The 287,124-nt window shown below is 48.0% G+C and overlaps 2 protein-coding genes and 1 non-coding gene across 10 annotated transcripts; 1 reads left to right on the top strand and 2 right to left on the bottom strand.

Annotated features, from left to right (window-relative positions):
• Positions 1–52,232: 52,232 nt before the first annotated feature.
• On the top strand, positions 52,233–216,316 carry CTBP2 (C-terminal binding protein 2). Of its 5 annotated transcripts, XM_060126789.1 has the most exons (12): positions 52,233–52,366; positions 53,063–53,273; positions 101,213–101,316; positions 163,245–163,404; positions 200,781–200,935; positions 201,284–201,428; positions 207,241–207,447; positions 210,968–211,182; positions 211,658–211,788; positions 212,301–212,428; positions 212,855–212,972; positions 214,912–216,316. In XM_060126789.1, exons 4-12 carry the CDS (start codon positions 163,347–163,349, stop codon positions 215,090–215,092), a joined length of 1,338 nt encoding a protein of 445 aa, XP_059982772.1. In that variant the 5' UTR covers positions 52,233–52,366; positions 53,063–53,273; positions 101,213–101,316; positions 163,245–163,346; the 3' UTR covers positions 215,093–216,316. The 5 variants fall into 5 exon arrangements, with proteins under 5 accessions (XP_059982772.1, XP_059982775.1, XP_059982774.1 ...); XM_060126791.1 differs by lacking the exons at positions 52,233–52,366; positions 53,063–53,273 and adding an exon at positions 53,706–53,725; XM_060126790.1 differs by lacking the exons at positions 52,233–52,366; positions 53,063–53,273 and adding an exon at positions 100,329–100,473.
• Positions 150,266–150,372, bottom strand: LOC132507670 (U6 spliceosomal RNA). The gene has a single exon (XR_009536249.1). It is a non-coding gene; the product is annotated as a U6 spliceosomal RNA (small nuclear RNA).
• A 289-nt stretch (positions 216,317–216,605) lies between the features above and the next one.
• Positions 216,606–285,577, bottom strand: ZRANB1 (zinc finger RANBP2-type containing 1). 4 transcript variants are annotated; one of them, XM_060126793.1, is made up of 11 exons: positions 285,355–285,577; positions 264,449–264,623; positions 262,282–263,132; positions 242,003–242,190; positions 235,792–235,945; positions 233,554–233,625; positions 231,061–231,259; positions 223,050–223,170; positions 221,398–221,527; positions 221,063–221,292; positions 216,606–219,892 (listed from the first exon to the last, which is right to left on the bottom strand). In XM_060126793.1, exons 2-11 carry the CDS (start codon positions 264,487–264,489, stop codon positions 219,674–219,676), a joined length of 2,205 nt encoding a protein of 734 aa, XP_059982776.1. In that variant the 5' UTR covers positions 264,490–264,623; positions 285,355–285,577; the 3' UTR covers positions 216,606–219,673. The 4 variants fall into 4 exon arrangements, with proteins under 4 accessions (XP_059982776.1, XP_059982778.1, XP_059982777.1 ...); XM_060126795.1 differs by lacking the exon at positions 264,449–264,623; XM_060126794.1 differs by lacking the exons at positions 264,449–264,623; positions 285,355–285,577 and adding an exon at positions 270,438–270,458.
• Positions 285,578–287,124: the final 1,547 nt, after the last annotated feature.

Genomic DNA, 287,124 nt, shown 5'->3' with positions numbered 1-287,124 from the left:
GGACCACCCACACTGCCCTTGACATAAACGAGAAGTGAACTTCTATTTCACTGCCAAGCCAATGGAAATTTAGTGGTTTGTTCGTTACAGCAGCTAGTGTGAGCCTTACTAATACAATTTAGTACCTTCCTAAAGGTCTAATTCATTCAGTTATCCCTCATTCATTCAATGAACGGGAGGAAGTAGGGTCCAGCAGCCCCCTATAGGCCTGGAGTTATGACCTGCTTTGGCACTGACCAGTTTTGTGACTTGAGGTAACTTGGGAAAATTGCTTTCTCTCAGCTTCTATGTCCTTTATTGTGAAATGTAGATTTTAAAAATTCTGACCCTAAGCAAGGGAAACCACATGACTTTTGCTGTTTTGGAAGAAAGAATTTGGAGGAGCATGCGTTGATGGCTGTAGTTTAGAAAGCTTAAGGCATAAAACAGAGTCAGGGAATATTGGTCTGTGTTCTGAGGTTAGTAGCCTAAGGAATCTTGGAGGAAAACTTGGGAAGACAAAAGTAGGTGAGATTTTCTAGACAGTATATCTACTTTTAGTTGAAACCTTCTATTATCTTAACTGGTAGTGCTAATTTATTATCCCCTTTTTGACTTACGTGGTTTTTATTTTTTTATCAGCTCTACCTAAAATCACACATTGGTGGTACATTCATACCATTTCAGCCTGTTTTATTTTAATTTTTATTGAAGTATAGTTGATTTACAATGTTGCATTAATTTCTGCTGTACAGCAAAGTGATTCAGTTATACATATACATACATATTTTTATATTCTTTTCCATTATGTTTTATCACAGGTTATTGAATATAGTTCCCTGTGCTATACAGTAGGACCTTGTTGTTTATCCATTCTATATATAGTAGTTTGCATCTGCTAACCCCAAACTCCCACTCCATCCCCACCACTCCACTCCCCCTTAGCAACCACAAGTCTGTTCTCTATGTCTGTGAGTCTGTTTCATAGATAAGTTCATTTGTGTCATATTTTAGATTCCACATGTAAGTGATATCATACAGTATTTGTCTTTCTCTTTCTGACTTACTTCACTTAGTATGATAATCTCTAGATCCATCCATCTTGCTGCAAATGGCATTATTTCATTCCTTTTCATCAGCCTGTTTTATTATTTTAACTATTTCATCTGTTAGTTCTCTGGCTGCAATTCTTTTGCTGGATGTATCCATAATTCTTACTACTTCCATGTTCTTTGCATTGTATTTTCTATATCCCATTTTCTCATCTAGTTGTATTGTTCTCAGTCTCTGCTTTTATGTTTTCCTTTTATATTGTTTAATAAATGTTAATAAAATTTTTTTTAAAATCCTGAGCTTTATTTACAATAGCCACAAAATGGAAGCACTCAAGGTTCCATCAGCAGATGATGGAAGAACAAGATATGGTACATTCTTACAGTGGAATATTATGTAGCCATAACAAGGAATGAAATTCAGAAACATGCTACACCATGCATGAACCTTGAGGACATTATGCTCAGTGAGATAAGCCAGATACAAAAGGACTAATATTGTGTGATTCCACTTATATGAAGTACGTAGAATCCTCAAGTACATAGAGATAGAAAATAATAGAGGTTGTCAGGGTGTGGGGAGGGGGAAAGGGGAATTATTATTTAATAGGTACAGAGTTTCTATTTAAGAAAGTGAAAAGAGTTCTGAGATGAATGGTAGTGAATTGTATACTCAAAAAGGGTTGAAATGGTAAATTTTATGTTACATATATTCTACCACAATTTTTTTTAAGAGCCTGACCTTACGGGGTTCATGTGAATATTATATCAAATAATGTATGTAAAGTGCTTAGCACAGAGCATAATTAAAGCTCTTGATAAGTGGTCATTATTGTGTGCATGAAGGGCCTACTACATACCTGGCACCATGCTGAGTGTTGGAGATACAATGATGAACCAGACAGAGATTCTCCAGTGCGGGACTTCACAGTGCGGGACCGGGGGGGCCCAGTCAGTGCGGGACAGGGGGGGGCCCAGTCAGTAAACTGACCACAGTCATGTGACCTGCTCAAGAAGAGGCAGCTGGTAGGGTTGGGAAGCCCCTAACTCAGCCTCAGGTCTGGATGGCTCCTGCTGAGACGTCAGCGTGTGGTCACGGGGGAGCCTGCTGCAGACAGGCGAGAGCTCCACGGCCTCCAGTTTCGGTTCACATGTGTACGTGTCACAGGTTCTGAGGCAGAGAGGCCAGGTGTCCTTCCCAGCCCTGTGTCCCCAGCCCCGGCCCAGCACCATGTAAACAGTGGGTGTTCTGAAGTGTTCATCTCTCTGTTTCCTTCTCCGTCGGCCTTACAGAGATCTTGAGTTTGTGGCATTCCTTAAAAGCACGATTTAAATCTTCAAGTTAGAGCTTTGGAAGGAAAAGCCAGGTAAACACATAAATATACAAGGACACGTGGCATCCAGTGCGAACAACCCTCCTAGCTCAGAACTCAGAATCTCCTGGGAGGACAGAGAACTGAAAGGCCCATCACTGCCGTCCACCAGGCCCTCGAGGGCTCACAGGGCAGAAGGAACAATTAAATTTCAAGGGAAAATGTTTCAAGGGGAAACGGGGGTGCCAAGAGGGGACAGAGGAGTGGGCCCAGCCCGGCCTGGGTTGGACGGGGGTGGGGGCCAGGGAGGGCAGGGTCCTGACAGATGAGCCAGCTCCCCTGTTGTCTGGACCCACCCAGCATCCTCACCTCCAGCAAGAGCACCCCAGCAGTCCCTGGGGACCCACCGGCCCCCACCCTCATCCACGTGGAGCTGACTGCACCCCCGGATGCGTGACCCAAGCCTGGACGGTTAAGCAGAGAGACTGATTCCCGGAAGCCTCGCCAGGCCTGTGAGGTTATGGAGGGTCTCCTTCCACAGGGGGCGCTGTCCTCACAGGAATGCAAGCCCGGAGCTGCGGGCAGCAGTCTGTCCCCGTTCATCCAGCCCTGCCTGAAAGAAGCAAGATACCTCTGCTTTGGGTTACCTGAGCCAGCCGGCCCTCCCTTTTGCCTAAGGCTGTTTAAATAGAGTTTCCATAACTTGCGTCAATATCTGTGTCTCTTCCCTCTCGATCCTGTTTCTACACCCCTGGGAACTAGCTTGGGTGTGTGTGTTCAAACAATCGTTCACATTTGTAAGGTAACCAGCCATCCCGGTTTCCCTGAGCTTCAGTGCTAAAACCGGGACAGTTCCAGGCAAACTAGATTTACTCCTTTCTCTCCGTCTCGCGCCATTCCCAGCTGTGGCTACACCGCATTTCTGGGTCAAAAGGAGTGGGAAATGGGGAAGGCTGAGAGGAAGCCAGAGTCGGGGCCCCATCCCTTATCTTTGCTGCCGAAGGCACTAAATCCATGGCCAGTTCTGAGCCCGCTCCATCCCAGGGACCCACACTGGCAAGGTCCAGGACCCTGCAAAACCAGAGCCTCGCACATGTGTGCAGGCTGTGGTCAAACCTTGGCAGGGTCCCCGGAAGGAATGCCAAACCAGAACCGTTCCCTCCCACAGGTGCGGGCACTCCAGGAAGAGCCCCTCACTGCAATTTCCAGGCCTACCACCGGCATCTGCACAAGCAGTAAGTGATCTTTTTCTTGATGATACACTCTTTGCAATTCGAAATCGAAAGAGAAAAGGTAGTGGGCAAGAAGTTTCTAGAAGACAAGGTTCTTTCTGGCTTCGTGTTCCACCAGCCTCCACGAAGTCCTGTTGATGGTGGCGTGAGGAAGAGAGTTCATTTCACATCCTCTTCTGGATTCTTAGAGTCTCCCCCCCACCACGGCCCCCAGAACACAGCAGGCTGGGCCTCCATCAGATGACCAGAGGCTCGGCCTCCCAGGACCAGGAGACGATTTGTTTGAGGGCAGAAGGCGGAAGGGGCAGATGCTGTTTCAAATAGGCCGACGGGAAATGAGTGTGGATTTCCTGCTGGAAACCTTTGCAGCCAGATAGAGCTACATTCCCCCCACTTTCAACTATCTCTCTCCCTTGCTTTCTCTTTCTGTCAATATGCTATTATCTCCCCCCACTTTCAGCTCTCTCTGTCCGTTGCTTTCTCTTTCTGTCAATATGCTATTATCTCCCATGACTCCTGCCCTCCCAAGAAAAATGAGGCAGGAAATAGACAATATAATGGGAAATACGGCAAGTGCACATTTCCTGTCAACAACATGCCTTACTAATAGATCGTCAGATGGGTATCTCATTAGAACAACGATTATGACAGCTACAATATTCCCAGAGACAGACTAGGGTGGATCTGAGTGAGAGGAATGTGGGAAGAGCTTTGCCAAGAATCAGCATGGGTCTGGGGCTTGGCTGTGTGTCTGGGAGTCAGAAACCTACTCGTTCTAATCGTAGATCTGGCTCTGACCACTGTGTGGCTGTGAGCATGGACGCAGGCACTCTGTCTCTCTTCCCTTCGCTCTCTCTGGCCTGCCACCCCCAGGCCTCCTTCCCATGAGGCCTGAGCATGGCCTTGGGTGGACGACCTTCCAGCTGCTGCGGCTCCCAGAGGCGTCTGTGACAGGGAGTCTCTGCAGCCCGATGTTCTTCCTGGCCCCGGCTCTTCATCTCAGGGTGGCTGAGCTCTGCCTCAAGCAGACAGGTCCCCTGCCACACTCCCGCTGAGCCGGGCCCAAGCCTGGGCCCTTCCCAGCCTGCCCGCAGCCCACGCATATGGATCCCATCCAGGAAGGCAAGGCAGATGTCTTCAGAGTGCAGTGGGAGGGGCATGGAAAGGGGAAAGGCTTTATGAAAATGCCTCTGTTGGTGTGAACCTCCTTCTGCATCCTCGGAGCACGCTGTGTGCCTCAGAAAGCAGCTGGCATCATCCCTGTTTTACCAGGGAGGAACCCACCCACTCCCAGAGCTGGCTTCAGAACACAGGCCCTTGATCTCAGGTCCACATGATCCTGTGACGGTGCTTCCATTGTCCAAAATATGATTTGTGTGATTTGTGGTGAATGCCCCCATCCCCGAGGGACCGTGCATGTCCCCATGTCCCATTCCATGAGGCCAGAAGCCAGTTTACCTTCATGTGTCACTTCTCCCCGTAGCCCATGGCAGCACCTGGCACCTAGTAAGTGCTCAATAAACATTTATTGAATGAATGAGTGAATGCATGCATACAGGCACGAATGGTCTAATTGAGCAACTGCCATGGTGTGGTTACAATGAGGAACTGACTCACAGACAGGACAGAAATCTCACAAGAGGCCCCAACCAGAACACCCAGGATCCAATTTCCTTCCACCTCCCCAAAAAGGCAGGGTAAGGCTTGCTTCTCCCACTGGGGGGAGGACCACATATCCAGAAATCAGTGATCTCTGTGTTTTCCCAGCCTCTGTGAATGCATGAGCTGTAAGGCCTATTGCCGGGGAGAGGTGGGAAATGGTGGGGGGGGTGCGGGGGTGAGGGTGGGAGGCTCGTTTTCTTCAGAATTTCAAAGAATGAACAAAATAAAAACACACACTTGGTTGCTCCTGGGATCCAGAACAGTGAGTGACTTGAAGCAACGACTCCGTCTCATGAGTGGAACGCCAAGAGAGCAGAGGGCAGAGACTACTCAAGTCCATGGGGAATCTTCATTTTCTTTGTAGCAAATTTATTTAAAATGCTTCACCATAAAGTGAGGCTTGCCTATGCATGTTCCATTTCCGACTTCACCAGATTCTGAGGCGATACAACCAGGTCCATCAGGTTAGCAAAAATACAAAAATGAAAGAGAAAGGGAAGAGGGACATAGTTTGAGGGTTTTAACCAAAAACAAGGCAAAAAGGCAGAAGTTTAATCTCCAGAGCAGTCTATAAATGGACCCCAAAGATCAGCAAGACATAAAAATAGCAAAAACAAGAGTAAGTTCTTAAAGAACAAGAAGATTTTGTAAGCAAGCATCTACTCAATTTGTGTTACCGTTTCCAGACGAGTAAATGGAATGGCCAGAATTGAGGTGCCACCGAGGGCTGCTGGCCCCTTCCCTGGACACTTGTGCTCTGTCAGCGCCTCCCCGACACCAAGCCATCCTGCCTGTGTCCTCCCGAAAGACACAGGCACCCCAGGGCACTGGGCTGATTTCAAACAAAGTCAACCGCGTTCTTTCAACTAGTTAGCAAAGTCCTACCATGTCCAAACATGAACTCAGCTTTCAGAGGCCCCAAAAGTGAGCTAACTAAGCCAGTGCATGTACTTTGGGGGTTGATTATCTAGTAAGAAAATGGGGACAAGTACTCCCCAAATTGTAAATCACAGCAGGAGAATTCCTCCATAAGAGATATACAAAGCTCTGTGCTTTCTTTGGAAGAGAAAGGAGTTTATCTTCCATCATAGGCAATACAAATAGAAAGCTAGGAAAATACAGAAGAACATGAAGAAGAAATTTTAAATCTATAAACCTCCAACTAGAGATAATCACCGTCCACCTTTTGAACTGTCTCCTTCCAGACTTCGTACATACATAAAATATTTATGTTTTATAAATTGCCTACATTATTCAGATGTTATATCACAAGCAGTTTCCCGTGCCAATGGACACTCTTGGAAAATGCAGTTTGTAAGTGGTGCATATTTCACCACTTGGCTGTGCTGGAGCCATGACTCTCTCCACTAGCTTCTAAAGTCTAGATTCTAGGGAACGTGTAAGTAATATTGTAGAAAATGTCCTTATAGAGGAACCTCTGATAGCATTTCTGATTTGTTCCATAATATAGATTCTTACAACTGGACTTACTGGGTTTAAGGAGAGAATTCTAAAATCTTCTGATACATATGCCAAATTGGATTTCTGAATGATTGTATCAAGTTAGACTCAACAGGCAACGTAAGAGATTGTCTGCTTCCTGACTGCTGGCCAACTTGGAGTGGCCAATTTTTTACAATTCCTATACTATAAAATTTTTTAAATTTTTTATTCATTTATTTATTTTGGGCTGTGCTGGGTGTTTTTTATGTTTATTTTTTATTTCTTTTTTTTTCTTATTAGTCATGCATTTTATAAACATCAGTGTATACATGTCAATCCCAATCTCCCAATTCATCACACCACTACCACCACCACCCAGCCTCTTTCCCCACTTGGTGGCCATACGTTTGTTCTCTACTTCTGTGTCTCAATTTCTGCCCTGCAAACCGGTTCATCTGTACCATTTTCTGGGTTCCACATATATGCATTAATATATGATATTCGTTTTTCTCTTTCTGACTTACTTCACTCTGTATGACAGTCTCTAGATGCATCCACGTCTCTACAAATGACCCGATTTCATTCCTTTTTATGGCTGAGTAATAGTCCATTGTATATATGTGCCACATCTTCTTTATCCATTCGTCTGTCGATGGGCATCTAGGTTGCTTCCATGACCTGGCTATTGTAAATAGTGCTGCAGTGAACAATGGGGTGCATGTGTCTTTTTGAATTATGGTTTTCTCTGGGTATATGCCCAGTATTGGGATTGCTGGGTCATATGGTAATTCTATTTTTAGTTCTTTAAGGAACCTCCATACTGTTCTCCAGAGTGGCTGTATCAATTTACATTCCCACCAACAGTGCAAGAGGGTTCCCTTCTCTCCACACCCTCTCCAGCATTTGTTGTTTGTAGATTTTCTGATGATGCCCATTCTAACTGGTGTGAAGTGATACCTCATTGTACTTTTGATTTGCATTTCTCTAATAATTAGTGATGTTGATCGAGCAGCTTTTCATGTGCTTCTTGGCCATCTGTTTGTCTCCTTTGGAGAAATGTCTATTTAGGTCTTCTACCCATATTTGGATTGGGTTGTTTGTTTTTTTAATACTGAGATGCATAAGCTGGCTTGTATATTTTGGAGATTAATCCTTTGTCCAATGATTCATTTGCAAATATTTTCTCCCATTCTGAGGGTTGTCCTTTCATCTTGTTTATGGTTTCCTTTGCTGCACAAAAGCCTTGAAGTTTCATTAGGTCCCATTTGTTTATTTTTGTTTTTATTTGCATTACTTTGGAGGTGGATCAAAAAAGATCTTGCTGTGATTTATGTCAAAGTGTGTTCTTCCTATATTTTCCTCTAAGAGTTTTATAGTGCCTGGTCTTATATTTAGGTCTCTAATCCACTTTGAGTTTATTTTTGTGTGTGGTGTTAGGGAGTGTTCTAATTTCATTCTTTTACATGTAGCTGTCCAGTTTTCCCAGCACCACTTATTGAAGAGACTGTCTTTTCTCCATTGTATATCCTTGCCTCCTTTGTCATAGATTAGTTGACCATAGGTGTGTGGGTTTATCTCTGGGCTTTCTATCCTGTTCCATTGATCTATGTTTCTGTTTTTGTGCCAGTACCATATTGTCTTGATTACTGTAGCTTTGTAGTATAGTCTGAAGTCAGGGAGTCTGATTCCGCCAGCTCTGTTTTTTTCCCTCAAGACTGCTTTGGCTATTTGGGGTCTTTTGTGTCTCCATACAAATTTTAAGATTTTTTGTTCTAGTTTTGTAAAAAATGCCATTGGTAATTTGATAGGGATTGCATTGAATATGTAGATTGCTTTGGGTAGTGTAGTCATTTTCACAATATTGATTCTACCAATCCAAGAACATGGTATATCTCTCCATCTGTTGGTATCATCTTTGGTTTTTTTCATCAGTGTCTTATAGTTTTCTGCATACAGGTCTTTTGTCTCCCTAGGTAGGTTTATTCCTAGGTATTTTATTCTTTTTGTTGCAGTGGTAAATGGGAGTATTTCCTTAATTTCTCTTTCAGATTTTTCATCATTAGTATATAGGAATGCAAGAGATTTCTGTGCACTAATTTTGTATCCTGCAACTTTTCCAAATTCATTGATTAGCTCTAGTAGTGTTCTGGTGGCATTTTTAGGATTCTCTATGTATAGTATCATGTCATCTGCAAACAGTGACAGTTTTGCTTCTTCTTTTCCAATTTGTATTCCTTTTATTTCTTTTTCTTCTCTGATTGCTGTGGCTAGGACTTCCAAAACTATGTTGAATAATAGTGATGAGAGTGGACATCCTTGTCTTGCTCCTGGTCTTAGAGGAAATGCTTTCAGTTTTTCACCGTTGAGAATGATGTTTGCTGTGGGTTTGTCATATATGGCCTTTATTATGTTGAAGTAGGTTCCCTCTATGCCCACTTTCTGGAGAGTTTTTATCATAAATGGGTGTTGAATTTTTTCAAAAGCTTTTTCTGCATCTACTGAGATGATCATATGGTTTTTATTCTTCAGTTTGTTAATATGGCATATCACATTGATTGACTTGCATATATTGAAGAATCCTTGCATCCCTGGGATAAACCCCACTTGATCATGGTGTATGATCCTTTCAATGTGTTGTTGGATTCTGTTTGCTAGTATTTTGTTGAGAATTTTTGCATCTATATTCATCAGTGATATTGGTCTGTAATTTTCTTTCTTTGTAGTCTCTTTGTCTGGTTTTGGTATCAGGGTGATGGTGGCCTCATAGAATGAGTTTGGGAGTGTTCCTTCCTCTGCAATTTTTTGGAAGAGTTTTAAAAGGATGGGTGTTAGCTCTTCTCTAAATGCTTGATAGAATTCACCTGTGAAGCCATCTGGTCCTGGGCTTTTGTTTGTTGGAAGATTTTTAATCACAGTTTCAATTTCATTACTTGTGATTGGTCTGTTCATGTATTCTGTTTCTTCCTGGTTCAGTCTTGGAAGGTTATACCTTTCTAAGAATTTGTCCATTTCTTCCAGGTTGTCCATTTTATTGGCATAGAGTTCCTTGAAGTAGTCTCTTAGGATGCTTTGTATTTCTGTGATGTCTGTTGTAACTTCTCCTTTTTCATTTCTAATGTTACTGATTTGAGTCCTCTCCCTCATTTTCTTGATGAATCTGGCTAATGGTTTATCAATTTTGTTTATCTTCTCAAAGAACCAGCTTTTAGTTTTATTGATCTTTGCTATTGTTTTCTTTGTTTCTATTTCATTTATTTCTGCTCTGATCTTTATGATTTCTTTCCTTCTGCTAACTTTGAGTTTTGTTTTTTCTCCTTTCTCTAGTTCCTTTAAGTGTAAGGTTAGATTGTTTATTTGAGATTTTTCTTGTTTCTTGAGGTAGGTTGTATAGCTATAAACTTCCCTCTTAAAACTGCTTTTGCTGCATCCCATAGGTTTTGGATTGTCGTGTTTTCATTGTCATTTGTCTTTAGGTATTTTTTGATTTCCTCTTTGATTTCTTCAGTGATCTCTTGGTTATTTAGTAATGTATTGTTTAGCCTCCATGTGTTTGTGTTTTTTACGGTTTTTTTCCCCTGTTACTGATTTCTAATCTCACAGCGTTGTGGTCAGAAAAGATGCTTGATATGATTTCAGTTTTCTTAAATTTACTGAGGCTTGATTTGTGACCAAAGATGTGATCTATCCTGGAGAATGTTCGTGTGCGCTTGAGAAGAAAGTATAATCTGCTGTTTTTGGATGGAATGTCATATAAATATCAATTAAATCTATTTGGTCTATTGTGTCATTTAAAGCTTGTGTTTCCTTATTAATTTCCTGTTTGGATGATCTGTCCATTGGTTTAAGTGAGGTGTTAAAGTCTCCCAGTGTTATTGTGTTACTGTTGGTTTCCTCTTTTAGAGCTGTTAGCAGTTGCCTTATGTATCGAGGTGCTCCTATGTTGGGTGCATATATATTTATAATTGTTATATCTTCTTCTTGGATTGATCCCTTGATCATTATGTAGTTTCCTTCCTTGTCTCTTGTAACATTCTTTATTTTAAAGTCTATTTTTTTTTTTTTTTTGCCATACACGGGCCTCTCACTGCTGCGGCCTCTCCCGTTGCAGAGCACAGGCTCCGGATACAGAGGCCCAGCGGCCATGGGTCACAGGCCCAGTCACTCCATGGCACGTGGGATCCTCCCAGACTGGGACACGAACCCACGTCCCCTGCATCAGCAGGCAGACTCAACCCCTGAGCCACCAGGGAAGCTCCCTAAAGTCTATTTTATCTGATATGAGTATTGCTACTCCAGCTTTCTTTTGATTTCCATTTGCATGGAATATCTTTTTACATCCCCTCACTTTCAGTCTGTATGTGTCCCTAGGTCTGAAGTGGGTCTCTTGTAGACAGCATATATATGGGTCTTGTTTTTGTATCTATTCAGCAAGCCTGTGTCTTTTGGTTGCAGCATTTAATCCATTCACGTTTAAGGTAATTATCAATATATAAGGTAATAAGGTAATTATCAATAGCCACTTGGGTGGCTATTTCCTTTCCCATGTTAGGGAAGTTTTCGACTCTCTTCAAATATTTTCTCAGGTCCTTTCTCTCTCTCTTCTCCTTCTGGGACCCCTATAATGCGAATGTTGTTGTGTTTAATGTTGCCTCATAGGTCTCTTAGACTGTCTTCATTTCTTTTCATTCTTTATTCTGTTCTGCAGCAGTGAATTCCACCATTCTGTCTTCCAGGTCACTTATCCATTCTTCTGCCTCAGTTATTCTGTTATTCATTCCTTCTAGTGTATTTTTCATTTCATTTATTGTATTGTTCACCTCTGTTTGTTTGTTCTTTCTAGATCTTTTTTACACATTTCTTGCGTCTTCTCAATCTTTGCCTGCATTCTTTTTCCAAGGTCCTGGATCATCTTCACTATCATTATTCTGAATTCTTTTTCTGGAAGATTGCCTATCTCCCTTTCATTTCATTGTTTTCCTGTGGTTTTATCTTGTTTCTTCATCTGGTACATAGCCCTCTGCCTTTTCATCTTGTCTATCTTTCTGTGAATGTGGTTTTTGTTCCACAGGCTGCCGGATTGTAGTTCTTCTTGCTTCTTCTGCTGGGTCTTTGTAGCTGCACACGGGCTTTCTCTAGTTGTGGCAAGAAGGGGCTACTCTTCATTGTGGTGCATGGGCTTCTCATTGTGGTGGCTTCTCTTGTTGCAGAGCATGGGCTCTAGGCGCACGGGCTTCTGTTGTTGTGGCACGTGGCCTCAGTAGTTGCAGCTCGCGGGCTCAGTAGTTGTGGCACATGGGCTTAGTTGCTCTGTGGCATGTGAGATCTTCCCGGACCAGGGATCAAACCCGTGGCCCCTGTATTAACAGGTGGATTCTTAACCATTGCGCCATCAGGGAAGTCCTAAAATTTTTAAAGTAGAAGAGGTCCTTCCTAATATGCTTAATCAGGAGTTTTTCTGGAGAATGTAGGATGTGCAGTGGGGCCTAGAGAGTGGGGAGGAAATCCTCGTGGAGGAGAGAATGGAGGAATGATGCTCCCGGCAGAAGAAACACTGAACAAAGTGTTGAGTGTGGGAATGAGCATCAGAATTCCAAGAATGGTGAGCAGTCGTGTTTGGCTGTGTTGAGGAAGGGATGCAGGATGGACTGGAAAGAAAAGCTGGACAAGTAAGAAGGGCCTTGAAGGAGTTCCCTGGCAGTCCAATGGTTAGGACTTCACGCTTTCACTGCCCGGGTTCGATCCCTGGTAGGGGAACAAAGATCCCACAAGACACGCGGCACAGCTCCCCCCCCAAAAAAGGGCCTCGAATGCCAGTGTAAGTGGGCAATTTACAGTTTATCACAAATAATAGGCAACACGAAACTTGAGGGGGCCATGCTGTGAACTGCACTTCATCCAGGAGGACTCTCATCTGGCCAGAAGTGCTGGGGGACCGGGGAGGAGAGGAGCCAACAGCACGGAGACCCATTCTGAGTGGTCCAGGGAGGAGGTGATGACAGCCAAGCCTGCAGGGATGGACAAGGACCGGGAGCCTTAGTGTCTGCATGCCGACACAGCGGTGGATCCATGTGTGATGTTTTCTCTCCACCAGAAAGCTGTTAGCTCCCTAAGGTCGGGGACCAGGTCTCACTCTCCTTTACAGAGTTCCTAGCTCACGCGCAGGATGCAGCGCATCCTCACCGAATTGAAAATGATCACTCCATCTGCTTTCATTTACTCAGCGGACACGGAAGAAACACCAAACAAGCCAGACACCGTACCCGGACATCTGAGGACACAGACAAAGCCTGTGCTCCAGGAGCCTGCAGGGGAGATGGCATCGCAAGGCCTGTAAGTCTGCTTCTCACCCTTTCTACCATGAGCTCACGACAGGCACAGGGAAGAGCAGAGAGTTGGGGCCTGATTTGACTGGCGGGACCCTTTTAATGGTGACTCTGGTCATCAGCCCTTGATACGTTCTTTCTCTGGGACAGAGCCAAGGTCAGAGAAAGGCTGTGACTCATGGAGATTTGAGAGCAGAGGGTGTAGTTTGGTATTTAGTGGCCAAAGGGGTCCACTAACGGTCCTAGATGCAGGTGGTCATGCAAAGGGCCCTGAACAGCGGGGGTGATGGCAGCAAGCAGAATGGAGGAAGGCTGATGCAGAAGGAGAAAGAGAAGGTGGGAGAGGGGATGAGCTGCAGAGAAGAAAAGGGAAGAGGAGCAAGCAGTTCTCCAGTGGATTCAGGTTCAGGAAGGACATGGGATGTGCTGGGGACGTGGAATTCTAATATGGGCCAGAATGACCTCAATTCTGGGCAAAGTTCCGATTGCTGCCTGCCACCGACCGCAGTCAGGAGTCTGCCCTTTTTAATAAGGCAGGTGACATACACTCGGAGTAGCACCTTCCTGGTCTCCCGCATTGGGTCACTTCTCCAGAGGACACCCCACAGGGACTCCGCTCACTGAGAGATGATGTCTGAGCCGCAGTGGACGGCCAGCCACAGCTCCATCTCTCACCACCTCCTGCCACCCCTGCCTGTCACCTCCGGGCATGTCCTAGGCCTGGAGCAGCCCTGCTCCACCAGCTTCTGTGTAGGTCTCAGTTCAGCGCAGCTCCTCCAGAAAGCCTCCCAGACCAGCCTTCAGTCCGATGAAGACCCTGCTCCGTGCTTCTTCCCTGAGTGCGGCCCTCCCACCGGAGCACTCCATCCACAAGGGTCTCACCAGTCACCTGCAAAGCTCATCCTGGGCCCATGGGCTGCGTCCAGACTCTACACCTTTAGCCAGCTACTCAAGTGATTTCATAGGAAGCTGAAGTTTGAGAATCAGTGCAGTTTCCCCTTAAAGGCAGGATCCTGTCTTAACAATAAGAAAAGCTGGCATCTGTTGAGTATCTACTATCTCCTGAGCATCGTGCTGAGCACTTTTCACATATTAGTTCCTGCATTTTATCACCCCAATTTACAGGTGAGGGAACTGAGACTCAAGCCAATAGCTTGAGTGAAATCATCGTGTCACATTGTGGCTGGGAAGAGATACCACTTAAAGTGGTCATTTAAGGGAATTCCCTGGCAGTCCAGTGGTTAGGACTCCTTGCTTTCATTGCCAAGGGCCCAGGTTCAATCCATGGTCGGGGAAATAAGATCTCAGGAGCCATGTGGTGCAGCCAAAAACAAAAAAGTGGTCATTTCAGGGGAGTTTGTTAAAGGAGCAATTCACACAAGTGGAGGCAAGATTTAAGGAAACTGTCTGTTGGGCTAGTGACAGCAGGGAGCCCTGACACCACTGGGCCTGAAGGAGCAAGGGGTGAGGGCCATGGGGACCCACAGAGAGTATGTATATTCAAGAGCCTCTGGAAAGGAACTTTGATCTTCAGAGCGGGGAGGAGGTGCAGGAAGATGCAAAGCCAGCCCCTGGCAACCAGTGAGGAGGGAGCTGAAGAAACACCCACCCCCCTGACTCTCCTCCCATGTCACCTCTGGTCAGTGCCTCCCATAAGCTAAAGTCCATCAGAAGCCAGAGGGCAAGGGAGCCCATGAATGTGGGCTCCGAGGGCACGGAGCTGAGTGCAGAAGGATGGAGTAAATCTGGAGAGCCAGCTGGGAGGTCCAGTGCCCTCCCACAGCTAGCAAGTGGCAGAGGGGTCCAGATTTACATCAGGATCCTTCATCCCTGTCCTGTTCCATCCTAGCATCTCCAAGAAAGTGTGGTATCTGGCACTTCATAGGCTGTCCGTGCCCCTCTGTCATTTTGATTGATTGAATGGATGAATGAATGAATGAATCACTGACTGGCATGCACATGGATATTGGAATCAGACCTAGTTTTGAAGCTTCACCACTTAAGACTGTGCGACCTCATGTCTCTGAGCCTCAGTTTCCTCGTCTGTGAATTATGGGTAATACTAGTACCTCCCTTACAGCCCTGATGTGAGAAGCGCATGAGATAATGTTGACAAAGTACCAGGCACCGAGCATCAATAAATGCTAACGATTGTTGTTATTGGTGATATAGTACATAATTGAAGGCATATACTGTGTTCAAATGATCTAGACTTAGCCTGGTCATTTGTTATATTCATCTGATATGACATAGGAGAGGTGGAGAGAGAGATGGAGAGGGGCAAATAGAGGGATTTTCCCCAACATCAAGGGCTCCATTCTCGCTTTAAATGAAGAGCTCCTCTCACTTCATTAGTCATGAGCGTGGCATCAAGCAATAAGTTAATTTCTAACTGTGGCACTTGATAAATTTTCCATTTACCTCATTAGTTTTTACAGCCTGCAATATTAGTGAGAACACTTCCAATTAACCATATGGGAAGCTTCAGTATGGAATCACAACAATTTTTTAAAATGTGTTATTTAACCAAATAAGAATCACAGCCCCCAGAAATAAAGGTGCTTGCAACCAGCACTTGAGTCCCAGGGAAGAGGTGCTTCCGGGAGGCCTGTCAATTGGGGTCCTGAGTCAGAGGCTCACCTAGAGGGGACCAGGCTGAACTGGGCACTCTTCCCCAACCCATGCCCTAAGGAGCTCTGGAAGGAACCAGCAAGGGAATCCAGGGACCTGGTAGAAAGGCCAGATCATGAAACTGGGTGTCAGGGGGCTCCGTTCCAAAACCCAACCAATAGCTGTATGTGCTCCTCATTGTGGTTTAGGGTTTGTGTGTGTGTGTGTGTGTGTGTGTGTGTGTGTGTGTTTGGCCGCACCAAGTGGCGTGTGGGATGCAGAATCATTTTTTCTTTGGCCGCGTTGTGTCTTCTTTGCTGTGCGCGGGATTTCTCTAGTTGCGGCAAGTGGGGACTGCTCTTCGTTGCGGTGCGTGTGCTTCTCATTGCAGTGGCTTCTCTTGTTGCGGAGCACAGGCTCTAGGCGAGTGGGCTTCAGTAGTTGTGGCACGTGTGCTGAGTAGTTGTGGCTCACAGGCTCTAAAGTGCAGGCTCAGTAGTTGTGGTGCATGGGCTTAGTTGCTCCGCGGCATGTGGGATCTTCCCGGACCAGGGATCCAACACGTTCCCCGGCATTAGCAGGCGGATTCTTAACCACTGCACCACCAGGGAAGTCCCCATGCAGGATCTTTAGTTCTCCTACCAGGGATCAAACCCGTGCCCCCTGCAGTGGAAGCTCGGAGCCTTAATCACTGGACTGGACCGCCAGGGAATTCCCTGGTTTAGTTATTCAGCATTTCTTAACTTCTTATCTTGCTTGATGATCACAGGAAGTCTGTGTGATGGGAAGTGGTCTCCTTGTTTTGTAGCTGGGGACACCAAGAGGCAGACTGCCAAGATCAAAGGGCAGCACATGGTCCAGTGGGGGCCCCGGCCAGGGCTTCTGAAGCTGACTCCTCTCCCTGCATCATGGACCCTAGGACAGGGGGACTGGGGTACTGTCCCATTCTTCATGCTTTCCCAGGGTCATCACTGTGCTGCCTGCAAATGTTCTGGTATCAAGCCCCCAGGACCTGAACTGAGTTTGTGACTAAGGCTGGGCCATCAGACCCAGTCCCCTGATGTTTCGAGTGGTACCAGCCATGGGCATAGGATCCAAGGGTGACCCCAAGAGTCTCCATTCTGGAACTGAGAAAGAAGCATTTGGAATTCTGACCTTTGACTAAGCTGGAGAGGCCAGCCCGGAGAAAACCACAGCCACATTCTTGACCATAAGAGAGAATACGATAAGATTTGACGGGGCCACCAGGCAGGCCAACAGATACAGGTGGACTGTGGGGAGGAGAGAAAGAAAGAGAGGCCTGGTGGCAACCCAAGGATGCCCTGATCCAGACACCCCTGAGACCCACTCTGTCCTGCCCGTGCCAAGTTTATAAGATGACCCACTAAACCAGTCCCCCACCATGTAGGCTGCTGGGGGCTGAGTACGCTTGCTGTCCCTGCAGCCAGCTAAGAAGAAGCTGTGCCTCGGTGTCCTTGGCTGTAAGTGGACCAGGGTGGACTAGATTAGCTGTTTTCAAACTGTCCCCAGAGCGCTGGGAAGACCAGCAGGGCTGTAGTGTAGGATGGAGAGGGGGTACTTGGGGCTCCCAACCCCACTTTGAGCTTCCAAACAAAGTCTAGTTTGATACTGTGTCACAACAAATGATGAAAACTACTGGCCCCAAATCATCCAGTTGATGTCCTTCCTGTTCTCACAAATTGACCCCAAGAAAAACCTGAGATTTAGCCCCAGGGGCACCTTCCATCAGTGGTTCTATTTGGGGCCACCAAGCTCCCTTCCCCTTCCTTTTCCTCTCTGCTGTGGGTTACTCAGAGCAGGTTTCTCTTCAAGAACAGGGGCATGTGGCCCTGCTGCTGAACCAAGACCAGAGTTCTGCTGTGACATTCCCACGTTCTCTGCTCTGCCAGAGCTGTGGACACCTCCACCTGCACGTGAACAGCAGATTCAGGTCTCTGGCCTCTGCTGTTGTCTTCCGAGGGCAGAGTCTGGACTTCGGACTGCGAGTCGGAAGACGCGGGTTCAGGCTCAGGCTCAGCTGCAACAGTGAGGCTGCTTCAGTTGCGAGAATCAGATCTGTCCAAGTCCAAGTGACTTTAAGGATAAGAAATTCAGCAGCAGGTGAAGTGCAGATGGATCCATGGCTCAACGAGGTCATCAAAGGCACCATCTTCTGGCCTGCCGTCCTCAGTGGTGACAGGGTCACTGCCATTTGCTCCCATTACCTGCACAGCTTGCATTTCGGGGAACTACAGTTCCCAGGATTCTGGGGCAGCTTGGGCAATGGGAGGCACTGATGGAGCACTGGAGGGCAGGTGGAGGGAGAGAGTTGGGCATTTCTGTGTGTGTGTGTATGTGTCCCAGGGCGCCCCTGACACTGATTGAGTCTCTGTTGTGGCTTAAGCTCCCACCAGACAACTTCCCTCTCTGCCTCCCCACCCCCAGCTCCTTCCAAGAGGCTCTTGCCGTGATTCTAGATCACTTCTGGGCTCTCATAACACTCCTTACTCCTCTGTCCCTCCAGTCCTAGGAGTGTTAACAGTGTCCCATGATTGCTAACTTCTGGAGCAGGGGGGTGAGGGCTGGGTGCCACGTCATTCCCTTTGGCTTGTCAGCTCTTCCATCATCTATGTAAACAATGCTTGCATTGGTTTCCTCTCTTTTAATAACTTAGAGTGACTCATGTTTCCCAGCTAACACAATGGTCTTCCTCAAGCTTTACTTGCATGGTTACAAAATAGCTGCTGCAGCTCCAGTCATTACGTCCTCACTACAACCACACTGAAAGTCAAAGTCAAGAAGAAAGATAATTTCTCCTTGCTTGCTTTTTGCCAGGGAGGTAAACCCTTCCCAGAATTGGGCAGAATTGAGTCAATGCCAATACTCTAGCTGGAGGAGAGATTAGAAAACTGAGTAATCCAGCATTTTTAACCCTTACAATATGAAATGGCCTCATCAAGCAGAAAAAAGAGAGTTGGGCAGTGGCTACGGAGTGAGCAACCAGCCATGTCCACCACATTTACCTGGAGTGTGACTGTGGTCAAGTCACTTCCTCTCTCTGGGCCTCAGTTTCCTCATCTGAAAAATGGGGGAGTTTGGTGAGACCAGTACTTTCTGTATTCTCAAGAGCTCTTGGGTGTCAAGGAGGTGCCTTAGGGGCCACTGTGTGCCCACTATGGGGTCAGGGAGGTGGGGTCTGAGCAGGTGGAATCCTGCTCCCAAGCTAACAAAAACAGTCTTACTTGATCTTTATGGAAATAAAAGAATTCTGCTGGATTTGCTGGTTTCTAATACCCCTTGCCGCTCTCTCTAGGACCAGGATTCAAAGTTATAGATCAACTGATAAAACTGAGGAAATAACCAGGATGACGTTCTTGCTAAGAATGATCCATTAGCCCCAGGGGATTCATAATGAACTTAGGAGATTGATTAAGCTCCTTGGCTTTTTGCCAACTGTTAACCAGTCTGTATGATGCCACAGACCATGCCATGGAGCAGAGACATTCTCCCTGGAATGTTCTTGACTCCCTCTGTTCTCTTCAATTATAAGAGGCCAGACCTCTTACATATATACAATTACTTAAAACTATTTATCTTGCACAGAGGAATTGATCTTTGCAGGTCTTTCTCATCGGCCTTGACAATGACGAATCACCTCAGAGGTGGTCTCAGAAAGGAAGATGCGCCCCTAATAGATGGCTCGTCTCATCTTAATTTCCAGCCCTCCGTCCACCAGGGTCTTCTCTTTTTGGAGTCTTCCTTGTTGCCCTTTGTGGATTTAACTCTACAAATGCCATGCCAGGAATGCCACCAACTCTATTCCTCTTGTCCCAAGGCTTCTTATGGATCGAAGGTTCAAAGGCTCAGGTGGGGAAGCCCTGGGAAACCTCCAGGCCTTTGCCAGGGGAGGCTCAGTCCTCCACTGAGAATAACCAACAACTTATTGAAGACAAGTGTCTTCAAGACATAGTCATTGAACACTTCCTCTGCGTGCACATGGTCAGAGAACACTTCTAGCCTCCTTGATTCCTGTAGCCCTTTCAAGCATTCTCTCTTCCTTGAGGCTGTTCTGGTCTGTTCTCACCTTGTACCCTGCCTAACACAGTTAGTGCGGGTGATGGCATTCCCATTTTACAGATGAAGAACCTGAGGCCCAAACAGGCCAAGTGGTTACATGTCTCACCCAGAGTCACACAGGGAATAAATGAGACAGTCAGCGCTGAGGATTCTGAGTGAAATGCCCACACGAAGACAGATCCTAACATGGAGTCTGACACACAGGAGACACCCCACACTTACCACCTCTTCCCGCTTCCTCTCATCCGCCTTCCCACGGCTCTGGGTTGCCTCTGTGGACTCAGGAAGATGAATGAGGCTGTGTCCAGCCTCCTCGCCAGTCTCACAGCTTTTCTTTTTCAATAACCCATATAAAATAGGAATACAGTCTGTCTCCATCAGCCCAGGCTATAACAAAGTACCATAGACTGGGTGGCCTATGAACAACAGAAATGTATTGCTCACAAATCCAGAGGCTAGCAGTCCAATACTAAGGTGCCCTTATGGTCCAGTTCCCCTGAGAGCCCTCTTCCGGGTCTCAGATGCCAACTTCTTGTTGTATTCTCACATGGTGGAAAAAACAGAGATAAAACAAGCTCTCTTCTTTTTTTATTTTTTATTATTTTTTAAATTTTTATTTATTTTTGGCTGTGTTGGGCCTTGTTGCTACACGCAGGCTTTCTCTAGTTGCAGCGGGGGCTACTCTTTGTTGCGGTGCACGGGCTCTAGGCACGCAGGCTTCCATAGTTGCAGCACACGAGCTCAATAGTTGTGGTGCGTGGGCTCAGTAGTTGTGGCTCGAGGGCTCTAGAGCACAGGCTCAGTAGTTGTGGTGCACGGGCTTAGTTGCTCCGTGGCATGTGGGATCTTCCTGGACCAGGGATCGAACCCATGTCCCCTGCATTGGCAGGCGGATTCTTAAACACTGCGCCACCAGGGAAGTCCTGAGCTCTCTTCTTATAAGGGCACTAATGCCATTCATGAGGGCTCCACCCTCATGACTTAATCACCTCCCAAAGTCTCTACCTTCTAATACCATCATCACATTGGGGGTTGGGTTTCAAATATATGAATTTTGGAGAGATGCAAACATTCACTCCATAACATGGTCTCATTATGACACATTCAAATAATATGGACAAAATGATACAAATCATCAGAATAATAAATAATACAAAAAATTCAAATCAAGTCCCCTGAGGACATTGCCTTCAGTTCCAAAGCCTCCTGCCCAAAGTTACTACTGGCATTTGTGTAGTGTGGATCCTTCCAGATCTATTTGTATACATTTATGGATATATGCATATAAAAATGTTATATAAAGAAATATGTAGTTGAGGGTTTTTTATCTGGTAGGATTTAATTAATTTAAATGGTATCATGCCCCGTACACATTCTTCTGCAACTTACTTTACAGAATGTTCTAAATCAGTATGCACGTATTGGCCTCATTTGTCTTTTTTCTGCAGCTTAGTTGTCCAGTACTTAGTATGGATGTGTTGTGGTTTAACTAGTCCCTTATCGATGGACATACGGGTTTTTTCCAGCATCTCACTGTTAAAAACAGTGCTGCAATGGGCATTCTATCTCGGCTTCTTACACTGAAATGAGTATTCCTCTGGAGAAAAAAAGAGAGTATTTCTGTAGAAAAAAAGAAATCATAAAATAAGTTAAAAGACAAGTCGATGGGGAGAAAATATTTGCAACATATACAGAAAAGTATTAATAATCAGATGATATGAAGAAATGCTTCAGATTAATAATAAAAAGACAAACAACCCAATAGAAAATGGGCAAAGGATACAAAGAGGCAATTCGTAGAAGAAATGCAAACAGCCAGCATGCATTAAGGAAAGTTGCGTACCTCACTGGTAATCGGGAAACAGCACGTTAAAGCAACCATAAAACACCTTTTCACTCACCAGATTAGCCCGAATTTTCAGTCAAGTAACGTCAGTCATTGGCAGGAGTCTGGGGAGATGGTACTATCACGTGCTGCCAGAGTGCAGACTGAGCCTTTTGGAGGATGGTTTAGAGGCATCTTTTACACTTTCCTTTTCTTTTTCTTTTTTTTTCTTTTTGGCTGCATTGGGTTTTCGTTGCTGCGCGCGGGCTTTCCCTAGTTGTGGTGAGCGGGGGCTACTCTTTGTTGTGGTATGCAGCCTTCTCATTGCGGTGGCTTCTCTTGTTGCGGAGCACGGGCTCTAGGCACAGGGGCTTCAGTCATTGTGGCATATGGGCTTAGTTGCTCCGCGGCACGTGGGATCTTTCCGAACCAGGGATCGAACCCATGTCCCCTGCATTGGCAGGCGGATTTTTAACCACTGTGCCACCAGGGAAGTCCCTTTTACACTTTCAAATGTGCCTGCCCACCAGTCCCGCAACTTCCCTTCTTGAGTTTACCGTACAGAACAAGAGTGTTGGCCGCTTTTGCTGGTTTGTCCTAGTCGCACACACACAAGCCGGCCGCCCAGGTCAAAGTCGGGCCTGGAGGGGCCTGGAACAGAGCTGGCAGGAGCTGCGTGCTTGGTGGGACAGGCGGGTGACCGTGACTCCAGGGCTCCTCCACCGTCCCTGCACTGCAGTCCCTGGACCTTTGAGCAAAAGCGGGGCCAGTGACGTGAGGGGACGGGAGAGACGTTTCCTAGGGGTGGGTTAGGCTCCGAAGAGCCCTCACACACGATGATCTTTCTTGCGCATTCTCGGTTGGACCTGGAACGCTGCGGTCCTGCACAAATGGCTGGACTGTGGCCAGAGCAGCGAGTAGTAAGTCTATACCCCAGACAGAGCAGGGCTCCCGGCTCCTCCATGTGTGCGATCCTCTCGCGGTCCCCGGGCAGTCTCCTGGGGGGTGGCGTGATGCATCCCCGTGACAGGCCTGACATCACACCCTACCTCCACAGACAGATGGCTTTGACTTAACGCCCCACCAGGCTCCCAGAGACTCTGTCCTCTTGCAGAGGACTTGAGCCTGGGCTTTGCTACCAGATAATTTGCTTCCGGTCCTCCCCTTGCCAAGGCACTGGAGAACGGCAGTCCAGCCTGGGGCCCATGCGACAGTCTTACAAACCCAGTGCTCCCCTTGAGCCACATCAAACCTTAGAAAAGCTGTTTAGGGGCTTCATTTATGAACTTAAGGTAATTCTGTGACAGTGACTCAGGGAGCAGAGGTAGAAGCCTGTAAGTGTTACAGGCCTTCCCAGTAGGCTGGGCGAAGCTAAAGGCCAGCTAAGGCCGTCAAGTCCATTTATGTGAGGGGAATGGCAACCCATAAAGTCAAACATGAATAAACAACTCAGAATCAACCTGAAGCGTAACAGGCTGAAGCTCTCCAGTTATGAGGACATTGGGGTACAGAATGGAAAGGCGCAGGGCTCTGGGAAACTTCCCTCCTGGGTCCCCAGGACTAGCCCGGGGACTCCCATTGTGCCCAGCCCACTTGTCCTGATGTTTCCACAGCCCCTCCCATCCCCCAACACCAGCCTCCCCCTCTCCTTGATCAGGAAACCAGAATTCTGGATTTCAGATGTATCCTCACTGCCAGTATTGGATTCTCTGTACAAACACAGTGATCTGAAATATCCCTGCAAATATTTCCTATTTTTACTAACATGGTATCAATTTGCAAACAGAGTAATGATCTCTGTTACTTTTCAGGAAATTATGTTTAATATACTTTACTAGAGCAAAGGAAGAACAATTTAATTGAAAGAGCTGCTATGAACCATATTTAACCTCAGATGTACTAAATGGAGTGTCTCGGAGATAAGTTATGGTTTTTAATTTAACGTAAACTATTCTGTGCATAAGCACTGTGTTTTTGCTACTCTAATAACGACTGGTTTGGGTTTATGAACTATTTTTTTGATCATCTTTTTCCTCTCATGACCACCACTCGTAAATGTTAAGTCCAATCGGAGGTTTTCCCATGTAGAATTGGAAATGAAAGGCCCTGCAGGCTGGGCAGGCTCCACTGTCTGGGGACAGCTGTGCCTCAAATGTGACGCACAACTGGCGAGGACCCCCCGGTTTTTGAGAAATGCCTATATTTCATCGCCCAGGCTGATCCTGCGCCTGGCTGGCTCCTCCGCCACTCTGATGAATGGATTCCAGCAGCCACGGTACCAGCACTTTAAGTGAAGTTTCGTGCTCACCAAGATTAATTGCTGAATGAAAAATATTGAAACTTTATTATTCATATAATTCATTTGAGGGGATGATCCCAAGAAAATGTGGCATGTGGTTGAAGTTCATCATTTGAAGTAATCGGAGGGAAGGGAGATGGAGGGAAGCACGTGACAGCACTTCACCGCCTGACCCCCTACGCTGCTGGGGTGCCAGCAAAGTGTGGGAACCGTCACCTGGGTGTTCAGAGAGCTGTTCATTCAGCCCGTCACATAGTCTATCAAGACTTGCTTCTCGGGTCCTCCCTGTTCCCAGCAGGGGTTTTGGTGAGTCCTCTGGTGGCCAGCCTGCTGCCCTGTTTTATTTTATTCATATCTCTTCTCTTGTTTATTTATGTTTGCTTGTCAGAGTGGGCATTTATTGTTTTTGTTTTGTTTTGTTTTGCCAACGGGGCATCTATTTCCCCTAAGTTGGGTAAGATGGCCAATTTCCCTTTGAGAAGCTGTGGGCTCTGAACCTCAGTTGGGACTCCTTGGGGCAAGCATGTGACCAGGTGTTAGCCAACGAGACAACTGCATTCCTCTGGCCACGGTGATTGACTCAGAATGGACACATGACCTCCTCAGGGCCAGGGCCACGATGTGAGTCTTTTCCTCAAAAGGCAAGTACAGGGGCTTCCCTGGTGGCGCAGTGGTTGAGAGTCCGCCTGCTGATGCAGGGCACGTGGGTTCGTGCCCCGATCCGGGAAGATCCCACATGCCGCGGAGCGGCTGGGCCCATGAGCCATGGCCGCTGAGCCTGCGCGTCTGGAGCCTGTGCTCCGCAACGGGAGAGGCCACAACACTGAGAGGACCGCGTACCGCAAAAGAAAAAAAAAAAAAAAAGGCAGGTACAGAAGCTGACACTTTTCCTCTCCATCGTGAAGGTTGAGAGAGTGAAAGGCTGGAGCTGTGGGAGCCCTCAAGCCAGCACAAGGGAGAACAACCAAGAACCACGGGGAATGCCCAAGTGAGAGATGGGAGAGACAGAGTCCTGGTGATATCAGTTAGGGCCCTGAATCAAGCCATACCTGAGGCCAGCCCTACTTCTGAACACGGGACTTTAGTTACGTGAGCCGTATAGTCGGTCTTTGCTTAAGCCAGTTTGAGTGAAGTTTTCTCTCAGGGACCTTGAATCTTGAGTGAAATGACAAAGAACAAAAAAGGTCAGCTAGAGGGCTTTCATTCCAGTGGCTTCATGACAAGGTTACGGGTTAGTTCCTGCCTGCTCCCCAGATTCCTGGAACTGCCATTACTGTCTGTTTGTGTCTGTTCTTAAACCTGGTTCTCTAGCCTCCCTTCAATAATTTATGCTACCTGAGAGCCTGTCAATAAGTTCATTTTCTACTTAAGTTAGATGGGTGTCAGCTTCTGTTGTTTGCAACTAGAGATGCCTGGTATAACATAGAGGCGGTCAGTGAGGACAGTCCCTTGGCTCCAGGGCTCTTTCACTGCCATCTCAGGCTGCAGGGGCCCCAGGGCCTTAGTCACCTGGTCCATCTGCAGCCCTGGATCTGCAGGCATCACTGTGGGCAGAGCTGAAAGACAGCTGATTGAAAAAACCATGTTGCAGCATGATATCATTGATGTACAGTTTCAAAACACACAAAACACTGTAAATTGTTTACAAATGCATACATATGTAGTAAAATCATGAAAACGGAATGGGAAGATGCCAAGTTCATGTCCATGGTTACCTCTGGGGAGGGGAAGAGAGGGAAAAGTGCTGGGGAGCTGCTTCTCCGAATCTGTGTCCTAATGAAACATAAAATTAAACGAAGGGCCTCCCAGCTCTCAGGTGCAGGGAGTGGTGGGCTGAGATCCTGGCTGGGCCCTGTTGGGGGGAGCCTGGTGGATGCAGAGGGAGACCCTGGTCCCTGGCAGTTCACAGCACAGGCACTGACAGTCAGGCCAGAGCAAACCAGGAGGCAGGGTGTGTGCGTGTCATCCAGGAGGGCAGAGAACGTGGCGGAGCCAGGGAGAGATGACCATTCATCACCGGAGGGTGGGAACAGTGAGTTAAGGGAAGGGGCTAGGACAAGTGCCCTGGACAGCAGGATCACAGTCTGAAGGACACCTAAGGTCTGGACATGCAGATCGGTTTGCAGAAGAATACACATTATTCTCTTGTCTTTGTTTTAACATTGAATTTTTAAAGTAAAACCAAGGAAAACTAAAATATGTGAAAAAGACAAAGAAGAAAATGACCACCCATAATCTCATCACACAGACATAAATAACCACTTTGAACATTTTAATGAGACTCCTGCTGTCTTGGCTACAAAAAGATGGATTTTGTCCCTGAGTCAGGAAGTAGCATAAATAGCATTTTAAGCAAAGTTCGTGGGTTACCATTTGTGCAATGGCTTTTCCTTTGGAAACAGGTTTATGGCCATGGAGGGAACAAAAGAAATAATAGTAATAGTAGTAAATAATCATAATATTTACGATGGAGGGGCACTGTTCTTTTTTTTTTTAACAATGTTGTGTTTAATTTCTGCTGTACAGAAAAGTGACTCAGTTATACATATATATTCTTGCCCATATTCTTTTCCATTATGGTTTATCACAGGATACTGAATATAGTTCCCTGTGCTATGAAGTAGGACCTTGTTGTCTATCCATCCTGTATACACTAGTTTGCATCTGCTAATCCCAAACTCCCAGTCCATCCCTCCCCCACCCCTCACCCCCGGCAACCACAAGTCTGTTCTCTCTGTCTGGGAGTCTGTTTGTGTTTCATAGATAAGTTCATTTGTGTCATATTTTAGATTCCACATATAAGTGATATCATATGGTATTTGTCTTTCTCTTTCTGACTTACTTCACTTAGTACAATAATCTCTAGGTCCATCCATGTTGCTGCAAATGGCATTATTTCATTCTTTTTTATGGCCAAGAAGTATTCCATTGTATATATGTACCACATCTTCTTTATCCGTTCATGTGTCGAAGGACATTTACGTTGTTTCCAGATCTTGGCTATTGCAATAGTGCTGCTGTGAACATAGGGGTGCATGTATCTTTTTGAGTTATAGTTTTGTCTGGATATACGCCCAGGAGTGGGACCGCTGGATCATGTGGCAACTCTGTTTTTGGTTTTTTGAAGAACCTCCGTATTGTTTTCCATAGCGGCTGAACCAATTTACGTTCAGAGGGGCACTGTTCTAAATGCCTTACATATGCGAACTCACTCGGTCCTCCCAATCCCAAGAAGTAGGTTGCTATTATGAATTCCCATTTTACAGATGAGAAAAGTGAGGCTCAGGGGGATGACACAGCCTGTCCAAGGTTACAAGGCTAATGTTTATATCCGGGTTTCAAAACTGGAAAATCAGGCTCCTGACGCCCCCCAGGGATCCTGTGATCACCCCACAGTCCTGACGCCCCCCAGGGAAGCTGCTGAGCATCGCTGCGTGTGGCCCCAGCTCCTCCCTCTGCACAGCAGGGCACACTGGTCAGCACTGTCAGCCTGCTCTGCAGGCGAGGCTCAGAGAGGAGTTGTCATCTGCCAGGTCACATGGCTGCAGGGCCAGCTTGAACGACTTCAGACCCCGGCCCTTTCCTCTGCCTGACCAAGGGGGCCCAAGGCCACGGGCTTTCTGGCCGGCCCTCCCGCTATCCGCCCAACACAGCAGGCTCTTGACTGTCACTTGAGGAATTTCCCACGCTGAGCCAGGCAGCCAGAAAGGCCTGTCTTTCTTTCCCACAGCTCCTTTATTGGCAGAGGTTTGCACAGAGGGTGGCACAGACCCCTTCATTCCAGCCGTCCTCGTGCCAGCAAGTTCACCCGAGCACAACTCTGTGCATCCAACCAGTGAATAATAAATTTAATAATTAAAGAATAATTAATTACACCTGAAACTTCTCACTTGGGGGTACAATTAGCCTCTGGCACCTTTAGAATGAGTTGCCAGTGACTAATTGTGCCCTCAAGGAGGCATTTGTAAGTACAGCTAACTGTGTGCAAAACTGAACCCACAAATACTCGGGAACATAAAAGTTATTCCCACAAAAAGAGTTTGTTCAAAATCCAGGCCCTTATTTTTTAAAGAGCCCTGTCGTGGGTTCCCTAGTGCAGTCCAGATGTGCCAAGGTCTCCGTGGGAGGCCGTCCTTCCCCCCACACGAGAGTCCCCCCAGCTCAGAGGCTCCACTGCTGTGGGAACCCCCAGGCACCACTCCACAGAGCAGGGCATTGGCTAGTGACTCAGATAGTTCACTATGTAGTACAGTCACGGGCATGGACGAGCAGGAAGAATGAACCAAGACTTAAGGCACAACAAGCCTGCCTCCTTTGTCTCCTTCCAACTTCTCAGTCAAAGTCGTCCCTAACTGGAGGAGAGTACCAGTCTTCTGGGTCTTGCCCCGTGGCCAGCTCTTGGAGCAGCCCTCAAATGCGGGGCTTGGAGTTGGTGTCAGACCTGCTCTGGCCATGTCACTCTCCTAATTACAGCTTCAGTGACTCCCCAGGGCCCGGAGGTTCAGTCCTGGCTCCTCAGGTGATTTCCAAGGAACAAAGGAACTCAGAGACTGCCTGGCATCTTCTCCCAAACCTCACACTACTCCCTAACACAGGACCCCCCGAAAATGACCAGCTCACAGCGACTCATTCCCATCCTTATGGCCCCTCGCCAAGTGCCACCCCCTCTGCCTAATATGCCCTTCAGTTTACACGCAGACACATGCATACGTGCACACATACACAAGACGCATACACTCATGCATGCTGATATGCCCATACACATATAAACACCTGTACACACGTCCATGTACACACGCAAAGCACACACACCTATATACGCACTCACACATATACACATGCACACATGTATATATACACAGATGTATGTAAACACACACATGCTCTGCTCATACACATACACACTTGGATACACTCACACATGTATACACATGCATACGTGTACACCCTTAGACACACACATGCACATTCACCTGAAAAGGCACACATGCAGGCACGTACACAGCCACGCACACAGGCGGCCACATGCCCTCCCTTTACCCGTTTCCTAGCCTCGGCTCTGGTGCTACCTCGGCTGCTTTGCCTTTGTGGCCCCTTCCTTCCTCCCCGAGCCAAGCTCTTGCCTCCTTGGACTCTCTGCCTGTGACCAGCTCTGACTGCCCGCCTGGGCTGGAACCCCCTCAGAAACAGGGCTGGTGACAGTCCTTTCTGCACCCCTGACACATGGCACACATTCCATCCTTTTTGGGGGCATGAACAAATGAATGACAAGATGAACAAGGAAGGAGTTTGGGTCCTTGCACTTGCATAAGAGTCCATCTGGAAATCTCCCTTAGAACACACCTGTGGGGACACAGAAGCAGGAGTCACTGCCAGGGGTTGTTCCGACGAGTAGGAGGAAAGAGCAGTCGGAGAGCCACAAGTTCCTTCCTCCAGTGTGGGGTCCAGGGGGTGCTCTTTGTTTCCCCAGCAAAGGGGAAGGCAGTGCCCTCACCCCTGGGGGGCGCTCATCCCCGCAGGAGAGATTTCTGCAAGCAATCCAAACTTCCCTGAGCTCCCACTGTGCTGGGTGCTAAAGGGGCTGCCATGGTGGCTAGGATGGACCCACAGTCTCCTGGGGGAGAGGAAGCAGGAAGAACCTCAGAAGGTGTAGATGGAGGAGGACAGCATCCAGACAGAAGGCAGGGGCACGGGCTTGGAGGAGGGAAGAGATGACCGGTGAGGCCAGAAGTTGGTACACTGTACGTGGCCTGGAATGTGTGTGAGGAACTTGTACTGAGCTTGGTGGTACTGAACTGGGGAAGTCACTGAAGAATCCAGAGGAAGAGAGCAACCCGCGCTGGAGGGCTTCAGTGCGAGCAGAGGAATTTGGACTGACTTTGATAGTTAGGGATAAGCGGACGCTTGGCATTCTGTTTGTGCTGTATTCCACCTTGAAACCCTATCAGTCCTTCCAAATTCCACTCAGATGCCACAGCCCCTGAGAAGCCCTTTGCCCTTCCAGGACGAGGGAGTGCCCCTCTAGGAGTGGCTCAGAGCCTTTGGACTATCGCACTGCTCTCCTGTGTTTTCGCCTCCAGATGCTGGCTCCTTGGGAGGAAGGAATCCCTTCCTCGCTTTCTATCCCCTGGGCCAACCAGTGCTTGGTGAGGCGCAGACATTTCTGATAGCAAATGTGGAAAAGAGTGCAGTCAAAGAGGGTGGCATTCCTCTCACTGCCTGCAGCCCAGCTGCAAGGGCAGAACAAGTTTTACAAAGTCGAATGCTTTATCCAGGCTATTTGCATATTATTTCTGGAAAATGAACCCCCTTTGAGGGCACAAACATTTTGTGCCCGGGGTCTCTGGTTAAAGAGATTTACTTTCCTTTATTAGATTTCCTTCTTCACACTCCCTCAGTATGCTGCACCATTGTCTTCCAGGGCTACTGTGGGGTCCCGAGGGCTGCCGATCGTCTAGAAGCCCCTGGAAACTAGCCACTGAGGGAACATCTGCCATGTTTCTTGTTTGCAGTTTCAGGGCACTGGGAAGGCTTAATGAATCCTGGGTATGGGTTCAAGTGCAAGATGGGGTCAGCCACTTACAAAAGCCTGATGTTCTGTGATGTCCTGCCGTTCACCAGACACACAGGACACACCTTTGAGATGGCAGGCCCTGGACAGAATGCTCTAGATACAGAGGCGGGTAAGACAGAATCTCTCCCCAGAGGCTTCCAGGCTTGAGGGGAGAATTCCAAAGCAATGGGAGCAGTGCTGTTGGGAGGCCGGGAAGCTCCAGTCAGGAAGCACCCACCTCTGCCCAAGGAGGCAGGCAAGCTTCTCGGGGGAGATGCTCTCTGAGATGGGTTCCATAAGATGAGACACAGTGGGGTGTGTGTGTGTGTGTGTGTGTGTGTGTGTGTGTGTGTGTGTGTGTGTGTCAGAGAGAGACAGAGAGTCAGAGAGAGGTCTGAGCTCATGAATCAAAGCAGGAATCAGTGGCTTTGCCAACGGCACCATGGTTGGCTGCTGGTCTGTAGAACTTTCTTTCCTCAGTTGCTGTCTGCTTTCCCACAAAACAAAGTAAAGGAGAGCCCACAAGAAACCTTTGGTCCATGAATAAGAGAAAACCACAATTTGCTGATGCTTCTAACTCCCCGTGTTGCCACCAGGACCTTAACTGGGAGGATTAAGAACAAACCCAAGGCCCAGAGCACTCTGTCTGCAAGACAAGGTTTGCTTCTGTGCACACACCTTGGAAAGGGAGTCGGATCAGAACAGTTCACAAATCAAACCCAGCCTCCTAGGCCTTCAAGTGAGACTGTGGGAAGGCTCCTCCAGAGCTCCCAAGCCCCCCACCATCCCTCCCAGTGCACCCCCAGCTCCCCTTCTGGGACAGCTCAGTGTACCAGGGTTACATGGACAGAGGTTGCACTTAGGAGGGTAAGTCACACCTGGCCCCGAGGGCCAGTGACAGCAGGTTATCAGAGGCCCCGTCCAGCCCAATGAAGGGGGCCCTGCAGAGGTGTGAGCCCAGGAGCCCAGATGGCCCCTTGTTCACATGGGCAGAGCAAAGGAGGCCTCCCTGTCACGGGTGGACGCCACTTGTGTGTGGCAAAGCCCTAGCCTGCGTGACACAGCTCAGATCCATGGCTCTCCCTGTCTGACCCTCAACATCTCAGTTTTTAGTCTCTGTTGGAAGTCCTGCCTCATTACGAGGCTTCCTGCTTCCTGTGATACTGGCCTTTTGGGCAGAATTCGCAATTAGAGTATTGACATGGCACTCTGTTAACTGCAAAAATTGTGATTCTTAGATTGAATTAATTGCTAATATCTGTATGCAGTATTCCCCCAAGATACTTTACATGACAGTAAATAAACTTCCCATGTGAATTCAGAGACGTGACCGGAGGTTTGATAAATACCTAATTACGTTTACGGAAAGCCAGGGTCCTCTTGGCTTCCTTCTCCAGCACCCTGTCAACCCTCTTCAGAAATCAGCAGCTGCTGTGGCAGGTAAGCCACGGAGATTCTTTCGCATTCTTTCTCAGAAAATAGCCCAAACCACCAAACATGTCCATCTAGATTCTTGGCACTACTCCTGGCTAGAAACGGCTCAGTGAAAAAAAGTAGGACATTGCAAATGGTTTTCATTGGTCATGAGACGGATTGCCACACACTGACAGCGGGAGTGGGTATTATTGGTATAAGCCATTTGGAAAGTGTTTTGGTAATAGGAGTCCGAGCCTTAAAAATGTCTAAACTTGGTTTGATAAAGTACATCTCTGTACAGTGGCGTACTGTGCAGCCAAAAAAAATTATATAGTCCTCTGTTAAATTATTAGAAAGATGTTCATGCTATGTTAAGGGAAAATAAGTTAGAGATGAACATGTGTAGCTATTGCATATCTACTTTTATATATATGCACATAAGGAAAGATCTGGAAGGAATGTTAACAGTAGTTATTTGTGATGAATTTCCCTGGTAATTTTCATTTCTTTATATCTTTTTTTAAACTAAATCATTTACATTGAGTGAGTATATCTTTTATGATTATGAAAAAAGCCGTTTTATCTTGAAAAAAGAAAGGAAAAATATACAAACAACATGAAATAAAATTTGACCGCCCCCCCGAAAAAAAGCTGAAGAATGTGCATGCCTTTGACCTAGTGGTTTCACTTTTGGAATCAGTCCTAAGGAAATAATCTGAAGCGCACACAAAGCTGAATGGCGCAAAAATATTAACTGCAGCCGTATTAATATTAGCAAAATTGCCAACAATCTCAATGGCAACCAAGGGAATAATTTATGGCACAGTCACAGAATGGGATGTTTTTATACAATTTTGGAGATTTTTGAAGACTTTGTATTAACATGAGAAATATGCTTATGTCATAATAGTAAGTGAAAAGCAAGATGAAAATAACCAAATTTGCCCTAAGAATGAAGAACCATTTAGAAAAATGCAAAATCAACTTGATAAAGCAAATTAAATCCCTAGACAAGTTGAAAACAGACCTTCCCTGTCTCAGATTTCCTTCAAAACGATCACAACAAATATTGCCAGAGCCTGAAATTCTTGTGATGTCTTTAATGGGCTCGTGATTGTTCCTTTACAGGTAAAGCCGGGGTGACCCTGTGTTGGTACAGTGAACGGCCTCTCAGGTGTGCTGACAATGCCGTTGTTAGTGAATAATACAAAATGCTTCTCTGTGCACTTGGGCAGCGCTCCAAACCCCAAACGCCTTCTTTGTCAAAACAGAAACATCACCCTGAGTTTTTTGCTGCTGAACAAAGTCTAGATTCTGGAAATGGACAGTTGCACGCAATCATAGGAGAATGCTCCCACTGGGTGCCCTCTTCAGTGGAAGACTTGCAGCTTAATCCACTTGGGGGGTCAGGTCCTTCCCTCTGGTCCCCACTCCTCTGGGGACAGGCCCTTGAGGAGGTGCCACTGTCCAATCCCTGCCCACTTGGGCTATCACGTCACTTCCATGCCTCTGTGCGTGGGAGGCACCACCGCACACGCTGGCGCTTACAGAACGGACAGTGCCGGCCATGGGAGTTTCTAAACCTGCACTGTTGGCAGTGGCTTTTTTTTTTTAAGATTTATTTATTTATTTATTCATTTAATTTATTTTTGGCTGCATCGGGTCTTAGTTGAGGTATGGGGGATTTTTCGTTGTGGCTCGTGGCCTTCTCTCTCTAGTTGTGGCGCACAGGCTCCAGGGCGCGTGGACTCTGTAGTGTGCGGCATGCGGGCTCTCTCGTTGAGGCGCGCGAGCTCAGTAGCTGTGGTGCGCAGGCTTAGTTAGTTGCCCCGCGGCATGCGGGATCTTAGTTCCCCCACCAGGGATCGAACCCACATCCCCTGCAGTGGAAGGTGAAGTCTTAACCACTGGACCACCAGGGAAGTCCCGGCAGTTGCTTCTTATATTTACTCTCTTTGAAGCTATGACTCTGAAAAGACATCTGGAGGGTTTGGATTGGAAAAGAAGATGATACTGACTACACTCTGCTTTGCCTTCATTCTTCACTAATGTGTACATTTTTTATATAGAAAAGTATAAAAAGTACATAAAGTAGGGGCTTCCCCCTGGTGGCGCAGTGGTTGGGAGTCCGCCTGACGATGCAGGGGACATGGGTTTGTGCCCAGTCCAGGAGGGTCCCGTGTGCCGCGGAGTGGCTGGGCCCGTGGGCCACGACCACTGGGACTGTGCGTCTGGAGCCTGTGCTCCGCAACGGGAGAGGCCACAGCGGTGAGAGGACCGCGTACCGCAAAAAAAAAAAAAAAAAAAAAAAAAAAAAAAAAAGTGGTGCATGTCCACCTCAGGGAATCGAGAGAAACACACAGAAATACATAAAAGTCAACTCAAATCTTGATGTCCCAAAGATGACCCCTGTTCACATTTTGATATGTATCTTCTAGTCTTTATTCTATGCATATATGCCTAAATTATTGCAAAATTGGGATCACACTATAGTTCTAAGGTGAATTTTTAACTTAATATGTCATGACCACTTTCCGACGCCACTAACTATTCTTTTATGACAAAATTCTTGTTGGCTACAGAGTATTCCATTGGGTGATTTATGATCATTTGTTCATCCAGTCCCCTATCGCGGAATATTTAAGTTGCTTCTATTTTTTCATGTTGTACATCACACTGTGACAAACTATGTGTGCAAAAGTCCTCGAGAGCTTCTCAGGATACATTTCCAGAAATGGAATTCTTTGGAGGAGGCTAGAAACATTTTTGAGACTTTTAAATCTTTTTTATTTCTTCTTGTACTTACAAACACATAACATTGATTTCTTTGTTTGTTTTTTGGTTGCGCTGGGTCTTCGTTGCTGCATGTGGGCTTTCTCTATTTGCAGTGAGCAGGGGCTTCTCTTTGCGGTGGCTTCTCTTCTTGCAGAGCATGGGATCTAGGCGCACAGGCTTCAGTAGTTGTGGCATGAGGGCTCAGTAGTTGTGGCTCATGGGCTCTAGAGCGCAGGCTCAGTAGTTGTGGCGCATGGGCTTAGTTGCTCCGCGGCATGTGGGATCTTCCTGGACCAGGGATCAAAGTCACGTCCCCTGCATTGGCAGGCAGATTCTTATCCACTGCACCACCAGGGAAGTCCCAAACACATAGCATTTAATTTACATGGTTTAAATTAACCATCTCAAACATTTTTGTGTCCAGTTCAGGAAAGTATATTCACATTGTTGTGCAACAAATCTCTAGAACATTTTCATCTGGCAGAACTGAAAACTCTGTATCCACTAAACACTATTTCCTCCTTCCCCTCCCCCTGCCCCCCAGCCCTTGGCAACCCTCTTTTGACTTAGTGTTTTATGATTTTGACTACCTTAGAGATTTCAAATGAGTGGAACCATATGACATTTGTCCTTTCATGACTGGTTTGTCTCACAGAACATAATGTCCTCAAGGTTCATCCATGTTGCAGCGTGTGTCCAAATTTCCTTCCTTTTTAAGGCTGAATAATAGTCCATTGTAAGTATATACCACATTTTGTTTATCCATTCATCCATCAGTGGACACTTGGGTTGTTTCCACCTCTTGGCTACTGTGAACAATGCTGCTATGAACATGGGTGTACAAATATATCTTCAAGGTCCTGCTTTCAATTCTTTTTTTTTAATTTTTAAATTTTATTTTTATACAGCAAGTTCTTATTAGTCATCAATTTTATGCACCTGCTTTCAATTCTTTTGTGTTAAATACCAAGAAGTGGAATTGCTGGATCATAATTTTTAAATTTTTTTGAGGAACCTCCATACTGTGTTCCATAGTGGCTGCATCATTTTACATTCCCACCAACAAAGCAAAGCACAGGGGTTCCAATTTCCTGACATCCTCACCAATACTTGTTTTCTGTTCTTTCAGAAGTGCCCATCCTAATGAGCATCAGGCAGTAGGTCATTGTGGTTTTGATTTGCATTTTTCTAACGTTGAGATGTTGAGAATCTTTTTGTATGCTGGTTGGTCATTTTTTGAGACTTTTAATACATATTACTAAAACTTCCTCCAGAAAGTGAGGCCAGTTGAAACTCCCACCAGCAATGTGAGAGCAATTTTCCTTGCTTCTAGATAACGTTCTATGCCCCTCAGGTTTTAAACATTCCCCAAATGATGTAGGTGAAATACTAAGCAAGCCGTTCGCATTTGCCTTGTGATGGTAGCAACCAAATGCTATCTTTGAAGATAAAATTTCCTTGATCTGGGCAATGCTGACCTCAATTTTCTGCTACCAGTAACACTGGGATCCGTCTTTGTTTTGTAGGGCTTTTTCAGAATCGTTTTCTTGTTCTAAACAGTTGCATTGCTCCTGAGTTTTATCATTAAGATTTAAATGGCCCTTGGATTTGGGGCATTTTGAGCATTCACACCAAAGATTGCTCCAGAAAGAGGCCCTCAGGTTTGAGTGACAAGCTTAAGCAAATTTTGCCTTGTTATTCTTGGTCCTCCACCCCGGGGCCCATTGTCTCTCTCTCTTATTCCTGCCAACTCCTCCGTAATACAGTAAAAATCAAAGCCTTAAGTAATAGGAGGTTATTTACAAATGGTATTCTTTTTTTTTTTTTTAAAGTAGAGCGGTTCCTTGTTAATAAATGAAATTTATTGAAAACTCTTTAGAGAATCCTCATGAGTAGCAGAGGCTGGACAGTCTGTTCCCAGCGACCAGTGGTGACAAGATGAAAAAGAAAATGGCTCTCTGTTGGTTACTACTGTTCCTCCCAAGGAACCCTCTTTTGCACATTTCCCAAGTGCATCTTCATGTGAACGTAGAAGTTACAACCACTTTTCAGTCTGGCCATTCACTAGGAGCTCTGTCCATACCCACTTGAGCCAAGAGAGCGAAGCTACTTCCAGAATGTGGCCAAGTACCAGGCTTTCCCTGATGGGTATTTCCAGAAATGGCAGGGTTGGAGGGTGTAAGACCCCCCCAAGAGTTCTTAAAATCACTCAGTGACTTGGTAACAGGCAAGGGCTGTAAGGAAAGGCCAATCACCAGTTTCCATGTTATCAGCAAACCTATCATGTATTTATTTGTCCCAACTCATCATGAAAAAATACGTGAGTCATATTATGGAAATTCATACAAAATATAAACACTGCACAAGGACTCTGGGTATCAGAGTCCCACCAGAAGGCAAAGGCACACTCCAAATGGGATCATCTGAGGAGGGTTAATTTTTTAAAATGTGGGTGCAGGGAAGCCCCACCAGCTAGTGCAGCAACCTGGGGCTAGCAGAAGCAGAGCTGTTATCACCTCTAGGCCCAAAGGGTGGGGAAAGGAAGAAGTTACTAGAACACAGAAAGAAAGATGTGTAGAGTGTCACAGGGAACCTTGAAAGGAATGAAGTACTGATACATGCTACTACAAGGAGGAACCTTGAAAACCTTATGCCAAGTGAAAGAAGCCAGACCAAAGGCCACTTGTTATATTACTCCATTTATAGGAAAGGTCCAGAACAGGCAAGTCCATAGACACAAAAAGTAGATTAATGGCTGCCTAGGGCTGGAAGGGAGGAATAACGAGTGACTGCTAATGGGTTCCAGGTTTCTTTTTTGGGGTGATGAAAGTGTCCTGCAATTAGATAGGGATGATCATTGCACAACCTTACAAATATACTATAAGCCACTGAAATGGTACTTTTCACAGATGGTGACATTTATGGTATGTGAATTATGTCTCAATAAATATTTAAAAGCAGGGCAGGAGTGTGGCCTTAGGTGAAAGGCAGTCAGCCCAAGGCAACTGAGTAAGGGTGAAGGGAGGAAGGAGGGGAGGGAAGGGAGACAAGGGGACAAATACACTGACCCCCCTTTCCTCCCTCCCTCTGGTTGACTATGGCTCGCCATTGGCCAAACCCAACTAGAAGTCAGTGAGTGAGCAAATATTGGCGTAGTCCATAGTGGTCAGCCTCCAAGACAGACAGCTGGGTGGGAAAGGATGCAGGGTGGATCTGGAGGGCAAATGGGAGTCCTCTGGAACACCAGAGTAAGAGGAAAATAAGAATCTGTAAATGAAATGAGGCTAGGACTAATGAGAGTATATAAAATATGTCCTGTAAGATACTCCCTCATTGCTAGAGTTAGTACAGACCTGGGGTATGAGTTTCCCAGCAGCTAGCACAGAAAGGGAAATCTACCAGAAAGGAGATGTGGGGTGTCCATTAGGTAAAAAGAAGCTCAAGAGGAAGACATTCCACTGAAGGATATGCACCATGTATGCTCTCTGTTTACTAGGTTGCTGTGACGGTGTGGGGAAGATGCCAAAGGGAAGTGGGCAAAGAATTTGCTGCTCTTCTTTTCCACCTCAAGAGTCATAAAGACTTCCCTCCCTACACTCAGCTGGTCAGTTGCTGCTCCCTTTAGAAGTCTTCTCAACGCCACAAAATCACGGAATGCCATGCTGTACTAGAAGACAGTCCAGTGCACTGTCCTGGGCTCGGTCCTGGGGTCAGACCACTTGAGTGTAAACCCCTGTTCTAACAGTTAATACTCTATGACCTGTAGAAATGGACTTAATCACCCTATGCCTTAGTTTCTTAGCCTCTAAAATGGGAATAATTAAAATCCACACTGCATAGGGTTGTTGTAAAAAGTAAATGAAATCTTGCGTGACACACAGTAAGGGCTTAATAAATGTCTAGGTTGACTCTTGACTCTAAGGATGATATGAGTTGACAAGCCCTGCACCACTATCTCATTTCATTTGCTTATTTTCATAGAAAAGGAAAAGGAGGCCCAGAGGGACATGATCTATCCAAAATCACATGATCAGAAAAAAGACAAAGTCAGAAAAAGAACCCAGCTTCCTATCTCCCTGCGCCACGGTCATTCACAGCAGTGGCTCCTGTGTTTGTATTTTGCCTGGGAACAGTCTCTGGGCAGCCCATTTGGACTAGAGAAAGCAAAAACCTCAGAACCCAGGTTGTGCTGTGCGTGTAGTAGGCATTCAGTAAATGCTCCTGTGAACTCTTTGAGGGCAGGGTCTGTGCCCAAACCTTCCTTGTCTCCCTGGAACCTGACATAGGAGTCTGGCATAAATTAAGTGCTTGATAAATATTTTACATGTATTAATTATTAACATCTGAGACTATTTATAAACAGTTATGTGGGAAAAGCCCAGTTGGGATTATGGCCTGTATCAGGGGTTACATTCTCAGCCACTTACAAAGAGCCATGTCAAAACACGGCTGCAGTCCACCCAGGAAGACTGGCTTCCTCATAACGACATAAAAGTGAACATGCCATTTAAGGTGACACGTGAACTGACCCCACAGGTACAAATTATCCTCTGGCCTGAGCTTACTCATTCTGCCAGTTGATCCAAGAAAAAAAAACCAAGCCCCCAGGCCAAAGTGTTATGCATTTATTTTAAATAAAATGCATCTCTCCATCTCTAGTGGGTAGCGTTGTATATGTCCAAATGATACGTTAAATTCTAACCCCTGGTACCAATGAATGTGACTTTGCTTGGAAATGGGGTGTTTGCATATGTAGCCAAGTTAAGATAAGGTCATATTGGATTAGGGTGGGCCCTGACCCCGTGACTGATATCCTTATAAGAAAACAGAGATACAGATACAGACACATAGGGAGACTGAGGCAGAGATTGGAGTGACGTATCTACAAGCCAAGGATTGCCAGCAACCACTAGAAGCTGGAAGAGGCAAGGAAGGATCCTCCCCTAGAACCCTCCGAAAGGGCGTGGCCCTGCCAATACCTTGATTTCAGATCTCTGGCCTCCAGAACTGTGAGAGGGTATTTCCCTGATGTTTTAAGCCACCTGGTTTGTGGTCCATCGCTGTCACACTTGCTCTTACATTTCCTGTCAATTTCTACTGAATGGGAAGCTCTGGATGGGTAAGAGAGGAAGTTATACTAACAGCCACCACTTAGTGACCTCCTATTATGAGCCAGGCTCTGAACCAGATGCTTCCACAATTTTTCTCACTGACTCCTGTCACTAACCCTATGAGCTAAGCGCTCACTTATTTGTTCAACACATGTTTATAGAACACCTACTACTGAGACTGTCTTAGCATGAGTTTCCCCAGAAGCAGAACCTCAAACAAGGTCTTGGGTGCAGGAGGTTTATTTGGGAGGTGATCCCAGGAAGCAGGAGGGAGCATGTAGGGAGTGGGAATAGGGCAGCAGGAACTCAGTCAGCCTGGGAGCCCTGAGGAGTATACAGAGCACGCTGCAGAACTCTCTCCAAGGAGCTGGAGTTCGGAGCATTTGCCCCCTGCTCCGGCCCCCACTTATGACCGTCACTCGTGGAAATCCACCCTCACCCCACACACACTTTATTTCTCCTGACTTTCTAGGCTGTACGGCAGTGCAGGTGAAGGCAATTCTTGGTGTTGGAGAAGGCTCAGGGCAGAACACGGAAAGTTGTGCCGTGTGTGTGTGTGTGTGTGTGTGTGTGTGTGTGTGTGTGTGTGTGTGTGTGTGTGTGTGTGTGTGTGTGTTTACATTTACTGTCAGCGTAGGGGAGCCACGCTTGCACTCAACCATCCATTCAGCTCATCTGCTATTGAAATCAGAGGCCGGGGAATTCCCTGGCGGTCCAGTGGTTAGGACTCCATGCTTTCACTGCTGGAGTCCTGGGTTCAAGCCCTGGTCGGGGAACTGAGATCCTGCAAGCCGTGTGGCCAAAAAAAAGAAAGAAAAGAAAAGAAATCAGAGGCGGGTCAGCTAGATTTGGGCGGGAGGGAGGGAGGGGGAGGGGGGAGGGGGGAGGGGGAGGGGGAGGGGGGAGGGGAGGGGTGGGGTGGGACCAGCTACATAATTTGTAGGACCCAGTGCAAAATGAAAATACAGGGTGCCTTGTTAAAAATTATTAAGAATTTGCGGAGAGCTGCCACAGAGCATTAAACCAAGCACAGGGCCCTTCTAAGCCCAGGACCTGTGTAACTGCCCATTTTGCAGCCATGATGCTGGCCGGTGGTGGAGAGGGTGGTGGAGAGCCCAGCAGCATTTGCTCTAAGAGCTACTACGTCCCAGGCACCATGTTGAATGCTTCGCAGATGCAATAAGTGGTATTTATTTGTATCATGCCTTATATCAATCACGTTAAATATTTCTCTTCAGTGGAAATTAATTGAGACAAATGCACGTCCCTTCCCAGCTGAGGAGTCCCTAAGCCCACTAGGTCTACCACCTGCTAGCTGACAGCCTTGAACCCAAACCTGACAACTTCCAATTCATGTGCAAAGGAGTTTAGCCGAACCCTGGGCGCTGCAGATACATGTTGTTATGGTTTTCCTGATGACCATCTCCGACATCAGAACATCACAAATTTCTTGTTTAGCTGATATTTAATACAAACACAGCTTTTTCTGCCTTACCCAGTGTGACTCTGCCAGAATGTCACAAATATGTTATAATTTTTTGCCTGTCATCACGAAGACATTCATAGGAAATTTGAAAATGATTTATCAGGTCACTGGGCTTACCCTTTTATAGCTTTATGAACAGTAATTTCTGGGGGCCTCAGAGAGCTGCAGACCTGCCTGATCCAGGCCCCCCAAATACTGAAGTCACTCTAACTGAGCAGGCTTCAAGTTCCAAAGAAGAGCAGGACGATGGCTTAGTGTCACTCAGAGAGGCCGGCAGAGCCCATAGCAACCGGACGGAGGCTGTGAGCCTCAGGAGGATCCTGGATCCCCCTCAAAAAACCTATTAAAAGCCTTTTTGAACAATTGGGGAAATTTGAAAACGATCTGGGAATTAAACAGTGCTTCTCAAACTACCTGTGGTGAAGAACCAGTTGTTTGTTTGTTTTTTCGGTGTACCACAGATGCTTTTGTAAAATATAATAAAAGTGAGTTTCTTTTTTTAAAATATGTTTTAAAATTTATTTATTTATTATTTTTGGCTGCTTTGGGTCTTCGTTGCTGCGCGTGGCTTTCTCTAGTTGCGGTGAGCAGGGGCTACTCTTCCTTGCGGTGTGCGGGCTTCTCATTGCGGTGGCTTCTCTTGTTGCGGAGCACGGTCGCTAGGCATGTGGGCTTCAGTAGTTGTGGCGCACGGGCTTAGTTGCTCCGCGGCATGTGGGATCTTCCCGGACCAGGGCACAAACCCGTGTCCCCTGCATTGGCAGGCGGATTCTTAACCACTGCACCACCAGGGGAGCCCTAAAAGTGAATTTCTTGCAAAATAAAATTAAAATATACAAAAATGTAAGCCCAGATTTTTGATTATTAAACTTAAGAGATCTAAAATGACCCTGTCACATTACTATGAAAGTTTCTAAAAGCTTGCTCTCACTTTTGGTATGTAGCTTGTTCCTGACCTATAACAAATAGTCTGTAGGTTGACCCCAGTGGACTGACCACACACTGAACAGCATTGAACTGGCAGCCCTTGTATTGAGATATGGTTAATATTCATAGGTGTGATAAGATATTAGGGTTTTGTAGTAGAAGATCTTTCTTCTAGGGAGACACATGCTGAAGTATTTAGGGAGGAAACATCAGGATGTCTGCAGCGGACTCAAATGGTTCAAGAAAAAAAAGTATCTACGATAGAAGAAGAGAGCGAAAGCAAATGTGACAAAATGTGAACAAATTGTACTAATATTACAGGTGGTGGGCCTGTGTATATTCATTGTACTAAGTTTTTTTTTTCTTGGTCACGCTGCAAGGCATGTGAGATCTTAGCTCCCTGACCAGGGATCAAACCCACACCCCTTGCACTGGAAGTGTGAAGTCTTAACCACTGGACCACCAGGGAAGTCCCTCACTGTACTATTTTATTTGTTTTATTTATTTATTTATTATTATTAATTTTTTGGCTGCATTGGGTCTTTTGTTGCGGTGCACGGGCTTCTCTCTAGTTGCGGTGTGTGGGCCCCAGGGCGCGTGGGCTCTGTACATGTGGCACGTGGGCTCTGTAGTTGTGGCACACAGGCTCTCCAGTTGAGGCGCACGAGCTCAGTAGTTGTGGCGCACGGGCTTAGTTGCCCTGTGGCATGTGGGATCTTATTTCCCTGACGAGGGATCGAACCCACATCACCTGCATTGGAAGGCAGATTCTTTACCACTGGACCACCAGGGAAGTCCCCTTCATTGTACTATTAAATCAACTTTTCTATAGATTTGAACAATCTTGAAATGAAAAGTTGGAGCTGGGGAGAAAAACTAGCAGACCACTGCTTTGTTTCTTCCTGGCACAAATTAAATGTGAGGGCAAGTCTCCAGAGATGCACAGACCTGGGGGCCAGATGCACTCACCTGTCCACATCCTGGTGAGCACTGGGCGGGCAGACAGCAGAGCTAGGGAGAGCCTGGGCGGCCCTCAGACCTGCAGTTTCATCCTGGGCTCCCCGGCCTGTCTGCTGAAAGGCTTTGGCAAGTGACCCTCATTTGCAGCCTCAGCATCCTCGTCTGAAATGCAAGGGCCGCCCTAGCTAACGTGAAATAATGATGCTTTCCTGGGACAAGTGAGTGCGCCATGAATGGTGAGTACTGGCAAACCTGGGCTCCCCTGGCCAGCTGACCTGATGAATATGGGCCTTATTTGTAGATTTTCAGGGATGCATGATTTTTTTTTTTTAAGTACAGAGTTCCCCAGGAAGGAGGAACTCACTGAAATCAGTTCCATTTTTAGGATATTTTGCAGGTGATGGAACTGCAGGCTGCATGGCAAGCTTTAGACCGTAAACCCGGTTCTAGTTGGAGCTGAGTAACGCACCCTTTGATGATAGCACTCCTTTCCCTGCGTGCAACAATTCCAGGGGGCTGGCCACCCCCAGTCTCCATCCCCTCTCGGCCACTCTCAGCGGCTGCTTCACCATGCCCCACTGTGGACTGTGGGCTGAGTAACGTCAGTGGCCTGTATGACTCTGCTGTTGGTCATGATTGCCAACACATCTGGAGGACTGCAGGTCACAGGCCTGCCCCGCTACAGGAAAACTAACATTAAAATTAACATTCCAAGGGTAGGTCCCCGGGCTGGACATGTGAGGAGGTGTCCTCATAAGAGGCCAGGGGACTTTTTAGACTCATGTTGACTCAGTTTGACTCCATGGACCACTAATAGAGAATTCTAGGCTTCCCCATTCTGTGTTCCACTACACAGGATTGGGCATGTTTTATCTAGTATTTTAATCATTTTCCCAAAGTAACTGAAGTACAGTGAACTTGGAGGTTTGAAGAACTGCCCTGCATTCTAGGTCTGCCACTTGCTGGCTGAGCGACTCTTAAATAGGGCCAGCTGCTAATCTGTCAGGCCCAGTGCAAAATGAAGATGCAAGGTCCTTGCTCAAATTGTTCAGAATTTCAAGACAGCAACTGCAGAGCACGAAACCAAGCATGGGGCCCTTCTGGTTGTGGGGCCTGTGTGACTACAGGGCTTGCAGCCTGTGGAGCTGGCTCTGCACCTAATCCCCCTTCATTGTCTCACAGACAACTGGGGGGTTTACTCCCTACCTCGAATTGTGGTGAGGACTGAATGACCTAATACATGTACCAGTGCAGCTTCCCTGTGGTCCCCTCTCCTGGGAGGTAGCGACCAGCTCAGGCTAACCTCGCACCAAGGGTTCAGCCCAGACCAGGCACGGAGCAGGCCGTCCTTCAATGTTTGTTGAGTAGTAGTACCTCAGCATGTTTGTTTATTTCCTCCGTATGTTACACTACAGATTCACTCAGTTGCATGATCAGCACGCTTGTTTTTGTTTTCCTAGGACTGGCGTCACTGTTTTTCAAAGGATTCAGGCAGTGTGTGTGTGTGTGTGTGTGTGTGTGTGTGTGTGTGTGTGTGTGTGTGTGTGTGTGTGTGTGTGTGTGTGTGTGTGTGTGTGTTAACTAAAAAATAAAAGTGATGGGCTGAAACCCAAATGCCAATTAAATCCTGAAACTGAGAGCTTCAACCACTTCGATTGGTACCCCTCACTGCATAGGGCGTGAGCATAGGAGTTTTAACACGTGTTTGAAAAAGGCCACAGCATCTGCAAAGGCAAAAGTGTACTTGCTGATTAGAATTAATTACGAATCACATCATGATTATATTATAGCTACAACAAGCACAGCTCTTCCACAAAATAGCACGGCAAAATTCCCACCTCCATTCAGGACAGCGACTGAGAGCTTCCGATAATGTGGTTCTGAAGTGAGCTGAGCTCTGAGCAACAGAGACAGGCGAGTGACAATACAGTCAAGTCCAACTCCCAGCAACTCTCGCCGCACAGACCCTTGAAATACTCAAGTGCACACGACTAGTCCATTTTATTGCACAAAACAGTTACAATAAAAGAACCCACTATTATCTAGGGCCACTATCTTTTTTTCTATAACCGTTGGTTCCTGGGTTCCTAGAAATGAAACAGGAGAGAGATAGGGAGGGGAGAAGTAAGGCCCTTAGTTAGAAGTCTTTGATTAAGGCAGGGCGGAAGCTGCCGCCCTCCAGCAGTGGGTCAGTCCTGGGGGCCTTTTATAGGCCCCGGGTTCCAGAGACATCAAAGCTGCTCTCAGGGAGGTACGAAGCAGGGAAGGAGTTATGCCTTCCTGTTGAAAGGCTGCTAAACGGGAGAAAATAAGTGCCTTTCAGACTCAGCACTTCACACTGCAGCTATGGATTCCATTTTTTCCACTTCTTTTTAAAAAACTTTTTATTTTGAAATAATTCTTAAATGCACAGATAAGTGCATACAACCATCGCCCTGATTCACCAGTTTTTAACATTTGGCACATTTGCTTTATCTACACATTATTTTTTCTGAACTGTTTGTTGCACACATCATTTCCTTTTGCCCCTTTCCTTTTTTTTCTTTTTACATCTTTATTGGAGTATAATTGGTTTACAATGTTGTGTTCGTTTCAGCTGTACAACCAAGTGAATCAGCTATGTATACATATATCCCCTCCCTCTTGAGCCTCCCCCCACTCCCCTTTACTTTTTTAAGTTATGAAAATAATATAACAGAATGAAGATAAAAAACCTTTCAAGATAACCCCCAATCCTACCTCCCTTATACTAATACTATGTTCAATTTAAAATTACTTTATTCTCTTTGCCAGTTTACATATATGACTTTTGCACAGCTTGGATCTCTCTCTTTTTTTTAAATTAATTAATTAATTTATTTATTTTTGGCTGCGTTGGGTCTTTGTTGCTGCATGCGGGCTTTCTCTAGTTGTGGCGAGCGGGGGCTACTCTTCGTCGTGGTGCTCGGACTTCTCCTTGCAAGTGGCTTCTCTTGTTGCAGAGCACGGGCTCTAGAGCGCGGGCTTCAGTACTTGTGGCACGCAGGCTCAGGAGTTGTGGCACATGGGCTTAGTTGCTCCAAGGCATGTGGGATCTTCCCCGACCAGGGCTTGAACCCCTCTCCTCTGCATTGGCAGGCAGATTCTTAACCACTGCGCCACCAGGGAAGCCCCAGCTCTTGAAATATATTCGTGGAGTGATTCATTCATTCATCCAAGAAGTATTTAACCAAGCACCTCTTACAGTCCAGGGCCTACAAAATGGATCAAACCGTTAGGTAATTTCGTGTTACAAAATGTGATAACTGCTATTGAGGGCAATTCGTGCAATTCTCTCCAAAGAAAAAGTCCCTTGCCCCAAGTCAGGGATGTTGATATCGTTGGGGCTTTTGTGGTATTTATTCATAATCTCCCACCAACTTCCAAAAAAATATTTTAGGTGGTTATAGTAAAAACATATATACAACCCTACAGTTAATCAAAAAGTCAACATGGGAATCAGAAACTTCTTCCAACAGTTTCTCAGACCGGTTTCTCCAAATCCAGGAAGCGATCCTGTGTCATCAGCGCATCATCATCAAGCAAAAACAATTTTATTGAGCTCCATTTTCCATCATATCTGTCATGGAAAATACTATCAAACAGCTGGTATTTTGCTGTCCACATATAAAATTGTTTGAAAATACTTAATATGCCTTCTCAAACAACACAAACCAGTCCTCTCTCGGAGCAAGTTCACAATCACTTTTCACGGAGGAAGGAAAAGTTGCTTCCTGGAACACGACAATAGGCTGGTTGACATCCTTGGACTTAACATTTGACTTTGAGCTTCCTATGAGCCAGGCGACGAGGAATCGTGGTGGTTTACACTTTTTAATTATCTGTGAAAAAGCAAACCCTCAGATCCTCAGGAAAGATGCCATGTACGTATGTGTGTATTTATAAACAGAACAGAGCAGAAATGACAGAAATTCCCATGCCCTGAGGAAGAATCTGGACCAGCTCTTGTTGCCTGTCCCCTCCCCTCATGTGTGTAGAGGGAGGAGGTGGTGCTGAGGCAAGTGACTGGACTGAAGGCCTGTGGGAGGGGTGCTCCCGCCGCACTGTGTGACCTGGATGGAACCCATGGCTTCTTGGTGGACACGGAAAGTACCTGAAAGCTAAGAAGTACAGTGCATCCATGGGGGAAGGTGGCCCTGTGGGAGGGGCTGGGGCGGGTCATGTGTGCTATGGAGGACAAGGCAGCATCTCAAAGGGTCAGCTGCGCCAGGCTTGGTCAGCAGGGAACAGCTGAGTCCACAGGAAAAATGACTCTGCCCTGTCTGTGCTGAGAGCTATACACTTGCTCCCATACTGCAGTACCGGGGCTCCTCTGGGCCAGGCCCTGCCACTGGAGAGAGGACCCCTCCCCCCACAGCGTTGGGGGAAAATGCCCCTTACCGAATCCCAAATTCATGTACCCAGAAAGGAGAGAGACTCCTTGAACAAGGGGAGAAATCACTCTGCTAAGGAGTTTGAACTTGAGGTGCCAAAGGAGACCTGTTAACCCAGAAGAAACAGAATCAAGCCAGAAGACACAAAGTTGCCTTTCAATGGCAACGTCAAGCCGGTCTGGAGGCTCCCAGGCAAGTAAGCTGAGTTCCCAGAATCAAGGAAAAGCCTCTTCTACAGTACATCCCAGGGCAGTGTGTACACTTCAAACTCCTCCCACTTCAGAAGCTTGATTAACAAGATTACCTGAACAAATGAAGTATCCTGGGTGATTGGATTTTTCTATTTAACCAAGATTATCAGGGAAAAAGTGACTACAGATCTTTTACAAGGCAAAAACAAAAACAACCCCCCCCAAAAGCAGTGTTAGATGCAGCATTTTTGAACTCTTTATATTGCTTTTTCTTCCTTGATATGAAAGTAGTATGTGGAACCCGTATTCTCAGCAACCATTTATTTTCTACTTTTGTTATCACAGCTTTTGATTGTTGTTCTGAAATTGATCCTCAGAGCCTTAAAATCCACCATGCCATATACCCATCTTTGTTGTTATTTTTTTAACCAGTGTCTGACAGCACATTTATTTGGGGGGCTTTCCTTACTTTTTTCCTTTAAAGATTAGATTGAAGGCTTATTATTAAACAAACGAAGAAAGAAAAAACTTTCAAATAAGGAGAAGCTAAAAATACAGTTTAAAAATAACTAATTTCACTTTTTCTGAATCTATACTAATAATGAAGATATGTGTATGTAAACAGAATCAGGCAGATAGGGGACCAACCCCAGCTCCTCACTCACCAGCAGTGTGACCTTGGGGAAGTCACATGAAGTCTTTGAACCTCACTTTCTCTCATTTGTAAAATGGGGATAATACTAGCATCTCTCTTAAGCGGCTGCTATGAGGATTAAAGATGCATGTCAAGGGCTTAGCCCAGTGCCAGGCACCCTAGTGAGTCATGGACCAACATTTGTTACCGCTATTATTATTTTTGTGACTCTTCTTTTTTGTGTCTTTCCAAATCCATGTTGGGACACCAGAAATTGAACCTGACCAGTTAAATAGGATTAGATGGGAGGAAGCATGGAGAGTACTGAAAAATTAGCATTTCAGTACTATATTCTATAAAGGTAACTGGCAGAGATAAAAATTAGTAAAAGGTATTTATTCTATAAATTATCTGAAATATAATTTAAAACAAAATGTTTTGTCTTTATCTTAATGTTTTTTTCCTTACTGAAAAATACCTTTAGGGACTTCCTGGCTGTTCAGTGGTTAAGACTCCGTGCTCTGGTTAGGGAACTAACATCCCAGATGCTGCGCGACTCGGCCAAAAAAAACCCCAAAACCAACCAACAAACAAAAAACCCCACCTTTATATATAGTAGGAAGTATAAACTAAGAGGTTTGTGAGACAAAAGCTACTTTGCAACATTTTTTTTAATATTCATTTACTTATTTATGTGGCTGTGCCGGGTCTTAGTTGCGGCACTCGGGATCTTTAGTTGCAGCATGAGGGCTCTTTTAGTTGTGGCATGTGGGATCTAGTTCCCTGACCAGGGATCGAACCTGGGCCCCCTGCATTGGGAGCGCACAGTCTTAACCACTGGACCGCCAGGGAAGTCCCCATTTCTTTTATATTGCAGTAAAATATGCATAAGATTCACCCTTTTTAGGTGTATGGTTCTGAGGCATTAAGCACATTCACAATTGTTGTGCAATCCATCACCATCATCCATTTCCAGAACTTTTTCATCACTCCAAATAGAAACTCTGTGCCCATTAAACAACTTCCCTTTTTCCCCTCCTCCCTGCCCTTAGTCATCTCTTTCATTTGTCTCCATGAATTTGCTTATTTTAGATACCTCATATGAGTGGAAACTTATATTTATCCTTTTGGTTCTGTTTTTCTTTCACTTAGCATAATGTCCTCAGGGTTTGTCCATGTTTAGCATGTGCTGGAATTTCTCCTTTTTAAAGGCTGAGTAATATTCCCTTGTGTGTATAGACCACATTTTGTGTATCCATTCATCCTTTGATAGATATTTGGGTTATTTCCACCTTTTGGCTGTTGTTACGAACACTGGTGTACAAATACCTGCTTGAGACTCTGCTTTCCATTATTCTGTGTATATACCTAGAATTGGAATTGCTGGATCATATAGTAAATTCTACATTACTTTTTGAGGAACTACCAAACTGTTTTCCACAGTGGCTGCACCAATTTATATTTACACCAGCAATGCACACGTTTTCTGATTTCTGACATCCTTACCAACACTTATTCTTTTCTGTTTTTTTGGGTTTTGTTTTGTTTTTTGATAATAGCCATCCCGATGGACATGATGTGGTATCTTTCTGTGGCATTGATTTACATCTCCCTAATAATTAGGGAAATCTTCTCCTGTGCTTGTTGGTCATTTGTATATCTTCCTTTGAGAAATGTCTATTCAAGTCTTTGCTCATTTTAAAATGGAGTTTGAAATAACTCACATGTTGGGGGCAATATATGAGAAATAATTTTTGGCTCCGAGGATGGCTTTTTGTTTTTTTTTAATAACATTCTCAAAACAAAGAACTCAGTATTTTCTAAGGTCAAATTCATAGTAGACGTGAAAGTTGAACAAGTGATAGGAAAAGCCAGCTGACTTTCAGTGTGTTCTGGGTGAAAAGAGGGCCACTCAGAACCAAAGATCATCTGTGAAATAAGGAAGCAGAAAATCTTTATGGTTACCATAATGCCTAAGAAACAGAGAAAAGCATATAATAGTACCTCAGTAGCCTGGGGGTGGGCGGGGTCAGGGTATAACCGAGAAGTATTTCAGGCGCCATGACTTTGAGGCAAAACTTGCTGGAGAGAGGCGAGAGCTGGAGATGCGGGGTCGCCAGAAGACGGAGGTCACTGAGAGCGCGGGTCTGGCAGTTTTTCAACTGAACCGCATAAGCCACTCAAGAGCCACTCAGCCGGCCTGGCCGGGGCCTATTAGTGCCAAGTAGAAAACCAGCTTCGGACATTTTAGCAACCGAATTTTGTGAACTAGCGAGTGTTAAATGCCTAGTTCCGCGCTGCCATCACTTCTAGGAGGTCTTCAGTAGGGGTTTAAAATCTGTTGGATGATAAAGCGGTCATCCGGAGTCAGGGCCCCCGCAAAGCTGGTCCCGCAGGCTGACCTGGGCGCGCTTCAGCAAACGAGCAGTGCGCATTCCTTCCTGCTGTGAGCCGGCGTAGGAGTTTTTAAAATGTTAACAGACCGAGAGGCCTAGAGCAGCGCTCCTTGGGATGCAGAAAAGGGTTCAGAGATTTGGTGGTCCTTTCTCTGGCCCCCAGGCTCCAGCCTGTTTCCTCTGATTCACAGGGTGTGGTGCACTCCGGGTACGTGGGAGGCCAAACCCAGAGATTCGGCTCTGGGAATAGCAGTCCCTGCGGCCTGCAAAGGCCGGACCTCACACCCCTCCCCACGCCTTTCCTGCTCAACACCTCAGTCCAGTTCATAACATCTCAATATGGTTTTTAAGCAGATCGAGACTAAGGGCTCTGTTCAGCCCACACAAGGGCCCTCGGAGGACGCGCGGCCGATCTCAGGGATGTGAGATGAGAGTTTGGGGGCTTCTGGGGAGCAGGGAGAAGAGCCCTCCCAGCCCGCAGCCGCTGGCTCCCTTCTGCAGACCGAGTTCCAACGCCGCGGGTCACGGGCATGGAAGTTAGTCTAGCTGCGGCCGGCGCTCCGCCTGGATTCCAGGTTTGGTGTCCAGACACTAACCTTGGGGCGTCGGAGCTGTGCGCAAGTCCAGGTCCCCGACTCTGGGGGCCCCCCGGCCGCAGATCGCCTCCGTCCCGCGAGGCCCGGACCTCCCACCCAAGGCAAGGCTTTAAAAATAGCCCCGATGAGATTCAGGCAAGAGGAAGGAACATTTTTTTTTTTTAATGTGTAAAAAATGTTTTGCTTCTGGTAGGGAACACTACCGCTGCAAGTTCCAGCACATAGGGCTCCCTCCGCGCGCACCCACGGCCATCTCCGCCCCTCGGGCCAGGCGCGGGCACTGTCTCCCGGATCCGGATTTGGGGAGCGCAAGTGCCCCCTGTGGTCGGCCCGCGCCTGACCCCACGGGCCTGAGAAGACAGAAGCGGCCGGCGTAGGGGCCCGGGAGGAAGTTGGAGCCGCGGGGCCAGGAAGGGGGCAGGTCGGCGCCGCGGGCCTGGCGGGGGCCCCACTGAGCCAGGGCCACCCCGGGGCGCCGTGCCGAGGCCCGCGCGGACTCGCGTCCCCCCACGTGGCCGGCCGCCCGGGGCCCCACGTGGAAGGGGCGGAGGAGGAAGGAGGGTGGAGGGAGGGCCAGATTCGCAGCCGCTGCAGCTGGACCCCCAGCCCTGCCCGCGAGGCCCCAGCGCTTCGCTAGGGCCTCCCAGGCGGGGCCAGGCCGGGGAGTGCCCGCCGCGCCCGGCCCACTCGCCCGCCCGCCGCGCCTGTGTGCACTTTCGCGGAGCCACTAATCCCCCGAGAGAGGCGATTTGTAGTGAAGAGTATCTGTAGGGGGCGAGGCCGGCCCATGTGGGGTTGTGTCATTGGTTTGTAAAGAGAGACCCCGCCTTTGCCCAAAAAAAAAAAAAAAAAAAAAAAAAGGAGCGAGGAGTGAGCGAGCGGCGACCCTCACCTCGCCTCCCGCCTCGCTCCTGCGCAGCCGGCGGCCACCGGGAGACGCGGCCGCGCCGCTTCTTTCCCTTTCCTTTTCTCTCCGTTTTCCTCCTCCTTCCCCGGAGGAGAAAACAAATAAAGAAAAGCAAATAGCCGGGAGGCGCTCGGCTTCCAGGACGCTCCCTCCCCCGATCCAAGTTGGAATTAGCATCCTCTTGGGGGTGAGCGTGGCGCGGGGCGTGTGCGGGCCGGGTACCCCCAGCGCAGCCCCCTGCCTGCGGCCGGGCGCGGGGCCGGGACCAGGCTGGAGACGATCGGGAGCCGGGTGGGCGGAGGAAGGGGGTGGGGTGGGTGGGGAAGTAGGAAGAGGCTCGGCGGCAGGGGGAGGAGGAGGAAGGGAAGGGGAGGGGAGGGTGGGGAGCGGAGATAAGGGGAGGGGACGGGACGGGAGGGGAGGAGGGGAAGGGAGGGGAGGAGGGGAAGGGAGGGGAGGAGGGGAAGGGAGGGGAGGAGGGGAAGGGAGGGAGAGAGGGGAGGGAGGGCAGAGAGGGGAGAGAGGAGGGAGGGGAGGGAGGGGTGAGGGGAGGGTAGGGGAGGGAGGGGTGAGGGGAGGGAGGGGAGAGGGGAGGGAGGGGAGGGAGGGGTAAGGGGAGGGAGGAGGGAGGAGGGAGGGGAGGGAGGGAGAGGGGAGGGGAGGGGAGAAGGGAGGGAGGGTAGTGGTGAGGGGAGGGAGGGTAGTGGTGAGGGAGGGGAGGGGGAGAGGGGAGGGAAGGGAGGGGGAGGGGGAGAGGGGAGGGAGGAAGGGGAGAGGGAGGGGAGGGAGGGAGGGGAGAGGGGAGGGAGGGAGGGGAGGGAAGGGGAGAGGAGAGATTAAGTTTTTGTGTGTGTGTGTCCTTGTGTGCGTGTGTCATTTTAAGGTGGCCCGGGAGCGGCCCAGAGGAACTGGCAGCGGCCGGAGGAGCGAGGGACGGAGCCGGGAGCCATGCCGCGCTGAGGGGGGGCCGCACAGCCGCCGCCACCGCCGCCACCGCCGCCGGGTGGGGTGGGAGGGGCGGGAGCCGCCGCCGCTGCTGCCGCCGCCTCCCGGGTGGGCGCCCTTCGCCGTGGACGCCGGCGGCCCGGGACGAGGTAAGGGGGGCCCCGGGGGAGGGCTGGGACCGCCGCCGCCCCCGCCTCACCTGCGGCCGCGGGCCGGGGGCGCCGCGCCCGCGCCTCACTGCGCCACTGGGGGGGAGGAGGAGGAGGGCGAAGGACACCAAGCCGGCATCCGAGGACATCTTTGGTCTGCGTCCCCGGCCCGGTGTCCCCGCTCGGCGCTCGGGAGTGGGCGCCGGCCTGGGGTCCCTGCCTGCCGCCCCCCGCCGCCGATCGTGCCCGCTGGCCGCCGTTAGCGCCAGGATTTTTGTTGTGATGAGAGTTGATGAATGCGAAGTAGGCGGTCACCTTCCTTCCCATCAGGGCTGGCAAAAAAAAAAAAAAAAGAAACCCCGAGCACGGCGGCGTCCGGAGGGCAGCGGCGGCGGCGGCGGCGTCTCGGCGACGGTTTCCTAGGCGCCCCCGGCTCCTGTTCCCGGAGGCCGGTGGGTGCGCGCGCGGGGGCCGCCCGCGACCCAGGCCGAGCGCGCGGCGTGCCGCGGGGACAATACGGCCGGATCCCCCGGAACCGGGAGTCCGAGCGCGCGGGGCCTTGCGCCTGCGGGGCGGGGGAGGGGAGCGGGGGGTCCGCTGGGAAACCGGGGCGCGCGCGGCTCCGGGTCCCCAGGGGAGCGGCCCCTGCTGGCAGGGGATCCCGCGCGGCGCCCCGGGAGCGCAAGTGAAAGACGGGAAAGGAGGCGAAGTGGAACCCTTTTGTTTTGCCGGCCCCGCATTGTTGGCTCCTCCGGGCAGCCGGGCCACATCTGCCGCCGCCGCCACCACTGCCGCGGCGGGCTCGGCCCGCCAAAGTCGCAGCGGGGCGGGGGCCTGGGGCGAGCCGGGCGGCGGGCGCGGGCGGGGGCCGAGCTGGCTGGGCATTTCCTCTGCCCGGCCGCGCTCCCGCCGGCACCACTTCCTCCTCACGCGCCGCCGCCGCCGCCGCCGCCGCCGCCGCCGCGAACCCGGCCCGCCCGCTTCCCCCGCCCTGGCCGCACTTTTCGGGTGGGGCGAACCAAAAAGAAAAAGTTTCGCAGGAGGGTCTGGCGAGGGCGCGACCCGGGCGGCGGGGACTCGGCGCGGCGCAGAGGCAGCCGGGCGGCCGCGATCGCCTTTTCCTCCTTGTCCTCCGCGGCGCCGGACGGACCCGCGCGGCCGAGGAGAAGCGCCTTTCTTTCTCTACCTCGCGCTCTTCCCAACGACCCGGGGCAAGTTGGGCAGAGGCGCGCGGGCGCCGGGGCGCGCAGGGTCTTTCACCAGCTGGAGGTCCGCGGCGTGGCCGGTCGTCCGCAGCCCACGCAGCGCCCAGGTGCCGGGAGGCCGCGGGCCGGGGAGCTCTGCGCGGTCACCACTGGCCACGGCGAGACACACACGCGCACATACTCCCTTCGGTGGCTCGCTTTCCGCCGCCGCGGATGGTCACGGACACTGAGTCTGCGTGTGCGCGCGAGTGTGTGTGGTGCGCCCAGCCCTCAAATACTTTTTCCGGAGGCGGCCCAAGCGGCAGTTGGCTCCAAGGGCACCCGGGTTTAGTATTTTACAAGGGAAAGGAGGAATTTTTCGTAGAAATTCCCGCTTGGTCTGCGTCCTTGCGGTGGAGTCTGCTGGCAGTGGCCTGCGTCGTCATGCCGGGCTCACTTGCCCTATCCGGGGTAAACAGATCTTTCTGGATTTTTCCCCCTTTTTTCTTTTTTAAAGACTGGAGATCGGGTTAAGTTCTTAGAGAGTCAGACGTGAGTGGCTTGAAGGGTAGACAAGAGAATTCTATTCTATAAATATGCATTGGAAATTTAAAATGCTAAGTGCCTTATTTGCAATTCTGTTGGATATTGTAGAGACTGGTATATTTTTATCTGACATGGATAATTTGGAGGGGACGTTTATTTTGGTTAGTTTACTAAGTGATTCTGCCTCCCGACTTTGGCGAAATATATCAAACTCTGGTACTACTCTTTCAGAGAAGACACTCTTTTCTGCTAGCTAGGTGCTTGGGCTCAAAGGCAGTTTAAAATTTACCCCGTGTTCAGTACCTGAGACTGCTGTTCTGCCTCTGGGGTTCTCAAAGTAGAACTTTAGTTTTCATGTGCTTAGGAGAATTCCACTGTTTTGATTTTTTAAAATAAATTTTCTACGTTTTGAAGTAATGGGGCTTTAAAGCATCTTGTTTTCATAATCATTTGATTTCAAAGCATACTTCTTAGAGCAATTATAAATCAATATTCAAAATGCTAATTAAAGACTTTAAGAGCAGCTTTAATATAATATTGAAACAGGATTTCTTTTCTCTTTTTTAAGTAAGAGGGACTATCTCAGAGTTGAAACACTAAATATCCTTTTGTCTAGCATCAGATCTCTGGGCTGCTCTGACACTCTGGTAAAAACCCCTAGTGCCCTTTCTACTGCCCCCCCCAAAGAAAAGTTAATGAGATGGTAGATTTCAAGCAAAAAAGCAGGCCCTCCTTCTTGCAAAATATGCTTCCAGTTGCCATTGAAGTTGGATGCTAGCTGTGAATGCACTTGCCTTTAATGAAACCAGTTTAATCGTTCACACTCGATCAAGTATAACAGGACCAAACAAAGGAAAGAAGCCAGCATATTTCTGTAGAGCATTGAGGGATTTAGTGTTAAGTGTTGATGTTGGGTCGCCCCCTCCCCCCACTCTGTCCCCTGTTCAAGGGAGTGAGGGTTGAAGGCAAAGGGAATTTATGACACTGATTGGTTTTCTGTGCCCGAGGAGTAGGGGACCCCAGTTTGTCCCTGTAGAAAGCAGTTATTAGAGGGAATTTACAAATCTTGGGTTTGGAGCTTGTTTTGGACCTGACATGGTGCCTTTTGGTTTAATTCTTTTTCCTGTTTGGGAAGATAAAGCGAAGGGGTATGTTTCCTCCCTCCTTCCTGACTGTACATTAATAAAGCTATAGGTGGAGGGTGCTCTGCGTACTCTGCAGATTGGAACTCAGAGCCCTGTTATTTAGGATTTCATTTGGGATCTTTGAACATCCTGAACTGGGTGTTCTCCTGGGGGAGGGGCAGGGCAAATTGCCTTTTTTTAACTGTGATTTAAACAATAACAACAGCAGCAAAAAAATCTCTTTGTCCCTAAAATGTATTTCTTTGCCAGGCTCGAATTGCAGCTTACGCCTGGCAGTTAGTCATTGACTGGGTGAAGAAATATTTGCAAAGTGTGTCTCTTTAAAGTTAAAAAAGTAAAAAAGTTTGGCTACTTAAAAACAAACACTACTAGCATTGTAAAAATACACCAGTGACATACTTCGTGAGATATTTTGGCCTTTTAAGACTCAGGGCACACCTGTTCCTGTGGAGTCGAGTTTGCTTTCCCTGGCATTGTTAATCTGGTCGTGTACACAAGACGAAACAGGAAAACTTGCTATTCGTATAATTATTAACTAGCCATCAGTTACCCTTTCAGGGAATAATCAATAACTTTACTCTTGACTTGTAAAACTCCAGAAAGAAATCCTATTCATAAGCCCTGAAAGTGTTTTAATGAGAGACGAAGTGAAACAAACAGCCACAACAACAACAAACAAAGCTGCAAAATCAACCTGCAACTTTTTCAGTGTTCTGAGTAGCTAGCGACAAGGTAAATGAAGGATGAGTATGTAACATAGGTACTGAGCAAGCACATCGCTGGATTGGGAAAGGATATTATTGCTGGCAACTGTTAAAATGCCAAAGCAAAGAGAGTTCAGGATAACTCGCACCGTTTGAAATCCTTGAGACTCAAAACCAAAAGGGCGGCCCCGCTGAGGTCTAGCACCAGAACGCCATTTGCCAACAATTCTCTTCCATCATGAATCATTTTTGAAGGCAAAGTTATCCCCTTTGCACTTAACACTTTCCCTAAATGGAAAAAATTTAAAGAGTTTACAGCAATAGCAGAATGGCCACCCCAGTTGTCATTTTTTACCACTGTCATTTTAATATAGAAGGGCTGTCATCATAACATATGTGAGTACAAACCTGGGTCCCTCTGTTACTAATCTTTCTATCAGTGAAAAGCAGCAGCCCAAGTGTCTCATGTCCCTGATACAGGCCACAAATATATATTCATATAGTACGTGATTGGGAAAGGAAATTTATCTTTTCAGCAGGGCACAGCTCCTGTAATATTTCCACCACCTGGCTGATAGTTCAATTACAGAGGGTGGAACACATTTCTGTAGTAATTTAAAAATGGGAGTGCAGTTTGCTTGACTCTTCAAATAGAAGTTCTTGTACTTAACACCATGTATTGAAATATCGGGGTGTCTTATTCCCCAAGAATGTTCCTGCATTTCACTACCTAAGGAATGCTTGTGTGGACTTCCACTACTGCAGACTTTTAGTAGGCACATGAAAATGCTGGAATGGATCTGCTCTCAGAGGCTATACTGCCTGGGCAGTATCAGTTTTCTCCCTTACAGCTGGTAAGCATGTCCTAATTTACACTCCTGCGGTTAAAGTTACAGCATCCTGGGAAAGAAGGAAAAATGCAAATCTTCCCCCCCAATCAATCTTTTGAAGTTAATTTTTATTCAAGTCTGTGTTTGATGGAATATGTATCAAAGACTTATGAAAGGGTATTTTTTTTCTTTTTTTTTTTTTAAACACACCTATCTCTGGGTTTGGAAAATTACATTTAATAATTGCTAAAAACTTCAGAACCATTTTTAAGGTGTTCAGTGTTTCTTTTGATCATGATTTAATCAATAGTATCCAAAAGCCGTCAGTGTGACTCTAATGATCTTCACAAATTAATGTTTGGACTTCATCTGTCGCTTGCTTTTAGCCATCATCATTATTAGTATTTCAAGCCTAAATTATGGCTGCACTTGGACCTTCAGGACCGCACCAGTGAAAAGAAGGGCTTTGCACATTGTGCAAAAAAAAAAAAAAATGGGATTCACAAATGAATACAGAATGTACAATAGGGAGCAAGCCAGGCCATTGTTTGTGTGGAATGTTGACTATGGGAGCCAAGGGGCAGTTTCGCCTCATTCTTCTAACTGCTGGAGAACACAGAAACTTCAGGAGCTGCAGACAGGATGGGAACCAGAGTCACAATCATCCGTCTTTGCCTGGCATGGCAATTGGGGCCACCGGCCTGCTCCCTTTCCAGACTTTTTCTTAGAAGGTGGTCTTTTCTGGACTGCTGGGGAACTCTGTGTTCTTCTTCTTCTCAGTGATCTGCTTTTTGGAGGAAAGATTCTAAAAGCAGATAGTAGGGTTCTTCTAAGAAAGTGTTAACGAAGCAGACTTTTCCCCCACCCCTGAAATGCAATTTTCAGAAATCACATTCAACACTTACCAGGAACTGAGGCATCTGAAGTCATAGGAAGCAGTTGTGTTTATTTTATTATTCCCCTCACATTAAAGTAGTTTTTAGTCTGTGGTGTTAGGGAAAGTGCGGCTAAAATGAGTGTTGGATTTTTGTATTTTGTTGCACAGGTGCTGCCATTTCTGAAAACTCCTCTGTATTGCATCTTCCTCCTCCATTCACAAAGCTTTCTGCTTCCACAGGGGAGCTGAGGTTCCAAAGTGGAGCCAAAACTCTGTTGCTAAAGTGCCAGGCGCTCGTGTTAACTTTCTTTTTTGCCTCTCCAGGAAGTGGGATCAGTGTAGCCCTGGCCCATTGTTGGGGGCTGATGCCCCTTCTGCCTGGAACTTTGGGGGCCAGTTGATGTTTCCATCTGTATCTAGCCTAGTTCCTCCTTGAGTGAATGTTTTAGAAATGATCTGCTTTAACTGTTTCTGTAACGAAATTTAACAGATGGTTGCCTAGGAGTGGCTTAATATTCACAAAAATTGTGATAAAATGGTTGGGTTCTTTCTTATTCCTGGAGCAAATGATGCTTTTGCTTTTATGGAGAATTGTGACTTCTATCCTGGGTAATAACAGAGCCTGCATTCTCCCCAAGGTCGGATGGTGTTTAGGGGATGTTAATCCCGAATAGCTGTTGTTTCCTGAACTTGGTGGGCAGCCTCACCTTTGGTTGGTGTTCACTGAGAGTCCAGAAATGTCCCGGGGTAGGGGGGAAGGCAGTGCTTTTCAACAAAACGGTGTGGTTCTTAAAATTCATCCCGCTTGTGAGATAAAAACAAAGAAAACCTTCCTTTACATTGTTGATTTTCTCCCTCTCACAAGTGCTCAGAAACCTGCTTTTTGCATTAAAGTAAATCTTTAATTATGACTTGAAAGACACTATTAACTGGCTTGAAGCTTGGTTGGAAGTAGTGGCGACGTTTCTGTGTCTCATCCCAGCCCAGGTTGTGGCAGAAACTTGGAAGGGCCTTTTTAAGGAATTCGTCACATGGATGATGTGTGGGTCTTTTTCTGCAGCGCTGGGGCTGGCCAAGGGGTTGTAAACTCACTGCTGCGCTCCAGCCATGCCTGAAATCTGGCTTCCAGCACAGGACAAACAAAAACTTCATTATGGAGTCATGGAATCCCAGGAAGTTTCTTTGGAAGGAACTGTAGACCGAGATCGTAGAGGTCAGCTCCTCTGGCCTGATGGGATTGTTCCCTCCGCCCCCGCCCCAGGTATATGGCAATTTAAAAAGCCTGAAGCCTAGCTGTTGAGGCTAGCAGAGAATCACTTGTTAGGTGAAAATGACCTGAATCCAACCTGGAAGTGATAGTATTGTAGCTGACCAGGTGTGTGTGTCTGTGTGGGGTTGGAGGAGCAGCAGGTGAAGTCCCTTTGCTGTAGCGGGTGGAGGCCAGGAGACGGTTTGTGCACCCTTCCTGCTGAATGAACTCTGGCTGGGACTTTATTCTTTTGCTGATGGATGTTTTTAGTGGGGTGGCTCTAGAAGTGCAAATAAAGTTTCTGCTTGATCAGGCCCAGGTGGGTCTGGGGAATGGGTAGGGGTCATGCCTGCACATCCTTTTGGATGGTGGGGAGCCCATAGGGTGTTGCAGCTTCCGGGCCTGCCCACCTGGACTGCAGCCGCAGCGAGCCGGGAGGGCTCTCAGGGGCTCTGAAAACCCTGTCCAAGAATGGTTGCGGGGACTGGAGTGGAGCGGCCTTGCCCGGTCACGTGGGCTTGCTTTGCTGGGAGGGACAGGGTGCTGGTGACACCACGGAGGCCTTGCTGTTGGAGCTGCCAGGCCAGATGGGCTGCCTGGGCTCCTAGCACTGGCTGAGTTTGACTGACCACTGGGCCCGGGGTGGTAGGGCAGAGCTTTCCGAACAGCAGAGACCCGATGGTGGCCCACACGTGGGGGTACCTGCCTGCTGAGCTGAGGGGTGGGAATGCTGCGTTTTCTTCCCAGGGGTTGTGACAAATATTTTAAGTTTCTTTCCGGCTCTTCTTCAGACGTTCAACTGTGGACTGCATTGCTGGCTGATTCCTCCAGCTGCCACTGCAGGCCTAGATGGAGCAGGAGGTCCAGTGTGGCTGCCACGGTTTCTACCCATATTCCTTATTAGTATCTCAGGAGGACACAGAGATGTACCTGAATCTTTTTTCTCAGTGCTTTCTGCTTATGGGCTAGAAGTCGCTCCAGGAGGGCAATCAATAAAGAGTATATTTTGCTGTACAGTTATCAGTATGCACATGTAAGTGCCTATAAGTAAAGTCTCAATGTTTTTGATCTTAAAAACATTTCACAGTCGTTAATCTTCACGATGCTCCTGCTGGCTAGGTAAATAGAGCAATTCCTATTTTATGCGAGGATGAAATATTGAATTGCCTCCCCCGAGTCATAAAGAGGCTGGTCTCCGCCTCCTGTTTCTGTAGCTCGAGTTTGGGGGCCTCGGGCGCCGGGAACCCCAACGTTCCGCCCAGACTGACCGCAGGGCGACTTCCGGGCTCCTGCACGACCTTCTGCTGCGGGGAGGGCAAAGTTGGGCCTGGGTGAAGGCCAACCGCCCTACCTGGCTGCCCTCTACCTGAGGGGGCGTGGTCTGTGGCTGCACTACCCCGAACGCGCCCCGTCAGCCGGAGTGCTGGGCCTTGCCAAAAGGACGGGTCTCCTGGCGTCTGGGGTTCCGGATTCTAGGACCCCAGGCCCGAAGGTGAGGTCCCCCTGACCCCTGGGCCCCGCGAACCTGGCGGCTCCGCTCCTCCCCTCCAGGCTGGCTCACCTGGAGGCTCCGCCCCCGAAGGCCGCCTACCTGGCGGCCCCGCCCGCCTTTTCCTTCCCCTGCCCCCCGGCTGGACCCCGCAGGCTCGCGTACTTATCCCCCCCACCCCATCCCCCGCACAGTACCGGACTCCGCCGGAAGCGCCCCTCCCCTCGCGCTTTGCCCTTTCACTTGTAAATAGGGAGCTGCTTCCCGCCGCTGGGAATTTGTCGAGAGGTGATAGAAATGGCCTTTACCCCCACCAGTGCCCACTTCCTCCTTCCTCCCGCAGCCCATTGTGCGGGGTCCCGCCCCTCGCCGCCGCCCACCCGCGGGCTCGCCCGCGCCACTCCCAGTCCCCCCGGCCGGGACGTGGAAGGAGCCCCGAGAGGACGCAGGACACCGAGGTGGGTCCCGAACCCGCGGCGAGGCTCGGAGCAGAACCAGGTACCTGACTGGACCGTGCCCGAGCCACCCCAGCGATTGCGGGCTCCGGGGATCTTAAACCTGAGTCGTGTTGTCCCTGTCTCTACAACCCACTCCCCAGTGGACAGGGAGGTTCGATGGTGGCAGAGGTGCGACAAGCGGTAAACGGCCCCATCGCTGTGACTTGGTCGGCTTGGCATCCCGTCGCAGGGGCGGCGTTGAGGCCGCGGTTTCTGCCGCAGCCTTCCAATCTGGCTCTGCTACTCGTAGTACCGATAGCGCGCTGGTGGTTCCGAGGGCTACCCCGTTCTCCCTCAGAACCTGCGTCCTTCTCACATTGCAGCGCTTCTCCGGGCGTGGGGCCTGATGAGCCATGTGACTAGAGGTTGCAGGGGCAGTAAGTGCAGAGCCAGGATGAAACGGGGCTTTTCCACCCTGCACCCCTCTTATCCTCGGTGGAGGAATTTCTGTGTGTTGCGCTCTTTCTATCCTTGCAAACTTAAATTTGATTCTCAAAAAGTCCACGCAGACCACTTAAGTAGTTCTTTTATTTTTGTGAAAGTAACACTGTAACTGCCCTTGACTGATCCTTTACTTAGAGTCGTTGTCACTCTCACTGGACGCTTGGCCTGTGTTGCATTTGACCTTTACAACAAGGTGGGTGGGGTGTCAGGCACAGGGGACACTTGGGTGACTTGTCCATCGCCCTCCCTGTCCTCCAAGTGGTAGAGCTGGGATTCGAACAGGCTCTTGGAAGTGAGGACCGGGCAGGATTCCCTGGTGAGGGAGCCGCTCTCCCCGCTGCCCTGAGAGCAGAGGGGAGGTGAGGGTTCAGGCTTGCCCTGAATCTGGCATGTTCTCCCCAGGATTCAGATGGCTTCTCAGAAACAAGTATCTTTCTCAGGCCCAGAGTTGCTTCTGGACCACATGGGACTGTGAGAAGTCTGGCTTGTTTTAATTTCCTTCTTTGATTAGTGGTCTTTTGTTGGGATCTCACAATCTAATGCTAAGGAAGGATTTCTAGATAGTTTCCTGGACCAGGCCTGTTTTAAATTCACTACACTTTCTGAGTTAATGATCTGAAGCCTGAGGCAGGCTCAGGAGATGGGGGGCCCCATTGGGTGCACAGGGAGAATTCTGCCTCTGGACCACAGACTCGCTGTCCCGGCAAAGACCAGACACCGGAAGGACCTCAAGGGCTAGGCACAGTGCTATTGATCGGGCTCTTTGAGGTAGAAGTGATAGTCACTGTTTCACCAATCAAGAAACAGCGTCGGGGGAGGGGGGAGGCAGGGGGGGAGGGGGGTGGAGTTCAGCAACTAAGGGAGCCAGCAGTCAATTCCACCTGGCTCTGGTTTCTCTGTAATTGATTGAGGCTTTTGGCTTTTGATTGGGACTTGAGTACATTTGGGGATGGCTTTGCTATGCTCGCCAAATGAGACCCCTCTGTCCTCCTGATCTCATTTCCTCCCTTGCCTCTATCTGGGTGTCTCTGATGTGCACCTCCCCCCCCCGCCCCACCCAGCAAACACACATGTGTGTGAATGAGCACACACATACACACACATGCCCTGAGATCGTGTGGCTAGCTTTCACAGTGTTCAGGTTTTTTGTTTTGTTTTTGTTTTTTTTCTGGTAAAATTGGGTTTAGTAGCCAGGTGCTCGACACGTCTGTGGTCTGGATGAGTGATCTCAGTGGGAGTCTTCTCAAGTGAGCCCCCTCCGTCCTAGCATGTGCCCCTCACTGGGGGGAGGGGCTGGAGGTGGGTGGGGCGTTCCCCTCCCTCACTCTGGCTGCTTCTCACTTTCCAGCTGGATTCATTATGCACATCTTACAGTGGGAGTTGGTTCCTGTGTTCAACATGGGGGAATGTGGGAAAAGAGACAGGGAAGATGGTGAGGATTTCACCTAATTGGAATAGTCTGTTTGCACCACTCCTGTAAAAACTAGCGAGAAACTTGATTCTGCTGGGTAAACCTCCTTTGGGCTGCGGCCCTGCATTTGTGCTGGCCTTGGAGAGGAATTTGAATTAATACTCCCTGACAAAAGGAACAGCTTTCTTTTCAAAGAGGCTATCAGAGAATTGAAAGGGAATGGCACAAAGTTGGGTGTGTCCTGAAATCTGGAGACTGGCCCTGCCTGGGTGATTAACTCACCTGAAAGGCACCCGGAGCAGGTGGTGTGGGAGCTCTCCGACTGACCTTGGCTTCCTTTAGGGTAAGGTCCCCGCGAGGTGGAGATTTTCCTGAAAAACAGGCTTTCCTTTAATTACAAGATTATCCTCCTGCCTTACCATGCTTCTCTTCCTTTCGTGAACACGTGTGTGCTTGCAGACACGTGTGTGCTTGGGAAATAAATCCCTGAAGTTCTTGCTGGTGCTCCAAGGCTCCAGTGGGCCTGGGTGGTGGTGGGGACACTGCAAACTCCCTGTCTCAGGCTTTGGGTTCTGCCCTGTTTCCTGGAGGTTGAGGGCAGCGCGGGGTGCGGGGTGCGGGGTCGGGAGCTTTTGACCAATTAGTCCGGTCCAGCTTGGGTCATGATTATCTTCTGCCTATTTTAAGTCCCCCCTGCAGTTTTCAAACAGGGTCTCCATTCTGCTTCACTCCCCATGGGAAAGGGTGGTGCATGGTAGGTGAAGGCACGCCAGGATTAGCCAGCTCGTGCCTCTCAGGCCTCAGCGGTGCTCGGTGGGACCCGAGAAGGAGAAGCAGCTGCTTCCATGGGGGCCCTTCTGCCTGGAGGGTGGATGTGGCCGGGTCTGAAGGCATTTAAGCACAGGAATGTTCTCATGGCCCTTATAGTTTTGTTAGCCTTGGCCAGCCGAGAGCCAGGATTTGTGGGTGGTCCCAGAACCTTTTTTGGGTCTGCAGGTGTGTATCTCTGGCCTCTTCCGGGTTTAGGGATCCCTGGCTCTGCAGAAATGCCCCTGGGCTTGGCATCCCGAGTTCCTCCGGAAGGACACGAGGGAAATCTGATAGGTTTCCCCCACATGCCCTGTTGGTGCCACGGTGAGTACACCAGGTTTCCTGAGACCCTAGTTTTCTCGGCCTTGGCCTTGTGCAGAGTTCTGTTTGTTCTCCCTGTTCCTCCAAGGTGTTTGCTGCTTTTCGCTCAGGGCTGAGGATTTTTTTTTTTCCCCACACGCAAACATCCTTTCTTCTCATTTCTCAACTAAGCCTGGGATTAAGAATGTGGCTTCATCTGACAAAAGCCAGGAGATTTCAGAATTAACGTTGGAATTCTATCTGTAGTGATGTCTTCCTGAGTATTTAAGGAGGGCTTTGAACAGCGTGTAATTTTCTCCTTCCCTAAACTGGCCAGATGCGCTCCAAGTAGTGGGCAGAGAAAGCAGCTCAGAGTGGTTTGAGTTTTCTCTGCGGTAACTGTGAGCTTGCCTTACTCGAGTCTCCTGTGTCCCAGGGGCAGGAAGGGCGAGGGGCTGTGACTAACAGTTGTTTGGGTTGTGCTCTTGATGTGTGTCTCAGACGACCCAAGAGCTTAGACACCCCTCAGAGCTCAGCAGAACCGCTAGAAATGCACATTGCAAGTATAACTCTGGTTCTTAAAAAGGTTTCTCTGCAAGGGAGAGTAACGGGTTTTTTCCTAATTTATTTCATCTTCTGTAGCTGCAGTGGGCAGGCTGGGGTCTTGGAGGGAGAGCGACTGGTGGGAGCTGGGTCTGGGTGCCTTGTCGTTAGCGGGGAGGAGGGCAGGGTCAGCGCAGGGACCAATTTTTGGCCGTGCTTGTATCTGGGAGTTTTGCAACTTGGTGATTACTTGTCATGTCAGGCTCCTGCTTAGATCCAAAAGCTTTTCTCTGGGCCACCCTGGAGCACTGGGCTGACCTCAGTGTTACCTGGGGACTCACTCTGACGGTGAGGGAGAGGTCCCACCGAGGCAGTGAATGTCTGCCTCCTTTGCCAGGGCTGAGGCTGGGCCCGAGGAGGGACGGCCCTGCCCCCAAGATAACACACGTCCCCACCAGCAGAGGAAGAGGCATCAGATGGGACAGACTGTTCTAGAAAGTGTGGGAAAAAGGAGGGATGGAACGAGACACATGATTGCATTTGGGATTTCACGAGCCCTCGCAAAGGGCTTCCGTTTCTGAACCGGAAGCAAGGGTAAGTATAGGGGTGGGCTACAAGGATTTGACGACGTAATATTTATATAGAGTTTAGAACAGGCCTGACACATTGTACGTGTTTGTTAACTTTATAAAAATACAAAATAAATAAACAAGCAAATCAGTTGCCCCCGCCGGGGGGTGCCGAGTGCCAGCCGGGGCAGGTTTCCTTGTGCTCCCTGGGCCTTGACTGCCTTGGTTGTGCAGGCTGGGAAATGGGACTTGCTGGTCACAGAGATGGTGAGTGGGCCCTGTCCTAGGCGAATGCGTCCACCAGGGAAGGGGGGTTTTATCCTTTGCACTTAAACGATGGATGGGTCTTATGGAGTCGGGGCAAGTGCCAGGTGAAGAGGGCGGGGCCCAGGGAGAAGTGTTTGTGGTGGGAGATCCAGATCCTGGTGCTCTTAAACACGACCTGAGTCTGCCTCACACAGGACCGGGAAGGCACCGGGAAGGGACTGGGAAGGGCGGGTGGAGGCTGGCTCCGTTAGGGAGCATCCCGTCTTCTCCTCCGTTCCTGGGGCCAAAGTGATGAACTGAAAACCGTTCAGGAGGTTGTTTTTAGACTGTGGAATGTGACTCGGTATTAGGTCACTCTGAGAAATGCCCAGTAAAATATTTACTTTCTATTTAAGACCTACTTTCCCTTCCCAGAGAAGGAAGAAAAAGCGAGGGGTTGGGTGCTGCCCTCCTTTGCCTGAGGACAGCCAGCACCCTTAACCCGTGGGGGCCTCTGTGGCAGTGAACTTGCTTCCCAGAGAACGGTGTGTTGGGTTTGTCTTCCTGGCACATGGTGGGCCCTTAGCAGCAGCTTTGGTGACTGGCCCGGGTCCAGCTGGGTGGCCGATGTGCTATGGGTGTTTGTATGTCCCGATCTGGGCCTGGGAAATCTTCCCCTCCCGGGGCATTCACTCACTTCCAGGGACAGCCTGGGCAACCACATAAGTGTGGACGTGACACCCCACCCCACCCCCACCCCTGCCCCCCAGCAATGTCACGGCTCCCTGCTGCCTGTGGGCTCCAGATGCGAGTCGTAGGGTCAGGTGAGCATGAAATGGTGAGGTGGGGCTGGGGGCTGTGTTGGGGAAGGTGTCCTTCCGAAGTCTGTGGAAGGGACCCGATTGTCACCTTCCGGGCGGCTGGTCATTTCATGGACCGGCAGTTTCTTTGGGTTTAATTCATACCATTAAAAAATCTCACTTGGAAAGCGAGATGATCCTTGAGAATGCCCTTGGGAGGCAGCTAGTGGTGGAATGCAAGGGCATTCAGAGGTCAAGGGCCAGAACGTCCTATTTGCACATTTGCAAACGTGCACAGTAAAGAGGCTGATGCAGGTGGGAAGTGTTCAGATGTTAGCTGTTGGTTACTGTTATTGGCAGCATCAGTAGCTACGGTGGTGCTGTTGTAACAGAATAAGTGCCCCCTGCCCCTGCCCTGCTCGAGCTGTGCACACTGTGTCTTGCTACATCCCTCGAGAACAGACAGTTGGAATTAGGGTCTTCCCAGGAGCAGGGAGAGAGGTCCTTTGTGCCCTGTTGTATCAGAAGGGAACAGGTGAGCGCTAGCACCCTTCAGCTCACCCCTGAGTTGGGCACACATACTTAGTGCATTTAGTGGCAAGAAGCTGGCTGTGGGCTTGGTGGTTTCCACACGAGTGACTCACACAGTTCCCAGGGAGGGCCGGCTGGCTGCCCAGGTGCTTTGACAGGGTGGCCTGTGGAGCAGGTGGAGCCCCAGGGCACCCCTGGCCAGGAGTCAGTCTCCTGGGCTCCACCCAAAGTTCCATTGCAGAAGCTCCAGGTGGGGCCAGAACACCTGTATTTTTTGCAAGCTCCTCCGGGTGGTTCTCAGCGCAGCCAGCCCAGAGCCTGTCAACAGCGCGCAGACTGTCTTTCTCTAAAAACAAACCACTCCCCGCCACACACCCACACACTTGAGTCTCGTTATCGAGCATTTGGCACGATCAGTGATTGAAAGATTTTATACTTGAATCCTCTTCCCCCATGTGAATGAATAGATTTGAAAGTGGAAATCTGGATTTCTGCCTGACCCGGTCTCATTTTTTGGTTTAAGGCGGGGCTTCTGTCCCCTCAACCAGCACCCGACATTCCTAGGGACTTGAGGGAAATTTCGTGTGTGCCCGTTAAAACTGGAGCTGGTTCTGTATTCGGATGCACTTGACATTTAACTTTTTCCCTTGACCCCAGGCAGCAGTGCTCATTGAGAGGAGGCTGGGCTGTGTCACAGCGTAGTGGCAAAGAGAGAGATTGTTTTTACAGATCATACTTTAGTACACTATGAACCGCACGCAGTGAAGCACACTTGGAAGGTTTGTATATCAAAGTCGAAGATGGGTGCAGTGGAGTTGATGACTTTCTCCTTGAGCGCAGAGACCGGCGCAAGGCACATTCACCTCTCTGTAGGTGGATGGAATCTACCCCCGGGAGCTCACTTGTGCATTATTTCATCCGTGTTGCCAAACAGATTTGGGGACGACACCTTCTGTTTTAGAAACGCAAGTGAACACATCTGGTGGCAAATCCTTTTTATCTTGATTGGTGAATTTATTAATTAGTAGGCTTCCGTGAGGCTGGTAGCTTATGTTGCCATTTAGAGGACAGCTTACCTTTATTCTGTTTGTAGAAACACCTTGTCATACACGTGCTTATTTTTTTAGTGACAACCTCTACGGGAGAGAGTGAGGCAGTGTGGATACTTCCCAGTGGTTGGAATCGGCAGTCGGGTCTCAAGCCACATGGATGGGCTGACAGTTAATAAATGATGGCACAGGCTCTGAACAGGTTCTTTTTCACCGACACCAAGCTGCTTAAAGAAAGGCTGTGTTATTCAGATAACCCAATTCTAGGGATGGGGGTGTGTGTACACATTTAAAAGCGGAGAGGCGTGCAGGGTGATGCATCTTTTTTTTTTTAAGTTTTGGCTGCATTGGGTCTTCGTTCCTGTGCGCGGCCTTTCTCTAGGTGTGGCGAGCGGGGGCTACTTTTCATTGTAGTGCGCGGGCTTCTCGTTGTGGTGGCTTCTCTTGTTGCAGAGCACGGGCTCTAGGCACGCGGGCTTCTGTAGTTGTGGCTCGTGGGCTCTAGAGCGCAGGCTTAGTAGCTGTGGCTCATGGGCTTAGCTGCTCCGCGGCATGTGGGATCTTCCCAGACCAGGGCTCAAACCCGTGTCCCCTGCATTGGCAGGCGGATTCCCAACCATGGAGCCACCAGGGAAGCCCTAATACATCCATTTTAAGAGTTGGGAGCCTTTGGCACATTTCCTGTGCTGGTTGAAGGGTGAACTTGAAAGGCCACGCACGGTGTCCTCAGATGAGGATTTAAGGGGTCTCCATCTGCCCCTTGATGTAAGGTTGGCAATTGTGGTCTTGGGCAGAGAGGATTTGCCCTTTCTGGTTTGGGTAACTGCTTTCTGGGGGCAGTTTGGAGGTGCTTTTTGAGTTGCGTGCCAAGCCATTTATTGTGAGAGAAATAGCCATTACTTAACCTTTACCTGGCAGAGTGGCACAGAGCTAAGTGTTTGGGGCCACATGTTAAAAGGTTTCCATCTGTGCTTGAATATGAGAAGTGGGAACCTTTGGGGCCCTAGCAGTTTCTTTTGGGGCTGCTTTTGGACTTGGGTTAGCAAAGAAATGACTTTATGATTTATGGTGTTTATGAAGACTAGCATACCTATCTATTTTCATATAGACATCTTAGTAGAGATTAAATACAAAATAAAGCAGAATGCATGAACAGAGATATTCCCATAAGCAATGTTGTAGTGTTAGGCAGTGTAATTATGTTTTGTACACTTCCCAATTAAGCAGTTATGCACTACTGGAAAAACCACCTTTAAGAGATTGAGGAAAGCTTTATAACCTAGTAGATCAAATAAAAATAGATATATAATATTTTATGCATAGGGTTTTAAATTTTTACAGTATATGCTAAGGTGGCTCAGTTGGGATTGATTTGTGGAAATGTATGCAGTGACACTGAGATGCATTTGCTTCTTCTGAAAGTTGCCTGTTGAACAAAGATCTGCTTCTTCAGCAGATAGAGCTCCTACTGTGTGCCCGATGCCAGGACTGCAAGCAAGAGCAAAGGAGGATTATCCTGAAATAACAGAGAGCTGGGATGGGGGTAGGGTGCTTCCCAAGTGCCGGGGTGGAGGGTGGGTTGTCTCCAGGCTGAGGGGTCAGGGTAGGACTGACGGGTGTTCTTGGTGCTCTCCCTGGCCTGAAGAAGTACCGTGTAGCACCTAAGAACAGAACCTCAGAAGTCCACTTCTGGTCCCAGAGCTAATCAGGGGATTGGCTGAAGGCCTGGGGAAGGTCCCCACCTCCTTGTGTCCTGGGTCCTCACAGCGGGGTGGTGGGCATTCTTTTTTTTTTTTTTAATAATGAGAAGCTTGTTGTGTTTTTTATTATTATTATTATTTTTTTAGATGTTTGGGGTAGGAGTTTATTAATTAATTTATTTTTGCTGTGTTGGGTCTTCGTTTCTGTGCGAGGGCTTTTCTCTAGTTGCCGGCAAGCGGGGGCCACTCTTCATCGCGGTGCGCAGGCCTCTCACTATCGCGGCCTCTCTTGTTGCAGAGCACAGGCTCCAGATGTGCAGGCTCAGTAGTTGTGGCTCACGGGCCTAGTTGCTCCGCGGCATGTGGGATCCTCCCAGACTAGGGCTCAAACCCGTGTCCCCTGCACTAGCAGACAGATTCTCAACCACTGAGCCACCAGGGAAGGCCGGTGGGCATTCTTTGTATCCACCTCTGGTGTGTGTGAGGGGCAGTGTGTTAATGCATGACACATCCTCAACATGCACTGCTAGTGAGTTCTCTCCCATGTGGGCACTATCGTTATTCTTTCTTTGTAGGAGTAAAGAGTGGGAGGGGCTGGGACCGGAGAGGGCGAGAGAGGGCCAGAGGGTCACAGGGCTCCCTGAGTTGAGATCTACTGTTGCCAGACATGGCATTTTAGAGCAGTGGTCGTGGTGCCTGGGAGACCCAACCAGCGGTGGACTCACCGGGTAGGTGACGGAGACAGCGAGGGTGCCGGCTGTCGGAGGAGTGGCTGGGACTCTGACAGGGCCGGGTGCCCAACGGGCTGTGGGGCAGAGAGGAGGCCGGAGCCTGCTCTCGTACTTGGGGGTACATGGCTGGGTCAGTCAGTTTCAACCCAGCCTGTCTTACTCCAGAGTATGAGTTTCCATCTCACTGTGGAGCCCCTGGGCGTGATCCCTCCGTGTCCCTCCACGGAGAAGGCCAGGCGCAAGGTAGGGCCGAAGGCTGTTTTGTCGCCTTACCCTCTGGCCTCACATAGGTCATCTGCAGGGGCGTGCGTGGTGGCAGTCTCACTGATAGAAGGGACCAGCGGGGGAGAGCTCATCCCAGCTCTGCCCTTAGCTTGCCTCGTGACCTTGGGTGAACTCCAGTGTTGCCTCTGTTTCCCCTTCAGCGCCGGTCCCTGGGTTTTCTGGATCGAGACACAGACCCCTGGGGTCTCAGCACCACCACGTGAGGACAAGGATGTGTGTGGCCCCTGGGGGGGGCTCAGGGACTCGCCCCTTGCATGCTGCAGGCCGCAGGATGCCCATGGCAGCGAGGGCAGACGCAACGCCACCGGCTGGTGGGAGCCTGTCCACTCCCCGCTTGCTGACCAGGAGGTTGGAGTGTGATGATGCTAACGTGATAGGTGGAACCCCAATAAGAGCAGTTAAGGCACAGTAATGAGCAGAATCTCATTTCTCATTTCCTGGCCGCTAAACTGCTAGAGGTCCCGAAATGACCTTCCTGACAAAACTGAAGTGCTGCTCAATTTCAGGGCGTCTGCGCCAGCGTGTGTTTAACGGGATCCTTCCTGCCGATGTGCAGACTCTTCCAGGCGGCTTCCTGGGGAAAGCTGGAGGGGTGGGGCAGGTGGCGGCAGGTGACAGCCGCCCCGTTTTTGGAAAGACTGCTCTGGCTGCAGTGGGATTGCAGTTTACTGCGCAGGGCACGTCATTTGTTTTTATTATTTGTTTTGGGCTTTTGAGGGGGATCAACTTTTTTAGAATGTTGTATAGATATAATTTACGTACAGTAAAATTCACCCTTTCAGCACGCGATTCTGCACGTTTTGACCAACGCTGTGTAAAATCCACGTGGTTGCAGAGCAACTCCGTCACCAAGGAAGGTTGCCGGAGCCCTTTGTGATTATGCCTCCATCCTGCCCACCACTGCTGCAGTTTGTCCCCTTTTGATAGTGGAAAGGCCAGCCCGGGAAGTGTGGAGGAAAAAGTACGTAGATGTTCGTGTGAGGTGCCAGGGTTTTCTAGGACGTCTGTCACGTGCGAGGGTTCCGCCTGGCCCGGGAGGACGCTCCAGGCCACAGCAGACAGACTTGCCCGAGCGGCACCACCCATGTCATCCCAGGGATGCCCGAGACTTAAGGACGTTGGCCCAGGCTGGGCAGGTTGGCTCAAAGGCCAGTCACTGTGGCTGGAATCTTATCTGCCCCGTGAATCCACGGGCCCCCAAAGGGCCCCCCTCCCCCCAGGAGTGGGCAGTTCCACGTCCACACCTTGGGCCTCGGTGCATCTCGGGCCGTTGTCCCTGGGCTTTCCGGGGACACACACACCGTAGCTGCTCGCCCTCCTCCACCGTGTTCCTGCAGCCCCTCGTGGTAGGTGCCCGCCCGGGAGTGGGTACCTCCTCTGTCCACCACGGCCACTGGCTCCGGGTCCAGGGGGACTGGAAGTGACCGCTGGGCCGCTGGCTACTTCCTCTTTCTTCCGTGGGGAAGTGGCTTAGGAGAGGGCCAGGCAGTGTGTTTGCTCACAGCAATCCTGCGCCCCACGCTGATCCGGGTCCCTGTGCCTCCTGGGGCGCAGGGCAGGCTGCAGGTCCCCGCTGGGCTTCCTGCAAGTAGAGGCTGGCCACCGTTCTGTGGTCAAGGGGGGTGGTTTGCCGAAAGCCGGAGGGACCAGTGTGCTTTCCTGTGGGAAGGTCAGTGACTGCCAAGGCCAGAAGTGGGTCACCTGGGTCAGCGTCCCACCCTAGAGCCGGAGTGCTGGCCTCCACTCCTACGCTTGCCAGCTCCTGCGTGTCGCAGAGGATCCTGGTTTCTCTCGGAGCGGGGGCTGCGTGATGAGGCTGCTGCCGCTCTCCGCCCAGAGCACGTGCTTGTGAGTGGTCCCTGTTGCACTTTGGGAAGGAAGTCAGCATCGACTCACTCTCTTCCTGGTTTTAAAGTACTCTCTTTGTTTTCGTTCAGTTGTGGGGAATTTTAGGAAATGAATCTTGGAATGTTTTAAATTGTTAACTCGGGATTCACCGCATTTATTAGTGTTCTGATTGTTGCTGGAGATGTCTCCTCAGTGCTCAGTATTTGCCCCCCTCCCCCCATCGCCCCAGCACACTCAGGGCAGGGAGAGCGCTCACCGTGCTGAGTGGCTCCTGGTGCATTTTGCCTGCATTCACTGTGAGGAAACCCTTTGATGCCTGCGAGAGCGCAGACTAACCCTGACCTTGATTCCTGACCTGAAATTCCTGTCTAAGCATCCTTTGGCCTCTTTGGGGTGGTCGTCTGTGAGCTGCCATGCATGCCGCGAGTGCGGTGGAGACATGGGCACATGCTTAGAAGACTTCGTTCGGGGGCTTCCAGATGCAAAGAGATTGGAGCCCAGGGTTAGTAGCGCCCAGTGTTGGCGCCCCGGTGGGACAAGGGCTGCTTGAACCAGCGTTTTGAGCTGCTTGTATGTGTGTGTCTTCCGCTCCTTGGCAGTTCTTACTTGGCGGGATGGGGAACACCGCCAGCCAGTGGGAAGACCCGAGTCCTCCTGGGCTGGACAGGCTGCAGGACCCAGCTGCCGTGCAGTTCTGGGGCCCAGACACTGCTCTGACTACCCTGAGACCGCGTTTCCCTCCCAATCCTTGCCCAGGGAAGAAAGGTTGCCCAAACACTGAAATTATTACAGAAAAAGTTGAATGCTGGATTTTATTTAAACATCAGAGAGGGGAGTGGTTTATGTCCTGAAGGGCCCTGCAAGCATCTTCAGTAGTGCAGTCCGCAGCAGTAAAGCCCCCGTGGACCTTTTCACCCAGTCTGAGCCCCGTGGAGCCGCAGCTGTGAGCACAGTAGGGCTGTGCTTCTAGGCAGCCCCAGGGCCTGCAGGCGTCCTGCCCTCGGGATGCCTCCCCAGCGCCCTCCTGGGGCTCCACTCCTGTCTGCGCAGGGTAACTCCTCAGGGTGACACAGGTAACAGGTGGGAAGCCGCTTCCCTTGGGTGGATCCTGCAGTTGCAGCGGACTTGGAGGGAAGGGAGTGGGCAAGCCACTGCTGTGCCCGTGGGGCGAGCAGCCTGCTGATGTGTGCCCGGGTCCAGCTGGCCTCGCCGGGCAAACATGCTTGAGGTGTGCAAATTGTCAAATGACTGTTTCACAGGGAGCCGGTTAAGAAAGGCCTTTGCCTTCATTCGGGAATATTAGGAATACATTAAGTTGCTGGGTATATAATAATAATATAGCTCCTTTTTCTTGAGTACCAGGAATGTACCAGGAGGGGAGAAGATAAAAAATGAATTTGCTGCATCCATAATAGAGACGGCCAAGGCGCCTCGGGCTGGAGAGTGGCTTTCAGCGCTCGAGGCTCTGGGCAGCTCAGTCACCTGCAGGGACGCAGCTCTGTGGCGATGGCTGCTGCACGGGAACCTGGGTGGGACTCGAATCAAAAGCCCATTCCTTTGCGCAGCTAACAGACTGAGTGCATCTCTGGTAGTGCAAAGTCTGTTTGGGTTTCGCTAAGTATTGCATGTCACATCCAAGAATCAAGGTCCTGGGGGAAAGTTTCAAGGCTCCTGAAGCTGCCGGGTCTGCAAGAGGCTTGTCCTTTCTGAAAACATACATTTTTGTTTCTATGTGGGTAGTGGTTTGCTGGTTTAAATTTTTTTTTTTACCTTTTTGGCTTGGAGAAATTTTCTTTTTGGTTGTGGTAATTATCCTTTCCTGATACGTAAGTTGATTACACATTTGATTAGCCACGAGCCTCCTTCTGCCTCTTATTTAAACTTATTTTTAGCACCGTCCTTGAAACCTCAGCGTGAGACTGTCCATCTTCTGCTGTATCTGAATGTCAGTTTTTTTTTTTTTTTTTTGCGGTAGGCGGGCCTCTTACTGTTGTGGCCTCTCCCATTGCGGAGCACAGGCTCCGGACGCGTAGGCTCAGCGGCCATGGCTCACGGGCCCAGCCGCTCCGCGGCATGTGGGATCTTCCCGGACCGGGGCGCGAACCCGTGTCCGCTGCATCGGCAGGCGGACTCTCAACCACTGCGCCACCAGGGAAGCTCTAGAGTGTTGTTTTAATCAGTTGCCTCACAAGTCAAGTTAACATGGTGGGAACAAGTCCTGGCCTGCTGGATGAGGTGTGTGTTTGCTCTGGACATCTCCAAGTTCCAAGCTGCCTTCCTTCAACTTGGTCAGCATGGGGATGAGTGAACTTGACCAGTAGCCGCCTGGATCCGGAAGCTCCATGACGCTGGAGTTACAAGGGCTTCAGGCACTGTCATTGATGCCACGCTAGCCCAGGTGGGAGAAAACCCAAGAGCCTGTCTGCCACCTGGATAGGACCCTGTTTCATAAGGCTTATGCTTCATAAGCCTTCATAAGGCTATCTATCCAGATAGAATGGATGCCACGTCCCTGGCTCTGTTTGCAAAGCCGATTGCCAGCCTGGGGTTTTGTAAATCGGTGAGAGCAGTGTGGCAGGGTTTGGGGGTGCAGAGGTCTCCCTCATGCAGTTCCAGGGGTCTTTTCTGCGGCTGATTCTTCTCAGAGGCCACCTAAGTCAGCCAGCAGCCCCGGTGGACTCCCGGATGTTTTCTGAGCCTCACTTCGATAAGAATAAAACGTTTTAGTGCTTGATTTGATTTGTTTGCTAGAAGATTAGTACAAAAGCAGGAAGGAAAAAGAATGTGTGGTGGAGGTGATTGCTGGAGACTGGCAGAGGGTTATTTACGGATTTTTGCTGACAGTCCTTGTTTAAAGGAATTCCCTGTGAGATTTATGAAGCCTTTCCAATTTATTGTCTTTCCAAGTAAGGTAAGCAAATAAATAGGTTATTCTCTTTTATTATAAACCTAGCCAATGTGAGATTAAAAATAAGAGGAAACGGGGCTCCATTTTTTCCAGCCCAGTGTGTTGTTGGAATTTGGAAAGCGTCTTGGAAAGGCGTTTTGTTTTGTTTTTGGCTTGAGCACATTGTGCGTTTAAAAGATAAAGGCTGACCCTTGATATCGTGTGTGTCGGTCCCCATCCTTGAAGAGAGCTGACTGCGGTCTGGCAGACGGTTGGTGGGGGGCGCGTGTGGCCCCATGTTAAGCCCACCACAGCCAGCAAGGCCTCACGGGCCCCTTGGGAAACCAGGCCGAGGGGTTCCCAAGACCTGCTCTGAGTTCGGTCACCACTGTGGCACCCAGGAGGGACACTGTCTCTGTAGGCCTGTGGTGTAACCCTTTGTAAAGAGCAAAACCCATCTGGTCAAACTGAACTTTTCCTCCAAGACCTTTCTTCCTATTGTCTTAATTTCCCCATCACTTTCCCTTTTTAATCTCCTCCTCTGAAATTGTGGGCACTTTTGATATTTTGGTGAATTCTGATTTTGGTGACATCGGTCTGTGAAGACCCAGATGGGAACTTTTTATTTCTAGGTAAAGAAGAAGCAGGAACATGAGACCTTGTAACAAGATAAACATCTCGTTTCCTGGTGGTGACATCAGTGCTGAAGATTTGGATGGGGAACATTTGGTGACCTGTCCCTCCCCTCCCCTCCAGCTCCCCCACCCTTCCCCACCAAGAGCACATTTGAAGTCCTGGCTCCTTCCAGGCTGCAGACAGCACCACCGGGGAGACACCCTATTATCATTTTGGGAGAATGTGTTTTAAACCTTTTTTTTTTTTTTAATTTTATTTATTTACTTTTGGCTACGTTGGGTCTTCGTAGCTGCGCGTGGGCTTTCTCTAGTTGTGGCGAGCGGGGGCTACTCTTCCGTTGCGGTTCGCGGGCTTCTCATTGCAGCGCCTTCTCTTGTTGCAGAGCATGGGCTCCAGGCGCACGGGCTTCAGTAGTTGTGGCACACGGGCTCAGTAGTTGTGGCTCTCAGGCTCTAGAGCGCAAGCTCAGTAGTTGTGGCACACGGGCTGAGTTGCTCCGCGGCATGCGGTATCTTCCCGGACCAGGGCTCGAACCCGTGTCCCCTGCATTGGCAGGCGGATTCTTAACCACTGCCCTACCAGGGAAGCCCTGGGAGAATGTGTTTTATGCGTCTGTCCCTAGATGTCTGTGGCCTAGTGATGCTATTCTGGGGGGACTAATGGTCAGCGTTTTGGATGGTGTCTTGTTAACAGACTGCGTGGTCCGAGCGCATCAGCCCCTGGCATGTGGGAGGTGTATGCCGTGGGTTCAGTGGATTAGTTCGGGCAGGTGGGGTCGCTGGGGTCGGGAGTGATCGGACCTAAGCAGGGAGGTTTGGAAGATGCCCAGGGCGTAAATCCTGCAAAATGGGCTCCGTGGGGTTCGTCTTCCCTCTTGCGCACTTCTTCCACGGTACCTCCTCTCTCTGATGGACCTTCTATCATCTCGGGGCTAATGAGCTTTGGGGAGATGGCAGAACAGTGTGGTCAACACTGTGCGGGCCCTGGGGTGGTGGCCTGAACAAGCCTGACTAAGTCCGGCCTGCAAGGAGCAGACCACGCAACCAGAGGGCACTGGGCACCCATCTGAGGCAGCAGGGGGAGGGGCGCGGTGGTCCCAGCACTGGGAGCTGGGGTCCCATCCGTACACCCAGACGTCTGGGAAGTCCTCTTGAAGGAGGTGGGCTGTGGGCTTCGGGCTGCAGGGGTCGGGGCCGCCCTCCAGCTCTTCTTCCCTTGGAGGCTGTCACGCCCTCTTGCTGGGATCCCTCTAGCCCCATATGCTTCTCATCCCCGCCTGGAACTGGGATCACCTGGGGAAGCCTTGAAACAAGATCTAAGCAGAGCCCCACCCTCAGAGGTTGTTCTGAGTTACTGGTCTTGGGGTGGAACCTGCCTGGTAATTTTAAAAGCTCTCAGATGATTCAAATGGGTAACCGGGTAGAGAAGCACTGCCCAACCCAGCAGCCCTCAGCTGAGGCCACTTGCCCCCTTCTGCCCGTGGGCTAGAAGACACAGGCCCAGTGAATCAGGCAAATCCTAACTTCCTGCCCCACAGGCTGGGGGCAGGGGCGGAGGGAGGCTTCCTGGGAGGCCCAGCTCCTCACACATGTCCGACGTGACAGATGAGCCTCGGCCGCCACCGAGGGCCAGGTGCCAGGTGACCAGAGCCGCTCACCGAGAAGTGTCAAGAGCGGGAGGCCCGTGGGGCCTGGTTTCCCATCAGCAGGTGAGGGTCTGTGGGGCTGCGTCATCTCTTTTGCCAGGCTCTCCTGGAGCGAAAGTGCAATCAGTTTTGCAGGACGGGTGCTCGTGAGCATGGGGAAGAGTGCGGCGGGAGGAGGCGGAGGTGGGGGACAGCTAGCTGCTGGGGTCCCATCCACCTCAGCCCCCCCCCCCCCGCCCAAACATAAGGAAAGCTGGTGTCGCCCGCCCCTTGAGAAGAAACTCCAGGAGCTCTGCCTCGGTTGGTGTGCCTCTGCAGGGAGAGAGTGGGTGTTGCCGAGGAAACAAAGCTGGCGGGCCTGCCTCAGTCCTGTGGACCTCTTTGGGCTCCGTGCCTGGGAGGGGGTGTGAGCCCCGGGAATGGCACAAGTCGAGGGGGCTGGCGTGGGGAGGGTCCCGTGTGCATTTTCATAGGGAAAGAATCCAGCGCTCAGCAGTGTCTCATGTGAGTCTAGGATCTAACGCTGCTCAGAGCCCTTGCGTGGGATTTCTTGGCCTGCCAAGGCTGGGCGGGGGACGTGTTCCGTGAGTTCACGGGGACAGGAGGGAGGGAGGGGACCAGGGGTGCTGGGGTGCGGGGAGGGGCAGGGGTGCGGGGAGGGGCACTGCTGCGGGGGGAATTGCCTTGCTTACAGTCGTAGGGTTTTTGTGGCAGGCCCTGGGGGAGGGCGTTGGTGCCCCTAGGTAGGAGGAAGCGAATACACGCGCTATCTGGACCCAGGAAAGGGTCTGTTTGGCTGGGCCAGGTGGGCTGGGGGTGCCCCGGGGCCCTTTGTGTGCGTTGCCATCCAGCTGCTCTCTCCTAATTATGAATGGGAATGGGTTTGAGAGTCTAAAAGTCATAAATAAGGTCCCGGCTGACTAAACGTTGGGATGAATCCATTGCGGGGGGTGGGGGGGAGGGGGTTACTTTGCAGATGGGGAGGGAATTGAGCAGACCAGCGGGCTGGGCTGAGAGGCCGCAGCTGTGGGGAGCGGGACGGGAGGAGAAGCAGGCCACGGGGGCTGTGCGCGCCTTGGATTCCGGGTTGGGCAAGTTCAGGTTGAAGGAGGCCCTCCTCTGGTTCTGTTGGCTGAGTCCCTTCCTTGAGCACCTGCAGAGGTGGCATCTGAGGGGTGCTTCGCCTTCATTCCCCGTAGGTGCGCCTTGCTCTACGGAACCAGGCATCTGGACCTGCTGTGGCAGGCGGCACGGTTTTCCAGCCAGGTCTTTCGTCAACTCTCCTCTCCCTTGGGAGCGGGGATGTCCTCCCTCATTGAGGAGCCCCCAGCAGGGGTTGGGACCAGTAGGGTCATGGGGCCAAGCAGATTCCCCAGGCCCTGCCTGGGTTGCCTGGATGGTCCCCGAGCTCAGAGCTAGAACCGTGTTGTGATGCCCCCTCTGCCCACATGGGTGAAGGGGGTGTCAGGAAGCAGAGGGTCCTGAATGCCCCAGGGGGTCTGTCTTGAAGCTTCGTCCCATTTTGCTGAATTCCTCCTCCCGCCTCGTTGGCTTCTGCAGAGTAGGTTACAGGTGGCCTTCCGCTGGCTCACGTGAGCTGAGTCTCTGCTTTTACTGCTGTGGAGCCTGGCGTGAGGCCCAGAGCCTCAGTCCCCCCACCCATGAGTTGGGAGTAACAATAGTTGCTTGATGGAGTGGCTGTTGGAATGAAAAGAGGTAATGGGTTTAGGAGTTCGGCTGCGTAGGGCTGGTCTTTGGAGGCCCCTTTAGCCTCTGCACGCACAGCGCACAGCGAGTGGGAGCCGCAGGGCGTGGCTTTTGAATGCTCGCCTTCCTTCCTTCTGATCATAATGCTTTTAAAATCTCATCTCTAGTCTTTTGTTTCTTTCACATCATACAGGTGTCGTCTTAAATGCCTTTCTTTTTGAAAGCAAACTTCATTGCCCATGGGAAAAAGAAAGCTGCTTCAGTCTTGGGGCCGTGGCCAGGAGGTGCCTGTTGGACACTCAGAATTCGGTTAAGCACACTTGGTTCCCACAGGTCAGGCTCAGGGAGGAGTACGGTAGGAGAGAGGTGCTTCCTTGTCCCCATGTAGCTTGCAGTCTGGAGAGATGGGTTCATTGGGTTTGAAGGAAGGTACTAGGCTTTGGGATTCTTTTTTTTTTTTTAACATCTTTATTGGAGTATAATTGCTTTACCGTGGTATGTTAGTTTCTGCTTTATAACAATGGGATTCTTTTTAAAAACAACTCTGAATGTGTTAACTTTGGTTTATTATTTCCAAGGCAAAAACATCATTTCAAAAGACCAGTCCAGTCTTCTTATAGTGATTTATAGTTTACAGCTGTGTTCCAATATGTTCTAATTACAGCCTCCAAACAACAACCTTGGCTTACAGATGGAGAAAATGCAGGGCTCAGGTGAAGTGTCTCCCCAGATGCCCCTCAGGAGAGATGGCTCTGCCTGCATTCTCTGGGGGTGTTGGTGTGTTTCCCTGTCTCTTGGTCCTTGCATGCTTTTTTTTGTTTTAAAAAAGACAAAGTGGGAGTAAAGTCACTGCTGAGATTTTACTTGCGTACCACTTAAGAGAGTGATGGCAGGATGGAGACACAGATGAGAGGATGGGTGTGTATGTGAGCAGGGGTCGGAGGAGTCTGGGCCCATCTTGGCCTGTACCCTACCATCCCAGACACTTCCCAAGCATCCAGATATTTTCCAGCAGTCTTCCCTTGACACTGAGGGCCATAATGAGATGCACAGAGGCAGGAGCCTGCCCTGGGCGAGAAGAATTTGACCAGAAATCCGTGTGCCATATTTTGTGGGTATTGACCCACCTGCTGTACACATATTGGAACGCGCCCGGCACCTGGTGGCAGCTTGAGCAGGAGCCAGAGCTCCCCTCCGTGCTGCTTCACTCATAGCCCAAGGAGCTCTGTATGGGAAGGCGGTCCAAGGCCAAGTACAGATCCATGCACCATGAGTGGACCCTTCGAATTAACTCCTCCATTCTGACTTTTCTCTTCTTGTGGTATCTGTCACTTGCTGAGAGGAGTTTGTTTTCTGGGGCTGTCATTCAAAGCATCGTTTTGCACCACACCATCAAAATTTTCAGAGTGTTTGCTGATTTGTGTTCATTGAAACTAGATTCATTAGGGTGATGTGAAAATAGCGCTCAACTGTTTACCAAATCGGATTCCTGTTTTTGATATTTCAGTGCGTCATCTGTTCTCACTTGAATGTCGTGGAATTTGTTGGTAAAGTGTTATGCAGATAAAAACTCAAATTTTAGTGGAGTTTTTTAAAAAATTTGAATACATGTATAAGAATATGATATCTGAGGTGCTCGATTTGCCGTTGGAAGCAGCATCTGTATGGATGTGAGGAGGTTGGAGCTTGGCTTGGCCTTGGAGAGTTTTTGGATGTGCTGGGGTCTTGACCCAGATCCAGGTGCTGAGTCAAACTGGTTGGAAACCCCCCTCTCCCAACTCTGTCCCTCACTAGCTGGGTGACCTCTGGCAAGTCACCCAGCCCTGGGCTGGGCTCTGTGAAATTGCAATTGCTGTGGTTTTTTTACAAGCCTGTTTGAAGACTTCAGCAGGAGCACTGTTACTTCATTGGTTTTCAGCATTTTAACGTCTATGGGATCGAGTTCTGTCGTAAAATTGATCATATGGCATAGTTTATTTGAGGGTATTTTTTTCCCCTTTTTTTCTTAGCGGCTTATAAAACATTGCTGGGTCTAAGGTTTGATGGTATCTTAGAGTTGATGGCCATGAAAGCATTTTGCAGACTTTAAAGTTTTAGAGTTGAGCATTTTGCGATAAAAGGACAGCTGCTCAACTTTTTAAGTTGATCAGTGAGAGCCCAGTTGTGACCAGATTTCCACTTGAAGGCCACGGCTGTGTGGCAACAAGAGAATTTAATAGATGCATTTCCAGAGCTGTCAGCATCTCTTTTCAGGTTTGGTTCAGTGGTCAGATAACCTTGGATTATGGTGTTCAGAGAGACCCAGAGGCCTATATTGCTTCCAGAATAAGCCTGTCTGAGACTGAGTTGGAAGGAAAGTGTGGTGGAGATGACCAGAGGTCCACCACAGATCTGTGCTTCCCTCCTGCACTGGTGGGGGCTTACTGCTGCGGTGGTTGCCCTGCCACCAGCCAGGCAGCTACCGGAGGCCCCGGGATAGATGTTGCCAGTGGAACACTGGTGGGAATACGTGTCACTTCCTGGCAGAAATGGTTAAGAAGCAAGTGTGCTTTACCCAATTTTTCTTGCCTGGATTGTCAACTGGGTGTGGCAAGTCCAGCAGAGAAAGCGAGGACCCTGGGCCCCTGAATCGCCATGTGAAGAGCTGCTCACCCATCAGGAACACTGATCTTTTTGTGATATGGGAATAAGCTTATGTTGTGCTGAGCTGACACTCAGTTTGGGGTTCATTTGTTAAAGCAGGTAGTGTTGACTAATACAGTGAGTTTGGAGAGCTGATTAACTCGATGGTCAGCCTGAGCAGCCTAACCTCACACTCTCCTTCAGTGAGCAGGACCCTCCCGGCCCCCAGCCTCCGCAGCGTGGCTTTCACTTCTCCATCCGCCATGTCCATTGATTCACTGAGTCCTGGAGATCCCGTTTCCCTCCCTACTCTTGTTGGGGGGCCTCCCTGAAGATGAGCGTCCCTGCAGGGCTTCCCTGCCTCACACCAGCCAAATGACAACCACCTACGCGTTTTGGGCGCAGCCAGGTGGCCCTGATTGTCCATCTTTGGAAAAGCTCAGTCAAGTCTTGGGTCGTAAAAGTGGAGCAGCCGCCTGGCATGGTGTGGCAGCCGTGCAAAGGCACCTCTCTGGTCTTTTCCTTCTGGGAAGGTAATGGACTGCTGACGCCAACGACGTTCCACACGTGGAATCCAGCCCCGCATTCACAGAGCCCGCGCTCCCACAGGCCGCTCCCAGCCAGGGCCTGAGCGCAGCGGGGCTGCCAGGCTGTCCCTGCGAGGCTTGGGACTCCTCCCAACAGCCCGTGTCCGCTTGGCCCGAAGATTCCCCTGTGGCCTTGAACTGCATGGCGGGCAAAGATCTCTCTTTCCCTGAGTCCACTGAAGGGGTCAGGCGCACATGTCCCTCTGGCTCCTGTCCGTGCCCCCCCTGGAGTCTCCCGCACAGAGTCTCTCACTAACCTTGTCTTGGCGTCTGTTTCTGGAGGAACCGAACTAACGCGTGTTGAATTGAAAATAAAGTGGGTCAAAGGGTCAGTGCCCAGGAATTTCTTCCAGTTTGGGAAGCAAGCCATATTTCCTCTGCCCGGTTGCAGTTTGCCTGCCTCTACAGTGTGAGGTCTGTGCTTGGTGATTTCCAGGACTTACCCAGATCTGAGATCTGGGATTCTGTCCAGGGTTTAGTTCTGTTACTTTTGCATCATAACAGTGACTTTTTTTGGGGGGGGGCACGCGGCGCAGCATGCGGGATCTCACTTCCCCGACCAGGGATCGAACCCGTGCCACCTGCAGTGGAAGCAGGGATTCTTAACCACTGGACCGTCAGGGAAGTCCTATAGCAGTGACTCTTTTTTTTTTTTTTTAGCAGTGACTCTTAAATGTGCTTTTTAATGTAGCTTCCCCGCCATCTGGGTGAAGCATCAGTAATGAAACGAGTGGATGCCGCGTTGACCTTTGAGAGTGTCCACGCACTAGATTTTAACTGGGAAGTTACATGTACTTTCTGTACTTAATACTTTAAAAGCCTCTTGGGTGATATGAGATGCTAGTAGGTGCAGTCTGTGTGTGACCTGCACTGGGAATGCAGCTTTAGGCTGACAGCATCTAACGACAGCCGTGTTAAAAGTCACATGGCATTTAGCAGTGTGTTTCCAAATGGGCCCGTGTAATCGGTTTGCTCTTTGAGAGCTGCTCTTGGGAGTTCTGCCTCAAAGCACTAGAACCTGCAGGATGCAGATGTGACTGCCCTGGGGGTTTATTCTGACCGGGCAGGGACCTCCTGTTTTATCAGCCTGCGTTAGATACACGCGATCCTTAGCCTCCTTGAATTCACAGGTCTGTTCATGGAGAAGAGTGGGTGTCACCTGGACGCACCCTGCTCCCACACTCTGATTTGGAGTGATGACCCACCTGGGCCGCTGGGGTTTCAGCTCTTGGTGGGGAAATGGCACTGGTCTTGCAGGTGTTTCTGGGGTCCTCATCCTGCAGATGGAGCAGAGTCAAAGGTGCCCTGAGTGGGCACCTTTGTGCAGTGAGTACCCCTGCCCCGCCCCCCAGGCCGGGCTGTTACCTCCGTCCTATCTCCATCTCCCCGCCCATCAGTCCATCATTTCCTCAGCGTTTCTCAGCGGCCTTCAGACCTCACTGAGCTCCAACCCAGAGTCCTTGAGCAAGCAGCTCACTACTGAAGTGGACTTTCTCTGGTTCCTTCAGTTTATCTTTCCTTGGAGGTAGGACTTGGGAGAGGTATTCAGGGAGTGGGAGCGGGGGCGTGAGGTAACATGAAAAGCGTAGACCCTAGGCATACCAATCCATTTGTCTTGGCAGATCCATATGCCTGGGTACCCCAACTCTATCAAGGTATAGAACATAACCATCGTTCCAGAAAGTTCCCTCATGGTAGTCCCCATTCCCATCTCCCTGATCATCTCAGGCAACCACGCCCCACCCCCACATGATTAATTTTTCGTGTTCTAGCATTTAATATACTGCGTGATATACATATTCACACGTTATACATACATGTGTATTATACCAGATATACCTTTTGGGAAAAGCTTTTTAAATTCACCTTTTTAAATGTGTTTGAGATTTCTGGGTGTTTTAGCCTGGATCAATTGCTGGTTCCTTTTTACTTGCTGTGTAGTATTCCAGTGCAGGAATCCACCAAGTGGGTTTACCCAAGTACCTGTTGATGGACACGTGGGCTGTTCCCAGCTTTTGGCTATTCTGAATAAAGCTGAAGTGAACCATTCTTGTACACGTCTTTTTACGGACGTATGTTTTCGTTTCTCTTGGGTAAATTCCTAGAAGTGGAATTGCTGGGCCATAAAATAGGTGTATGTTTAGTTTTATAAAGCAGTTATAATGACATTTTACACTGCTACCAATCATGTATGGAAGATGGAGCTATTTTTTAAACCACTTAGCAGAATGTTGGCTTTCTGCTTGAGGGGTTGGGGCGGGGGGGCACCTTCCTCTTCCCCGTTCCCTCCGCTAACAGGACAGATGCAGCGTCTGCACCATTTGCTGTGCTGTGGGTTGGGCTATAAGGCTTGCCTGCTCTGGAAGAAGTAACCGTTTTATTTTGTTTAGAGGGGCCTGCTTCTCTTGGCTTTCCCTGGATATTCAGAACAATTGTTGATTTTTCCGGGCACGCCTCTACCTGCTCCGACCCCCCCAGCTGTCTTCCTGTCCCCTCCCCCACCCCCCAAATACTGCGCCCTCTAGTGAAGCGTGAGGGTCAGGGCCTTTGGTTCCTGGTGATTTCCTGGTCCTTTGTAACATCTGTGCCCATGTTTTTGCATTCGTAACTGGCAGAAGTTCATTTTTGGAGCCCACTGATAATCACGTGGTAGCACATGCCTTTCTGGTTTCTTTCAGCGTGGGGAAACGGGCTAAGCAGTTGTTCTGTGCAGCTACCTGGCCACCGGAAGATCAGCCACCCCGTGAGCTGGGCCACCCGAGAGCTCAGTGGTCAGGGTGTGCCGGCCTCGCTGGCCTTGGGGAGGCTGCTGCCAGCTTTTCCAAGTCTCTTTAGGGTCAGTGCTTCCAGGGATGTGGTTTATAGGACTTGTAATGTGTTCTCATGAATGGATTCTATTTTATTTATATCCTGTCTCTTTGGACTCAAAAAAAAAACCCCAAAAAAACCCAGGATGCTGTAATGGATGAGATTGGGGAAGGACCAGAGTTAATTGAAAAACAAAAAAATGGACATAGAGCAACTGCAAATTTCAGGACAGTTGGCTGTGAACAGCTCTCTTCCTGTGAGTTTTGAGAGACGTGTTGTTGAGCTCATCCTAAAGAGAAATGCTTCCTTAGAGGGAGTTAACAGGGGATAGAGGGTTCTGCCACCAACCAAGGTCTGGTAACACAAGACCTGTTTGCTTGGGCCTGGGTCCACCGGGAAAGTCAGAAGCACAGTGTTGAGGGGACAGTTTAGGGGAAGCCATTCTAAGGGTATCATTTAATTTAGAATGGCATTTAAAATACTTCAAGGGCTAGGCCAGTTGTGTTGGACTGGGTCATTCTTCCAAAAAGGTATTTATCTCAGCGGGGCTTTTGCTAGGTGTTTTTAGAGATGCTGGTTGGAGTTTCACTTCTTGCCCAGGAATTGGTGTGCGTTGGCCTTCCTTGCGGGCCTCTCAGGTGTGGAGGTGGACAAAAGTAGGGGGCAGGCCTGGCTGGTTCCAGGATCAGGAACTTAAGTCAGGGCAGGGCCTGGGTTTGCTTTGGTTGGAGTCACGGACTCCAAGGGCGTGAAGCAGTGATGTCCATGCCTGTGGATGAGCCAAGTTTGAGGGGTGGGTGGATGGGCAGTCAGAGGGGAGGTGTCTAGAAGGCGGCTGGTGAGGGGCATCTGGAGTTCCTTGGAGGGACCGTCGAGGAAACTGACTTGGGAGCATCTGAGTGGGAGCTGAGGCAGAGTTGCACTCTCTCCTTCTTTCACGTCTGCTTCTCTAGCACTTGGAGTTCTGTTCTTTGTTCCTTGTTGGAACTCCGTGAAGACAAGGTTATGTTTCCTTTATCTCCACAATCTCCCTCTCAGCAGTACCTGCCTCTCTGCTGGTGCAGTATCAGAATGGATAGGGTGGTGTGGGTCGGGTGTGTGGTACAGCTGGGAAGGTAGATGGCAGAGGAGAAAGGGCTGTTGGCTTTGACCATCACGAGTCCACACCAGAGTTTCTGGATGTGTTGGATATGTGTGTATAGAGAGCTATAGCTATGTGTGTATATTTTGGGTTCAATAACCTTGATAGCAAGGCTCAGGAAGCAGCACTGCAGCCCGGAGAGTCCACCGTGCAGCGGGGGAGGCGGCCAGGCTGATGGCTTCTGTGGGCCCCCGGCGTGGGGAGATGGGAGCACATGTGGCGTTAACTCGGAAGGCTCCCCTCTTAGTAGGAGGCTGGGGGAGCAGGAACCAAGCCGAAAGTCCCCCGCTACACATTTAGGTTCACCCGTGCTTCCCGCCTTCACTGCTGCCACAGGTCAGTTTGCAGGATCTAGCCTCACGCGTGGTGATTACTGGCCCTTCTCATCCATACGGTGGCGTGGAGTTTGTCACCAAGGAAGGGAACGTACATTAATCCAAAGAGAAAGAGAAGTTCCTGTTATAACTCTTCTTTTTCCACACTCTCGTTTTCTTTCAAGCCCCAGTGACTAGAAAATTGGCTCCAAGTCTCATGAGTGCCTGTTTTAAATGGAATTAGAGCTTGAGTTACAGCATCTTGGTGTCTGGGTAGCATTCCTCTCCTGTCCCCTTGAGAAGTTGGTTTCCCGGGGGCAAAGTGACTTGCCTAAGGTCACACGGTAGGACGAGGCAGGAAGGTGTCTGCAGCTGAGGTTTCCCAGCTCCAGCTTTGATCTGGGCTTTGGTTGTGAAGTGTATCCCACCCACGCTGGTCCTCTCCCGGGCTGCCCACTGCACCGGAAGTCTGTCTGCAAGGCTCCCCCGAGTTGTGCAGGCATGGGCCTGGCCTCTGCTTACCCTCCCTCCTCCAAGGGCAGCTTCCCCTTCCCGGAAGGAAGGCAGCTGGTGCAGAGTCGGGCTGGATCAGGCGTCTTCTGTTTGGTCTCTCCAGCCTCCGCCTTGATGCTTCTTCAGATGTCCTTAGGATCCTCCTCCATCAGTGGTTGGGGGCAGGGTGGGGTGGGGGGGCTGACTTGCCCACATTTCATCAAACCTGAGTTAGATACAAAGAGGTTGGCAGTGAAAGTCCCCCTCCCCCGGCCTTAGACTCTGAGAGCTCTGTTCCTTTTGCTGTCTGTCTCCTCTGCGGGCTCCAAGATTAGTTGGTGTTGGTCCCGGAACGTTTGCGTCTCCTTTGGACACTTGGTATGCGACGTGCTTGTTACCCACCCTTAACTGACTTTAAGTCCTTTGGTCTGTTTTCTTTGTGAGCACTTGCTTTTTGCCGGGGGCCGGGGAGGCAGGCGTCACTCGCTTGCGTTCCAGTGAAGATGCTGCTTACCTTTACTTTTTTCAAAAATGACCCTTGGTACCTTCTTAGGAAAACAGTGGAGACACGGACCATACCGTTCTCTTAAGTTCCCCAAAAAGTTGATGCTGACAAGGTTTACATTCCTTAAGTTGAGAAGGAGGGCTAGAGTGTAAGCCTATTCTGTATCTCTAAGCATTTCAGAAGAAAGATATATCTGTGCTCTGTGTTTAAATATAGCATGGTGTTTGCTACTGAGTTGGAGAAGAAGCAATTGAATATGTAGGTCATTGACTTAGGAGAATGAGTTCGGAGTTTTCTTTGCATCTGATTAACGCTGTCTTACAGTTGGGCCAAAATTGGGTTACAAAGAGTTCAACGAGATATCTGGGAGGGAAACCGTAGGGCTCATAAGAGGGTACCTTTGCCCCCTTCAGGCGTTCAGGGGTGTGACTTGATGTTGGGCCCGGCAGCCCGGTGCCTGGCAGCCAGCGTGCAGGCGTTAGCCCCTCTGGAGTTGTATGGGGAAGAGACGGGCTGGGTGCTGCTTCCCCCCCACCCCCCACCCCGAGCAGATCCGTCAGGAGCAAGGGAAGAAGGTTCTACTTAATCAGGATAAATGCCAGCGGTGTATTTTAATACATGCTTGATGCAGAACGCACTGTTTGGAACTGCATATTTAAAAGGAAGCCGCCGCCCCCCTTTGAAGGTACGTGACATTTAACAGATCTGTAGCAGGAGACAGGTTTGACAGCTTCGAATTATATTTGAAAGAGTTTTTCTTTTAAGAAAGAAAATGATTACTTCTATTTTAAATGTCATCGCAAAGACATAAACATGTTTAATCAAATTATATATTTAATTTATGTAGAATGTAATTTTTATTCCCGTGGAAGAGTCGCTGGTTATTTCTTTATCAGCTTTGAAGCCGGGCAGTGTCTGAAAGCGCTCAGCTAGTTGAGTAAATGGCTATTTAAGGGTTTATGGAATCTGAAAAAAACAGTATTGTGATTGAAATATTCTTCATCTGTGCACTTGTACCTAATGGCGCATTCTGGGGAGAGGGAGGTACTTTCGTTATTGTCAGTGGGAGACATTAAGGATAAACTCCTGTTGAATGGATGGAAAGAAGTGTGACCCTGAAGACAATAAAGGCAAAACAGCAAAGATGCTCCTCCTGTAATTTTCTCCTCCTGGATTCTTTGAATCAGCAGGGAGGCGGCGGGGAGTGTTAGGACTGACTGTACCAGCGCTCCTTAAAAGGGAGGCACCAGGGGATCTTGGAGGACAGACACACAACGCCACGAAAGACCTTGAGGTTGATACAGTGTGATTAAGTTTTATCACAAAAGGCTGATGTGGAGTTCGAGGGCAGCCACAAGGTCCCCAGGCTGCTGGAAAAGCAGGCATGTAGCTGTGGGTTCTCTCAGACAGGTGGCTCGCTGGCTCTGGTAATCTGCTAGGACACTCCAGCTCCAGAACTTTCTCTGAGCGAGCTGGGTGTTGGAAGGTGGCCAGCCCAGTGTACAGCTGTGTGTGTCAGCCAGGGGCGGTCTTGGCCTGTTCCAGCCTGCTGCCTGGGGTTTCGATTTAGCCATGCGGGATCAGGGAGTCCTGGGTTCCCCACCAATGTGCCCACTCGCCTATACAGACCAGCCCCGGAGGCTGGTTTTCTCTTGTCCTCTCCAGGGCTGTTCTATCACATGTGACCTGGGAAGCTCTGGGCGTCTGGCAGCAGCTGGGCGAGAGAAACCAGTCAGTTGTGCCTGTTCCCAGGAAAGAACTTACGTAGCAAGCATCTTTGCCAGCTCCAGCAGAGAAGGTCAGGGGTTCAGGAGCCGTGTGCCCTGGCAGCCGGAGGAAGCTGATCCCTGTTCAGAGTGTGAATCCTGTCAGCGGGCTAGGCTCCTGGTAAACAACAGTCCACCAAAGAGAGGAGTTGCCCTATTTATTGGTCAACACGCACCAAACTCAACAGACAGACCAAAAGAAAAAAAAAAAAAACAGGACAAAGCTACGTGTTATTTTTGTAATTAAACTTGTGGTTGTAAGAGAAATAAGACCCTTTACCTCCTTTATCCCCAATTGGTAACAGCTTGCAAAATGATAGTGACAGTAGCATAACCAGGAAGTTGATACTGATACAGTCCACAGGTACTATATAGATTTCCCCAGTGTCACACACACTCATTTGGGTGTGTTCCCTCCTGTGCAGTGGTGTTGTTTGTGTGGATTCCAGCGTGCCCCACCACAGGCAAGACACACAAGTTTCATTACCCCAAGGATCCCCCCACCCCACCGTTCCCCTTTTATGGCCACACCCACTTTAGGTGGCCCAGACAGTTCATGGCCAACATACATGGTGGTAAACGGGGCTGGCTGACTTCCAAGACCCAGCTTACTCAGAAAATTCTAGAATTGGAGTGTCCTGGCTCCTTCCCTGTCTGTAAACCCTGACAACCACTAGTCTGTTCTCCATCTCTGTAATTTTGTCCCTTAAGAATGTTACAGAAATGGAATCAAAAAGTAGGTAGCCTTTTGGGATGGAGTGTTTTCACTCAGCACAGTTCCCTTTGAAATTCATTCAGGTTGTTGTATCACTGGTCTGTTCCCTTTTATTGATGAGGAATATTCCACCCCAGAGATTTTTTTTTTTTTTTTTTTTGGCTGCATTGGATGTTCATTGATGCGCGCGAGCTTTCTCTAGTTGCAGCGAGCGGGGGCTACTCTTGGTTGCGGTGCGCGGGCTTCTCATTGCGGTGGCTTCTCTTGTTGCGGAGCACGGGCTCTAGGCGCGCCGGCTTCAGCAGTTGTGGCTTGTGGGCGCAGTAGTTGTGGCTCGCAGGCTCTAGAGCACAGGCTCAGTAGTTGTGGCACACGGACTTAGTTGCTCTGTGGCATGTGGGATCTTCCTGGACCAGGGCTTGAACCCATCTTCCCTGCATTGGCAGGAGGATTCTTAACCACTGCTCCACCAGCGAAGTCCTCACCCCAAAGATTTTTGATTCAGTCTTAGACTGAGTGGAGCACTGGGTAAGAGGAAACCCATCATGGAGACCTGGGAGTTGCAAAACAACTCTTCCTTCACATGGACTCTTTCTCTGTGTCGGGAGGAACAAGGCGTCTCCGGCCTCTGCTAGCCTGCCCTGGTTCTCAGCAGACGTCCATGGGGTGTGTTTGAAGAAGCTTGTGCCCTGATGGCTTGGCTGCTTTGGGAAACCAGCAGAAGAGCCCCCCCCTTCACCTTTTGAGCTTTGTTCATCTGTGTTGTGTGTTTTTGCACAGTGCGCATGGATTGAAACAAAACTTGGGATAAAGGTTATTGGATTCTGATGTTTTATTAGCACTCATAACAATAACACAGGGGGTTCTGGGCTGGTGCACGAGGGAAGTAAAGGCTGTGTGAGCGTGATTTCTTTGGAGGAAGCCCTAGGCACCTAGGTGGCTTTGGCCCGCCTTTATGAGAACTGTTAAAATGACATACCCCGAGAATCTAATTTCACAGTGAGAATTTTGAGCCATTGCTCCTTCAGAAAGCACATTTATTTGCACTGTGTTTTAAACATATATGCGTGTGTATTTACACATGCATCGTATCAGTGAGGACAGCATTTATGATGTATTACTCCCATGAACACCTGTGCTAAAAGGTTGTCTGTACTTTCAAAGTTAATGAAATGCAACTGAGTAATTAGGCAGCGAGGAAGTTAGTGCAGGATTCCCAGCGTTATTTACTTGATAACATATGCATCCGTAGGTAGTATTTGCGTTTTCTTCAGAAACTGCGGTTCTTTTTTTCTACATCAAGCCTGTTAAGCCCTGAAAACTCCACCCGGAGCTCAGGATGGGCTCGTGCAGCTGGGATGGGCTGTAGGCAGGTCTGGCCTTTGGCTTTTCTCTTCTTGTCCTGGATTCTTCTGGGTACAAGGGGGCAGCATGTGTGTCAGGGACCATCACATCCTGGTGGTCTGAACTCTGGTCGGAGGTGAAGGGGCTATCCTGATGTGGGTATCAGGCTGTTTGTGGGGGAGGTTCCCCATTTGTGGATGTGATGCTCTCTGAGGTCCCATCTGGCTCTGGGATTTATTCTTAAGACTAGAATTTGTTGCCTCTAAGGGGAAAAATATTTTGGACCCATGAGTTTACTTTCCATTACATCTTTGGGGTCTTCACTCACATTTGTGTTTGCAGAGGTTCTCTGTGTATTGTTCTCTGTGACGTGCCTAGCGCTGTAAGTGGATTTTCAAAAGTCAAGTCATTCCTTTGGTTGCACGTACAGCAGCTGGTCCATTTGATGGCAGTGATGCCCTTCACTTTAAACTTAAACCTCCCCTGAACCTGTAGGTTCGGGTTTGAGTAAATTTGGTTTGAAATAAAACTGAACCTAATTTCCTCTAGGCCTTTTTTTTCTTCCCAGGACTCTGGGTTCTTGAATTCCCCTGGTCTTGTTAGGAAAGCGTTTGTTAAACAATAGGATTGTTAACAAGTATCTGTTAAACATTTGAGTGCCTTAGTGCTGAGCTCTTTACCTGCTGCACCTGCGGCACCACGTGCAACCCCACATTCGAGGGGAGAATGGTCACATCCTGGGCTCAGCCTCCCCAGCCAGAGGTGAGGGAGCTTTTCTAGCGTCACTTGTGGTCTCATTCCAATGCTCTTCACTATTGTTTGGTCTCCAAGTTCTCTAAGATAAAAATCATATCCTGTCCCTGCCCACGTGGAGCTGACCAGCTAAACCAGTGACAAACCTGAGGAAGCAGCCGATGCAATGCCTTCTACACACATAAAGGGGTGGGGATGGAGGTACAGTTACGGAGAGCTAGGGTTGGAGGGGCTGTTACTCGGCTGAATTAACTTTCCCCAGCTTCCTCCCTGCTCAATATTCTGCATTGAGTCCATTGATCCTTAGCGTTGGTATCTAAATCCGGTCACTCTTCTTGTGAGTAATTTTTCAGGGCTTGCGGACTCGGCCGTTTGATTCTCAAGTCATATATATATATATATATATATATATATATATATATATATATATGTACATACACACACACACACACACACACACACACACATATATTTTCTGCTTCTCTCTACTCATTCTTCTGGCTGGAGCCTGCTAAGTCTGCCTTGCTGCAGTGTCTGTCCTCTCCTGCAGGCCCTGGGGGAGCCAAGGGATCCCCACTGCATGGGTGCCCTCACCGCTGCCCCTCAGGGATTCTCCCAGGTTGCTTGGCCACTGGAATTCAGATCTATGCATTGGCATTCCTAAGAGGGACACCCTGTTTCTAGATTAAATTTGCATGAGGTTGGAGGGGATATACCTTTCTTCCTTTTAAACCCACCTTGGCAGTGCAGCTATTACTTAAAGACTCAGATCCTAAATAGAGCCACTCTGCAGTGATGCTATGGCCCGGAACCAAGGCAGCAGCTGTCTCTGCATCCCCAGCTTCAGCTCCCTCTCCTGATGTAGAAGCCCACATAAATTCACTGTACATTTTCCAGACTGTAGGAAATCTGCTCTTTGCAGAAAATGGAGAAATAGAGGAAAATATGAAGATTAACGTACAATTTTTATGATCTGAAAGACTTATATTTTGAAAATCACCTTAGCATATGGAGAAATAACTTCTTTTAACAACTTGGGTGTTTTTTCTGTCTCCTGCATGGTATGCATACACTAGCAAATGACATTCACCGTTTAAAGAATATTTAAAAATTTACGTATACCATTTGGAGTCTTATATTTGTTTTTCCATTTAACCTGTAAATGTTTTTCCTAAGTTGTGAAATATTTTTGAATTTTTAAAACTAGATAATTTGTTGAGATACAGGTATCATAATGTATGTAGGTATAACATGATAGCTATTTGTTTTTCTCTATAGTGTTATCAGGAAAGATAGTTATCCAACTATTTTCTGTTTCAGGGAAGCCTCTTAGATGGTTTATTTTTATGTGAATCTTTACTCCTCCTCTAATTACTCCCTAGGGGTAGAATGGGGTGGGGGGGGGATGAAATCTAACTTTTCAGAAAAGGTGCCCTTTCACACTCCCACTGAAGCGTGGGGGGCTGTTTGTTTCACCAACTCTTCAACATTTTGCTCTTGTCATCCCTGGATTTTATGTTACAGATTGTCAGCTTAATAAGTTTTATGTTGCTGTGCTGAGCATCGAGAGACCCTCTGCTTACTGTCTGACCCTGTGCCCCTTGTCAGTCAGAGTGTCAATGGGGTGCCTAATGAAAAGGAATTCGGGGGACTTCCCTGGGATTTCGCCTTCCAATGCAGGTTTGATCCCTGGTCTGGGAGCTAGTATCCTCCATGCCTCAGGGCCAAAAAACCAAGGCGTAAAGCAGAGGCAATATTGTAGCAAATTCAATAGAGACTTTGAAAATGGTCCACATCAAAAAAAAAAAAAAGTCTAAAAAAGAGAAGGAACTCAGCACCTCTTCTGCGCCCTCCTCTCTACCTGGGAGAAAACCGAGGCCAGGGCATTCCTTTCAAGATGCCCTGCTGGTTTGTGGTTGCTACTAGCTGGGCTCTGTTCTTGGGCCACATCATCTCTCTTCCACTCCCAGCAGGTTCCGGAACCTCTCCTAGAGGCGCGTGTGCCTGGGCTGATAGCTTTCTTGTTCAGTTACTATTTGAAACCACAAAAGGCCACCTACACGTGTCTCTGATTTGACTTGTGGGTTTACACCTCCGCTGCCTGATACATTGGGCTGAGACCTCAGGGGCCAGGCTTCCCTTTGAGCCAGGCTGATTGGAAGAGGGTCCTCCCCCAGCGAGGACTCCCCCACTCCTCTGGGCACTTCAAAGTTAACAGGGCGGCTTCCCAGCTTGTCTGACATTGGGACAGACTCGTGGGGGCCCAGCCAGGCTTCTGGGAACCGGCAGTCAGACTGCCCAGACCCGCTGCCTGCACGTTCGGGGCCAGCTGGGCAGTTTGGGGTGTGGGAACGCGGCTTGAATTCACAGGATGACGTCCTTGTGTGTGTGGTTGCTGCTCACTGAACCACTCTTTCAAAACTTGGCTCCTGTTGTGCCGAATTTGTAGCACCCGTTTATCGATTTGCTTTCCGTGTCCATTTCTCCAGTTGTTTCCAATTCCCCCCTGCCCCGCCAGTCTGACAGCCTCACGCCCTTGTTTATTTCTCTATTGCTGGAGCCGCTGAGAACAGAGCCTTTCCCCAGAGGATTGAAGCCCAGCTAATGCTGCGAGGCTAGGCAGTTCCTGGTCACCTAGCTGGGCTCAAATCTGCCGGCTCTGTAGGGTGGGTGCAAAAGCTGAAAGGCAGCAGAGGAACGGACACGTTAATTGACTACACCTGAGACAACACTGAGAAAATATCCTATTTTGTTTTCCTTAAGAAAGTGGCAGAGTTCCAAGACTTCCCTTACAGTTTTCCACTGCCTCTCCTTATATTTGAAGACAAGAGTTCTGAAATCTTGGCTGTTGGGCCCTTTCATGTTCTTAAAACTTAAATGCAGCTGAACATATTTAATATTACAAAATTTCCGTAAACATTCTCTCTACAAAGACTGTATGTAAAGTTTGTGCCCAGAGGGCATTTTTCTTATTGAAGTTGAAACTCTTGCACATGGCGGGGTGGGCAGTAATAATGAAGTGTTGATTTGACCTTAGGTGTCTTGACACCAGTGTGGCTGTATAGGGACATGGAAAGAATTAGCTTTCAGGGTCCTCCTGCCTCAATAAAGGAAAATTGTTTCCAAGCTAATTCATATGGTTTATTCACTATTAGGCAGTAGTACGTGGAATTGGATCCTGGGAAGGAATGATGCAGCTGAGCTAAGGGGAAAGTATGTCAGGTCACACCGTGTTAATTCCGTCTCGTCCAGCGTTTCCCTCTTCAGAGGACGTAGTCTTTTCCTTGGTTTTCCCAGTGTGACAAGCACACCAGAATTCCACACTGCTTCGTGCCTGATGGGCTAGGCCTTTCTGGGGGTGCGTTAATACTGAGAGGCTGGGCAGGCGCATAAATACACGTGGGGAGGCAAGGGGGGCCCTTCCCAGGTGACTTGGGCTTGTGCCTTCACTGTGTCAGCCTGAGGTCCTGGTTAGGGGCAGATCGCACACGTGTGGCCCCGAGTTCTGAGTGTGGGGAGAGGCCACATCCTAGCAGCTGCAGGCCCCTCCCACTCCCCATGTTGCTCAGAGATGCCTGTCTGTGCCCCCAGCAGCCCCCCAAGCATGCAGCTCTGGTTACCCTGCCTAGTCAGCTGAGGGCAGCCGGAAGCCATCCCTTTGTGGGTCCTTCTGCATCCCTGGATGTGTGGCAGACCTGCTGAGGGTGGTCAGGTGCGAGCCGGGAGCTGGAGGGGCTGGGGAGGGGCCCGGGCGGCCCAGGGGTCCCGTGGAATGTATCCCAGGAGCCGCGGCCCCCGGCCTTGACTTGGCCTCTGGCACCTCTGTCTGGGCACGTCCCGCTTGGGCCAGAAGGACTTCTTTCTTGCTGATAGGGGCAGGTCGGTTTTAGGGGGGCGGACATTTGGTTTCTCTGTGGATTTCTGGGTTCCACATCTACTCGGGACTTTTCCCCGCCTGCCACCCTTGAACTTGAGATAGTTGTGAGGCCCTGCTGTGGACACGTGGGCAAGCCCCTGGCACCCGCGTCCCATGTCCTCACATCCTCATCGTGATTCCGCCGTGGAGGGTCACTCCCCTTTTACACAGACGGACACCCTGAAATGGTGCTGCGTGGCTAGCGTGTGCAGCAGGAGGGGCGAATAGGTGGACACAGGGCTTGCACGTGGATCTTCAGGTCACCACGGCTCCCTTGAGCTGGGGCTCAGGTTCCGCGTCTGTGGGTCCCTCTTGCAGCAGCCCATGGGCAAGTGGCTCCTTCTGCCCGGAGGCACTGGTGGGCAGCGGGTTGCCCCGAGGTAGCTGTGGGCCCTGCAGCTGTGGGTGGAGCAGCATTTCCTGGAAGGCGATACATCATCACTTCAGCAGGGCTCAGTCTTACATTCGATAACAACAGGCGCCCTCTTGAGAGGGCCAGCCAGCAGCGTCCGAGCCAGGAGAACATTGATGAGAGAGAAGGCCAGGGTTTCTGGATGCTTCTTCCCCCGGTCCTTTGTTCCTTTTCTGAGCACAGCCATGCCCGCAGGACTGTCACCAAGGGGAGGGCGAGGCCCCCCGAGGGGGTGGAGCGTGTAGGTCCCTCAGAGACGTGGTGAGGAGTATTGGACTCTTAGGCCAAACAGGAACCATTTATCTCGTGATGTGAGCAGAGATTGGTTTGGTTCTTAGCAGACGCTGATGATGACAAGCTTGTCCTGTGTCCTGGAGCCGCGTGCCAAGCCTGCTGAGGACTGGATTTACTGAGTACTGGCTGTGCACAGGCCGAGTGCCGAGCTCCCCGGGCATTACCACTGTGAAAGGACCTGATCACCTGTGAGGCAGATGCTGCCTTCTCTGTCTCAGACAGGACAGAGTCCCAGGGCGTTGGTCACCTTGACCCGTGGAGCCTGGGCTGCTTCTCTGCAGTGTCCTGTTAACTCCGTGCTCTCTCCTTTGTCCTCTCCCACTAGCCCCTCTATTGCAGTAAGTCTGTGGGGGCCAAGGGATGATTCTGCAGACGACTTTCTGGTTCTCTGTTTAAGTAGTAAGCGTGCATGGGGCCCCCTGGATCTGAGATGAGCCCGGTGTGAAGGAGGGCAGGTTCCAGATAAGGCCAGTGCTGTCCTCAAGCCTGGGCCTCCTGCTTCTGTCCAGTTACCACATGAGGATCTCTCTCCGGCTAATAAATGTCCAAGCCAGGCCTCACTTTTGCTCACTGGCCATCCGGGAGGGGAGGAAGCAGTGGGTGAAGGGGCCCCCACCTGCCCTAGCAGGACAGAGGACGGGCGTCTTAAAGCCTAGATGACCCAAATACGAGTCAGGCAGAGCAAAGAATCCAAGTGGGGCTCAGGCAGGCCCCGAGTGGTAACGGGAGCTGACACATCAAAGCGTTAGAGACGCTAGGAATAAGTTCATGCAGAGTAAGTGCAAGTAGGTGGGCACTTGGTGCTGCCTGTCGCAGGCTGAGGGGGGATGCCGGGGCGCCCGCGCTGAGCCTGTGTGCCCCTCTTCTCTCTCTGGAGTTTGGATGACACAGGGCACAGAGCAGAGCGCAGGAGCCGTTCTGAAAGAGGGCGAAATTCAAGTGGGGGCCAGACCGGTCCTCCTGGAATGAGCCGGGGCAGAGTCTCTCAGGACCCCTCCTTCCAGACCTTTTTAGAGTGCATCTCATTCAGTTTCAGAAAAGTAGACTTATTACCTATAGACTTAGAAGGTAATTTTCATATGCCCGATTCGGTGTAAGAAGAAACTAAAAATCCAGGTGGTAGGGACCCTTCTAGGCGATGTGTTGTGAATTTATAAGTTTCCTATATGAAAGCCCCAGCCCTGGCTTGGACTCCACCAGGCTCTGGGTACTGCTGTTCCGCGCGCGTGTGTGTGTGTGTGTGTGTGTGTGTGTGCGCGTGCGCGCGCACCCACACGCACACCCCCTCATCGTCATCAACTATGGGTGGAACACATTTGCCAAGTGACGTTTAGTAGATTCACTGAGGTTGATCATACGGGCCAAAAATAGATGCCCTTTTCCTCGGCCAGAAGCAGCGAGTGAACTTGGAGCTGCCTGGCATTTACTGGCCGAGGCCGAGTCGCTTGGTGGAAGAGCCTGCTTAGCTTCCTGGGGCTGCTCGTGGAGGAGCGGTGGTGATTTTAATTAGCTAAGTCGTTTCTGTGTCTTGTATACTCCTAGAAGTTCTTGGAGGAATCCTGCCAAGAACATTTCCCCTGGCACATCTGCGGGGCACTACTCCCTGTTGCACTGTCATCAAGTATCTATGGAAACAAGTGTTTTTGAATTTTTAGCCTTTTTAGCCTTTCTGTAGCTGCATTCTTTTTAAGTACTTCTTTCCACCTTCGCGTAACAATGGGCACTTGCTTTAAAGATTCTGACAGTCTTCCAAGCTTTTTAACATTCTTAATCCACTAAATAAGCCATCACCGTTCGCTCGGGCAGTCTGCAGGCTCTTCTGAATTTTTGGCTTAAAATTCCGTGAAAGGTCACCATCCGAGTTGTCTGTTCCTTGTTTAATTACTTTGACTATGAAGTATCTCAAGGAAAGAACCTGTGCCCACCAGTAAGATTAGGTAGGTGTTAACATGTTGCCGTTGTCTTCAGACCTTAGTTGAAAAGAATGTTACAGACAGGTATATATATATATATGCAGTTATATATGCAGTTAGTTAAATATTTGATTTCCTACTGTATCCCAGACGTGGAAGACTTTGGAGATGAATAATGCGTGAACAAGGCATTTAAACATTTAGAGACTTGGCGATGGGTAGAGTATGTCACAGCCTGGCAGTCAGGAGTGAAGGTGTCACAGATGTCTAGGGTATGGGTTTTGAAGGGTGGACGAGAGTTTGCTAGGCAAGCTCTCGCTGCCTCCAAAGGCTGGTTCCTTGGCAATAATAGATGCTTAGTCAACATGAAACTACTGTGTCATTAGAGGCTTGGAACTACTGAGAGCCCACGCCCGTCCCTCCTTCCTAGCATTTCAGAGGCTGGGATGTCTCTGTTCTCCACACCCATCTCCCTTGAATTGGAAAGTTTGGGGTGTAAGGTGGTGTGGAGGCACAGTGGGAGTGAATCACTTCTTGACCTTGGGTATTATGGTAACCCTGACCATGGGGACCACCCTGTTCCTGCTGTGAACTCTTGTAATTGCGAAGTAGGAGCTGGCTGGTGTCAGGACTTGGACCCTTCCTTACATTAGAGAGAACACAGGAGTATGGTTTTCTTTTGAATGGTTTGAAAAGTAGAGTGCAGCTGGGAAACTGGTTACGGTAATTTCATACATTAAAAAAAAATATTAATCAACTATTTGTATCCTGACTGATTGTAAGGTGAGCTTGGAGATGGTCAGGGATGGCTGCAGCAGTTCATCCTCACGGGACTTGAGAAAGGACGACCTTAAAACACAGATGCCCCAGTGCCATAGCAGCTCCAATATTGAAATTGCATCTGTCCTTCGTGGGAGAGGCACAGAAAAGACACCTGGACACGCCTCCTGCCCAGGTGTTTGCCTTTTCTGTCAGCCCCGGGGAGGAGTAACTTCCCCACCCGCCCCCTCTTACTGCTTTGTGTGCACAGGAAGTGGTTCAGATAATGTGGATGGTCCCATATATCTCCTCTTCATTCCATGTATAGTAAAATAAATGCGAGTGCTGTGTAATGCATCACCTCATTTCATATTGCCTTTGCCAAGAAAGTGCAATTTTATCGAACATTAGGATTGAATTCTTAACTGAGTAATCAATTTCAGTAGTAAGTTAAAGTGCCTTCTCTTAATGACAACTGCAACCGTTCATCAGTTACAGTGGATTAACAGTTGTCAGCATTTATGCTAATAGCACTTATAAACCGTGGGCTTCTGAATTCCATATTTCTCAAACAGTTGGTAAGACTTTTTGCTGGAAGATAATATGATTGTTTTGTCCCTTTGCTTGCTACTTGGAGATGCAAAGAAGTTAAATGACATTTTCACGGCGATGACACAATATCACCTTCTGGTGTTGCACACTTGGCTTCGTGTCAAAATAGATGGAAAGAGTTCATTTGTTCTGGTGCTCTACTGTTTAATTTGATCTGGTGTGTGACTAAAGCAAGACAAATAGTATTTTTAATGAAACCATTTAATAACCTCTGGTAGCTTAGAATCGAAGGCATTGGAAAAATGCAATTGAAGGATGGCTAGATGTAAACAAGGAAGAAATCACTGCTTCAACTTCACTGATCCAATTCATTTTGCTTTCAGGGTTTCATCGCCTTAAATGGTTTTGAACCGATGAAGCTGGATTCTCTTAAAAAGACGGAGAGCCCACCGTGTGAACTATAGAGTTTGCGGACACATTTATATTGGTGAGTTATTGTACAATATCTCCAGGTAAAAGTTCAGGTTTTTCAAAATCCCCTTTGGAATGTGTTTGCAGTTTGTTGATGACTGGATCGCTGGCAGCCTCAGGATGTTTCATCGGGACATCTAATAGCAGGATCATATTGATTGTCTTTCAATTAATTGCATCTGGTATTTTCATTTATCAAAAGCAAAATACATGTAATTAACTCTGAAGCAATATAGTTCAGTGTAAAGTGATTGTTGCTGCTGCCGCTGCTGCTATAGAGATAAGTCAATGGAAATTACACCAGGAAACTCGAGTCAGAATGGAGCCGTGTTAGGACTTCTCGACATATTAATTACAAAGAATAAAAATGAATTGGGGAAACCGTCCACGCCACCCTGAGTGGCTTGGGCAAATGGTAGATGGACGTCTTTAGGGAGACAGCAGCTTGCTGAGGATGGTACATCTTTAATGAGCTAAGATTTTCAGACTTGCCAACCTCTAGGATGTCTTGAACATAGAATGGTTTTTTTTCTGGTGGAATGGATTAGGGATGTGGGCTGTGGGCTGAGGAGAGCCTTCAACTGTCTGCTTATTTGGAGTATGGTTGAGAAAATACCAATGAACAGAGTTCAGTCTTCCGTCCATAGCAAGGACTTTTGGGGGTCCTGAGTTAATTTCAACATGCCTTTAGCCATTTCCCACAAAACCTAGATCTTAGACTCTCAACATGGCAACTTCTCAGAAATGATTGATTTTTATCCTGTTGAAAAAAATGTTTTCTCCTTGAGCTGACAATGTCATCTTAAAGCCAGAAAAAAGAGTGTGAGCCGTTTCTCACCGTTCTTTCTGTCAACCCCCAGGCTTGTTCCCTGCAGTATTGAGTAGGACAGACCCTCAGGTTTGGAGAAAGGTCAAAGGCCCACAAGGAATTTGTACAACGGGATTCCCTGCCTGAGAATCCTGGGCAGATTCCAGCACACACGGTCTGGAATAAATAATAACACAGAAAGAAATGTTGGCCTTAAAATGCAGCCTTAGGCACGGCTTTAGCCGGTGATCGCCAGGGGGCCCGAACTGACCCTCAGTCTCAACCCAACCAGTGGGTGTGGCCCGGGGAAGGGTCTCACTGCCTTTTCCCATGGACGAGGGTCAGTTGCCAACACCGGGGCTGCTGCTCCGGACCTGGGCTCACGGAGCCCACTTCCCAGCAGGTCCCTCTGGGAGGCCTTATTTGTGACATGAGTAGTTGTACTGGAGTGGTCCCCACGAGCCCCCGCCTTGTAGAAACCCGGAAACCTTTCCCAAGAGTGATCTGAGAAGGCTGCCCAGCCAAAGGCCACGGCAGAGCATGAAGTTCACAGAGGTTACTTATCAGAGACACTCCGTAATCTTTGAACAATTCTAAGAATCTTTGTACTGGGGTGATGAGAAACTAGAAATATCAGTGAACCTTCTTTTGGGGGTGGGACATGGGTGTATCTATTAGTCATGATGGCCACTCTCAACCGTATACACTCAACTTTGCCTTTTAAGGCCAACATTTATTTCTTTTCTGGCTCTCACTCATTCTTCTAAAAGAAACCTTTTTTTAAAGACCCTGCGTGCTGGAATCTGCCCGGGGTTCTCAGGCCGGGATGTTGTTGTACACATTCTTTGTGGACCTGGGGTTGGTGGGGTGTTAATTCCAGGATTGGGTAACGGCACTGAAGATGTTTTCAGTGGGTCACAGTGATGGAAATCCGTCAGACCCCCACGGTTGTCCAGTTCCATGTCCAAGCACTGCCAGTGCCCGATCCTCGAGTCCTTCACAGAAAGTCACCCGAGGTTCACCTGAGGGAGCGTCTCGGCTGGGTGTCAAGACTTGAGAGTGATGCTTGGTACGTTTTGTAGACACCACGGGGTTGGAAAACTACTTCTCTAAAGATAAGAATGTGGAAATCCACAGTATAAGGATGAAATGGACTTCTTAAATATCAAGAAACGGTTACATAACAGCATTTTCATTTGACTCAACCTAATAATTGAGCCACTGCGGGATCCTGTTTATCAGTGATCTCTGTCTCAGAGAGAGGAACATTGACATTGCATAAATGCATCCAATATCAGAATGAAATTGCAACACCATTCCTGATAGCAAATTTTTCCCTAGCACCTAGCACGCTCACACAATTGGCCTCGTACAGTGGTTCTCAGCACTTAGGTGTTTTGGGCATAATTTGGGGTAACAGTTTTTGATAGCACTCTGGAAGAGCTTGAGAAGCTTGGTGTAACGTTGGCGTTGGCTCTCATTAGAGCATGGCCACCATGCCTGGAGGATGCCTCGTGGTGTCTGTGACCTCACCCACATTGACTGTGACCCCGATGGCCTGGCTGCTCCCCAGCACTGGGCACCCTGCCAGTGGGTTAACCTTCGTCCCTGACCACCCCTGTGTACACTCACAGGGTGTGGTTCTCGCGTGTCCCAGAAGCGTGTGTTAGTTCTTGGCTCTTTGTGGCTTGTCACTGTGCCCAGTCCATTGTACCCCACTCGTTGGATGGCTACTCATTCAGCCCCAACTGCAGTCAATACCTAGCAACACAAGAGGGGTATCTTGAATTGCAGCCAGAGCAAGGGACCACATGTTGATTTCAACCTGGTAGCTTACCTGTTGAGATCTCCTAGACAAATCCTTTTTAATGTAGGCAGAAGAGAAGGAAATAGACAAAAGACACAAAATTCATGAAAAGTCGCAGTCTTGGAATGGCAAACCTGTGTGGTGCTGGAACCATTTATGCGTCGTTTTTGTCCTCTTAGTATATTTGTGCGTGCCCTCACTTAGAAGCATTCTATTTCTATTATTCTAGACCTGATAGTCTGGTTGTGGCTTTTTTCTTTTCATAACTTCAAATCAGACATGTCAGCCTCCTCCCCCCGTGCAAAGAGGCTCATTTGGTCATCACTAATGAACGACAACACGCGACATGTAGATCTGTTGCATTTTGTTCTGCTTTTACTGTCCATTCTGTACGTCATCGCTTGTTACAGTGAAACCCCGACGTGCTCCGTGGTTCGCTGACTTCTGGAACCAGACTTAGTTCTCCAGTGGTTCAGATGGGTCATTGTTTTTCCTTGTGCCGTTTTGTTATTAAGCATTAATATTTGTGGCGGTACCAAGTTACCTTGTAATTTTAACAGAAGCGTCAGGGAAAAATGAGTGCTTTTTGTCAAATGTCTCCAGCTAAGTGGAAATGCAAATCACGGCCCTTAGCTCTTATTCTGTAAAGTGATGGTGGCGTAGCGGTGGCTGCGGTTTGTCAAAGACGTGACAGCGTATCCGGCTGCCGGCACCCAGAGAGGCTTGCGCGCTGCTTTATGTTGACAGATTGCAATGATGATGTGGAAGCTTGACCTGCCCCGCAGAGCCCCAGGGAAAGGTGATCTGAGGTTCCCCTGGTGCTGGTGACTCAGAGGGGAGGGCCTCGCAAGGTCTGTTGTGGGGTCCAGGCCGCTCCGATCTGAGTATGGCTTTAGTGGGCCAGTGGGCCCCATTAGGGCCTCTGCCCCGTTTCTGCCAGCACAGCTTTCTTCCCCGCGAAACAGAAGGGAAAGTATTGCTTTACTCCAGAAATAAATGCCCACACCTTGCAGTGAGTCTGACTCTCACTGCTTGAGCACTGGAGGGAGCTGGCTGTGGTCATGCTGGGCCTCGTGTTGTGGCCTCCAGGGTCCCCTGGAGTTCTTGGCCTGCCCTGGCCGTCACCCGTCCACTCTTTCCATGCAGCCTGCACTAGGGACGTGTGATCCTGCTCCGGTTTTTAGACTAGAGGCACAACTGCCAACATCGGAAAACACAAACCAGAGCAACATATGCTGGGCCTTTCATCTCCAGGGGACTCTCTAGATGAGAAACAGCCAGGAGGCCGAGACGGGGGCGGCAGGGAAGATGCTGGTGGAGCTTCGGGCCCTGCTGTCTGCGGAGAGGGGAGGAGGGGTCTCAGCTGGAGCTCTGGGGTCTTGGTTCTTGCTTGTGTTTTATTCATGAGCTGCAGATCCAAGTTCCTGTAGGAGCCCTTCTCTGGGAGGTGTTGATTCAGCCCTTGTACTTTCCTCCAGGGAATTTCCAGATCCCAGCAAGGCTCTTGGGTAGGACCAGAGAGATCATCCACCTAGTCCCTTTGTTCTGTTTTCAAAGTCTGTCCTTGTCCCGGTCACATGGGGGTCAGGCCCCTGGCCCCTACCTTCTGGTGGGTCACTGCTCTGCTGGTGCTGTCCCCACCTCCCAGCCCTCAGGACTGGTTCTAATCAACCAGCGAGGCCAGGGAGGCCCGGAACTCTGTCATCCATGTGTCCGCAACAAGCCAGCCTGCCTGTACTTCCTGGGGTTCCCGGCCAGGGAGGGTCTCTGCCAAGCTGTGTTCCTGCTGGAAGTCTGTGCCTGGGAGGGATGGCTCCTTGCGGCCACAGGAGAGCAGCGGGGCCACGGCCCTCTCTCCTGGTGGAGCAGGGCTTGGGTCAATACTGAGCATGCCATACAGCGTTGCGCGCGGACACACTAGGTATGTGGCCCTCTCTTCCCAAGATCCTATAACCTTGGCTAAGATCCCTGTTTTATTTATTTTTATTTTTATTTTTATTTTTGCGGTATGCGGGCCTCTCACTGTTGTGGCCTCTCCCGTTGCAGAGCACAGGCTCTGGACGCCCAGGCTCAGAGGCCATGGCTCACGGGCCCAGCCGCTCCACGGCATGTGGAATCTTCCCGGACCAGGGCACGAACCCGTGTCCCCTGCATCGGCAGGCGGACTCTCAACCACTGTGCCACCAGGGAAGCCCCAAGATCCCTGTTTTATTAGCGAAGCACTTGACGCTGAGATCATATGCCAGCACACGGGGCCCATGAGTAGACCTGCGGCTTGGACACCGATGGCGTAACCCCAGGCTCAGGGTTCCCTTGGTCCCTGCTGAAACACCGCAGTCCTGTGACTTGCTTTGCCAGTATGCAGGATCCCTCTGTAGTGATGACTTTGTCGTGATGACTTCTGGGGTCCTCAGCTTTCCGGGAAGTTCACGTTCTCGTGTGCATGGTGGGGTCCATCCCTGCCTCAAGCACTTGGTCCGTGGGAAGGGGGGCTGACCATGGGCTGCCCCTTGTCCCCAGGGGTGTGGCTGTGTGCAGGGAAAGCACCTCTAAGGCCAGCCACGATGGGAACCTGAACAGACGCCACACAGAAGCATTTCTGCCCCTGGCCTCCCAGTAGACAGAGGAACAGCAGCCCCAGGTTATGGGACAACTAGAGGCCATTGTCACTGGTCTGCTCCTTACCATTTCCCTGGGACGTGGAGCATGTATGTGTGAGAGGGAGGGAGAATGGGAGGAGTGGATGGAGGCGCGAGCCTGCGCGGGGTAAGGGCCAGGCATGTTGAAGGAAATGATAGTTCATGTTTGCTGTAAGTTTCAGACCGAGGATGTTCATGTCACTGTGTGAGTGGGTGGGGAAATGAGCTTTCTCATTTAAAAATGTTTGGGTCTCAATCCAGCGCTCTGGGTGTCATTAATGGGAGACGAAGAGCTTATTTCTTTGTATAAATATTTTTGTTTAGCATTTGTGTGTTACCACTGCCAACGTAACTACTATTTCTAGAATGCATTGGGCCAATAACATCTTTTTAAAATATAATCTTACTTTTAGGTCATTTTGGTGATCATTCCATTTAGATTTTTGTGGAGGAACACAGCATCTCTCCAGGTTCAAGTGGAAATCTGGCATTACTTTCAACTTAGCCTCAAATTCCTCAGCTGCAAATGCTAAGGAAATACTCCACAGCTCAAGAAAGAGCCCACACGTGATGCGGAAAGAACCGGGGTACTTACAGAGTTCTTCATCATTTAATTTCTGGATCCTGATTTGGTGCATTTTCCAAAGTAAGGCTTTAGGAAATGTCTGAGGATTCAGTGGTCCCCAGTGGAGGTTGTCCCCAGGACTGTTGCCTGCGGCTTCCCCCTTCCCTAGCGTCCACCTAACAAGCAGCTCAACACATTTGCTTTATTGATTCCTTTATTTTTGGCAACTCCCACCTGGCCCCGTGCTGTTAAAAACAAAGTCTTCCTGGTTAACTGAACACATTTGCAATTCACTCTTTCTACGTAGCAATTAAGATAATTCCCTTTAAAAAAAAGAGATAATTCTCTTAGACTCCTACCAGTTAAAGATAAATAGGAGGTTTAAAAAGAAAATGCTTCGTAATTCATTGGTTTGTGCGTGAGCAGGCAGGCTGGTAACGGACGAGAATGTCTGCCGTGAGTGGACCCCTGTGCAAGGAGTAAGATGGGACATTTTTTCTGTCCTTCTCTTCAGCAGCAGCCCGAGCAGTGACATTTATACGTATTTCATAACGTGGTTCCTTTAGACAGAGGGAGCAAACAAATCAATTTCTCAGCAGTATACTGTGTAAAGGAAACAGCAACAACCTGTGGGGTAAGTTACAGAAGCTGTTGAAATTAATTATATTCGGCAAGAAGATAGAACGTTAGGGAAAAAATGCGAATGTGTGGGGGTCAAAAACGCAAGCCACGGGTGCGTAGCAGTTCCGAACATCTGCTGCCAGTGCTTAATTTCCATTTCTTCATATGTGTCTACTGATCAACTCCAGTGGCTCCCACCCGGGACCCCCCATTCCGTCTTTTCTCGAGGCTGGTGGATCAGATGTCCTCGTGAGCTTCCAGTTGGATCCGCTTAGAGCAGCCTTGATTTATCGGACGGTATTGTGCTGTCTTTTAATACAGGAGATTTGCAGAAAATGAGTTCGTGGCAAAGATATCTGGTTCCTGTGTCTTGTAACTCAATACCTGGTCTGTGGTCGCCTCCCTTCTTCTGGTTCAGCTATACATTGTTTAACTCAAAGGAAACCTTTGTTGGCCTGGGCAGGGTGTAACCTGCAACTCCTTGAAAAATTCAGCTGAAGCAGCGCAGGGCAGCGATCCATTTCGTCAGGTCCGGGGCGGGGGGGGCTGTTTGCTGGGCGGTGCTTTCGTTCTGGACACCAGAGCCTCAAAACAGGCCTTCCCCCTTCTCAGGAGGAGCTTTGGGGCAATGCAGGTTTACTGGGTGCCCCTCGGTTCATCCGGTCACGGCCACCTGCGTCCCACCCCTTCTGCAGACTGAAGACAGGTGTCCACAACCCAGGAATGGAAATGTGGAAGAAGCGCTGTGGGAGGGTGGGTGCGCAGTCCTGCAAGATACTGACTCAGGATGCCCTTGGCCTCATCTGCATCTCTTAATCAATATTGATAACCTACTGGGCTTGTCTTTGCTGGGTGCCCATCACCCCCTAACACATTTGGGTCCTCACTCATGTTCGCTGGTGCAGGAGGGTTGCCCAGTCATTATAACACAGAAACCCAGGACTTCAGACTCTCTGATGACGCTGAGGCTTCTGACTCTATCAGGTGAAAGTAGACAAAGGTTTTGTGAATGGACTCGGATTCAGGATTAGTTCTCTGTTAACATGGAATCTTCCAGAGTGATTTTCAAAAGCTCTGTGAGGCAGAGTTCACGTCCGATGCTCTCATGGTCTCCTTGATTTTCTGTGCATGGTTCGCACGTTACAGATGCCACAGGACTCTTTTTTGAATGAATGAATCCCAGGCTGCAGAGGGACCAGGGAGGTGTGGGATGGCTGGACCTGTGCAGGAACCGTCCCAGCATCTGTCTGGAAGGAAGGGTTGATTCTGCGTCAGCTGGGAGTGTCTTCTGCTGACGGAAGGCAAGCCAGCATGGTGCACTACCTGTTTGGAGGAGGTGTATGTGCTCTGAAATAATATGTCCATGTTCCCGAGCTTTCCGCGGCAGGAGAGCCTGTCCCTGCCTCCCCTACTTGCAGGTGGGACACAGGTGGGGCGGGGAGTTTGAATTCTGTGTAGCTTGGGGACCCAGCTGTACTCTCCTGTCCTCTGGGGTGCTGTGCTTGTGGTGGCTTCCTGGGTGAGGGGGAGTTGTGATTCAGCCGCCTTGATTGAATCTGAGCTGGGATTACAAGGACCTGTAGTCCCAGGTCCCTTGGGACTGAAGGACAGATGGAGGGTGTATCAGATTCCTTCGTGGACCCATCACGGTGGCTGCATGCTTTGCCTGCCTTTGGAGATTTGGAAACTGGTATTTTGTGTATGCGTATCTGATGACCCCAGTCCCATGTTTGTTAAAAACCCTAACTTTGAGAGTACAGGACTCCTGGCCTTTCATAATTCAGACTCACTTCCACTTCCTAATTACAGCAGAAGATGACTCTAAACCACGACATAGGGTTTCAGCTTCCTCTAGAAGAGAGGGTTTTTACTGATTTGTACTCTGATCTCCCACAGGCTTCAGTGGCAGCACTGCAGAGGCCTGTTTAAGGCTGGAAAGCCTTCTGCTTGCGTGTTTAAATAGAGCAGAGTGATGCGGCCTTAGACTTGGCTGGGAAACCGCCCAGCTCTTTAGTCTGGGATTGCATCATAACAGGCATCCCTCCAGAGCCCCATGGCTTTGGCACCGCCTTCTTTTTTTTTTTTAAATAAGTTTATTTATTTTATTTATTTATTTTTGGCTGTATTGGGTCTTCGTTGCTGCACACGGGCTTTCTCTAGTTGCGGCGAGCGGGGGCTACTCTTCGTTGTGATGTGTGGGCTTCTCATAGTGGTGGCTTCTCTTGTTGCGGAGCACGGGCTCTAGGCACGTGGGCTTCAGTAGTTGTAGCACACGGGCTCAGCTGTGGCTTGCGGGCTCTAGAGCGCAGGCTCAGTAGTTGTGGCACACGGGCTTAGTTGCTCCGCAGCATGTGGGATCTTCCCGGACCAGGGTTCGAACCTGTGTCCCCTGCATTATCAGGCGGATTCTTAACCACTGCACCACCAGGGAAGCCCACCTCCGTCTTGTTTTTGCACAGGGAAGGTAAAGATTCCAGTTGCCAAGGCGAAGACTTGGCCGTGGGCTTGGTGGTGGGTGGAGGGAAAGGTACTGAAGGCAGTGCCAGGAAATGCTTGCGGGGCGTGTCCTGGGCCACCTTGGATGGCGCCAACCTTGGGCAAACGAAACCCCTCTGCACTTAGTGCCTCAGAATCCCTCTCTGTCAGATGGGGGTGAATAGTAAGTAGTACTGAACCTCAGAGTAGCGGGAGTTCAACGAAACAGTCATTGAGGAGGACTCGGCAAGTTCCTGGTACATTGTAAGGGCTTAATAGAGAATGACCACCCCCACCATCATCATTATTAACAGCATCAGTAAATGAGATAGTCATTCATTTCACTTAGCTTGGAGGGGAACCCTGGTGACCTGCCGACGGCTGGAGGAGCTTGGAGCACAGAGTGTGTCTCTCCAAGGAGGCCCCTGTGGTCTGGCTGCTATGAACGTTGAGACGGAAGATGGACAGAACCTTAGACTTCCTGGTTCACGGCACTTCTGTCATGTTTTCCTCCTGGGATGTTGGAAGTGGAACCCATCTCCTTTCCCACCAACCTGGTAGTGATGTTTCTTTGTCAAGGAATGAAGGTTTAGGGTTCCCTGAGGCCTTTTGCACATGTTGCACATGTTGAGTTTGAGCTCTTCATTTCATGAGGGTGAGCTGATCCGAGCCACGGCGGCGCCGAGGTGCTGGTGGCAGGGTACTGTGCCCAGGTGTGACTGGCTACCTGGATACCTGTCTGATGATGTGTGTCCTTCTCTGGGAGAGGGTCCCCATTCTCCTGTCAGTGGCTCAGGTCTCTGCAATTTGCCTGAACGTTGAGTGTGACCAGCAGGGCTGAGGCCGACTCGGCCTGACCCTCCTCAGCGGTGACCGGGTCAGCCGTGGAGAGGGGCAAGCACATGGGGCTTTATCCTGGAGCAGCGCTGGGAGAGGCCAGTTAGCGCGGCTACTTCGCATGAAAGGCTGTTAGATTCAGGTCACCGGGTTTGGACTCCTGCATTTTATGGCAAAGTCTGAAAATGCAGATTTGTAACAACCAATGTTAATGAATTCAGACTGTTTGAATTTCACACTGAATAATGGCTGGAATTATCAGAGCCAGGGGCTTATGAGATCCTTGGATCAGTGTAATCTTTTCTCAAGATTCAATTGATAGATAGCATGATGTAATATCACATTACTTTTATTAACAAGCCTGGCGATAAAAGAAACACACTTATTAGGATAGGAGAATTTAGTAAAAATAGTAGTAATAACAAGACAATTTGGAATGTGTAATCTATCCAGTAAATTTCAAGATGCCACATCTCATTTAAAATGCAGTGCTGTGCCCATAGATGTTGAACGCAATACCTCTGTACCCTAGGGCTTCCTGGGTTTTTTTTACATTAAAAATATTCTATTTAAATGCAGATTTTGATTTGCAATCCAAGAAGAGAGGTATAGGAAGAAGGACAACTGCATCTTTTAAATCAATTTTAGTTTCATGGTTTCTTATTCTGCCTGTCTTTCTCGTCCCCACCTTCTCCTCCCCCAAAGGGTAATCTCTAAACATACAGGTTTAGGAAAATGCATAACGTTTCAGAGGATAATAGCATTGTTATAGCCTTGTCTGTCTTAGAATTTTCCTCCGCACACATCCCGCCACCTCAAGCTGAAGAAACACTAAGGGCTCCAGATTTCCTCATGGGGCAGAAGCTTGAGAATTTCTCTCTCTCTCTCCCTCTCTCTCTCTCTCTCTCTCTCTCTTTTTTCCCCCAGTATGTATGTATGTATGTATGTCACGTATGTATTTATTTAGCTAGCTAGCTAGCTGCGTCAGGCCTTAGTTGCAGCAGGCAGGATCTTCGTTGTGGTGCACAGGCTTAGTTGCTTCGTGACATGTGGGATCTTAGTTCCCTGGGAACTAAGGGATCGATCACAGGGATCGAACCCGCACCCCCTGCAGTGGAAGCACGGAGTCTTAACCACTGGACCGCCAGGGAAGTCCTGAGAATTTCTCTTTAAATTGAGCTAGTTCACAGGAAATGAACACATATCCAAGAATACACATTTGTGGTAGTTAAACTATTTTCCTTTTAGAATTTATTGCTGCTAATTCTGTGTGTGTGCATGTGTATTTATTCCCCCTGAATTCTATCCTTCCATTGCTTCTCCACATGCATTTCAAGTACCTTACCTGGAAAACTAATGGAACAGCCATATTGCAGGGCACAGATGTCAGGAATTTTTAGGGCTTTTCCTTTCTGAGCGCAGAAGTGACTAGTTTGATGTGGAGCTTCAGTTACCAAAGAAATGGATTTATAGCTTTTGACATTCTACTCTTAGAATTAATTAGGTGGCTAATCATTATAAATACCATTTTCTTTTGCTGTTGTCTCCATTTAATAGAGCATCTCCTGCTATACGCACTTGTCAGTTTCAAACTGAGAGCTGTGTTTTGGCTTTTATGATCTGTCAAGGGAAAATGAAAGTAAATTCTTTATAATATGCTAATTGATCTATTTGGGAATTTTTAGATATAGACAACATCTGTGCTTGCCAGTAACACAGTTAATAGCTTCCGATCTTCAACATAAGAAAATGTTTTCACTGTATGTGACCTTGCTGAGACCTGCTGTGTCCTCCCCAGGGCTTGGCCGTGTGCAATTTGGGGTCCTTTCCTAGGGACCTGAGGCCATGTAGAGGATGGCCAGCTGTAGTCTTGTGCCCCCATCCCCACCCCAGCCTAGACCAGACTGGCTGGAGTGAGGGGTTCGGAGCAAGTGACTCTGGGCTCGGGCAGTCCTCAGAACCCTTCTGTCTTCCTTGGCGATGCCACCTTCTCTGGTAGCTGGGCACCTTTGTGTTTTCCCTTAGGCAGTGATTTTGGCAACTCGAGAGCTTTTTTTCTTGCAAACCTGTAGCCAGGAAGTGTCCTGTCTTTTCCTGTTGGGCGTGAGGGTTCCCTTTAAATGCTGACTCCTGGCAAAGGAGAGTTTCCCCAGCAGTTGGTGGGAAATGCTCCAGGTTGACTTGGGGGCGGGAGGAGGTCCCTTCAGTGTGCCTGGGTGTTGGGGCTTGCGTCACAGGCCTTCCTTGGCCGTGGAACACAGAGTTGAAAAGCCCAGAGTGGTCCAGCACTTGCCCTCAGAAGGAGGCCAGGTGAGCCAAGCGTTCTGAGCTTTCCCATCCCTCTTGGGCACACGGCCTCATTCGGTCTCATGTGTGTGGCCAGTCATGCAAAGTCGGAGGGGGGGAATCTTTATTTATCCTTATTATTTTAATGGATAATGGAGGTTAATTGCCTTCTCTTGGCTCCTGGCAGGAGCAGAGGTGGGGTTTGAACGCAGGTCTGGGTTTGACCTGCACACCCAGCCTGTCGTGCACCATCCCCATCTCCCAAAACCGTTTGGACGTTGGGTATAAATGTGGCTTGCTGTTGAGTGTACCTGACCGGCTGATCTGATGGCTGTCCTCTCACTGTAGACTCCTAAGTCTGTTTACAAACAAACATCTAAGAGAAGGCTTCCCGACCCAGATGCTCCCAGGCAGGTGAGCTTGTTGCATTCTGTGTGTGGGGTCCAGAGCTCCATTCCCCAAGGGACCAGCAGGGGTTGTCCCCAGACCAGTACAAGCCTCTTGCTTGGACTTTGCAGTAGCCAAGCCCCTGGGCTGGACCACTGCAGGGAGGGGAACTCAAACCCCAGAGTGTCTGTCTGTCCTGTTTTTGTCTCTCTGTTCAGCAGAAGCAGCCTCCACGCTGGCTCGCTGGCACTGTGAGGACGAGGCTGGGGTCTGGGCAAGTCAGGGGAGAGGAATGAACAGCAGGGTCTTCTCACCTCCCCTCCTCGGAAGCCTGGGCCTCTGATTCCCCAGGTCCTGGCCTTCCTGCAGGCTGCTGACCACAAAGACCAGCCAAGTGATGTATTAAGGGCCGGCCGTGCCCTGGACACTGCTCAGTGCTGTCATCCTCCTGTTACCACTAATTCTCAGCCTCCAGTGATGGTGTGTGTGTAGGTGTCATCATTACAAACACAGGTAGGGAACGGGCTGTGCATTCTGAGGTGATCTGCCCAAGGTCCCACAGACCGTTCCCTGGGCTGAGCACATCCCGCCTCACACCTGCCCAGTGACGGGCAGCTGAGAAGTCACAGTGCACAGTAAGTCCTTCGTGAGTGGTGGTTAGTGACTGTTGCCAGTACTGCTTTTACTGTTGGCCTCTCTTCCCTTTTGTTTGAACCTAGACCCTTAGGCCAAAGGTGATCACTGCAGAGGGGTAGTCATTGAGTCTGTCGCTGAGTTACCAGCACCCGTGACCTATTCATCTCTGGCTGAACTGGTACACTCAGGCACACTTAGATGTACACACACATGCACACACTCCTACACACATGCACACTCACACGCACATATAAATGCACACACTCCTACACGTGCACACTCACACGCACACACACACTCCTGCATACGCATGCGGGGGGGGGGCGGGGTGTGGACCTCTTGTGGCATGTGTGCCCTGGGGGCGCCTGCATCTGTGCCCTGGGGGCGCCTGCATCTGGACCGGGTGAGGGGTTTCTCGGACCTCGTCCTCCTGGGTGCTCGCCTTGGCTGCCTCTCGGGACTGGCTTGGGTGAGTGCAGACTCTTAGCTCCCACGGTGGAGAGCGGAGCGCTTAGACAAACAGTCATCCGTCTTAGCTGTTGGCCGAAATGTTTATAGAAATGGAGGTGGGGGGCTTCCCTGGTGGCGCAGTGGTTGAGAGTCCGCCTGCCGATGCAGGGGACACAGTTTCGTGCCCCGGTCCGGGAAGATCCCGCATGCCACGGAGCGGCTGGGCCCGTGAGCCATGGCCGCTGAGCCTGCACGTCCAGAGCCTGTGCTCCACAACGGGAGAGGCCACAACAGTGAGAGGCCCGCGTACCACAAAAAAAAAAAAAAAAAGAAATGGAGTTGGGAGATAATTAGACAGACGGTGCTGCTTCTTTCTCTGTTTTTCCCAGGTGGACAAGTAGGGGCAGTTTAATTTGAGACCAGTAAATTTTATAATTGGATTTAAAAGAGGAAAATGTGTGAACCTGGCATGCACATTACCTTTTCCACTGTGGTGACACGAGCCTCTCATCGAGTATGGATCAGATGATTTTATGATGCCAACATTAGTATTGGGTGCACACGTAATCTAGAGTCAGCAGGTTCATACACTACTATCTCATTAAATTTTCAGGCAAAAGCTGCAAAAATTAATTGGAGGCATGTAATAGTTTAGAATGTGAGCCAGCTTATGGTAATATAAATTATATAAAGAGAAGACAGTTTTATATACTGAGGGGGGAAAACCGGTTTACTTTAATGAGAAGAGATAGAAATGTAGAGCTATTTTTTCATTACAGATGCACTTGAAAGTGTTTGGACTTAGTTGATGAATAGAGTTAATTCTCTGCTACAGTTCCAGTAATTCATATTGCACAGTTTAATGACTTCTAGATAAAAACAGGATTGAAATGTTAATTTCTCTGAAGAAATTGGGGCACCCTTGTATATCAGGCTTTCCCCCCTATTAAACCACTAGTTAATTTCACTAAACAAGTCTCCTGGAGTTCCTTCATGCTACGTAGACGTTTGTATTTCTTACCTGAGTTAGCTTACTGTCTTTCTCTAAGCCATGATGTACGTGCCTGTCTTAAATGAGAGGGTTTGTTGGGCAGAGCTGTGTCTACGCAACTTGACCCAGTAGAGGTTCCCCCACGTGGAGATTTGTAACCAAGCGCAAGATTTCATCCATATTCTAGTGACTAATAACTTTTATTTTCTTTGCTTTTGTTTGGCTGTGGGTTTGGCTGGGTAGATCTGTTGTCCCTGTTTTTGAGCTGGAAAACAAGAAATCTTGGTCAATCAGTATTAGATTCCTGAGACTTCTGTCCCAAATCATGCAGGAACTTTTCATCATCACCATATTCTTTTGCATTTTTGTTTTCTTTTTCACTTTTCATAATGCTGGGCTTTTTTTTTTTTCCATTGAGTGGTTCAAAACTGAGTTCAGTGTCTTCTCTTCCACTTTAACCTACTCTCAGAAAAAAGATGCGCAGGAAATATTAACTGTAACAACAAAAAGTTAAGTAGTAGTGGTGCTGTGTAATTATGGAATATTCAAGTTTCTTCCCAGATTTCCTACATGTATTTCTCTATGGGTGTTTTGTTTTGGTTTTGGTTTCGTTCGGTTTTTGATCTGTTTGTTTTACAATGAGGACAGAAAACCCACGAGTATTTAAAAGGGAGGGAAAAGATGACTCCAGCCCGGTTCTCCATTTTTCCAGTTTGCCTCTGGATGTGGTGTTTGAAGGGCTTCCTAGAAAGGACTCCTTTAGGGCTGAGCAAGTGAAGACCTGGCAAGACTGACTTAACTCCCAGGGGGGACGCAAGGACCCCTGCCCCCCACTCCACCCCCACCCAGTTAGACCGCTGGGCCCAGAAGAGGCTACATCCTGAGAGTGGGCTGGTGGATGCTGGTTTTTAGGTTCTTGTCTGTTGAACTTGGCTTTCTGAGACCCTCCACCCCTCTCTATGCCTTTGTCAGTTAGGGACCTTCTAACATGTGGGGATTTGGTCTTTTTTCCTGAGATCTGCTTGTAGGTGTGTGTCCCAACTTTCGCTCACGGAGCAGTTAGTGGCACGGCTGGGAAACGTAACGTGAACTTGGAATGTGTGGAGAGACTCGCCCTAGGAGGCTGCTCTCATCCTCCGGTCGCCAAAGCCCTTTGCTTTCTCAGCGTCTGCTTCAGCCGCGCTGAGCTGTGGGTCAGGCACAGGGTCAGATCCTCTCCTCTGAACGCACTTTTTTCAGGGCGGCATCCCCCGGCCCGCGCACCTTGGTTCCCTCTCGTGTGGCCGGGAGCTCACGCTTGTCCTTCTCTGCTCTGCTCGCTGGATGCACTGGGGCGATTCCCTTCTTTTATCCCCACTTGTCCCTTTCATCAGCCGCCTTCACACCAGCGATGTCTCTTCTGTCCCACATTGTGGAAAATTAACTTGTGTACCATCGACCCAAGCCATTCCTAAGCATTCCTATTCCTTCGAAATCTCAGAAACTTCAGTTTAGGATTCCTTTAAGGGAGTTACTCAGCTTTTGGCGCTGTTGACATTTGGGACCTGTCAGGTCCTTGTTGGGGGGATAACTGTGGCACCCCTGGCCTCCACCCATCAGGTACCAGTAAGCACCCTTCCTCCCCGCCCCAGTGCAGCAGCCAAAGCGTGTCCGGTGTGTCACCTGATGTGCCTTAGGTGTAAGTGTCCCCACTTGGGATCACTGGCTTTGGGGGTGCCGGTCTCCTCCGTGCCTGTCGTCACACGGCACTTGAGTCATGTGGATGTGGCGCCTGGAGCAGCCTGGACATCACCTTATAGCCAGTTCTGCACCTTCTGGGAGACACACGGCCTGCACACCTGTGTTGCCTGCACACCTGGGGACCCTGCGCTGGGATGCAGTCCTGCCTCCCGCTAACCCCCTCAGACTCATGCGGGCGTTCACGCGTGCATCCGACAGACAGATTTGTCACCTTGTCACGGTGACACTTCGTGATGGCCTCCCTGCTCATGTGCCGTTGACACCGGGCCATCTGAAATTGGGCCAAGGCACCCCTCAGACTGCACTGAAGGAGCCTTACTGGCACCAGGCGTAACTTACCGCCTGCTTTTCCCTGTTTCTTTAACTTTTAATTGAAACCATTTAGTTACCACCCCTGCTGCTAGGAATCTGGGGACAATTAGGAAAGTCCCATCTGTCCTTTGAACCACGTTATATTGCCTTTTCCTCACTATCTCTGGAAGACGGCGGGTTTGAACAGCACTGTCTTTGCTGCCCACTGGATGGTTGTTATCTCACTTGAATGAGTTACGGCAACTCTTTAATTCAATTCTTTTCCCCGTCGCTGGCTTTGAGATGATTTAGTTGAATCAGACGCCTGGTTTTCCGATGCAAAGCGGGGCGTCCACCCGTGCTATAGGTGGATTTTAAAGATTTCACTTAGAGAGGAGCGCCTTCCCTGCTTGCCCCTGAGCTGCTTGGCATGAGCCCCTGTTTACCATTTCAAAACAAAGATTGGAAATGGCAGATGCCATGGGCTTTGCCAGTCTTTCCCCGAGGCGGAGAATTATCTGTCCAGTAATATTAGGTCAGTGAATTCCTACCCAGCTGTGTGTCTGGAAGCAGGGAGGGGGTGGGGCAGCCTGGGTGCTGGTCAGGAAGGACGTTTATAAATCTATAAATGGGCTAAACAGGCCACTGTCCTGCTTTGCTATTTGAATCTGAATTAAAGCGTCACAAGTGGGAGGTGTATCGTGCAATCATTTTAACCAATTTGCTTTCTAATGTGGAAAATCTGCCTAAAATGAGACCCGCTGCTGTGGTTGTCCATAGACAGAGGATGGGTCAAACATGCTCGGACAGAGCAGCACGTGGGTGACAGAGGACACTGGGGCCTGCGTGGTTTTGGTGAGAACTCGGTTCCTGAGCTTGTCTTCTGTTTTGCTTGTGGGCCTCAGGGTCCCTGTGGATGTCACCTCAGAACACAGGACACAGTGAAGATTTGTTTCTCCCAAATCTTAGGGTGTTTTTAACCCAGTACTAGGGGTGTCAGGTGCTTGCTGAGAAAGCAGGCCAGGTGGTGATGGCTCTGACTTGTAGGTTTTTCCAGGAAAAGGCAGGAGCGGGGACACCAAGGCAGGTAAGAGCTGGCCAGCTCGGGTCTAGCAGTCCCTGGGTGCAGGGTTCATGCAGCGTCGCCAAGCTCTGGGCACCGGTCATGCCCCACCCAGAGGTCCGAGCTGAGCTGGGGTAGGCCGTGGGCCGCCCTTAAACCTCAGGAGCAGGGGCTGCCGCCATACCTCTGCGGGGGCTGGTCCGTGTTCCTGTTGTCTCCGCCGCTGGTTTGGTGAGCATCTCACTGAGTGTCAGTCTAGTGTGTGAACGTGGGTGTATTTCAAGCATCCTGGCTCCTAAACATAGGCCAGCACCCTCATCTGGAGCATGATGGGAGAAACCGGTCTGCTCCAGTCTGTTCCAGTCTGTTCCAGTGTGGACTTGCCCGGAGGCTGGCACCTGCCAGTGGTGTTACCACCTCTGCTCTCCTCCAAGGCCACCCAGGGGCCTGACTCTACTTCAGAATTAAGCCCAGTGGGACAAGACTCTGTCGTGTGTGTGTGTGTGTGTGTGTCCAGGCAGATGGGCGTGTCCATGTCCGTTGTGTAAATGGTAATAAGACACCGTCAGATATTGTGAGTATGAAGTGATTAGAGTCTTCAGATGCGGAAACCAGTGTCGCCTTCCAAAAATTGAATGCGTGCCCCTTGACCTACTAATCTCCCTTCCCCACCCAGTGCCAGAAAAGCTTTAATACACCAAGATGTTCCGCCGTCGTGGTGTTATTTGATGGCAAAAAGACAGATGCCTTTAGCACCCAACAGTGGGAAAATAGCTCATTCTTTTTAAAATGATGCTTTCACAGTTTGAAATAACATAAGTAGAAGGCTTGTCTTAAAGTGGAAAGATCCAATATTGAATGTACATTTATGAATAAAGCCAGAGAAATACTCATGGGGGAATCTGATAATGAATATTTTATAGTGCTTGTCTTTAGTTAGAATTTGGGTTTTTTTTTTTCCCCATTCTCCCATCACTCCAATCAATGTTCTGTAATGCATATATGTTGTTGTTTTTTTTTTTTTAACATCTTTATTGGGGTATAATTGCTTTACAATGGTGTATTAGTTTCTGCTTTATAACAAAGTGAATCAGTCATACATAAACATATGTTCTTTTTTTTTAAATAGGGAAAAAATTGCCGGTCATCTTGATGTTTCCAGAAGGGTCAAATGCTTAATGAAGGGGGAAGAAATACAGTACAAGATTTATAAAAGCAAAGCTAATTGTTCTAACTCAAGATAACGTCATTGTCCTTTCTCCTTGCTTTTCCTAAAAATGTGCACGTGTGTGTGAACACACAGGGGTTTTTCTGTTGGCTTACCAAAAAGAATCCTGCTATCCCTGTATGCCCGTTTGATACAGCAGACTGTGCACAGACAAATCCAGTATTTCCCTGTGATTGTCTTTGGGCACATGTGTGGACACAGGATTCTATGTCAGTGGGTCTGTGTACTTGCTTTGTTTTTAGATTTTTGTAAACACCCCCCCACCCCCCACCCCTGGCGCCATTTTTGTGTTTCTTGGCAGCACAGTGTATGCTAGTGTCCAGCTGCCCTTTGGTTGCTGTGTGCCTTTGGGAAAATAGTTGAGCCTCTCTGTGCCTCAGTTTCCCCCTTAAAAACAGGGGCAGTAGTGCCTATCGATAGGCTTGTAAGGACTCAGTGAGTTAATGCTTGTACATCGGGTGACCCAGCGCCTGGACGCCTAGTGATTGATCACAGTACCAACCTGCTGGCTTTGTTGGTGGTGTCACTCTCCTCATCTTCCCAGTGTTTTCAGCAACTGGTATCAGTCCACATTCTCCCCGTGTTTGTAATCACATACACACATATAACGCTTTAAAAGCATAGAATTCAGTTCATAGTACATATTCTTTGCATTTAACGGCCCTAATAACATCAGCCAAACCCTATCCCTCTCCTCAGAGCCTTTCACAGATTCTCTCTTTAAAGAAGAATCCCCTTTCTGTTTGCACCTGTTCCTCCCCTGCCCCACCTCACTGCACCCGCCCACACAGGCAGATGCCCCTGTCTGTAGCAACCACAGCTTTGGTTGTCATCTTCAAGGACTGTGGCATTGGAACTGCCCCCCGGAACCAGGTGTCCCAGCAGTGGAGAAATGCAGAAGTGGACCCGGCCAGAAATGTTCCCGGGGACAAAATGAGCACCGACTTATATGGGGGTGAGGGTGAGGGTCTTGTGAAAACTGAACCAGCAGAGAACAAGGTGAGAATGCTCCTACAACTCGATCCCACCCATAATGCGGTTCCTCTGAGCAGCTGATTGCAAGTCGTGATTTCTTTTATTGAGAAGGCGTTTATTAAGTGCCTGCTGTATGTGTGGGATGGAGTTAGGACGGCAGGAAATGATGTGTAGATCCATTTAGGAGGCAGCCTGGCTTCAGCCTGGTTCAAACCACTGGTTTCCTCCTGTTCTCCTGTTCCCTGAAGGTTTACAGTTTCTCTCTATTCCTTTGGGCGTGGTGGGCCCGCCGGGAGCTGTGCCTGGTCCACACACTTGGCGTAGATTCAGGAATGGGAAGCAACAGAAATGGTGACTGGGACAGTTCTAGCGAGACTTTCGGGGTGGGTGACTTGGGGCTCTAGGTTGACGAAATTGTCATTTAATAACCCTGGGTTGACTCCTCCCCGCTAGAGTCAGGCTTTCCCTGGTCAGGCTGTTGCTTTTCAAGTTCACCACATTTGGTCAGATTTTTTGAGAATAATTTCACTGATTCCATCAGGCATTTTTGTTGCCCTGATTTAAAAAATTTTTTTGCTTCAACTTTCTCATAGGTCGGAATCTCTGGTTGTTTAAAAACAAAATCTCGTTAGTCGTGTTTGCTTTTTCACAAGAATATTGGAAAGGAAAACAATTTTTATTCTAGTCTAATATGTGTTGTCAAGGGCAAATATCTCAAAGTTAAAAAGAGAATGTTTTGCACATTTTGCACATTATCAGGCTCAGAAACATTCTGTGTAGGGCTCGGCTTCTTTGGGGACACACACGATAAATACATTTTGTGAGAGCCGTTATTCATATTCTATTGCATATTTGGGGGGAAGAAATTAGAGTGCAGCCTTCGGGTCTCTAATACCAATTTTATATCTCAGGACCCAAATTGATGAACCCCGGCTAGAGTACAAGGCACATTTGATAGGCTACAAAATTAATATGTGTTCTCTACAGACTCCGTCGCACATCCGTTCAAAAATCGTGTGTCTCTCTTCATACTTTAAACATTGTGTGTATGTGTATGCACACACGTGTGCGTGTTCTAGGCTTTGTGTGTACCGATCACAAGCTGTCACCGAACTTGTGTTCTGGAGGACGGTACACCCTTGATGACTGTCTTCTTGCAAGGTGTGTACGTCAGGCTGGGAATACGCCCTGTCTTGGACAGAGTAGCCACTTTGGTGGGGCTGTTGAGAGCGGCCTCCAAGGAGGGAGCTGAGAGTGGGTTGGTGGGAGACAGCGGCCTCACGAAGATCTGCTCGAAGGGCCTCTGGGCAGGGCCTCTGGGCAGAGCCCCTGGGGCAGCAAGCAGTGTGGCAGTGGCTGCGGGTGCAGCGGGGGGACAGCAGGGGCCATGAGCGCGTTGGCCATCATACAGAGTCCTGCTCTTGACCTTCGAGGCAGTGGGAGCAGTGGTTTCAAGGACAGTGTGATGTGGTCAGATTTAAGTTCTGAAAAAAGATCCACTCCCCACCCCAAAAAAGAAAGACCACTAAGTGTCTCTGGAAAATGGTTTGGAAAGAGGCAAGAATAGATACAAGGAGACCATGTAAGTGGGCCCATATGGTTGTGGGTCCATATAGTCATTAAGATTACTCATTTTAGCCAAGAATGTCTGAGTTAACTTGGAGGAGTAGATTTCCCTAAGGTTTCCCACTGGAGGATAACGTGTCCCCGGAATAACTTTTGAGGTTTTGGGGCCCTGATCTCAGGAGTAAAGCTACCAGCTCTGCCTGGAGTGTGAGATGGAATGGTTTCTGGTTAATGGGATCTTTAAAACAGCAGAATCGCCACTGAACACTTTCTGTAGCTGCTGGTACACACGGGGTAGCTCCCCCTGCCATATGTCCTCAGAGCTTTCTTTCATTGTCATTAAGGAACGTCAGCCTTGTGCGTGGGGAGACGTGGGAGGCTACTGTAATGACTTCGTCTTCCCCGTCTTTTCTCAGCTGCTTAAATTGCCGTCGGGGCCTGTAGGAATCTTAGACGAGGGAGTTTTCTCTGATCTAATTATGCTGTTAGTAAAAATGTTGACGCCTTTTCTCCACTTTCTCTCTTAGCCACTGAAATAAAACTTTATCTTTTAAAACTTCATCTGGGCAGCTGTTTGCAGTCTGCCTCATGTTTCCTCCTTACGTATTGCCGTCCTGGCTGGGGGGTGGAAGGTGACTTCTGTCCTGGTCCTGGTGGCCAGGAGCCCCAGGATTCTGGAGCAGCTCCGCATCGGGTCACCTTTGGGTTTTGCCTCACAAGCTGTTGCTAAGGAGAGGGCTTTGTTTGCGTGAAGCCTGCGGAATGTTCAAGGGCAAGTGCACTTTGGCGAAGATTTGCAGATTTGCTGACGTGGCGAAGTCAGAGCTCTCTCTGGGCATGTGTGTCCAGCACCGGCAGTAACAGGTGGCAGTAACAGTTGGAGAAACCGGCACCTCTGGGGGTAGCAGTGGGGCAGTGTTTTGGGGATCACGAGGTGCCTTGGCGGGAAGGAGCCCTTATGGTCAGTAAGGCAAGGCTGAAGGAGGGAAGGCGACAGGGAGGGGCAGGTATGAGGGCGTTGCTTACGGGGGATGGGGGTGGGGGGGCAGGTCAGGACCTGCCCTGTGGCCTCCCACCCTCTGCCAGTGAACAAAGGATGGAAACGGGGAGAGGGTTGTGGGTGCTTCTGAGAACCCCAGTGGCCTGGGAAATCCTGCCAGAGTGGGGCCACCATCACGGGCCCCCAAGACAGAGGTTGTGTGGACCTTGGGTTGGGGAGGTGGCTTCAGGGTACCAACCACTCCCAGTAGTGCCCTCCCTTCCGGGAGGGGAGGGGAGGGGAGAGGAGAGGGGAGGGGAGGGAGGGGGAGAGGAGGGGAGGGGCGGAGCCTGGGGTGGGGCAGGGCTGGGCCAGGGCTGGGCCAATAGGGCTGCAGGAACACACCCTCAGGCCAGGCTCTTATTCATTAATCATCTTTCCAAGCTGGAGGCTTCGTGGAGGAGCCTGCGATGGGCCTCTGATGTTTCCCCAAGAGTCTCTCCCATCTCGTCCCACATGTCCGGAGACTCCTTTTGATCCAGAGTCAAATCCAGAGCTTTCTTCTGAGCGATTGGGTGTATTGTGTGCTGGCCCCAGTGGTCTTACATCTATGTTTTTGGTGTCAGATGGAAACCTTTAATTCTAAGGTGAAATACTAGTCTAACTTTACTGGTGCTAGTTTTAGCTAATTTTCTTTATTAAATGGTGTTCAGCATCATCCCCCGGGATGCAGGGATGACGGGGTATCCCTGCGGTCCTGGATCACATCCTTACAGAATGGTGGGGATGGCCACCCAGGGAGATGTTCTCTGCCCTGGGTCCCAGGCAGGCACTACCCCCCATGCGGTTCAGAGAAATGAACACACAAATCCTGTTTTCTGGGCTCTGGGAAGCCCTCTCCCAGAGAAACAGCTTCTGAGCTGAATTTTCTAGCAGCAAGAACATGAAGAGTAGAAGGTAATGCTGAAGCCGGCTGGCCTTGTCCTTTGAAAACCGGCCGAAGGAAGATTATCATGGACACTTTGCCTGGCCACTGCGATCAAGTCTCGGGGGAGAGGCAAAATTAGCTGAAGATGTTACCTGAGGCAAGAGGTATATTAAGTTTTTATAAGGATTGATTGAATGTTGGAAAGTCAAGGTTAGTTACAGGAAAAGTTTTCTCTGTGGAAGCTACTGACTGTTTTCCGTCCTCTCCAGAGAGTGACCAGTTGGGCAGAATTTACCTGGGGAGGATGTCATTTAGCTGTGAGGAATGTGGGATTTTTAAGAGGCGGTGTTGCCCGGGGCCTGTGAACTGCTGTCTAGGGTCAGCCCCCCCCCGCCCCGGCGGTAGCTGGGAGCCTGGCCAGGCCTTGCCCCTGGGCCACCAGGGAGGACATGTTAAGCTCTGGGACCCTCACATCCTGCCGTGAGCCTCAGCCTTGCCACTGGGCTGGTGCTGGCTTTCACTGTGGCCATGTGGAATCATCCCTGCCCAGCGGAGTTTGAGCGGGAGGGAGCGTCGGTGAATTCTTGAGCCTTCTCATGCCAAGGGCCCCGCACACCACCTCGAGCTGAAGCCAGAGACCACCTGAGGGGCAGTGCAGGCCTGGGGTTTGGATGTTTCGCAGTCCGGTCACTGGGGGGCAGGTTCTTCGGAGCAGCCTCAGTTCGGACAGAAGACAGGCAGTGAGGAGACGGAGAGCCCTTTCTGCTCCGTCTCTCCAGGCTTTCTCTGAGCGCTGCGGTTCACTTGAGGCCACTGAACCCCAGACTGCAGATGGCAGAGTGGGGAGGCCTCTCCTGCCTTTGTCTTGCTGTCGGGGCCTGTAGGAATCTTAGACGAGGGAGTTTTCTCTGATCGAATTATGCTGTTAGTAAAAATGTTGTCATCACCTCCGTGATGACAGCCCGCGGTGGGGCAAGTGGAGAACGGGATCCTGGGACCCTCGTTCCCTCTGAATCTACCCGTCTTTCCACCTAAAGCCCCTGACATGCTGTGAAACTTTATTTTGGATCGTTTTTTATCTTTAAGCCTAGTAAAATCACATTGCAATAACTTGGGTCCTACGGGGGAATATCAGTCAACCCTAAAAGTTAATCACAATTGCTGTGGGTATTTATGCCCATTTCTTCTTTTTTTTTTCTCTTTAATTTTACATTTGATATAATTTCAGGCTTACAGAAGAGTTGTAAGAATGGGACAAAGAATTTCTAATTACCTGTCCCCTAGACACCCCCAAATGACGTTTTACCATATTTGCTCAGTTCTTCTCTCACCCACACAAACACAGAAGCACTGTTTTTTTGTTTTGGGGGTTCTTTTTTTCCCCCCTGAACTCTCTGAGAATTATTTGCACACATGTTAAATAAGTGTTTAGGGATAAAGAAGTTAATTTTTCCTAAGTACATTCTCTTACAACACAAGTACCAAAATCAGGAAGTTAAAACCAATGATATTACCTAATCTTTAGACCTTTTATAGATTTTGCCAATTATCACAATAATGTCCTTTATGGCAAAAGAAAGTTTTGTTGCCATGCCTCCTTGGTCATCGTTAATACAGAGCAGTCCCTCACCTGTCTTTGGTCCATAACATGGATGTAGTTTTCAAGAACAGACCTGTCATTTTTTGTGTGTGTGTGTTACGCCGGCCTCTCACTGCCATGGCCTCTCCCGCTGCAAAGCACAGGCTCCGGACGCGCAGGCTCAGCGGCCATGGCTCACGGGCCCAGCCACTCCGCGGCATGTGGGATCCTCCCGGACCTGGGCACGAACCTGTGTCCCCAGCATCGGCAGGCGGACTCCCAACCACTGCGCCATCAGGGAAGCCTGAGACCTGTCATTTTGTAGACTGTCCCTCCATTTGGGTTTGTCTCGGGTTTTCTCCTGATGAGAGTCAGTGTAGGCACTTTTGGCAGGAATACTTTAGAAGTGGTGTCTTGTTCTCCGTGCATCTTCTCAGAAGGCACGTGATGTCAGTTTATCTCATTACTGGTGCGGCTAACTTCAATCACTTGGTTACTGTGCTATTTCTGTTTTCTCCGCTGTAAAGCTAGCCTCTTTCCCTTTGTAATTAATAAGCATGTTGTGGGGAGGTGTTTTGAGACTATGTAACATATGCTGTTGAACTTCACACTTTTTCATCCACTGGTCTCAACGTCCATTGATAATTCTCATCCAAATCTATTATGACTGTTGCCAAATGGTAATTTTCCAACGCCATCATTTCTTCTACATACACTTATTTGTTTACTTTCTACTCTTTACAAGAAGCATCCTTTTTTCCTTACATATAATAAGATAAAGTACTTTATCTCTCTATGTATATATAATGACTCAGGTTCTTATTTCATTTAGTGGGTTACAATCATCATTTATATTGATGTTCAAATTGCTTCATGTTCAGCCAGTGGGTGGCCGGCTGGCTACAATATTATCTTGTGTTTTTGAAATGTCTCTTTCTTTCTTTGAACATTTCCTTACTTTCTGACTCAACCTCCTTTTTCTCCCCCAAGTCATCCTGTACATGATTTTGTGTATCTCTCTCCTGAATACCACGTGTGGGTATGAACTGGAGGGGTAGGCAGTGTTGACTATTTCTAATTTGTGAGTAGGACACATATGTGATTGCGTGCTCGGAACATAGAGGTGTGCTCCTGTGCCCGTGAATTCAGAGGCTGCTGTCTTGGGCTTCTCTCGGGCCGGCCGAGTCTCCCAGTGTCGACCTTTGGGGTCCAGCTTGAGACCCAAGTCTGGCTCTTCCAGATGGACCATGGCTAGGGTTCCCTCAGTTCAGTAAATAATTTATGACTTCAGCTGCTATAGGCATGGATTTCTTCTTTTTACCACTTTTTAATTTCTTGTGTGCATCTGGAGACCTTTATGGCGTTGGAGCGTGGAGTTCATTTGAGAAACGATCCAAAGGAGATCGTGTTTCTCATGACGACAGTCGATACGGCACAGATGTCAGCCCCCATGCTGTTAGGGGTATTTTGGAGTCATCAGTGGTCAACCCCTGTCCTTCCAGAATGGTCAGGGGGCAGTGACCAGAGGTAGGGGGTTGCACTCTGACAAGCCAGGCTGTCACTAACTCGCACGTGCCCTGGTCCAGATGTGCTGCTGGCTACTCATCCTTGGTAAGAAAAGGAAGCAGGTGCCCGAGGTAGACGAATTGGTTGAGGGTGTAGATGTGTGTGTGTTTGTTTTCCCCGAAGCCAAGGAGCCTTGTGGGGTGTATTTCTCTTTAGAAGTTTTGACTGCTGTGCCCTTAAGTAGAGTTATATGGAAGCTTGATTTATCTGCTCCAAAAAATACGGGTCCCTCAGAGCAGTTAAGCAAAGGAAAAAATGCCTTCGTGGTAGTTAAATTTACACTCTGTTAAAATGATTTGCGCACTTTGCAGTAAGCTGTGATATTAAATGCATAAATATACAGCACAGTTAACTCGGAAGAACATTTTATTTGACAAGATCACTCAAATGCTCAGGTGCAGTATTGAAACCTTTTAGCACAGTTACTGGGATTTTAAAATTCTGCCTAAAACATTCAAAAGCAAAGGGAAAGAGTAAGCAAGTACTTCTTCACAGGGCGCTCGATACTGGAAGTGTTTTTTGTCGCAGGAGAAAGGTTGTGGTTTCTAAATCAGTCTCCCTAGGTTCATCGGAGAAAATGCCTTGTAACTAAAATCACCATCGAAAGAGGCACTCGTCCTTATTTTGGAACTGATTCCATTCAAATTAACAACTGTTATCGATATTTTGGCCTTCTTTTGTCAATGAGAATAAGTTTTCCTCTGAGAACAAGCCATTTGGTTCATACTGGGCCTTTGCAGAGAATTAATAATTAATGGCATGCGAGTGCACGGCCCACCCTTCTGTTTGGAGCCAGGGCTGACTTAATTTTCCGTATATAATAAATAGGCTGTTTCAAAATGGTCTTTCCTCATTGTTTCTTAATATCTTATTGAAACCAGTCCACTATTCGTTTTGGGAGGAAAGCCCGAAGGGTGTGGCGTCCACGAGACTGAAGGGCTGTATCCCAGGTTTGGATCAGTTAAGGCTGGGCACTCCCTTTCTGCGCTCCTCTGGAGGGGTGCCTGGCACCGTGGAGGATGCTGGCTGATGTCACTCAGCAGCCACTGTGGAAGGTGCGGCCTCTCTAGTTTTCCACCTACTAGGGACCAGGCGACCTGACAAACCAGGAGCCCCACTCACAGCTTTTGGGCTCTTGGTGGAGGGTGGGGAACATGGACCCACCTCGGGCTGGAGCTTCTTCCCCAATTTTTTGATTGGTCTAGAAGAAATCTTCTGGCCATGACCCATAGTAGGAAAACAGAATTCAAGAAAGAACGTTATCAGTGGTAGGGGTCAAATTAAGTTATGGGGCCCGCTCCCAAGGTATATGGCTTCTCCCGCATGAACTAATGCTGGCTGCAACTCTAGAGTTGCCCCCAGTAAAGATGTGCTCCCCCTGCCTCCCTCCTGCCCAGGTAGTCACCACTACAGCCTGGCCTGCCTGTGCCCTTTCCCTTATTCCTGGAACTGACCCTGGTGGAACTGATCAGGACTTCGCCAAGGCACTCTGGGTTAAAACAGCTGCTGCGGAAATCAGAAGACTCCTGGGTTGGCTACAGAACCTCTAGTTTGGGGTGATGGGGTGTCCTTGTGGACGCAGCAGGCTCAGCGGCAAATAATTTATATATTCGATAGTAAGACCTTACTTCCGGCAGGCTAGGGACAAAAGAACTCTTCTCAGGTGATGCTCAAGCTCTGTCCTTGCAGTAGAAAATGAGTCCTAGGTGTTCCCTTGATTGTTGACCTTAGTGCCCACGGGTGACCTTCCACAAGAAAGGCTCTGCTTTGGTTCTTGCAGGCGCTGTGATGATGAGGTCAGAGCAGCTTCCCTCCCTTGGGCTGGGGGATATACCGCATCAGAGTGGCCACCCCTGCCCCCAGCCACACATCCGGGGCTGTCACCTGTGTCTGGATTCAGACTTGGCCCTTTAAGCAGTAACCCAAGGTAACCAAGTGTTGAAACCACAGAATTCACAGAAGAGACTCCAGATGGTGGCCTCGTTTAGGCAAGTTGCCGTAGAAGTGACCCAGTGTGGATGCAGGGTACAAAGCAATGTTAAGACTGGAATACAGTTGACTTGGGCACAGCTGTTTCATGGGTGATTTCTGCCACTAACCTGGGTTCCCTTTCTCCCAGTGAGGCTCCCACCTGTCTGCCCCAGAGCCCTTTTTGTTGGAAATCCCAAGCACAGAACTTTCCACAACGTGCCGTTGCGCACAGCTTTATTCTTTGATCCCTTCAGAAAATTAAAAAACACCTGTCAGCATTGGCTGCCAGGCCTCGTGAAGGAGGCGAATCACTTTGTTCTCTGAGCCCATGGAGCTTGGAGCCAACGGCAGGGTGGTTTTCTTTGCCGGGCTCCGGTTCTGTCCTGTCGCTCTAATCATACCGATCAGGGAAGCGTTCCCTCTCCTACATGTGTCCACTCACCCACAGGTGCCTTCCTATCCCCGCAGATGCCAGAAAACTAAAAACTCCACTTGCCGTCAGCTCACACATGCTAGAAACACTGAACGAACTTTGTACCCTCCATCTCATTCCACGTGTCTTGAAAATGTGGCTTTTCTTTATGTATATAAACCTACATTCACAGCTTTACACAATCAATTGCTTGTTGTCCCTTTACAATAGCTACATTTTGGTGGTAGCAGTGCCTGACACCCATTTTATTTTTATTTAACTTATAAAGCCTTTGGGGCGAGTGCCTCTGTAAACATATAAAAGCTTTCATGGAGAGCGGGAGCCATGACTTTGCTGTTTCCAAAATGGAGGTGTGATGCAGCTGGCCTCCAAGCTGACCTGTTGGTTCACCCCAGGAAGTAAAAGTTTGGATGACATCACTGCAGGGTTATTTCTTGTTATTGTAATTAGTGGAGCAGCAGGAAGTAGAGAGACAGATGATTCTTGGCAGAAATGATCATTTAAAGGGGGAAGGATGAGAAGAGGGTCTGGGAAGGAAGAAACCTTTCTGATGTTCAAACTCTCCTGGGAAGAAATCTGGAAATCCGCAGACAGTCCTGAGAAATAAGCTGTTTCTGGCCAGCAGGGATGTAAGATTCTTAACCCCTGCTACAACTCAATTTCTCTTTTCTCTTCCGTCTCGAAGCCATGCTGACCTGGCTGGCATTTGGTTTTGTGAGGTTCATTTGTGCTAAATGTGCCTTTTACGTGTAGTCATTGGCAGGAGGGCTCGTAAAAGTGAGGTGGTGCTTTGTGGAGAGGCTCTGCCTCTCAAATCCGTGTGTTTCTCTCCTTGCGGACTGGAGGGGAGCTGGAAGGATGTGGGTGAGTGACGAAAGGAGGGTAGCAGAGGCTCTGGGAAAGGGGCAACATCATGATGGCGATAGTGGGCAGGGCAGAAGCTTCTAGACCTGGAAGAGAGGTTCACTCTTCCTCCATGTTGAGCTGCCCATGGTGTGTGGGCTGACCAGGGAGGGATGGCTCTGCTGAGGACACACCAGGGAGCCATGGAGGTGGGGCTGGCACCCATGAGTCCTGCCCATACCATCCTCCCTTGAGCAACCCAGGACTCCAGTCCCCTGAGTGGACGCGGCATGGCCGAGTCCTAGACACGCTGGCTCGGGGTCATCCTCTGGGCTGGGGCGGTGGGAAGTGGCCCAGAGGTGGTTGCTGCCACGTGTTGGGGATGGCGTCTGGTAATGGGGATTTGGAGCTTGGGGAAAAGAAAGAAGGCGGCCTTTTGTGGGAGGGGAGGGCAGGAGGGTCCAGCATAAATGGTGAGACTCTTTTTATAAGCGGCTCCTTCTGTACATCTTTTAAAATGTTAGTGAACATAGAATGTACAAACGGTGTACAAATCTTAAGTGTGCATCTGATGAATTTACACGCCAAATATACTATTTAACCCCCACCCCGAGGGCACGTTCTAGTGTTACCAGCCCCTCCGAGGTCTCCTGTGAAGACCCTTCACCCTCCTGTAAAGACCCTCTCTCATGCTCCCTCTTCCCAAAGCTACTCTTTCCGATTTACCTTAGATTAGCTTTGTTTTTTACTTAAAATGGAATCCGTTTGTACTCTTTGTGTCTTTTGCTTTGTGTGAGATTCATCCGTGTTTTGTGTGAATGGTAGTTCATTTTTCCCCCCTGCGGTGTAATATTCCGTTGTATGAATATACTTCAATTTCTATATCCATCCTATTGCTGCTGGGCATTCGGAACGTCGTAGCCTCGGGCCATCCCTGGAGTGAGCGGCCTCTCCGGTTAGAGCAGCGTTGCCTGTGCAGCTGTAACATCTCACCTAGTTAGCCCTCGGCGCTGTGAACCTGTAGCCATGAGGAGGAACTGCCCCAGGTGATGGGGGTGGAGCCAGTTAATATGTAGAAAGGGCCAGGGCAATAGGAAGTACTGCACAGGTGTGATTCGAGGGACAGAAAACCACTGGAGAATGAGGATGAACAGATTGCTGTGTTTCAGAATGTACCCCCGGGTCACCCTTACTTCAGTGTCCAAAGGGCAATGCTCGCCATGGTCTTTATGTCATGCTAGCAAGACCCCAAGTCTTCCCTCTGGCTGATTGTAGGGAATCCCTCATCTCCCTGAGCTCTTCCATTATATTCCTCCCTATGACCACTGCTTTCCTAACGAAACCTCCCCAGCACTGCTGGTGTGTGCTGTCAGTTACTTTGACTCGTGGCTATTATAGCCTAAAAACGTTTCCCCCGTATTTATTTATCTATCTATCCTAAAACTCTTGGCTGGGCAGGGTCTGAGTTATACAGAATATTAGCGATTCTTGCTGTATTCCATCTCATTCAGAATTACAAAGTGGCTCACAGCCTTTAAGAAAGTTACAACCTGCGAGGGCTGGAAGGAACCTTCTGGAGGCCACTGTGTCGCCCTCTTTGTTTTCCAGATGAGAAGACCGAGACCCGAAATGTGGCTTATTTCTAGGGATGCAAGAGCATCTGAACTCTTGAGTTCTGTGGCTTTACATTGCTTATAGATGGCTCTTTTCATTAAGATTCTCAGTGAGTCATTGGGAGGGGTATTTTGGGGAGAACAGTTACCTTCCAAGTTTCCTTTTGGGGGAGTTAGGTGTGGAAAGGGGTGAGTCCATGGTGTATTGGAGGCTAATTCTCCAAAATGGTCAACCGTCCTCAAGACCACACCCTGATATCCAGCCCCAGCTCCTCCCCACTGTCACCATGGTAGCGAGTGACCTAGGCTGACCCGCATGACTCTTAGATGATGCTGCAGTCCCTGGGAATCATCAGTAGGGGACTTTGTTTTCCTCAGCCTGGGCCAAGGTGGTGTTTTGTAGATTGAACCCTTAGTCCCACAAACAGTGTTGAAGTTGTTGTAGAATGAAATTCTGTTGGAAGAAAAGATCATCGTCTTGCCAAAAAGTTCCACAGGGTAGAAGATATCTCTAGACTCTTGGCATTAAAAGTACATGTGCGGGGGACTTCCCTGGTGGTGCAGTGGTTAAGAATCCGCCTGCCAGTGAAGGGGACACGGGTTCGAGCCCTGGTCCGGGAAGATCCCACATGCCGCGGAGCAACTAAGCCTGTGCGCCACAACTACTGAGTCTGCGCTCTAGAACCCGTGAGCCACAACTACTGAGCCCACATGCCCCAGCTACTGAGCATGCCTAGAGTCCGTGCTCCGCAGCAAGAGAAGCCACCGCAATGAGAAGCCCACGCACCGCAGCGAAGAGTAGCCCTCGCTCACCACAACTAGAGAAAGCCCACGTGCAGCAACGAAGACCCAACACAGCCAAAAATAAATAAATACGTAAATAAAAATACATGTGCATGTTTTTTATGTAGTGCCTTTCTAAGAGCAAATGATCATCAAATTGGGCCAGAATTTTCTTTAGTTTAATGACAGTGCTAAGGAGGAGCTGTCCTCCCATCTCCAGCCAGGTGCCCTCCAGCCAGGTGACGAGGCACAACATCATCACCGCGCCCGTCCCAGTGGCCTGGTGACTGTCGGAGCCCTGCTGAGCCACGGTGCCGAGAGGATCTCAGAATGGGGGCGAGGGGTTGTCCCACTCTGTCTTGAAGGGTCCTGGATGGAAGGACTAGACTGGGCTTCTGCTTGGTGGGACGTTATCATCCTCCTGGCCCCATGGAGGAGCCACAAGTGACCCTGCACGTTGGGTGTTGCCTGCCGGCTGCAGTCACCTGCCCTGGTGAGAGAGACTGGTCCCACGATCACCCGTTGGTTCTCAGCCCGGACGCTTTAGCCCCGCAGGGTACTGATGCGATGCCTGGAGACATTTTTGGTTGTTATATGGGGGTAGGGGTGCCACTGGCATCTAGTGGGTAGAGTCAGGAATGCAGCTAAACATACCGTGATGCACAGACCGGCGGCCCCCCGCCCCCGGAAAGAATTCCCCCGCCAAATGTGAACAGTGCCAGGGTTGGGAAAGACTGAAGGTGAACTGATGATAGATACCCAGCATCCTGTGGTGTTGGACAAGTTTGAGGATTAGGGTCCAGGAGAGTCAGGCTGGAGGTTGGACTTAGGCAAGTCCCTGAAAACTCTCTGGAGCTGTTTCCATGAGTGGACTGTGGTTGAGAACAGACTGTCCTGTGACCTTTCCCGTGTCCTGAGTGAGAGGGCATTTCACAGCCTCCCAGCCCGGCACTCAGCCCTGGCTGGGGTGAGTGTTCCGTCTCGGGTCACTCATGTGTCACCGAGGAGTGTAGACCCATACACCGTGCCGGTCAGCCCGTTGCAGATGTCAAGTCATACTGAACCTGTATTCTGAAAGAGATGTAATCTTATCGTTGGAAAAAAACCAGAACTGTTGTAGCCATAATATTAGGTTACCCCTGTAGGAGTCAAGGCATTTGACTTGCCACATAAAAATTGTTTGCCGTGTAAAAATTGGTTTCCAATTCCATTAATAGGTTCACTTTATGTAAAAGTGCCGATATGAAAGAGATGCGGAAGCCATTGGAGAAATGCAATGCTTTTGAGCTTCTAAGTGGGTATCACCAACTTGAGATTAAGGGAAAAAACGATGTTGAAACTTAAGGCAGTGGCCCCTGTAAGTGCAGAAACGGGATGGAGGCTGCAGGGTAATTTTTCAGGCAGGGTTTGACTGAGGCCAGGCAAGCCCATGTGGAGCTGTGTTCTTTTTCTGACACAGTGTTCTCGGGCTCCGGAGGTGGATCTCAGCTGCTCGCCCTTCTGTCCTGACTCTATTTATTGCATCCAACAGTTTAAGTAATAGCTTTAACGATGATTGCCAGAACTGCAGGCAACGTTTCTGTTCATGTTTGGGGGCCTTGCTTATGAAATAAGTGGTCATGAGGCATCTATCAAGGGGGAATATACCAATCTCTGAGACCGGCTTTTTATTGATTTGAGCTTTCAGGCCCTTCGAGGCCAGTGGGAGAGACCTGTCACTCTGTGCCTGCTCTGTGTGTCCCTTTGGAGACTTCCAGGTGGTCACTTGGCATGAGCAGCTCCACCTGGCAGGGGGTGGTGGGTGGTGGTATTGGGGGGCCTGCTCTGCCCACGTACCATGAAGAGTGGAAGGCTGGTGTGGGACGGACCCAGGAACTGGCATCTGTTACTTTTCTTCTTGAACTCTTCTCCAGGTGCCTTTCCTTGCCGGACATGGGCTCTGTCCTCGTGTTCAGCACCTGGCCGTAAAGCCCGTGCCCAGGCCCCAGCGCGGTTGTGCGTAATGGTCCCGGTCCAGCCGCCCTCAGAGCTTGGAGAGGAGGCGCCTGTCCCGACCTCCTGTCTTGCCCCGAGTGCTCCAACTTCTGCATCTGTACGCAGCCAACTGTTCTGGCTCATTCTCCCCAGTAAATGTTGCCAGATTCCATTTCCCGCTTTCATTCTGAAGTCGCAGCATTGGGTGGACATCTTTGCAAAGGTGTGGGATCTGTTTTGGGAAGCGTTTGGCAGTGCCGTGTCCATTTCTGGGTATCTGGGAAGTTGATTTTTGCTGATCGTTTTATCGTTAAAGGAAACATTATTGGAAAAATATTGGACTGTTCACTCTGGTTTCAGAGATTTATTGTCTGATCTGCTAAGGATTTTATTTTGCCGTTATTTTCCTCATGGCTCTAGTCAGCCTGGCTTCTCTGAAAGACTCTTAAAAACCTGGCCGACCAGTCCTTTCTCTGGCTCCTTGGCTGGCTGTCATCTCCATTAGCTCTGTTTTAATTTGTGTCTTGTTAAGTTTTTACTGCCATCTTTCTGGTCTTACTTCACTTTTGGGGTGGGCGGGTCCCTTGTTCCAAGAATTGAAATGCAAGTCTTCAGCATGTTGGATTAATTTCCTGCTCCACATTGGCTCATATGCTTACTACACAAATGACCCATTTGTTAGTGGGCTTTGCCACTTCCTCCATCAGTGGCGTTCTGCATTTATTTCCTAGTTTTCCCCTTCATCCCCCTTCATCCCTAGTTGGCCCCTGTAGTCCGACGCCAGGGACTGTCTGTCAGCCTCCTGCAAGCTCTCAGGTTTGCGGACACCCCTTCCCCCTCACCTGGGCTCTGCCAGCCTGCTTGCTGTCGCCCTGTTGCTGCCTTATCCCCCTGCCAACCCCCAACACACACACACACACACACACACACACACACACACACACACACACACACACACACACACACACACACACACACACACACACACACACACACACACACACACACACACACACACACACACACCAGGGTGCTGCCCTGGCCCAGCCCACAGAAGCATCTGGATGCTGATGGAACATTGCTTTAACACACAGAGTGAGTGTGCTCAGGAGGGGTGGAGGCAGGTGATCGCTGCCAATGTAGGATTCCTCTTTACAGGAATGCAGTGTCAGGAAGAGCGGGTAACTTGTTTTTCCTTTGATTGCAATGTTTTTAAGTCTATTTGACCTTGATATTTTTTAAAGTTTTAGATTTACAGAAAAATTGAGAAGATAATACAAAGATTTCCCATATGCCCTGCACCCAGTTTTCCGGATCATTAATACCTGACATTGGTGTGCTATGTTTGTTACAATTAATGGACCAGTATTGATACATTATTCTTAAGTAAATGTCCATAGTTCATTTAGAGAGGGTAACTTTTTATCTTTCTATAGCACTCAATTCCTCAGGGTGTTTTGTGTTTTATTTTGTTTTTGTCTATTTTTAATAATGCAGTAAAGGAAATAATTACACATCTTTGGTTTCTGTTCAACTTCTGGAGGGGGGTGTGTGGGTATCAGGGGAGCAGGCAACCAAAATATTCTCTGTGAAAGTCTCCGTTTAAAAGGAGGTTTAGTCGGCAAAAGGCTCCATTTCCTCATTAAATAGCAAAACAAACAGCAGTGACCGTGTCGTAGCTTAGGAATTTAATACTGGAAAATAGAATTGCCTTCACGGAAACTTTGAGCAAGTACGTGCTGAGTGAAACTCATTGTTGTTGATGTTTTGTAGATGAGACTTATTCTGATTTTGGAATTTAAAACCTTACAAAACTGTGATGTCGTTGGTCTGCGGTGCTGGTGTTGCCAGCAGAAGGGCCCCAACTCGCAGGGGAGGCCACCTCTCGGTGACAGAGCAGGGGACCAGGGAGCCTCGGTCATGGGACAGTTGAGTGGAAGGGACCGCCCTTGCATCTGTTTGCGGGGAGGCTGGTGGGCACCCGCTCTGCCCAGGCCCTTCATGGGCATCGCTCCATTTCATTCTTGGGGAGCAGAGAGATGAAATGCCTCGTCCAGCGTCAAGCAGTGGAGTCCAGAGGAAACCCGAGCCTCGTGCAGAAAGAGACGGGCCTGGTGTGTTTGCTGAGGGGGAACTGGGGTCACAGAGAGGTGCAGGCCCGGGGGGCTCCCTTGTGGGCCAAGGGAGCCTGGCCTCCAAGCGGCGAGGGACTTGGTGATGTGAACACCTCCCCGAAACCTGGCTAGGCCCAGACTTCCTCCTCCTGCAGGGCCTGGGCCCTCGGGGCCCGAGAGCAATGGCTCAGGTCCCCTTCTTTGTGTGTGTGCGTGCGGGGGGAGGGTGGTGGCTGGGGGCACCCAGTACAGCTCCTCCAGCCAATCTGAGGAGCCAGGATAGCTATGGGGCCAGGGCCCTCGAGCCATGGGAGCCCGCCCTCCGTGGTCCAGGACGCTGGGCATTCCCGGCACCATCTAGAGATGAGCGTGGGACCCTCTGACGCTTACTTCGTACTGCGCTTCGTGTGCCATTGAAGCTTATAGCCTATCTTTTAGGAGGAAAGTTCTCATTTTCATTGATCACTAAACCTTAGTTATTTAAAATGTACGTAACATTTTCTTCGCACCCTTAAAGCACCTTATTGTTTTGAGAGAAGGAGGATGGACGGTTATATGAGCAAATTAACTGTTTCCTTTGGTTTCTATTACTCCCTCTGTGCATAGGTTTTTCTTGTTGTTTTGGTTTTTGTAAATGCAGGTGAAAGTTCACATGCCTGAATTTGGGGATAGTCATTCTGTGGTGCTTGCCCTCTGCCCAGCAGGGGCCCAGGGAACACTGGTGGACAGGACAGACAGAAATGTCCTCCACGCACCAGGAAGGTCACTGGGGCGGGGCCCTGGTTCTGCCATAAAGCGGCCCAGATCACCTGCTGTCGGGTTGGTGGGGCAACCTTGTGGATGACGGCAGCTGTTACCCGCACTTTCTTTTCTGCTGCTTTGCTGAGGTGAGACGCACCTGGTCGTCAGGGGTAGCAGGCGTCCCCCTGCTAGGGTAGCAGCGTCGCTGATGTGTGGGTCCTGAGCGAGTGGGCGGTGTAAGGCCTGACCAGACACCTGTCGGACGCTGATTGGGCCTGTAGCTCGCTGGCTCCTGGGGGCTGACCCTGCACTTGGTGGCTTCCGAGGTGAGGCCAAGGTGACCCGGGACAGGGAAGGCAAGCGGTGCCCCTGCCCAAAGTCTGCTCCGTGTTTTAGGACACATGCATCGTATTTTGGTGGCTACAACACGGGGCAAGTGTTGAGATGGTGAGAAATTTGAGACACATATGGAAGCAGTTTTTTTCCTTTTTAAACGAACATTGTTTTTTAGAACGCTTTTAGATGTACAGAAAAGTTGGGGGATGGCATAGAGTTCCCACTTACCCACACCATTTCCCTATTCCTAACACTTCACGTTAGTATGGTGCATTTGTTGCAATTAATGAGCCAATATTGATATGTTACTCACTGAGGTCCGACCTTTATCCAGATTACCTGACGTCTTTCTTCTGTCCCAGGGCGGGCCCCATCCAGGACACCACCTGGCATTTAGTCATCATGGCTCCTTCAGCCCCTCTTGGCTGTGACCGTGTCTCAGACCTTGCTTATTCTTGATGACCGTGGCAGTTTTGAGGCGTGTGGTTGTGTATTTTGTGGAGTTGTCCTTCTGTTGTGGTTTGTCTGATGGTTTTCTCAGGAGTAGACTGGGTTATGGGTTGTGTGGGAACCATTTCTTGTGTACCTTTTTTTTTTTTCGCGGTATGCGGGCCTCTCACTGTTGTGGCCTCTCCCGTTGTGGAGCACAGGCTCTGGACGTGCAGGCTCAGCGGCCATGGCTCACGGGCCCAGCCGCTCCATGGCATGTGGGATCTTCCCGGACCGGGGCACGAACCCGTGTCCCCTGCATCGGCAGGCGGACTCTCAACCACTGCGCCACCAGGGAAGCCCTCTTGTGTACTTTTTAAATGAAGAATGCTTTAAAGGTAAAACTTTGCCAGCAGGTGATGAGCTGCCCCATGGAGTTGGTGTACTTGGGTACAAAATGCTGTCCCTCAGACCTCGGCGTGGACTGGGTCTGACCTCGCCACCGCCTGGGTACGAGGACTTCCAGGAGTTTAATGGCCTTGCTGATGTTCAGTTCACCACTGACTTTCCATGGAGTCCGAAAGACTGTCCAGGGAGGTAGAGGCCAGTCACTGCTTACTGACCATGGACATTGTTCACAGGCACAGAGTGGTCTCTTCTGGAAGCTTCTGGAATCCCCTCAGGTCACTCTGAGGCCTAAGTGAGGTGTTACTGCAGGCCACTACAGTATATCAGACCCTTCCTTGTCACATTGTTGAAATCCCGGAGAGGTTGTTCCTTTGATGCGTAAGGAACCAAGGAGTGGTTGGCTCAGGAGACAGGGTCACACAGCTCGCCAGTAAGTGGCGAGAGTCAGGCTTCTCTCCTCCCTGTGCTCAGGACTCACCCTCCTCCATCATTCAGACCTCCAGTCGTGGACAGAAGAGGTGCCACCCAGAGGTCGCCCACGTTTCTTGCCTGTCCCCAGACCGCCTCCCCAGCCCCTCCAGTCCCCCACACCCACATGCATAGCAGCATCACCACACTTTCTAGGGCCCTTTCCCGTATCTCCCTCCCCCTTGAACTGCACCCCAAGGGCAGGGTGCCCTGCTTCCTCATCCTGTCTACCCGACACCATCCAGCACCATGTGTGCACCTGGTAGCAACTGACAGGGCAGAGAACATTCTGACGTGAGGTTCTGCAGACTGTCGTGCTGGCCCTGGTGGTGCTCTGCTCGGGTGGGGTCTTGGCCCGTCGCTTGGTAGAGGGGCGGCCAGCTGTGCCCGGCCGCTGCGTGTTAACGCAGGCTGCAGTGCAGGCTCGGGGCTCTGACGTGCCTCTGTCAGCCTGGATGTTAGAGGGAGCTCGGAGTCAGGTGGCTGATGAGGCTTTTCTGACAGCCTTACTCAGCAAGCCCGGCAGGACCAAATATAGAGGAGGAAAAGGACCTCCCCTTCTTCAAATGGAGGCTGAATGAATGTTACCTTGAGTCCTAAGCCTCAGGGGATTTCACCTCCACTGGGGCTGCCCACGGAGCCAGCAGGTGCTACTGCCGTGCGAGCCTCGTCTACCTTTGCTCCCCGTTTCCTCTGGGCCCCCACTTAGTTCACAGCTCAGGACCCACAGAATTAAAACCCCGGCAGCTGGTTGCCCAGGGGCATGGATGTGGCATCCTTTAACCGGATCCAAGCCACCTCCGTTGTTAAGCTCCTCTGGCCTGAATCTCCCCCTGGGGGCTTCCGGAAAACCGCGGTGAGACCTGTAGCCTCGTGGCAGTGGTTCCTTCTTGTATTTTTGCTGAAGTTACTTGACAGCCAGGTATGAGTTGAATTAAAATGTGGACTCTCCCTTGGATTGTTTTTAACTTTGAAAACAGTGTGGTTATGCCCACAGAGAAGTGTGAAAATCTGAACTGCCCCCCCCAGCGAACCATCCTCGGGGCAGCAGGCCCTGCGGAGCTGTGAGCTCAGCAGAGTCCCACAGCTGCAGGGTTTCCGTGTGGGTTCTGATGATGGCTTGGCCTTCCTAGAAGGATCAGACACCAGGGTCAGAGAACATTCCAGATTGGAGCTCTTGGCAGGGAGAGTGGCTTTTCATGTGCATTTTGTTTGTGTTAACGTGAGACCTGGTTTCCCCTGCCAGCCGCTGAATCGGTGAGATCCCTGGGTGTTCTGTGAAGCCGCCTCCTGATTGATCCACAGTTTATGTAGCGAGCGGCTCCCCGCCCATGACACCGGGGACAGCTCAATGTATTTCTGGTGGCGAACATTCCGTCACCGCTCCGAGGTACCTTCACGTCCTCGGAGCATTTCCTGTTGCACATGAAACAGTTGTGGTTACCTTTGGGGAGTGTTGGACTGGAGGATAATCGCTAGAGAATATCCTCTGCTCAGTGGTAAAACCAGTGAGGTAGGGAAGCTTGTGAAAGTAATACCCTAAATACGCAAAACTTGGCCAAGAAAGAAGAAAAGAACAAAACCAGCTTTGAGCCAAGTGACTGAACCAGAAAGTTTTCATTCTTTTCTTCTTCCTGTGACCTTGACCGCAAACCCGGGCTGCATCCCAGCTTCCTCACTACATGGGCAAGGAGGGGTTGAGAGTGGCAAAGGGACAGATTGGAGCCGCCAGAAAAGGGAAAAATCAACAGCTTGGATACTAGTAACTTCTCTGATTTTTGGGGAAACCAGCCTCTGCTTTTTTTTTTTTAAAAAAAAACTTTATTATTTTTTGTGTTGGGTCTTCGTTGCTGCACGTGGGCTTTCTCTAGTTGCGGCGAGCGGGGGCTGCTCTTTGCTGAGGTGCGCGGGCTTCTCATTGCGGTGGCTTCTCTTGTTGCGGAGCATGGGCTCTAGGCGCACGGGCTTCAGTAGTTGTGGCTCGCGGGCTCTAGAACGCAGGCTCAGTAGTTGTGGCGCACGGGCTTAGATGCTCTGCGGCATGTGGGAGCCTCCCGACCAGGCCTTGAACCGTGTCCCCTGCATTGGCAGGTGGATTCTTAACCACTGCGCCACCAGGGAAGCCCCCAGCCTCTGCTTTTTTGTTTCACGGTCTCCTTAAGAATAAGATTCTAAAAATGGATTCAGAGCCTCCATTGTGAATATAGACAGAGATGAAACAAAGCCTGCTTATTCAGTGAGTTGTGACACTGGTGGGTTTTTTTGTTAGTTAGTTAGTTTTGGCTGCATTGGACCTTTGTTGCTGCGCGTGGGCTTTCTCTAGTTGCGGTGAGCTGGGGGCTACTCTTCTCGCTGCGGTGTGCGGGCTTTTCATTGCGGTGGCTTCTCTTGTTGCGGAGCACGGGCTCTAGGCGCGCGGGCTTCAGTCGTTGCAGCGTGTTGGGCTCAGTAGTTGTGGCTCGTGGGCTTAGTTGCTCCGCGGCATGTGGGATCTTCCTGGACCAGAGCTCAAACCCGTATCCCCCTGCATTGGCAGGCGGATTCTTAACCACTGCGCCACCAGGGAAGTCCCGACACTGGTGTTTTTTAATGTAACTTAAATTTTTGAATTTAATTTGGGGTGCTTCTCTCTTGAGAGTGAGAGCTTTCAAGCTCTTTGAAGAAGGATCAGTGACTCTTACAGTGTTCTCCTTGAGAACCCTCTTCCCCCAAGCATGACCCCAAAGTTGTTTTTCCTCCAAAGGCCTCACTTTGAGGAGTTTGGAAGAAGTGCTTGCATGTTCCACTGATTGTGGAAACTGGAAAGTAATTTACCTGTTTGTGTCTGGCCCGATTCAAATTAGAAGACCAACCCATTGTGGTCCAACAAGTGTGGGACTAGGCGAGAAAGGCAGTAATAATAACCCACAAAGTAGTGGGTATACCTGGACCCCCAGGAAGTAACTGAACCTGGAACAAGGAAGAGCCTGGTGTTGCTACCATTTGGTTTTCGCAGCATTGGTTTGCATCTGATGGTCTGCTGCACCATATAAGCTATTTATAGTTTTATTGCCCCTGCTGAAAATAAAAAAGTGATCGGCAATGGTTTATGTCCATGCATTCTAAATACCTGGGTTCCTACAGTTAGGTGGAGTTGGGTAATGAAATATTACGCTGGGTTCTCAACGTCAGGGTGCTGAGGGTTCAGGGTGCCAGAGGGCAGCACCCCTGGGAGGGGGTGGGGCATGGTCCTGGTGCGGGCGCACACCCTGGGTTCCCACCCCAAGCCTGTGCTGGGAAAACTGTCCTTCCAGACACCCTCTGGCTTCGAGACTCTGTGTGACACAGCTGCAGGGGGGCTGTGTCTGCTTAGTGCCTTTGTTCACTTTGGAAGTTTGTCCTACGTGAATGAATTTGCAAAACTTTCATTCCCAGTAAAGCTGTCACTGATACAAAACGCAGCAATAACTCAGGTGATGTAGTTAAACCACTATTGAGTTTGTGCCATCCAGGAGTTGATGAATCGTAGAGCTTCATTTGGTAGGAATCAGCAATTTTATGCGGCAATTAATTTTTACTACTGGTGGGGAGCTAAGGGCCTAGATTTTTACCCCAGTTTTGTGTGTGTTGAGAGGAACTTAACAGGGTCGCCTCCGTGAGAAAGGATTCCTTTTGAGGGCTGCCCAGGGAGCTGCCGTGTTGGGTGCGCTCACTGCCTCTTACTAGTTCCTTGTGTGGCCAGAGCCAGGCTGCGCGCAAACGTTCGCTCCTCATTGGGGCGTGATGGGCCGTGTGACGCGTGTGTGACGCCCATGCACGTGGCTTACTGACTGGCAAGTCACATGAATTTCTTAGGCACCATGTTTCTACCCACTTGAGCAATCCTCCACCCTAGTTCCATGTCAGAAATAAAGATGTGCTCGGAGTGACACGTGGTCAGCTTTCCTGATCTCTTCCCAAGGAGGAGAATGATGGGATAGCCTGCTCATTGTTCTGTCTGGGTTCTGCCCATGTTGGGCTACAGAGGCCTGTGTGTGTGGCTAGAGCCTGACTGGGCCCCGGGTCCACCGTTCCCACTAGCTGTGGCTCTTGAGCAAAGCTGTTCTCTGCTCTGGGCCTCAACTTTGTCATTTTAGATAATGCTCATAACGTATTTCCTGAGACTGTTGGGAAGAAGGAGTTAATGCGTGCAGAGCGCCGAGAACAGCACCAGGAACTTGTGGAGACTGGTCCAGCTCTGCTCCTGGTGACGCCTCTAACAGCTGCAGTGGCCACGAGGGGCCCAGGACCCGCTGCGGTGTGCGTGGAGCCCAGGTGTGCCGGCCTCAGCTCCTCCTGCACTGCCAGCTCACCACTGCTACTGGCTGGGGGTGTCGGGCCTCACTGCTCTGCTTTTGTGGACCGTCTTCTCCTCTCCCACACCCCTGTCACCAGGTGGCTGAGTTCCAGGCCACCCCGGCAAGGACTGGGGTGTATCTTCTCCCATAGACATAAAGAGAATTGGTGTTCGGTTTCAAACACTGGCTGTGCCTTGGGTCTGGGAGCCAGCAGGAGAGGGATCCTTCCCCGGGCTGCTGGGGGTGGCACCGGAAGCAGGAACCACCCCCAAGGAACGAGTGGGTGCGCTGCACCCCGCGTCCAGAGTGAGAGCATTTTCCCTGAATGGAGTGTCTGGTCAGACGGTTCCACCAGAGGGGGCCGTTCCACTGGAAGTCCCGGCAGGAAATATTTTTACCCTGCTTGGCTGTCCTAGGAGACAAAAATAAGATGTTTGCTTTAGCAATTTACTTAGTCCTGAAAACATTCCTAGACAATGCCAAGGCCTTAGTTGAAAATAGTATGCTCAGTTTATTGGGATGGTCCCAGGAAGGATGTTTTGAGTGAAAATAAAATGGCACGTACCAGGGCTGTTTGCTTCCACAGGAATCCCATGAGAGTTCAGAATTACGAGGGCCTCGGGGAACGTGGATCCAGTAGGGGGCTGGCCGTGGGGTGCCCTTGGGCACACCTCTGGGGCAGGCCGGAAGGTTCTAGAACAGGGAAGACACATCTACCGGTGTGAGGCAGAATGTCCTCCCCTTTCACCTTTGCGCACCCCTGCCCGCATTGCTCAAGGGGGTCTCCTGACTGGGCGCCACAGTCCTAGGACTAGACTCTGCCCCCTGGGTTGGGGGAGGGGAGCGTGGTTCACATCCAGGGGCAGCCCTTCCTTAACTGTGAGAAACTTCTTTATCCATCTGAAATCTCTTCTGGCTTCCTCACCCTCTTGGTCACCGTTCTGCCCACACAGGATACATTCAGTCCTTCTGCATGACTGCCCTGCACATAATTGCAGGCAGAGATCACAGCTCCAGAACTTTTCCTTTTCCCTAAACATGGCCACTTCTTTCCACAGGGGAGTTTCAAGTTGGTCACTTGCTCAGAACCAGTATTGCAGGTGGGCTGTGACACACACATATGGAATATCACAGCCAGTGGTGCTGAGTAAGAAAATTGCATTTCCATTTAAAGGCCACTTGTGACCTTTTCTTTAAAAAAAAAAAAAAAAGTACTTGAACTCAAATAATTTCCAGTGACTTATTTTATGACCTTTGCCTCCGAGAGGCAGCAGATAGCATGCGTTGCTGGTTCGTTTCGTAAGAGGAGTAGCCAGCAGCCGGAGTAGGCAGCGCGGCTCCAGTGTACTCGGGTTCCTTTGTGGATCCCTTTGGCAGTGTCTCGGTGGAGTGTAAAAATAGCACGCGAGGCCCTAAAATAAATGGCTGCGTGGAACGCTTGTGTGCATCAGCTGCGTGCTGTCACATATGTTCAGATTCTCCACACTGTTCACTCCGCAAGAGTGACTTGGGTAAGTGGTTCGCGGCGGCCGCCGTGCAGCAGCTCTTCAGTTATGAGGAAGAGGCCTCCCCGCCTTTGGCCCCTGGTGAGGAAGGACCCAAGGGTCGGTGGAGCCCGGGCAGTAGAGCGTGTTCAGGCGGGTGACAGCCTTGTGGTTCACCTGTGAGGCCTGGGCAAGCCTGTTTGGATCCGGAACCCCATTTCATCCTACGTGTCTCCCCCAGGAGTGCAGCAAAGTCAGACCCCACACAGGCTCCCAAATGCATCCTTTCCTGGTTCTGCAGCTCTCAGGCTGCCGATGGGCCCAGAGGCTGGCAAATTCTCTGACCCCTGGAAACCTCTCCCCAGCTGGCAGGGCAGGACATCAGAGAGGAGGTCCCCTCCGTCGCAGGGTTCCCTCCAGCATCGGTGCCCTCAGGACGGTTGGCTGGCACTGTCTTAGGGTCCAGGATTCTGTGAATCAGGATGGATCCATGGTGGCAAGTCTTGGGTCCAAACTAAATTTTATGTAAATCACATTATTTTTTCGAAGTTATGTACTCTGTTTCCCCTCATTTTTCACTACGGTTGGCCACATACCTGAGACTGATTTTTTTTTTTTTTTGGCTGCGCTGGGTCTTCGTTGCTGTGCGCGGGCTTCTCATAGTGGTGGCTTCTCTTGTTGCAGAGCACGGGCTTTAGGCGTGTGGCCTTCAGTAGTTGTGGCACATGGGCTCAGTAGTTGTGGCTCGCGGGCTCTAGAGCACAGGCTCAGTAGTTGTGGCGCATGGGCTCAGTTGCTCTGCGGCATGTGGGATCTTCCTGGACCAGGGCTTGAACCCGTGTCCCCTGCACTGGCAGGCAGATTCTTAACCACTGCGCCACCAGGGAAGCCCCGAGACTGAATTTTAAGTTCTCATATGAGATTGCATGCCTCCTAATCTTCATGGAGCAGCAGCGATTTTCCTCTCCATAAACCAACAGAATCCTCCAGAATCCCAAAACAACTAGCATTTTCTGCTTAAGCCTGGACTTAAAAAAAAAATCATCTTTGGGTTAGCAACTATGTAGAAAAGTTACTTAATGCAGCGTACCGGACAGTTTTATATAACTGTAACATGCTGAAACCTTCTGCTTTCCCTAGCAGCAAAGAAACTTTTTTGAAGGTTGTAGAAGATCAGCAGACCTTGGGACACGGAGGGTGGCGGTGGTGGTGACGTCTCTAAGAATCTGGCTGACTCGATTCTGTGATCTCTCTGTATGCATTGTGTGTTTTCGCGTTTTAGCAAGGGTGTAACTATGGTACGTGCTCACACCGTGCTGTGTTCGTACAGTCCTCCTGGTGCTTGGTGGTTAATAAAGAAAAGGCAGAAATTAGTGGGAGAGGAATGGAGTTGGCTGTAGTGGGAAAGGCCTGGCATATGGGAGAGGCCTTCTAGGCACAGCAGTATGTGTATAAATGTGGGTTTTATTTTACGCATGGGGATAGCTGTATCTGTCAATCGCAAAGCTTTCAGTACGTTTCTTTGAAAGTTTTCTTGTGCCTGTACTCTTTAAAGTGGGTGTCTTTGGGAAGAATGGAAACGGTAAATTCCTGGCTCCTTTTCTGCCTGGTTGGAAGAAGAAAGAGGCTCTATCTTTCAGACGTGGATGAAGCCAGGCACCCGCTTTGCCTCTCTGCCCGCTGCCCAGGGGTTAAGTTTGGGTAATAACCCGGGAGTTTCTGCCCAACAGTCAGGGCTTCTGTGGAACCCAGCTCTGTAACTGACTATAAAGGATTAACAGAACGCTAATTCCAGAAAGCCTCCACGTTTTATGTGATTCCGATGAGAAGCCTGAAACAGGCCCTCAATTCATGAAGAGCACCAGGCCTGGTTCCTGCAAGCGGCCTGGCCGGCGACCGGCTCCTCCCGAGACCCTCCTCGGAGCCTGGGGACAGGAAGCGGGCCGGCCGGCGGCCCTGTGTGCCCTGTGTCAGAGCAACAAAGGCCAGGCCAGCCTGTCACCCGAGGGAACAGGACGGGGTCCTGAGGAGGAATTGGGGGTATGTTGGATCTGGACAGATCAGACCAAGAGGCTTTGGAGGCTGGGGTTTTGTCAACAAATGAGCTTGGCCCTATTTTAAGACATGTTATGTACCAAGACTTCCTGTTTTTCCAAAGAAACCTCTTGTTTTTGTTTTTGCGATGATGGATTTATTGAAACATTTGCCATTCAACTGACCCACGTTGTTTTCTAACCGAAAAGTAGAACTGGGGGTTTTGTAAGAACGTCGTTCTCTAAAAATTCCTGCTTCTTCAGGAATATTTTGGCCTCGGTGGCCGATGAGCGAGTGAACAAAGAGCTAATTGCCAGCCAGGGTCCTGGATGGATTTCAGAGCTCGGGGGTTGGCCTCTTGTTTCGAGGGGGGCGGGGCTGGTCAGAGGACAATTGAAAGGGCCTTTTTGTTCCTCTGGGCTAAGTTAAGCCATGTGCCTCTCTTTCTAGGAGTGTTGGTCTGGCCAATCAGAGCCACGTCAATCCCACTCACTTCCTGCCGACCTTTCGACACCGACAGATGTTTTTTCTTACAAGTGTCATTAGGCCTCTCTACTCGCTGACCTCATCAAATTGTATTGAGGCCATTTTCATAAGTTTTGTTTCTAAAAATCCATTTAACCCTTGGTGAGTTCCCCTCTGAGAATAAGAACACTCCGCCTCCTGTTTCAGCCCCTCTCTCTTCTGTCCCCGACCTGCTGCGGGGAGCTGAGCCCACCCTGGATCCCACAGAGCCTGGCGGATCCACAGAGGGCAGCAGTGGCTTCCACCAAAGGGTGTAATGGAGACTCACCAACCAAAAATGCAGTGAAGGACCCAAGACGTCCCTGTGAGGGAGGCTTCCAGAGTCTTCAGGCTTTGCATCAGGGTCTGTGCCGTGATCACAGCTCATCAAACTTCAGGGGCCACAATGTGGCTGGGAGGCAGGTCCCCAGTAGGTACACCTCACCTGTGAGACCTGGACAAGCCATTCCCCGTGGCGGGGTTGGCAGGTATCAAGCTGGGGGACCCAGGCCCATGGAGGTTTCTGTAGCTGACACCCCTCGTCCAAGATAGCAGACCACCATCTGACCAGAGGCTGGATCTGTTCCGGAGGCAGGAAGGCGGTGTCGGTATTTTGGCCTTTACACAAAACTGACATAGAGAGTAGAGCCGGGAGAGAAGGAGTTTTGAGCCATGGTCCCTGACTTCTTGCAGCCCTGGGTTGTGACTTTGTCTGAAAGGGTTTGGGCTTCCTCTGGGCTCACTCTTGTGAAAGTGGCCCGGGGTGAGGGTTGCACCTTTGTCTCCTGTGAGCACCTGGGAGGCTGGGGACTTGCTGGAAGCCTCGCCCAGAGCAGGTGTGGTCACCGAGATGAGTAATAGTGCGGGGCGTGTTCTCCACGGTGTAGATGCCTTAGTTGTTGAATTCAGTGCAGCAGACCGTGTTTTCGGGCTGTTGGTGTGCATGTTGCGTGAGCACTTGGAGCCGTACCTGCCACGCATCAGGCGCTCTGCGAGTGTAGCTGCTGTTAAACTAACACGTGGCAGTGAAAATGATACAGTGGGAGGCCCCCCCGCGTGGTCCCAGCCCCACTTCTCCGAGGAGCCCTGCTGAGGGCTGGGTCCCTTTCCCTCTGGACTTTGGCGAGTTTACCGACCAGCTTTCCTTTCTCTGTTTGGCTCATCTGTGTCTTGGCTTCCTTATGGGGCTGCTTCCTCTTTCAGGTCTGGGGGCTCCCCCGGGAAGGGGCAGGGCGTGTTAGATGTGCTTCAGGACTGGGGGTGTGGCTAAACACGACGCAGGCCTGCTTTCTACCTGGCTGGCGTGCCTGCAGCCGGCTGCTGGGCTTCCGGAATTTTGCACCAATAATGCCTCTATAGAGCAGCTGGGGTGACCTGGGGGTTATAGGGGGTGAGCAGAAATACAAGCTAGGAGTTGAGTCTCGGGCTGTCTATCTGTGAGGGAGGCAGAATGTTCCAGAAATGCCATGGTTCCAAGAAACCGCCACGGGCCACACGAGCCTATGTGGACGTGTGTCTGTGCCCGCGTGCGCGCTTGTGTTACACCCCATGCCTTTTCTGCCCCTTGGATTCCGGGCAGGCTTGCTGGTATCTAAGCTCCCCTCTGCCCTTTCACATGGCGGGAAACTCTGAAACTCTTTGCCGACTGCCTTTCATGTTACCTGCCTCCTTTTTCGTCTGATTTGGATAGCTCAACTTAAATAGTAGTTGCAGTTCAAGGACTTTTAAGAACAAGAAAGCAAGAGGGCCTGTTTATCCAGTGCATTCCCATGCAGAGGGTGGCCTTGAAGGCTGCATTCCTTTTTTTTTCTTTTTTTTCTCTTTATTATTTGACTTGATCCAGATAAATAGTTTTATTTTTAAAAATATGGAACACGGGCTTTCCTGGTGGCGCAGTGGTTGAGAGTCCGCCTGCCGATGCAGGGGACGCGGGTTCGTGCCCCGGTCCGGGAAGATCCCACATGCCGCGGAGCGGCTGGGCCTGTGAGCCATGGCCGCTGAGCCTGCGCGTCCGGAGCCTGTGCTCCGCAGTGGGAGAGGCCACAACAGTGAGAGGCTCGCATACCGCAAAACAAACAAACAAACAAACAAAAAAATATATATATAGAACGCTTCACGAATTTGTGTGTCATCCTCGCACAGGGGCCATGCTAATCTTCTCTGTATCATTCCAATTTTAGTAAATGTGCTGCCGAAGTGAACACGAAGGCTACATTCTTAATGTGGGGCCCCGTCTTGGATAGAGCTTGTTAATGTCCCGTATTTATGGGTGTGCATGAGTTGGAGTGGAGATCCCAAGGTGCCCTAGTTAACTCTGTGCGCACTGAGCACAGCCCTGGAATTTATTGAAGCATCTGGGGTAAGTGAAGATCACAGCAGACTTTCCGTTCTCCAGTGGGCACGGTTGAGCTGCGGAGAATGGAGTTTGCCCCAGAGTTTGCGGAGCTGGGTACATCACAGACACACCTCGTGTCAGCATGGGCAGCTGAGGATTTACAGCATTTAGATGGCTTTTTGTTAGCATTCTCTGTCCTGTAGGTAGTAGAAGCTTGGCACCATTGCAGTACAAATGTATCACCGTTTTTGTCTTTCCCGTTGAACTGACCATATCGGTGACCACGGTAAATTTATTAGACTGGGTTGTCTATTACTGTGTGACAAACTACCTGAAAACTTAGAGTCTTAGGACAGCAAAACCATACCTCAGAGTTTCCTAGGGTCAGGAACCCAACACAGCTCAGCTCGGTGCCCTGGCCGGGGTCTCTCATATTGCCGTCAGGGTGTCAGCCTGAGTTGACACCTCCCCTGAGGGCACAACTGGAGGAGGCCACGTAGCTGGTTGTTGGTGGGATTTGGTTCCTCAGTTCTTTGGGCCCCTCCACGAAGCAGCCCACAAGATGGCAGCTGGATCCCAGGGTGGGGGGAGATGCCCAAGATGGCAGTGTCGCAGCAATGCCCCCCCACCCCACCTGCCTGTTGTTATTATCAGATCTGTTTGTCAGAAACTGAGAGTACACAGGACACAGATACAAGGAGGTGGGGATCGCTGGGGGCCATGTGTGTTGATTCTTTTTCTGGCTTCCATAGCAAGGATGGAATCTGCCCCAAGCAGAGAGGGGGCCAGTCGTAGGCCTCTTAGGAAAGTCGTGGCTCTGAAATCCTCCATGGACCCCTGACAGCTCACACCCCCTCCCCACTGTTCCCTGGGTGCCCCTATGCCACAGTGGGGTGCTGTGCAGAACTGACATGTCACCGGGGTTCTGGGTCTGGGTACCCCCTGTGGGAGCTGGATGGGCCACAGAGGCGTGTCCGTGCTGCCTTCGTGGGAGTCCTGTGCAGTATCATGTCCTGGGCTGGGTCCTCGGTTCCTCGTGCTGCTGAGCCTGTGTAGCATGAAGGGCTCCCTGGCCAGCGCCCCTGCCCCACGGACAGGGCATCCTCTCGACTGCATGCTGGGTTGTGTGTGTTCATATAGTCAGAAAAGACTTCTGTTCAGAACTTCCCAGGACCTTAGGAAGCGTGGAGAGGTACAGGCTGCCCCAACACAGTTTTAACAGAGGCCATTAGAGTCACAATGTCCAGCCTGAGTCCAGGATCCCTGACTCTGAAGGAGAAACACATCTTGTCACTGTGGATGGCATTCAGATCCCTAATGGAGCTTCACGCTAGACTGTTATCCCTCAGACCCTGGTGTTCAAGGCACAGCCTAGTTACCTTCTTGCTGGCATCCCGAGGGGCCGTGCGGATTCCTGGGCAGATTCCCGCCTCCTCGGAAGCATGGTCTGCCGGTGCCTGACCAAGGAGAAGGGACAGGGCAGTGTGGGACCACCCTTCTCCCCACCCCTGGCATCAGGATGGAGACATCTACCCTTTGCTAACACAGAGGACACAGTGGCAGTGTGTCCAGAACAATCTTTGGGTTTGGGGAGCAGAACACAGTTTAAAGCAAAGTACGGTTGGGACAGTTTTCTTTGTGTCTCTCCCTTGAAAACACAGGTCTCTCTGTCTCACGGGAGGCCACTCCTCAAGAGTTAAGGGGGTTGGTGTTGGGCCCGTAGCCCCTTCCTTCCCCGCTACAGCCAGGCCCCAGTGCCTGGCAGAGCAGCCCCTGGGGTACAGCCATGGGCATGTCCGTATTTGTTGCGTTTTGGGGCGCGTGGCTGGGTGTGGTTTGAGTTGGCGCTGCGTAAAAAAGCCAGGACCCGTGACAAGTCACACCCCGCAGAGGCCGCCTCTTCTCCACAACCAGGCTTCCCTCCAAGGCGGTCCTGAGCTTCCCTAGGCATCATTGGTGCAGGATCCCAGAGGGGTTTCTGGGAGTGGCCACCCCAATATCATCAGTAGGCGTGACATGGTTTGCTAGGGCTTCATAACAAAGCACCACCAACTGGGTGGTTTAAACCACAAATATACTGTCACACAGTTCTGGAGGGCAGAAATCTTGAGACCAAGGTGTCAGGCTTGGTTTCTTCTGAGAGCTGGGAGGGAAGGCTCTATTCCAGGTTTCTCTTCTTAGTTTGTAGATGGCCGTCTTCTCCCTGTGCCTTCATGCAGTCTTCTGTCCACATCTCTGTCTAAATTTCCCCTTTTTAGAAGGAGCCCCACTCACATTGGATTAGGGCCTTAGTTTAACTTGATGGCCTCTATAAAGACTGTCTCAATAAGGTCACTGAGGTACTGGGGCTTAGGACTTCAACACGATGGGCAGTGGAGGGGGGCGTAATTCAATCCATAACGAGGCAGTATGGCTGTGGGCAGCTAGTAGAAAATGTGTGTTAGGCCTTTGGGGGTCCGTATACTGACCCTGAGCCCACCGATGAGCAGTTTGGACTCGTAAGGCAGGAAGCACAGTGCTGCAGGGAGGGGGGCAGTCAGGAGCCTGCCTTTCCCCAGAAGGTCATCTTGTGTCATTTCCATGGGTTGTCTGGTCTGGGGACGTGAACATAGTGTCCAGACGTCTGACTCCCTGGAGCCTCCTTCCCCTGTCTGTTCTTGGTCCATATCTCTTCTTGGTCTGGTAGGGCCCCCGTAAGTCAGTTCAGAGCAGATTTTTAAATGCCCATCACCTTGTCAAGAGTTCTTTAATAGGATTTCATGTGAAATGACAGTCAGCTGTAATTGTCTAAACAGGCGACTGTACTCACAAGTGCCCCATCGTCCCTAACCATCCCGGTGTTCACCCTGTTGTTGAAGAATCCGGTTGTTCATGACAGGAGTCACACCTAGAAAATTCTCACGGGGAGCTTTGCTGCCTCCTCTCCCCTGTTCCAGCAACCCCTCTGCACCAAGTGAGATTTTAGCCATAGCACAGGACACTCGGGGCTGCAATCAATGCAAAAATGGCATCATTTACCCACCAGAGCCTTGGAGGCCAGCCAGGAGTCCACAGTAAAACAGGTGAAATAATTCAAGAGGACTGTTTAACCTCAGGAATACCCTGAAATTAACAAAAACAAAAGGAGCTGGTTAGCGGCTCCCTTCTTTATTTCTCGAATTTGATCAGCAAAGATGAAATCGTGTGACGCACGAGTGTCACCCGCTTCTCCTCCCCAACCCCCAGCCCGGCCTCCAGCCACCCGCTCCCCTCGGTGGCCGGCGTGGATGCGAGCAAAGCCTGCCTCCCCCTGGGTTCCATTATATTCCTCATCCTCCACATTAAGACCGTGTTAAGCGAGATGAATGGCCGCAGGTTGTACTTCGGATTGTTAAATAGCTACATAGAAGATTAAGATTTTCCTTTCTGTGACTCAGGTTAAAAAGATAAGGTCTGGGAAGAACCGCTCTTCCATCAAAAGACTTTCTGGAGCTTGGGATGTCTGATTCCCGCCTCACGTTTGCGGGAAATTCTTGTGTGAGAACTGTGGGCTTCTGAATGCCTCCATGGCTACAGCCCAGTGGCTTTCCTTGTACAGAAACATGACGACGGAATTTGGATATTTGTAAAGACCCAGACGCAGAATACCTGTCGTCATGAAACAAAGCCATTACTCAGTCCCCAAGGCCTGAGGTGGTTTTCCTGCGTGTCTGCCTTTGTACCAGCAGCACCTCCTTGAAATAAAGGATGGGCCCCCCCCCCAGCGCTCCTGTCCCTTGCCCTGGGGGGATGCCCTGGGGGGATGCCCTGGGGCCTGGGAGGGGATGAGCTGAGCTGCACGAGAGTCCTGCCTGGGTCCTGGGAAGCTCTCTCTTCCCAGCCGGCCTGCGCACCTCAGGCTAGGCTGCAGGTTCGGAGCAGGGTTGCTCAGAAGCCCTTATTGGGTTTGGTTCTTGACCGGTGACTGTGTGACCTGTCCGGTACTGAACTTGGGAGGCTGGGTCCCTACTCCCTCCGGCACATGGTCAGGTTTGGAGTGAGCTCTTCTGTTTGTGTTTGAGATAATCTCTCCAGACACTTGGTTTCTGAAAACAGACAAAGAGGCCCAGCAGTCCGTCCTTCGCACTGATGATAACTTTATCTCTACTGGACAAGTTTGACCCCCCTCTCCTGTCAGCTCGACCTGGGCCTTACCTGCTGGCCTCTCTTAGCTTCTCCTAGGCCACCAGGTAGCCCACGTGCCTCCCTGGGTTGTCCACGGTGAAGTGGGCTGTACAGAGTACCCTCCCCCCGGGAGGTCAAAGCGAATCCCACTTACTGGGGTTTGGAACAAGATGGGGAGGGGCTTGTGGTGTCAGCTGCAAAGCAAGAAGGGCAGAGAGGCTCATCCGGAAGGCTTCCTGGAGAAGGCAGAATCCCACCCCAGGATCTCTGTGTGGGGTCCTTCCAAAGGTATCTCCTGCCGCGTCAGGTCTAGACTAAGCCGTGTGGTCCAGTGGCATCTGTTGCTGTGGCACCCTTGGCTTTGAAGTGGTAGTGAGAAAGGATGCTGGTCCTGTGGAGGCGTGGGGGTTGGATGGGGTGTGTGTGTCCCCTACTTCAGCGCTGATGGACTGCACCAGCCCCTCCCTTCCTTCTCCACCCTGAACCATTTGGGTGCCCTGCAGGTGTGGAGAAGAGAGCTGATTTACTGCATTAGCGTGTCGGCTTCTTAGAACTTGGTGATCAGAAAAGACTAGACAGGTCAGCTGTCCCTCTGCGGTGGTCAGCCTGGCAGGTAGAAGCCAGCATCCATAAAGGTTGCGACCTTCAGGTTCAGGGGCCCAGAGACAAGCCCCACCTCCCAGCCGGTGACCAGAATCAGTTCCTGAATAAGGTTGGAAAAATCTGGTTTTTTCCACCTTCTTCTCCAAATTAATGTCTACTGAAAAGGTTGTGTATCCTGAGGTCATACACGTTTCACAACAGACGGATCCCGGGTTGAGGAGAACTGAGCAATCGCATTAAGCAGGTGTGTGTGGTGCCCCGGGAGCTGTGGTTTGTAATGGAAACCCTGACGCCCTTTGCCCAGGCCCACCTCAAGCCTTTCCTCTCTTTATAAGTTACGGCTCCGCCAAGTTGTTTTCATCTTTCATCACTGTGGCTCCTTCCTCGTTGGTGTATCTTTACACAGGAAGCATGGATATAATGGAAAATCATCCTTCAGGTGGCCCATGGCCTCTCCTGGATCAGGACCCCAAGCCTATGGCTGAGAGCCTCCCTTCTCCGTGGCCCGCCTCTTCAGCGCCTAAACTTCAGCTCTGAAAGGGCAAACCTCAGTTGCCAGCCTAGGAGATAGGCAGCAGGAGGGCAGCCACTGTGTTCCTCTCCCTTGGCTGGTCGTGTTGCTGAAGGCTAAACACCTGTTGCTTTAAGGGAGATTGGAGGTCTCTTCTGTCCCTTTTGCATCCTGAGATTGAGGGGACATGCAGTGTGTCATCCTGAAGCCATCTCAGACCTTTCCTTTTGGGGGTATCTGGTCTCACTTTCTCCAGGTTCTTGCAGAGTCCAAGTCGGGATTGAGATGAGCAAGGCGAGCCTTGGCAAAGCGGCTCAGGTCTTTGCAGCCTCCGGAAGGCCGTGCAGGGTGTGCAGTGCCCTCTGCTGGCCAAAGGGCCCCGTCGCTGGGCACCAGGCCTCCTCTGGGTGGACCTGCTCCAGGGAAGGGCTTGAACAGAAGGTGGGCCCTCACCTGTGGTTTCCACTGGCTTTGGGAGTGAGTCGAGACTGCAGAGCTCGCGCCGTTGCACGTTTCCAGACTGCACAGTGTCGAGACACATGGGCTGGGATCTCACAAGGACAGCAAAGCAGTTGTGTCCCCTAAGGAAAGTGGACACTCCGAGTAGCCAGTCTAGGATTTAGGGCCACCCAGTAGCAAGAAATCAAGAGGCAGACGTCTTCAAAAATCTCAGGGGCTTCCCTGGTGGCGCAGTGGTTAAGAATCCGCCTGCCAATGCAGGGGACACGGGTTTGAGCCCTGGTCCAGCAAGATCCCACATGCCGCGGAGCAGCTAAGCCCGTGCACCACAACTACTGAGCCTGCACTCTAGAGCCTGTGAACCACAACTACTGAGCCCATGTGCTGCAACTACTGAAGCCCGCGTGCCACAACTACTGAAGCCCACATGTCTAGAGCCCGTGCTCCAAAACAAGAGAAGCCACCGCAGTGAGAAGCCCGCGCACCACAACGAAGAGTAGCTCCCGCTCGCCGCAACTGGAGAAAGCCCACATGCAGCAACGAGGACCCAACGCAGCCAAAAATAAATAAATAAATTTTTTAAAAATCTCACATCAAGGTTTTTAAACATTTAAGATCTCATCGCTGTTTGTTTGATAACCAACTAATTCCTTTAAATACAAGTGCAATTCATATATGTTAGAATAAGCCAAATAATCCAAAGTTGCCTTTAAAATGTTAAATCTTCTTTACTCCCCGCCTGGCACCTCCACCTCCATTCCATAGACTGTTTTAAAGTTTAGCACAAGTTTAACATATAACCTCCAGTTAGCTGTCTCCTGGTGGCTCCTGCCTTCCCCAGGTCCAAGCCCCTAGTGGCCATCAGTTATACAGGCTTTTATTCTGCACTGGAGCACAGCTAATGGATGTGGGTGCACAGGCGTTTCACAGTCTGCAGACATCACCTTCAGGTGACCTTAGGGGCACAGAGTGGCCACCCCAAAATCCTCACCACGGCCAGCGCTCCTCTGCAGGCATTTTATGAGACCTTCCCAAACTTTCCGACGTTCTGGATTCTTCCTCTGTATGGTGTTCACTTTTACTTGCTCAGATATAAACTTGTTATAATAATTTCTTGCATGTGATATGTAAAAACGGATGAGTCATCTGGTCAGGATGGAACTTCCTCTGTCCGCAGAGAAATTGAGGATGCTCATCCCTTCACCCTGTTCAACCAAACTTAGCTACAGATCAAAAGTGCCAAAGGAAGAAAGGGTCAGAAAATTGGGAAAGGAGAAATTTCATCCGTGTTTCTGTGATTCCTCAGTCTCAGCACAGTGGAAATAAAGGGGTCACGTAACATCTCTTAATCGGGACGAGAGTTTGCTTATTTGCCTTTTACCTCTTTTTTTCATTTCGTTTTGCTTTTATTTTTAAAGAACACTTTAGTGTTAGAACGAATATATTTATTTTTAAAGCATATTTGTAAGTCAGGTGCTTTAAAAATGTGTGAAAATCCTTACCACAGAAGCATCTTATTTTCTTCACCAACACTTAATTTTCATTATGACACAAATAAAACAGCCAATTAGGAAAATCATGAATTGTTTCTGCCCAAGCCCTCTGTTCTTGATGAAAGCTTTTAGCAAGCGAAAATATTTAGAATTCTTGAGTTTTGCATTTAACACCAGGAGATGTATTTTCTAAATCTAAACCGGGCAGAAGGATTCACTCAGAAATTGTTTGCTGGCCGAGGAGATCGTCCCAGGAAGCGTGGTTTTCACATAGGCAGCCTCCAACCTCACCCCAGCACTGGGATTCCACCTGCTAAAAGACTTGCTTTCTGTGTTTCATGGCTGTCACAAGCTCAACAGAGATTACAGAGTCTTCATTTTTCATTTCTCTGTCTCCTTCAGATTGGTGGCAGATTTTGACCTGGCCTGAATTGTTGAATTGTATATTTGTGTGTGTGTGTATGTATAATTATTTTTAATCTTCTGTATATTAATCCAGTTGGGTAAGCATGTTCATATGTCCTAGTATAGAAATGTCATTGCTTGGTTTCGGGGTCCATCATAACATGGTGTAAACACTGGCTTGCCCTTTTCAAATTCCATCTGAGTTGTGAAGCCTGCCTGACCTCTGCTGTTGGAAAGGGCGGTGGCCCGGTGCTAATAGCTCTTGAGCTATCTGCACTTTTCACTGGGACATTGGTGTTGCGTCAGCCCCAGGGGATCAGAGGGTGGGGCCCATGGATCAGATGGAGGGCATGTGACCAGGGTGTGACCTTGTCACCCTAGGGTTGGGCTGCTGGGCATTCCCTGGGGAAATATGAGCCGCCTTGCCCAATGGGGGAGGCTCCAGGAACCAGAGTGAAGCTCTGGTGTGTATTGAAGGGTCTTGCTGGTAACCCCTGGGGTGGGGGAGGGGAGCCGTCCCTGTGCACTTTTTAATGCCACTAGATGCCTGAACCATATGTTTCTCCTCCTCCCTCCGAAACCTAAATATGCCCCAAAGCTACTGAGCTATAATTAGGGAGCAGTAGTTGTTTTGGGACGTTGACAAAATTGACTTCAGTACGTTTCCCATAACAGATCTTCCCCCAAAGCTGCTTTTTCTTCCTTAAAGTGTAGTTTTAATTATTTTGTTATTAACTGGGGTATTATGTCAACCATTTAACCAAAGGCTAAGCCTGTGTTTTTCCCACCGATGCCTCCCCCCTGTAGAACGTTTCTTTTGTTCCATCTGGATTTTAATTGGTCCTTCAGGTATGGTTGACAAAACAAAACCCACATCCACCTGTTCAGAGGATTCTACCCAGCTTGTCATCTGTTGTTCACCTTTGTTTGGCTTCTGAAGATTCTGGAAGAAGTTCTTTTCAGGTAGCCTGAAGCCCTGTGGCTTTATTTGGGACGAGGTGAAGAATCAAGAGGGTTTTGTGGTCATTGGTGGGCCAGCGTTCTCAAGGCACTATGCAAACGCACTAACCCCGTGGTAACAAGTGCTTGGTGTTGCCTTAACCTGGATGGTGCCTCCCTGCTGGGTCATTCAGAAGTTGGTAAATGGCCCTGTTGCCACATCAGGAGAGCCTTGTAGGCTGTGGTAGAGGAGACCCAAGGAGTTATGTCATTCCTTTAGGGATCCCAGGCTTGGAAAGTTGGGAGACCTCGTGCACCAATGCTACTGGGGCTGCAGGAGCTTCTTCTACTTGCCTTGGGTCACGGGGCAACCTCTCAGACTTTAAATCTCCCCCTGACCCCCACTTGCAGGTTTAACAATGGAACGTATTCTGAAGACTCCTGGGGTTCACTCGGAGAACTTCGGCAATACTTGCTTAACTACAATAATATTAATTTATTATCATATCGTAAAACTTAGTTTCTCTATTGACATAGTGTTTAAGTAGATTTCCTTAAAAGAATTGAAGGCTCTCCTCACGTTTAACTGGTTTTAGGGGAATTTTCATTTTGAAAGACACCGTTGAAGACATCGTTTACTTTGTGTAAATTCCTTCGTCTGCCTAATCTTTACAAAGACTAGGAACCAGAATAAAGAAACTGAGGGGGTCTTAAAAACTTACCTGAGATGTTAAGCATGTAAATTAGTGACGACTGAGTTTCTGTGCACTGCAGTGCTTTGGTCCTGGCAGGCAGGGCTGCTAACGGTAGACCTAGACCATGATTGATGAGGGCTAACCTTTTGTTTTTCACGACCTCACTTTGGGTGTTTTGCATTTGTTTGTAAAATGAAGTCTTCCTTTTTGTTCTCCCTTTTCTTAACTCTCATGCTTCTTTTTGAAGCCCACAAGTGGACAAATCTTCCATACCTGTATCTTCTTTCTAGTAATCAAGAATCTCTAAGTAGCTTTCTTATGCAAGCATCTTTCCCCTTCTGAAGTAAGTTGAATTCCCTGACACCAAATCTTTCAGCCCTAGCTCACACCCCTCATTTCAAGCTAACAAAACTTTAGGTAGACCTTTCTGTGGTTTGCCCTGTGATTTTAGTATCTCTCTTTTGGGAGAGAAGGTAGTGTTTTTTTTCTTGTCAGGTTTGACAGCGGTACACCCTTCCTACTTGTGAAAAGACCTGAACTGCCTTTTGACCGTTCCTGAGTTCCCCCCGAGGTTTACCTCCAGCCTCAGCAGGAGGGATGCTCCTGTGTGACTGGCGCCCGCATCCAGGGGGGCCTCTCGCCGGAGGAGGGCACGAGTGGCGCTTAGAGGCCTGCCGTTGGGCACCAGATGTTCTCCTGCGTGTTCTCACCTGACCCTCACGGCCGCTTTGGAACGCAAAGCAACATCATCTGCATTGTACAAACATGGAGGTTCTAGAACTCTCTTGCCACCCACAAATACGGTGTGGAGGTTTACAGGTTCAGCCAAAGTGAGACCGTGTAATACATCCCCCTCTGCTTTTTCTTCCCTATGTGGACCTTTATCTATTTGTGCTTGAACATTGACCAGATAGTGTCAATGGATGACAGTAGTGATAACTTCAGTGGCAAAAAGTTCGTGATTTGTGAGTGGAGACTGGTGTAAAGTAAAGACAGAGGTGGGCTTCCGTTGGGGGGCCCCGCCGAGGGCTCCCAGGGCCAGTGCGGATAGCAGGGTGCCGGCATTCTCGGCGTGGACACCAGCCAGGGACGCTGCTCACAGCTCGGCTCTGAGGAGGGCCTGTCCCTGTCCTTAGGAAGAGGGTCATGTTAATTAAGTCCTGGTAAATAGCTCGCTCCTTCAGAGGACCAAGGAGGAAAATGTCACATACACTGACACATTCTTGCTTTCTTTTTAAGCAAGAATGTCATACATTCTTGCTTAAAAAGAAATATTGGACGGAGGGGGGGAGGGATCGATTGAGGGGAGGGGTTTGACACTACGTGAATTAGTCCGTGGTCACTGCTCTAAAGTCCAGACCAGACTCGCCCGGTGTCCTCACGACTCTGGATGCTGTCAGCATGTTCAGTCTGAGACAGGGGTGGGTGCCGCAGCTGGAGGGGACCCCGTGGAAGGGCCAGCCACAGAGAGACCCCACCCCACCCCCCAAAGCCACACAAGTCAGTCGCCTTTTTTTTTTTTTAAAGGACGCAGACAATTTGTGTAAGCTGATGCCTGATCTTTCCTTTGATTGCATAATCGAGATTCTACTTATCAATTTTTCAGGAAGCCATCTAATTATACAAATTAAAATTCAAAGGAAAGCAAAAAGAATGATTATGCCTCCTCACTCGGGGAATTGGAGGAGGAGGGTGTGAAGCCCGTCTTGCCTCGGATGATAATGCTGTCATTTCTCATCTCCAAGGCACTTCACAAATATTAACTAATTAATTCTCTCACCCTGGATGTGGCGGCTAACACAGGGTGTGTCTCCACACCAGAGCCAAGGAGGGGCCGTCCGCTGATCAGAGCCCGGGACCCGAGCAAATCAAATTTGCCAGCCAGCCTCTGAGGGTCTCTCTTGGACAGAAACCCTTGGATCAGAGGTCCTGCTCCTCTGCCTGTCTGTCTCAAGTTGACCAGTAAGAAATCACCTTCCCCCCTTTGCATGATTACCTTTCATACAGCCCAGCAAAAGTGAAACCAGAATTTTAGAAAGCTGCCTGCCCCGTCAACCCGGTGCCGCTCTGGCTTGCTTCAGGACGGCTTCATCTCCTCGCTTGTCCAATAGGGTCATTCCAGGTGTGGGGAACGTCCCAGGTTTGGAAAGGGTTTGGTGTCTCTTGGATGTCGCATTAATTATTTCTGTGAGTAGAAATTGTGCTTTTTCTTTTTCCCTAGCTCTTTTTTAAAAAATCACATAATTATTGCCATAAATCTTTTCAGCCTCATTGCTGAGAAATTAGTCTTTAACTTCCGGGAAGTCGCCTACCTTTTCATAGTCAGACCTGCATTCCGGCCTTTGAGAAAGTAACTCCCAGCGTTTTGCGTAACTGATGATCATACGTAATAATCCTCATTATTAACCCTGGAGCCTCACGCTTGTCTCCTAACCTCCTCCTCATTTGCTGGGTAACTGGGGACGTGTGTGTGTGTGTGTGTGTGTGTGTGTGTGTGTGTGTGTGTGTGTGTGTGTGTGTGTGTGTGTGTGTGTGTGTGTGTGTGTGTGTGTGTGTGTGTGTGTGTGTGTGTGTGTGTGTGTGTGTGTGCGCGCGCGCGCTAGTAGTTGTTGTTAGAATAACTGCAGTAATGAGTCAAAAGCTGTGGGACTTTGGGGGGTTACAGGTGATGATTTGTAGCCTCAACTGGTACATTGGCTGAGCAGGAAATGAAGGTCAGGGTCTCCCAAACACACAGCCCCGACTTTATCTGCGAATTGGGCTCCCCATTCCTCAGGCGGCGTGGCATGTGGATTTCCCTCTAGAGAGGCCCAAATACCCCAGCCCCAATGGGAGACCCTTCCTCCTCTGCCTGAGACGCCACGGGTGTGGGGCAGCCGATGCCAGCTGTGGCACTGGTCAAACCTTGGTTAGGTGGTGCATGCCTTCCTGCCCCGTTCTCAGGCGGTGGGGCAAGGGGCTTGTGTGGTGCTGAGCGGTGGCCAAAGGGCAGTTTTGAAAGGTTTTGTGAACCTCCTGGCAGAAGGCCTTGAGAGAGTAGTGGCAGCTGGGTGTCTGCATCTCGGTCCAGAGGCCCCTGGGATGTGTTCCTAGGTGGTGTGGGTTGATCTGTGACTCCGCCCCTCTGCGGTTCACAGAAGTACAGGACCAGCCCCACTGGCTATAGCTTGGTCTCTGGCATTCGAGTACAAAGTATTATGACTCAGGCTGGTCAGTAATTGGTGTTTACAGCCCCGAAGTCAAAAGCAAGAGATCCAGATGCTGCCATTTACCACTTTCAGGATCCAAAGACAGTTGTGCGTGTTCGTGTGCTTCCCTCAGAGGTGGGAGACTGTCCCATGGACTTGGAGCAAATCCAGCTCCAGCATTTGAGGAGGAGAGCAAGCGCCCGAGGGCAGGTCCCCTTGTAGCAAGCGGCAGCCACGCCCGAATGACCTGTCGTCCTTGCCCCCAGGGTGTCCAGCGAGTAAGGCTTCTTTTCTCCTTGTTTCAGGGCGCGTAGTGGCGTAATGCCCGCAGACTCCTGCGAGGGCCCCTAAGTTCTTAGAGGACCGCTTTGCCTTTTGAATCAGAGAGGTGCAAAGTTCGATAAAGAATGGCCCTTGTGGATAAGCACAAAGTCAAGCGACAGCGATTGGACAGAATTTGTGAAGGTAAGAGCCAGCGTGATTGGCGGTTTTTCACCAAAGTCGCGTAGACCCGCCCTGGAATCCTGCAGCTGGTCTCCTAGCCTGGCTGCGACCCACACCCCACCCCCAGCACCTCCCACCGTCCCACACGCTCTGCCCGTGTCCTTGGTGGTGTCCTTGGCGTGGTCAGTAGGCCTGACCTTCAAGTAGGCTGAGGCCCGCTTCCAGGGCAGGGGTGGGGCTAGGACAGAAGTTGGGGGAAGCAGGCCCTGAGGTCCATTTTGTCCCAAGATCATTTTGCACAAGAAAGACACTGCATATTAGGACCATCTTTTTTTTTTTTTTTTTAAACTTGCGGAAGTTTCTGGACTTTATCTGTTTTGAATTAAAAGATTTACCAGCACAAATTCTGAGATATTCCTCAGGAGCCCAGCATAGCCCCTCATGATCTGTTCACGTCCCTGGTATCTTTGAAAAATGTCTGGAAGTTTTTTATTCATGAAAGGAAAAATAAACAGGATTAAAATCTAGTGGAAACCCGGGGACAAAACTCTGAGATGTGGATTGAGCACCGTCCTCTCCTCGTTAGGGAGTGGTTAGAAATCCAGCGCCAGTGGACCTGGGCTTGGCGTGAAGTGCTCCTAGCCGGCTGGTGTCCGTGCTGTCGGCTGGGTTTGGCTTGGCGTGGTTACCCGTGACCTCACTGCAGGGTTTCTCTCAGGAGGGGAGCCGCTGGGCGGGGTGGGCTCAGCAGCCTGCCCCCGACCCCCGAATATGCTAGCACACCAGTTGGCCAGTTCACTCAGGCCCAGGAAAGCATCTCCCAGGAGCCGTCCATATGGAATTGTTTGTAGATGTGGCTCAGGCTAGCGGTGTGGAGGCATTAAAGGCGTGTTCTACTGTGTGACTGTCTGCCCTGCAACAGCTCCGACCTAAAAGAATTTAGGAGCACTGACTGTCCCTCCACATCCCTGGGATTCTGCTGCAGTGTAAGGGGTTTGGGATTCAAGGATTTTTTTTTTTTTTTTAAATATTAAAAAATTTTTCAAACCTACAGAAAGCCTGATAGAATAGTACAACGGACACTGGTATTCCCATCAGCTGTATTTACCAGTTGATAACGTTTGTTATCGCTTGCTTTCTCCTTATAGAGATACGTGTGTATGAATGGATGGAGGATGGATGGATGGACTTGCCCAGAACCATCTGAGAGAAATGTGTAGTGCAGCAGTTTATCCCTAAGTACCTATGGCATGTATTAGAGGCTCCTTTCCTGCATAAACACACCACCGTCATCACCCCCAGGAAACTGGGCCTCATTACAGCATATTATCTAACATAGACGGCACATGCATATCTCCCCCACACGTCTGTTTTAGCCGGTTTGTTTGCCTGTGTGCAGAAACCTATCAAGGGACATAGGTGGCATTTAGTTGTCATGTCTCTTTGGTCTCCTTAGTCTAAAATAATTCCCTGGTCCTTTTGACTTTCAGAAGCATTGACATCATTGAAGAGCCCAAGCCAGTAGGTTTGTACAATGTCCCACAATCTGGGTTCACCTGATTGTTTGGGGGTTTTTAAATTGTACTTCTGCCCTCCTGTGGAAAGGTGCTTCATTTTTGGTACTGAGTCCCCAGTCCAGAAAGCCCTAGTGGATCAACTTTCCAAGGTTAGTATCAGGAATGTCTATGGGGCCGATTCCACCCCCCAACCCCAACCCCAGTATTTATCTAGAGGTAGCACATCTGAGACAAGAATGGGATGGAAGCACCAGGGGCCTTTGCTCTCCTTGTCCAGGGTGGTCGGTGACAGCAACACCATTGGCGGTTCTTTCGCACCCTCTCTCCCAGGCCTGGTTCACCAGTCCCCAGCATATTTTTTATAACAAATTCCAGCATCTCCTTTATCCATGAACGGTGTTCCTGAGACAGTTGCAGTGGTTTATCTTTAATTTCTCAATAGCCACTATCAAGATACATGCATGACATAGAGTTACTCAAGTGTAATTTACAATCCATGATCCCGAACAGTCACTTGGTGTCCCATGAAGTTTAACAGCTGCTCCAAGATGCTTCATTGGTGCTCCTTGTATTTATAAGCTGGTTTAGTGCCGTTAATGGTCAGGACAGGTGGTCAGGACATCCGTTTCCCAGGTGCTACCAGCGAGGTACAGAGCAGTCGGTGATTTGCACCCAGGCAGTCTGCTAGTCTGTATTTGGGCTTTTGCCCTTGAATCGGCACGTGGATTCCGTTATTTCTTCCTCCTGAAAGCCTCACGCACCTCCGTCCCTGGCTTTGGATGCCCAGCAGTCTCTGTTCTGTAAACCTGAACTAACTGTTCTTGAATGTTCTCCTTGGAAGTCCAGCAGGCTCAGCAAACAGTTCTCTCCTTCCCGCCGCCCACACCCCAGGGACTTCCTGTATGTCTCTCTCTCTCTCTCTCTCTCTCTCTCTCTCTCTCTCTCTCTCTCTCTCTCTCTCTCTCTCTCCCCTGCCCCCCCCACCCCGCTCTCTCTCTGTTTTTGTTTTATGATTAAAGCCATGAAGCTGCCCTGCTCCGCTCCAGGCTTGTAGGAGATTTTTCTTCATGCTCTTGGGTCTGTGGGAACACATATTCCTTCAAATTCTTCCCTCCCGCCTGCTGCCAACCCCAGTGCAAATCCCTGGCTTTGGGTCCCAAGCCAGACAAGGCTTCTGATGCCCTCCAGGGTCTACCCCCCCAACCCCCACCCCTCGAATGAACCTTTTTTCTCCAGCTGAGCCAGTCTGGTGGGATCTGAGCATCACCCCTGTGCCGGTCCTGCTTCCAGAATCCCTACCTGCCTCCCAAGGCCCAGTCCCTTCCTCCCTGGAACCTTCCACAGCAGCGCTTGGGGTCTCTTCCTTCTGAACCGCAGTCCCCTTGTGACCCGGTCCATCAATCTTCATGTGCCCAGAATCTATCTGCACCTTTGCGCCTCTAAGGGGATGTTTCTGCTCGAGATTAAGCAAAGTATAGAGGATAGCTTCGCTTCTCGCCACCCAAAGTCTTCGGGACTCCATCCAACTCCGTTAGAATAATGGTCTTTCAAGCTGACTTAAAAGCCAGATTTTTTTCTTAAAGCAATCCTTCTGTTTTGATATTTGTAATTTGTTCTCTGATCTTTCCTGATGCCTAATATCAAATAATCCTAGAGTGCTGTTGTGTGAAGGTTTTGTGGAGCAGAGTCTGCGGATAGACTGGTCAGACCAAATTGCAGTCTCTTCTTTTTGTTGTATAATGTAGGTCTTGTTTTTCCCCTGTGTTTAGTTTGCTGGCATAATTGAAATATTGCATTTATGAAATGCACCAGACAGAGAGTTTTAATACGTAACTGCATCATGGCAGAGCTGGTTTGATTTGCCCCAAGTATTTGTTGGCCAGAGAAGAGGGCTTGCTATCCCTCATCACTGCGAAAGTAACCCAGAAAAGCATTTTCTGGAGCCTAGGTTTGTAGAACTGTAATATACCACAATGGGCTTGCTGATGACTTTTTGTTACAACACCTTATTGTGTGTTATGGTACAATAAATCCCTAAACACCGTTCTTTCCTGTTGCTTTTGAAAATGTAATTTGGAAAAAAAGTAGATATTTCATCTTTATTTTGCTTGAATGTCTTATATGTGTGGAAAAATGGTCCTGAGGATTATATCAGCTGAGCTGTAGTCAGTCCCCTTCATCACATAATTCAGGAGAGGACTTCTTTCCTCTGCAGGAAAAAAAGAAATGGTATGAACCTCCTTTTAAATAAACAGTCGAATTCAACATTCCTTACCTTGGGATGTTCTTATGAGAACAGAGAATAAAAGGCGGTGAGGAAGATGGGTGGGTTGGTTGGATGGATGTGGGAGAAATAGAGGCCAACCTCTATTGTCTATTAAATTGTCTAATAAACCGGTGTCTGTTAAACACGTAGTTATAAATCCTGGGAATCTTTGTCCCCAAGAGGATGAGAAAAGTCAGAAAATGCTGCAGGGATGAGGTGGAAGAAAACTTTTTTCCCAGTGTCACTGTGCTCTTCTTAGTGGGATGAGCTCGCCATTGTGAAAGTACATCTCAGTGGACCGTTCCCCCAAGAAAGTTCATTCATGGTCCCAGAATATTCAAGAAGCAAAGATGTTGTCTAAGAGCTTCTAGGTCGTCGAGGTGGTGGAAGTGGTGAGGGTGTCCAGGCCAGCTGTGTGCTCCCTGCAGGGAGGACTGGGGTGAGGGGCGGATCTCATTGCCTGGCTCACACCCATCAGAGCCCACAGGGCAGGACTGACCTGTATTTCCCCACGGGAAGAGCATAATCTGTAGACTCAGGCCAGGATCATTTTGTCTTTTATTTGTGTGCTTTTTGTTTCACCCGTCTTAAAAGAAAATGCATTATAGAATCACTACTTGTTTTGTTTTTTAAAGCACTCGGAGCACCTTACCACGAAACGGCGTCGAGACCATCTATAGGCAGTCCACAATTATTTCTAATAAATGTCTTTAAATAGCCCCAAAATGTAGATCTTAAAAATGGGATTCATGATGTTGCTATACATTATAATTATATGTTTGGATGAGGCAATTATGTACATTTCCAGTAATTACGTGATTAGTGATAATTACATTAGCTATGTAAATATACAATAGTCAACCAGACATGACTTAAAGCTCTGTAGTATAAACGAATATAATGAAGGTACGTCGTGCTCAGGGGACAGAAGGTACGTGCTAAAGGATCAGAAAAGGTGGGGGACGGTCACGTTGAAACTTCGTAGACATTGTGAGGGAGAAATATCAGGCCCTGGTTTTAAGATAAATCTGGAGAGCGGCCCCTCCCCTGGGGTTCCCGCTGTCACCTAAGGACTGGGCCCATCGAGCACCCACACCCGGCCCTCAGCTTTCTGCAGATGAGAGTCAGGTTCCAGGTTGTATTATTTCTCCATTGTTCCTCATCTGTGAAATGCAGATTTAAGCTACTCTTTGCACTTGTTGATTTGCCGAGGGGCTCTCACCTCGGTTGGTGGATTTTTTTAAACTCCCCACATTTTTAAAAGCAGCCTGTTAAGGCAGCTCTGTTTCCACTTTGGGGTTTGGGGTGTGGCGACTTTAGTCCATGGCCGGGTGTGGGTGTTTGTCAGTGTCTGGGTTTTGTTTTGCAGCTGTTGCTCTGGCTCTCGCGCCCACCGGGGAGGGTCACGCTCTCCCCCAGGTGGGCGACACCTGTCTCTGTGCCCCTGGGGATCACGCCTCCCGAGTGTGAGCTGCCTGCCTCGTCTGCTTTGCTCAGGGTGCGTTTCATTTTGGTCATTTGCAACTTGGAGGAAAGAGGTCTGCTCCAGGCCTAACGAACGCCGCACAGGGTTCCAGCACCTCCAGGCCAAGCCTCCTTTGTCAGAGCAGGTCTGAGGATAGCAAAGTGACCTGGCTTTGCAGAGCTGGAGGCCCGCAAATGGTGCCCCACATGAATTCAGAGGCTGTCCCACACAGCTCAACCTAACCACAAGTGTTTGGGGTGACCGTGATGCCAGAACTCCAAGATGCGCTTTGCTGCCAGCTTCCCGCCCCCTGATCCCTTTTCCAGAACCTTACAAATGACAGGCGTGGAGTGAGCCTCCTGTCCTGACTGACTTACACTCAGCTCACCAAACCATTATTTGATGAGCGTCCTGAACATTGATGATCTCCCTTGCTCTAGAGCTCAGGCATGCCCTCCGTCTCCAGAGAGGCCTCGGGTGGCCCTTTTGAAATGCGGGCTCCCCTTCCAGGTCCGGGGAATGACCTCCTGGGTACCAGTATGGGGCTGTGCAGTAGCTGGGGGAGCATGTTCTGGACATCGCTGTGCACCTGCTCGCCGCCGTCTCCACACTTTCTGTCCTTCTTGCGTGGACATCAGAGGGGCTGGAACACCCATCAGCTTGTTTCTCAAGTCCTGGGAAACGAGGGTCCTCCCTTCCTGTTTGCACTCTGGAATGGGTGAAACAGACAGCGTGGACGATCAGTCCTTTCTTGTCCTCAGAAGGTCTTTAAAGCCTGTCTTCTTACTGTACAATCAGGGCCCCGGGTGAGAAACAGCGCTGCGGGCCGGGACAGTGTGGGTCCCTGCCAGGCAGTGTCGGACGTTGGGGGCTGTTGTCTTCCTCTGCTGTCTCTGCTCAGTGCCCACTGTGCCCAAGTCCTTGCAGGTGAGGGGCTGTGCTTGCTTCAGCCTGGACCTGGGCTCAGAGGCTGGGGCGGCCGTGGGTCGGGGCTCCCTGGTGATCGTGTGCACCTCTCTGTCCTTTTCTCCATCACAACATACTCTCCTTGAGGGCAAAGACTGGCTGTTGCCACCAAGTCCTGTTCCTCGTACAGAGTCCTGTTCAACAGGTCAGTTTTTACAACCCGTGAGTCAAACAAATGAGCTCATGATGAATGCAAGAAAGACATGTCAGGAGGGGACAGGGCTCTGCCACCTTAGTGAGAAAACCATGGGATGTCTCTGCAGGTGGATTCATTCCCTGGATTATCTGGTACTCTCGCCTTTGATAGGTGGCAGATTTCTTTGGACTGGGGACAGAGTGACAGCGGGGGGGGCGGGGCTGAGGAAGCTTCCTGGAGGTGGGTTATTTGAGCTGGACCCTGGCGGGTGGAAATGACTGGGACCTCAACCAAGGTGAGAGGAAGCCATTCCTGATACTCAGAACCCAACAGAGATGAGGAGTCATAACACAGGAGCGTGTTGGGGTGAGAGTGGCAACGTCAAGGGGAGTCGGGTCACCTGAGATGCTGAGACTTTGCAGGAAGAGCTGTTATTGGAGGGAAGCAGAGGTCACTGAGCACCAGCCTGAGGCGGACTTTGCGCCAGGTGCTGTCAAGGATCCAGGAAAGCCTTTGCAGGTAGATTCTGCCCTGTGCTTTGCCCAGGCCCTGCGTCCGACCTGGGGTCTCAGCTCACACCTTCTGCTTCACCGGCACATTCAAAACATGCCATAAAAGAGACTTTTCAATCCCATAACATGTGGAAATCCAGCCTGATTTTCATAATGCGGCTCTCACTAAGTTTTATCATCCAGTCAAGAAATCAAGTCAGGAGCGATGCGCAAGCCTTTGTTTTCGCTGAAAATGGCTAGATCGTGAGTTACGGGAGGCCTGGGGCTGTTCAGAGGGCAGCTCATTGGGTTGCAAGGCCCCACCTCGCAGCTTGGGTTTTCTCTGGAGGGCTGTGCTGATAATGTAAAGCCTCCCGCTCCAGGTTGGAAATTAGGAGCCCAAATCCTGCATCCGAGAGCCTGTGATGCCGCGTCGATCCTGGGATGCCTGAAATGTCTGGTCGGTTGCGGTAATGTTGTCTCTGTGCTCACGTCACTTAGACGGAGGCTGTCTTAAAGGCCTGCCAGACCCTAGTTGCTGTTTTACTAGTGTACTTGGGGTTTGTGTCCCCCTCTCTGATTCAGACTAGCCAAGTAAGTTGCTTTGGTAGGGGACACTGTGGGGACAGAAGGAAAGAAAACTTTTTTAAAGGCAGAAAGCTGTTTTTAAACATAAATTCTAAAGCAGTTGACAGAAACAAAAACCCAACACAGCCTGTACGTATTTAAAAGTAGGAAGTGGGATGTCATGGGCCTATTTTTGGCCGTCTCTGCCGGAAAGCAGAGTGTAACCCACTAACCTCAGCAGTGTCCCCCAGGAGATGCTGCCCCGTGGGGGGCAGAGGGCGAGCGCGCTGCAGCGGCCTCGTCCTGGCAAACAGCAGGCGCAGGGAGGCATCTCGGGGGCTTTCTTATTTCCGCCTTTGCTTTCAGAGCTGCCTTGGGCTCCTGGCCCCAAGGACTGAAGAGCCAGGGGATGGAAAGCCTCAGGCTGGTGTTGGTCCGGCACAGGGAAGGCCGGCCAAGTAAGGCTCCAGAGCCGCCTCCTAAGAAGGGGTGAGCATCCCTGCCGCCAGGCCGGCGGAAACGGCACAGCTGTCAGGGGCCAGGCAGTCAGACCCAGTGACCTTCATGGGAGTCTGGCCTTGAGATTCGCTGAGTCCACCGTATGCCTGATGGTTGTTGTTGTTATTTTCTTTGTTTTAAAGAAAGAAGTGAGGACTAGACCCCAGAGCAGTCCTTCTATTTCCCATTCTTTTCAAGCAATTTCCCAGGTCGTCGTGTTGATCAGAACATGACATGCTTGTGGGCAGTCTGCCCGAGGACTGCTCGGTGGAAGGGACGGATGGTCGTCTGCCTCTTGGATTTCCTTCCCTGCTTTTCTGGAACTGTCTAGGTCATCTCAGAGTTTTCAGGTCTCTACAGTCGTGAACTGATGCCTCATGTTGCCCGGGGAATTCGACAGTCGGCTCTGGGGGGTGTTGCTTATAGCCTTGAGGTTCCTGTTCAGACGATTCTGTAGGGTCAGCTTTACCTTGGGTTTATTTTGTCTGCAAGAGAATTTGGATTCGCCTGTTCCTCAGTTTTCAGAAGGTGGCTCTTTCCTTTATGCAATTTTCTGTAGTGAGACTCTTTGCAGGATTAAAAAGTTAAGTCTGAGAGACTCATTAATCTTTCAGATATTGGTCCCATCTCGCTTTATTTAGTCAACATGAGATTTTTCAGAAAATCAGCCCTTTCCTAAAGACTGTGCATAAGCTTTAAAAAATAAAAAAAAAAAATCCGCCAGAGTGTTTAGAAAAGTGCAAGTCCAGTTACAGGTGTTTTTACCTAACACAGGAAAACATCTGTCATAATATTTGGCAGATTGCAAAGCTGAGGCTGCGTGAGTTTGGGTGGCTTCCAAGCAGAATGGGTCGGAAATTGATGGAAACGAACCTGGGCTTCCTCGTTCTGGGGTGGAGGGTGACGCCTCCCTGAAGCTTCTTCTGCTCACTGCTGTTCTGCCCCTGGCATTACACCTTCGCACCTTCTCAAAAACCTGCTCCTTGTTTCTTGGGGGCCATGGGGTATGCATGCTCTTAGGTAGTCCTGCTGAAGGGGAGGGCTCGAACTGCTTCAGGTCATCCGTAATCTGGGTGAGTTACCAACAGCTACCCCGCGGCAAAAAGATTCGGCACAGATAACTTCTGAAGGGACATGTCTGCACCACAAGTGGCGTTCTGTGGCATTAACGCCACCCCATGTTGTGTTTCTTTATGACAGGAAGGAAGAAGAAGGAAGCATCGAGATGGTATAATACTGATGACGCCTTAGGCTGGTGCCGTCTGTTGGCTCAAGTCTGGGGGCCCTGACTCTGGCGAGGGCCCACTGCGCCTCGTTTCGAGAAGTTGAGGCAGTTGTCTGTTTAGGAGTTACTTTCTGATACTCAAGTGGCTAATTTTATAAGTGACATTTATATTTGGGGTTTTGGGGAACCTTAGGAAAATAACAGAATTACTTTGTTAAAGAGGTTCCCCTTGTCCAGCAGCAGCAGGACTGTTACCCCAGGTCGGTGCAGGGAATTCCAGAAAGCAGAGCGTTGGCTTTTGGAGTTTGAGCTGGGTCCTGTGCACCGTGGCCCTGGGCCGGGTACCCAAGCTCTGCATCCCAGCACCTGGGATGTGACATAATCACTCCTGCCTGTAGAATCGTTTATGGGCAAAACACCCAGCACAAGGCTGGGTACAGACTGAACAAATGTTGAAGCCCTCTAATGAGGGTCCTGTAAGGAAAAGAGGATGTCAAAGATGCCCTGTTTTCTGGTCACCTCGAAGGGTCAGGCAGGACCGCTGCAGCCCTTCCTGCCCAGCTAGCCGTGTTCTCTGACCAGTGGTGGAAGGAGGGAGGTGGCAGGGAAAGCGACAATGGGATGGAACCCCCACTAGGAGGCCTCAAAGGCCCCTCTTGGCCAAAAGAGCCAAGACCCGGAGAGGGGGTGACAAGGCAGCGTGGGCTGGAGCTGCCGGAGGGGTCATCAGGTTAGTGTCTTTCTGGGGTGAAGGTGTGTCCCGCCTGATGCGTACACCAGGCTTGTTTTCACACAGTCTTGTCTGCTTGTCGTCCTTCTTAGAAGGGTTACCGCCGAGACTGCCCCATCTTTCTCCACCCTCCCTTTTCCGGAGGGGAGGGAGCTGCGCCTGGCTCTGAACAGTGCCCCAAAGAGAAAACCCGTCTGCCCAACAGAGCCTGGAAGGGATCTGCTGTAACCAGATAGTGCTGTTTCCATTGAGTTTGGGGCTCTAACGTTTTCCTGTCCTTTTTTGATGTATCTTCTAAGTGGACACATCCTCAGGCTCTTGGTGGGATGTGTAAATATTGTCTTGTTCGTGGCCAGGCCCGTTGCCTCTGTCTCCTCTGCCCGGGCCTTTCAGCCTATGATGGCGAATGTCCCAGCATTTGGCAAGCACCAGCAGGCTGCTTTCATACGTGGAAACCCAGCGTTTTGCAGTGCGGCTCGTTCACTTTTCTCTTTTTTTCCTGTCATGCATCCTAGGAGACGGAGGGGACTGGGGGAGGATTTGAGTCTCTTTGCCATCTGCCAGGGCTTTTTCCCAGTTCACTTGAGGCCCTATTGGCATTTTTGGGTCAGAAATAGAGGCCATGGTTTGTGTTCAAGCAGCAGGCTGGGGTCCCTGTGCTGTGTCCCCAGGCAGCGCCTGGACCATTTCCTCAGTAGTCAGTCAGTAGTCAGTCAGTAGCCAGTCAGCTCTGGCTTTTGGGGACCAGTGCTCTTTGGGGAGTAACATTGGTTTAAACAGAGCTTGTCTCAAAGTTTAATATATGTACTGCTCAGGATGAGGGGGCACTGCCCTTTTAAACTGTCTTGCGTTACTGTGTGCCTCTAGTTCCCAGAAATGGATTTCTACCCACTTTCCTCTTCACAGTAAATTTTCAGTATTGCTCATTCAAAAAAAAAATTTTCTTTTTTAAACAGTTAATTCTCTTTAGCTAAAGATTCTAGTTGCATCTTAGGTTGAGGGACGTATGGGTGAAGACGAAACACTCAAGTTTAAGGGCTGCAAATATGCACATTGTCCCATTTTTTTAACGTTCTCACTGCACACAGCCCTTGTAGCCTCACGATTCCCAGCTTTTGTTTCCGTTGTGAATTCTTTGTCGTGGAACCTGCAGGTGGAAGATCCCGGTCCAGTCTGTGGTGGTGCTTCTTGGGGACCTGCCTGTATGTTTAAGAAAATGTTTTAATGCTCCTGTGTGGAGCTTCCCTTTATCTAAATAACTGCTGTTCTTTGCATTATTGCACCTAAAGTCCCCGGAGGGCTATGTAAAGTCTTAATCTATGGGAACATGGAAAATGATCCGCGAGATCTGAGCCAGGCCAAGCTTGCTAGAATTCTGCTTTCCTTGCAGACAGATTTAAACGAAGACACGCCTCAAATGCAGCCTCCTCCCTCCCAGCTTTGCTTCATAATGTTGGGGTCTAGTTGTTGACCTCTCTTGCAGTCTTACAATGATAAATTCTAGATTACACGCATGGGTTGTTTTTCTGTCACCGTTGTTGTTTTTCCGGGCGGTATGAAAGGATCCGTGTTTTACGATAATACGGTAAAGAATCCATTTGGACTCGAGCAATGTAATAACTCGTTTGATTCGTAACCAGAGTCATCTCAGAGCCAGATTTCAATATTGGCAAAGCGTCGGGCTGCAGACCTGGCCCATCTCTCGGGGAATCTCATGCTCTAGAACTGTGCAAGACTTTTTCTTTTTATCCCGCCTGCCTGCTCACATTTAATTTGTTCTTAGCCGTGTGCAATGGATTAACGTTTCATCAGGGTAGATTAAGAGTGAATCGACATTAAAGCAGTCTTTTTCTATTTTCCTCCTGTCACTGTCAGGCGATCAGAGGCGGTGGGGGCACCTTCGGGAGGGGGAGGGAGTACTCGTCCAAAAAGTGCCCTGGTGAGGACGGGGGAGATAAGCCGGAGCTTCAGTGTGAACATAAGTCCCAGTTGCGGGTCGAGAGGCCTGGTTGGAGCCCGCAGCCGGTTTCATCAGTCTAACGAGATGTCACATGGAACAAAAGCTTTCGGGGTTTTATTTAGCTCCTAATCCGCACGCTGAGAGAGCCGAGGTCCATGTGAGCGCACCAGCCGGGAGGGGGGCCCGGCGGGCTGGAGGCAGCCTCCTTTCTGGGACTGAGCCGTAAAGAAAAGACCTCTGGCGCTACCATTGGAGAGTGAGGCAAAGTTACCGTGAGTGTTGTGTTTTGTCTACTAAGGTTTCGGAGGATTAATAATTTAGGCCATACTTTGAAATAGAAAACCCACAGTTGGTTGTCCCTGCTGTCTTGGAAGGGATAGAATACAGCCGGGTCTGGGTTTGATGTATGTAATTGAAGATTCGTAAAGAAAGGCTTCCTCCTCTGCCTTGGCCGTAGTCATTTTTTTTTTTCCAATGCCGGTTCCCAGCAGGCATATAAATATCGGTCGATCTCAGAGCTGGGATGCTTCCGGGTGGTACGAGGGCCCCTGGGAGATCGCTGAGGCTCTGGGGAGGAGAAGCTCCCTGACGGACAGAGGCGGAGAGGGACCTTGGTACGAGCGGCCGAACCCTGGGCTGCAGGATGTCACCATGCCCGGGGCCGCCGAGCCCTGCCGCTACCGGGAGGCCTTCTACAACTCAGTGGCCGGAAGGAAGAGCTCTGTTCCCGACTTTGCCTTTTACGACAGCAGACAGGCGGTGATGTCAGCTCGCAGGGCCCTGCTGCCGCGGGATTACTACAGCGACCCGGCCGGAGCCGCCCGGGCCCCCAGAGAGCCTCAGCACCATCACGACCCGGGAGCTGGCCAGCCGCTGCCCGGTTATGGAGCGCCGGGCAGCAGGATGACATGGGAGCCAGTGCAAGGCCAGGCCCCTGTCCTGCAGGACACCGGTCACCTGTACCGGGATCCCGGAGGTAAAATGATCCCTCAGGGACAGCGATCGCAGAGCGAGGCCCCATTGCCTGCGCGGTACTCGGGGGAGCTGGCCGACAGCAGGTTTGGGGCGGAGGCGCCCGCCTACCCTGCCAGCCAGGTCTACAGCGATGTGGGCGAGAGGCCTATGGATTCCGCCAGCGCTGCCAGGCAGGCGGCCCCCACGTGCCTGGTCGTGGACCCTGGAGCGGCTGCTGCTTCCGATGACAGCCTGCGAACAGCCCCGGGCGCCCTGAACCGAGGCTACGGACCTGCCCGGGAAAGCGTCTACCCCAGGATGCCTTATGAGAATTGCGAGGCCGACCTGTCCGCCTACCGGGGGCCCGGAGGCAGCAAGAGGAGTGCGATGCCCGAGTTCCTGGCCTTCCTGAGGGCGGAGGGCGTGGCCGAGGCCACGCTGGTGGCCCTGCTGCAGCAGGGCTTCGACTCCCCGGCCGTCCTGTCCACAATGGAGGATGCAGACATCAAGTGTGTGGCGCCCAACCTGGGCCAGGCCCGCGTCCTGAGCCGTCTGGCCAGCAGCTGCAGGACGGAGATGCAGCTGCGCAGGCAGGGCCGGGGAGGCTCCCTGCCCCGGACGCGCTCCAGCAGCTTGAGCCACCGAAGCGAGCTCCACGGTGACTTGTCTGGTCTGGACGCCTCGGCCCTGCGGCCCCAGCCGGCGGGGCCCCTGCAGGCGACCTCCCCGCAAGCTGCAGACCCCACTCGCCGCCCCTCCAGCGCGCCATCCCAGCATCTCCTGGAGACCGCAGCTACCTACTCTGCCCCGGGGGTGGGCGCCCAAGTCCCCCACCTTCCCTCCAACTCTGGGTACAGCTCTCCCACCCCTTGCGCCCTGACAGCGCGGCTGGGCCCTACGTATCCCCTGCAGGCCGGGGTGGCCTTGACTAACCCGGGCCCCAGAACTGCCTACTCCACAGCGTACACGGTGCCCATGGAGCTGCTGAAGCGGGAGCGTGGGGCGGTGGCGTCTCCCCTGCCTAGCTCCCACAGCAGCCCCCAGCTCCTGCGGAAGCCCAACCTTCCCCCGGAGCCCTCCACCCTGCTGCCGGCCAGCCAGAGCCTCCACACGCCCCACTCACCCTACCAGAAGGTGGCCCGGCGGACGGGGGCCCCCATCATCGTGTCCACCATGCTTGCACCAGAACCAAGTAATGCACCCCCTTCCTGCCTTTCCTCATTTGGGACGTGGAGGGGACAGTGGGGGCAGAGATTTGAGCACGGGACAGTAGGTCCTCGTGTTCCTGTTGCTCTCTGGCCAAGCCCGGAGAGACCAACCCTCCCCTGGACTTGCTCTCGCTTACACACACACTCCGCCGAACCGGGCGCCACGGCCAGCTCGCCAAGCGGCGAGCGTTCTCTTGGGTGAAATAGATTTGTGGTTCAGGCTGACCCACTGGGATGGCATTGCCTCCCCTTTTCTCTAGTTGAGCTCAAGCTGATTTGTGGATTTCCCTTTACAGTAAGGAAACACACTGTGTTTATGGGAGAAACCCAGAAATCATTCCGAACAGGATGAAACCCTCAGCTCACGAGCGGTGGCAGTTTCTCCAGTTCACGTTCAGTGGCTTTGGAGAAGGTGGGATATTTGTCCAACACCTCCCATAAATCGTTCATCGTTCACTTGCCGTTAGAAGTGCATTATAGCATGGAAACGCGCCTCTGAAGGGTCTACACAGTATCAGAGGTAGAATTAATCGCTGCAGAGCTAAAAACGGGTGTGCTTCCAGAATTGTGTGTTAAACAAAGCAAGATGTTGAAAGCCCTTAGAACTCCCTGTTTCAGAAACAGACTTAGCCTCACATATTGGAAAACACGGTTGGGAATTCTGCTTACTTGTAGGGAAGAATATATTTCCAAGTTGAGGAAAGAGAGAAGGATCCTAGCTGTTCTCTTCAAAACACGAGACGAGTGTGATTGAATGCATGTGTTTCCCTGGGCGTCTGGATAAAGTTCCAGGTGGGCATCCTCCGAGCAACACTTAAGAATTTTTATTTCGACTCTGGAATCTTTCCTGGCCATTTAAGCTGTAAATCAACTTTCTTCCTTTCTTTCCCCCGTCCTCCCCAACATAGTTTAGAAAACTGAATCTTTTTTAAATGATTTTTTTTTCCCTGAATAACTAGCATTATAGGGTGGAGATGGTGGGACGAAAATCGTGGTAAAAATAAGCTGTACCTTTTTGAAAATACCCCTTAACTAGCCACGGGTGGGGGCTGGGAGCCTGATCCTGCAGCTCTGAGATACTGCATTAGGCTTATCTGTTACACTGGTGAAGCCGCTGATGATTTGGCGACTCATAGACTGAAATGGCTGTTGCTTTACATGCTGACCTCCGCACACGTTTCTTTCTTATTTCCAAAGGGACGCTGGTTGGATTTTTCTGTTGTCTCTCCCTGTAGATTGTGGTTTTGTCTCATGTGTGGATTTTCTTTTTAAGTCTTATCATAAAATTTATTTGACTTTTTTTTTTTTAATCAGTGTGTGACAGGAGGAAAGTCAGACAATATTTCCCAGGCCCTGTGTCTTCCCCTTCACAGTCAAACATTCTTTCTTTGCAACCAACTAATTTGCATGGCGATGACATTTGTTGCTTCAGTAATTTCATCTGATAATGGCTGGGCTTGCAAAGCGGATCTGAAAACATATTCCTTAATTATGTGTTGCTAAGCAACGGGAGGGTTTGGTCATAATCACAGAAAGATTATCTCCACACTGAAGTCCTGGAAAGGTTTTGCTTAAGGAGGACCTGTTAAATTGCCTTCTTTTCTTCTCTTTTTCTGTTTATTTTGCACTGCCTTCTAACAAAAACAGTCGCTGTTATTTGGGTACGGGGGTGAGGGATCTTATTTAAGTTGTTTGGAGTGTGATTGTTAACACACGGTTTTGCAGACCGAGGGATATTGATTTTTGTTTCATTTGCATGGCAGCAAGCCAGTGCCAAGAAGTCTGCAGTCGGAAGTCTGCCAGCAACAAAATTTCTCTGTCAGATGATCTGTCCCGTAGCAGTGGTTCCTCTCATTCCTTCTCGAACGTTCAGTGTGTCATCATAGCCCTTCCCCGAAAACAGTGTGTCAGCGACCGGGGTAGGAGCTTGGCTTCCGCGGGAGCTTTGAGCCTGGGTACATGGCATTTCGTGTGGCAGATTTCATGAAGTCAATAGCCAGATTGGGATCTGTCGGAACCTACAGTCCATAACATACACGGTTAAGGAAACCACTGCAGACCTCGGGTCTAGAAACCTGAAGCTCACAGGGGCAGCCCTGCCGCTGCGGCTGCTGAGCTGAAACGGGAGACTGCGATCTTTAAATCCAGATCGAGCCGCCGTGGACATTTGCGGCACAACCAGCATGAATAAATCTTCATTCTGGTTTACGCTTAACTCACGTGTTTCCCTCTGATCCGGAGGGGCAGGGGATGCCAGGAGTTGGGCTTATATCCTCTCTCCCTTTGGAGTGGTGAGCTGAGTGTTTGCAGTGGGTGGGTTGTTTGTTTTTAAGTGCTTGGTTTTATTTTTATATGCTTTGGGTATTTTAATTTTTTCATCTTTTGTACATTCTTAAAAGTGACTTTCCGTTTACAGTTATTACAAGATATTGGCTCTATTCCCTGTGTTGTACAGCACATCCTGGAGTAGATATTTTAACTTATATTTGCTTTTCTCGGTCCATGAACTACCTGCTTCATCTTGGTTGGCTTTGTTGCTATAAATACCAGGCTCCTGTTTGCTAGTCTGTGGACCGGGCAGTGGAGGGTGACCAGGTGAGGATGGGCCCCAGGGCAGCCCCCAGTCCCCGTGATGCGGGATGAGTGGGGCCGCATGTCAGACCCACGGGAGTATCGGTACCCAGTGGACCTGCTGTCGTTTACACACTGACCTGCTCGACTGGGGCACAAGCTGCGGAACCTTCTGGCAGCGGCTCTAACCCAGCGATGCCCCCTCCCCCCCATGTCACATGGTGTTGACCTCGGCCAAGGATTTGCCGTCGCCCGAGTCCCCCCTGTGCCGGGTGCAGCCGGGTGCATCACGTGAACAGTGCTGCAGCCATCTTCACGGTTTTGTCCTCCGCAAATACAGCGCCACACACGGGCTGCAGGGGCCTCAGAGCTTCCAACGTGAGAGATGCAGCCCCAGCCCGCTCTCTTTCTGGCCCTTTTCAGTTTCCCTTCAGGCATTTTTCTCGATTAAGTACATCCGTGACCCCCATCTAGTTGCCGGGGGCACTGCCCAAAGACCCTTCAGGACAGGACAGGACAGGGGTGTCTGCAGCCCATTTATACTGGGGGTGTGGGAGAGAGGCTGGTGGTGTCACAGCGTTATCTGTCACCAGAGCTGGTCACTTGCGTGGCAGTGTTGGATGTGATACTGATATCTTGGCACTGGTTTCCAGCACCGTGGGAGTGCGTGCCGGGTCTCCTGGGTAGGAAGTCCCATCAGAATCAGAAGGAGGATTGTTCCTGTCAGGCCCACGCACGCCTGGTGATTCTGCCCGTGTCCTTGCCTTTGGTTTTGAAGGTCCCTCTGCAACGAAGATCTGTGCTGGGGAATGGGGTCCAGACGATTCACTGGTTCTGAGGGTCATGACCCTCAAACCATCAGCCTGGAGGAGGCCACCATGAGGCCCCAAAGACACCCTCCCGCCAAGCCACCTGATCACACCCATTCCCCACCCCCAAAGCAGAGCCCGCCCAAGAAGGGTGGGCTCAGCCAGACCCCTGCCTGTCAGTATGTGGGGACCGTGCCCCTGAGCTGGCCCTGCAGAGCAACGGGATGGTGACACCAGCTCTTCCGTTGTCAGGATCCTGCAGCCTGCCCAGGGAGATGTGTAAAGGAAGTAGACCTCTCCCGGGCTGCAGTCCAGGGCAGGGTTCCTGAGCACAGACCCCTGGGGGCTGGTCCCCTCAGCACTGCTCCAGCCCCTGCCGTGTTCTGGGCTTGGGGTCAGATGTTTGGTGCTCACAAGTGGATGCACCCCAGCCTGGGCTTCAGGTGCATCCCCCCATCCTCCGCCCAGTTAATAAAAGAACAGTTACTGCAGTGTGAACCAAGGGCCAGGATAGGGACGCACGTGGGGAGCCTGCAGCACTCGGGGAAGCATCCCCGAGGAGCGTGAGTGCGCTGGCAGGGGAGGCTGAGGGCAGAGCTCGAACTCCAGAATGACCGTCAAACTGCAAGCGTTGCGGTGGGGCGAAAGGAGAGGACGCTGCCCAAACCAGCCCGAGGGTGGTTGCATGTGTAGGTGTAGCCCGAGAAGGCTGTTGCGGTCCTGGCTGTTGCCCAGTGACTCCCTGGAGCGGGCTTTCTTGAAGAGTGACGTACCTCCACGGTCAGGAAATCCTAGCCACGTGGAGCTGGCAGGGGACTCGTCCAGGGTCACCCAGCAGGACTCGCCGCCTCCTCTGGCCGGGGCCCCCCTCCCCAGCAGTCTCCCTTCCAGATGGAGCCCGGGAAGGAGCCACGTACTTCCAAGGTGCTGACAGCTAGGCCATTCCAAGTAAAACACCTGAAATAAGTCCAAGGTCGATAAAATCGACAGGCTTCTGGTTTGCTTTTGCACTTGGAGGGTCTTTCGGGCTGGCCGCTGGGTGCGGGTTTAGAGTCCAAGGTCGCCCTTTGCTTGGTTCACGCTTCTTCCCTTCCTCACTCAGGGTGCCCCCCTTTGCTGGGCCAGCTTTGAAAGTGGTGCTTTTATCACTGTCATTGTTCCTTGGTTACTTCTCAGGCCGGGAGGCAGGACTCTGGCTTTGGCGCACTCGGCTCAGAGACTCTGGGCTTATCCCACAGCGATCTGTTCCTCAGAGCAGCCTGCTCTGACCTTTTGGGTGTGGACTTGGTCCTTCTGTCCATGGAGGACAGCATCTAGGTAAGCTGTGGCCTGGAGGCATCCCAGCTGCTATCTGTGCCAGGGCAGAGGGCCACGCTGCCAGGCCTGAGTCACAGAAAAGCTTAACGGGCCTTTCACAGACCTGGGTATCTGGCCCCTTTGGTCAATTCGCCTCTTCTGTGGCACCCCACCCCTAACCCTGATGGCTCAGACCCCCTCTGCAGGGATGTGTATCAGTGATCGTACAAGGAGTGTGATCTTTGGGACTTGTGTTTGGATCCCAGTTCTCTGCCTAATAATCTGGGAATACCCCGCCCCTTACGGGTGAAATGGGCTCCCGGCCACTCGGAGGCTCTGAGGTCATTGTAGGTTTTCTGCCTAATGTGATGTGAGATGGCAGAGAAGGTGGTTAATGAAGCTATTCCTTGCTGTGCTTTCCTGCGAGTTAGTTTAAAGGAACTGATCTGTGTTCTCTCAGAGGAAGATGGAGCTAAGACTGTTGCTGGACACCGGCCAGCTCTGCCCGAGCTCCCGTCACCAGACCCTCTTCGTGTGGCCTGAGCAGCACCAGGTTGCCGGGCACAGGCCGGCCATGCCCTCTCACCTCTAGATGGGCGTTTGGTCTCCCAGTTTTACAGAGTGGCTCTGAGTAATAGAGAGCGGGGCCGCACTGGCCTCTGCCTTCAGGAAGTGGACTGTCGGATGTGACATTGGTCTCTAGGTGACAGTTCTGTGTATTAGTATCTCTTTCCAACCCCAACTCCTCCAGGGATGATTGCTTAGAAGAGGCGGCAGTCTCGTCCACAGCGCCAGTTAGATTTTCCAGGGGACAGGAGTGCCCGGGCCCGACGCACAGGTGGGGCGAGCCTCGGTGCGTTTATCTGCCCAAGAAAAGGCAAAGGCAACAGACCCCCTCGCCACATTACTTCTTCACGTGACCCTTGCCCTTGAGTGTCCACTGGACACTGGGCTTCTCTAACTTACATTCTACTGGGTGGACCTGGGTGGGCCATGGGGCCCAGGAGGCAAAACCCGAAGTCCTCACTGGCTTTTGGTATCAGACACCTGATTAGCAAATATTTTCTCCCATTCTGCAGTTGTCTTTCTACTTTCTTGATATTGTCCTTGAAGCACAGAAGTTTTCATTATCATGAAGTCCAGTTTATTTTTTTCCCCGCTGGTTGCTGTGGTTTTGGCGTCATCATCCAAGGTCGTGAACATTTGTGCCTCAGTTTTCTTGCTAAGAGTTTTGTGTAGTGTTAGCTCTTACATTTAGGTCCTTTTGAACCATCCTGAGTCGACTTGAATCTGGAGTAAGGTAGGGGTCCCACCGCATTCTGCTGCCCGCGGATACTCAGTTGTCCCAACACCGTTTTTAAAAGAGAAAAACCAACATATACTAACATGGAAGATTTTCAGGTGTTTGGAACCTATTTCTTGTCCCTAAGATTACACAAGGCAAGAATTCTGAAGCTATTTGACAGGCTCTTTGCTAGTACATGGGTTTTTTTAAGTTTAGGAAAGGGAAATAATGCTTTAATCCGTAACTGATTAGCCCTCGTTAGCAATATAGAAGCTATATTAACTTAAGTGCTGCTTAAGTTAATGTGCTGCTGGGTGCGTTCTACCCACCTCTGAGGCTGGCTTCCACATAGGACTTTTTTAGTTGTTTTTCATGTAAAGGGGGAAAAAAACCCAAGACTGTGGACTTTTACTGCTCCCTCCTGCTCAAGGAACAGGAAGGTACATGGCAGTTAAATTTAGCCAAACAGTGGTGCTCAGCATATGAATAAAACACCCTTTGCCAAATTGTTAGGAGAGCATAAAATCAAACCTGTAAACACTCGTCCCCACTGAGAGGGTGGGCGGTTCCTGGGGATGCGATCTGAGTGCGGTTGAGAACTGATCCCAGGAAGAGTTTGCAAATGTGAGCGGAACAGCTTCTTGTTTAAACGTGGGAGAGCTGGGTGAGAAAACTCTGGTGCAGAGTTTGTACTAGTAAATGAGGTCTCTGGGCTGTGCTCCCGGGGATGGGAGGAGAGCCTGAACTCACTCTGATGCCTGTGTTCCAAGCGCAGCTGTGTGCGGTGCTGGTGAGACCGACGGGGAGCGAGTCCTCCCGGTACTGGCTTGGTAGGAAAAGGTCGCCCCCCGCAGGGCTCAGAGGGAGCCCCTGGCCCCAGGTTGCCCCTGATACGCCTCTTGCTCTCTACCAGGACTGGGGCTGGAGAAGCCAGCCCTGAGTGTATCTAGGGCTTAACCAGCGCAATAAATAAGAAGAGTAAATGTCACCATTCTGCAGCATTTGAACACTGTTATCTCATCTGAATTCCCAGGAAGACTGTAGGCATTTCCCCTTTCAAGATGAAAATTCTGAGGCTCAGAGAGGTTAGCACTCTTCCCCAGGTCACACAGCAGGACAGGGATTTGGGGCCAGCCTGTCTGACTCCAAACTTGTGCTTGGTCGCTGTGTCATGATGAACCACTAAGCACAGCACGTTAGGACAGCATGGGAAATTCAGCAGTGGTATGAGGTCAGGGAAGGGCAGGGGACACCAGCCCATGCTGGAAACCAGGGTCCATGTCAGCAAGAGGAAGTGAAGAGGGTGATTCCAGAGTAGGCGTCCCAAGGTGCTCTGAGGCTCACTTCCCCAAGTGTGACATTGGGAAGATGGACCTACTTACCCCCTCAGAGAGCTCTGAGGACCACATCCCATGGGCTGGCCCAGGCTTTGCACATGGGTAAGCTCAGTGCTTGTGTGGCCCCAGGGGCACCTACTGGTGCTTGCCTGTCTCTAGCTGGTGCCCTGCAGGACTGCACTTGGATCCATGCTGTTCTTTTGCAGAGCCAAGCCCCTTTCCTCTGTACTGTGCTGCCCTCTGGGAGAGTCAAGGAAATTAATTCTTCTGTGTGATTAAATGGAATGTAAAATGTTCTTTGGTCCTAAGAGGATTTAAGCCTGGCTATCAGGAAGAGCTCTAACACACACAAGGGTAAAACTGAGTGGATGGAAAAATAAGAACAGGAAAAGATGAAGCTGGGTGATAAGGCCAGAGCTCGGCACTCTCTGCAGTTCTGTGCACGAGGACAGGTGAGAATTTCACTCTGAGCTTCCTAGCAACCAAAGTAAAGAGGGAAATGAGATCTCTTGAAAGATTCACATTGCTCCTAAGATGGGACCAATGAGCCCTTTGCTCAAAAAAATCCCTTTTCTGAGCAATCACGAGCTGAATTTCTCCCGCCCTCAACAACATGTCCAAAGATTCAGCATCCGCTATAGATGTGCAGTGTTCCCTCCCCATCATGCCTCAACCTACACCCTCCCATTCACAGGCTCTACTACCTTGTGACAACTTCCTGCATCTCATCTAAAAATTTTGTTAAAATTTTTACCAGGGCCTTATCCAGTCGAAGTTGATAAGCTCACGGGTGCAGGCTTGGGGCCTGGCCAGACTTCTCCTGCAGCAGACAGCTGACTGCCTTTCCAGGGTGTCTGCTGCTTCCTTGGCCCAGCCCTTGGTGGGCATTGCCAAGTCCACAGGGAAGCGGCGATTCTTCTCAGTTGAGGGGGCTCTGCCTGGGGAGCTGAATGCTCTCGCCAGCAGCCCAGCCTGAGCCGGTCCCTTCCCCCTCCATCTACGGTGCGTAAAGCTCACCTCTCAACCTAACCGGCTTTTCTGCTGGGGAGTTGTCTATCAAATGCTTTATATTTGAAGGAATAAATATGACTTCGTGATGGGTTCTAGTGTTTTCCTATGTACTGGGCTTTGAGCCTGGATCGCTTTAGACATAAAGTTATAGAGGAAAAGAGCAGGGCGGGGACGTCCAACCAGCTGTTGCACTTGGGAGAATTAGCTTCCTGGCTGCTCTGGGGCCTAAGGGCAGCGCGCTTGGCCTCTGGCCTGCCGGACAGCAAGCCTGTTAAAGGGTCCTTAAGAGTCACTTTGCTTTTGGGTTTTAGAGCCACAGGAAAAACTAAGTTATCTGAAAGCCTTGCGCGTCTTCCGTCTCCATCCCGGCCTGGTGGCTGCCGTAGCTAAGAAGCAGGGCGGTATTTTGTTCTTATGGGCCCTTGGTCCAGGCAGTACAGTTAGAAAAATAAGCCTGAGTCTGCGAGGCTCTTCCAGTGGCCTCTAGGGAGAAGGGCATCTTGTCTGTTCCTTAGCGGCCCTGGTGGAGTCGGTCCATCTGATTCCGGGTGGCTAGCCAACCAGAGAGGCAGCAGCCCAGGAGGGCTCAGGGCGTGGAGCACGCGTAGGCCTACCTGCTCTCCTAGTGACGCGTGTGCTGTGGCCCCCTGTCGACCTTGGCCCGGCGAGCCTGTGCTTTGGAAGGAAGGGCCCTTCCAGGCACCAAGAAGAGTGGGGTGTCCTGGCTTGGTTGGCACCCCCTCCAAGGGGTTCCCTGGCCCCGGTCTGTCCCGACAGTGCTGAAGCCCACCTGCTGGGTGCCAGGCCCCTCCAAATGCTCACCTGGAGAGGGGTTGGGGCAGGTGATTTATGCTGTTAGTGGGTTGACTGCAGCCTCCACTGGTCCCACCAGCCCGGCATGAGCCCATCACAAACAAGCTGGTGGCGCCCAGGTCAGTGTGGGCCTGCAGCACCTGCGTCTGCCAGACTCCTGGCATCCGTTTGTTCTTTTCTCATCTTTAGTTCACTTTATTTGTCTTAAACATCCCCTTCTGTTGTTGCCATGGACACATTTTTAGAACTTGAGAAATAACTCAAGTGAAATACCCAGTGGCCTCCGCTGGCGGTCCCCATGCCGTGGGCAAGGCCTTCCTGGAAGTCCCCGAGGCTCAGAGGCTCAGCGCATCCCTTCTCAGCCCCCGGCCAGGGGGAGACACCGGTCTGGGCTGCTCGGCTTCCCCACCCAGTGTCGGGGCTCCAGGCAGGGCGCGGATTTCTGAACACCTCCCGCTTGGGGGAGGCTATGGGTGGAGAACAGACTTTGTGGGCCTTGCATGTGGTCCTTGGAGTTGCTGCTGAGTTTGGCGTTGATAAGTGAACCAGCGATTGCTCCCCCATCCAGGACGATGCTCTCAGGGCGGCAAAGCACCGTCTCCTCTTCCGAGAGGAGACAGTGACCCAGCAGTGACAGCACGGGTGGCTTTTCCTTTGGCGTTGGCCACACACTCATGAGGATGGTCTCCCACCGCGATGCCCTGGCATCCGGCACCATTAATGAGCTAATTGTTAAATGAATCTCTGCGCAGTAACGGAAGAAGGTGGCTGAGGAGGCTGTCTGGGCAGGGCTCTGCGCGCAGGCCTAGCGAGATTGCCCAGCACTTGTGGCGAAGGGCGTGGACCGGGTTTTTCCCCAGGCTGATTGAAACCTCAAGGAAACAAACATGGTAACTCGCTACATACTGCGGGTGTTTTCTAGCAAGATGCTGCCGTGAGGAGCTCTGTCCTCTGACGAGGCCTGATGGCCCGACCATCTCTGCAGTTACTGTTTAGAAGGGACAGACCGTGTCCTCCCTCCATCTAAGGTGGTGACTGGGTGTGAGAGGCCCACGACACCGAACAGCTGTGGGTCACCTGGGCCCTGGCTCTGTCTTGTCCACATGGCCCAGAGCTGGTCAAAGCTCAGTCCTCTGAGCTCATCCAGCCCCGAGGCCCTGAGGCTCCAGTGCCTCAGCCCTGCCTGGCCAGAGGCCACTCCAGGTTGCTCCTCGTAGGGACGGTCCCGGAGGGCACGTGGAGTCCTGGCTTAATCCTTTTAGGGGCAGAGCAGAGGTCAAGGGCCAAGCTGACATCTTCTGGACCAGGTTTCTTATCAGCTGGGTCTTAGGACTTTACAAAGTGAGTGTGTGTCCCTGAGAGTGGCTGGGGGAGGGGTCGTGTACTCAGGGGTCACTTTCCCCTTGTGGGGGCTTTGACTTGCCTGCATGTAGCCTTCCCGTCTCCATGGTTCTGCGGGCTCCAGAGGCGAGCAGCAGACCGGAGGGGCTTGGGGTGGGCCCCGGGCGCGGCTCAGCTTGGGAGGAACGAGTGGAGGGTGGAGGGCCTTTGTTTCTTCCCTGGCGCCACAGGGTTACATTGCATGGCAGTTACCACCCCAGTGATTGACCCTTAAGGCCTCAAAATCCAGAGTGACCCCCAAGGGGGAAGGTCCCTCTCTGCCACGAGAGACAGCAAACGATGCTTCTTGACTTATGATTTATGAATTCCCAGCCGAGCATCTGTAATTGGTAGGCAAGCCAGTGCTGGGGTCAGAGGGGGCACCTGAAGACCTGCCTCAGCCTACTGAGGTGAGAGCACCTGTCTGTCATCACAGTGGGTGGGTCCCAGGGCCGGGCAGGTGGCATCTGTCGCTCTGTCAGTGTCAGGCGTGTGCAGTTTGATCCCCAGGGAGATGTAGGAGTGACATGTGATCGTCCGTGGTGAGCCCTGGGGTTGAGGCTGAGCCGCTGAGGTGAGACGGACCTGGCCTACCACGTGGTCACTCTGTGACCTTGGATGAGCTGCTCTCACCGCACGGTCTCTGCTTCCTCGTTGGCAGGACAGCAAGAGCTCTCAAGGAGTTTGTCTAACACAGGGTTTGAATAAGTGCAAGAGAAGCACCCAACGCAGCAGCCCTTCTAAACAGGAGAACCCACGGGACTGTCTTTACCTCTTCGTCCTGGTGCCCCGTGGACAGTGTCCTCATACCTGCTTGCCGTCTCCCAGCTACCCAAACCTGGGGTTGCCTGCGTGGGCGGGTTTGGGGTGTGTAGGTGATTTTATTGCTGCAATGAAAGATTGCAAGTCAATTAAGGAGAAATGTCTGAGGGCAGCGGAGCCAGCCGCGTGACCTACTACTTTACAGCCTGAGGCTGGTCTCGGTGTTTCCCAGCTCCCAGGCACGTCCCTGTTCATTCTGGTCTGATTACTGTGGTGGAGGGACCCCTGGGCTGCAGAGAGCTGCTTTAATCTGCAGGTGACGCTGAGCCATGGGCGGGGTGGGGGGGGGGTCTCTCCAGTGAGCTCCAGAGCAGCTCAGGACTTGGAAAGCTGCCCTAGAGTTCAGAATCTCAGGGTTCCTGGCTCGTAAGCTGGGACCAGAGTGGAGCCGCCACCACGGGGGAAGGGCAGGCCCTGGACGCCCACCTCACGGCCAGTCTCCGCCTCCTGCTGTGGCGCTAGTGGCCAGTGGCTGGGGGTAAAGGTGGGCCCTGACCAAGGAGCAGTGGGTGAGCTTGGCTGGCTGAGCCCTATCTTCGGGTCAGTGCCCTTGAGGAACACTGAGACACACAACGCTGAGGATCCTGTCAGTGAGTGGCCTGGGAGCCCCCTTTTGCCCTTGAGAAGTTCATGGCCTATTAGCTGTGGTCTAGGGCGAGGGCCTGAGGCTCCTCTCTTGGACAGGCTCAGAGGAGCTGCCATAAGGAAGGAGGGCCTGGGGAGGCACAGGCCACTGGGGTGCCTTCTGACTCCTGGCAGTCCCGGTGGAGACAGGGCAGTCCCGTAAGAGAATGAGTGCCAGGGGATTCTATCGGAGCTGTTTGTTGGAAAGGAGGTGCAGAGCATGTGTGCTCCCGGCCAGAAGGGGCAGCCAAGGTTGTCCCCCGCCCCAGGCATAAGCTACCGGTCACTTGCCCCTCCAGGGACTGTCCCCCTGTGTTGAGAAGCATGCAGAGGTGTGGCCTCACCTGGACGGGAAGCCAGTGGGTCCTCGCACCTGGGGATCTGCTGTTCCCCAAGCCCAGAGCCTCCAGCCCTTGCACCCAGGCCACGTCCCTTTATCCCTCCTCCGGTTCCGCAGGGCCACCCATGTGAGGCTGGGCCTTTGAGGGAAAGCAGACTGTATATCACGTTTCCCCCAAAGTAGAAGCAGGGCCGAGCGTCCTCAGCTGCTTTGAAATGTGTTCCTTGGCGGCGTATTTGCTTTTCGGTGACGCCCTGCATGGTTCTTTCTGGCCCGGTCAGTTGGGAGGGAAAGAACCTGGTCTGAGTGGGTGCTGTTTGCCCTGCCCCCAGTGGGAAGCACCAGCTTTCCAGACAACATCAGGCGCTTCTTCAGGGCGGAGGGGTTCACCAGGAACACAAGAGGCTCCCTTGGGACTCGGGAGGGTGAAGGAGCCCAAACACTGACGACCAGGAGCCACCCTGGAAAGGGCGCATCCGCGCGGCTCGGGGGGCGCGTGGGCTCCAGGCAAGCCCGCCCGGCCAGCGTGCAGGTGTCTAAGAGAACGGGTTTAATCGAGTGATAAAGGGTTCTGGTTTTGTTTTTAAGCTCTGCTGGGCAAAGGAAAAGTATCGCTCGCTTTTCTCTGTTCCGGTTCCCCGGTGTGGTACGGACCCTGCACCGTTCAGGCTGCCGGGACAGTTTCCCTGGGCAGCTCTAAGGAGTCAGTTAAAGTACAACAAATGCTTGTCTTTCTGGAGGTACAGAAGTTGTACTTTTTTTTTTTTTTAACTAGATGATGTGCGTCCCACAAGTCTAGACCTCTGCTTAAAGGACACACCTCATGCGTGCACGCTGGGTTAGCGGTGTTCACCCAGCAAGCCTTGGGTGGGGAGGGGGCAGCGGCCGGGGCTCTTGGGAGCCTGGGAGCCAGCTGCCTGCTCGGCCGGCTCTCTGCCCGGCTCTTACCTGAGCTACATGGCCTGAGAGCATCTCACTTGGAGGCCGTGACTCGTTAAGATCCATGTTGTATTTAGGAAACTAATCTACTTGTCAGGGCGCTCTGTAGCCATCTGTGGACCGAGCCTCCAGCTGCTTCTGCAGAGAACACTAAAATCAGGGCTGAGGAGTGGCTTCAAACCAGCTGCCCCCCCGCCCCTGCCCCCATGGAGCACACCCAGCCTTCCGGGAGCCCCCTTAGCGTGGGTCACCCCCAACAGCCCAGCCCCTGGGTGCTCAGAGGGCCTGGTGAGGCCACATTTCCCCACGCTTGTGTTCTTTCTTAATAGCTTCGTTGAGACGTATAACTGAAACGCCGCCTGTACCATTCACTCAACGCGCCCGTGTCGTGGTGATTAGCATATTCACAGCGGAGTAGGGGAGCCCGGCTTCCGAAGACCAAGTAGCATTCAAGTTGCGATAGTCGTAGTGAGGAGAGGGCTGTGTGTGCACTGACCGCTGGGCCTCCTTCCTACCTGGCTGTAACACTCATCATGGGGGGCCTGTGGGCAGCGCCTGCACAGGAATACTTAAGAGGTAACTTGGGTTCTGCTCCAGACCACCACAGTAAAGCAAATGTCGCAAATCAAGCAAGTTATACGCACTTTCTGGTTTCCAGGTGCGTACACAAGTTCTGTCACACTATACTGTAGTCTGTAAAGTGTGCAACAGTGTTGTCTTCAAAAACAGTGTTCGCACCTTAATTTAAAAATATGCAGGAAATGGTGACAGTAGACTTACTCAACACGGGGTTACCACAAACCTTCAGTTTGTTTTTAAAAAAAACAAAACAACAATGCGCTATCTGCAAAGTGCAATGAAACGAGATGTGCCAATAGTTGCTGATACACACAGTGACGGCGCGGCCATCTGCACTTTCGTTAAAAAATATTTCACTCCTTTTTATTCCCCAGTGCTGGTTTTAAGCTAGGTTGTTCTGTCTTCAACCTTTAATCCCGCTGTTTCTCTAGTACTTGACTTGGGGCTAGCGCTCAGTCAGGGTCGAGTGAAAGTTTCCTGCTGGGCAAGGTTCTAGATGGCTGGGTGTGTTGGCACTGCAGAGCTAAGGTTAGCTGGCCTGTGCCCACCCCTCGGGCGCCTCAGGAACCCTGTCACCTTCCCAGGCCTTGGTGCCCTACGTGCGGAGCGAAGAATAGAAAACTTCCTTCCAGAGAGGGAGAGACTGACACGAGACTCCCAGTGACCAGGCCGTATGATTCAGCATCAGATAGGGCTTCTAGGGTGTTCCAGGGGAGAGGAGCTGGGGGTTCATTCAGGAAAGTGAGGAGAGAGCTCTTTCAAAAGGCCACACCAGAATCCTGAAACCACAGTTGCCCAGGCCTTGGAGAAGGGCCCTTGCGAGTGCTGTGGGGAAGCAGCAGCCTAACCCATCACTGGGGGAGGGAGAGCGGGGCTCCAGCCCTGACATAAGGATGCCTGTGACAGTGAATTCATCATTACTGAACTGCCCGCAGCTTGATCCCTGCTTGGGGCACCTACCCTGCACAAGTCCATCCCCTCTGGGATCGCTCACCTTGATCTGTCCTGGCAAGGCCTGGGGCCAGGCCTCGGGGGGTTTCTGCGGCACTGGCGATGGGTCCCTGCTGGTGGAGGACAGGTGGGCTCACCGCCTTGGCCTGGCCTTGCTGGGCACGTCGGCTAGCTATTGCTTTGTGGCTTCCTGGCTTCTAGGCAGCTGAGCTCAGCTGGGACTGGCCTCCCCACCTCAGCTGGGACGGCTGGGCCCCAGCCCCAGGGTCCTTCCTCCCAGTGCCTCCCAGCTCCCAGCTAGTCTCAGGCTCCTGTGTGAATTCGGATGGTGTGACGCTGACCCCGGAGGCCCAGTCTTGGAAGAGGTGCCGCAGCACCTCTGTCACTCTGTGTAGGTCAGACTGAAGTACGAGGCCAGCACATTTCCTGGGGCTGGGGAGGTGGATCCCCCTCTTGGCGGGGGGAGCAGCAGAGTCACATTGGGAAGGGGGCAGGTACAGGTGAGGTCTTTGCTGTGAGGGGGTGGGTGCAAACCCAGGCACCTGCCACAGAGCCAAGCCCCCCTCTGGGGTCCCTCTCCCCTTCCTCTCCAGAAGCCCACCCTTCTCAGCAGAACAGAGGGCTGTCCCGGAGTGACTGAGGAGGTCTGCGGTCTGCTTCTGGCTGCGGGGACCTTGTGTCCTTCCCCTGGGGCCTCCCTATGTCTCCCCGCTTCTTCCCATGCTCACAGTATTGGTGGAATGTGTGGAACATTGACCTTCACCTTCCTTTACCCATTCCAAGAGGAGGTTGAGCGCACTTAATTAAGCTTGGCCAGCAGATGTCAGCTAGCCTTGCAGGGCAGCCCTCAGGGCATTGTGGTCAACAGGGACTCTGAGGCCAAGAGTGCTGGGATCAATTAGTGATGCCTCCCATGAGCACAGAAGAAGAGTGGTTGTGTATCTGCATCCGTCGTCCAGGTTTGCTTTACTTCCTCCTCTTCCTCAGCCCTGAACACACCAAGGTTCATCATGGCCGTTCAGCTCCAGCCTGCATTGAATTTCAGGATGTTCCAGTTTCACCTGGACTGTATTAGACAAGTTGACTTCCACATCTCGGCCCTGATTGAAACGGACTTCACGCTGATTCTGTTTTAATTTTAATTTAATTTTATTTTTTGGCTGTGCCGCGTGGTTTGTGAGATCTTAGTTCCCTGACCAGGGATTGAACCTGGGCCCCCGAGAGTGAAAGTGCGGAGTCCTAACCACGGGACCGCCGGGCTATTCCCTCATGTTCCAGATTTGAAGTACCTTTTGAGGAGAGCTGTTTCTTCCATAAGCCAGATTCCCTGTGTGTTTAGAGGTCCCTGAGGGAGCATCCACGTCTGGTTCCTCTTTGGGTCCCTAGAACCAGGCCAGGCTCTCACATGTCAGAGCTTGGAGGTAAGGAATTGGGAAGGAATGAGGATGGGGTCTCAGGGTCCACTTGGAGAGGGCAGCCTCGGCCTACACAGCTGACGAGCAGCTGGAAGCCCGTGGGCCGACGTCCGCTTCAGTAACTGCCCTTTACTTCCGCCCTGGCCAGGAAGCACGCTGTGATTCTATCAGGTCCTAAAGCCAGAAACTGCTCTGGGTCCTCAGCCTCCGGGCTGGAGGTACACTGTTCCTTGGTTATCACCTCCATCCCGAGACGTTTCTGCCCAAGATCCTGGGCCAGCAAGAAAAGGCTCAGTCCCCCTCGGGCCAGGCAGGGCACAGGCAGGAGGACACCTCCTGGAGCGGGGAGCTATTGGGTGCAAAACAAGACGTGAAAAGCGAGGCAACCTGAGAAAAATCGGGTTCTCTGCTGTGCGGGGAGAGCATATCTGCACTTGACCGAGTTTTCAAAACCAAACTGTGGCCTGGCCACATCCCAGATTGGCCCGGAGGTGTGGGAGGGAAGTGGACGCAGCTCTCTCGGCCTGGGAGAGCTGCCCAGGGACACCGCAGAGAGGAGAGAGTTTGTCAAATGAAAAGGCAGATAGCAGTGTGGGAACAAAGATGAGATTTCCAACGGTAACTGCATTTTTTTTTTAACCTTAAAATAGTGCCACACTTAGCACACATTTTTTTTAAAATATCTTTATTGGAGTTTAATTGCTTTACAATGTTGTGTTAGTTTCTGCTGTATAACAAAGCCAATCAGCTATACATATACATATGTCCCCATATCCCCTCCCTCTTGCGTCTCCCTCCCACCCTCCCTATCCCACCCCTCTAGGTGGTCACAGAGCACCGAGCTGATCTCCCCGTGCTATGCAGCTGCTTCCCACTAGCTATCTGTTTTACATTTGGTAGTGCATATATGTCCATGCCACTCTCTCACTTCGTCCCAGCTTCCTCTCCCCCCGCCCCCCGCACCCCGTGTCCTCACGTCCGTTCTCTACATCTACCTCTTTACTCCTGCCCTGCCACTAGGTTCATCAGTACTGTTTTTTTAAGATTCCACATGTGTGTGAGCAGCACACATCTTAGTGCGAATCACTGCCTTGCGGCCGCTCTCTAGACCACCCATTCCCCTTCACCTGCTCACATCGTCCCTCCTGTGAAAGGCGAGGGGAGCTGCTGTGGGGTGGGCACCTCCCCGGGGTGTCTGGGACAGTCATTGCCTTCCCTCACTTTGCAGAACTGCTTTCTGAATCAACTCCAGCCAACTGCAGAACATTTGTTGTTGACAGTTTAGAGCAGTTTTTACAACATGGATAAACATGTTTACAAAGCAAGGGAGATGTCTCACCCCAACATGAGGCTCCGCAGCCTCCTTTCCCAGGCGGGATTCTGCCACCGCAGGCCCTGGGTGGTTGGGTAGACCCCTCAACACAGCCACGTTTCCGAGTTGAAAGCCGAGTCTCAGACAGGGGCTCATTTATGTCCCAAGGTCAGCATCTGGTTCCCGGTTTGGCCCCAGTCACGAGTGGCAGCTCTAGGTCATGGAAATGCAAGCCTGTGAAATATGCCGCTTATCGGACCCTAGATCTGGTTCTGTGTCTGGCCTTCTGGGGATCAGACTGCTGAGCCCAGCCAGTAAGGGCTGAGCTGTGCTGCTTTGCAGGAAGTGGCCTTTGAATTGGGGGAGCAGCTGTATTCGAGGGGAAGCTGTTCCTTGGGTGGCAGGAGACACGAGCAGACCCTTGGGAAGTGGTTCAGGCTAGAGGGCTGCCGCTGCGGGCCTGGTGTGTCCTTCCCTGCCCACTCCGGACCACACCGGGCCTTGCGTGGCTGCGTCTCCTTCTCCCCGCGTGGCCGCCTGCACGTGAGGATGGGAGCTGTGCACGCTGCCTTCCAGGCCACCGCGCTGGTCCTGGGAGCTGAGAATCCGTTTGATTGATTGCGTCCCGAGCCTCGTGCTAAGTGTGCAGGGCAGTTCGCCGTTTGTCTCAGGTCTTCTAAGGCCTGCACGGGTCTCCCATCTGTGGACCTTTCCAGGTACTTGTTCTGGCGTCAGCTGTCCAGACGACTGGTGCCGCCCAGAGGATCCTGGCAGCTGCCTTCGGGCAGCAGTGAAGATCTTTGGGTGGACTTGGGCTGTGTGGTGGGAGGTCCTTTTCCCTCACTGGTCCCAGCCCCACGTGTGTGTCCTTCGGGGGCCTCAAGGGGTAGTCCCGCTGTACTTGGCCAGCCCCAGTCAGGTGAGCAAGGAGGTGACCCTGCACAGGTGTGGCCATCCGTACATGTGACCGTCATCCCGTTAGCGCAGCCAGCCTAGCATGGGGGTTTAGAGGCTGCTGTGGTGTTGGGATGCTTCATAAAATCTGGTCCATTGTTAAAACAGGCCTCTCTGGGGACTTCCCTGGCGGTCCAGTAGTTAAGACTTTGCCTTCCAGTGCGCAGGGGGTGCCGGTTCGATCCCTGGTCAGCGAGCTAAGATCCCACATGTCTCGTGGCCAAAAACCCAAAACAGAAGCAATATTGTAACACATTCACTAAAGACTTCAAAAAGGGTCCACGTCAAAAAAATCTTAAAAACAAAACCCCACAAAAAACCAAAGAGGCCTTTCTGCCTGCTGGGTCAGACACAGTTATTGCAGCCACTTCCCCTTGGCGTAAAACTGCTCAATAACTGAAATCTGAAAGCAGCAAAATCATGTCCCTGAGACCGTTCGGTTCTTGAGTTGCAAGCAACGGAAACCGACTCAGACCTTAGAAAATGATGCGTGGTTCTGTAGCAAGGATGTCAGCTGAACTCACACGGTGTCCAGAAAGGCCAGAAAATGGGTCTCAGAAACACCACAGGGCAGCTTTGCGTGGCAGGAGTACGTCATCCCTTTTAGCCAACAGCAGCCCTTTCAGCCTGTCGCCTAGGGAAGGAGCAGTTCCAAGAAGAAATCTGGTGCTGTTATCCAGATAAGGTGGCATCAAGGCTGGGTGGCCAAAAAGTTACCGAAGTCCTCCCTGGGGCCCACCCCTTTCCACCTTGGAATTCATGAGGCCTTTGCACTTGGCATTCACCGGACCGCTGGCCACTCTTAACAAAACTCCGGCATCTCAGCCCGGCGTCGTCTTTGTTTTCCACTGAGTGTGTCTAATTGCACAATTATTTGTGTGCAGCTGCAGCTCTAAGCAATACCAGGTCCGGGGCAGACGTCAGAGCTGGCCTGGAGCTGGGGCTCTGCGTCCCTGCTTGTGCCAAAGGGAGCCTGAAACCAGCAAGTGATTGACAGCAGGGGAGTCGGCTAAGCTCTCTGCCCTGCAAAGTTAGTGCTGGACAAGTTGCTGACAGCAGTGCACTGTCACACTTTCCTAGGTGTGTCTAGTTGCAGCTGGAATTATTCTGAAATGGATAGACCGAGTTCATCAACGGAAAGGGGACTGTAGAAAGGGAACGGTCATTTTGACTACAGGGCCACCAGGACCCTCTGGCCCTCATTGGCAGGTGTTTCCTCGGACTCTGCGGGGTCCCTGGTGCTGTTTGAGGCAGTTCTCCTTGTTCCCTTAGCTGGTCTCCTTGACTGTAAAATGGGAATAAGATCAGCGCTGTGTGATTCTTACCAGCCTTGGAGTCTGTGGGGCTTGTTTCTTGGGGTCCTAGCAGTGTCTAGTAGTTGGCAGCCTCGCTTTTGATCACAGACTCGTTTTTCATGACTTCGCATTAAACGTTGTGCCTTGCTTTTCTCCCCTAAATTCCCTTGACCGTAGAGGAAATAGGGCTTCTCCCTCCAGCCTGAGAGCCAGCCCCTGAGTTGGTACCCCATTTTCCATAGTCTCTGAAAGGGTCATTTGCCATCTCAATACCTACAGCTCTTAATCCATAATGTGTCAATTCTGTTCTAATACACTAAAATGTTTTCAAATTGTTAGAAGCACTGAAGGATGTTGATTAACGTGAGGTGAGATAAAAAGTCGAATTGCAACTTCATCTTCCCAGCATTTCCTGGGGTCTTCTGGGTACCTCTGTCCCCGACTCCAGCAAGACTGTAGGGACAGAGGGTGCTGGGCACGGTGGCTTGAAAGTAATTGGATTCCAAGGTGTGCAGGTGGCTGAGTCCCTTCTGGAACTGAAGGAGCATGTATATACGGTATGGCCTCTTTCTTTGTAGAAGCAGACCTTGGCAGTGACCTGGCTAAGCTGTCTCTCATCCTCAGGGCTGGGGGTCTCACGTGGTCCCCGTAAAGCCCGGTCCTCAGCAGCCCCACACTATAGTCCCTGCACCTCATGCAAAACACCTGTGAATCTCGCCCACTCCCACCACCCACCGAGCTGTCCCCACTCAGCATCCTTCCCCAGCCTGAGCACCTCTGAGCAGCATGATACCCATTGTATCTCCATCTCCTGCCTTACCATAAAGAGCTTGCAGCCGCTATCCAAGCCTCAGGCCTCAGGAACCTTGGCGTCTTGTGGACCAGCCTCAGCTGCATTCTGCATGCCCAGCCTGAACGAGGGCAAAGGGTGGGTTTCACCAAAGAGAAAGGCGACCCAAGTCGGGGAGGGAGGCGATCGCTAGGCAACCCGGAGTTTGTTTCCCAGGTAACGGGATGCATGCATTGATGCTGTGGATGGACATGTTGTGGTGACGGCCCCTCAGCCTCTCCAGACGCCTGCCTTGTGCCCACTGTCGTTTTCCCCTGTGGTTGCTTTTTAATTAACAACTCGGATTTCCAGTCGTGATCATGAACTTTAGAAACGTTGTCTGATTAACCCTCCTGCCAGCAACCCCCAGGGTGAAGTCGGGGTGTTGTCACCCTGTGGGAGGGGCAGCCCGGGGCAAGTGAGCACATCTGCTCACGGTGTCCTGCAGGGGCCCCACCTTGGGCTCCGTAGGAGGTGTGTGGGGCGGGGGCAGAATCCGGAGGGGGAGAAAGGGTCCTTGGGGTGTGGTCATCTCACTTGACCGAGAGGGCAGGCGTAGGAGCTTTAGTGCGTCGACCCCGAGTTGGCACCAGCCGCCCCACCTTCCTGCTGCTTCCTCCGGTGACGTACTTTCCACCTTGTGCCTCCATTTCCTCTTCTCTGAGGGGGACGGTGGTGCTGTCTCAAGGGTGAAGTGAGAAGGTGGGACCCGTGCAAAATTACTGCTCCCCCCTTCTCCCTCCGTGGGGTCTCCGGGGCTCCTGTCTGAAGCTGTCAGCCTTGGTCTTTGGGGGAACCTTCTCCTCCTGTGCACACAGCACATCAGCTCTTGTGGACCTGTTGGGCAAAGCAGGATGCTAGCAGGGCGCTCGCCAGCCCCCCAGCAGCCCGCCAGCCTTGGTGCCTGCGCCCCACCTGCTGTGTGAGTTGAGGGCTGGTGAGGATGCGGGGTAGGGGATCCCTGTTCCCACTCAGGACAGAGAATGTTGAGGCTCAGCTTCACTTGGGGATCCAGGTCCTGAGGCGGCAGTGGGGCTTTGGCTGTCACTCGCGGGCTGGGAGGGCCCATGAGCACTTGCGAGGCCCAGCCTGGGGCCGCCCAGAGGTGGCCTGCCCGCCCCCGGCTGCCCCAGCCTGTTCTACCGAGGCCAGGACAAAAGCCTCTTCTCTGCTCCGCATTCAAAGAGATGCTTGTCCCCCGATGCTGCAGCTGTGGCGTGGGAGCGCGCCGTCTGGGGCGGCAGTCGCGCGGGCTCCAGTGGCACTGTGACCACAGCACCAGGCCGGGGGGCTCCTCTTCCAGCATCTAGCCCAAGCGTGTGGCTGACTGGGTCCCGAGCCCTGGTGGCTGAGGAGGTGCCCCACCCAGTCTCAGGGCTGCCACGTGGGGAGCCCTCCTGGCCAGCCGTTCTGAGCTGGGAGGCAGAGGTCCCGCAGATGAGCGTGCCGGCGGCTCCCGCTTTGGCCTGCAGGAGCGCGCTCAGGCCCAGCGGCCAAGGTGGCCCCCAGAGGAGAGGATAAGTAGATTCCGTGTGTGGGGAAGGAGACACAACGGGCTGAGCCGGGCCTGGTGCAGTGGCCGCGGTCAGAGTTTATCTGAACATCTGAAAACCTCCCGTGCATGGAAAGCTGTCTTCTTGTGACTTGTGCTCTGTGACATCAAACACTTGTGATTTGATGAGAAAACGGGAGGTGCCCTGTCCTGGCCACCTCAGTGCTGCGGTTTCTCCCGAAGCCCAGGGGTGTTTCTCCCGAAGCCCAGGGCGGGGGGTCATGGTGATTCCACATTGGGGCCAAACTCCAAGGCCTTCCCGTGTGAACTTGAAAGGAATGGTTTAGTGGAGGAGGAATTGCCCTGGGCTGGTGCGTGTGCCGCTCGTGTGCCCCTTGTGACGGGTCCCCACGGCGGAGGGCGGACACTCCTCCCTCGTCTGGGTTGGAGGCGCTGCAGCTGCGCTGGGCTGGAGAGCCAGCACTTAGGCAGCGTGTAGGGAGGCCCACCCCCGGCCTTTCCCCACCGAGCTATGGGGTCGAGCATCCTTTGTCTCCATCAGAAGCACCGAGACGTGAGACGGCTCTGGCTGGTCCAGGCTGCCGGCAAACCATGCTTATTACTCTCTGGGCCCTTGAGAAATTCCGTTTGGTCTTTTGAGTCCCTGGCAAGCCGCTTGGCCTCACACGCACACCTTCTCCAGCATCTTGGACTGGCTTCCTCTCCTCACCTGGCCCAGGTGAGAGGGCCCCTGAGCCGTGCCCGGGGCGCCTGTCCCCCCAGGGGTTTCCTCCAGGAAGCTCCCATGGGATGCTGGTGCCTCAGTTGTCCCGTTTCATTTTGGACCCTCTGGTGCCTGTGCGGAAGGGCAGTGGGAACAGGGAGGCACAGCGGAGGGAGGGGCCGAGAGGCGGAGCCTGCTCCAGCCTGGGGAGCCGTGGGCCAGGCCCCGCCTGTGTCCCAAAGGCCTCTGGGCCTTGGTGGTCTGGGAGCACACAGGTGGTGCTGTCCGTGGTGGCAGAGGCAGGTGTGGGCCTGACCGGGTCCCTGGGCCCGAGTTCCATGTGGCGGTAGAGCTTGCGCCGCAGCGCTGCCTGTTAGCTCCATGTGTGCTCGCGGGTGGAGGCATCTCAGCTCCTGCGGCAAGGGAGCCGCACAGATGTTGCCGCTCAGTCTCCTTGGCTTGTCCGTCCCAGCATCCTCCCCGGAGGGGGAGGCACATGGACGGTGGGGTGCGGTACCTCACTGGGAAGCACGGCCGGTGCGGGAGGCCCGGCCCCTTGCTGCGCTGTGCTGCCCCGCAGTGTGTGGGACGGCCGCTTCCCTAACCCACCCCTCCCGTCCTGTCCCCACCTCCCAGGTATCCGCCCCCAGATCATGAACGGCCCCCTGCACCCGCGCCCCCTGGTGGCGCTGCTCGACGGCAGAGACTGCACCGTGGAGATGCCCATCCTGAAGGACCTGGCCACCGTGGCCTTCTGTGACGCACAGTCCACTCAGGAGATCCACGAGAAGGTGGGTCCCCTCCTCACCCCGCCCGCCGGTCTGGTCCCCCAGGTCGGGTGGCAGCTGGCATTCCGTGAGCAAGTGCTTGGTGCCCTGATGGCCCCCCGCCTTTCCACCCGCAGGTCCCCGCTCGCCAGTCCCTATCACCTCCGTGGGCCTCCCTGACCGCGCCTCCACTCCCCCCATTCCCCTGGCATCACCAAGCAGGCCCCCGAGCACAGCCGGGGTGCCCTCGCCTGCGGGAAGCTGTCAACACCCAGGCCGCGTCCTAGCTGGCTGTTTTCCCGCTGGAATCCTCTGTTGCGTGTTCAAGGGCAATGGGGGCCTCCAACCTGTGCTCTGCTCACCCCGTCACAGGTTTTAAATGAGGCTGTCGGCGCCATGATGTACCACACCATCACCCTCACCAGGGAGGACCTGGAGAAGTTCAAGGCCCTGAGAGTGATCGTGCGGATAGGCAGCGGCTACGACAACGTCGACATCAAGGCTGCAGGCGAGCTCGGTACGTGCCTGGCGGGTGCCCGTGAGTGCCCAGTAAGTGCGTGCTGGGGCAGAGGCAGCAGAGCACACAGTGCCTGCTTCCAGCTGGAGGAAGGGGGTTGGTTTCAAAGGGAACCGAGCCAGGCACACCTCTGAATACACAGGTAGAAGCGTCCTGCTGGGCTCAGAGGCCTCACCTTGGGACCCGCGGGGCTGGGCCGGGCTGTGTCGCTTGGGAAGGGTGCTGAGCCAGACCAGCCCCAGGCCCTTCCCTGCAGAGGGGACTGGTGAGTTGCCACACCTCTGTGTCGGTCGGCCAGGACCCATCAACCTGGAATGAACTTGTGCTGGGTGCACAGCTCAGCGTTTCTGGGTCTCCTCCAATCCTGGGATGGTGCTGTCTCCCCAAGGGCTGCTGTCCACACAGGAACCTTCCTAGGTCAGGGCCAGTGCAGGTGGACCACTGCACAGCCCCTCCTGCCCATCCCTTGCCATTAGGGGTTTCCAGAGAAGAGCAGAGGCAGCAGAGGGACACCCAAAGGCGGGGCTCCCGGCCACTTTCCAGACCCCGGGCCGCAGGCGCCCTGAGGCGGGGGGGCTTGGCGTGGCGGCCTCCCTGTCCCAGCACCTGGCGTGGGCTCTGAGTGTGTGGAGCGTTTGCAGAGGCTCAAGGGGCCACGCTTTGACAGCAGGAGTCCCCAGGCTGCCCTGCTGTCTTTGGAGGGGCCAGAAGGGTCCTTCTAGACTAGCCCCTCTCTGGTGACTGTCCTGCCGTTTTTGAAACATGCCGGCCCTGCAGCCAGTGTGTGGGGCTGTGATCTGCCTGGTGCCCTGCAGCCATGAGGCTGAGAAGGGGTACCTCAAAACGGTCAGGAACCCAGGCCTTTATGCCCCTGCCTGCTCCCGCCCCAAGCCAGCCTCTCAGCCCCACGGAGGCAGTGCTCCAAAGGCAGGCCCAGTGTATGCAGTGCCCTGCCTGGGCAGCTCAGCACCCTACCTGAGTGTGAACACCCACAGGCATGTGGTGTGACGGTTCCGGCCGCAGCCCAGGGCACCCCAGTGGGCTGCAGCCTTCCCCCCACCCCTTGAGGTCCCAGCCTGGGGGCTTGAGTGAGGGCTGCGGATTTGTTTTAGCAGTTAGTTCCCCTGCTTGCATCAGGGCTGCACCCAGTTCCTGAACCACGGGGTAAGTCTTGTGGGTGCGCGTGGCGGCGGGCGGGGGGGGCAGGCCTCGGGGGGCCTGTTCTGAGTGGCGCTGGGTCTGGTCTGATTCTTCGTGACGGTGCCGGGCTGCTCTGCAGAGCGGCGGGTGGCCTGGGAGTTGTGGCTGCGGCGGGTTGGGCTCGCCTCCCAGGTGAAGCCCACGGATAAGGCAGGAGGTGGTCATTGCCCCGCAGGTGCTGTTCTAACCCTCCCCTGTCCCGAGTGGGGTGCTGTGCAGTGGTGGTTCAGAAGATTGATCCTGGTTTTTCTGGGTCACCCCTGGCTGGTCTCCATCGTCTCACCCCCTTCCTTGGGGGGGGGTCGCTTGACCCTGTACAAGAGGAGGAGGGGTTATGACAGCGGTGGCTTCCCACGTGCACCCCAAGCCTTTGCTTCCACCTCAGCATCACTCTGAGCCCCTCTCTGTCGCCACGGAGAACCTTGGGAGGATGCGAGTCTTCAGAAGCGTGTCTACTGTAAACTCAAATTCTCCAGTTTTCCCTGGCACTGAGAGGAATGTTTTTGTTTGGAAACAAATGTTCTTTGTGCTCTTGATAGAGCTGAAATCTCAAGTTCGAGCGGTGACAGAGAATGTGGCTCGACACCCCGGGGGGCTCGCGATCCTTTCCCTTCACCTACCTCCCGTCTCTGCAGCATCTGCCCCTCGTGACACCGCCACCCGCAATGTGTGTGACATTGGGCTTCCTTGCCAGGACCCGGCCACCTCTCTCGGGGGGCCAGGGAAGGGGGGATGCGGGGGGAGATGGGATTGGAGGTGCCCGCGAGGGAACGTCCCATCTCCGCAGTTGTAGAAGCTGCCTCGCGGGCAGACTCGGGACCCGGGTGGGGCGGCCGTGTCCCCAGAGTCCCCCCACAGAGGCCCGCCGGGGGCCTGCGATGTTGAAAGATGTAAACGGCATGTCCGCAGTGGCCTTTTCGTTGATCCTGGTCCAGTTTGATAAGGGAGCTGCTTTGGGGACATCTGCTGGGCCGTTTTGAAGGCAGTTTTCAAATGTGGGCTCTGCAGAAGGAAAATGGGCCCCTGTCCAGCCGTCCTTTGTCTCCAAATGCACTTCACAGCTCATTCGGTCAGCTGACCTGTAATGAGGACAGAAGAGCAGGTGGCTCAGGTCTCTGCCCCTCCTGATGACGTCCGGGCCCACGGCGTGTGTTCCCAGGAGGGCAGCTCCCCTCCAGCGTTCCCTGGAGCCCCGTCCTGAAGGCTTCGGGGCCCAGGGCACCTCGCCTCCGGCCCTGACATGATGGGCGAGGTGCTTCCTGTTCAGAGCAGGGAGGGGCCGTGGGCCGCCGGCCGCAGGCGAGGACAGCACCTGGGCAAGTAGAGGGGTCCTCCCCATCTGTAGTGTCACCCCAAGATCCAGGCGGAAGCAGTGGGAAGTTGGAAGGTTGCTGGAGAGAGCTAGGGCCCAGACTGAGCGCCGCGCACCGTCCTTCCGTGAGCCTTTCTGGCCAAGCTCGTTAATCTGGCGTCCAGCCTGGTCCAGTTCAGAAGGCGTTAGAGCAAAGAGCAAAAGCGTCAGCTGAGGGGAAAAGCAGCTCAGCTCTTGGGCTCGGGCTTCGGGTCCACGGGGGCTGCAGCCTTGCTCTGTGGGTGCCAGCAGCTTGTCCTCGTGGCATTTGGAGAATCACCCTTAAGGTATGAGGAGCAGGTGGGAGTTTCCCCTCAAGAGGGTGGTCAGGGCTATAGAGTTTCAGCCATCAGGGCAGGACGTCTCAGGGGATGCCAGCACCTCCTCCCAGGCCCTGGGGCACCCCACGCCCATGTATCCGCTTTCCCAGGCCTTGGGGCACCCCACGCCCATGTATCCGCTTTCCCAGGCCTTGGGGCACCCCACGCCCATGTATCCGCTTTCCCAGGCCTTGGGGCACCCCACGCCCATGTATCCGCTTTCCCAGGCCTTGGGGCACCCCACGCCCATGTATCCGCTTTCCCAGGCCTTGGGGCACCCCACGCCCATGTATCCGCTTTCCCAGGCCTTGGGGCACCCCACGCCCATGTATCCGCTTTCCCAGGCCTTGGGGCACCCCACGCCCATGTATCCGCTTTCCCAGGCCTTGGGGCACCCCACGCCCATGTATCCGCTTTCCCAGGCCTTGGGGCACCCCACGCCCATGTATCCGCTTTCCCAGGCCTTGGGGCACCCCACGCCCATGTATCCGCTTTCCCAGGCCTTGGGGCACCCCACGCCCATGTATCCGCTTTCCCAGGCCTTGGGGCACCCCACGCCCATGTATCCGCTTTCCCAGGCCTTGGGGCACCCCACGCCCATGTATCCGCTTTCCCAGGCCTTGGGGCACCCCACGCCCATGTATCCGCTTTCCCAGGCCTTGGGGCACCCCACGCCCATGTATCCGCTTTCCCAGGCCTTGGGGCACCCCACGCCCATGTATCCGCTTTCCCAGGCCTTGGGGCACCCCACGCCCATGTATCCGCTTTCCCAGGCCCTGGGGCACCCCACGCCCATGTATCCGCTTTCCCAGGCCTTGGGGCACCCCACGCCCATGTATCCGCTTTCCCAGGCCTTGGGGCACCCCAAGCCCATGTATCCGCTTTCCCAGGCCTTGGGGCACCCCACGCCCATGTATCCGCTTTCCCAGGCCTTGGGGCACCCCACGCCCATGTATCCGCTTTCCCAGGCCTTGGGGCACCCCACGCCCATGTATCCGCTTTCCCAGGCCTTGGGGCACCCCACGCCCATGTATCCGCTTTCCCAGGCCTTGGGGCACCCCAAGCCCATGTATCCGCTTTCCCAGACCTTGGTCTTGGGCTCTCCACACAGGCACAAGAGCCAAGGAGCTAAATTTCAAAGTTCTAGTGCGAAGGCGGAGACCCCACTGCGGTCCCTCGTCCCCTGGGCGGGCTGGTGCGGTGCTTTATCTCTCGTGGACGCACAGATTCTCTCCTCCAGCCTCATCACATCTCGTCCCACCTCCCAGGGTGCAGGGGGGCCCCTGGGCCAGGGCAGTGGCTGCGTCTGCAGCAGAAGGTCCACACTGGGCTGTTCTGCTGCTGGACCTTCCCCCTGGGCTTCAGGCAGAACAGATCAAGCCCCACGAGGAATGGAAATTGTCCCAGCTGCCAGAAGATTTTCTTATACCACTGGCATCTGCCTCCATCTATCCAGACTGTAGTAATCCTGACTTCTAGTCTAGCCCCAGATCCTGTGCTTGGTCATTTCAAATGAAGTGGGTGCTGCAAGACGACTGACTTGCAGCTCGTGGAAGGTTTGTCAGCCTGGATCTCAAAACGTCATCCCCTGGCAGGTGGGGCAGCACATGGATGCTTTCACCCTGGGGGCTGTGTGTCCTCCTGAAGGGGTCGCTGAGACCCTGGACCTCAGGGCAGCCCTCGTGGGGTGGCGACACAGCTGCTGGGAAGGGGTGCTCCACGCATTTGGTCCTGTTTTCTGTCCGGTGGAGCTGCAGGTGCTCTCTGCCCAGGCTCCTGACCCGAGAAGATAGAGGAATGCAGGCGCCTTACGGGTGGCCTGGCCCTGCATCCCTGGCTGTGACTCCGGGGGTCCCAAAAGGGACGTTTTGAGCTGGGCCAGCATATGCTCCCTGGACACCTACGTCCCTCCTTGGAAAGTGGCTGGACTGGCAGACCCCAGGCCTCGCCAGGGGAACGGGGCTGGATCTAGGCCCGCCGGCCCTCTGTATGCCTGCCCCTCCCACATCTGGCAAACATTCTTCCCCAAAACACCCTCCCACTGAGGAAGGTCAGTGCCAGGGCCCTTCCTGCCTGAGACTTGGGGCAGTTCTCCCTGCAGTCCTCAGCTGCCGGCCTCCTGGTGCTGGGAAACGCTAGCCCTTCATCTCTATTCCTCACACAGAGTCTGAGGGATCATCTTCACCAGCTGCTCTCAGCCCTGAAAGCTCTTTCAGAAAGCAGGGCGGGCACCTGTCTGCTCTGTTGTCTTTCTGTCAGAGCGGGAGGGTGACTAGGGTCCACTGAGCAAATGTGGGGCTGGATTCAGACATCAGCTCCATCCTGTCCCAGCCCACAGGCCTGGAAGGTGTGTTAACTTTCTAATTCTTCTGTCTTGCCTTTAAAAAAAAAAAAAAAGAAGTAATAACATGTTCATTGCATTAGACTCTTAAAATACCATAAAACAAAAGGCTGCTCTCCATTACCCCAGCCCCGGCCTGGGGGGAGGATCCAGGAGGTTGCATTGCAAAGAGCCTCTGGTTTCCTGGATCCCAGAGACCATCAGGAGGGGGCCCTACACGCTAGCTTCCTGGCGCTGGACGGGGATGGTGGACGGAGCTGGACCACCGCTCGCTTCCCAGGGACGTGGGGCCTGGAAGCACTGGGTGGGCCGGACATGGGGTCAGCAGGGGGCTGGGGGGTGAGCCAAGCCCTGGACAGAAGTCCTCCTGGGATGGCTACGGGGCTGGAGGTCCCTGGGCCTCAGAGCCAGACGGTCTGTGTCCTCTAGGTGACAAGCAGGCCTCAGAGACCCACACCTGCCCCGGGCCACACACATAGTCTGTGGCTGAATGGGCCACCTTTGCCACCCCTGCCCCTCAGCTGGGTGGACTGGGAGCCCTGGCGCTTCCCCACAGAACTTGGGGTTCTCACCCCAGCGCCTGGCTCTTGTCGTTTCCAGGGATCGCCGTATGCAACATCCCGTCCGCGGCAGTGGAAGAGACGGCCGACTCCACCATCTGCCACATTCTGAACCTGTACCGGCGGAACACATGGCTGTACCAGGCGCTGCGGGAAGGCACGCGGGTGCAGAGCGTCGAGCAGATCCGGGAGGTTGCCTCGGGGGCAGCCCGCATCCGCGGGGAGACGCTGGGCCTCATTGGCTTCGGTACGTGCGCCTGCTCCGCAGGGACCACCTGGGGGAGGCAGGCCTGGCCCTGTAAGTCGGGGCGCGCTGCAGCTGTGCCTGTGGGAGGAGCTCGCTTGGGCCGGAGGAAGGTCCTTGCCCTTCGCCGAGCTGCCTGGGGTGGGAGGTCAGAGGTCAAGACTGACCAGGGAACTCGCCCAGAGGTAAGATCTGGGCTGCTTCTGGAAGAATGGGTCTGACGTCGGCGGGGGGGCACCCCCAGGAAGGCGCCGTACTCCCTAACTGCCCTGGGTAGAGGGTGAGGAGCTGGTGGCTGAGTGGAGACCCAGGCAGTGGGCAAGGCCCACCTGCAGGCGCCAGGCGGGGGTGGCAGTGGAGTCGCTGAAGGATTTTTGCGCCAGAAGGTGGCGGGGTCAGGTCAGCAGCTTGGAAAGCTCCCCCAAGAGAGGGGGCATGGTAAGGCCTCCCTCCGCGGTGACACGGTGGGCGGCCCTGGGAGCGCCTGGGGCAGGTTCCTCAGGAGGAGGTGCGCCGCGGTGGAAAGCAGCCTGGCTGCCACAGCTGTTGGCAGCACTGGGCCCCGGGTCGAGCCCCGACTCGGCAAACAGGAGCCGACCGGGTGGGCTTGCTCGTTGCTCACCGGCTCTGCGACCTTGAGGACAGAGCTCGACCTCTCTGCGTCAGTTTCTGATCTGTCAATTGGGAACGAGTGTTACACGGTTGCTGCCTGGAAGCACACGGGTGTGTTGTGACTGCAGGGCTTGGCTTCCAGAAGGCCCCCCAAGCTGCCGGTCAGCCGTCAGCTTGGAGCTCTGTGTTTCCGAATAACTGAGGGCAGGACCTCTGGGACGGCCACAGTGCCTCCTTGTGCCGCAAGTTCCTGTCCAGGAGGCCCGGGTACCGGCTGGAACAAGTAGAAGGAGCTGGGCTTCTTCCAGGAGCGTACATCTTTCCAGCACCCGGGTGTGGGTGCTAAGAGCCCAGGTTTCAGGGGTGATCACACTCAGGGAGCTAATCCTTTCGCCAAAGAGTCTGTCTTCATTTTTCTGGAGTGGAAGATACAATATGACTCAAATGCTGGTGCTCTGTGAGCCGCAGCGCCCTCTGCTGGTGCCCGCGGGGCTTCCCACCGCTCTGGGAAGTGGGTCTTGGAGACGGTTCTTAGAACAACGTGCATTCTTAAGCCGATGCACAGGCCTCAGGTGGGCTCCGGCCAGGGTGCAGAGCCTCACCTTGCGAGTGGCCCGGCCACGTGGTGGAACACTTGTTTCCAGGGCGTCTGACCGCAGCCATCCCAGCAAGTTCTTACGGGGGACGTTTCTTCGGCTGTACCCTTTGCCATCCATCTTTTGAAGGCCAGTCCCGTGAACTCCAGCCCTGTTTACTCAAGACCGTAAGCCAAGCACTGCCACAGTCCCGGAGCCCCCCTGCACGCTAGGTTTTTCCTTGCTACCTTTCCTGGTCTCTCTGGAGCCTCCCAGAACTGTAGGCAGAGCTGAGGCAGGAGGCGGCATGGTCATACGCGGCCTCACGCCTCTGCTGCCGCCCTGACTGTTTGGGGCTGAAAGCCTCCGCTTGCCTAAGAGTCGGCCGAGAAGCAGCAGCAGAGCCCGGAGTGTGGAGCAAGTTCCTGCAAACCCAGTTCATGCCGCCGCGCAGGGGCCTGGACGGGGCGCTGTCGCGAGCTTGGCCCCAGCCCGGGCTGGTGGTGGGTACTGCTCCAGGCCAGCCTCCGAGTTGGGAATAAGCATGAAAAATCTGAAGGGAAAGCGTGCCAACAGTGACAGTATTTTTATTTTATGTTTTTGTTTGTTTTTTGGTTTGTTTATTTTGCGGTACGTGGGCCTCTCCCGTTGCAGGGCACAGGCTCCAGACGCACAGGCTCAGCGGCCATAGCTCACGGGCCCAGCCGCTCCCCAGCATGTGGGATCCTCCCGGACCGGGGCACGAACCCGTGTCCCCTGCATCGGCAGGCGGACTCTCAACCACTGCGCCACCAGGGAAGCCCTATTTTGTCTTTTTAAGGCCAAGGCAATTAGGTTCTCCTCTCTGAGGCTGGGTTTTGATCAAGTCAGTAAGAGTATTTATCATCAGGTCTTGCAAAATTTAGTCAGGAAAACCCCATGGCTGAAGTAGAGCCAGTGGAAAGATGAGGGTTCGTGAATTTATGAAAAGCAGAGCCATGGGGAAGGCTCTGGTGACCGGCCGTGACTCCGCCCCGGGCACTGCCGCCGGGACCCCATCTCCTGTGAAAGTGTGTTAGGACGCGGGGGGGAAGGAGGGCAGCTAAAGGCCGGCAAAGCGGGGGGTGGCGGGTGTGCTGGCGTTGGCCGTGAGCCCCAGCCGCCGCGTGGTGGGGGCGCTTGGTTCCGAACCTCGGGTACGTCAGAGGGGGGTCTTCGGGTCACTGCTGCCCTTCCCGCCCCTGCCGTCGTGCTGGCTCCTCTGCAGTGTGGCTGTACTTCCTGGCTCGCCGTGTCCAAGTGGTGACACTGAAGAGGGATGGCACGAGGGGTGTGACCACGGGCGACCCCGCAGCTGTCCCTCCTGATCAGAACGGCCTTATCAGAGCTTTGCCTCCAGACCATGGTGGTGGTGGAACTGCCGCCCATTTGGATTGCAGTTTCAGCAGGAGGCGGTGGCGGTCCGCCACCCCACCGCCCTCCCACGGGCTTCCCTTCTTCCTCCTGCACATTTGAGTAATGGTTTTCGAGCCAGATTTATTCTGCGCTCTCCCCAAATCAGCCCCTCCAGGTATCATTCACACCATTTTGTGTTCAAGCTGAAAACTGCTCTGGGAAGCAAGAGGTGCCGTCTGTGGGGGTCAGCGGGTTTGCGCAAATGACGGCCACTCAGGAGTCAGGGAAGCCTTCGCGTCCTGTTAGGCGACGTTGCTGTCTAACTTGCTGGAGGCCTGACCCACGCTCCACGTGTGCTCAGAGCCCCACCTCTCAACCAGAGCACTTCCCCACATCCATCGGTGCTCAGGCCAGACTGCAGTGGTCAGTTTCGATCACTGTTCATGAGCAAACCTGGTGGCAGTTACACAAGAGAACAGTCCCTGTTCGACACTGAGAGCAATAAAGAGATGAAGCTCAGGTTAAGAAGCCCACTATATCAGCAAACAAGTAGGGGAAAGAGAAATACGAAGGAGATGGTATCGGTGATGGTTGGGAGCTGGCACGTGGAGTTCCCTAGATTGTTCTCTCTCGTTCTGTCTATGTTTGAAAATGTGCCTAATAGGAACCTGAAAACAAAACAACTACTCTGGTAGCAAGTACAGGTGATAAGCGCTGCCCTGCTCACCCAGAAGCGTTGGCCCGGCTCCGGCCCCAGTGACCTGGGGAGAAGTGCTGGCCTCAGGTGGCACCAAGCCCTGGGCGTTCGGTTCTCCCAGCACCACCACAGACTGGGTCCAACTGCCAGAAGTGCTGGAAGCAGCAGAGCTGCAGCTGGGCACCACGCAAGGTCCCGGCCTCGGGACGAGCGTCGGCAGGAGGCGCGGGGGCCTCGCTCACCTGGACGCTCTCTTTCTGCACAGGTCGCACGGGGCAGGCGGTTGCCGTTCGAGCCAAGGCCTTTGGATTCAGCGTCATATTTTATGACCCCTACTTGCAGGATGGGATAGAGCGGTCCCTGGGCGTGCAGAGGGTCTACACCCTGCAGGACTTACTGTATCAGAGCGACTGCGTCTCCTTGCACTGTAATCTCAACGAACATAACCACCACCTCATCAATGACTTTACTATAAAGCAGGTAAATTGAAATAAATGGTCTCAGACCCTGGAAACGTCTGTCAAAACCAAAGGGGGAATGGGAAACGGTCCAGTGGACACACCAGTGAGCGGAGAAGAAAGTCCCCCGAGGCATCAGCAAGGAGCTGGGCGGGGCCCCCTCCGTGAGATGGGCCGTGGTGAGCGGGGAGGGGCAGGACCCGGCCCAGGACCCAGCTCTGACCAGGCCTGGCCTCCAAGACAGCCAGTTGACAGGTCACGGCTCCCGCTGCCCCAGCTTGCAGCCCTCTCTCTCGGGGTCAGCGGGAGCGGCCCCCCCGGCCCCCCGCTGTCACCGAGGCTCTGCGCTCCCTTCCCCCGCAGCCGCTGCGCGCGCATCAAACACCCAGACCCACTACCATCCACTGCCGCGGCTCCCTTCTTCAAACCTGGGTGCAGGCTCCTCCCAAGGCGGCAGCGGCGGCACCCGTTTACCAGCTTTTCCCTCCCCCTCGCAGATGAGGCAAGGAGCATTCCTAGTGAACGCGGCCCGCGGCGGACTGGTGGATGAGAAAGCCTTAGCCCAAGCCCTCAAGGAAGGCAGGATACGAGGGGCGGCCCTCGACGTGCACGAATCGGAGCCTTTCAGGCAGGTTTGGTAGCTCAGGGCTCGCACAGAAACTCGCAGGAGCCCCACTGTGACCTCGGGGCAGCTTCCCAGACGGGTCCTGGGTGGGCACCTGGAGACCAGGTTTACAGCCTCTGCTCTTCTAAGGTCTGTGCTGTATTCTCACCAAGTATAAAAGGGCCAGAAGTTCCCCCAAAGATGATCAGAAAGGGGACAGGCAGGAAGACAAATGGCGGTGAAGAGCAGGCTTTCCCCGTACTCTGGATTGCTCTGGTTGGAGGCAGGCTAGTCGGCCCTCCCTAGAATTGTCCCTTCTTTCCGAGTCCCTCGTGATGCCTGACGCTAATTAGTTTTATGAGTATGTTCTTACAGTCCCAACCCTTAGGAAACAGACTGCAGAATCCCCCCCCCCGTTTTATCTGTGTGGCTAGCATTCCACACGGCCAAGGGCTCCCTTTTGACGAGCAGGGCGGGGAGTGAGAGTGACGTGCGTTGTTTTCCTCATCTGCTGTGTTTTTTGTCTACTCATCTAGCTTTGCTCAGGGTCCCCTGAAGGACGCACCGAATCTCATTTGTACACCCCACACGGCCTGGTACAGTGAGCAAGCCTCCCTGGAGATGAGGGAGGCGGCCGCCACCGAGATCCGCCGGGCCATCACAGGTGAGCCCTCCGCCACGCTGGCCGCCTCCGATCCCAGTGACGGACACGCGGAAGGGGGCATGGGGCTTTGCTGCTGGCAGAGGTGGTCTCTAGGCATCAAGTTGAAGGAATTCGGAATGAGTTAGGCCCCGTTTCTTTCAGGGGAAACCAATTCCCTTTTGTATTAGCCAGTGCAAGTCTCGCAAACCTGGAAGGGGAGGGAGCCCCAGGGGGAGCCGTGGGCAGCTCCCTTCTGTTTGGCTGGAGCCCAGTGTGGTTCAGGCCCTGGAACAAGTCATATGTTGTGGAAATACAAGGGCCGGCCCTTCCTATCAAAGAGTAAGAGACTTGCATTGTAGCTTGTCCTCGCATAACAGAGAAGTATAACATTTAAGTCACTATGACCTTGAAAAATACATATGATTACTTTTAATCATCTTATTCCAGGTCGCATCCCAGAGAGCTTAAGAAACTGTGTGAACAAGGAATTCTTTGTCACAACAGCTCCCTGGTCAGTAATAGATCAGCAAGCAATTCATCCAGAGCTCAATGGTGCCACATACAGGTGAGGAGAGGAATGGGCTGAGCCCTGCTCCCTGGGGGAGGGCGGAGACGGGGGACCTGGGGACGTTAAGCCAACCTGAGCGCTAGTAAGAATTACACACTGTCCCCTCCTCTCAGTTCTTCCATTCCTCATTTCCGTGGAACAAACATAGTTTGGGGACAGAGCCGAGAATTGGAATTCCTATTTTAAAGGGGGTGCGGGGTACGGGTGGGTTGTGCATTCCCCAGCGGGTCTGAATCACTGTTCATTCCGAAGCCACTTGAAAACCAGAGGGTTTCTAGGTGAAAAGGTACAGAAAAGGTCATCAAGGAAGAGGGCCTGATTTTGTTTTCTAACTTGAACTTTCTGTCCAAGGAGAGCATTCTGGCCAAAGCCCAGTCCATTTGACGGGCGGGGTGGGGGGGGGGTGTCTTTGTTTCTCCGTGAAGCAGGAAGTTTGACCCCAGGGGCACGTGACAGTGACAGAGTTTGGGTGGGACTGAGGCAAGAGAGCTTGCACTGGGGACACGAGCCAGGACCCTTGGAAGGGACCAGGGGTTTTGTCTGTGGTAGTTTTCCATGGTTCTCTTCCCCCAGCATGGCCGGTTGCAGGGAAATAGCTCCTCCCCCATAAAGGAGAGAAGCTGCAGCGTGGAATGCCAGAAGGGACCTTTTGTTCTGCTTACTCTGACCCAGGACTGCCCCACCTTGGCAGTACTGGGCCAGATGGCCCGTGCATTATAGGATGTATAGTGGCAGCCCTGGCCCCCACCCGCTAGAAGCCGATAGCACCTCCCACTCCCAACGGTGACAACTGAAAACGCCCCCCAGACACTGCCCGAGATCCCTGGTTCTGAACCACTGCTCTAGGGGGCGATTAAATATAGTCTGTGTAAAAGGACCCACACATGGAAGCTCCTACTCTGGGCAAGGAAGCCAAGCGGTTTCTTCCCAAGTCACGTGGCTTTATTTACATGCAGCATGTTCTATTAAAGGCCCACTTGTGTTTTATCCTCATAAGCATTTTCAAGCATCACTTGGGCCCAGCCCAGCACCAGATTGGATTCCCCTGTTTGTCCATGTTGGTGGCCTACCCTTTAAGGGCCACGTCCTAATTATTCCTCTAGACAGAGCAAGGCTCCTTGGCCCCTTGGAAAACTGCTTGTGCTGGAGGGTTGCAGCTCACAGGGTCCTGTTCATCAGAGTCCTCCTGGACAGTCCCTGACCAGCGTCACTGTAACAGGCCGAGACCCCGTCCCCTTTACCGCAAGTGTGAAGGGTTTGATAACTTGGAGAGGAAGACTAATTCTAAAGCCCCTGCTTCATAAGTATGTTTTGTCCTCAGTGTTTAAATACACGAGTCACACCTGTGCATAATGTCCATGTGCTCGGGCGTGCGCGCGCACACAGCCATTCCTGTGCCTGCAGGATAAGATGAGGCCACGTTCAGGTGCCCTCCAGGTGCCTCAGGGGGCAGGCATCCTGCCCATCACCAGCTCAGCATCTCCCCTGCTGCTGCCCTGTCCCCACCCACATCTCAGGTTACGGGAGCCGGTAACTAACCAGCCTAGGAAGTCACACTTCGCAAGCGTACTTCATGCCCTCTGTTAGGAAATCATTAAAGTCTTTGATATAACTGATGAATACTTTCTAACGCAGCCGGAAAACTTGGAATTTATTTTGTCCAAAACGTTTTACAAATGCGACACGGTTTCCCCACACACGATTAATTAGTATAGTCTATTGCTGTTGCCTAAAAGCTACAAAATTAGTGCTTTGATTGGACTAACTAGGCTTTGTTGTTTATGAATTAGATGTCCATGTTTAACTTTACCATGTAGACTTCTCCTTGCTTTGGCGGTAGGAGGTATGACAACCCATCCCATAGACAGAGCAAGAGCTTGGCAGCTTCTGGGGCCTGAACTTAACCGGCCCTTTCTCTTGTGCCCGCCCTCCCTAGATACCCGCCAGGCATCGTGGGCGTGGCTCCGGGAGGACTTCCTGCAGCCATGGAAGGGATCATCCCCGGAGGCATCCCGGTAACCCACAACCTCCCCACGGTGGCACACCCTTCCCAAGCTCCCTCTCCCAACCAGCCCACAAAACACGGGGACAGTCGAGAGCACCCCAACGAGCAATAGCAGAGAGTGACGGAAGGTAACCATTCAGATACACCTGGGACCAAGAGACAGTGAAAAATAGATGAACTAAGAGAAAAGGAATCTGACAGTCTTTTTAACTGATTCTGGACATACGCATCATTGACGTTGCAGTGTTAAAACTACAAAGGAGCTCGAAGCCGAGACGTGGGAAAACTGAAGATGTCGTCTGCTTGTGGAAGCGCTGAAAAAGACTAGGACGTGATTTATTAACGACCAACTTCTGTTATTGTGTGTTAAGTTTTTCATCTGTGCATCAAATCACAAAGAATAAATAGATCTTTTTCCTTTATCAGTCCCTTGGACACAGCAGGTCCTGAACACCTTGCTCTAGAATGTTGCATCAGGAGTTCCAAACAAACATCAAAATAAAAAATATTAAGAGGAAATCCCCATCCTATGACTCTAGTCCCTTCGGTCCACGGGGGCTGGTTACCTCTTTTGCTAATAGGAAGATTAAATTACTACAAAATGGGGAGAAAACTGTTTGCCTGTGTTAGACAACCGCGAGCATAGGATTGAAGACAGTACAGGCTCCTGTACAGAGAAGTCTCTCCCATCTGAACTGCATACTGAGCGGGCAAGTTGGTTGTGAGTTCAGTAAAAACCCTCTGATGATGCAAAAAAAAAAAAAAAAAAAAAGTATTAAGTTTCACAAGCTGTTTGTACTCAAATATATTTTCTCAGTTTCAGATCCTCAGCTATTTTATTGAGTGGAAAGTCTTGAACTGAAAGGGTTCAAGAAGAATAATGTTGCATTTCCTTATGTCTCAGGAAACACTTTTTATGGTAACTTGTCAGATTGTCTATGAACAAACCCACTTTTTTAGACATTGATAAAGTCTTCTTTTCTTCACGTGATATTTTATACAAGAACACTTCAGGTGTGTTATTAGATGTGACTGATTTTAACAAATCCTATTAGATTTGTATCAACTAGTTACATGTTATATTCATAGTCTTTTGTGAATCATCGCCTTTTTGTTTAAAAGATGGCCTATTTTGAGCCTTTGTATAGGTACATTCCTGTTTTTGTGACAAAAAAACCTTTAAAACTGTCCCAAACAGAAAAATAATGGCTATCAGAAATATGTTTTGTTTTAGTGTGAGTTACCGTTACTGTATTTGTTTATTGTAAAGGTGGACATTTAGCGTTCAGTGCAGTTTTCAATAAAAAGTAATAAAAATTTCTGTTAAGCTCTGAAATTCAAGTACAACTCACCAGTGTAAAAGTTCTCTCCTTGAGATGTTTAAAGGCAACTGCATTTTCAATTAGCCAGTTTCCCAACTCTTGTTATTCCGAGGGTCAAAGATTTACAGTACTTTTCTGTCATCTACCTATTCCATAACCAGACGCAAGAATGTTGATAATTACTTCATGTGATAGTTTAACTGAAAAAATCAAAACTTCACATAAGTCCATCCTTATCAAATCATGCCATCCCTAAGATGAAATAGTGGGTTAGAACTAAGTCAATTCAAGAAACAAAATTGGTCAAGTTTTAGAATTTTGATTTTAATTTACCCAAAAGCAAAATTATCTGGCTCAAGCATTAATGCAGGAAGGGAGGTGAATCTCAAAAAAAAAATTTTTTAATGATATTTACAAAGAAATGTTGCAAATTAATTAACATCAGCCATTTCCATAGGTTAGGAACTTTCCATTGATTTTATGGGTCTTCCTTCTCAAATAGCATTAAACCCCTTACTACTAGCAGTATCTGCAAATGTCAGTCACGTCCAACAATTCCAGGTACCGAACTCCTTTTCAGCCGCCTCCCCCCACCCTTTCCCATTTAAAAAAAGAAGTCACGACAACTTAAAGCATCAACCTCCTCACTCATTTTAAGGTGGTGGTCCCATCCCAACTCTCCCATGAAAAATTACACTGAAACCACCTGACACGGATAGAGAGATCCTGGACAGAGATACAGCAAATGGTTACTGACCTATCACTCCGGGGAGCAAAGTGGCAGCTCAAGATCATCTTCACGACCACTTGTCAAACAGGCAATCAGTGAGGGGGTGACGTATGCACAAAAAGGAGACCCCCAACCGACTATGCACAGCAATAGTCCCTTAACACAGACTAAGTCTGTGACACGATGAGCCTAAAAACCAAAAACATAAAAAGGTCCAAATCCATGGTGTGCTTGGGTTTTGACAGAAAACACCACACTGTATTCTCCCTAGAAAAAGAACCATAAAGTCCATACAGTTAAAGGTATTACTGTCTGGAGTCAACCAAAAGACATACAATATCTGTCACCCTGCCATATATAATCTGAGAAAGGACTGCAAACTCTATCTTGGGACAACAGTTATGGCTGTTTGATAGTTCAAGAGCTTAACATAGCATTGATTCACCAAAATGTTGGCCTTTACCAGCCAATCTGCTGTGAAAACCATTTAAAGCCCCATCCCTGTCTGGAGCCTAAGAAATGGAGTCATATATATATATATATATAATTCTTTCCCACAGGGAAGAATGCTGTACCTGTTAAACTAGATGTGGTCAGGGTCACTGATCTATAAATAAATAAATAAAGAGGCACCTCAGGGGACACACCACGCAGCAAACACAACACACGGAGGCTAAGGCTAAAGACCGAGCCTGCAGTTTTCTGAACAGCACTGACTGTAATGTAGACCGTAGCAACTAGATGCTTTTCCCTCAAACATTTCTCTTCGGATTCTTCAACTGGGAGAGCAGTTTTTGCTTAACAGCAACTAGAACAGGATGTCTGGCCACTAAAGAATTCTCTCCCTATATATGGAGAAAAGTTTATAGGGATGCTGTGCTATGTAATTAGAATGGCAGCCTTCTAAAAAATTAATTCTGTCCAAAATGAAAGCAAACCGTAGAGTCAACTTGTAAGAAAACATTAACCATTTGAAACAGTAACATACACATTACATCAAAATTCATTCATATGGAATCAAATTGCAAATATTTTTCCTGCAAGTTGTAGCATGCAGCAAAAGCGATCATCCTGGGAACACGTTTCAAGGAGTGTTCAGAGAGGGAAGAAAGAACTAGAGAGATGACATCTCATAGGTAATTTTCTATTTTTAGTATTCCAGCATCAAATCTGAGGTTGTGCACATTTCAATAGCATCTAAACAGAACTTAGAAGAAAACAAGAAGTAAATATTTCAAGGTTTTCACAGCCTTTTCATCAAAGGGAAGGAAAAGTGTGAGTGAGTGTGTGTGTGTGTGTGTAGGGCTTCTTGCCAAATTCCTTGCCACATCAATAGTCTACAAAGTGCTTACCAGGACACTAAGTCTTTTTGTGTTCCTGAGATAGGTCTGAAATTTTTACCCAGTTTTGAATGTATACCTGAAGTGGTCAAATAATACTTTTTGTAGAAAGTTTTCCTACCTAAGATTATAGTCTTAACTTTAAATAAGAATGGCCACAATTAACCAACATGCAAAAATTCTCAGACTACTCACTGAGAAATTCATTATACAATGCATTTACCACCTTACTGCGTTCTTAAATCTTTATTCTATACTGAACTGATATTCCCAATTAGCCCAAGCAAAGGCATGCCTTTCTAACACAATTTGCTTAAAGCAGAGTTGATGATAAAAGACAGTTAAGAATCCACAGACTCTATGCATGGCAACCTGGGAGAGTATAACATTGTCAACAGAGTCAAGTGGGCGAATTTCACACAATTCATTCAGTTACATACGAGTGGGCCGGCTCCCCCGAGCACTCCCCCGCCAGCACTCCCCTCACTTACATCCACCGAATAACTATTCACAAAGAGACTGCTGCCCAGAGTCTGGTAGAAGAAGCCCCATCTTAAGGGCACTCTTCCAAACAAATAAATACCTAAACACTGAAAAGGGGCATTATCAGAAACTTTTAAAAAGACAAAATAATAGAAACCAAAACCCTTTCCAAAACAAGGGAACGATGTCTATGCAAAGTTCACTCAATAAAAAATCCTTACTTTTCTTACAGTTTCTTCCTTAAAGATTTTATTTTATTGGGCACAACAGGAACTAAATTATTAATAAAAATAAAAGCTTGTTTTTATGTTTTGCTGTGGGTAATTTGTACAAAAAGTTTCCAAATCTCTAACGAGCTCTAGTGAGATATAATGTAAAACGGATCTTTTAAGATGCAAGTAGAATGCCAGGTTCTACTTAAAAAAGAATTATCTCAAAGGAACAAAGAGTGATCTGCCATGTGCTTTTGGAGGTGCCCATGCTGGAAAAAACTTCTCAATAATATGAAGATGCTGGTACAACTTTTCCTATTACACAACTTCTTACACAACCACATGCGTTACATTTATAGACAGATTTACAATTTGAAAGGAAAAAAGTTCTGTCTTAATAAAATTCATTTTTTACAAACTGTAGTCCAAAGTTCTGTCTCCTCACAGCAGATGCATCATCTCCACGGGGTGTGGATCAGAAAAACCCTTCCAAGCAGATCCTGCCAGATCTGCTTCATTCCATGCCGTGCACTCTGCCTGGAGCACCGCAGCAGCGTGGAGGTCACTACAGAGCTGGTACCTTGCTCTTCTGCTCTTTGATTATTTTCATTCATCTTCATCATCTTCGTCTTCCTCCCCATCAGACAGGGATGTACAAGGCCGGATCTGTCGGTAGCGGTCAAGCCATTTTTCTACCATTTGCGTGACCAGAGGGTGATTTCGCCGCCGGGAGCTCTTCTGCATGGCCACGAGAACTCCTCCCTCAGTCACACAGCAGTCCAGCCACTCCCTGAGCAGCTTTTCTTGCTGTTCCTCATTACCTAGCTTTTAGAGGAATGTGAAGAAGAGGGAAAATAACACAACAGATCACAGACTTGACAGGAAAAATTTAACAGAAACCTACAGCTGGTATGATTAATGAAAAAGGCCAGAGCAACGAAGTGTTTCAACATGGTTTCCACCTCTCATCAATTTTATGTTTAAAACCCAGTTTCCTGTGGTTAAATAGAAAAAAAATCTATGGGAAAATTCACAGAAAAACCTAGAGGGAAGAATAGCCTAGTAATAAGTTAATTTGTTTGATATAATAGCAAAAAGCAAATGTTATCTAATAAGCTGATCCTTGCAGCTTCAAACAGAACAAGGTAAGTTTACTCAGAAAGTTATGTATATAGGCTCAAGGAACAAAAATTATCTGAACTTTTTTCTTAATATCATGGTTATAAAAAGTTTATAATTATTACTAGTATATGAAATAAAAGACCAATAATTTTATAAGAATTTGGGCTGGAGCGCTCTTTTACACATTCTCGCCACCTCCCCTGCCTGGCGTGCACCACCTGCTCCCCCACAGCTCCAGTGACCTCCCACCTGCTCCTGTTCCCACCACTGCCCAGGTATCGAGTCTCAACCGAGTTGCCAGTATTCCTCTTCTGGGCAAACTGGCTGTTGGCTCCCCAGCTTACCCAGAATAAAGCCAAAGATTTAAAAGACCGTTGATGACCCCATGCCACCCCTTAACCTCTCAGCCTCGTCTCTCCCCGCTTGCCCAATCCCCACAAACCACACTGGCTTGAACTTCCCTTTACCTACAACTCTCTTCCCCCAGATTCTGCAAGACTCCTTCCTCTTTCAGGTCTCAATTCAGGCGTCACCTCCTCAGTGATGCCTTACCTTGGGCCCCCGGTGGCCCCCTCATCCCCCCCTTTCCCCCTCACCCCATCTTTTTATCTCCTCAGCACTCAGCACTACCTGAGGGCTAGGACTTTGGTCTTCACTGCTTTATCTCTGCAGAACACATCCTACACAGCAATTCTGAAAAGATAAATTTCAAAGTCTGTCTGACCAGGATTTATAGAAAGTGACAATTACTACGACCTAGTTCAAAATTGTAAGTGGTAGTACAGATAATACCACACCTGAAAGACACACTAGGCTGGGTTCTGGTGCAGTGCTGCTACTTTAAGTAATTAATACAAGAAACAGGCTTCTTACCTCCTGAGCAGAAAGAAAGTGCACATGGAGTAACTTCCTTTCACTGTCAACCAGAGGCAGAAATGTAATGGTGACATCGTCATCGGTGTTCAGGTTAGCACCAGCACCTCGGTTACCATAGCCATCATTTTCCATGGCAACCAAAGCAGAGAAGTGGCCCCTTGTATAGCCCAGAGCAATCGGACTTTTCCAACAAAAACTCTGTTCCCACAACAAAGGCAAATACACACCTGGAAAGAGGGAAGAAAGTCACAATGAGATTTTCAGGATGTGACTGCAATGTGCATTAAAATAATAAACAAGAAAGCTCCAAAATACTCATGATAATGGCTTACCTTGAAACCGAGTATATCCCAAAGTTTCTCCCCGGAAACTTTTATAATATTTTACTCCATAAACTATAATTGGTCGTCTAAGAATATGTGCAAGTACAAAAATGTGGGTCTGTTCCAAACTTGCTCCAGGCTGTACAGAACAAAATAAAAGAAAGCAAATTCTCTTTAAAACATTTATTACCACCCCGGAAAACTGATGTGTATAACACAATGCTACCCTCCTTCATTATTACACTACCTCAATTCATTTAAAAAATATAGTAATACTACTGTCCAACTATAGAGTTTGATTCCTCAAATAGCAAAGTCCAATAAAAGAAATCTGCAAAGTTTATGTACAGGTATCCTTCATTATCCAAACTCAAGAACTGAACAGATTTGTTAAATACTGATTTCAGAAACAAGAGATTCAGACAGCAAAGGAAGCTTGATTTATATAACTGCCTTCTGGTTAAGTTACTTGTGAAAGTACTACCTACAACAAGGTCCACCCGAAGTAAAAAGAACTTCGTTATTTCACACAAACATAAATGGCTGCAAATGGCTGCATCACCTAAGGCAAGAATATGCAACAGGTCTCCCTTCCCCCCATAATGATTCTGACAGCACCTTTACAGGAGGTACATGTCTCAGATGTAAAACAGTCACTGTGAACCCTGCCCAAATGACCCAAAGACAGAAGGTACTTCCCTCAGAGGGTACTAATGAATTATGATGCTTTCTGCAAAGAAAAGAAGTGGTTTGTTGTGCATATATTTGAAGTTTATAGTTAAGTATATTAATATGCTTCATAAAATAAAACTAGCATGAGTGTGAGGGACAGCCCTATACAATACATCTATAAAAGTTCATTCCCAAGTTAGTTAATCATTCCTGTCCACGGCACCTTCTCCTTGGCCTACGTCACGTGGACGGAGGCTCCTCACCTGGGGAGCCTTGTGAAGATCACAACTTGATCCTCAGGGGCCTGGCAGCTCAGCATCAGCACCCACCACTAGCACAGAGATCTTGGGGAAGTGTCCCCTCGGACACAGAATGGGAGCTAACCCGTAGGTAGGTAAAACAGGCATAAAGCCACCACTTCTTAAAATTTTTAATTTATTATTTTTTAAAATTTTTATTGGAGTATAGTTGATTTACAATGTTGTGTTAGTTTCTGCTGTACAGCAATGAGAATTGTTATACATATACCTATATCCACTCTTTTTTAGATTCTTTTCCCATATAGGTCATTACAGAGTATTGAGTAGAGTTCCCTGTGCTACACAGTAGGTCCTTATTAGCTATCTATTTTATATATAATAGCGTGTATATGTCAATCCCAAAAAGTCACCTGAGAGGACAATATAACTGAAGAGTAATCTGAGGAAATATTTAAGAGGTTAGAATCACCAAGTACAACTTTTATTTGGACAGTTTTTTAATCACTTAATATAAGAAACATGTTGCCCTCCCTGTGCTGCAGCGAGGACTTGCCTATGGTCCCAGAGCTGATAAACAGCAGTCACTAGAACCCAAGTCACCTGCTGTCAAGTCAAGCGCTCTTCCCTTCATGCCACACTGCCTCCAACATGGTCTTAGTGTAAACCAAGGCATTTAGACCAGCTGCCTCACTTTTCTCATAGGAGCAACATGCCCTGAAGCATTCTTACCTGACTAGCAAGAGAGAGTATAAATGCCCAGTCTTCTTGCCACTGTTCTTCTCTCAAGGAAAAATGTAAACCAAAGCTCTGAGAATACCAGGACTCCCAATCTTTCCAACGTGTATAAAACCTAAAAGCAACAGAGTAAAACAGAAGCCTTTCTATAAACAATTCATTTAATGTTCCGATCATTTATTTAATGTAGTCTTTAAGCAATTCAAATGCAGAGATTAATAATTAATTTTACCTGGCTTGCAGTATATTTTTCCAATTAAAAATGCCTCCTTTCTGCTAGCAGACATCTTTTAACATATCCTCAGACATAATCTGATTCACCACCCACCAAATTTTCATCAAAACTACGAACACTAGTGATGAGAACGGTTGATTTCAATTGTCTACTATTGGTTTACGAATAAAAACTAAAAACACTCAAAATCATCTGAGAGGTTGGATAAAAATCAAAGACACTACATTTCTCCATTAATGAATAGTTATCCACTACTTGGTCACAGACTAGAAATAGCCCATGTGTTTATAAGAATATCAAAATCACTTCCTTGAGATTTCATTCATTAAATAAAATTATTTGATTATCACATGACAATTGAAATAAAAAATCACTGTAACTACAAGAACAATCCCTTCTTCATGCTTAATACCTGTTTAAATACTTCGGCCTAATAAATTATGAAGACTAAAATTCAAACTAGGCCACTGGTAGACTGAATTACTAAAAGCAAAACATTCTTTTTCTTTAGATCAAGTATACAAATAAAGCCGGATATAATTATGCTCAAAACTGTGATCCACTGTCTTACAAAACAAACCAGCAAAGACCTCTGAAGACATTTAACCTGTTTGTAACATTACATTCCTCTCACATGTAGTGAACTATCAGAAATCCCCAATACTTTTATGTATTTGAATTCTAGGTAAAAGAATCAAAAGATCAGAAAACATTCTTTTGCTGTTGTTGAAATGTTAAGGTATTAAATGTCTTAGTGTCACACGTTTCTTTAGAGTAACTTAATGCAGGGCTCCGTGAAAAGTAAATTAATATATTTTAGATTTAAAAAAGAATGTTACGGAGGCTTAACTCTTGTTTGATTAGAAAAAAAACTTTTCTATGCCAGAGAACCATAGGTTTTCTCTTTTTAAATCAGGAATGTAAGTTTCAATGCCAAATGTTTAAAAATAAAATATGGATATTCCTCTTTTAAAATACCTAAGATACACAGAAATATATTTCAATGCACCAATGACAAAATACATTGTTTTAATAAATTCGAGGAAAAATATCATGAAACACAGAAAGTTGCTGCAGTTAAGAAATTTCTTGGTTGCCGCCTAGGATCGTTTTATTGAATGAGACACCTACATGTGCCAGAAATCAGATGATGACTTCACTCAAAACTCAAGAAGACTGCAGAGAAGGGCTGTTCAAAATATATTTTAAAAATAAGCATGTTCAAATAATCACACCCACCACACAAAGACCTAAACACTCAAGCTACCTGGCTCACTGAGAACAGACAAGCAAACCAAATCCAGGAATACGAGGCCAAGCGGGACAGCAAGTTTGGCTTTAACACTGAGAAGTCACTTCGGGGCTTCCCTGGTGGCGCAGTGGTTAAGAATCTGCCTGCCAATGCAGGAGACACGGGTTTGAGCCCTGATCCAGGAAGATCCCACATGCCACAGAGCAACTAAGCCCATGCACCACAACTACTGAGCCTGTGCTCTAGAGCCCGCGTGCCACAACTAATGAAGCCCGTAGCCCCCGCTCGCCACAACTAGAGAATGTCCACGAGCAGCAACAAAGAACCAATGCAGCCAAAAATAAATAAATTTATTTTTAAAAAAATCAATTCCACATTCATGGATGAATTCCACATTCAGTGCAATCTCTATCAAAATCTCAGAGGACTTTTCTGCAGAAGCTAGAACCTAAAATTTATCTAGAAATCCAAAGAATTCAGAATAGCAAAAAGAATCTTGAAAGAAGTAGTACAAAGTTGGAAGACTTATACTCCAGATTTCAAAACCTACCACAAAGCTACAATCATCAAGAAAGTCTAATGTCAGCATAAGGACAGACATACATATCAACAGGAAAAAACTGAGAGTCCAGAAATAAACTTTTACTTTTACTTTTACTTCTAATGTCAGCATAAGGACAGACATACATATCAACAGGAAAAAACTGAGAGTCCAGAAATAAACTTTTACTTTTAAGGTAAAATACTTTTTGACAGAAGTACCAAGGCATTTGAATGGGAAAAAAAAATAAACAGTACTGGGACAACTGGATATCCATGCAAAACAGATGATTTTAGATCTTTACCTCACACCTTCAATAAAAATTAGCTCAAAATGGGTCACAGACTTTAAATGTAAAAGCTAAAACTATGGAATTCCTAAGTGAAAACACAGGAATAAAACTTTAAAATTTTAAATTTAAAAACTGTAAACAACTATAATAAGTATGCTAAGGGATCTAATGGAAAAAGAGAGCATGCAAGAACAGATGGGCAATGTAAGAAGAGAGATGGAAATCCTAAGAAAGAGCCAAAATGAAATGCTAGAGATCAAAAACGCCAACAGAAATGAAGAACATTTTTGATAGGCTTATAGTGGACTGGATACAGCTAAGCAAAGAACCTCATGAAGATACATCAATACAAACCTCCAAATCTAAAAAGCAAATATAACACACATAGAAAAAAAAAGTGAATTTCAAATAACCATGGGACAACTACAAAAGGTATAACATACGAATGTCAATAATAGAGGGAGAAAAAAGAAAGTAACGGAAGAAATATTTGAAACAATGACTGAGAATCTCACCAAATTAATGTCAGACACCATACCACAGATCCAGGAAGCTCAGAGAACACCAAGAAGGAAAAATGCCAGAAAAACTACACCTAGGCATATCATATTCAAACAACAGAAAATTAAAGAAAAAGGTCCTGAAAGAAGACAGAATATAAAAAACACCTACCTGGGACTTCCCTGGTGGTGCAGTGGTTAAGAATCTTCCTGGCAATGCAGGGAACACAGGTTCAAGCCCTGATCCAGGAAGATCCCACATGCCACAGAGCAACTAAGCCTGTGCGCCACAACTACTGAGCCTAAGCTCTAGAGCCCATGAGTCAGAACCACTGAGCCCGTGTGCTACAACTACTGAAGCCCGTGTGCCTAGAGTTCGTGCTCCACAAAAGAAAAGCCACTGCAATGAGAAACCTGCACAATGCAATGAAGAGTAGCTCCCGCTCGCCACAACTAGAGAAAGCCCACACACAGCAACGCAGCCAAAAGTAAATAAATAAATAAATTTATTTTTAAAAACCCAAAAAACACCTGCCTATGCAGAAACAAAAGATAAGAATTATATCCGACTTCTCAGAAACCATGCAAGCAAGAAGAGAATGAAGTGAAATATTTTAAAAGTTGAGACAAAAAAAACACCAACCTAGAATTCTATATCCTGTGAAATGATCCTTCAAAAGTAAAAAAGCAATAAAGTCTTTCTCAAACAAACAAAAATGGAGGGAATTTGTTGCCAGAGACCCAGTTCACAAGAAATGTTAAAAGAAGTTTTTTAGAAAGAAGGAAAATAACATAGATCAAAAATTTTGATCTACATAAAAAAAGGAAGAGCATTAAGAAATAAATTGAAGATAAAATTAAAACTTTTATTTTTATTCTTAATTGATCTAACAGATAATAGTTTATTCAAAATAATATTTGATTATGCATACTTATGTATATATATATAGTGTGTGTATGAACGTGCGAGCGTGTGTGCAGGTATGCGCTTATGTATGCTTACATATAAGTGAAATGAATGACAATAAAGATACAAGGGACAGAAAGGAGGAATTAGGATTATTTTGTTATTATGAGGTAATGACACAACCCATGAAGTGGTACAGTTTTACTTGAAAGCGGACTTGGATTATTTGTAAAAATATACTGCAAACTCTAGGGCAACCACTAATAAAAGTTAAAAAAATAAGTATAACTGATATGCTAAGAAAGTAGAGAAAATAGAATCATAAAATGCTCAACTAAAAACATGAAAGACAGGGGCTTCCCTGGTGGCGCAGTGGTTGAAAGTCCACCTGCCGATGCAGGGGACACGGGTTCGTGCCCCGGGTCCGGGAGGATCCCACATGCCGCAGAGCGGCTGGGCCCGTGAGCCATGGCCGCTGAGTCTGTGCTCCGCAACAGGACAGGCCACAACAGTGAGAAGCCCAAGTACCGCAAAAAAAAAAAAAAACCGAAAGAAAAAGAGTGAAAGACAAAAACAGGAACAAAGAACAGGGCAACAAATAGAAAACAGTTACAAACATGGAAGTTATGAATCCAACTATATCAATAATCACTTTGAATGTCAATGATCTAAATGTAATAATGCTGACAACATCAAATGCTGGCAAGGATATGGAGCAACAGGAATTCTCATTCATTGCTGGTGGGAATGCATAACAGTACTGCTACCTTGGAAGATTGATTGGCAGTTTCTCACAAAACTAAACACATACTCTTATTAGATAATCCAGCTATTATGAACTTTGGTGTTTACCCAAAGGAACTGAAAATCTATGAACACACAAAACCCTGCATATGGAAGTTCACAGCAGCTTTATTCATAACTGCCAAAACTTGCAAGCAAAGTGTCGTTCAGAATGGATAAAATTCATCCAGACAATGAAGTACTTTTCAGCATTACAAAGAAATGAGCTATGTAAGCCATGAAAAAACAGAGGAACCCTAAATGCACATTACGAAGTGAAAGCAGCTGATCTGAAATGGCTACATATTATATGACTCCAACCACATGACAGTGTGGAAAAGGCAAAAACAACAGAGACAGTAAAAAGACCAGTGGCTGCCAGAGTTAGGCAGGAGGAAAGGATGCAGTGGCAGAGCACAGAGGATTTTGGGGCATTGAAAATACTCTCTCTGATACTATAATTGTAATCCTCTGTTCAATACTATCTATATAATGGTGGACACATGTCATTACACATTTGTCCAAAATTGCAGAATGTATACTAAGATGAACCCTAATGTGAGCTATGGACTTTCGGTGATAAGAATATTGTCAGTGTCGGTTCATCACTTGTCACAAACATACCACTTTGTGGGGGATGTTTGTAATGGGCAGTTATGCGTGGGGGGACATGGCAAACAACGGTGCCTTCCTTTCCATTGTGCTGTGAACTAAAACTGCTCTCAACCAATTAAGGTCTAAAAATGTATACAGAGAGGCACAACAATAAGTTATCCAAAGCTGATACTTCTAAAAGAACTGATTTTTCACTGATTTTTCCCCCTATTTATATTAATTACTCCCATTTGGCTCTCTATTTGGATTGACATGTCAATCAAAGGCAAGTACAATATTCCATCTTGAGCACTTGAGCCGGATAAAATCATAGGCACCCAACAGAAGAGCACGGCTACCACCACAAAAAAAATGTCCTATCTTTAAGTGATAGGAGGAAGGGTTTAAATAAAAGAAAATTACTTTCTCAGTTCTCATTTAGATATTTTATGACTTAAAAAAAGTCTCATCCCACCTGACTTGGATTATGAGCAAAGGAAACCCTAGCAAAAAGCTGATTTAAAAGGAGACTGCGGGCTTCCCTGGTGGCGCAGTGGTTGAGAGTCCACCTGCCGTTGCAGGGGACACGGGTTCGTGCCCTGGTCCAGGAAGATCCCACATGCCGCAGAGCGGCTAGGCCCATAAGCCATGGCCGCTGAGCCAGCATGTCCGGAGCCTGTGCTCCACAACGAGAGAGGCCACGACAGTGAGAGGCCCACATAACGCAAAAAAAAAAAAAAAAAAAGGAGACTGCACAAGTGATATACTGGCTGCTCCTCTCCTGACCTAGGACAGGGCCCTCTCATTCTACCTTCTAATAGTCATATAAGAGCCCAGTCAACAAACTTGTCACAACTCAAAATAGTCAACAATTTAATCATTATTCAGTAAGGCTAATATATTTGACCCACATCACTGATGCCTTGAATCTACGGCAACAATGCTTCCTCTCTCCTCATTTGATAATCTTCATCCCCTCTCCACCCCAAGATAGTGAAAGGGATGTCTATGTGATCACTACAATCCTTGCAGCTTCCTATGCCTTAACTGTAAAACATCAGGTGAAGACCCTGTATGGCAGGGACTGGAGGAGGTGGCACCAAGGCACTCTTTATTGTAGAAAGCCTGTTCATACGCCAGCGAAGCATCCTTTTAGAACCAAGGCCTCCATTACCAAACGACCTGCCACAACAGCACTTACCAGTGGCTGCACTCATACAACCTAGGTCCTTCTCACTCTCAATAGCCATCTAGCCCATTTTCCACCTCAGATTATGGCAATCTTTTTCTTTTTCCCCCTACTTTCACATTAGACTTTTGAGACTTCAAATGACTCAAAACTAGAATTTCAGTCCTAATACAAATATAAGTGACAACTCCAATCCAGAAGATTACCTACTGCCAGCTTTGAGAAACGGGTAGCATAAAGTTCCCAAACTATTAATAGCCACCAATGTCTTTTTCTTTTTAAAGCCCTCACAGCTAGGAAAAGTAGATATCACCTGCTGAAATTTACAGTACACTTTCAACCTTACAACAGGGTCAGAATATTACTGTCAGAGGAAAGGCTAGAGCTGCCTTTTAAAAAGGACTTATAAAATGGTAGACTTACCAAGGTCCAGATCTAGTTTCCAGGCTGAGCAGCTAGACCTCATCCACACCCAGAGGACAGATCTATCTTTCTAAGGGCAGAGTCACATTAACTAAACCTACAAGGCAAACCTGTAAAACCACAATATCCAAAACGACTCATCCCCTCGGTGAGGGCAGGCCCACACAAACAGCCAACTCATCATTAGGGTGTTTGCTGTTTGATGAGCACGTAATCCAATCTAGAGGTCAGACAGACTGAACATTTAATGACATCAGGCTCACCAGGCCTGATGAATCCGCATCACAAAAGGAATGGTATTGCCCACACTACCAGATCAATCCAGAGCAATCACCCTCCACTAAAAGGCACAAAGTCCTCTCCCCTGGACAAGGGCTGAATGTCTAAACCATCAGTTCTGAATGACACATTCTTTCTTTAGCTATCCAATCAGGTTACCATCTGAATTTACAGTTCAAGACTAGTCATATACTTGATTGACTATGGGATGTTTTTTAAAAAAAGGATATTTTTGAGACAAGCTGAAAGTGTGATTTGGACTGTATGCTAGATAACTGAGTCAATGTTGATTTTCTTAGATGTGGTAATGAGGATGTGGTTGGGTAGGAGAATATCCTTGTTCTTAAAAGATGCATGCTGAAATACTGAAGGGTAAAGCACCAGGATGCCTACAACTAACTGGCAAAGGGGAGTGTTTAGGTACACAGAGATGGAGCACCTGTGGCAAAATGTTAACAATTAACAACTGGCCAATCCAATGAAGGAGATGTTGGGATCCCTTGCACTGATTTTTTTTTTTTTAACTTTTCTGTGGATTTGAAAATTTGCAAAATAAAACATGGTCTTAAGACTACCTGTCTCAGGAAGAAAAACTCGTAATACACAATCAATATAATCTCTTAAAGTTGAACAGAAATACGAAATCAAAGCTACTTTAAAATATGAGCACCGGAGCTGACCAAGACACGAAATACAGCGTACGTGTAGTTTAAAATTTTCCACTAGCCACACTAAAAATAAATAAACAGGTGAAACCAGAAAACTAAAAGATGAGCAAAGACCTTTCTATATTTAAGACACTCCTACAGCTTCCAATGTTTCTATTTTAAAGCTTAGCAAAAAGATATAAAAACCACTGAGATGTTCAAAGTGTCTCAGTGCCGAAAAACCAAAGGTTTTTCCCCCTAGCTTCCACAGAAAATATAACAGACAAAAAGTATCCCACCACTGTAAGGAAATGATTCAGCCAGTGCACTCCTGGATTCAAAAAGGGAAGGATGTCAGCTCACCAATGTGAACAGTCATGTAGGCTGTCATGCAGGGCTTTCCGAAGCACCGAGTCCTTGTCATAAATGCCCCAGGTAGCTTGTAGTACTGAATCAAGTAAGCAGTCTCCTGCAGTCCGGTTCCAAAGTGCATACAGTCGACTGTCCAAACGTGTAGCCAATTCCAAGGACCAGTTTATAATTGGAGATTCTTCTTCTAACTCTATATGAAGAATTTAAATAACATGTTCATATAAAACATTAATAAAGGAAATTGAAGATGATTCAAAGAAATGGGAAGATATCCCATGCTCTTGGATTGGAAAGAATTAATATTGTTAAAATGGCCACACTACCCAAAGCAATCTACAGATTTAACACAATCCCTATCAAATTACCCATGACATTTTTCACAGAACTAAAACAAATAATCCTAAAATTTACATGGAACCATAAAAGACCCAGGATTGCCAAAGCAATCCTGAGGAAAAAGAATAAAGCAGGAGGTCTAACCTTCCCAAACTTCAGACAATTACTACACTAATCAAAACAGCATGGTATTGGCACAAAAACAGACATATGGATCAATGGAACAGACAGAAAGTCCAGAAATAAACCCACACACCTATGGGCAATTAATCTTCAACAAAGGAAGCAAGAACATACAACGGGAAAAAGACAGTCTCTTCAGCAAGTAGTGTTGGGAAAGTTGGACAGATGCATGTAATAAAGTTAGAACACACTCTCACACCACACAAAAATAAACTCAAAATGACTTAAAAGACTCAAATACAAGACATCACACCATAAAACTTCTAGAAAACGACACAGGCAAAACATTCTCTGATATAAATCGTACCATTTTTTTCCTTAGGTCAGTCTCCCAAAGCAATAGAAATAAAAACAAAAATAAACAAATGGGACCTAATCAAATTTACAAGCTTTTACACAGCAAAGGAAACCATAAACAAAACAAAAAAACAACCTATGGAATGGGAGAAAATATTTGCAAATGATTTGACTGACAAGGGCTTAATTTCCAAAATATACAAACAGCTCATACAACTCAACAACAGAAAAACAAACAACCCAATTGAAAAATGGGCAGAAGACCTAAACAGACATTTCACCAAAGACATACACATGGCCAACAGGCACATGAAAAGGTGCTCAACATCACTAATTACTGGAGAAATGCAAATCAAAACTAGAATGAGATACCACCTCACACTGGTCAGAGTGGCCATTATTAAAAAGTCTACAAATAACAAATGCTGGAGAGGGTGTGGAGAAAAGGGAACCCTGCTATACTGTTGGTGGAAATGTAAGCTGGTACAGCCATTATGGAGAACAGTATGGAGATTCCTCAAAAAACTAAAAATAGAGTTGCCATATGATCCAGCAATCCCACCCCTGGACACATATCCGGACAAAACTATAATTCAAAAAGATAAATGCTCCCCTATGTTCAAAGCAGCACTACTCACAACAGCCAAGACATGGAAACAACCTAAATGTCCATCAACAGATGAATGGATAAAAAGATGTAGTACAATGGAATACAACTCAGCCATAAAAAAGAATGAAATAATGTCATTTGCAGCAACATGGATGGGCCTAGAGATTATCATACTAAGTGAAGTAAGTCAGAAAGAGAAATACAAATACCATATGATACCACTTATACGTGGAATCTAAAATACGACACAAATGAACTTATCTACAAAACAGAAACAGACTCACAGACACAGAGAACAGACTTGTGGTTGCTAATGGGGAGGGGGGGTGGGAGTTTGGGGTAAGCAGATGCAAACTAGTATATACAGGACGGATAGATAACAAGGTCCTACTGTATAGCACAGGGAACTATATTCAATATCCTGTGATAAACCATAATGGAAAAGAACATAAAAAAGAATGTATGTATAACTGAATCACTTTGTTGTACAGCAGAAATTAACACAATATTGTAAATCAACTATACTTCAATATAAATAAGTAAATAAATAAAATGTTCATTTTCATGCTTCTGCAATTAAGAAATATTCAGTGGAAGAACCTATTCTCTAGAAGTTAATAGATTTAGTATGTAATTTACTAATAAATTTATTTACTAATAAATTCTGATCAATTGAAATATAAACCTTTGAGTAGTTGAAACACCTTAAGGCTCTAGAATAATCACCTTAAGGCTCTAGAATAATTTACTCCATTTTTAAATTCTTCATGATTTATTTTCTAAAAATTTTTAATATGAAAATATACTCATTCTAGAATAGGAAACAGATAACCAAGGTTTAAAAATGTTTATACCTTTATTCACTCTACCACAGTTAAGAGCTATGAATGAGCACTTCTAACAGCACAATACAACACTGTTCTTAAGGACTTTACATTTTCAATTTAAAGTAGAAATAAACTATGTTGACCATACACCAAACTATTCCAAACCTGACAAAGCAAAAAGTTTATTGAAATCAATAAAAGATAAATTATACTCATTAATTCCATGCTTACCTTTTTGAACATCTCTATCAAGCACCTCATCAAATAATTTTTCTTGGACTGTTGGAGGCAAGTCTTCAATATCTACAAAGAAAAACCAGATTTAAAAAATCTTTATATGTCTCATAACTGAAAAAATTCGATGCCAGCATCTAACAGTAACCTCCTCTAAAATAACTGCCTTTCCACCGAAGGCTGTCGAATAGCTTCTTTTAAAAAACATGCATGTATCTCATGTGTGTGTGTGTATGAGGTATAAAATATTTCCTTTCTGTACTTCATTATCAAAACTGTGATCTATCTACAAACAATAAAAAGAAAATTATTTGGACCACTAATTATATACAGCTATTATCAAAACAACAAGAGATAACAAATGTTGACAAGAATGTGGAAAAAAGGGAACCCTTGTGCGCCAGTGGTGGGAATGTAAACTGGTGCAGTCACTATGGAAAACAGTATGAAGTATCCTCAAAAACTATCATATGATCCGGCAATCTCACTTCTGGGTACACAGCCAAAGGATATGACAACAGGGTATCGAAAAGGTATTTGTACCCATGTTGGTTGCAGCATTACTCGCAATAGCCAATATATGAAAACAACCTGAGTGTCTATCAATGGGTGAATAAATAAAGTAGATGTGATATATCTATACAAAGCAGTATTATTAAGCCATGAGAAAGAAGAAAATCATGCCATTTGCAACATACAGAAGGACCTTGGAGACATTATGCTAAGTGAAATAAGCTCAACAGAGAAAGACCAATATTGTATGGTATTACTTACATATGGAATCTTAAAAAAAAAAGTCAAACTCATAGAAACAGAGAGTAGAAAAGCAGCTGCCAGGGGCAAGGCAGGAAGGGATTAGGGAGAAATTGCTAAAAGAGTACAAACGATAAACCATAAAATGAAGACAGCTAGGATTAAATGCAAAACATAGTAACAATAGTCAGTAACGCTGTATTGTACAATTGAAATTCACTAAGACAACAAAACTTAATGTTCTCACCCAAAATATAAATAAATAGATAGATAAATAAATGTGAGGTGATGAATGTGTTAATTAACTAGATGGGGGGAATCTAGTTAATTAACAGTTAACTTTCACAATGTATAAATCAAATCACCACAAAGTACACTTTAAATATTTTACAATTTTCTATGTCAATGATAATTTAATAAAGTTGAAATAAAAGAAAAAAGAACAGAGCTATCTAATATTCGAGTTAAAATAACAACAACAACAAACAAACAAATTTTTGTCTGTTCTCTTTCCCCCACACTCTCAACCTCTGCTCAGGACTGTGATTTTCAGACTTCAGAATCTCCTTATACAAGTTACTGAGCCATTCACTTTGGCACGCAGATTTCTGTTTTCCTCACCTTCTCAAATTCTCTATGCTCTCTGTTCAGTTTACTAATTGAGTAGTCTAGAGTAAGAAGCATTACCCTTACAAAAATGTTTTAACCTTAGAACTATTTTCAACTTAAAATCTAATCATCACTTGAAGTACTAAGTTTAAATATACAGAGTGCATTTCAAATGAAATTTATCTGATTTTTAAAAGCTTAGTTGTTATTTTCTACCATTTTGTAAATACCTCTGTTCATATCTCAATATAAAAAAAGCTCAAAACACTCAAAACCAAAATATAAGTTTTATTTAGAACCTTTTGGTGTTTACTGCATTTATTCAATGCCAACTGACAAAAAACAGCCTGGAAGACATTTCCACTTGTCATGGAACTGAAAAATAAAAGTTGCTTCACAAATATAGTAGAAATTAACGTAGGAAGTGAAGAAAGTAATGACACTTTCAAAAGAATGCCAGTATCTTTGACTCAAATAACTTGATTCTACCCATCAAAAACCCATGTTCTGATCTTATCTCCTAATATCAGGTAACCAATAGTTATCTATGAAAAGAAAAAGAAAAAAAGCAGACGGATAATATTCTAAAATAAAAACAAAGAGAAAAATAAATGGATAAAACAGACTTTTTAAAATATCTGAGGCCCACAAAGAAGTCACTTATTATCAGCTGCTGTCTTCCTATCAGCTCTAAGGCATTAGTTTATAAATGGCCCTTGTACTGGTCACTTCCAGTAAAACAGGGTAATCAAGTAATTTAAGATCCACATATAGTAGCTAAGTTATCTGTTTTCTAACAGAAACATTTTCATTCAGACATTAAAAAATTATAATAAAGTTGAAATTTATTTTCACACAGAGATTTGGAGTTACCTGCTGGCAACGTAAATGTTACAAGGTCAGTTAGGAAATAGCAAGCAAAATCCCCCTTTCTCTGATGAAGAGAGGCAGCTATCTCACGCCGGATTTGCTCTGTCAGTTCAGGACACACCATTGCTGGAATACACTTTGCGGCTTGTTGAGACACCTTAAATACAAAAGAAACTTTCCTCTACATCTCATTTATCATCAGTGGAAGCAGAAAACAATAGTGTATAAAAGAAATTACCAAAAATTCCCAGTAACTCAAGGTGTTTTTGTTTTTGTTTTAAATATATGAGGTACTGGGTGTTATTTCCTCAATAGTGTAAGTATATATCAGTACAACTTCCCTGGAAAACAGTGATAAAAATGTTTTACCCTCTCAACTCAGCAGTTCTACTTTCTAGTGGAGTTTATGCCAAGGAAATACACAAAGATGCATATAAAAATTTATGTAAAATGGAGTTGTTCGCAAACGTTCATCATAGGAGGGGGAGGGAGGACAAAAAACAAAGTAAGAATAACCATCATGCCCCTAATAAAAACATTCTTATTAAAAAAAAGGGAATTCTAGCTCACAGAGAAAGAGGAAAGTACAAACACTCTTCTGCTCTGTTAAGAATATTTCAAGTACTTTGACTTAGAGTAAAGAAAAGCAGGTTTTTTTAAATAAATTATTTTTAGTTATTTTTGGCTGTGTTGGGTCTTCATTGCTATGCACGGGCTTTCTCTAGTTGCGGTGAACGGGAGCTACTCTTCATTGCAGTGCGCGGGCTTCTCATTGCGGTGGCTTCTCTTGTTGCGGAGCATGGGCTCTAGGCACGCGGTCTTCAGTAGCGCGGGATCTAGAGCACAGGTTCAGCAGTTGTGGCGCACGGGCTTAGTTGCTCCACGGCATGTGGGATCTCCCTGGACCAGGGATCAAATCCATGTCCCCTGCACTGGCAGGCGGATTCCCAACCTTTAAAGGGTTAGTTCCCAATGACTTCAAATCCCTCCCCACTTGTTACAATTCTGATTTTTTTTTTTTTTCTGTTTTTTGGCCGCACCACACAGCATGTGGGATCTTAGTTCCCCGACCAGGGATCAAACCCGCAACCCCTGCTGTGGAAGCACGGCATCTTAACCACTGGACCGCCAGGGAAGTCCCTATAATTCTTAATTTTTTAAAAAAGCATCTGGCTTCTCCGAGTGTAACACAGACAACCAATCTCTGCAGTAGTACAATTCGACGGGAATGAAATCTGAGCACCGGTGTAGAGAGCACTACCACAGAGAACCTCTAAACAAGGAGGCGGCTAGAACTTTCCTGTCCTTTTTAAATGATGAATAACAACAAACGATGAAAAGACATTATCTTACATTTAACTTGTACTCCTTTTGTGGAGCTCAAGAAATCTATATACAGAGAATTCTGAAATCCAAGGTGAGTATCTGCTAAAGAGGAAATGAGTCTGGTGTGACCCTGAGCGAGCCAGTTAGCTCTGTCCTCTGCTGTCACTACAGACGCAGCCACTAACCTGGACGACCTTCCTGAATGCAGACTTCCAGTCACAAGTGGGGCTTGGAGCAGCAGATCTTCCAACAAGCCACACAAAGAATAAGTTTTACTGATAATGTCATCTACATAACACACATGGACAGCTTAATTGTAATTACTATTAAGGTAAGTAAACAGTATTTCAAAAACCCTGCATACCCAACGCAACCATTAGACATCCTATTCTGAAAACTACACAAAAATTCAATTCTCCTAAACTTTACTAGCCAGGATTACCAGTAACAATGAAATTGTCACCACATCTTATCTCCATAAGCCCAATCTAAGCAACACTAAAACTGTGGAAAACCAAATATTAAATATTTTCAGAATATAACGGACTATTTCTCAAGTCAAAGCATTAAAATGCATCTCAAAAGTAAATTCAAAAATAGCTTATCTCAATGTGCTAACCCCCCGCCCCTTTCCAAAATCCTGGGAAGATTTTTTCAAAAACTACTTGGACTGAAACCTGAATATTGCAAACACCCCAAGAGAAACCTTACAGCTGGTGATTGGCCTCTAAGCTTCCTTCTCCCGCCACCATCCTTAAGCATATGTCCCTGAGGCCTGCCTCTCATCTTCTAGCCCAGGGGTCCCCAACCCCCGGGCCATGGACCGGTACCGGTCTGCGGCCTGTTAGGAACCGGGCCGCACAGCAGGAGGTGAGCAGCGAGCGAGCCATGCTTCACCTGTCGCCCCCATCGCTCTCATTACTGCCTGAACCATCCCCCACTCCCGCCTCCCCTCCCCACCGTCTGTGGAAAAACTGTCTTCAACGAAACCGGTTCCTGGTGCCAAAAAGGTTGGGGACCGCTGTTCTAGCCTCTTTAACCTGAGTCTCAACCATCTCCTTAAGCTACTGGTTAACCTAGGGTCCATGAACTTGGGAAGGGACCATAAATTAGAATAGGAATTTCAATCAAATTTAAATCCTTCATTTTCACTAACCTCTTGCCTACATTTAAAATGCATTTTCTTTTCTTTTCTTTTTGCTGTATGAGGGCCTCTCACTGTTGTGGCCTCTCCCATTGCTCCGGACGCACAGGCTCAGCGGCCATGGCTCACAGGCCCAGCCGCTCCACGGCATGTGGGATCTTCCTGGACCAGGGCACGAACCCGTGTCCCCTGCATCGGCAGGCACACTCTCAACCACTGCGCCACCAGGGAAGCCCTAAAATTCATTTTCTTTACATCACATATATTTAATATTCTGATAACTATTTCAATATAATTGATTTCCTTTGTAACCCTATTTTTTATTTTATACATTTAAAAACAGTATTTTGAGAAGAAGTCCACAGGTTCCACCAGACTACAAACAGTATCCATTATCTAAAATCCAATTAAACCCCCGGCCCAGACACATATTCCCAAAATATAATGTTCTCCTGTTCCCATCCCAAAAGTACTTGGCTCTGTGCCCTGTCTGCAGACACATCCCTTAGTCCAGACTCATACTCTCCCCCTTCCAGTCTCCCTACTGGCCCCTTCAGTTCTGTCCTGTAGAGTGCCTACTCCATTGAGACTAAATTCCATCACTGACTTTGTTCTTCCCCTAGAACAAGCCTCCTCTCCACCTCCCCCATCTTGTACCAGGGTGGTCTCTGTGTACCACAGAATATAGCAAAAATTATAGTATATCGCTTCCTACATTAGGTTATATAGAAAAGACACTACAGTTCTACTTGAATCATTCTCTCGTGCTCTCTCCCTCTCTTGGATCACTTGCTCTAGGTGAAACCAGCTACCACATCACAAGCAGGCCTACTGAGGGGCCCACGTAACAAGGATTTGAAGCCTCCTGCCAACAACCAGGTGAGTGTACTTGGAACCAGATCCTCTAGTCCCCGTCGAGCCCCTGGCAGTTTGTAACCTCATGAGACCCTGAGCCAAAATCATTCAGCTAAGCTGCTCCTGGACTCCTTACTCTCAGAAACTGTGATAACAAGTGTTTGCTGTCTTAAGCTGCTAGGTTTTGCGGGGATCTGTTACACAGCAGTAAATAATAAACACACTGGGGTTCTACCGTCTTCCTGCTGTTAGTCCCCAGAATGCTCTTAGGAGGCCGGCGACTTACACCAGTCCCTCCAGAACCTTCTCATAGTCCTCTACCAGCCTGAGAGAAACCTATGTATCCCCTAAAGACTTGAGCCTTGGTTCACAGCTGCCTTCTCTCTCCTGTCTCCAGCCACCACCAGCAACTATAACTCCACATGCCAGCCCTTCCAGTACACAACTGGGCATCACAACACAAATGTAGCCAGACCTCAGATACTACAGGAACTACTTCTTACTGTTCCATCCCATGCTCCAGAACTCTGGTCTCTCTAATCACACAGCTGCTTTTCAAACAGTCCCCTTCTCCCTTATCCTCAATAAGCCTGCCCTTTGTTTTCAGCATGGCTGTCTCTCAAGCCCTCCTTTGCTCTATCAGGTGCCCCTGGTTACACTGGACTCTTACCAAACTAAACTCACGGCTAGCCATCTCAATCATGCTTTCATCTAACGTTCATAATTATTAATCCCCTCACCCCATGCTCTGTACATAAATGTTCCCAGATATTGGCGAACTTAAATGTGCAAGTAAGCATACACAGGAGTATACTGACCAAATTGGATTTGAATCCACAACTGATCTAACTCTCTGCACTTTTACCCTATTTCTCTTATCATTAAAAAAAAAAATTACCTGGAGACTTCCCTGGTGGTCCAATGGGTGAGACTCCACACTCCCAAGGCAGGGGGCCTGGGTTTGATCCCTGGTCAGGAAACTATATCCCACATGCATGCTGCAACTAATAGTCCGCGTGCCACAACTAAGAGTCTGCATGCCACAACTAAAAAGTCCACATGCTGCAACTAAGATCCCGCATGCCTCAACTAAAGATCCCGCATGCCGCAAATAAGATGTGGAGCCGCATAAATAAATAAATGAATATATTTTTTAAAAATTACCTGGATAATACAGTCACATCCTAATTCATTTGCAACCTCTGTCATTTGTAACATGTACCTAGTTATCTAATCCAGAAACCCCAGAATCAACTCTGACCCCTAACTCACCATTACTCCCCATGGCCAATCTATCCACTTAGTTCTGCCTACATCACCAGCATCTCTCTCAAACCAGCCCACTTCTTTCCTTTGCTGTTGCCACTACTGTCCCAGCAGAGTTCCTGCCAGCATCACTGCAATGTCGTGCTAACCAGGCTTGCCCCTCTCTAAAGTGAGCAGCCGGGCGTCACTGGTGGCGCAGTGGTTGAGAGTCCGCCTGCCGATGGAGGGGACACGGGTTCGTGCCCTGGTCTGGGAAGATCCCACATGCTGCGGAGCAGCTGGGTCCATGAGCCATGGCCACTGAGCCTGCGCGTCCGGAGCCTGTGCTCCGCAATGGGAGAGGCCACAACAGTGAGAGGCCCGCATACCGCAAAAAATAAAATAAAAAATAAAAAAAAATAAAGTGAGCAGCCAAAAGACAGTCTGATCTTGTCACTCCCCTGCCACTCTACCTAACCCTTTTTAAAGCCTTATTCTGCCCTCAGAATAATTTTCAAATTCTTTGGCCTAGAAGATCCTTCACACTGCGTCCCCTACTTGCCTCTCTCACTTCCCCTTCGCCATCACAACCCTGCTGAGCTACCTGCAAGTTCCAAATTCGCCACAAATACCACCACACTTGCCTCTGAATAAAATGTTTCCTCAACTCCCTTCTCTCCACCTACTGTTTGAGGCTAATTCCTCCTACTCCTTCCTTCATTTTACTCTCAGCTAAAATGTTACCTGCTACAGGTAAGAAGGTAAGATACCTCAAAACACTTTCTCAAGCACTCTCCACAGCACCTGGCATTTACATCTCTGAAACTGCACTCTGGGGATTTCCCTGGTGGTGCAGTGGTTAAGAATCTGCCTTCCAATCCAGGGGACACGGGTTCAAGCCCTGGTCTGGGAAGATCCTACATGCCGCAGAGCAACTAAGCCCAGGCGCCACAACTACTGAGCCTACGCTCTAGAGCCCATGAGCCACAGCTACTGAGCCTGTGTGCCACAACTACTGAAGCCCGCATGCCTAGAGTCCGTGCTCTGCAACAAGAGAAGCCACCGCAACGAGAAGCCCGCACACCACAACGAAGAGTAGTCCCCGCTCACCACAACTAGAGAAAGCCCGCTCACAGCAACGAAGACCCGAGGGAGAGAGGGAGAGAGGGAGAGATGGGGAGACGGGGAGAGGGGGAGAAAGAAAAAGGGAGAGAAAGAGAGAAAGAAAGAAAAAGTTTTTTTGAAAAAAAAAAAAAAACCTGGACTCTCTATAGAGTAACTGTACCTGGAGATTCATTGAAGGAAGAGCCAATGTCTTCACAATTATAGCCCTTTTATGCACAGTGCCTGGCACGTAGTAGGTACTCAATAAATGTTAGCTGAATGAATGACAGATACATCCCAGTTTTTTTAAAATCAAACACATGACTCAAATATTGTAGCAAAATGTCCTGTTTTAAAAACACATATCCTTAAAAATTATTTACTTCTGTTGAAGTCTAAGTTTAATGTCATTTTTAAAAGAAGACAGAAGATTGAATCTAAAACATTTAAGAACTGAGAAACATTATAACATCAAAAATGAAAACTAAAGAACACATTTCCTTCATATAAAAGAATGTTTAATCAAAATGTCACACTCACCTCTGTAAGCAATATTGCTAGCATATCCTGCCTCTGAAAACGTATAGCCAGATGTACCAGAGTATAGCCAACATCGAAAGCCGAAGGACGGTTCAGCAAGCGCACTTCATCTGCAGTGAGCTGACGGGCAATGTCCCCTCCTGATGATTTGTATGCTTCTATAGCAGCTAAATCACCTTCTACAACCCCTAAAACAAGCATCAAGACAGAAAAAAGTTCAATTTTATTTTTCTTCAAAAAGCATAAACCTGTAGCATTCACTCTAAACTCTGATTCTCTGTGCTTCCTGGATCCCGGGGCATCATTTAAATGTCCTATAGAATATAAGGAAAATTGGGCTTCCCTGGTGGCGCAGTGGTTGAGAGCCGATGCAGGGGACACGGGTTCATGCCCCGGTCCGGGAGGATCCCACATGCCGGGGAGCGGCTGGGCCCGTGAGCCATGGCCGCTGAGCCTGCGCTCCGCAAGGGGAGAGACCACAACAGTGAGAGGCACGTGTACCGCAAAAAAAAAAAAGAATATAAGGAAAATTATAGTGTATTCCTTTCCATTTCCTTCCAGAATTAGAACTGCCTAGTTAGGCACTTACCATCACATTAGTGCTGGTTCCATGCTCTGGTAATGTTTAGAGAAATTATTAGAATATATTAATTGGATCAAAGATCAACAATCTAGTGTGAGTAACTAGACTTCACAAAAGACACTAAGTTCCTGTTCTGGTCCTGGCTCTGCAGAAACCAAGGAGACAGGGATGTGCTTCCCGTTGGTGTTGGGCTGCTTTTGCCCTTTATTCTGTCTTTCTTTTTTTTGGCACACTGGGCAGCTTTGCGGGAATCTTAGTTCCCGGACCAGGGATCAAACCCGGGCCCACAGCAGTGAAAGCACCAAGTCCTAACCACTGGACTGCCAGGGAATTCCCTCCGCTGCACTTTTAAAACTGGATCAAAACAAATGCTGAGCCTTCCACACTACTGTTTTGTTAGCCGGAGACGACTTAGAGCAGTCAAAACTATTTTTAATGTAAGTAAAAGTTAGCAATATTTTGATTTCAGAATTTCTCTTAGCCAAGTCTTCCTTACACCCATTAAGAATTATTAATACAGTAAAACTTGAGCTAGATGATTCTGAACAGAAACAGGCTAAAATAAGACACTATAAACCAGTTGGGGAGTAGAGATACAAAACAAGTATCAATTTTTCCAAATCTATAAAGAACTTTCCATTCCCACTGAACCATGCTATTATTCTTAACACAAATTAATGTTAGGTAATGACAAAAATCCTATTTATTAAGCAGTACAGTACATCTATGGATAATAAATAGCCTTGGCAAAAAATGAAGGTGTAGGTTAGCTTCAAATTTACCACAAATAGTATTAAACACACACACACACACACATACAAGACTGTAGGACTAAATAAGTTTGTTTCCTAAATTACATCAAGAAAAATTTGTTACATAAAATGCTACTACTAGCTAGAAATATTCTTAGGGTACTTTTAAAAAAAGCATTTTAAACTGCTATCTTGAATTAGGAATTAGATAAATAAGACCTATTCCTTAGATTATTACAGATTGATACAATGCAACAAGTTCCCCTGTTATTAAAAATAACAAAGCTTTAAAATGATAATTTCCACATTCACCGAATGCCCATGACACATAAAGCAATATGCTGGGCACTGTGAGAAACATAAACACAGTAAAAACATGATTCCCATACTCAAAACAGTCCTTCATCACATTTGTGAGCCATAAAAAGCCAGCGTCCAAGTTTTCCAACTCTGGGATCAAACATCCCTTCTGCAAAACTAGATCCTCTCACCAGAAAAATGACCCCCTCCCCCTGAAACATATATTTTTCAGGTTAACAATCCATGATTTCAAATGAGAATACCTTATAGAAATTTTTATTTTCACAGCAACATAGGTTAATACATTCCTCAATATAAACACCTAAGGACAGCTATAGCCCCCACTGCAATACATAAAGGACTTCAACACACCCTTACAAGGCTTAGTGCCCTGGGGAAATCATCAAGGCTAAAATGTAATATAGTTGGCATGAGATAAGGGTAGGTGAACCTTCTCAAAAGGGCAAACCTGAAGAACAGACACACAAATCTAAAATCTGCTTAACTTGTTTTAAGGAACAGATGAGAATAATCTAGTAGAGCTCATAACTTTTTGAATAATTTAATGCTGTATATTTTTTTCAAACTGAACATGCCCTACTCCATTTCCTTTTGTGTGTATATATTTCCTTATGAAGGCAACTATTGTTCACTTCAGTTTTATCAAAGCTATTAATAACTTTCTAGGTGTGTGCAGTATCACCACACCTTTTACAGTTCTTAGCTTCAACCTAAAAATATGTATTTATAAAATTTCTTTGTATGATGTAAGAAATGTTCTAGGCACTTCCAAAAGCAACGCAAGGACCAAAAGGTCTGATTTACCTGAAAAGATAAAGAGGAAGACCTGCACAGTACATGTATATGCGTGTGTGTGTAAATACACACATATTTTTTTGTTTCCCAAAGACAAAGATGAAGTAGTCTAAAGGTAAACGTCAACTAACTTTGTTCTTTTGGTTGGAGGAAGGGGAGATCTTTTAAATCACTATCTTCACTATTTCTAGCTAACTCATCAAATAGCTGATGTCTGAAAGAATCTCATCTTAGAAATACTTGCTTAAGAATTCATTTCCTCTCTAATGTTTCTGAAGGATTTCTGTAATTAGAAACTAATTAGCTAGCCGAAGGTGGGGAGGATTACAGACCAAACAGCACAACGAAGTCAGCAACTGTGCTTTGGAATTATGATTTACAGTCTGCCTTCAAACTAAACATTTTTAATAAAAAACAGAACTTCAAATGATGAACTGCATGGTACGTGAATTGTATCTCAATAAAGCTGACATATACACACACAAACTGGACTTCTATTTGGCCTAATCCAAGACATAAAAAACAATTATTTCCCCTGACCACAAGCTCTGCACTAAACTGCAAATAGGGAATCCTGCCCCGACTAGCATGGAATATACACAGGAGGGCAGAAAATGAGGGTGAACAGAATAGAGATTCTGTTCTCTATTCATCACAGCATAAAAAACCTCCAAACTTTCCAGAACGTGAAAAACACAAATTTAAGCATAGGGACAAAATAATATTTAAAAGAAAACTATTTTATTGTCTAATGTTTGGGAATATGTAATTCCATTCTTTTCATTAACCATAATTTAGAGCTCACAGTTTGTTACTGGTGAGTTTTTGGCTACAAAGATGAGTAAATTTATTACAAATCAAATTTCATGAGAATGTCAATGAACTGTCCTAATTTTTGTTGTATCTCTATTACACACTGCTCGAGAGGAGCCAGTGATTAAAGTTTCTTCACAGATGGGTTTTCACTGTAAACATGGTGTCTAAAGAATGTGGCCTATACTGAGATAATTTAAGTTTTAGCTACCACATGTTTTCTACTTGAGGGGGGGGAAGCATCAGATTATATGCAAAACAACTTACAAAATGTCTTTGAGTTCTTCACATAACATTACGTTTTTACCACCTTTTAAGATTACGGAATAAAACGGAAAGCAGAAAAAAAGTAAAAGAGTTAGTAGGTAGGAAAATACAGTAAATAAATCTAAGTGGTAAAACCTCACTTAAAGTAACAAAGATCAGGAAAAAGCGGGAAAGTTCCAGCAGAAGAGAAAGAGGTGACGTACACATGCTTTCTAGGTTACTGACATATCACACTATCTCCAAGAGTAACTAAAGCATCTTAATATGTTGTTTTGAAAATTTAACAAATGTTAAATACTACATGTTCTGTCCCTTCCTCTTCCATGTTATGAAGGCAAATTAAAAGGACAGCTGAGGGCTTCCCTGGTGGTGCAGTGGTTGAGAATCTGCCTGCTAATGCAGGGGACACGGGTTCGAGCCCTGGTCTGGGAAGATCCCACATGCCGCGGAGCAACTAGGCCCGTGAGCCACAACTACTGAGCCTGCGCGTCTGGAGCCTGTGCTCCGCAACAAGAGAGGCCGCGATAGTGAGAGGCCCGCGCACCGCGACGAAGAGTGGCCCCGCTTGCCACAACTAGAGAAAGCCCTCGCACAGATACGAAGACCCAACACAGCCATAAACAAATAAATAAATAAATTTAAAAAGAATAACAACCCAAGCCAAGCTGTAGGATGTTATTTGAAATTCAAAATAGTCTCAGGAAGATAAATAAACCAAGTGCCCACTGTTTAAAAAAAAAAAAGACAGCTGAAGGCACTCTAAGAAGATTAACTTTATAAAACTAATCTGCTGTATCAATATACATTCAAAATTGAGTGAACTACACAACTAGCTAAGTGGTGGTGCATAATTACAGATAAAGGAAAGTTAATATACTTTAAAAGCATAAAGACCTGAGAGTAAGTGAAATTATTAAAAAAAAAAAAAAAAGCTCATCTTGTTCTATAAGCTGGGCCAGGAGTAGAATTTAACATATTTTGAAGTCACGGGTCACAACTCACTGGGGACACTTCACAGCTACTATGGAACTCCGTTGGTTAGAATATGGAGCTGGCTCATAGATGTTTAGAAAACAGACTTATTTTTTCCCCCATATATGGCACCGTTTTCAAAGTTTTGCCTTGTTTCTTTTGACATAAAACCATAATGGTAACTAACTTTGAAAAGAATGCCAAATGGTAAAAAAAAAGCCAGGACTTACCTGAGCCCACATGGGCCAGCTCAACACTACCCTGGAGTTCTATGGTAGCTGTGACATCACAGCATGGTTTATGCTGTGGGGTCAGGGTGGACTTGGAGTCAGCTGGCACAATTTCAGGAGCCCTTAAAGAGAAAAGTTAGCTTTAAGTGGTAATGTTCAGAATGTCCTTTACCATGGTCAGTAGAAAGATGCAGATGTGGTGGCTACGAGGTCTGGGTAGTTTTCCTCTATTCAGAGTTTAATTCACTTAACTGTCTTTGCATATTAAAAAGGAAACTATACCACCCAGTTATACTTTTTCTTCATACTCCTAACCATTTGGCTATAGTTCAAAGACAAACTTGGCTTAGACAGACACAGCAATCTCTTTCAATACTCAAACATGACCTTCTTTTTAAATAAAATGACCTCAATATTTTTAAACGTATCTTAAGTAGACACAAGCTATGGCAATCCCAAAAATAGTTTGAGCAGACCAAACAAATCACCTCCCAGATGCATTTTTTACATAATAACCAAAGGCAACAAGTTAAAATCTACCATTTCTATTCCTAGAATAGTGCTACTGAACAATAATCTTTTCCAAAAAACCAAGAGATGAAAACCACAAATTGGAAATAAATTCTTAATCTATACTTTATCACGATGGGTTTCTATTCAATTCATTCAATAAACTTACTCCATTATGAAAACATTTATTGATTGACTGATTGATTGCCACACCGTGCGGCTTGCAGGATCTCAGTTCCCCAACCAGGGATTGAAAGCAGTGAAAGCCCAGAATCCTAACCACTAGGCCACCAGGGAACTCCTGAAAATATCCTCTTCAGAAAAATTAAAAACTCAAATTATAGGGAAGTCAAAATAATCTCTAAATAAGGCCTTTAAATGTTCTATTATTAACCATGACAAACTATGCCAAATGTAGCTTATACTTTGGTGCTCTTACCTCCTTAAATCTTTGATCAGATTGTTAACAACCAAACTGCTGTGAAAATATAAATCCCCAAAGTCATGAAAAAAAATACCTGAATTGATAGAGTACCTTCATAAGAAAGAAGATCTTGCCATGCAGGAAGAATTACTGCTAAAAGCACAATGGAAGGATATAAAGGAACATGTCACAAAGTTATCTTTGGGAAGGTGATCAGAGATGAGGACCAGTGTTAATGGGTTAAAGATGAATGTGAGTTACAATCAGAAAGGTTACTTAAAATATTGCCAAAAAGTCAACTGAAGGGATATTAAAGTTCTTAAAATCTGAGGTTCTGGTCAAATAAAATAGTATATGTCAAAATCACATTCTGCACTGAAACCAAGTCCAAAAGTTTTTGACTTCAGGTAAAAATTTCATCTGTCAAGTTATCCTGGCCAAATCTGAAACCAAATATTAGACTTTTAGAATTATGCTATTTTAGATTGGCCTTCTAAGAGGAACTGAATAGTCTAGCCACTCTCTTTTACCAGTGAGAAAATTAGAGGATAAATAAGCATTTTAAAAGGGACAAACAGATAAGAAAATCTCTCACAACATAACTTTATACTATTCAGATTATGTCCATATAACTCTTCTTCTAGCCAAAAATACTGATAGAATTAAGACAGAGAATCATCAAATTGGAAGAGATATTTAAAAGTTAGTGCATCTTGATGTGGTCCCCAAGTAGAAGCACAAATCAAGAAAGTCCCTATAATTCGCTACTGCAAGAGAAGGTTCCACAGCTTCCGTTAATGCTCATGGCCCCACAACTATCCACATAGAACTATGGATCTACCACCGAATGGTAGATGTTTCCCCAAAGAGTTTCAGGCCCATACCAACAACCCATCAGAATCCTCACTATGGCATGTCTAAAACTGATTTTCATGTTTTCTACATTTAGGAAAAAATGATACTGCTATCCAACCCAAGTGTCCAAACAAAAAACCTGGGTATCTTTCTTAACTCTCCCCTCAGCCCCAATATCAATTCTTCCAAGTTTTATCCAATCTACCTTTTTAAAGTCTCTCTCAAATACATCCCCCTTACCCCATTTTCCACTGCCTCCACCTTAGGTAAGGCCGTACTCTTTCTCACCTGGATTGCTGTAATTTCCTCCTTAAAAGGTCTTCTTGCCTCCACTGCTGCCCCCTCCCAATCTAGTCTCTAGGCTATGACCAGAGTGAGCTCCCCAAACCACAAATCAGATTAAGGCAGTGTCCTTCCAAATGTTTACCACTGCCCTTACATTAAGAGCGAAAATCTTCAACCAGATGAACAGGCCTTGAAAGGTCCAGCATTATCCTGCAGCTATTTCTCACAGCTCCCATTCTATACTCCAGCCCTATAGACTTCTTTCAGTTGAATGGATGAGCCATGCTCTCTTGCCTCTGGAGTCTTAACAAATGCAATTCCCTCTGACAGAAGCACTCTTTTCCCTCTTCTAAGGTTTTGGCTTAGATGTCACTTCTTCCTGAAAGCCCTCTCCAAATGTCCAAATGAGATTAGGGTACATACTCCTCCTCTAACACCCTATACTTCCTCTCCTGAACTTATCACACTATTATTGACCTGTTAAATTATTTCTTCACTGGACCACAAGCTCACTGAGAGCCCTGACTTCTTTCCCGGTGCTTGGAAGCACACTCAATGATTGTCTGAATGCATAAATGAATGGACGAACAAACAAATAAAAGGTGAAAATGAAGACAATTCTGAAAAGCAAGTGGAGGGTGGAGCAGGTTGGACATTTGTCTTTTGAGATTTTAAGATATCTAATAAAGCCATAATTGTTTAAGCAAAAATGTGATACTGATGTAAAAAAAAAAAACATCAAACTAAAGAGCCTCAAAACAAATGAAGCAGAATCATTTTATATATGACAGAACCACCCAAATCAATGGGGAAAGAATTTAATAAATCATATTAATGGAAATTATCTGTAAAAAATATTTTAATCCTTAGTTCAATCGAAAAAACTGAAAAACAAAGATAAAATGTTATAACTCTCCCCACAAAAAAAGGTAAAGAAAATGTGCAAATATGTCTGGTACATATCTTTAATATATACATTATTTATATTCATATAGACTTGATACAACTTGATAAAATCACAAAGGAAAATGGACAAAAGACATAAATCAACAATTCACAGAAAAAAATACAAATGACTAATTAAATGAGATAGCTTGCCTCCATTAATAACAAACATCAGCAAAGATACAGCTATACAGGTACTCTCTTACATTGATGATGAGAATATAATCAGTACAGTCCTTCCAGGCAGCAATTTACCAACATGCACAAAATACCTCTGACACGTTTCCATCATTTGATCCTGTTACCCCATTTCTGGGAACCTAAGAAAATCATTAGAAATGCTGATGATTTTGTTCATCAAAACACTATCAGAATAAAAAATTTTCAAATAACCCAAAGGCCAATAATAAGGGCTATATTAACTTAAAGTACAGCAACTCGAAGTCATATTACACATTCATTTTTTTAAAGATGAAAATATTTTAATTACTTCAAAATGTAAAATTCGACAACAAAAAGAATGTACATTATTTCCATTACATAAAAATAAATATTAAAAAACTGAAAATACAAATATGAGATTTCCTCTAGATAGTGATATTATAAACTATATTTTTTCATAGCTCTTCTCACCTCTGACATACTCTGCAATGAGTATGCTCTGCTTTTATTATTTAAAAATGAATTAAACCCTTATGTACTGTTATAGGAAGTCAGTATATAATGCCAAATTTGATAAAACAAGAAATACTGCTATGTCCATCAACAGATGAATGGATAAACAAAATGTGGCATATAAGTAAAATGGAACATTATTCACACTTAAAAAAAGGAAGGAAATTCTGACAGTTACAACATGGATAAACCTTGAAGACATTACACTAAATGAAATAAATAAGCCAGTCACAAAAGGACAAACACCACCATATGATTCCACTTATATGAGGTACCCAGAGTAGTCAAATTCACAGAGACAGAAAAAAGAATGGTGGTTGCCAGGAGCTGGGAAAGGGGGACTGGGGTGTTACTGTTACTGTATACAGTTTCGGTTTTGCAAGGTGGAAGAAGTTCTGCACACAGATGGCTGTTATTGATGATTACACAACAATGTGAATGTACCAAAGCCACTGAACTGTACATTTAAAAGCAGTTAAGATGCCATATTTTGTTATGTATGCTTTACCACAATTTTTTAAAAGGAAAAAATGATAAAAGGACATTACTCAGAGATATTAGAGGTCCTGCTTCAAATATCACCTATGTAGTACTCCTCCCTCCCACAAGAAAGTAAATGTTTAAATTTCATCTAATCACATCCAAATTGAGACTTATTCTGTAAAACGAATGGCCTGGCCTCTGAAAATGTTAATGACATGAAGAGTAAACAGGAAAAAAAAAACCCTACCTGAGGCACTATTTAGATTAGAAGAGATTAAACAGATAAAACAACTAAATAAAACGGATTATCCTTGATTGAATGGGGTTGGAGCAATAGCTATTAGTGAAACTATTGGTGAAATTGAATATGGACTTCAAATATTAGAGTTTCTGGATAATTGTATTGTGTGAATATGTAGGGAAAATGTGTTTTTAACACATACAAGGCTATGGGCTTCCCTGGTGGCGCAGTGGTTGAGAGTCCGCCTGCCGATGCAGGGGACACGGGTTCGTGCCCCGGTCCGGGAAGATCCCACATGCCGCGGAGCGGCTGGGGCTGGGCCCGTGAGCCATGGCCGCTGAGCCTGCGCGTCCGGAGCCTGTGCTCCGCAACGGGAGAGGCCACAATAGTGAGAGGCCCACGTACCACAAAAAAAAAAAAAAAAAAAAAAAAACAAGGCTGAAATATTTAGGGGCAAAATGTCATGACATCTGTAGCTAACTCTCAAATAGTTCAGGAAAAACTCATACAGAAAGACAAATAGAGCTCGCAAATGTGGCAAAGTACTAACAATCGGAAAATCTAGGTCAAAAGTATTTGGTGTTCAATGTATTATATTTGTAACTTCTCTACTGGTTTTGAAATTTCTCAGAATGAAAGGCTGATGGGGAACAGCAGTGGTTACCTCCACAGATAAGGACTGAAGGTGGAGGGAAGAAAAAGAAACTTGCTTTTCTTTATAAACTCCTTCTATAACTGCTTGATTTTTATAACCCTGTGCATAGTTTAATTAATGTTTAAAGTTAAAGTTACTTTATGGTAAACAGTAAAGGTCTCTGGAGTCTAAATACATCTTTTTATACTTAATATTTAAACGATACTTTTGGATTTCATAATTCAATGTGTTCATTTAATATAGTGCTTTTAAAAAAATGAAAGCCTTTACTCAATCAATGATGCATATTCAAACGTCACTGTCATACAATCGAGACTCACCACACATATTCCTTTTCTCAGCATTAGGAGGCACATTATTAGTTGGCAGGCCTGTGTAATCAATCATTTCTAAAAGCCAGGAATTATGTCTCAGGCAGACTAAAGGCAACCAGAAGGATACTGCAGGGGCTCTATTTCTGCCACTGCTATCCATTTGCCTTGACACACTCATTCCTGGAAGCTTCTTTCATATCCCAGATGTCAGGAAGCACTTTGAAAAGCCAGACTAAACTGGCCAGGGGGAATAAAATGTGTGTGTATTCTCTACAGATTAGAATCTTACACTGCTGAGAATTCCCACAATTCACTTAAAAACCATGACATAAAATGTTATTTTAAATCCAGAGTTCCAAAAGCACAAGAGGAAATCCTTTGAAACTTGAAAACAAGACAGAACTAGCTGAAGGTAATACTCCTTTCACAGTGCTAAAAATAATTCTATTACCTGTAATATCAACTACCTTGGACAGGAAGGAGATTCACAACCAAGAATGTGTATGGAGTGAAAAGGCACCGCAGTTTCTATAGCTACACGCACACATCCCATGTAAGATTATCACACAAAGTTAACCAAGGACATACAAGGCATTGCCAGCATTCTAGCAGCTTACTTTCCTTTTATGGATGCAGTGCCAAAGATTTGCTGCAGGAGTCCACGTATATTTTGGATTCTATTAAAAGCTTTTAATAGAATATTTTAACTCAAACCATTTTTTTTAAATGTTTTAAAAAAGTGCGATGGTTTTAAATGTCAAAGACTAAGAAGACTTTTTTCAGGCTCCACATTCATTCATATGTAAAACAATATATGAAGGGAAAAGGGACACTAAATAGGAGTATCTTTTAGTAGGACAGTCTGGTATCAATATAAAATCAAATTCATAATCAAACAAAATGGCCCAGCATACAACCATAACTTAAAATGAAGCAATTCTACAGGGCAGGAAAAATTCTGAAGATGGAAAATATTGTCCAAACAGCTAAGGTATACCAAGTATAAGCAAACACAAGTAAAGCAAACAGAACAAATACTAGAGAAATGCCATACTAAAAATCAAGCCCAAATAATGTGGCTTAGCTATGGAATGATGAGAAATATTAGCAAGTGATAGATTACCTTGGGACACAGCAATCAACTTCACATAGGCATACTTATTTAGTTGACTTGGAAAAAAGGACTGAAAACATTAATATTCATAGGCATCAAACATCATTCAAAAGTTCCAGTAACAGTATTCCTTTCAACCATATCAAGCAAGAAAAACCACTGTGAATAAGAAATACATGGTCTTCATCTACTGCTTCTGGCACATACCTCCTAAAACCCTTGCAATTTCCTATATAAGAGCCATAAGGGTGTCTTTTGTTGTAATATTTAGTTTTGTTCTCAGTCCCTAAATAGCTCCAGAATGATAAAGATGAAATAAATAGGAGTCTTTTGTTGCTCATATAGCAAGCCCCCTTCAAGCACCTCTGAGTTTATGTTAATGAGGTTAACTTTTAGAAGGCCTCTAAGGATGGAGGCTGGTTACCAGGGGAACAAACCCAGTGATGAGAAGGTTGTATCTTTCAGCCCCACACCACCCTCACCTCCTGGGAGGGGAGAGGGGCTTGAGGTTCAAACAATCACCAATGTCCAATGATTTAATCCATCTTGCTCCCATAAAAATCCCCGATATGGGGTTTGGAGAGCTTCCAGGTTGGTGAACACGTGGAGGTGCTGCAAGAGTAGTGGCCAAGAGAGGACACGGAAAGCTTGCCCTATGCACCTCTTCCACCTGGCTGTTCCTGGGTCACATCCTTTTATAATAAACCAGTAATCTAGTAAGTAAAATGTTTTCCCAGGTCTGAAAGCTGTTCCACCAAATTATCTGAACCCAAGGAGGTGCCCGTGGGAACCTACGATTTATAGCCTACAATCAGACACACAGCTGACAACCTGGACCAGCAACTGGCACGTGAAGGGGGTAGGGAGGAAGGGAGGCAGTACTGTGGGACTGAGCCCTTAACCTGCGCGATCTGATGCTACTTCCAGGTAGAGTCAGAATTGAGTTAAATTGTAAAATGCCCTGCTGGTGTCTGGAGAATCTGAGAATAGCTTGGTTTGGGAATCTGCCCCCACCTTCCCCCCCGATACACATACATACATTTGGTGGCCATTACTGCTATGAATGTAGTGTAAGGCTAGAGACACAAAGAAGTGAGTTTTTACTTACAAACACACCTATATACCACCTTTGTCTAGAAAAGGATAACAACATGGCTACATCACACTGAGTCAGTAAGCCTCTCTGCGCCTCAGCTTCTCCCATTGTATAAAATAACAAAACAACGACTCGTTTTGTCACAGAACCAGTGAAGGTTAAGTTAAAATTTTCTGAAATTGTCAAATTAAGATGCTATTTGTAATTTTTTAAATGTTATTTGTATTAATTTCCTATTGCTGCTTCAAACAAATTGCTACAAATTTAGTGACTTAAAGCAATACAAATTTTTTATCTTAAAATTTGGGAGAGGTCAGAAGTTCCACATGGGTCTCACTGGGCTAAAATCAAGGTGCACTCCACAGGGAGGCTCTAAGGTAGTTTTGCCTTTTCCAGCTTCTAGAGGTTGCCCACATTCCTTAGTTAAGGGCCCCCGCATCACTAAAACCTCTGCTTTTCCACCGTCACATCTCATTCTCCCATCTCTCTCCTTTGCTGATTAAGGACCCATATTACACTGGGCCCACCCAGATAATCTGGGATAATCTCTCCATTTCAAGGCCCTTAATTACATCTGCAAAATCCCTTTTGCCAAGTAAAGTAACAAATTCATAGGTTCTGGGGATTAGGATTTAGACATTTTGGGGGGCCAGAGTGCAATATTCTACCTGTCACACTACTTAAATCAGTCATGTAAATCAGAGAAAACCCAAAGGGGGTGGGGAGAAGCGCCTACAAGGAAGTCAAGTACTGGGCAAGTAAAACATACAAATTTGGACACTACCTCATCATTAATATTGTATTTTTCAAGATACCTAATGTTTTGTGTTTTCTGACAAGTCATCAATAAAATACCTCTGTGGAGCAAATTAATAATTTTTAAGGCTAAAGGAGTACTTACTGAACTAGAAAACAAGTTTCTTCTAATTTTTTCTTTACAATAACTTATATGCCCTGAGTTACCTTTAGAGTTAAAAAGTCAGCCACAAAGATATCTGAATAAATGTATAAAATCACCATTGTGTCTTATGTCAAGAATTTCCTTTTCTGTTTTGTTTTGATGTGGTAGTTTTCTTGGTATAAATCAACTTCTTATCATTCCAGTACACAGTACTACTATCTCTCAAAAACTAACCTATGACTTTTTCTTCCATTGAAGTTAATTTGATTCTGTTTGGGTTAGTGCACAACACTCCTTTCATTTGACCAGACACTATATCTCAAAACTAGGAATTTAAAAAGTCATCGTAGAAGATTACACACTGCAACAGATTTTTCTAGATGCAATATTGTGATTTATAGGAAAAACTGTCATTCAGATGACCAAATATATATGTTTGATCTTCATCCACAATTCCTGGCTCACAGCTTCCCAAAACCCTTAGAATTTCCTGAGTGATAAAAGTAATGGGATTAAAAAAAAAAAAAAAAAGTAATGGGATAGTATCTGGTTTCTGGTCCTCAGCTCCTGAAAACACTTCATGGAAGGTGACTTTTGGATCCCACCCCCAGGGTGGGAGCTGGTTGCCAGGGGATTAGAGGGTTGGGACTTTCAGTCCCACCCACTATGCCACCCTGACCTCCAGAGAGGGGAGAGAGGCCAGAGATCGCCAGTGACCAATGATTTAATCAACAATGCCTATGTAATGAGGCCTCCATAAAACCCCAAAAGGACAGGGTCTGGAGAGCTTTCAGGCTGGTGAACACACAGAGATTTGAGGAGAGTGGCACACTTGGAAAGAGCATCATGGAAGCTCCATGCCCTTTCTCCAAACCTTGCCCTCTATACATCTCTTCCATCTAGATGTTCATCTGTATCCTTTATCATAGCCTTTTATAATAAACCAGTAACCTAGTAAGTAAACTGTTTCTCTGAGTTTCGTGGGGTGTTTCAGCAAACTAATCAAACCCAAGGCAGGGGGTCATGGGAACCTCTGATTTAGAGCCAATTGGTCACAAGTACAGGTTAACAACCTGGGCTTGTGACTGGCATCTGGCATCTGAAGTGGAAGGAGGTCTTGTGGGGCTAAGCCCTTCACATGTGGAATCTGATTCTCCCTCTGGGTAGACAGTGTCAGAATTGAGCTGAATTCTCGGACACCCTACTGGTGTCTGAGAATTGCCTGTTGGTATGAGGAAGCTCCCCACCACACAGACACGCACAGACACAGACAGACACAGACACACATAGACACAGACACTCACAGACACACACACACACACACATGCTGGAACTGGGCCTGGGAACCCTTTTCACCAGAGGAAGAAAAGTAACACTAATACAACCTTAAAAATTTACTTCCTTGAGAAAAACCATCCATATACATGATCTTTTTTTTTTTTTTGCGGTACGTGGGCCTCTCACTGTTGTGGCCTCTCCCGTTGCGGAGCACAGGCTCCGGATGCGCAGGCTCAGCGGCCGTGGCTCACGGGCCCAGCCGCTCCGCAGCATGTGGGATCTTCCCGGACCGGGGCACAAACCTGTGTCCCCTGCATCGGCAGGCGGACTCTCAACCACTGTGCCACCAGGGAAGCCCCATATACATGATTTTTAATACCTATACCAAAGTAAATTGAAAAGAACATTTTAAAATGTAATAAGCCTATACATTGCTAATTTTGGTTAAAATGAAAAAAGTGTTAATGAAACCAAATAAACAAATATCAATACATTCTGACATGTTTAACACCATGCAAGTTTTAGATATTTCTACAGATATATCTGACACTCTGGAGTGGACACCTATACATCACACTGTATACAGCTTTCCAGTAAGGGGGCCAAAATACAATTGGCATCAATAAACAACTGCCACAAATATTAATTTTCAACAGTTATGAGAAGGGGGGAAACATCAGATCAAATATAACAATATTTTTGTAGACCACATGCAAGAAAAAGTTAATTCTAATGTACTGCCTACGTTTTAAGAATCATATATATTTTTAGACCATCAAAATCTTGCTCAATAATAAGACTACAATCCTCATGACTTCATTTCAACATGCTCCTTGATAATGAGATTCTGGTTAAGCTCGTAAGTCAGTGATTCTCAACAGGGTATACCAGTACATACTGCGGGCCCCCCAAAGCTTGGGAGCAGTGGAGATGTTACTAATTCATATGTTCTCTATAATGCCATTGCCATGGGGCAAACTGAACATTTCAGCATAAAAATTCCAGTTTCAACGTGTACTTGTTATATGAGCATGATTCTTTTCCCCCTACGCCTTCAACAGCACTCCCTCCCGCTGCCCCCCAATCTCAAACCCTTCCCATCTTTGTTAGCAGGATCACTAGACAAGCTAAATGGAAGAAAGATGCAGCTATTTAAGGCGAAATGCCAAACAGGAAGCAACACGTCCAATGACAATTGAATAAAAACTTTTCAAGTAAAAACTTTGATTTAGGACTCTAGGTATAGAAAACACTACGATTTTTTTCCTTATATATTCATCAAGTTATCAAATATTCATCAGGAAGACGGAGAAATTAAATATAAAGAAATCTGACTTTAGACTCTTCACATCCACAGACTGCCTAGTGATAAACTGAGGCCTCTCTACTCCTTCCAATAAAACCCTATGGGACCTACTTGCTCTGTCTTCACCTGACAGGAAGAAGCCAAGTTGGCTCCCAGTGGGTTGAGCTCCAGGTAGTCTGTAAGGTGAAAAGTACAGAAAGCTAGGAAGAAGGCAAAGAATTAAGAAATTTAGGAGAAAAGCAAAAAGGTTTATTTGTCTTTGGAAGGTCTATTTGTCTATTTGTCCAAATTCCAGTTTCCACAAATGTTTATTCACTCATTAACAAAAATTTCAATGCCTGCTATATATAAGGCAATGTTTTAGGTACTAGCAAACAGCTGTGAACAAAACAGACAAAATCCCTGGCCTTCAGAAAGCTTAAGTTCTAAGCAAGAGAGAGACAAATAAGGTGACTTCTAATAAGTGTATTAGGAGGTAACAAGTGTTGTGAAGAAAATTAAAGTTGGGGGAAGAGAGGACAGGACAGGGCTGAAATTTGAGGCCTCACAGAGAAGGTGACATGTGAGAAAACACCTGAAAGAAGTAAATTAGCTAATCCTGCAATCTAGAGAAAGCAATCCGGGCAGAAGAAAGAGCAAGTACAAAGCTTGAGGCTTATTTGCAGACAAGAAAGGTGGCTAGAGGGCAGGAGTGAATGAGCGAGGTTGAGAGTAACAGATAAGGTTAGAGGGAAACGTGCGTTTGTATAAAAGTGGGGAAAGTAGGTGTGGGATAGAAAGCAGAGAGAGCCTATAAAATTGGCTTTTACTCTGAGCAACACAGCGAGAATCACTGGAGGGTTCTAAGCAAAGTTTTAAAAGAGTAGCTCCTATTCAGAGAACAGTTTGTAAAGGACGACACGGACATAGAGGGGATCATGGCTTGGACCAGTGTACTGAGAGGTGGCCAGATTCTGGGTATATTTTGAAGACAAAGCCAGTGAGAATGGAGTATAAGAGAAAAAGAAGAAAACCAAGGATGACCAAGGCTCTGGACACAGCAAATAAAACGATGAACTTGCCATCAACTGAGATGGGGGGAGTGAGACAACAGATTTGAGAGACCAGTTCAGTTTTTTAGCCTCACTGAGTTTGAAATATTACATATTCAAGAGAAGATGTTGTATAGGCGGCCGCTGGATATGAGAGTCCAGGGCTCAGGCATACAAAAGTTATTATACAGATTTAATTTGAGATTCTTATCTGACCCTGTAACTTTTCAAGGGATCAACTTGGGATCACAAATTTAAATGTTCTTCTAAAGGGCAACTGATTCAATACAACAGCAGAACTAAAACGGTATGTTAGGTAGTGCTGCTTTATCTCTAGAGACATTATCATCTGTCCAGTGGGAAAGTTAGACCATGATTAGCACTGACATGATCTCCCAGAAAATAACCTGGCACCACACTGCTGACACTCCAGAGACAACAGCACATTTAAATTCACACCTCTGCCGTTACCATTTCACTCCCACTCCCAGATTCCATTTTTACTGGTGTCAGGTTTTGGCACCAGTAAAACGTTGGACGTTGGACGTCCCCAACTTCCTCTCATCACGTAAGATAATGTGACCTATGTGAAATTTATACCCAACAGTCATGTAAAAGATACTTACTTAATACTGTGGAAGCTTTAGCTTTACCCTTCTCAATAATGAATCTTCCTCATTCCCATTTTACCAGGTACAAGGCTGAGGTTGATTTTTTTTATTTCAATTTCAAATGGGAAAGTCTCACATTTTATACTTAGTATAAATTTTATGCACATTATACACTTTATACTTAGTGTATGTACTTTGGAGATGATTTTTTAAGTATATGTGCTGCCAAAGCAAACACTAAGATAGTTTTCTTAAATGCCTAACATCGATAAACCATAATATACCATATCTAATGAAATCTGGAGAGCAAAAGACAGGTAGAAAGGGAGAAGTAAAGAATACTTTTCGGAGACTTCCCCAGTGGTCCAGTGGTTAAGACTCCGCCTTCCACTGCAGGGGGCGTGGGTTCGATCCCTGATCGGGGAACTAAGATCCCACACGCCGCACAATGTGGCCAAAAAAACAAAAAAAAAATGATTAATTTTCAATATTTGTGGACTTCTGTTAACCCAATACAATGTAAACAACTAAAAGTTTTTAACATATTTCAAGGATATTTACAAATCAGGATATGACTACCCAATAAAGACAGAGCCATAATCTTTCTACAACAGTTGAGAACCATATTATGCAGTGAATAGTCAAAAATATTTGCTGATAGGAAAGACAGAATCCACATTACCAAGAACCAATTACAATCAATCCTTGGCCCTAAGAACCTAGAAACTCTGGAGTATGTGGGAATGCGGATTTAATGACAAAGAAACTGTTTTATAAATGAAATAAGACCAAATTTAATATCGGTCCTACTGGGAGAAGTTTTTGTTCAGCTGTAAGAATGCAAAGAGGTACAAGGATGGTTATCCAAAAGAAGTAGATATAGGTAAAGAAATAAAGGCAGCACCAAGAAGACACAATAGTCACAAAGACAAGAAATAATAGCCATAAAGACAAAGATATATTGATTGGTCTAATGTGTGTGTCAAGGGTAGAAAATAATTCAAAGCAAGAGTTCTTAACATACGATACACTAACTTGAAGAAACAGTGACCCCAAAAGAGGTTAAAAATCACTGCAGTGTAGTTCATTACCATCTATAAATTTACATGTACTATAACACCACCTTGTAGTTAGCATGTACGTAGTACGCTACTACCTGCAAAAATAATTTTAAGAGTGTTCCAAAAGGCATACAGGTAATTAAAGGACAATCACACCTAGATACAAAAGATCACATAATGTAAGATTCCATTTATATGGAACATTCAGAATAGGTATATCCACTGAAACAGAAAGCAGACTGGTGATTACCAGGGACTTGGGGGAGGAGAAAATGTGGAGTAACTGTTTAAATGGGTATAGAGTTTCCTTTGGGGTGATGAAAATGTTTCAGAACTAGACAGAGGTGGTGGTTGTACAACACCGTGGATACACTAAATGCCACTGAATTGTTCATTTTCAAAATGATGAATTTTATGTTATGTGAATTTGACCTCAATTTTTTAAAATTCATAATAAATAAAACCCTTTTGTAGCTCCTGGTTTAAAAAAAAAAAAGACATTCACACCATCTGTGGTACCTCAATTTGGGGAGAGAAAAAAATCAATGCAATGTAATGGAACAGCACAGATGGCTGAAGACAGCTCAGTGTGCTTTCATCCCTCGTCCTCAGGACAGGAGAACACTGGAGCTAACAGTTACTAAGTGCCTGCTGTGTCTGATGTTCAGAAGGGCTCATCAGCTGGGACTTTTCTTTTTTTTTGGCCAGGACAAAACTAAAATTAAAAAACTGAGATTTCTTGAAATCTATTCTTAGGACTTGCAGGTTCATATAGTCATGTATTCCATATTCTTGGGGCTATATTCAGGGTGATAAACAAAAGAAATTAGTACTGAAAAAATATATATACACAGCTAAGCCATGTTGAAGGCTTAGCTATTGTTCCACACAGATTTAACTTTAGTAGTTACTCAAAATTTTCTTTACAAAACTTAATGTCAAAGTAAGCACCCCATCCAAATAATTTAAATCCCATAATTCAAATAGCTAACCTATTCAAAAAAAAGAGAGGGGGAGGGAAAAAAATACAGAGGAGTCAAGCAACTGCTTCTATGAAGTACATCATGAATAACTAACTCACAAGGTCAATAACTGGAGGAAACCTTACTCTCTCAACACATCTCTGTCCCTGAACAGCTCTGAGCCAGAGACTGAGACCAATATCCAGAATTTCCTTAGGAAAGCACTAAAACACAAAACACACAAATCATAATTTGAACTATGGAATCAGCTGGCCACGTGAAATCAGTTCCATAAAGTTTGCAAATATTCACTACATGACATTCATGTTAAATTAACATCAGTATTTTCAAGGTCAATATTATGTTTGTTCAACTTCTTGGAGTCACACATTTTTGTGATATTTTTAACATCTGACTAAAGCTTCTATCATCACAAGACGCTCACACTGTTTACAAACACTCTGAAGCAGCAGCTGGTGTTCCTCAGTCACATCTTGTTACAATAAATAGAGTAGCAGTTTTAAACTCCAGGTATACGGTTTACTACTGATATGTAAAAATCTTTGCTATAACTTAAAAGTTTTTCTAATGATGGAAAGACACATGCACAATGAAATGGGAGGCAATTTAAGACAACGTTATGACAAGATCACAAATACAGAGATTCTTATGCATGCATACTGGGATTATAGCTATCATGCTGAATGAAATAAATACTAAATAATACTGACCTTCCTTATATCTTTCATGTCATTTTTAATATCTTTTCCCATCCCATTCAAAAAATGAAGAAACTTACCCACACAAGCATTGAGGAATAGCCAATCAGTCTTTTTCATCCTGTTTTTAATTTGCTTTAGTTTTTTGAAGTCCACTTCAAGTTCCTCCTTGCTGCCAACAGCACCAGCCAACTCAATCCTCTGAAAATCCATTTTCATCTCAGAGTCCCGTTTCGTAGTCGGCGGTGATCTTCTTTGGCTGTTGCCACTGCTACAGCTTCCTCTCCATCGAGCTCTGTCTTGCTCATTTATTATTGAAGAAGCCTCTTCCGTCTCTGCCAACTCGATTGCTTCAATATTATTAGGTCTGGGATGATCGCAAACAACACATTTTTTAGCTTTGGCCCAGTTTTCATATGTGCAAATAGAACAAGTCCAATGCTGGGTCCTTGTGTTCAGTTTATTTCTATCATTGTATTCCTCGCAAGGGTCAACAGAAAAAGCAACTGGTCTTGAGCCAGATCCTGAGGATTGAGGAGATTCTGTGGGACTCCTGGTCCTACGCTGGGATAAACACTGAGTGCATCTGATTGCTCTTGGCCAGTTCAAATATGTGCACATGTGGCATGACCATTTATTCGCATTTTCCATGCTGTACGAAGACTTAACCCTTGGTCTTGCACTGGAGTCTGGACATATCAAAGGACTACTTCCTCCTTCGGTGCCGGAAGGATCCCAATCTCTACCGACATCACTTGAACCACTTTTAAATGGATCTTCTGTAATTATTGTTCCACTAGGTCTCTGGGCACGACACATAGTACACTTGATTGCAGATGGCCAGTTTTCATACGTACAGTATTCACAAGCCCACTTAATTCCACGTTCTGACATTGTGCACTTCTTGAAGTGAGTTATGTCAGGCAGGAAGCTATAAATAATTAGGACATGGTTATTAAAACAATAACTACATAATCCCATCCCTGAAAACATGCCCAAAATATAAAAGTACCCTTCAACTTATAAAACCTCAATTTCTCAAAAGATGCATGTAACATTTCACACTCAACTACCTTTTCTTAAAATTTCCAGAGAGATACTGGACATAAGTTCCCAAAGAAAAATCTTAGACCTGGGAATTTAATGAAAATGTACTTTGGAATGCAAGAGAAAAGGCAGAAGATAAAGGGAGGTTTATTCTAAGACGGAATGAGGTTAAATCAGGAATCCTCTAACAGAGATGTTTAATCTCAGCCAGGTCATCACCATCAATTTAGAAAAACAACCAATAGTTAAAAGATTCAAAGGGAAGGGACAGAACACAAACCGAGTATCTTAAACACATAACCATTCTCAAATTATGAGCAACATAGATTATTATGCTATCTAGGTATAGTACCACAATGTTTGATTCACTAAAGAATTCAGAAAATCAAACAGTCAATTCTATCATTCTTGCTAAGGGAGAAAAGCAGCCTAAACGTGCTAATTATTCACTGCTCTTAATAAGCACAGGTAGGAAAGAAAGATGTTAAGTAGTAATCCTTACAATTAACAAAGTAACACTGTGAAACAGAGATAAAGTTCCTTGATAGCCTATATCCTCAAAATCTTGTTCTGTCTAGAGTGCAGAACATAAAAACTGCATATCACCTATACTTGGGACAATCAACTGATGAAACATCCCTGACATAACAACTAGCATAATCGCTCCAATATAATTTTGAATATTTATACTCAAAATATTCAATATTTAAAATATACTCAAAATTCAATTCATATTAAAAACATATTAACTATTTAAAAGGCTCCTAGGATTCTACACTGGGCTTCCTAACACTGCAATACAATGAAGACTATAATTTAATGGCAATCATTTATAAATGAAGCAACTTACACAGCAAATGTAATAATAATTTTTTTAAATAGCTTGAATTTAGACACTGGCCACTAAAGCCAGCCTCTCCATTTTCTTAAATCCCTTCTCAACTAAATTAGTATCATCCTGCCACCTATTTGTAACCAGAAAAGTGAAAGAAATTCTAGGCAGAGTAATAGAAGCTTCTCCTTCTCATTCTCAGGGATTTTTCCTGAACCTGGAAAGCAAAATCTTTCACTTTATAAGTGTAGTATTATGTCCCTGCTTGCCAAGTCCTCACCCCTTTTATAGTGTAAACTTTGTTAAGAGGACAAATTCACTGTTAAGAGAGGCTACTATTTAATAGCTAAAATAAAAATCACACTTACTAAGATTTTAGTTTCCATGCTATAGCCTCCACCTTGCACATGGTCAGAATAAAAGTACAGCTTATAAATCAGACCAAAGACAAGATTCAGTCGTCATGGTGGCTCAGATTCTGACTTCCTCAGGAGATACTGCAAAACGTGATAAGTGGTTCTGTATGACTGTGAATAGCTATTCCTGTAAAGGAGACCAAAACTGAATTTCACTTGAAGCCTGTTACTTTATCCAAAAGTATTTTTTTAAAAGGCTTTATTTTAATAAATTCTCTATTTTAATCCTACTCATTTATTTTAATAATGGACTACTATATTCAGAATTTTAATTTAACACAGCAATAAAATCAGCTGATTGGGCTGGTGAGTCAAATCAGACATAGGAAAGATATTTTCCCCTAAAACCTTAAACACATGTGTGTGTGAACTATTATTATCATTAATCTTAAATTGGTAGTCCTAATAAATTAATTCCTACTGAATTACTTGTTATTATTGAAGGGGGAAAGGGGGCATAAACCAAGTAAACAGAAAAAGCAGAAATATATAGCTTATATTTAACTCTGAAGTCTTTTTCTCCTTCAGCAACTTTATTTTCCTCTAACCCAGGTAATTTATCTGCTTAGATTTTTCACTTTAGTTTGTACATACTGATTAAACACCATTTGACAGCAATCTGAAAGTGTGTTGAAGGGCAAAGACTATAATCATAAAAGCATCCATAAAATGGACAATTGAGATTTAATGGCAACTTTCATATTCATTAGGCAGTTTCTTCCTTTGGTTTCTCAGGAATTAAATATAAATAAATTACTTGCTCATGCTATTGTAAACTAAAATGAGCAAGCAGAAACTTATGACAAAAACAAATGACATAATGAACATATCCAAGGCTATAAGTAATTTCAGTATTTCATTTAAAATATTCACATTCAAAAATTCATGCTTGCTTTGTTAAGTCTTACTTTGATGTAGGCTCAACTAAATAGTTTGTGGCGTTACATTAACTAATCTTCATGGGATTAATGTGCCAGCATAACATACTTAAATGTCCATGCCTGACAAAAAACAAACAAAAAATAAAGAATCATTGTCATATATGCCTGGTAAATAGGCTACCCCTCCCAAAAATTCAGGTAACTAAGCAATACCAAAACCAAGCTCAAGAGTTTTGGGACTTCCCTGGTGGTCCACTGGTTAAGATCATGCGCTTCCAATGCAGGGGACACGGGTTCGATCCCTGGTGGGGGAACTAAGATCACACATGCTGCGTGGTGTGGCCAAAAAATTAAAAAAGAGTTTTAAGATAAGTGCATTATATTAGATAATGATGTACATGGTACCAACTCTATAGGGAATTAAGACGTTGTCTTAGGATTATTGTTTTTTCATAACCAAAAGCTAAAATTCATTGGAGAGGATTATCTGAGAGAGTCATCTGTACCTGTGGTAACAGTAAATGGAATGGAAGAGTAAAGGTAACATCAGTTCAACTATGTGATTTTGCATTATTGAGGTGAAATTAACACTGAGTACACTTTTTCTACCAGATGTCAAAAAGAACATGAAATAATTTTTAATAGCAAACAGCTCTGAGAGTTAATACTGTGCATTGAAATAAAACAATTACTAAATATCTTTCAAGTTAACATATATTCATATACCCAAGTAAATTTAATTTACAAGTCTACTTCTGCATAAAATACAGATTTCCAAATTCTAGCCAGTGAATCATACTTCAATTAATCGGTACACAAAGCAACAATAAAATCTGTATAATATGGATTTTCTTTAAGCAGATCTAGACACAAGTGCTACTCTTAAAACAAATATTCCTTGGTTCAAATGCAGTATCAGCAGTTCCCATCTTGTGGACCAAAGAGTCCATGAATCTATTTATACATCAACCTCTACCTGCAGACAGACTGAATAATGTCTCCAAGTATAGCAACCATTTTCTAGTATTAAATTCATAACTGCTTTTGATTATATACTTCCCAGTTCAAACAATAATAAAAGCATGAGCATTATGATGTATGGGTTAATGGCTAGGGAAAGGGAGGGGCTCATAATTGAACATTTTTTATACTGTCATGCTTAGTAGTGAATTAATTAGACCATATTTGTGAAGCATTACTAAACAATGTAGAATAAATACACCTATTTTGAAGTCAATTACTCAAAATTGTAGCTACACTACAAATTCCCCCAACCACCTACTAAAACCCTATGAGAGAGAACTAGAGAAGTGAAATGATCCTCACCAAGCACAGACTCCTTGAGAAACAAACTGAGAGAAGTTCAGTTGTCAGTGTCAAATGATGAGCAGTTATCCAAAGGAAGGACTGACAGTCTTTTGGTTTTATATTAGCTTTATTAATATTAAGTCTATATTTAGTAATATAAATATTAATTTATTAATATAAATTGGTGATATAAATATTAATTAGCATAAATCTGGACGATTTAAAAATGCTCAGAAAGCATTTTAGGGGACTAAAGATGAAAGCTAAAACTAGAAGCGGGGCTTTCCTGGTGGCGCAGTGGTTAAGAATCCGCCTGCCAATGCAGGGGACATGGGTTCGAGCCCTGGTCCGGGAAGATCCCACATGCTGCGGAGCAACTAAGCCCATGCGCAACAACTACTGAGCCTGTGCTCTAGAGCCCGTGAGCCATAACTACTGAGCCCACGTGCCACAACTACTGAAGCCCACACGCCTAGAGCCCGTGCTCCGCAAGTAGAGAAGCCACCGCAATGAGAAGCCTGCGCGCTGCGACGAAAGTAGCCCCCGCTGGCCACAACTAGAGAAGGCCCACGTGCAGCAACAAAGACCCAATGCAGCCAAAAATAAATAAATAAAATAAATAAATTTATTTTTTTTAAAAAGCGCTAAAACTAGAAGCACTGGTGAACCCTCCATCTACAAATCTCACCTCATTTCCGGGCTCCAATATCTTGTCACATCCTATATTAAAATCCTCTTATCTTCCTCTCACAACAAACCCCTATCCTGATTTCTCTCTCCAGTTTCCGTTAAGGACACTACTAATACTACTGCACCCAGCATAGAAACTCAGACTTATCTTGAATTCTGCCTTCTCCTCACAGATTCTTTCTAGTGGTTTCTGTCCAAACAGTTCTTTTCTTTCCATTTCAGCTGCCATCAACCCTTTTGCAGTTCAGGTCAGAACTACTATAATAGCCTCCTAAGCGCCTTCCCTCTCTAAATCCATCCAGCTCACCGTTACCAAAATAATCCTCCTAATAACAAGTCCCTCTTTCTGAAGCTCTTCTGTAACAGTATAAACTCTCAACTCCTTACCAGCATACAAACACACCACACACACCCCAGACTCATTCAGGTACCACCATCCCTCCACAATACACACATGAAGGCACTACCTTAGAAAAACAAGCACAACAGACACACACTCAAGTTCTGGCGAATCCTACCCATCCTTTAAGGTTCAGTTCTAATCTCATCTCTCTCGTAAAGTTTTTTCAAATCATTTCAAGTACACTCCAAGCAACCACACTTCTATCGACATTTGGCACCTACTGTATGTCTTCTTGGGGCTAGTTTCTGGAACACTGACTTGTGTGTCTTCCCCATATCATTTCCTCCCCTCAATTTTCAATGAGGTAGCCAAGCTTTCAAAAACTATGGCTCAGGGATTTCCCTGGTGGCACAGTGGTTGAGAATCAGCCTGCCAATGCAGGGGAAAACAGGTTCGAGCCCTGGTCCGGGAAGATTCCACGTGCCGCGGAGCAACTAAGCCCATGCGCCACAACTACTGAGCCTGCGCTCTAGAGCCCGCGAGCCACAACTACTGAGCCCAACACACCACAACGACCGAAGGCCGCGCGCCTACAGCCCGTGCTCCACACCAAGAGAAGCCACCGCAATGAGAAGCCTGCACACCGCAACGAAGAGTATCCCCGACTCGCCACAACAAGAGAAAGTTCGTGTGCAGCAACAAAGACCCAACAGCCATAAATAAATAAATACACACATACATACATACATACATACATACTTTGGCTCAGGGATTCTAGTGGCATGGAATGTGGACCAGCCCTATGTTCAGTAAAATCCAGAGAAGAGACCATGTTGAGTGACCTGAACAAAGAAAGGAGTGGAGCTTTTGAGCAATTTCAAGAAAAAGGAGAAATTCTAGAGGATGGGATCCACTCCTGTGGTAAGACCTCAGTACAAAGTGTCTGCCTCTAACACCTAGGTACCAAGGCAAGGCATGCATGAGCTGGTTAACTATTCAAGTCCTGTGGTGTTAAGGGCACAAGTGCACAAACCTTTGTGATCATTAAAAGTCCTAAATCTTTGTGAAATTATGTATACATGATTAAGAATCAGTGACACCCAAAAATATGCTGACCTTCCTCCCATACAGAGATCACTGTTATCTATGTCATCTGCATCTAATGAGATTTGCTAAGAAGGCCCCTTCCAAGGAATGTGTGGACAAACTAGACAAAATTAATCTGGTTAAAATAATAGTTAAAATAATAACAGTTAAATAACACCTGTCATGGTGACCTTGGCCTTACTGGCACTATGCCTTAATTAAGTCAATTACCAGTACAACCAGTACATCTAACTTCATTCCACCAAACCTAAGTCCTTAAAATATAACAAGAAATACAAAGTTTACATTTCAATAAGTCAACATGGTGTTAATTAGGAAAACTAATAACAGCTACAATGCTAATGGTTTTTCTTTAAACCGCTGGATAATTAGTAATCCACCGATCAGAATGGAAGAAGATATATAGACACAAAATTAACTTACAGTGTGTCAAATCTTACACAAAACAATAGTAATGCTCCTTTTTAAAAATCTATCTTCTAGTCATTTCTGGAGGAATTCTACCTCTTTATATACTAGGGCTTTATCTGTAATTTCATCAACTTCCTCTGTACTCTCCAGTTCCTAGACAGTAACTAGAAAGGAAAGAGGAGTAACAGATAGATACATAGACAGATACATAGATAGATAGATCCATCTTGAGCTACTGTAGAACCCATCTTAGCATGATTTCTTTACACAGTTTCAGAGACATCACAGGTCAATCACATACCCCAAATTATAATCCCAAACAAAAATAATTTAATGTTAACAACCTATGACAAGTTACTGAAGGTCTACTACGCACTCAGAAACGTGGAGAGATATAACCACGTAGATAAAATACTGTCCTTGTACTCACGACACCTGCAATTTAAGTAGATGAAAGATGACTACGGCTTTCTTAAATGTACATGGAAATGGAGAGATTATATCCAAGACTGCATATAAAGCCAGCGTTTAAAATACAATAAAACAACTTTCACAAAAGCTGTGAACATACTACTTCATTCAGAATTTGATTTCTTTTATCATCGTATCTATTCTCTGTTCACACTGAACAAATTAGTCCCAATTAACAATATCCACAGGAACCAACCAACAGTCACTACTAAACCTAGTCCAACTAAAGGCCACCTTTTTAACCAAACACTATGTTATCTATGTGACAGAGAAAGGAGGGGTAGAAATTTTTAAATACTCAGTGAGTTCTAATACAAAAGAAAGAAAGAAAACGATTTGAAAAGCAGGCACAAACAAATGAAATATTCCAAGGCAAAACCAATTCAGAGCTACTCTCTTGTCCAAAAACATCTTGTTCCCAACGCCTCGACCCTGTTCAAATTTCTTTGTCATTTTCCCTAACATCTAATCCCCTAAAGTTAGATGAATTAAAACACTTATTTTATAAAGGCAAATTATTTACAAGTGTTACTTATTAATAGTATGAAGTCATTCAATTAGATTACTTTTTTCACAATTCCTACTGTAATGAATAACAGGAAAGTAGGGTGGGGATTTTGTGAGTTGGATTTTCATTGCAGAGACAGGGAGAATAAGTAGGCAAAAGTTTAGCAAAGGGCAACCTGGGAAGGAATGCCAAAGACAGCAGCAGGTTGAAAAGACTGCTTACCCAACCATTAGAGATGGATGTATGTCCAGGCCAACTCTGTCTACTTCACAACTTTGCCAGGGTCAGCCTCATCCAACTAAGAAAAGAAAATAGCTAACACTTCAGCATGTACTGTGTGCCAGACACTGTTCTAAGCACTGTACCTATACATCAGGTAATCTAATCTTCAGAATCCTATGAAACAGGTACTACTATTATCTCCAATTTTAAAGACTGGAAACAGGAAAAGAGAAGTTGAGTAACTTGCCCAAAGTCACAAAGCTACTAAGTGGCAGAGCCAGGATTTGAACCTGGGCATTCTGGCTCCAAAGTCTGTAGCAGACAGACAATGTAATAAAAATACATTTATACTGCAGCCCATAGTCACTTATTCCCACTATCCAGAATTTGGACAATTAACAAACTGCATGTAATGCCTCACTAAACAGTCTTTCCTAGATAACCAATAACATACAATATCTAAACAAGCAAACTTAAAAAAATACAAAACTTGTTCACACCCATTTTGCTCACATTTTAGCTTTTCAAAATTACAGAGAATCTTCCCAAAGCTTATCTAGATTGAGAACTACTGCAAAATGCCTAAAAAGTTAAGTAAGCAGGACCTAAAAAGTTATTTATAAAACAAGATATACTAAATTTTCCATGTAAAATTGAGTGGAAGAAAAAACCACCAATCTGAGGTATTTATCACGACTTTAGACTATAAAATGCCTTAAGTATTTTTAATTTTGGAGGCAATCCCTGGGGAAGAAAATATTATTAATAAAAGTCAGCCTGACTTCTCTTAAACCAATACACTAATCCAGATTACTAAAGAAACCACTGTATGTCAATTAAAATAATAAAGCCCTCCATTTGCATTAAGACAACTGAAAAAGGGAAAAGCCTCCCCAAATGACAGGTGTGTATTAATCACACTACCTATACATGACCTTGTGTTAAAGAAAAGCAAAGAATGACTATCTTTGAGATAGTTAATAAATTATTTTTATCTCTAAGAGCTTCCATTTTCCCATCTGTGAAAAAATAAATGAGTTAAACAAGATGATCTCCAGAATCTCCAAAGTCTCACATTCTTCTATGTAAGGACTCACTTTAGGGGGGACGATAAATTGGAAGGTTGGGATCTATATATAAAATAGATAATAAGAACCTACTGTATAGCACAGAGAACTCTACTCAATACTCTTTAATGGCATATATGGGAAAAGAATCTAAAAGAGAGTGGATATATGTATAATTGATTCACTTTGCTGTACACCTGAAACACAACATTGCAAATCAACTATACTCCAATAAAAATTTTTTTAAAAAGACTCACTTTAAAATCTTGCTTATTCAATTTATTTTGCATACTATTTCCAAAGTTAATTAAAACATTTTTTAACTTTTCCCTGCTCCATCTGTGACAAGTGACAAGCTCAAATTTTAAAATATATACTTAATATTAATGATCACTTAATGTATCTAAGCAGTAACAAAATCCTATTTCTAAAACAAAGCTATATCATACATCCATACATCATACCACCTATGAATTATTTGTGCCAAATAATAGTAACAGTTATCAAACCTGAATGTGATCAAGCTTCTAGATCTAACTACCAGTTTACAGGATCACAGGGGATAGAGGAACAAACTGATTTCCATGGAGATGCAATCAGCAAATTCCTATTGGTGTGTGTATATTAAAACTTATATACATGTTAAAAATTAATTTGAACACTGATTTGATATTAAGAAGTTGTTTAAATGTTAAGGTGTGATTAACAGTATGGTACTTATTTTTCTAAAAGAGTACTTTTCCCTTAAGAGACACATACTGAATTATTTACAATGTTATAAAATGGCTTGAATTTGCTTTAAAATAATCCACTGGGAAGAAGCAAGAAAAATATAAATGAAACAAGACTGGCCATATGTTATTAACTGGGTGATGGATACATGAGAATTCATTCTCCTAGTCTCTCTATATGTATATATGTTTGGAATTTTTCATAATGAAAAGTTTTAAAAATCTATCAAGAAGGTAACAAAAATGCTATTACAGACTAAGAATTAAGGCTTAGATTGCTAAGATTAGAAAAGGAGCAAGAAGCAGTATGCTGTATATTATTAACAGTGCTACTCAAAACTTGGTCCAGGGCCCTGCAATATTCTACAAACTGTTTACTAGTCTGTAGAGAAACTGAGAGTAAGCATTTACAAACTTTTATAGCAATTTTACAGAATAATTTTATGATTGCTGAAACTACAGCGGCGAGGCGGAATCTGTTCGGAAAAGCAGGCAAGTTTCCCCGTGTTACGTGGAAACAACAATGGACACCCAGAAGGACGTTCAACACCCAAAGCAGCAGCCAATGATATATATCTGTGGAGAATGTCACAAAGAAAATGAAATAAAATCAAGGGATCCAATCCGTTGCAGAGAATGTGGATACACAATAATGTACAAGAAAAGGACTAGGGCTTCCCCGGTGGCACAGTGGTTGAGAGTCCGCCTGCCGATGCAGGGGACGCGGGTTCGTGCCCCGGTCCGGGAGGATCCCACGTGCCGCGGAGCGGCTGGGCCTGTGAGCCATGGCCGCTGAGCCTGCGCGTCCGGAGCCTGTGCTCCGCAGCGGGAGGGGCCACAACAGTGAGAGGCCCGCGTACCGAGAAAAAAAAAAAAAAAAACCTACACCTAACTTAATGGTGAGAAACTAGAAACTTTCCAGCTGATATCAGTAATAAGGCAAGGATGTCCCCTCTCACTACTCCTTTTCAGTGTCAAACTGGAAATTCCTGCTAATACTGTAAAACAAGAAAAGGAAATAAAAATACAGATTGGAAAGTAAGAAATAAAATTGTTTTTATTCGCAGATGACATGACTTGTCTGTGAAGAAAATCCAAAAGAATCGACAAAACTCCTGCAGCTAATACAGAATTATAACAAGGTTGCAGGATACAGGTTAAATAAGTAAATTGCTTTCCTATATACCATCAATGAACAAATGGAATTTGAAATTTAAAACACATAGCCATTTACATTAGCACTCCCAAAACTGAATTACATAAGTATAAATCTAACAAAATATGTACAAGATCTATATCAGGAAAACTACAAAACTCTGATGAAAGAAATCCGAGAACTAAATAAATGGAGAGATGCTTCACGTTCATGGATAAGAAGACTCAATATTGTCAAAATCTCAGTTCTCCCCAGCTTGATCAAAAGATTCAATGCGACCCCAATCAAAATTCCAGCAAGTTTGTGGGTACTGACAAACTGATTCTAAAGTTTATATGGAGAAGCATAATATCCAGAATAACCAAACAGTAAGAATAACCAACACAGTACCGAAGGAAAAAAAAAAGTCAGAGGACTAACTACCCTGACTTCTACACTTACTATGCAACTACAGTAATCAAAACACTGGTGAAAGAACGGACAAACACATCAATGGAATAGAGCAGAGAGCCCAGAAATACACCCACATATATAGAGTCAACTGATATTTGACAAAGAAGTAAAGGCAATACAATGGAAAAAAGAAAGTCTTTTCAAAAAATGGTGCTGAAAGCACTGGACATCCACACGCAAAAAAAAAAAAAAAAAGACTCTTAGACACAGACCTCATACCCTTTACAAAAATTAACTCAAAATGGATCACAGACCTAAATGTAAAATGCAGAATTATAAAATTCCTGTTATGAAGGTAACCTAACAGGAAATCTAGATGACCTTGACTATGTCAATGACTTTTTAGATAAAACACCAAAGACACAATCCATGAAAAATATACTTGAGAAACTAGATTTGTTAAAATTAAAAAGTTCTGTTCTACAAAAGACATTGTCAAGAGAATGACAAGATAAGCCAAAAAAATAGGAGAAAATATTTGCAAAACACATATCTGATAAAGGACTGTTATCCAAACTATACAAAGAACTCTTGCAACTCAACAATAAAAAAAAAATAAACAACCTAATTAAAACACAGGCAGAGACCTGAACAGACACTTCAAGGAAGGTATACAGATGGCAAACAATACCTCATTAGAGAACTGCAAATTAAAACAGCAATGAGATACCACTTTACACCTATTAGATTGCCCGAAATCCAGAACACTGACAACACCAAATGCTGATGATATAGATCAACAAGACCTCTCATTCATTGCTGATAGGAATGCAAAGTGCTATAGCCAAGTTAGGAAGAGAGTTCGGCAGTTTCTTACAAAACTAAACATACTCTTACCATATGTCCTAGCAATTGTGCATCTTGTATTTACTCAAAGGAGTTGAAATTTTATGTCCACACAAAAACCTGCACATGGATGCAGCTTTATTCATAACTGCCAAAACTTGCAAGCAACCAAAGTTCAGTATAAGTGAATGGATAAATAAACTGTGGTACATCCAGACAAGGAAATATTATTTAGCACTAAAGAGAAACGAGCCAGCAAGCCATGAAGAGACATGGAGGAACCTTAAATGCATATTACTAAGTGAAAGAAGCCCATCTGAAATGGCTATATACTGTTTGATTCCAACTATATAACATTCTGGAAAAGGCAAAACTATGGAGACAAAGATCAGTGGTTGCCAGGGGATGGCGAGGGGGAGGGATGAATAGGCAGAACACAGAGGATTTTTAGGGCAGTGAAACTATTCTGTATGATACTATAATGGTAGATACATGCCATTCTACATTTGTCAAAACCCATAAAGTGTACATACCAAGAGCGAACCTTAATGTAAACTATGGACTCTGGTTGATAATTATGTGTCATGGTAGATTCATCAACGTAACAAATGTACCACTCAGTTGCAGGATGTTGACAGTGGGAGAGGTATGCATGTGGGGGGGGGGTATAAGAACCCTCTGTACTTTCTGCTCAATTTTGCTGTGAACCTAAACTGCTCTAAAAACTAAAGATTATTTTTAAAAATCTTTTTAGTCACTATATCCAGGAAACATTTTTTTTAAAAAATCAGTTCTCAAAGAATAATGGGAAGTTTTAAAAAAAGGACACAAGAACTTTTGCTGTGAACGTAAAACTGCTCTAAAAAATTAAAATAAAATCTGAAATATGTTCACACCTAAAATTTTTAATTAAAAAAAGACATAGAGGGCTTCGCTGGTGGCACAGTGGTTGAGAGTCCGCCTGCCAATGCAGGGGAAACGGGTTCATGCCCTGGTCCGGGAGGATCCCACATGCCACAGAGCGGCTGGGCCCGTGAGCCATGGCCGCTGAGCCTGCACGTCCGGAGCCTGTGCTCCGCAACGGGAGAGGCCACAACAGTGAGAGGCCGGCGTACCGCGCAAAAAAAAAAAAAAAAAAGAGAGAGAGATAGAAATTAGCATGAAGGGCTCACACTGGCCAAATCTGGATCAACTCAAGCATCCACATAAATAACAACAGTAAAGGATTTTTAAAGCACTGACTAAGACAAATATACAAAACTCTACACACAAACTAACAGATAAATAATGGAGGAGAAAGTTCTTCCTTACAACAGAAATCAAACTAATAAATGCAAAATGAATAACTGGATTAGAAATTCACCATTAGGCAATCTCTACAACAGATTCAGAAAAGAATCATCACTGAATGTTAAAACTAGTGGGTGAAAATTTGAGAATTAACAGGATATTTAAATAGTCTCCAAGTATCTCCCAACAATAACTGGTATGTTACAAAACCTGGTAGACACCTTAACCAAGTAATCAAAGTTAACCACACCAGTAATGACATCATTTGCCTCTTGATATGTTGTACTAAGAACAAAACATCACCTCTGTGGCATTCTTGCTAAAAAGTACATACTCTGACTCTGATTATGCAAAAATATCAGAAATGCCAATATTAAGAGACCTTCTACGAAATTACTAGTCCTATATTCTTCAAAAACATCAATATCATGAAAAACAAGGACTTTTTTGTTCCAGTTAAAGGAACCTATAAAAAACATGGCAATAGACTGCAACTCATGATCTGAGATTTTCTTTTGTCTTTATAAAGAATATTAATGGAACAACTGACAAAATTTAAATAAGATTTATAGAATCTTATTCTTATAAGAATTAATCATGCAATGTTAATTTCCTGAGTTTGATAACTCTATTGTGGTTACATAAGAGAAAGACCTTGTTTTTAGGAAATACACACTGAAATATTTAGAGATTAAGGGGTATCAAGTCTGCAATTTACTTTCAAACAGTTCTGGGAGAAAAATACATTTGTACTTATATATGTCCACATCACACAATAAACCTTATAATTTACAAAATACTTTCACATACATCATTGTTATTCTGACAAAAACCAAGAAATAGGTACACAACAGTCCTTTTATATGAGAGTAAATGTGGCCTCCTATATCTAAAAATTTCTCAAGAATTGTCTGTTTTTTCTACCCCTACAACCAAGCCCTAGTTCATCATTTCTCTCAAATATTTTATTTATTATTCTAACTGGTCTTCCAACCTTCATACTCCATATCTCTGCCAGAGTAATCTGTCCAAAAAAAAAAAAAAAATCTGGTGTTGTTATTCAGCCACTTTAAAAATTTCAACACCCCAACACTAAGGTGAAAAATCCTAAACAGGACATAAAAGAACCTTCCAAACACAAACACACGTGTGTGTCAAGAATATCCTACAATATTTCCCTTCAGCGATTTACTGCCTTTCACCAAAGCATTATTAAGGGGAAATCTACTTTATTTTACTATGGGAAGATCAGTTCCATCTCTTGTTATTTTATATAGAGAAAAATGTACTGCACTTTTTAGATGTGAGTTCATGTCCCTCTCCACCTCTTACTAAGTCAGGGATATTGGCCAAACCGTTAAGATCCAAGCCTCTTCATCTGAAAAAATTATGGTAATGCCTTTCCTGTCCTTACACGAGGGCTAACACCAATAATGTCAAGATCCACATCCAATAATTATTATTATGAACAAATGTCAGCGTGAAATAACACCACCTTAAATTTTATATGAAGCTTCAGGTCACAGAAAACTTCTATTATTTCACTTCATCTTCGGAACCCTCAGGTAATTTCCTGTAAGGTACCCCAGAATCCTTCTGAAGTACAAATATCTTCATTTTAATGACAAGGAATCTGTGGCTTCAGGAAAGGTGAAATGACTTGTCCACACTTACAAAGCTTTAGGAAGTAAAGCCCAGATTCTGACTCCTGTTTTCTCTCACAAATGCACCACAGCCTTCCAGAGTTACAAAAACTTATTTCCCTAGAACGAAATGTGAATATTAGGTTACAAGATGGACTGACTGTATATAGTTACTGTCTCTATCTACAACAAGACATTGACGCTACCTCCAAAACAAATCCCAAAATCTGAATTTTTCTCCAGATTACCCTACCATACCCCTAGTCCAAGCCACCATCAACTCTCACGATTACTACATAACCTCCCCACTAATCTTGCTGCTTCTATTCTATCCACCATACTCGCATGGAAGCCAGGTGGATCCTTTAGAAACATAAACCAGGTCACAACACAAGGACTTAAAATCCTCTAATGGCTTCCCAACCCACTCAGAATAAAATTAAAATTCCCCAGCGGATTTTGTTCTGTTCCTTTTACAAGCAAGCTCATTTTCACCATAGGAGTTTTGTATTAGAAATCTCCTCTGCCTAGAATTCTCTTTCCCCATATTTTCACATGGTCAGCTCTTGTCATCAAAAGCTAGGTTTAAATAACACCTCAGAAAGATTTTCCCTCACCAGACTGATGTCATTCTCCATCACATTACCCTACTTTCATTATATTATCTGCAGAGCACCTATCACTACTTGGGTTTGGTTTGGGTTTTTTTGTTTTTTGTTTTTATTTTTGTTTTTCCTTGTTTGCTCTCTCTCTATACTAGGATGTAAATACAAGTAACAGAGACTTTGTCTTGTTTGTAGAGTTATCTGAACATCCAGTACAATTACTTTCTAAAATGCTTAACACTGAACAAGTCGTTACTAAATGTTTTAACTCTGTAGTCTTTGTAACAGTATTTCATGTAATCTACTTTTTTGAAAATCCTAAACAATCTCAGATCACACAGCAGGTGCCCAACAATTATTAACTTAATTTGAATGAATTTCTATAAAAACAAGGACTTCAGATTTTAAGCTTAATACAACAAATATCCTCAAACAAATCCCCCTACACACACACACACACAGAGAGAGAGAGAGAGAGAGAGAGAGAGAGAGAGACAGAGAACCCTTCCCTCTTCCCACCTGTAAAGATGATCCACACTGAAGAGGATCACTTCTCCTTTCTATTTCCCAGCTCCTTGACAATACCAGCTCAAGGGGAAAAAGAGGATCAGGGACTGGAGAAGGAATAAGGCATTCATATCCAGGTGCTATGAGCACCATTCCAACCTCATCCACATGCTTTAGCCATACTGTACCCTCTGCTGGTCCTTATATGTGGCATGTAATTTTCATATCTCCATGCCTTCACTTACAATTGCTTCTGCACACGATGTTCTCCCACTCCCACCTCCCATTCTTACCTGGTTCTATATATACCTAGAAACTTGTCACTCCTTCTTCAAAGACTAGCTCAAATGTTCCCACTTCTGTAAAACCCTTCTTGACCCAATCCTAGTCTTGTGCTAATTTAGTCACTTCTTTACCACTTCACAGTACTTAGTTTTGTGGAATAAGGTTTCTTTCTAATGATCAACTGAAAAATTCACTTTTACGTCTCTATAAACAGTGTTTGCTATAAAACAGTTGCTCACTAATCATTTAGACAATAAAAAGCAATTCAATATTCTCCTGGTATCAAAGGATAGTATTCCAAACAAAGATTAGTCTAAAGTTCTACAAATTCCTGTCGTTCCCCTGTTTAAAAACAAACTTTAACTTCATTAAATACCAAAAAATGAAGTTAATTACCCACCCCAACCAGAAAAGGATTTAAAAGTGGTTTGTTAAAAATTACAGAAATGATAGGCCTCACGGCGAGAACAACAACAAAAAACCATTACAGAAATGGTCTTGCCTTCAGAATTCCAATCACAAGCGTACTGCTGCAACTTAATGAGCAACACTCAGTAGAAATCCTTTTCTCCATCTGCAAAGTAAGGATAATTTCTTCATACATCCAGGGAATACTGTCTTGCAATAATCAATTGATGGCTGAGAATAATTATGTTACTAAAGCTAACTGAATTTCAGCAAATGATGCTGGGACAACTTGACAGCCCTCTGCAAAAGAATAAATTTGGATCCCTATCTCATACTATATACAAAACTTAACTCAAAATTATCAAAGACCTAAATGTAAGAGCTAAGAACTGTAAAATTCTTAGAAGAAATGCAAATCTTCTTGACCTTGGATTACACAATGGCTTCTTAGAGATGACACCAAAAGCACAAGTGACAAAAGAAAACAGATAAATTGGACATCAAAATTAAAATCTTTTGCATTTCAAAGTACACCATCAATAAAGAGATAACCTACAGAACAGGAGAAAGTATTTGCAAGTCATCTGACTTGTGTCCAGAATATATAAAAAACTCTCACAACTCAACAATAAAAAGACAAATAACCCAACTGAAAAATGGGCAAAGGATTGGAGTAGACATTCTCTAAAGATACACAAACGACCAGTAAGCACATGAAAAGATACTCGATACCACCAGCCATTAGGGAATGCAAATAAAAACTAGGAGATTCCACTTCACTAAGACAGCTATAATAAAAAAGACAGACAATAACAAGTGTTGATGAGGATGTAGAGAAATGGAACCCTCATACATTGCTGGTATAAATGCAAAAATGGTACAACCACTTTAGAAAACAGTCACAAAGTTCCTCAAAGGTTAAACACAGAGTTACCATATGAACCGGCAATTCCATCCTAGGTATCAATATATACCCCCCCAAAAAATGAAAACTTATGTCCACACACAAGTTTGTACACAAATGTTCACAGTAGCATATTTCATAAAAAGCCAAAAAGTGGAAACTACTCAAATGCCCATCAATCAATGAACAGATAAATATAAACAAAATGTGGTATGTACCCATACATGGAATATTATTCAGCCATAAAAAAGAATGAAGTACTGATACATGCTACAAGATGGATAAACCTTGAAAACGATAAGTGAAGTGAACAAAGCCAGATACCAAGGGTCATATAAAGAAAGTTCCAAAAAGCAAAACTTGAATTTTCACGCACTGACAACTATTTACATAGCATTTATATTGTATTAGGTATTATAAGTAATATAGATATGATTTAAAGTATACAAGAGGTTGTGTGTAGGTTATATGCAAATATTTTGCCATTTTATATGAGGGAATTGGGTATCCCTAGATTTGGGGATCCAAGAGGGATCCTGGGACCAATCCCCCACAGATACCAAAGGACGACTATATTGTTTGATTCCATTTATATGAAATGTACAGAACAGGTAAATCCATAAAGACAGAAGTAGATTACTTGTTGCCAGGAACTGGGGCAAAGAGGGAATGACTGCTAATGGGTACAGGGTCTATTTTGGGGGTGATGAACATGTTCTGAATAGTGGTGATGGTTACATAACTTTGTAAATACACTAAAAACCAATGAATTCCATACTTTAAAAGTGTGAATTTTTTGTTTTATGAACTAAACCTCAATTAAGCTGTTATTGTTAAAAAAACTTTAAAAGACGGAGATATATGCAACTGATTTCCAACAATGCCTCATCCACTCGAATATTTTTTATTTATGTAAATTCAATCCACATAAAAATCTGACTTGCCAAACTGTACAAAATAAAAAGCCAAAAGTGTGAGGGGCTTCCCTGGTGGCGCAGTGGTTGAGAGTCCGCCTGCCGATGCAGGGGACACGGGTTCGTACCCCGGTCCGGGAAGATCCCACATGCCGCAGAGCGGCTGGGGCTGGGCCCGTGAGCCATGGCCGCTGAGCCTGCGCGTCCGGAGCCTGTGCTCCGTAAGGGGAGAGGCCACAACAGTGAGAGGCCCACGTTCCGCAAAAAAAAAAAGAATAAAAAATAAAGGAAATTAGTTTTTTCATTACTAAAAAGTTCAATTCACTAGGCACCTGAAAAATAAATTTTATGTTCCTGACCAACCTCCACTTTAAAATTCAAACTAATGACTCTTTTCAAAAATTTAATCTTAACCAAAATACGACCCTCCCAGAGAGCAAAGAATGAATGCTTACTGATCCAGATTTCTCAAGTGGTGAAATTACTGATGTAATTCTGTGAAAGTCCCTTTTACAAATGCAAGGAGCCTAAGTAAAAATGCTTAGTATTTCTGGAAAGTTAACAGATTAATTTTAGCTTCAATTATGCTAAAAAGGTTTCTGAAGCTTAAAAAAAAGCTTTTATGTAAACTAGTTTCTAAAAACCAGTCAATTTCAGAGGAAAAAAAATATTTTGATGAACTGGAGGAAGAACACAAGTTTCCACAAAGATGCAGTGGATAAATCAAGATGATTTACTGCTAGGAGACTATGTATCCATAAAACATCAGGCCTCTCACTCACACATACAACACAAGAGGAACGTACACACCTGTTCTCCAACTACATCAGCAACCACCCATGTGCTACATAATTACACGTAATTATCCTTGGGATACAAAAATACTATGGATGGGCTTGTTTGTGTTTCTTCCAACAGTGTTGACAGGTAGCAGTGAATCACACATTCTCCTGAGTCTCATCTGCCTCATGATCAATGACACATGCTGCCAACATCTGAGGTTAAGGATGCAAACTGAGACTGCAGATTACTGTCTCCTGCCCATGATGCTTAATGTTACCTATGTACAAATATGGCATGACAACAGTGCCACTGGTGCCAAACTCAAACCAAAGTAACCGCCCCAAACTCAAATCTGAAGTAAACTACAGATCTGTAGTACATACACCATTATCAAAATGTTGAGCATCCTCTACAGAAAGAGAACCATGCTAATAATAGATATAAACATACTGGCCAAAAAAAACTTTTTAGAGACAGCCATGGTTTCAAATATTTTGTCTCATTAAGTCATCAAAGCCCGGGCTTCCCTGGTGGCGCAGTGGTTAAGAATCCGCCTGCCAATGCAGGGGACACGGGTTCGAGCCCTGGTCCGGGAAGATCCCACATGCCACGGAGCAACTAAGCCTGTGTGCCACAACTACTGAGCCTGCGCTCTAGAGCCCGCGAGCCGCAACTACTAAGCCCGCGTGCCACAACTACTGAAGCCCACACGCCTAGAGCCCGTGCTCCGCAACAAGAGAAGCCACCACAATGAGAAGCCCACGCACCGCAACAAAGAGTAGCCCCTGCTCGCCACAACTAGAAAGCCTGGGCGCAGCAACGAAGACCCAACGCAGACAAAAATAAATAAATTTTTTTTAAAAAAACCATCAAAGTCCAACTTTGAAATCAGCAACTCCAATACTCAGAGGAGTACAAACTTCATATTCTAGAACAACTCTATAACCAAAATACTTTGTCAACGTATTCATATTTTCAGTGCTTAATATATGGTCTCCACAGATACATGGTTTAGGATTCATACCCACTCCTCAAAGGTCTTAAAAATCTAACTGGGAAGCCGAATAAAGACATAAAAAACTGAAATCCAGGCTAGCATATGCTAAGAAAAAAAAAAAGAAGAAGAAGAAGAAAACAGTCCCACACAGGAGAGGTATGAATAGATCCCTTGGGGTTGAACTAGTCAAAAAGGCTTCTCAAGAGACTGGGCCCAGAGTAAAGGGAGTATCCGTGAATACAAGCAGAAAAGAGTTTCAAACAGAAAGAAAGGCACAAAGAAAGGCCAAGAGGAGGGACTTCACAGGAACAACAAACAAGTTAGTTTGGCTGGAACTAAAGACTCACAAAGGGAAGAAATGAGTTAAGACTGAAGAATGGATCAGGGCCAGATTACAGAGAAACCTGAAAACCACACCAAGGAGCTTAAACCTTACTTTGCATGTAACAAGGAGAGTTCCGGAACTTTTTATGTTGTGATGTGAGAAGGTGAGTGTTAAAATGTGCAAGATATTATTTACCCAAGGCATTAGCGGAGCACAAATAGTCCAGGTGAAACACATCACTGGGAGAAAACGTATTCAAAGCCCAGGTGCAAAAGCTTATTATTGGGGAAGGAGGGAAGTGAGCAGCAATGCTCAAATAATAACGCTGAACCAAGTTAAATAAAAAGCTACAGTGGTCTACTTTTGCAGCTCCCATTTATTTAAAGCCTCCATGTACTATAAAAGCGGTATAAGTATAAAGCACATTGAAGAGCTCTCACTATATCAGTTACACACAGGAGGCAATTTACCTCAAATATCCTACATCTGGATCATGAGTTCCAAAACTATGCTAATCCTCTGACTTTAAATGCAATATGCCAAACCCTTATCAGCACACAGAGCTGGATCAAGGCCATAATCTACCATGAATGAGTTCATCATACTAACCCAAGCACATTTCAAGAGTAAATAAATGGGTGTCTCAATGTTCTGAAGCATTAACAAAAGGTGTTGAAACATCAACAGAAATAAAAATCCCTCATGACATTCAAATAATATCCTCCCCAAAGATTAAAATGTGCCATTACTGTCCTCTCAGTCCCCAACAGCCTATAAAAACAATGTTATGAAACTTTAGTATAAGAAGGTGACTGCATATCATAAGATCCAGAAATCAAGGGGGAATCAGGATTCTAGATTTCTTTACAACTGCCTCATTTAATTAATAATATTAATAACCAGGAGGAGAGATCCAGCTTAATTTTTCACAAACCTAGTTTAATGACTTTCCTAAGACCCCTGGCACAAGCCAAGAGCAATATTCCTTATGGTTTCCCCTGGCTTATGGTTTGAACACTGAGTCATCCACGTTTGATCAAAACATGGGTACCCTTGAGGTCGCACAAGTGATAAAGAAGTCAACTAAAAAGAGACTTTAGAAAAAACACTCATTATATAACGTTTCCATGAGGTAAAGATTTCTCTTCAACTGTACATTAAATTTATTGACAACAACATAACAGATCATACGGTGAGCAAACAGACCAAAATATTGGATAGAGGGGACGGCGTTTAACCTCATAGCCTACGGAGTTATGGAATCAATTGACTGAAATACCAAATTCTCAGCCAGAGTTTCAAAACACCAGTGTTATCTCAAAGATAATGGGCCGGTTCAAACTTCCAGGCTGAACCTAAACTGCTGGTCCCTTGTGCTTAACGCAAGTATTCATTACAGTCCTTTTGTCTGTGAAACGACCCACACCAAACCACAGCGGAGAAAATAATAGAGAGTTGCACGGAACCATCGTTATCGCGAGCGAGAGAGCTAGACGATCTTGCCACGAGTTCCAGCTCCTCCTCCCCAGCCCACCCCCGTCGCCCCCCATCTTTCTAGGACAGAAAAGGCAACAACGGAAGGCCACCGCGGGAGGCGAAGAGGAAGCGGCCAAGGGACCGAAGTTTGGGGCCCAGTACCAACTTGTGGCGATGGACCCAAGTATTTAGGGCCTACCGCAGAGGGCGAGAGAAACCCCACTCCCCAGCCCGGAGGTGGCAGGAAAAGAAGTCGGGGGGAAGGGGGGTCATCTGGCGGAAGAGAGGTGGCAAGGCAGGCGGCGCGTCCAGCCGCGGCTGATCCATGGTCGGTAAACAAGCCGAGCGGACCCACCCTCCCACAGCCCCGGGCCTGTGCCCGCGTCGGGAAAGCCCAAGATGGAAGCGCGGAGGAGCCAGACCTTGCCGCCTCCCCTCTCCTCGCCTGCGACGCCTACCCGGGGGTCGCTGGCGGACGGCCCGGGAGACCCAGCGGCCTGGGCGCCATCAGGGAGCGAGGGGCCCGGGCAGGCCGCGGCGGAGCCGCGAGGGGCCTGCAGCGGGGCGCCCTCCCGGGGCCCGGTTACCTGGCGGCGGCGGTGGCTCTTCCTCCAGCTCCTGCTCCTCCTCCCCGTCCGACGCTCGGCGCCCGGCGGCCGCGGCGGCGGCAGCGACTCCCCGAGCAGCCCGCGGCGACGAGCCGAGCCCGGCCCCTCTCCGCCTCCCTCCGCGCCGCCGCCCGCCCCGCTGCTGCCGCCTCCGCCCTCTCCCCTCAGTCAGGACATGGTCACCGCGGGCCCGCGCGCGACTCCCGCTGCCGGAGGCGGGGGCAGAGGGGCGGAGAGCAGGCACGGAGGCGGGGGGACACAGGGGGGAAGGGGGGAGAGAGGGGGGGTGGCCTCGGGAGCAGCGGGCTCCTAATGGCGGCGGTGAGGGGCCCCGGAGCCAAAAAAACCCCACGGCAAGCAGCACAACGTCAAGGCCAGACCCCGCCGCTCGTCGCCGTGTCATTGGCCCCGAGGCCGCCAGCGGCGCAGCCAATGGTCGGCCGCCTCTTTCCGGGCGCAGAAGGCGGGCCGCGGAAGGGGGACGTCACGCCGGCGCCGGGCCCCGATTGTGAGGCGGCGGCGCGCGCCGGCCCCCGGGTCCCGCCCCCTGTGCGGCGGCCGGTTGGCTGGGGCTGCGGGACTTCGGCGACGTGCGGGGCACGCCGGGAGGCGACGGCGCGGCGTGCGCGGGGCACGGGGACGCAGCCGGGGCGGCCGGGAGGACGTTCTTGTGGCTGCCCAGCTCCTAGTGTATGGTCTAGGTTGCTCTTACAGCCGACTTTTAAGTCAACTCCCAAGTCTCACCAAGTGAACTACTTAGTGACAGATTCTGCATCACTTTTTCTTATACAGCTTCAAGCTCTTGATAAGACACCAGGGAAGATAAATGTTTAGGTTGAGACAATTGCATTTTCATATATCTTTTTTTTACAATGTCTTTTTTTATTCCTGTCTTCGAGGCAGCTATCCATTTATATTTGTGAATGTGTAAATTTATAATGTATTACCTAAGTACATGCATATATTCATGATGAAAAGCCATAGAGTTGTATGCCAATTATATCTCAATAAAATTAATTTTTAAAAAAGCCATGGATACTTTGCTTTTCGCTCTCTTTTACTACTTCCTAGCTCTAGTATTGGGTAAACCTAATTTTCTAATGGTTTGCTTTTACTGTAAATTGTAAATGTAAGGGAGAGATTAAATTATAGCCATGGGGGGGAAAAAAACTGCCGGGAGAATTACATGAGCCAAAGTTCCAAAGAGAATGTTATATGGTGATGTTTCATATATTTCTTTTTTTAATGTAAATATAGCCAAGTAGTCTAAATCATTTACCCAATTACTAAAACCCCATGAGTATGTCATATTTTTCAGGCTGGAGAGCTTTGCTTTTCTCAATGAGACTTTGCCTTGCATTTTTCATACTTCAAATTTTATTTCAAGAATTCGAATGACCGTAAAAACACAGAGAGTCTTTAAAAGTTGTAAACTTCTTAGCACTGTCAAAAAGCACTGAGGCGTCTGAAGTTTCGGACGCCTCAGCTTCAACAGAAAGAATGTATTATTCAGAGTTTAACTGGATTTTTAAAACTCGGATGGTGACTTCATTTAGTAAAACTATGCCTGGTATTCTCATAGCTTCACTATGGCCACTGAAGAGAAATACCTGATATAGCTTCCTCTCATCAACAACCTCTTTCCTAATCAGTGGTATATTTTACCCTTGCAGCCATTCCTGTGATGTCGAGAGTTTTAATAACCACCACCTTCCCGGAGCAACATTATTTGCTCAAGGACTCATCAAC

This window comes from Lagenorhynchus albirostris, chromosome 16 (genome assembly GCF_949774975.1).
Source record: "Lagenorhynchus albirostris chromosome 16, mLagAlb1.1, whole genome shotgun sequence".
NCBI classification, from domain to species: domain Eukaryota; kingdom Metazoa; phylum Chordata; class Mammalia; order Artiodactyla; family Delphinidae; genus Lagenorhynchus; species Lagenorhynchus albirostris.
This window is presented reverse-complemented; position numbering and strand designations above follow the sequence as displayed.

Excerpts from the sequence above, each read along its gene's own strand:
- ZRANB1 (XM_060126793.1), bottom strand. The coding sequence starts at position 264,489 with ATGTGCAAGGTGGAGGCTATAGCATGGAAACTAAAATCTTA. Across the intron at positions 231,260-233,553 it reads TGATAGAGATGTTCAAAAAG|AGTTAGAAGAAGAATCTCCA; the intron begins GTAAGCATGGAA and ends TTCTTCATATAG. Across the intron at positions 221,528-223,049 it reads TACTCTCTCTTGCTAGTCAG|CCTGGAGCAAGTTTGGAACA; the intron begins GTAAGAATGCTT and ends TGTTCTGTACAG.
- CTBP2 (XM_060126788.1), top strand. The coding sequence starts at position 175,679 with ATGCCGGTTCCCAGCAGGCATATAAATATCGGTCGATCTCAGAGCTGG. Across the intron at positions 207,448-210,967 it reads GCTGGGCCTCATTGGCTTCG|GTCGCACGGGGCAGGCGGTT; the intron begins GTACGTGCGCCT and ends CTTTCTGCACAG. Across the intron at positions 211,183-211,657 it reads ATGACTTTACTATAAAGCAG|ATGAGGCAAGGAGCATTCCT; the intron begins GTAAATTGAAAT and ends TCCCCCTCGCAG.